Genomic DNA, 247,646 nt, shown 5'->3' on the forward strand with positions numbered 1-247,646 from the left:
TTCCAAATGGAGGGCGAGGGAGAACTTTGTACGCGTCTCTGTGTGTGGAGTAAAGGTGGTCTAGAGTTTTTTCCCCTCTGGTTACACGTGACATGCTGGTATAAATTAGGTAAATGGATTGAAGTTTGCCTGCACAGGTGTGCTAAGCTTTCAGCATCATATCCAAGAAGACACAAGGATGTAATCACTTCCAAAGGTGCTTCAACAAAATACTGAGTAAAGGGTCTGAATACTTATGTAAATGTGATATTTCCGTTTTTTATTAGTAATACAAATTCTAAAACCCTGTTTTTGCTTTGTTATTATGGGGTATTGAGTGTAGATTGATGAGGGGGAAAAAACAATTTAATCAAATTTAGAATAAGGCTGTAACGGAACAAAATGTGGAAATAGTCAAAGGGTCTGAATCGTTTCCTAATGCACTGGATTTAGTATACTTTTATCTAAAATAGATAACCTTTTTAATGATTTACACTTTTTATTTTTATGAAATTCAATGAGGAGGATGGTCCCTTCTTCTTCTGAGGAGCATCCACTGGTGAGGGTCACTCAATGTTTTGAGTTCTTCTGCAAGACAAATTCATTGATCCAAACATGATGGAGATTCATCCAAGGATATGGATGTACATAGATGACATACATTATTTCCTATGGTATTCTCATTTACATTTGTTCAGGGCCATTGTAATGTATTCAGAAATTCCATACATGCATGCATGTTCACATACAGTGAGTGAGGCGACATGCTTCCACTGCGCGTACCAAACCTCACCATAAAACCTTGACCTCAGGAAACGCGTTTTGGTTCACGCCTTGTGTTTGTTTGTGTATGTAGCTACGTACCACAGTGTGACTGTGGGAGGGAGCTGTCGTGTTGTGAGGCTGCACATGAAACAAGGTGCTCGGAGCCTCAATATGGGAGGAAGTAATAACTCTTAATGTTGGGCACTTGGGAGCTGCACGGGGCCTCATTATCTCCCTAAACCCTTTAGGCTTTCGGATGTTCTCACCTTCCGCCCACCGCTGACCTATGACTCACCAGCCTCTGTATCCTCACGCTAAACCTTTATTAGATTACCTTAAATCACAACGCCTCATATTAGAGGCAAAGACACTTTTTTATCTGCGTCTGTGTTCTCTTCTCACTCTCTTCTGATGAAAACTGTGCATGCCTGGCAGTGTCTTTTTATGTGTACAGAGAAGTTTGCATTCATTACCCCACCACTCAATGTGAACCACTGCAGGGTGAATCAAACACATTCACATCAGTGCTGTGCTTGAGTTTGTGCTGTGTAGAACTTGATTCCAGGCAATAACATGGAGGACAGTGAATAGAGTCACCTGAGAAGCAGTGAGCTAATGGCTGCATATTTTAAATCATCCATTGCAAGAGAGGTTATGATGATATCTGAAAATAATCTTCTTGATATCAGTGATTGTCAGTTGCAAGTGACCCATGAATCAGCGAAGATAGAATCTACTGGGACTATATCATACTGGTAGTCATGCGAAGGGCTGAATTTACACAATGAGTCATTTCCCCATGATCCTCTCTGATTTATGTGATAATCACTGAGTGGGCCTTAATTACTTTTTAAATATTTTATATTACGCAACAAGGAACATGACAAAAAGAGTAATATGATCCAAAAGTCTGTTTCTAAATATGTGTAACAATTTCCTGGCGAGATGAGACTTTAAAGAGGGATGTGCTCCAAAAGAATTATATTTAACTGTAATTTATTTAATAAAATATACTATTGACCTATTGTCTGAACGTTAGCCAAGTACTCAACTACTGCCAATGCCGATTTGGGCCGCTGATATGAACCTTTATACACTTGATAAAAATACAGAAAATATAAATATAAATATATAAAGAAAACTGAAAGTTCCATCCCTAACTATAAAATTTTCCGACAAGATAGAACTGCCAAAGGGGACGGTGTGTCACGATCGTTATAAGGACTGGACCAAGATGAAGCGTGGTATGTTTCCATCCTTTTTATTTGGAAGAGAAACTCAAAGGAAAAAAACAATAAAGCGAAAAAACGAAACGTGAAGCTCAAAGTAGTGCTCGCAGGCAACTATAACTAGACAAGATCCCACCAAGCACAATGGGGAAATGGCTGCCTAAAAATGATCTCCAATCAGAGACAACAAGAAACAGCTGCCACTGATTGGGAACCATACCAGGCCAACATAGATAATTAATCACCTACATAACCTGATAGCCTTTAGTCACACCCTCATCCTACTCCTCCTCTGTTCCTCGGGTGATGTGGAGGTAAACCCAGGCCCTGTATGTCCCCAGACACCCTCATTTGTTAACTTCTGTGATCGAAAAAGCCTTGGATTCATGCATATCAACATCAGAAGCCTCCTCCCTAAGTTTGTTTTACTCACTGCTTTAGCACACTCTGCCAACCCTGATGTCCTTGCTGTGTCTGAATCCTGGCTTAGGAAGGCCACCAAAAATTCTGAGATTTCCATACCCAACTATAACATTTTCCGTCAAGATAGAACTGCCAAAGGGGAGGAGTTGCAATCTACTGCAGAGATAGCCTGCAAAGTAATGTCATACTTTGCAAATCCATACCCAAACAGTTCGAACTTCTAATTTTGAAAATGAATCTCTCCAGAAATAAGTCTCCCACTGTTGCCGCCTGCTAACGACCCCCCTCAGCTCCCAGCTGTGCCCTGGACACCATTTGTGAATTGATCACCCCCCATCTAGCTTCAGAGTTTGTTCTGTTAGGTGACCTAAACTGGGATATGCTTAACACCCCGGCAGTCCTACAATCTAAGCTAGATGCCCTCAATCTCACACAAATCATCAAGGAACCCACCAGGTACAACCCTAAATCCGTAAACATGGGCACCCTCATAGACATTATCCTGACCAACTTGCCCTCCAAATACACCTCTGCTGTCTTCAATCAGGATCTCAGCCATCACTGCCTCATTGCCTGTATCCGCTACGGGTCGGCGGTCAAACGACCACCCCTCATCACTGTCATCACTCTCATCACGCTCCCTAAAACACTTCAGCGAGCAGGCCTTTCTAATCGACCTGGCCCGGGTATCCTGGAAGGATTTTCACCTCATCCCGTCAGTTGAGGATGCCTGGTCATTCTTTAAAAGTAACTTCCTCACCATCTTAGATAAGCATGCCCCGTTCAAAAAAATGCAGAACTAAGAACAGATATAGCCCTTGGTTCACTCCAGACCTGACTGCCCTCGACCAGCACAAAAACATCCTGTGGCGGACTGCAATAGCATCAAACAGTCCCCGCGATATGCAACTGTTCAGGGAAGTCAGGAACCAATACACGCAGTCAGTCAGGAAAGCAAAGGCTAGCTTTTTCAAGCAGAAATTTGCATCCTGTAGCTCTAACTCCAAAAAGTTCTGGGACACTGTAAAGTCCATGGAGAACAAGAGCACCTCCTCCCAGCTGCCCACTGCACTGAGGCTAGGTAACACAGTCACCACCGATAACTCCATGATAATCGAAAACTTCAACAATAATTTCTCAACGGCTGACCATGCCTTCCACCTGGCTACTCCAACCTCGGCCAACAGCTCCGCCCACCCCCCCCCCCCCCCCCGTGGCTACTCGCCCAAGCATCCCCAGCTTCTCCTTTACCCAAATCCAGATAGCAGATGTTCTGAAAGAGCTGCAAAACCTGGACCCATACAAATCAGCTGGGCTTGACAATCTAGACCCTCTATTTCTGAAACTATCCGCCGCCATTGTCGCAAACCCCTATTACCAGGCTGTTCAACCTCTCTTTCATATCGTCTGAGATCCCCAAGGATTGGAAAGCTGCTGCGGTCATCCCTCTCTTCAAAGGGGGAGACACCTTGGACCCAAACTGTTACAGACCTATATCCTTCCTGCCCTGCCTATCTAAGGTCTTCGAAAGCCAGGTTAATAAACAGATCACTGACCATCTCGAATCCCACCGTACCTTCTCCACTGTGCAATCCGGTTTCTGAGCCGGTCACGGGTGCACTTCAGCCACGCTCAAGGTACTAAACGATATCATAACCGCCATCGATAAAAGACAGTACTGTGCAGCCATCTTCATCGACCTGGCCAAGGCTTTCGACTCTGTCAATCACCATATTCTTATCGGCAGACTCAGTGGCCTCGGTTTTTCTGATGACTGCCTTGCCTGCTTCACCAACTACTTTGCAGACAGAGTTCAGTGTGTCAAATCGGAGGGCATGTTGTCCGGTCCTCTGGCAGTCTCTATGGGGGTGCCACAGGGTTCAATTCTCGGGCCGACTCTTTTCTCTGTATATGATGTTGCTCTTGCTGCGGGCGATTCCCTGATCCACCTCTACGCAGACGACACCATTCTGTATACTTCTGGCCCTTCCTTGGACACTGTGCTATCTAACCTCCAAACGAGCTTCAATGCCATACAACTCTCCTTCCGTGGCCCCCAACTGCTCTTAAATGCTAGTAAAACCAAATGCATGCTTTTCAACCGTTCGCTGCCTGCACCCTCCCGCCCGACTAGCATCACCACCCTGGACGGTTCCGACCTAGAATATGTGGACATCTATAAATACCTAGGTGTCTGGCTAGACTGTAAACTCTCCTTCCAGACTCACATTAAACATCTCCAATCCAAAATCAAATCAGGAATCGGCTTTCTATTTCGCAACAAAGCCTCCTTCACTCACTCCGACAAACTTACCCTAGTAAAACTGACTATCCTACCGATCCTCGACTTCGGCGATGTCATCTACAAAATAGCTTCCAATACTCTACTCAGCAAACTAGATGCAGTTTATCATAGTGCCATCCGTTTTGTTACTAAAACACCTTATACCACCCACCACTGCGACCTGTATGCTCTAGTCGGCTGGCCCTCGCTACATATTCGTTGCCAGACCCACTGGCTCCAGGTCATCTATAAGTACATGCTAAGTAAAGCTCCGCCTTATCTCAGTTCACTGGTCACGATAACAACACCCACCCGTAGCACGCGCTCCAGCAGGTATATCTCACTGATCATCCCAAAAGCCAACACCTCATTTGGCCGCCTTTCCTTCCAGTTCTCTGCTGCCTGTGACTGGAACGAATTGCAAAAATCGCTGAAGTTGGAGACTTTTGTTTATTATTATTATTATTATTATTATTATTATTATTATTATTATTATTTCCCTGTTCACACTGCTATGCTTTATCTTGGCCAGGTTGCATTTGTAAATGAGAACTTGTTCTCAACTAGCCTACCTGGTTAAATAAAGGTGAAATAAATTTTTAAAAATTAAAAAAATAACCCACCCTAGTTACTGTCACGCCCCAACCAACATAGAGAATAAACAGCTCTCTATCGTCAGGGCGTGACACGGTGTTGCAATCTACTGCAGAGATAGCCTACAGAGTTCTGTCTTACTATCCAGGTCTGTACTCAAACAATTCAAACTTCTACTTCTAAAAATCCATCTTTCCAAAAACAGGTCTCACACTGTTGCCGCTTGCTATAGACCACCCTCTGCCCACAGCTGTGCCCTGGACACCATATGTGAATTGATTGCCCCCCATCTATCTTCAGAGCTCGTGCTGCTAGGTGACCTAAACTGTGACATGCTTAACACCCCGGCCATTCTACAATCTAAGCTTGATGCCCTCAATCTCACACAAATGATCAATGAACCCACCAGGTACAACACCAAATCCGTAAACATGGGCACCGTCATATATATCATCCTAACCAACTTGCCCTCCAAATACACCTCTGCTGTTTTCAATCAAGATCTCAGCGATCACTGCCCTATTGCCTTCATCCGTAATGGGTCTGCGGTCAAACAACCACCTCTCATCACTGTCAAACGCTCCCTAAAACACTTCAGCGAGCAGGCATTTCTAATCGACCTGGCCCGGGTATCTTGGAAGGATATTGACCTCATTTTGTCAGTAGAGGATGTCTGGTTATTCTTTAAAAGTGCCTTCCTCACCATCTTAAATAAGCATGCCCCATTCAAAAAAAATTGAACCAGGAACAGATATAGTCCTCGGTTCTCTCCAGATCTGACTGCCCTCGACCAGCACAAAAACATCCTGTGGCGTTCTGCATTAGCATCGAACAGCCCCCGTGATATGCAACTTTTCAGGGAATTTAGGAACAAATATACACAAGCAGTTAGGAAAGCTAGGGCTAGCTATTTCAAGCAGAAATTTGCATTCTGTAGCACAAACTCAAAAACGTTCTGGGACACTAAAGTCCATGGAGAATAAGAGCACATCCTCCCAGCTGCCCACTGCACTGAGGCTAGGAAACACTGTTACCACCGATAAATCCACAATAATTGAGAATTTCAATAAGCATTTTTCTACGGCTGGCCATGCTTTCCACCTGGCTACCCCTACCCCGGTCAACAGCCCTGCGCTCCCCTCAGCAACTCGCCCAAAACCTCCCCCACTTCTCCTTCACCAAAATCCAGATAGCTGATGTTCTGAAAGAGCTGCAAAATCTGGACCCCTACAAATCAGCCGGGCTAGACAATCTGGAGCCTCTCTTTCAAAAATGATCTGCCGAAATTGTTGTAACCCCTATTACTAGCCTGTTCAACCTCTTTCGTATCGTCTGAGATTCCCATAGATTGGAAAGCTGCCGCGGTCATGCCCCTCTTCAAAGGGGGATCCACTCTAGACCCAAACTGCTACAGACCTATATCTATTCTACCCTGCCTTTCTAAGGTCTTTGAAAGCCAAGTTAACAAACAAATTACCGACCATTTTGAATCTCACCGTACCTTCTCCGCTATGCAATCTGGTTTCAGAGCTGGTCATGGGTGTACCTCAGCCACGCTCAAGGTCCTAAACGATATCATAACTGCCATCGATAAGAGACATTACTGTGCAGCCGTATTCATCGACCTGGCTAAGGCTTTCGACTCTGTCAATCACAACATTCTTATTGGCAGACTCAACAGCCTTGGTTTCTCAAATGATTGCCTCGCTTGGTTCACCAACTACTTCTCTGACAGAGTTCAATATGTCAAATCGGAGGGCCTGTTGTCCAGACCTCTGGCAGTCTCTATGGGGGTGCAACAGTGTTCAATTCTCGGGCAGACTCTTCTCTGTATACATCAATGATGTCGCTCTCGATGCTGGGGATTCTTTGATCCACCTCTACGCAGATGACACCATTCTGTATACATCTGGCCCTTCGTTGGACACTGTGTTAACTAACCTCCAGATGAGCTTCAATGCCATACAACTCTCCTTCCGTGGCCTCCAACTGCTCTTAAATACAAGTAAAACTAAATGCATGCTCTTCAACCGATCGCTGCCCGCACCTGCCCGCCCGTCCAGCATCACTACTCTGGACGGTTCTGACTTAGAATATGTGGACAACTACAAATACCTAGGTGTCTGGTTAGACTGTAAACTCTCCTTCCAGACTCACATTAAACATGTCCAATCCCAAATTAAATCTAGAATCGGCTTCCTATTTCGTAACAAAGCATCCTTCACTCATGCTGCCAAACATACCCTCGTAAAACTGACCATCCTACCGATCCTCGACTTCGGCGATGTCATTTACAAAATAGCCTCCAACACTCTACTCAACAAATTGGATGCAGTCTATCACAGTGCCATCCGTTTTGTCACCAAAGCCCCATATGCTACCCACCACTGCGACCTGTATCCTCTCGTTGGCTGGCCCTCGCTTTATTCTCGTCGCCAAACCCACTGGCTCCAGGTCATCTACAAGTCTCTGCTAGGTAAAGCCCTGCTTTATCTCAGCTCACTGGTCACCATAGCAGCACCCACCCGTAGCACTCGCTCCAGCAGGTATATCTCACTGGTCACCCCCAAAGCCAATTCTTCCTTTGGCCGCCTCCCCTTCCAGTTCTCTGCTGCCAGTGACTGGAACGAACTGCAAAGATCTCTGAAGCTGGAGACTCTTGCCTCCCTCACTAGCTTTAAGCACCAGCTGTCAGCGCAGCTCACAGACCACTGCACCTGTACATAGCTCATCTGTAAATAGCCCATCCAATCTACCTCATCCCTATACTGTATTTATTTATTAATCTTGCTCCTTTGCACCCCAGTATCTCAACTTGCACATTCATCTTCTGCACATCCTACCATTCCAGTGTTTAATTGCTATTTTGTAATTCCTTCGCCACCATGGCCTATTTATTGCCTTACCTCTCTTATCCTACCTCATTTGTACATGCTGTATATAGATTTATCTACTGTATTATTGATTGTATGTTTGTTTATTCCATGTGTAACTCTGTGTTGTTTTATGTGTCGAACTGCTTTGCTTTATCTTGGCCAGGTCGCAGTTGCAAATGAGAACTTGTTCTCAACTAGCCTACCTGGTTAAATAAAGGTGAAATAAAAAAATAAAAATTGAAAAGACATCAGAAACAGAGGAATAGAGGCCTTCTATTTCTCTAATGTCTGTTGCGGTGGACAGATAGATCAGTGCTGTCATTAAATACCATGTTTTAGGATAAACTGACTGACAACAAGTCTGGTTTCTTTTCTCCCTTCTTACAACAAAATACTAATGCTATTTATTGCGATTTAATAGACTTTTGATGGGACCTATGATACTTTTAGAAAGGTGATAAATTATGCGCCACGAATGTGTCTGGCTTAATTACCACTTTCATCTAACACTTGCCTTGGATGTTTCAACATGTGACTTTGCACTCCATGCACTCCATGCACTCCTCTTTCATTCATTAAACCAACACAGGAATAGGAGAGTAACACAGCTCTGAAATAGAGCAGGGGTTGTTACTCATGGGTCATTTGACCAGGGGTTGTAGCTGAACGAGTCTCTGTATTGAGAAGATAACTACATGTGTCCGTGGGAAACCTTGACATTCACCCTCTCTCCCCGACATGATTCCCCATCAACCTTAAGGAGCTTGTAAAGATTAAACATGATAGCCCTTAAATGGCAATTCCGCCACTTTTCAACCTCATATTCAGGATCTCCAACACGTCAAAATGGCGTGTTTCTATGATCTGTTGAAAAAGATAAGAAAGATCCTTAAAAAATGCTGAAAAAACTGGGATTTTCAAAACCTGCAACGAGTTTCTATCTTGTTCCCCAAGTTACTGTGAATATTATAGTGTTTGAAAATTACTGTATCATCGGCGAGATCTTTTTAACTTCATACCTTTTTTCTACAAAACGTAGAAATGTGCCATTTTCACATATGTAGACACTGGTATTGTGCTGGAGATCATGAAAATTATGTTGAAAGGGGGATGGAATTGCCATAACATTGATCACGACGAGTGGGAGGCTATTGCCAGCGCTACAAGAATGACAATAGCTAACAACATGCTCCCCCTTCCTTTACTACCAAGTGAAATCCACAGAACATCATGCTACTGCATGTGAATGGGCTCATGTAGAAGATCAAAGTTATTTTGAATGTGTAATGCTAAAATCTCTCCCCCTGTTGTATTGTAAAACAACAAATATTTAATATTTATTTTATTTATTTAACCTTTATTTGGCTAGGCAAGTCAGTTAAGAACAAATTCTTATTTACAATGATGGCCTACCAAAAGGCAAAAGGCCTCCTGCGAGGATTGGGGCTGGAATTAAACATTTAAAATAAAATAAAAATATTGGACAAAACACACATCACGACAAGAGAGTAACCACAACACTGCTTAAAGAGAGACCTAAGACAACAACATATAATGGCAGCAACACATGACAACACAGCATGGTAGCAACACAACATGACAACAACATGGTAGCACCACAACATGGTAGCAACACAACATGGTTGCAGCACGAACAAACATTATTGGGCACAGACAACAGCACAAAAGGCAAGAAGGTAGAGACAACTACACATCACACAAAGCAGCCACAACTGTCAGTAAGAGTGTCCATGATTGAGTCTTTGAATGAAGAGATTGCGATAAAACTGTCCCGTTTGAGTGTTTTTTTGCCTGCTCGTTCCAGTCGCTAGCTGCAGCGAACTGAATAGAGGAGCGACCCAGGGATGTGTGTGCTTTGGGGACCTTTAACAGAATGTGACTGGCAGAACGGGTATTGTATGTGGAGGATGAGGGCTGCAGTAGATATATCAGATAGGGGGGAGTGAGGCCTAAGAGGGTTTTATAAATAAGCATCAACCAGTGGGTCTTGCGACAGATATACAGAGATGACCAGTTTACAGAGGAGTATAGAGTGCATTGGTGGCAAATCTGATTGTCACGCTCGTCGTCCTCCTCATCTGAGGAGGAGTAGTTGGAAGGATCGGAGAACCAATATGCAGCATGGTAAGTGTTCATCTTGATATTTATTTAAAAAGAGAACACTGAACGAACAATACAAAAATAACAAACAACGAACCTGAAGCTATCGAATAATAGTGCTGACACAAAACACTACACATAGACCACCCACAACCCGAAATGTCAAAACAGGCTACCTAAATATGGTTCCCAATCAGAGACAATGACTAACACCTGCCTCTGATTGAGAACCATATCAGGCCAAACACAGAAACAGACAAACTAGACATACAACATAGAATGCCCATTCAGATCACACCCTGACCAAGCAAAACATAGAAACATACAAAGCAAACTACGTTCAGGGCGTGACAGTACCCCCCCCCCCCCCCCCCCCCACTCCACCACAGTCATTACCCGCTTCAGTGGCCTCTTAGGAGCGGCGACCCTCGCCGCCGACCTTGGACTGGCAACCCTACTAAAGGGCCCCACTGGACTGAGGAGCGCCTCTGGACTGAGGGGCGCCTCTGGACTGAGGGGCGGCTCTGGACTGAGGGGCGGCTCCGGACTGAGGGGCGGCTCCGGACTGAGGGGCGGCTCCGGACTGAAGGGCGGCTCCGGACTGAAGGGCGGCTCTGGCGGCTCCTGACTGAAGGGCGGCTCCTGACTGACGGACGGCTCTGGCGGCTCCTGACTGACGGACGGCTCTGGCGGCTCCTGACTGACGGACGGCTCTGACGGCTCCTGACTGACGGACGGCTCTGGTGGCTCCTGACTGACAGACGGCTCTGGCAGCGCTGGACAGACGGGAGACTCAGGCGGCGCTGGACAGATGGGAGACTCAGGCGGCGTGGGGGAGTGGCAATCTTTTCCAACGATCACCTTTAGTGCTCGGTTGTCTCCACCAAGTCTGTCCCTAAACAATTTGATTTGCTGGTTTTAAGCATTCAACTTTCAAATAGCTCTTTATTGACATTTGCTGGGTGCTATTGTCCTCCATCAGCACTGGCCTGTACCCTACCTGCCCTAATCTCTCTCCTGGCCCCTTACACAAAGTCTGAATTTGTCCTGCTAGGTGACCTAAACTGGGACCACATGACCAAGCCCTAAAGCAATGGGACTCCCTAAATCTTTCTCAGATTATTACCAATCCCACAAGGTATGACTCCAAACACCCAGAAAAGGCTACTCTCCTCGATGTTATCCTCACAAATAATCCTGATAGGTATCAGTCTGGTGTTTTCTGTAATGACCTTAGTGATCATTGTTTTACAGCCTGTGTTCGTAATGGCTGCTCAGTGAAACGACCTATCCTGATTTGTCATAGAAGTTTACTAAAAAGCTTTAATGACCAAGCCTTCCTTCATGAACTGGCCGCTGTAAAATGGTATAGAATCAGCTTGATCCCCTCTGTTGAAGACGCTTGAACCTTCTCTCTTGATATTTTCAGTGGTATTGTTAACAAACACGACCCCATAAATAAATGGAAGAAAGACTGGCCAGGAAACACAGATTTATTTTCTTTTAAATATCACTTCCGGGTTATATTTTCTCAGGTTTTCGCCTACAGAATCAGTTTTGTTATACTCACAGACAAAATTTTGACAGTTTTGGAAACTTTGAAGTGTTTTCTATCCTAATCTGTAAATTATATGCATATCCTACGATCTGGACCTGAGAAATAGTCCGTTTACCTTTGGAACGTTATTTTAAAAAAATTAAAAAATCTGACTCCTAGCGTCAAGAAGTTAAGATTTCTGCCTCTATCATCACCAAGCCTATCTCTGATCTTTTTAACCCGTATCTCCTTTCTGGGGAGGTCCCATTGCTTGGAATGCAGCCACGGTTCGTTCTTTATTTAAAGGGGGAGATCAAGCTGTTATAGACCAATTTCTATTTTGCCCTGTTTATTAAAAATGTTGGGGGAACTTCTCAATTATCTACTGACTGGCTTTCTTGATGTCTATAGTATTCTCTCTGGTATGCAATCTGGTTTCCACTCAGGTTATGGATGTGTCACTGCAACCTTGATGGTCCTCAATGATGTTACCATTGCCCTTGATTCTAAGCAGGGTTGTGCTGCTATTTTTATTGACGTGGTCAAAGCTTTGATACGGTAGACCATTAATTTACATTACATTTTAGTCATTTAGCAGACGCTCTTATCCAGAGCGACTTACAGTAGAGTGCATACATTTTATTACATTTTTTACATACTGAGACAAGGATATCCCTACCGGCCAAACCCTCCCTAACCCGGACGACGCTATGCCAATTGTGCGTCGCCCCACGGACCTCCCGGTTGCGGCCGGCTGCGAACCCAGCCCAGCGTCGGCGTGAATCCAGAGACTCTGGTGGCGCAGCTAGCACTGCGATGCAGTGCCCTAGACCACTGCGCCACCCATTCTTGTGGGCTAGCTAAGGAGCGTTGGTGTCTCTGAGGGGTCTGTGGTCTGGTTTGCTAACTACCTCTCTCAAAGAGTGCAGCGTATAAAGTCAGAAAATCTGCTGTCTCAGCCACTGCCTGTCACCAAGGGAGTACCCCAAGGCTCGATCCTTGGTCCCACGCACTTCTCAATTTGCATCAACAAAATAGCTCAGGCAGTAGGAAGCTCTCTCCTCCATTTATATGCAGATGATACAGTCTTATACTCAACTGGCCCCTCCCTGGAATTTGTGTTATACACTCTACAGCAAAGCTTTCTTAGTGTCCAACAAGATTTCTCTACCCTTAACCTTGTTCTGACCACCTCCAAAACAAAGGTTATGTGCTTTGGTAAGAAGAATGCCCCTCTCCCCACAGGTGTGATTACTACCTCTGAGGGTTTAGAGCTTGAAGTAGTCACCTCATACAAGTACTTGGGAGTATGGCAAGATGGTACACTGTCCTTCTCTCAGCACACATCAAAGCTGCAGGCTAAGGTTAAATCTACACTTGGTTTCCTCTATCGTAATCGCCCCTCTTTCTAATTTATAGATCGCCAGGTAACTTCTACTTGCACACAATCCCGGATCCGGGAGCACCCCCATCAGTAAAAAAGCTGACTAGCATAGCCTAGCATAGCGTCACAAGTAAATACTAGCATCTAAATATCATTCAATCACAAGCCCAAGACACCAGATGAAAGATACACATCTTGTGAATCCAGCCATCATTTCTGATTTTTAAAATGTTTTACAGGGAAGACACAATATGTAAATCTATTAGCTAACCACGATAGCAAAAGACACAACTTTTTTTCCCACCATTTTTTTCCTGCATAGGTAGCTATCACAATTTCGACCAAATAAAGATATAAATAGCCACTAACCAAGAAACAACTTCATCAGATGACAGTCTGATAACATATTTATTGTATAGCATATGTTTTGTTCGAAAAATGTGCATATTTCAGGTATAAATCATAGTTTACCATTGCAGCCACCATCACAACTCTCACCAAAGCAACTAGAATAACTACAGAGACCAACGTGAATTACCTAAATACTCATCATAAAACATTTATGAAAAATACACAGCATACAGCAAATGAAAGCCAAAGATCTTGTGAATCCAGCCAATATTTCAGATTTTTTAAGTTGTTTTACAGCGAAAACACAATATAGCATTATATTAGCTTACTACAATAGCCAACCACACAACAGCATTGATTCAAGCCAACAATAGCGATAACGAATAAACCAGCAAAAGATATAAACATTTTTACTAACCTTCTCAAACTTCTTCAGATGACAGTCCTATAACATCATATTACACAATACATATAGAGTTTGTTCGAAAATGTGCATATTTAGCGGCACAAATCGTGGTTATACAATGAGAATAGTAGCCAAGCTGCCAACAATATGTCGGGAGAAATCTTGGGAGGGGCACCTAATCTAATCAGTAACTAAATTTAAACTTGACTAAAAAATACAGGTTGGACAGCAAATGAAAGATACATTGGTTCTTAATGCAATCGCTGTGTTAGATTTTTTAAATTAACGTTACTACGACATACAGCGTGCGTTAAAGCGAGACCGCACCGAAATTAATGGCGGAATATGAGTTTTACATTTTTCAACAGAACAACGAATTAACATCATAAATAGTTCTTACTTTTTGATGAGCTCCCATCAGAATCTTGGGCAAGTTGTCCTTTTTCCAAAAGAATCGTTGCTCGGTTGTAGATTGTCGCCTTCAACGTTGGAATTAGCAGTAAACATTAGCCATGTGGGCCAGACGTGCCCAACTCACTAGAACGCAGCACAAATAAATACCCGAAAATCGCAATATACTGATATAAACTGATATAACTCGGTTTAAAATAATAACATTATGATGTCTTTAACACCTATATCGAATAAAATCAGAGCCGGATATATCTAAGGGCTATAGCGGGAGCTTTCTAGAACGCCATCCTGAGGTCTGTCTTGCGTCATGGCGAAGGGAAGAAAGAGAGGACCCCACGTTGCCAGCCCATTTATAAGGCCTCAGATCTGCCTAGCAACTCCATTTCAATTCTCACTATTTGCTGACATCCAGGGGAAGGCGTATGCAGTGCATCTCAACCAATAGAAGACATGCAAATTAATAAACCGACCTCAGAACAGCCTGCAGATTTCAGATTTCTCACTTCCTCATAGGAAAATTGCTCCAACTCGAGTTCTGTTTTACTCACAGATTAATTCAAACGGTTTTAGAAACTAGAGAGTGTTTTCTATCCAATAGTAATAATAATATGCATATTGTACGAGCAAGAATTGAGTACGAGGCAGTTTAATTTGGGAACGAAATTATTACAAAGTGAATTGAGAAAAGGGTAAGGGTGCTCTTTAGCGGCTATATGTTCTTTACCATTCGGCCATCAGATTTGCCACCAATGCTGCTTATTGGACACATCACTGCACTCTATACTCCTCTGTAAACTGGTAATCTCTGTTAACCTGTCGCAAGACCCACTGGTTGATGCTTATTTATAAAACCCTCTTAGGCCTCACTCCCCCCTTTCTGATATATCTACTGCAGCCCTCATCCTCCACATACAATACCTGTTCTGCCAGTCACATTCTGTTAAAGGTCCCCAAAACACACACATCCCTGGGTCGCTCCTCTTTTCAGTTTGCTGCAGCTAGCGACTGGAACGTGCAGGCAAAAAACACTCAAACGGGACAGTTTTATCGCAATCTCTTCATTCAAAGACTCAATCATGGACACACTTACTGACAGTTGTGGCTGCTTTGTGTGATGTGTAGTTGTCTCTACCTTCTTGCCTTTTGTGCTGTTGTCTGTGCCCAATAATGTTTGTTACATGTATTGTGCTGCTACCATGTTGTGTTGCTACCATGCTGTTATGTTGTGTTGCTGCCTTGCTGTGTTGTTGTCTTAGGTCTCTCTTTATGTAGTGTTGTGTTGTCTCTCTTGTCGTGATGTGTGTTTGTCCTATATTTATATATATATATATATTTTTTTATTGTTAATCCCAGCCCCTGTCCCCGCAAGAGGCCTTTTGCCTTTTGGTAGGCCGTCATTGTAAATAAGAATTTGTTCTTAACTGACTTGCCTAGTTAAAGAAAAATAAAGAATAAAGAAAAAAATATAACAATTTGGGGCTAGCCATTGTAAGTTCAGAGTCACTCGCCCCAACAGTGTGTGTGTGCTGGAGGCGAGCGAAAGCTCGGGAGAGAGGGGGGAGTGTGGTAGGGGTACCTGTACCAGACAGGGGGAGACAGGCCAGGGCAGACGGTGAACAGATCGCCAGGTGGAATCCAAGCAGCAGTGCAGCAAGCAACGGGAGTTGGTGTCACACCCACTTGGGAGAAGCATTTTTTTAGGAGGCCCAGCTAGCTAACTAACGTAACTAGCAAGTCTCTATCCACCGTTTTTTTCCACATGGAAAAGGAGGTCGTTATCTAGTTATATCTCTTCAGTTTCGGTGAATGGTCTTTTACAACGTCCAAACAAAGTTGTCCTGTGGCTGTTGTATTTTGAAGATTGTGAGGAGGATATCTTCTGATGTGATCAAAGCAACAATATTGTTTTTTATTGAGGTAATTTACAATTGAAGTGTCCTGGCTGCATATCAGTTCAAAATAGAGATGAATCCAGGGGATACTGTATTGTAATGCACAGATGGAGGGGGTTTCAAAGGCCTCTGCAATTGGGTGGGGGAGGTTGTGAAACTCTCCTGCCATTGTTGGGCTCAAGGGCTTTGACACCTCTCACTTCACACCTCAGTGCTGATTGATCTGATCTGCTGTGTCCTAGCAAGCTTGGTAGCCTTCATTTAGCATTCAGTCCTTATAAAGTAAAATATATCATTGTAATTTATTACAACCAATATAAATCAATGAAGAGTGTGTATCGACACGTCGTTACAGTGATCATTTTGGCTGTCTTTGTTCTGCAGGATCGTGTCTAATGCTCAGAAGTCTCATGTTTTCATCTCAGCGAGAGGCCACATAGTCTCCTGATTCCTTATTTCCATGCCTCGCTCCTGTGGATGACTCATCCCCCTACACCCCCTGTCTTATTCCAGACGTAGAGGAGGACTCTGTCTCCATTGCCGGACTACAGGATACTAATTATTTTATTGCACATGCCATACAACGAAATAGGAAAAAGAAAGAAAGAAAGAGGGGGAACAAAATCAATGACAAATTGCTTTTGAAATGCTTCAAACATAGTTATGATAATGAGTTTCCGATATGAAGAGGTGAATTAAACTCTTTATATTGCGCTCCACAGAAAAACGTGTTTAGTGTGTCTCTGAGATAGGAAGGCGATGAGGTGGTTGACTCAATGTGCTATAAATTCCTCTGAAGCTACATAGAGAATAGTTATTTTAGTGCATTTGATTTCCTCTCCAGTGGAGTGCAGTGTTCTTCATTCAAATCAAGCAGCAGAAAAAAGCAATATCAAAATCCCTAAGACTAGTAATGAGTGGCAATTAATTTCGGTATTGTCGTCCAAAAATCTGAAGAGTTGCTCTGTGGAGTCTGTTGCAGTCCTTAGGTTTTACGTACACACTAGATACAGGAGGATGTTTGAGAATATTGTATTGATGTGTGTCCCCAAGTGTCAATATGGGCCACTTGAAGCCACAAGTCATGCAGGGAGACAGACCACTGATCTGAATTAGATCAGTGAGCTGAGAGACACAGCCATCAATGCACTCCAGTATGCAGGACAAGGCATCACATGTAACAAACCAACAACCCATAAGCACACAATTATATTTCATAACCAAACATGTCTGTCATGTTTTCTGAATTGGAATACATTCAGGAGATGTAAGTGTTTCATATAAGGTGCAGTGATTCGTCAGCTACATGCAAATAACTAGCCAGTGATGAGCATTTGCATGTGATACCTTAATATCGATGGATAGAAGATAATTCACTGTGGAAGTCATCATCACCATGGTTACTGATACTGATGCAGGTGTTAGCTTCACAGCTTCGTTAACTCCCCCTCCAAAAGTTTCACTCCTTATGACATGGATGAAACGTCACATGACGTCTGTATTTGGAGGTGGAGAAAAGGAGGGGGGTGGCATGAGAACTAATGAAACTTAGCTTTGATGTAAGCTGTTGTACCCTAACACACTCACTGACGACCACACCAACTCCCTAGCTCCCCATGCAGCAATCTACCTCTTACCTCCTAGCTTTAAATAGCCCCATCCTTGAGAAATGTGAGTGAAGCTTTAGAAATACACCTTTATGTTTTATGGCCACCTGTGTGGCCTCCAGCGGCTAATATTTGCCTCCTGTTTGTCCCAAAACGTGCAGGAGGCCAGGGGTGCTCGACAGAGCTCATTATTCTCATCCTTTACCATTTAATAAGGGAGATTTGGCAAGAGCTTAATGATGGGGCCGATGAGTCAGCCAGGCTGCGGTTGCAGGAGCTGGAGGTAGGGGTTACACTAAGATGAGGGGGAAACAGGGAGAAACCAATGGAGAGAGATGGAGAGAAAAACAAATAGACAGAGTGGGTTGGAAGTAATGCAAAGAACATAAATATCTGCATTGACTTAAAAGCTGGCACAACCCCAATTTGTTGGTATAAATATATGACATGGCCCCTATCTCTTGAATCCTTTCATTGACATTGTTTCCTTGCAATGTAAATGTTATCATTGGAAAGCCAACAGCCTTTGGAATGGGTGACTGTACTCATTACCGAGAAACCAAGAATGTCACTACTGAAACTACTATGCGGTAAAGCCTTATTAGGAATGTTGAAGAATAAGCCAACACTTTACGGCCATGCAACTGGGAAAAAGGTCATTCAATGAAGATCATCAACATAATGATGTTGTATGGATTACTGTAAATTATGATTAATGTAAACAACGTTCATTATCTGACCATATAAGACATGCATGCATCCCATAACTCGTCCACCTGATTGATGAGGTAGTAGACTTAGGCATTCCAACTATGCCATCACAATTATAGCCTATGGCACAACCTTCCATGCCTGTGTTTGGTTAATAGCGTCAATTGTTTTTCCAAACACTAAAAGTGATGTGATTTATGTCTTTTGGTGTTTGACTTGGTGTTTTCACACTAGTGGTACTACAGCAACACTGTATGCATGTTGGTTCCAAAATGAAGGCCGGGGTCTGTACCTGACAAATAAATTACTCTGCATAAAAGTTTTTACCTTACCCATTTAATTACCATTTTTTTGTAATCCTGAACTTGACTGGTGCATTGTAGTGATGAACCACAGAAGGTAAGAATGTAGTGAAAGATGGATGCAGGGTGCTGCTTAATGTAGTAGCCCACTGAGCTGTTGGATTGAGCCAGGCCTCAGCAGGACAGAGAAGAGAGACACAGAGCATGAACCTCTCAGTCATGGAGGGAGGAACTGCGTTTCACTTCCAGACAATACCTTAAGCAAGGCTTGGACGAGGCAGACAATGTCAGAATGTCCTACAGTTTGACACTAGAGACAGACAGAGATGTGAGTCCTTGGTAAGACATACACCTACCAGTACAGTGTATGATTCCCTCCATATAGTGTCTAAAACCTTGATAGAGCCCATTCAATAAGACAATATAAAAACAAAATGAAGGGACGTCACATCATGTAAACAAACCTCACATTGATAAAATAATCACACAACATAGGAGGACAGCGGAGACACAGTGTTGGAGAGTGGTAAGGTAATTATGTGCGTGGAGCAGGCTGATGTCTTCAGGACTGCAGAGGAGCACTCAAAACAAGCAGCATCTGCTAGCTGATTTTATTGTCATCTGGAAAACCTTCCTCACTCTTTTGCCTCTCCTCTCACTCTCCTCTCTCTCCGCCGGCTGTCAAATCAAAGATGCTGAGCCTTTGAAGGAATGACGTCAAAACAGTGCATCAATCATGATCCCTCAGATTTCTTAGGTATAAAAATGATGCATTGACAGGTCTCTGGCTCCCTCTGAATGGTAACCCTCTGTGGGGATAGGGAAACAATCCTTTGAATACAGAGGAACCGAGGATAAGGTTATGAATGAAATTTAGTTTTAGTTGAAAATACAGTATATCTATTATTTGTATCTTGACGAAACTAAGTAACATTTGTAGGAAAATTATAGGAGAAGCTGATGATGATTGTAGATCTCCATCTTATCTCTGTGAGGAAAAAATACATTCATAAAGCACAGGATGATTGCAATAACCAAGACCTTTCCAAATGTAATTAAATAAACACCTCCCTGTAAACATGACCTTGTTGACATTGCTGGTAACATATGCCACTTCAGGATAGGTATCTGAGGAATCAGACTATGACTCACTATTATGATAACCTCTACCGACCCACCCTCCCGGATCCGGGATCCTCCTCATCAGAAACGCTCACTAGCATAGCCTAGCCTAGCGCCACAGGGAATATCATATAATATAATTTCATGAAATCATGTCCAATACAGCAAATGAAAGATAAACATCTTGTGAATCCAGCCAACATGTCTGATTTTTAAAATGTTTTACAGCGAAAACACAACATATATTTATGTTAGCTCACCACAATAGCGCAACACACAATGCCATTTTTTCACCGCAAAGATAGCTTTCACAAAACCCACAAATAGAGATAAAATTAATCACTAACCTTTGAACAACTTCATCAGATGACAGTCTTATAACATCATGTTATACAATACATTTATGTTTTGTTCGAAAATGTGCATATTTATAGCTACAAATCCTGGTTTTACATTGGTGCCATGATCATAAATGGCACCAAAACAGGCAGAATAATTACAGAGAACAACGTGAAATATATAAATACTCATCATAAAACATTTATGAAAAATACATGTTGTACAGCAAATGAAAGATAAACATCTTGTGAATCCAGCCAACATGTACGATTTTTTAAATGTTTTACAGCGAAAACACAACATATATTTATGTTAGCTCACCACAATTGTCACGTTCCTGACCTGTTTTCTGTTGTTTTGTATGTGTTTAGTTGGTCAGGACGTGAGCTGGGTGGGAATTCTATGTTGTGTGTCTAGTTTGTCTGTTTCTATGTCAGCCTAGTGTGGGTTCTCAATCAGAGACAGATGGTAGTCGTTGTCTCTGATTGAGACTCATATATAGGAGGCTTGTTTTGTGTTGGGATTTTGTGGGTGTTTGTTTCCTGTCTCTGTGATTGTCTGCACCAGATAGGTCTGTCTCGGTTTCTGCACATTTTGTTATTTTGTATGTTGTTTGTAGTGTTTCACCTGTTATTTTATTAAACATGTTGAACACTAGCCGCGCTGCATTTTGGTCCAATCCTTGCTACTCCTCTTCGGATGAAGAGATGGAGGAAGCCCGTTACAACAATAGCCCAAAACACAATGCCATTTTTTCACCGCAAAGATAGCTTTCACAAAACCCACAAATAGAGATAAAAATAATCACTAACCTTTGAACAACTTCATCTGATGACAGTCTTATAACATCATGTTATACAATACATTTATTTTTTGTTCGAAAATTTGCAAATTTATAGCTACAAATCCTGGTTTTACATTGTGAACATGGCGCAAAAATGCTCCAAATTGTCAGGAGAAATTTTGGAGAGTCACGTAATCTAACAGAAAAACTCATCATAAACTTTGCTGAAAAATACATGTTGGATATATAATTAAAGATACACTGATTCTTAATGCAACCTGTCACGTTCCTGACCTATTTATGTTAGTTTGTTATGTGTGTTAGTTGGTCAGGACGTGAGGTTGGGTGGGCATTCTATGTTTTCTGTTTCTGTGTTGGTTTTGGGTTGCCTGGTATGGCTCTTAATTAGAGGCAGGTGTTTGGCGTTCCTCTAATTAAGAGTCATATTTAGGTAGGCGTTGTCACAGTGTTCGTTGTGGGTGATTGTCTTCCGTGTCTGTGTAATTGTTTGCACCATACGGGACTGTTACGGTTTGTTCGGTTTGTGTAGTCTAATTGTCCTATTCGTGCGTTCTTCTTGTTTTATGTAAGTTCGTCGTATAGGTCTGTCTACACCGTTTGTTGTTTTTGTTAGTTTAGTTAAGTTCGTGTTTTCGTTAAATAAATATGTGTTCAAACTCCACTGCGCCTTGGTTCGATCAATACTCCTCCTTTTCGGGCGAAGAGGAGGAGGACCGCCGTTACAGAATCACCCACCAATCCAGAGCCAAGCAGCGGAATTTGGAGCAACGGGGAAGTATACAGGACTTATGGAGTTGGGAGCAAATATTTAACGGAGAAGGACCATGGGCTAAAGTGAATCACCGTCCATGGGAACAGCTGGAGGCAGCTCGGAGAGTGGAGGAAAAGAGAGAGAGGAACCGGAGTTATGAGGGGACGCGTCTTGCACGGAAGCCCAAAAAGCCCGTGAGTAACACCCAAAAATTTCTTGGGGGGAGGCTAAGAGGTAGTGGGCCAAGGGCAGGTAGGAGACCTGCGCCCACTTCCCAGGCTTACCGTGGAGAGCGGGAGTACGGGCAGGCGCCGTGTTACGCAGTAGAGCGCACGGTGTCTCCTGTACGAGTGCATAGCCCAGTGCGGGTTATTCCACCTCCCCGCACTGGTAGGGCTAGATTGGGTATTGAGCCAGGTGTCATGAGGCCGGCTCAACGCGTCTGGTCTCCAGTGCGTCTCCTCGGGCCGGCATACATGGCACCTGCCTTACGCATGGTTTCCCCGGTTCGCCTACATAGGCCGGTGCGGGTTATTCCACCTCCCCGCACTGGTCGGGCAACCGGGAGCATTCAACCAGGTAAGGTTGGGCAGGCTCAATGCTCAAGAGTGCCAGTACGCCTCCACGGTCCGGTATTTCCGGCGCCACCTCCCCGTCCCAGCCTAGTACCTACAGTGCCTACACTACGCACTAGGCTACCAGTGCGTCTCCTGAGCTCTGTTCCTTCTCCACACACTCTCCCTGTAGTGCGTGTATCCAGTTCGGTGCCTCCAGTTCCGGCACCACGCACTAAGCCTCCTGTGCGTATCCAGAGCCCTGTACACACTGTTTCTTCTCCCCCTACTAATCCTGATGTGCTTGTCCTCAGCCCGGTGTCACCAGTGCCGGTACCACGCACCAGGTATAGAGTGGGCTTTGAGAGTACAGTGTGCCCTGTCCCTGCTCCCCGCACTAGTATGAAGGTGCGTATCCTTAGCCCGGTGCCTCCAGTTCCGGCACCACGCACCAGGTCTACAGTGCGCCTTATCCGGCCAGAGCCATCCGTCTCACCAGCGCCATCTGAGCCATCCGTCTCCCCAGCGCCATCTGAGCCATCCGTCTCCCCAGCGCCATCTGAGCCATCCGTCTCCCCAGCGCCATCTGAGCCATCCGTCTCCCCAGCGCCATCTGAGCCATCCGTCTGCAATGAGCCTGCAAAGCCGCCCGTCTGCCATGAGCCTGCAAAGCCGCCCGTCTGCCATGAGCCTACAGAGCCGTCCGCCAGACAGGAGCCGCTAGAGCCGCCCGCCAGACAGGAGCCGCTAGAGCCGCCCGTCAGACAGGATCAGCCAGAGCCGCCAACCAGACAGGATCTGCCAGAGCCGCCAACCAGACAGGATCTGCCAGAGTCGCCAACCAGACAGGATCTGCCAGAGCCGCCAACCAGACAGGATCTGCCAGAGCCGCCAACCAGACAGGATCTGCCAGAGCCGCCAACCAGACAGGATCTGCCAGAGCCGCCAACCAGACAGGATCTGCCAGAGCCGCCAGCGAGCCATGAGCAGCCAGAGCCGTCAGCGAGCCATGAGCGTCGAGAGCCGTCAGCCAGCCATGAGCGTCGAGAGCCGTCAGCCAGCCATGAGCGTCGAGAGCCGTCAGCCAGCCATGAGCGTCGAGAGCCGTCAGCCAGCCATGAGCGTCGAGAGCCGTCAGCCAGCCATGAGCGTCGAGAGCCGTCAGCCAGCCATGAGCGTCGAGAGCCGTCAGCCAGCCATGAGCGTCGAGAGCCGTCAGCCAGCCATGAGCGTCGAGAGCCGTCAGCCAGCCATGAGCGTCGAGAGCCGTCAGCCAGCCATGAGCGTCGAGAGCCGTCAGCCTGCCATGAGTGTCCAGATTCGTCAGTCAGCCATGAGCTGCCCTTCAGCCAGAAACGGCTATATACCCAGAACTGCCCCTCAGTCCAGAGCTGTCTCTCTGTCCGGAGCTGCCTTTCAGTCCGGAGTTGCCCCTCTATTATGATCTCCCTCTCTATCTTGATCTACCTCGTTATTCTTATCTATCCCTCTGTCTTGATTTATCCCTCTGTCCCGGTGCTGTCCCTGTCATGGATGTTACAAAGAGGATTTTGTGGGGGTAAGATATGGGTGGACATTTTTAGGGGTAGATGGAGGTTAGGATTGACTATGGTGGGGTGGGGACCTCGCCCGGAGCCTGAGCCACCACCGTGGTCAGATGCCCACCCAGACCCTCCCCTAGACTTTGTGCTGGTGCGCCCGGAGTTCGCACCTTATGGGGGGGGTTATGTCACGTTCCTGACCTATTTATGTTAGTTTGTTATGTGTGTTAGTTGGTCAGGACGTGAGGTTGGGTGGGCATTCTATGTTTTCTGTTTCTGTGTTGGTTTTGGGTTGCCTGGTATGGCTCTTAATTAGAGGCAGGTGTTTGGCGTTCCTCTAATTAAGAGTCATATTTAGGTAGGCGTTGTCACAGTGTTCGTTGTGGGTGATTGTCTTCCGTGTCTGTGTAATTGTTTGCACCATACGGGACTGTTACGGTTTGTTCGGTTTGTGTAGTCTAATTGTCCTATTCGTGCGTTCTTCTTGTTATATGTAAGTTCGTCGTATAGGTCTGTCTACACCGTTTGTTGTTTTTGTTAGTTTAGTTAAGTTCGTGTTTTCGTTAAATAAATATGTGTTCAAACTCCACTGCGCCTTGGTTCGATCAATACTCCTCCTTTTCGGGCGAAGAGGAGGAGGACCGCCGTTACACAACCGCTGTGTTAGATTTAAAAAAATAACTTTAAAAAAAAGCACAGCATACAATAATATGAGACAGCGCTCAGCCATTCTCCGTCATGTTGGAGTAAACATATTCAACAAAAATACAAAATAACATCATAAATATTCTCTTACTTTTGAACTTTCATCAGAATGCAGTGCTAGGAGTCCTAGTTCCACAATAAATCGTTGTTTTGTTTTAGAATGTTAATTTCTTCTGTCGAATTAGCAACTTTGGCTAGCATAATGGCGCTCACGTGTCCATGAAAGTTTGGCGCATGGAACGAAAAATTCCAAAAGTCATAATAAAAGTCGAATAAACTGGTGAAACTCAGTTGAAAATCCAACTTTATGATGTTTTTCTCATATGTATCCAATAACGTCCCAGACGGAGCATTTCTTCGTGTCTACCTAACGCATTGCAGAAAATGATATGGTGCTCCCAGGTGCGCAGCAAAATACTGCCAAAATGGCTGACCTGTCACTCCAAAAGCTCTCATTCGGTCCCACATCAGGCTAGACACCTCATTCAATGTTGTACTGCCTGTTGACATCTAGTGGAAGGCGTATGAAGTGCATACATATCCATAAATACAAGGCAATTGAATAGGAGCAGCCCTTCACAGAGACCCATTTCAGAATTTTCACTTCCTGTTTGGAAGTTTGCCTGCCAAATGAGTTCTGTTTTACTCACAGATATAATTCAAACAGTTTTAGAAACTTCAGGGTGTTTTCTATCCAATAGTAATAATAATATGCATATCATATGATCTAGAACAGAGTACGAGGCCGTTTAATTTGGGCACTATTTATTCCCAAAGTGGAAATGGCACCCCCTATTAAGAAGAAGATAATCTCTCCTAGACTTCCTGGTTTGTGTTCAGTGGTTGCCATGCCATAGGCTGACACGCTCTCCTGACCTCACAGTGACCCTCTGTGAATAGGACAGTGGCACCTGTCCTATTCGCTCCACTAGTGGGATTCCTGTTTGGTGTGAGGCGTGGAACAGAGACATTTAATTGTACCTTATTTCTATTGACAACCTGAGCCAGTGGCTTAATGAGTTTCAGGTTCAGAGGCAAAGCTATTCAATAGAGTGATTAATCATGCAACTGGAATTGATCCAAGACGTACCCCCTACCATGGCAGGGAAAGGCTGATGAAAGACCTGGCAGAATGAATGAGGGTTCAGGCAGGCCAACTTTTAAACAAACAGAGCTGGACATTTGAAAGGGAACAGAGCTGGTTAAATGGTGTGTGAACACAAACACCACTCCTTCTAAAATGTGTGTTCAAAGTGTTTGTGACTGTAGTTGCTTCAAGCCATTAATGATATAGTGCCGAAAAATGTCCTAATGAGATGATAGTGATCATTCAGCAATCCAAAGTACTGGATATTACTGGATCAATATTGGAAACTATTGTTTAGTCAAAATTCATTGATTCAGTGTCAGGTACAATTTGGCATTGTCCCTTTCTTGGATTCATGGCATGAGCTCATATTTTGCTCTGAGGTCGGCCAGTCTAGGTGGAATTCAGTTTGGTTAAATTATAAGAAGCAAATTGTGTTCAAATTCCCTCAAGTTGCTTTACTTCGTCTCACCTGGGAAAGCTCAAATAAGTTATTTGGTGAGACTTTTTTTATTGTATGTTGATTTGACTAAATGAGCTGCAGGTAGATTTTGAACAGTTTTTGCAGTGCAACAGTTGGGTCCGAATGACCAAAGGATTGCTCATTCAGAACTGGAGCTGTCAGGAGAATAGAGTGACTACTGTAGCTACATGTTCTTTACTTCCAGGTGCTGCTCCAGCAGTGAAATGTTTCTGAATATTATTATTGTTTGATTTTTTTTCTTCAGAAATGTCTTCTTGAACATGTGAACTTTCATCTGCCTTCATTACAAACTCGTATTGGATCTGTATATATTAATTAAAAGGTTTAATTATGAGCCTAGTTTAGCCAAGGAGAAAGCACTAAGCTATATAGGGAGAGACAGGATCCTTTCTGGCTAGCCATGATTGGCTAAGATAATGAAGGGGTTGGCGATGCCAAGAGATGAGTCCTGATTGGTCTGTCACGTGACAGGCTTCTGTCTATAACAGAATGGGGGCTTCAGTAATCTTTGTTACTGCAGATGTTTGGAAAGATACAGCTATCGATAACTGCAAAAGTGTTGCTACAGCTCTAAAAAACCATTGCTGCCCTGCATTTAGCTGGGGCTACAGACAAAGCTCAGTGGGAGAAAGTTTAAGTAGAGAGACTACTTTCTGGAGGACAATGCCATGCTGGTTCACATGCGTTTACATGTGAATTCTTGAAGAGATGGGTGGGGTTAAAGCTTAAGAGGGTGTGAACGATGCTGAATTGGGGGCGTAAACAAAGAGGGGCTCTCTAGCAAGTGTGAAAATCTCAGCAAGGGCATTTTCCTCTACTTGTCTCCTAGTGCAGTGTTGGAAAAAGTACTCAAATGTTATACTTGAGTAAAAGTAAAGACCTTAATCGAAAGCGACTCAAGTAAAAGTGAAAGTCATCCAGTAAAATACTATTTGAGTAAAAAATCTAAAATTATTTGGTTTTAAATATACTTAAGTATCAAAAGTAAATGGAATATTAAAAGTATTAACAATTTCAACTGACTTATATTATGCAAACCATTGGCACACTCCAACAATCAGATATTAATTTACAAACAAAGCATTTGTGTTTAGTGATGCCATCAGATTAGAGACAGTAGGGACGACCAGGGATGTTCTCTTGATAAGTAAGTGAATTGGACCATTTTCCTGTCAAAATGTAACGAGTACTTTTGGCTGCCAGGGAAAAATGGATGAAGTAAATGTAAAAGTTGTCAAAAATATAAATAGTAAAGTACAGATACCCCAAAAAATGACTTAAGTAGTACTTTAAAGTATTTTTACTTAAAAGTACTTTACACCACTGCGTGGGATAATAGGTGTATCAGCAGAATAACTTTCCCATGTTTCCTCCAACTACAGTGTATGATGTATCATTTTGAAGCTCAGAGTCTATACTTTTAATAAATGCAAAAAAGATATATACTGTAGAATTTTTTTTTTAAATAACATTTCATTTAAGCTCACATAGAGAAATCTGATTAAAAAAATTCTGAACAGCCCAGTATTTACTTAAGCTCAGGATGTGAGGTGTCATCACAACATGGATTCACTGAGCCAATGAAAGCTTAAGTGAGCTGCCCTTGAGAGGAGGAGGATGACGCAGATAGTAAGTCTTGCTGAATGAGAGAAGGAGATAGGCACACAGAGAGATATGGTAAGAGGTGAGAAGAGAGATTCAAACATAAGAAAAAAAACAGTGACAGAGAACAATAGTGAAGAGGGAGATCATCTGATGTATGGTCATTCTAAGTATCATTCTATAAATATACCTTTTACATATGATATTGGGATATTGTATAAGCTTTGAAGACACTAGGGCAAAAACGATTTGTCTGTTATTCACAAAAACAAAAAAGTATTCCTGGTGTGTCATACCATGAGAAAGACACGTTTCATTCCTTCTTGGCTCTGCACTAAATATCGCCACCTGCTAGTTTATAACCAGAGCTTGTTTTATAATAATTTGAATTTTAAAAGCCTGTTATATTAAATTAATTGCTCTTTAACATAACACGTGGAAAATTCAATAAATCCAATTTTTAATATGAATAAAAGACTTGCTACAGTGCCAAAAATGTGCATTTTGACATGTCCCTCTGACTTCTATGAACATTTTAACCCACTTATTTTAGCCCAAATATTTTCCCAAGTTTTCACTATCATTATAAAGGCCTAGTTATTCTTTGTTGCTTTGACAAAGTCATTTCTGAAGATTATTATTTCTGTCAAGTGATTTAGTGATTCATTTACATTTATCTCTCATTTTAAGGTCAACCCTGTTACGTGAACTGTCAACCCTGTTATGTGAAACTCTCGTTTTAATATGGTGAAACTATTCCTTTTTTAATAAAATGTTTTTCAAAAGAAACATTGAACATCCAATCGTCAAATCATAGTGTAAAAGTAGGTGAGCTGGTTCTGCTCTTCTTGGCCATTTTCTGGTGTTTTGTGGCAGAAAACTGAGCAGGTTGAGCATAACATGCTCAGTGGTCTGAGCATAACATCTCAACCCATAGATAGATAGGCTAGAAATGTTTTAACAATTTCAATATTTTTGTGACGCTTGCATTAAATTGCCCCTCGCTGTTGCACACAACAAGCTTCCATTTCCCCCTCACAAGGAGATTTATGACTGATGAAAACTTCAACCATGTTACGTCAACCCTGTTACCTTAATTGACACTTACTATAGTCATTTTTCTTAATTCAACCTCATATAAGGTTGAACATGTGCACTTTATGACAGAATGTGACATTTAGGTGAAATGAATCGTTTTAAAAAATCAAATTACACTACCCAAAAGGCATTCTATTGGTGGAATGACCCTCCTGCTGTCTGAGTGACATAACAAATGGCCCCATGACTCTAAATAACCCTCCTGCCATCTGAGTGACTCATAACGAATGGGCCCATGACTCAATTATGTGTGTGCGTGCATTCGAACGCGCTAAAAAGGAACGCTTGTGGGTAACGTTTGTGTGTGAAGATTTATCAGTAAGTTCAGATATATTCTGACTTTCATCAGGTATATATTGTATGCTTATAATGGTACTGGTAAAGTGGCTCCCGAGTGGCGCAGTGGTCTAATGCACTGCATCTCAGTGCAAGAGGCCAGGCTGTATCACATCTGGCCGTGATTGGGAGTCCCATCAGGCGGCGCACAATTGGCCAAGTGTCGTCCGGGTTTGGACGAGGTAGGTCGTCATTGTAAATAAGAATTTGTTCTTAACTGACTTGCCTAGTTAAATAAAGGTTAAATAAAAAATGGGCAGGGGCACGTCTTGTCTCATTGCACTACTGTTGTTTCAGTTGGCAGTCTGACGCTTTGGCTTGATATTGACTGCTAAATATTTACATTTAAGTATGATGCTAGGTAATCAATCTGTATGCTTGGTTCAAGTTAGAAAACTCTATGATACATTGAAACTTTCTGTGAGTATGTCCAACACTTGAGTTTAACACACAGACATCCAGTTTACCGCAGGTTGGTGCCTACTAAATTAATCTGAATCAAAATGAAAATTCTTATATATATTTCACTTCTACAACATCCGGCAGGATTTAAACTTACACACTTTTGAGTGATTTGTGTGTAACTAACTAACTAACTGCCAGCCAGCCAGCCAGCCAGCCAGCCAGCCAGCCAGCGATGTTAGGCCTAAAGGGAAAATGGCAAATATTAAAATGACATGGAATAATACAGAATTTCTGCACACGTTGGCACAGAGCCTCCCCAGTTCCCAGGTGAAGGTGGGTGAGGGAAAGGGATTGTGTGTTTATGTGCGTGTGTAGTGGGTGTGCGTGTAGGGTGTGTGCGTGCATGTTTGTGTGTATGAGTGATTTAGGAAGGCACAGCTCCTCAGCTGGGAGATATTCTTAATTACTACATGGGGGGGTTCTCAGCCACAGAAAGGACAGAGCAGAGAAGCTCCTCCTATGCCAACAGCTGCTGATGCTGCCTTCCTTACAACAGGGTACATTTAGTGAGTTGGGAGAGAGAACGCTCTGTGTTTGGTAAAGATCTCTGTCTTTGTGTTTTTAAGAATATGTGTGTAAGGCCTTAAATAATATAGGTCTCCGATAGATTCAGATTTGATTTAATCAAAAGCCACAATGTGTATTCTTATTGCAGATAATTTCCCAGAAAAGATATATTTATCTCAATTAGTCCCTCAGAATTTCTGTGCTTCAGGGCAAACTAATAACACCAGCCATTACACCGAAACAAAAACAACAACTCCCAGAGGTCTATGGGAAAGCCTTGCTTAGCTGCATTGGCAGGGATGTGCGTAAGAGAGGTCCAGTGACGTGATCTGGCCCTCTGATGTGTTCTGGCGGAGCACATTGACTGAGAAATTATTCATTAGTTGGAGACAAGAAGGGTAGGCTGGATATATAGGCTGGGCTTGAGGCTACGATGAGCAAGGAGTTCTCCTCTTACTGACTAAACTGGCAGAGAGGGGAATATATGTTTATTACAAAACATCTGATGCTGTAAGGGCTGTCTTTCTCCTCATCCTCGGACGAGGAGAGGAGAGAAGGATCAGTGGACCAATACGCAGCATTCGGGAAATAAGCCATCTTTTATTTGAACACGACGGCACACGAAACAAAACACTTTCAAAATACAAAACAAGAAAACGACGTAGACGAAAAACTGAACATGAACTTACTTTACTAAAACGTAAAACTCACGGACAGGAACAGACTACATCAAAACGAAACGAACATCCAAACAGTCCCGAATGGTGCAAACATAACACAGAGACGGAAGACAATCACCCACAAACAAACAGTGAGAACACCCTACAAAAACAACATAAAACAGGTCAGGACCGTTACAGAACCCCCCCCCCCCTCAAGGTGCGAACGCCGGGCGCACCAGCACAAAGTCCAGGGGAGGGTCTGGGTGGGCAGTTGACCACGGTGGTGGCTCAGGCTCTGGACGCTGTCCCCACACCACCATAGTCACTCCCCGCTTCGGTCTTCCCCTCCCAATGACCACCCTCAAACTAACATCCCCTAAATGAACGGCCAGCACCGGGAGAAAGGGCAGCACCGGGACAAGGGGCAGCACCGGGACAAGGGGCAGCACCGGGACAAGGGGCAGCACCGGGACAAGGGGCAGCACCGGGACAAGGGGCAGCACCGGGACAAGGGGCAGCACCGGGACAAGGGGCAGCACCGGGATAAGGGGCAGCACCGGGACAAGGGGCAGGTCCCGGCTGATATACTCAGGCAGATCCTGACTGAACGGCTCTCGACGCTCATGGCTGGCTGACGGCTCTCGACGCTCATGGCTGGCTGACGGCTCTCGACGCTCATGGCAGGCTGACGGCTCTCGACGCTCATGGCAGGCTGACGGCTCTCGACGCTCATGGCAGACTGACGGCTCTCGACGCTCATGGCAGGCTGACGGCTCTCGACGCTCATGGCAGGCTGACGGCTCTCGACGCTCATGGCAGGCTGACGGCTCTCGACGCTCATGGCAGGCTGACGGCTCTCGAAGCTCATGGCAGGCTGACGGCTCTCGACGCTCATGGCAGGCTGACGGCTCTCGACGCTCATGGCAGGCTGACGGCTCTCGACGCTCATGGCTCTGACGGCTCTGGCTGCTCATGGCTCGCTGGCGGCTCTGGCAGATCCTGTCTGGTTGGCGGCTCTGGCAGATCCTGTCTGGTTGGCGGCTCTGGCAGATCCTGTCTGGTTGGTGGCTCTGGCAGATCCTGTCTGGTTGGCGGCTCTGGCAGATCCTGTCTGGTTGGCGGCTCTGGCAGATCCTGTCTGGTTGGCGGCTCTAGCGGCTCCTGTCTGGTTGGCGGCTCTAGCGGCTCCTGTCTGGCGTGCGGCTCTAGCGGCTCCTGTCTGGCAGACGGCTCTGTAGGCTCATGGCAGACGGGCGGCTTAGCAGGCTCATGGCAGACGGGCGGCTTTGCAGGCTCATTGCAGACGGATGGCTCAGACGGCGCTGGGGAGACGGATGGCTCAGATGGCGCTGGGGAGACGGATGGCTCAGATGGCGCTGGGGAGACGGATGGCTCAGATGGCGCTGGTGAGACGGATGGCTCTGGCCGGATACGGCGCACTGTACACCTGGTGCGTGGTGCCGGAACTGGAGGCACCGGGCTAAGGATAAGCACCTTCCTACTAGTGCGGGGAGCAGGGACAGGGCACACTGTACTCTCAAAGCCCACTCTATACCTGATGCGAGGTACCGGCACTGGTGACACCGGGCTGAGGACAAGCACATCAGGATTAGTAGGGGGAGAAGATACAGTGTGTACAGGGCTCTGGAGACGCACAGGAGGCTTAGTGCGTGGTGCCGGAACTGGAGGCACCGAACTGGATACACGCACTACAGAGAGAGTGCGTGGAGGAGGAACAGGGCTCAGGAGACGCACTGGTAGCCTAGTGCGTAGTGTAGGCACTGTAGGTACTAGGCTGGGGCGGGGAGGTGGCGCCGGAAATACCGGACCTTGGAGGCGTACTGGCACTCTTGAGCATTGAGCCTGCCCAACCTTACCTGGTTGAATGCTCCCGGTCGCCCGACCAGTGCGGGGAGGTGGAATAACCCGCACCGGCCTATGTAGGCGAACCGGGGAAACCATGCGTAAGGCAGGTGCCACGTATGCCGGCCCGAGGAGACGCACTGGAGACCAGACGCGTTGAGCCGGCCTCATGACACCTGGCTCAATACCCAATCTAGCCCTGCCAGTGCGGGGAGGTGGAATAACCCGCACTGGGCTATGCACTCGTACAGGAGACACCGTGCGCTCTACTGCGTAACACGGCACCTGCCCGTACTCCCGCTCTCCACGGTAAGCCTGGGAAGTGGGCGCAGGTCTCCTACCTGCCCTTGGCCCACTACCTCTTAGGCTCCCCCCCAAGAAATTTTTGGGTGTTACTCACGGGCTTTTTGGGCTTCAGTGCCAGACGTGTTCCCTCATAACTCTGGTTCCTCTCTCCGGTAGCCTCTGCTCTCCTCAGTGCCTCCAGCTGTTCCCATGGGAGGCGATCCCTACCAGCCAGGATCTCCTCCCATGTGTAGCAACCTTTCCCGTCCAATATATCGTCCCAAGTCCAGGAGTCCTTGTTGCTCTGTTGAGCTTTCCCTTGCCGCTTGGTCCTAGCGTGGTGGGTGATTCTGTAAGGGCTGTTGTCCTCCTCGTCCTCAGATGAGGAGAGGAGAGAAGGATCAGTGGACCAATACGCAGCATTCGGGAAATAAGCCATCTTTTATTTGAACACGACGGCACACGAAACAAAACACTTTCAAAATACAAAACAAGAAAACGACGTAGACGAAAAACTGAACATGAACTTACTTAACTAAAACGTAAAACTCACGGACAGGAACAGACTACATCAAAACGAAACGAACATCCAAACAGTCCCGAATGGTGCAAACATAACACAGAGACGGAAGACAATCACCCACAAACAAACAGTGAGAACACCCTACCTAAATATGACTCTTAATTAGAGGAAAACGCACACCACCTGCCTCTAATTAAGAGCCATACCAGGCAACCCAAAACCAACATAGAAACAGAAAACATAGACTGCCCACCCAAAACACATGCCCTGACCATAATACACATACAAAAACAACATAAAACAGGTCAGGACCGTTACAGATGCTTATATGTGAATCTGTGTGTATGCCTAGCCTATGTGTCTGTACATGTGTGTGCATTCATATCTTCAATCATATTAATACAAAACAATATTAACACAAAAGAAATTGGACAAGTATGAACATATGTGAAGATGATAGGAATGTACTGGTCTGCCTGATGAACAGTCATTAAGCAGCAGTCGTCCGGTTGGTCTCACAATGGCCAGCCTTGTTGCTTACACCCAGCGGCTGATCAGGGAGGCTGCTCTGTTTACGCAGAGAGCTGTAGGGCAGCCAAAGGCTTCCGCTGCCTTGGGAGAAACTTCTGCAGGTTGCAAACCATGGAAGCTGGACATAAACAAAGAATTATGGATAACACCCTGTAGCTTCAAACCAAAACTGTCAGCACTACTAAGATAAATGTTTTATTTCTTCTCTTTTCTTTGCACTGGTAACGTTCTGGTCATGATGGTGAATGTAAATGGAGGACCAAATCCCTCAGCTACCATTATATTTTCTTCTCGGCTGTCGACTTATGAGGTTAACCTATTCTCTCACGCTCTTCCCCCTGAGCTGTCTGCCATTACATGAGTCACTAACATGACTGTGCTGCACACAACAACAAACGCTATGGCAGTGGGATGAAACACCCCTTTTGACAAAAGTAGCCTATGAATATAGCATTCTTTTGATTCATACCCAAAATCCCTTTCAGTGTCAAAGTAATTCAACACAATGATCAATCTTTTCCAAAAAGTGCAGAAATTGTTGAAGAAATATGGATGAGCTGAGGTGTTGCCTATGAAAATAGGCTTCTAGGTGTGTTGAAACTCAGGGGAGAAGTCCACCCAAAACGACTCTCTAAAACAGCCAGGATGCTCTTTCACATTTTTATTGTATTTTTATTTATTTCACCTTAATTTAACCAGGTAAGCTAGCTGAGAACAAGTTCTCATTTACAACTGCGGCCTGGCCAAGATAAAGCAAAGCAGTGCGACACAAACAACAACAACAGTCATTGGCAGCGGAGAATTGGAAGGAAAGGCAGCCAAAGGAGGTGTTGGCTTTGGGGATGACCAGTGAGATATACCTGCTGGAGTGTGTGCTACGGGTGGGTGTCTTATCGTGACCAGTGAGCTGAGATAAGGTGGAGCTTAACCCAACATAGACTTATAGATGACCTTGAGCCAGTGGGTCTGACGACGAATATGTAGCAAGGGCCAGCCGACTTGAGCATACAGGTCGCAGTGGTGGGTGGTAACACATAAACATGCACTATCAAGTGTACACCCTGATAATATTCTTGGTAACAACAATACAGCTTTAAAATAATTAGAATACAAGTGTTCTGCAGTATGCATAGGGAGGTGTTCTGCATATTGGGATTGCAAGATAATGAGCCAGGAAATACAACAATTTCACTTGGGTGCTGTATAGTGACACATTTCGGGGAGTGTCCATGAAATAGGTGTTTCTTTTGCGTGGTGACTCACATCTTGTTGACATGGAGACCAAAATAGCAGCTGAATGGAAGAGGACATCTTGAAACTCGGCACCATTGAGGAACAGAGAGAGGCAGAAGGAAAGAGCTGAGAAAGCTTGAAGAACCATGAGCCTTGTGTTGCATAAGGCAATGAGTCACATTCACCGTTTGGATCTTGGGAACCGATAGGAAATCGTTCCGTTGTCTCTTAGTGGGGAGTGTTTATTTTATCTGAATGAAAAAGTAATACTGGTGGTGATTTGAGAGGGATGCAAGAGATGCCTTATTGGGTAAATGTGTGAGAGCGAGAGAGAGTGGGGTAGGGGTGTTGAGAGATACAAAATAAAGGTACACCATATACAGGTAGTTCTCAGGATCATACAGTACTGTAGTCTACATTTGGAGAGAGTTGGGCAAACAATGCATGAATGTTCTGTAAGCTGTCAGGAGAGCAGTGAGGGTCTAATGATGTACTTGATCCAACAGCATTCATAAGCTGTGATCATCATTAATAACAGAGGGAAAGCTTTTGAGTAGTGAGTGTAACTGGCACTGACAGTATGTCTTTGTATGAGTACGTAAGTGTTGGACAGCCCACTGGTTTCCATCAATCCTAGCAGTGGTAATATTCCTATAGCCAACTCAATTAGATTACAATGGTACTCTGATTCCACTCCCCACTCAAGGGTCTGGCTTCTTTTCTCTAGAGGCATTTGGTCAGGAGAAGTATTTCTATACAGCAGTCCTCAGATATATCTTTGAAATCTCACATAATGTACATGTGTTAGAGAGAACATGTTTGTTTGATTTTATTAGAACCACCACTTTCTCCAAATGGCATCACAATACAGTCTGATAGGCCATTGTGAGTCATTCCAAAACTCAATAGTCCCATAGAATGCTTTATGCAGCTCCAGGAGATGACGTCAATCTGCAGGCACTGTTATTTCATTTCTGCAGGGTCTGTGACCATGAAAATAACATTACAAAGCAGCTGACTCACCTGATTTGTGGCCGTAAGAAGATTCACACCTCTTAGTGATGAATTGCAGTGTGAAGATGAAACCATTTATTTTTCTTCGTTGGGCCTAAAAAAAAAGCTGCTATTCCACCTCCAAAGCTTCTCATAGAAATACACCTTTTTACCGCTGACAAAATGTACGTTTGGACATGTACGTATGACAACACAGAAAAATGGAAAAAGAATCTGTTCAAACATTTTTGTGCCAGAGATTTTCTTTTTAGGCCAAGAATTTCCCGTCTTCCATCAAGAGGGTAGGCATTTCAGTGAACTAGCATCCACTGCACTGATTCCACCCCCCTGCTCATTGCCATGTTAAAATTACACCAATGTTTCAGTTCATTGTCTACGGCCAGTGCACTTTGTGGGTACACAAAGGGGGAGCAGCATGGTTTTCTGGTGCTTCATCATTTCCAATGCTGTTTCACAATGAACTGACAGGATTAGCCAAACCTACCCATCAACATTTCTACCAGATTGAGAGGTTGGAAATGAATCTGACAGCGTGCTTTCAAAAAAGACCCTGGAGCTAAAGGACACATGGGCTTTGATATGTGTTTCTGCATCTCCTTGGTTTGCCTGTTTCAATTATTATTCAATGAGTTATGGTTCAGACTATTGGGGGTAAATTTGAACACATGAACTCAGACACATTCTATGTGGTTGCTGGGACTCACATTTGCATTTAGCATGAATCTGGTATGTTTTTCACACTCTTTTGCCATTTCATCTGAGTAGATCTGTGACCGATTTGTGAATCTCTTTTTTGAGCTGAAGCTGCAGTTAAACAGTAACTCACAAGTTTATGGTCAATTGCATCTCAGTTGTCAATTCAGGAAGTGGTTGTCATTTTCATTTTCATGACATAAAATGTTCATTTTTTTCAGAGGACTAATTATTTGAATTGTAGAAAGGCATGGCTGAATGGTACATGAATGGACAATTTCCACCAATGACCAATGTTTACCAAAAAGGCTCAGACTTGCTCAGTGAACCTGCTCTGACTTGGGGCCAAGACCAGGCCACTAGCACTTTTCAGCTAACATTTACATAACAATGGCTAACTGGGAACATGGATTAACACCTTCCACGGTTAACACCTTCTCACAAAGCAACTGTCTTGATGATGCAGAAGTTGTTGATTCTGCTCTTCACAAGTCCTCAGTGTCAGCCCTAGCTATGGAAACACATTTCCCACAGAATAACACTAGAACTAACATTAACATAATCACTGGTGACACACTGGTGCTGTATAATGGAAACCCCCTAGAATTGTGATGTAATATGAATATTTTGCTAGTATGAGTATGAGTCAGACATATTTTCATTACTGCCCTCTGCTACCACAAGCTGAAAATGTTCTATGTCAAATAAACTTTGCTAAATCAAACACAAATATATAGTTATCTGTTGTTCCATTGTATTGTTTACTGAACTGCCTGTTTCCCACAAAAAGGTTAGACAAATAGACAGCTCATTTGACATTTCTATCTTGGTGCAAGCCCTCTATCCAGGAGTTCACATTAATAGAGTACTGTATGTCATGAATTTATGATTTGGGACAAATTCCTGTGTATTTTTGCAATTCCATAAATGTTTTATAGAGAATAGTTCCCACAACATTATGTTATAACTGCAAACCAGTTAATAACTCCACCAAACATTCTTACTGCGGATGACAATCTGCACCATACATCCCATTACAACACAGACAGTTGAAGAGACAGACCAGGCTTATAGCTGAGGTCATCAACTCATGTTAAACAACAGCGTTTATTGTGTTAATGGTGTAAATGTCTGATGATATAAATCACTTGAGGCGAGCAACACACCAGCCAGTCATACCCAGTCATACCAGGCTCAGAGAATGAATGACAGGACCACACTAGTTGACCATCATATGCATGTAAAATGGACCGTCAAGTCTCTTTGAACTCTATGGCGACAATGACAGATATTTGCTTTGTAAAAGTTGCGGTTTGACTACCATCGCTATCCAAACCACAAGCCCCATTCCATTTCCATCTCAGGCCAATCAAATTCATCCTCTGTTTTGTTCCCTGACAACAGGTTCTCAGTCAATACAGCTCTCTGAGGGGCCAGTGGATGATGTAATTGGTTCAGCAGACACACATCGTGATGTAATTGGTCCAGCAGACACACATCATGCAAGCAACAACGCATTGGCAACGACCATAGCCTCAATGCCTCCATTGACTGGTTACAAAAACGGACAATGCCCCAAGGTTATTTACGTAATGATGCCTGAGGCAAATATCTGTGCTTTCTGAAAGAAATTCATTTCCTCATAAGTGAATAATAGTTCTGAATTTATTAGCAAATTTGTGTCTGTTTTGTTCTCTCATCCTGTTTTTCTGTGATGTCCTTCTTATGCCAGCTGTATTCTACAGACAACCACTGCTTTATGATGGCCTGACAGTGATCATTGACCATCCACAGGCCTTTCATCAGGTGATCCTCATGGACACATCTCTGAGGACAGACTGACAGCGTCATCTGGTGTTAATGCCTTCCTTTGCTCCCTGCTGCCAATATCTTAGGTCTTACACTCCATAGGCCCCTAAGGGGACTGGCTTCCTATTGAAAACTATGGCTGAAGGAAGAAAAGAGAAAATGGTTGTCGGTGACACATTTTCTGCCACACAAAGAATCCTATTGGAGTTGACTGTGAGGACTGGACGTCTGTAGAGCAGAGTGGAGATAACATGACTGGGGCACGGCTCATTAGTGTAAACTGGATCATCACAGTGAGGATAAATGAACATTTTGGCCTGTCCACCTCCAATATGGAGAGCAAGTGGAGCATTTGGAATGAGACCAATTGAACAGCTTAAGATGTTACCCAGCATACACAGATGCAATAATCAACTACCTTCCTCAAAATAACATATTTATTTCACTCAGTTAAATTAATAATTTGACACGAAATACATTTGAGTGTTGTGCAATAACAATGTATTTCTGCAGTGCAGTTATGATTCCCGGCCTGTCTTTTCTTCTCCTGTAGGCCTACATGGGAGACTAAGAAAAACTCTTAGGAGCACTTTTAAATACTCACCACTAAGTGGTACTATTTCTCTACAGAAGAGCTGAGCCCTCTGTTTCCCTCACATCGGGACAATATGTGGTGATATGAGAAAACAAGATACTAAATGTGCAAAAGATATCATGACATCTTATGTCACTGAATAGCATATATCAAGGCAGTGTCATTTTCCATATATTGGAAATAGTTATGATAGGTGTATGACATACAGTACCCATCAAAAGTTGACACACCTACTCATTCAAGGGTTTGTCTTTATTTTTATACACCATAGAATAGATTCAAAACTATGAAATTGTTACACCCTGACCTGTTTCACCTGTCTTTGTGCTTGTCTCCACCCCCATCCAGGTGTCGCCCATCTTCCCCATCTAGTTCCTGTTTTCTAGTTTTCCCAGTTTTGACCATTCTGCCTGCCCTGACCCTGCCTGCCGTTCTGTACCTTGTCACACCACCCTGGAGTATTGATCTCTGCCTGCCCTGACCCGAGACTGCCTGCTGTTCTGTACCTTATGGACTCTGATCTGGATTACTGACCTCTGTCGTTTTGCCTGCCCCCCTGTTCTAGTAATAGACTTTTGTTACTTCGACACTGTCTGCATCTGGGTCTTCTCCTGAAACGTGATAGCATGTGTGGTTCATACCGTGAAGCATGGTAGGCCATGCTTTGCTGGTGACACTGTCAGTGATTTATTTAGAATTCAAGGCCCACTTAACCAGCATGGCTACCACAGCATTCTGGAGTGATACGCATTCACATCTGGTTTGCGCGTAGTGGGACTATCATTTGTTTTTCTACAAGACAATGACCCAACACACCTTCAGGCTGTGTAAGGGCTATTTGACCAAGAAGGAGAGTGATGGAGTGATGCATCAGATGACCTGGTCTCCACAGTCACCCGACCTCAACCCAATTTAAATGGTTTGGGATGAGTTGAACCACAGAGTGAAAGAAAAGCAGCTAACAAGTAATCAGCATGTGGGAACTTCTTCAAGACTGTTGGAAAAGCATTCCTCATGAAGCTGGTTGAGAGAATGCCAAGAGTGTGCAAAGCTGTCATCAAGGCAAAGGGTTGAAGAATCTCAAATATAAAATATGTTTTGATTTGTTTAACACTTTTTTGGTTACTACATGATTTCACACGTGTTATTCCATAGTTTTGATTTTTCCACTATTATTCTAAAATGTAGAAAATAGTAAAGTAAAGAAAAACCCTTGAATGAGTAGGTGTTTCCAAATTTTTGACTGGTACTGTATGTTGACAAAACAGTCAATGTCGCCTGCTCATTTAGGCAAAATTAGGCTACAGTAAAAAGTGTTAGTACATCTGTCAAGACTTCATAACTATGTCATAACCATGAGAAGTGTCTCTATGACAGTTTTTACAGTAAAGACATCACTTGAAGGGAGTATAATGCATTCATAACACCTTTATGAAACCAGTCATGACACCTTAATGAATGTTGTAGTATTATACATATCAACCTTCATAAATAAAACTTCTCAGTTTAACCTATAGCCTACACCAGAAGCCCAACCCTAGCTTCATGTCCAAATCCTGTTTCAACCCTAACCCTAGCGTCATGTCCAAATCCTGTTTCAACCCTACCCCTAGCGTCATGTCCAAATCCTGTTTCAACCCTAACCCTAGCGTCATGTCCAAATCCAGTTTCAACCCTAACGCCATGTCCACATCCCAGTTCAACCCTCACCCCCAACCACAACCCTATGTGTAAGATGGCTGCGTGTAACACGGTGGCGCACGGTGGCGCTGGTGTCCTGCTATTTTTTACTATTATTACTTTGTTTGCTCAGAATGTTTGTGCAATAGTTTCCTACGACCGACAAACACCCTCTGAACATTTATCAGTTATGAAGGTAAGACCCAGATGCAGACAACGTCTAATTAACAATGGTTTAATAATCCAACAGGGGCAAGCAATAGACAGGTCAAGGCAGGCAGGGGTCAGTAAACCAGACATTAGATCGGAAGCTACAAACGTACAGTATCTTTTAGAAGACAACGCGGTTAACGAAGAGGAAGGAAAGGGAGACTCCAAGCTAGACTGAAAAGACAGGCAACGCAGCCTCCTCTTCCTAGTATTGTGATGGCCAATGTCCAATCACTGGATAATCTTTTTTTTAAACAATTTATATATATATTTAATTATTTTAAAACATGCAGTGAAGCGGCTCTACATTTACATAAATGGATTTTGTGATCTCAGAGCAAGGCTTCAATCGCAGAGGGACATCAGGGAATGCGGTCTTTGTTTTCACAGAAACATGGTTGACGAACAATACACTGAACTCTGCTATTCAACCAGACAGGTTCTTCATTTTCCGTATGGATTGAACGGTGGCTGCTGGTAAGAGTAGGGGGAGGTATATGCTTTCTCATTAACAATTCCTGGTGTACCAAAGTTGAAAACATCTCGAGCTCCTGTTCACCTGATCTGGAGTTTATGCTAAAATGCCGACCCCACTATCTGCCACAGCTGTTTACGTATTGCCAAAAACCAACATCATGGCAGCACTCAGTGAACTGTACAAGACCATTAGCCAATGAAAATCCTCTCACTTGTAAGCAGTCTTTATCGTCGAAGGAGATTTTAACCAAACAAGTTTAAAACAAATTCTCCCAAAATATCACTAACGTGTCTCCTGCCCCCTGAGAGGGAATAACATGCTAGAATAATAACACCACATATGCACAAACATCTGTGACACGTACAAAGCCACCCCGTCCCCACTTCAGCCAATACGATCACATCTCTCTGTTCCACCTACAAGCAGTAACTCAAGAGGGAGCGTCCAGGACAGAGAATAGGTCTCGTGTGGCTCAGTTGGTAGAGCATGGCGCTTGCAATGCCAGGGTTGTGGGTTCAATTCCCACGGGGGGACCAGGGTTCAATTCCCACGGGGGGACCAGGATGAATATGTATGAACTTTCCAATTTGTAAGTCGCTCTGGATAAGAGCGTCTGCTAAATGACTTAAATGTAAATAGTGAGGCGCTAGGCGGACACAATGCTGCATGACTGTTTTGAGAATACTGATTGGAACCTGTTCAAAGACTCATCCACAAAGAAATCTGTGCCACGATGAGCTCGTACTGCAGCATTCAATGTCAGCAAAATGAACCCCGATGACTCGGTTGCACACGATGTGTACAAGGCGAGCAGATACGAGCTCTGTAAATCCATTAGGGGTGCAAAAAGACAATACAGACTTAAACTTGAATCACTGTTTGACAACTCAGACTTGTGATGCATGTGGCAAGGACTACAGGCTATCAGAGACTACAAAGGCAAATCCAGGTGTGTGGTGCCCACTGAATCCTCCCTCCAAGACGAGTTTAATACATTTCTGCTCGCTTCGAGGTAGACAACACCGAGCCATCCAGGAGGGCTGTCACGGCTCCGGGTGAGCAGGTGCTTTCGCTCTCCGAGGCTGACATGAGGAAAACTCTCAAAAGAGTGAATACTCACAAGATGGCAGAGATCGCCACATCCTCATAGTGTGCACTGACCAGCTGCCAGGGGTCTTCTCTGACATCTGATATTCTACCTATCCCTGTCCCAGGCTGTAGTCCCAGGAGAACACCATCGTCCCAGTGCCCAAGAAAACCAAGGTGACATGCCTAAATGACTATGGTCTCGTCAGACTCACCCCCCTGTCATCATGATGTACTCCCAGAGACTGGTCAAGGCCCACATCATTACCAGCATGCCAGACACACTGGACCCACTCCAATTTGCCTACTGCTCCAACAGATCTATCGCAATTCACATGTCCCTAACACACCTTGACAAGAAGAACACCTATGTGTATGTGAGAATGCTGTTCATTGACTACAGTTCAGCATTTAACACTATTGTTCCCTCCAAGATCGTTACCAAACTCAGAGCCCTGGGCCTGGACACCACCCTCTGTAACTGAATCCTGGACTTCCTGACGGGCAGACCACAGGCTGTGAGAATTGGCAACAACACCTCCTCCACACTGACTCAACACAATGACCCCCAGGTATGTGTCCTCAGCCCTCTGCTGTACTCCCTGTTCACCCACGACTGTGTGGCTAACACCAACTCCATCATCAAGTTTACTAATGACACCACAGTTGTAGGCCTGATCACTAACAATGACGAGTCAAGCTATAGGGAGGAGGTAAGTGAACTGGCATTGTGGTGTCAGGACAACAACCTCTCCCTCAACGTCAGCAAAACAAAGGAGTTGATTGTCGACTTCAGGAAGCAGAGGAGAGCACACGCTCTGATCCACATCGACGGGACTGCAGTGGAGAAAGTCAGCAGTTTTAAGTTCTCGGCATCCACATCACTGATAACTTGTCATGGACCAACAACACCACCACTCTTGTCAAGAGGGCGCAACAGCGCCTCTACTTCCTAAGGCATCTGAAAAACTTGGCATGCCACCCCAGGTCCTCTCCAAATAGTACCACTGCACAATTGAGTGCGTCCTGATCGGTTGCATCATGGCCTGGTAAGGGAAATGCTCCACCCATGAACGCAAGGCCCTCCAACGGGTGATGAACATCACTGAGGCCGTGCTCCCACCCATTCAGGACATCTACTTAAAACGGTGCCTACACTCTTAGAAAAAATTGTTCTTTGGGGTTCTATATAGGACCTTTTGGTTCTTTGGACAAGATTAAAGAACCCTTTACTAAAAAAGGTTCTATGTATACTGATTTTATTGAGTTATAAGGAAATCAGTCAATTTAAATAAATTCATTAGGCCCAAATCTATGGATTTCACATTACTGGGAATATAGATATGCATCTATTGGTCAAAGATACCTTACAAAAAACGTAGGGATAAGAAAACTAGTCAGTATCTGCTGTGACCACCATTTGCCACATGCAGCGCAACACATTTCCTTCGCATAGAGTTGATCAAGCTGTTGAGTGTGGCCTGTGGAATGTTGTCCCACTCCTCTTCAATGTCTGTGTGAAGTTGCTGGATATTGGCGGGAACTGGAACACGTTGTCGATCCAGAGCATCCCAAACATGCTCAATGGGTGACATGTCTTGTGAGTACGTAGGCCATGGAAGAACTGGGACATGTCAACTTCCAGGAATTGTGTACAGATCCTTGCGACATGGGGCTGTGCATTATCATGCTGAAACATGTGATGATGGCAGCGGATGAATGGCACGACAATGGGCCTCAGCATCTCATCACGGTATCGGTGTGCGTTCAAATTGCCATCAATAAAATGCAATTGTGTTTGTTGTCTGTAGCTTATGCCTGCCCATACCAAAATCCCACTGCCACCATTGGACGTACTGCTAAATACTCTAAAACGACGTTGGAGGTGGCTTATGGTAGAGAAATGAACATTACATTCTCTGGCAACAGCTTTGTTGGACATTCCTGTGGTCAGCATGCCAATTGCACACTCCCTCAAAACATGAGACATCTGTGGCATTGTGTTGTGTGACAAAACTTCACATTTTAGAGTGGCCTTTTATTGTCCCCAGCACAAGGTGCACCTTCTTTATATGCCACACCTGTCAGGTGGATGAATTACAAATTACAAAATTGATAAAAATTTGTGCACACAATTGGAGAGAAATAAGCTTTTTGTGTGTTTGGAACATTTCTGGGATCTTTTATTTTAGCTCATGAAACATGGAACCAACACTTTACATGTTGCATTTATATTTTTGTTCAGTGTACAGTAGTGGCCAAACGTTTTGAGAGTGACACAAATATTACTTTTCACAAAGTCTGCTGCCTCAGTTTGTATGATGGCAATTTGCATATCCTCCAGAATGTTATGAAGAGTGATCAGATGAACTGCAATTAATTGCAAAGTCTCTATTTGCCATGCAAATGAACTGAATCCCCCAAAAACATTTCCACTGCATTACAGCCCTGCCACAAAAGAACCAGCTGACATCATGTCAGTGATTCTCTCGTTAACACAGGTGTGAGTGTTGACGCAGACAAGGCTGGAGATCACTCTGTCATGCTGATTGAGTTCGAATAACAGACTGGAAGCTTGAAAAGGAGGGTGGTGCTTGGAATCATTGTTCTTCCTCTGTCAGCCATGGTTACCTGCAAGGAAACACGTGCCATCATCCTTGCTTTGCACAAAAAGGGCTTCACAGGCAAGGATATTGTTGCCAGTAAGATTGCACCTAAATCAACCATTTATTGGATCATCAAGAAGTTCAAGGAGAGCGGTTCAATTGTTGTGAAGAAGGCTTCAGGGCGCCCAAGAAAGTCCAGCAAGCACCAGGACGGTCTCCTAAAGTTGATTCAGCTGCGGGATCGGGGCACCACCAGTACAGAGTTTGCTCAGGAATGGCAGCAGGTAGGTGTGAGTGCATCTGCATGCACAGTGAGCCAAAGACTTTTGGAGGATGGCCTGGTGTCAAGAAGGGCAGCAATGAAGCCACTTCTCCCCAGGAAAAACATCAGGACAGACTGATATTCTGCAAAAGGTACAGGGATTGGACTGCTGAGGAGTAAAGTCATTTTTTCTGATGAATCCCCTTTCCAATTGTTTGGGGCATCCGGAAAAAAGCTTGTCCGGAGAAGACAAGGTGAGCGCTACCATCAGTCCTGTGTCATGCCAACAGTAAAGCATCCTGAGACCATGCATGTGTGGGGTTGCTTCTCAGCCAAGGGAGTGGGCTCACTCACAATTTTGCCTAAGAACACAGCCATGAATAAAGAATGGTACCAACACATCCTCCAAGAGTAACTTCTCCCAACCATCCAGGAACAGTTTGGTGACGAACAATGCCTTTTCCAGCATGATGGAGCACCTTGCCATAAGACAAAAGTGATAACTAAGTGGCTCGGAGAACAAAACATCGATATTTTGGGTCCATGGCCAGGAAACTCGCCAGACCTTAATCCCATTGAGAACTTGTGGCCAATCCTCAAGAGGCGGGTGGACAAACAAAACCCCACATATTCTGACAAACTCCAAGCATTGATTATGCAAGAATGGGCTGCCATCAGTCAAGATGTGGCCAAGAAGTTAATTGACAGCATGCCAGGGCAGATTGCAGAGGTCTTGAAAAAGAAGGGTCAACACTGCAAATATTGACTCTTTGCATCAACTTCATGTAATTGTCAATAAAAGCCTTTGAAACTTATGAAATGCTTGTAATCATACTTCAGTATTCCATAGTAACATCTGACAAAAATATCTAAAGACACTGAAGCAGCACGCTTTGTGAAAATTAATATTTGTGTCATTCTCAAAACGTTTGTATGTAACCAGTGAAGGCAAAGAACCTTGAGTGCTCTATCCCTTCCTCAGAGTGTAATGGGGATTTTAGAAAAAAAACAGCTAACGAAAGCTAACCCAGTCACATCAAACTCTGAAATGACAGCTATTGTTCCCTTTTAATTTGTTTATGCTGTTTTGCATTGATATTTATATCCACATTAACGATGCTGCTGCATGATTTCACTTGGTCAGAAAAATGACTAGCTGATGTTCAACACATTAGCTCTCTATGGCATGAGGAAGATCTAATTCATCTTTTGCAACAAACCTCTGCTTTTGCAAACTAAATGCTAGCTAGAATCAAGAGGAAATGTGTTTAAACAAATAATACACTCTTAGCAACAGTAACCCAGAACTATCAGAGGCAGAGGATCTCTTTTGGTTGCTGCTGACAACAACTGCATGTAAGTTGTTCTTCTACATCCTAATAGTTATATGTCTGCATAGCATTTTGTCTTCATTTTGGCAGATAAACTCAAGCTTATTTCTGATGATTAACTCATGTTTTAGCTATTTTTTCTTCTTCTCTGGAACCAATCAGGAAACAACCCATACTGTACTGGCAGTCGGTACAGTGCCTTCAGAAAGTATTAATACCCCTTGACTTATTCCATATTTTGTTGTGTTTCAGTCTGACTTCAAAGTGGATGAAATGTATTTATTTTTCTCACCCATTTACAGACAATAACCCATAAGACAATGTGAAAACATGCTTTAGAAATTTTTGCACATTTATTGAAAATGAAATACAAGAAATACAAGATCTAATTTACATAAGTATTCACACCCCTGAGTCAATACATGTTAGAATCACCTTTGGCAGCGATTACAGCTGTGAGTCTTTCTGGGTAAGTCTCTAAGAGCTTTGCACACCTGGATTGTACAATATTTTCCCATTATTATTTTCAAAATTCTTCAAGCTCTGTCAAATTGGTTGTTGATCATTGCTAGACAACCATTTTCAAGTCTTGCCATAGATTTTCAAAACTCTAACTCGGGCCACATTCAATGGTGTCTTGGTAAGCTACCCCAGTGTATATTTGGCCTTGTGTTTTAGGTTATTTTCCTGTTGAAAGATGCATTTTTTTATTTTTATTGAACCTTTATTTAACTAGGCAAGTCAGTTAAGAACACATTCTTATTTACAATGACGGCCTACCCCGGCCAAACTCTAACACAGACGACGCTGAGCCAATTGCGTGCCGCCCTATGGGACTCCCAATCACGGCCGGTTGTGATACAGCCTGGAATCGAACCAGGGTCTGTAGTGATGCCTCTAGCACTGAGATGCAGTGCCTTAGACTGCTGCACCACTCGGGAGTCTCTCAGTGTCTTGGAAGGCAGACTGAACTAGGTTTTCCTCTAGGATTTTGCCTGTGCTTCATTTTGTTTATTTTTTATCCTGAAAAACTCCCCAGTCCTTAACGATTACAATTCATGACATGACATGATACAGCCACCACTACCTTGAAAATATGGATGGTGATACTTAGTAATGTGTTGTATTGGATTTGCCCCAAACATAAGACTTTGTATTTAGGACAAAAAGTGAATTGCTTTCACAATTTTTTGCAGTATTACTTTAGTGCTTTGTTGCAAACAGGATGCATGTTTTGGAATATATTTATTCTGTACAGGCCCCCTCCTTTTCACTCTGTCAATTAGGTTAGTATTGTGGAGTAACTACAGTGTTGTTGATTCATTCTCAGTTTTCTCCTACCACAGCTATTAAACTTGGTAAATTGTTTTAAAGTCACCATTGGCATCATGGTGAAATCCCTGAGCGGGTTCCTTCCTCTCCGGCAACTGAGTTAGGAAGGACACCTATATCTTTGGGTGTATGTCAATAATTGAATGAAGTCAACAAATTTAATGAATAACTTGACCATGATCAAAGGGATATTCCATTTCTGCTTTTTTTTTTACCCTCTACCAATAAGTACCCTTCTTTGCAAGTCATTGGAAAACCTCCCTGGTCTTTGTGGGTGAATCTGTGTTTGAAATGCACTGCTCGACTGAAGGACCTTACAGATAATTGTATGTGTGGGGTACAGAGATTATGTAGTTATTTAAAAAATCATGATAAACACTATTATTGCACACAGAGTGAGTCAATGCAACATATTATGTGACTTGTTGTTAAAATGTTTTTATACTTATTTGAATACTTATTGATTTAAGACATTTCAGATTTTCATTTTTATTTTTTTGTATAAATGTCTAAAACCATAATTCCACTTTTACATTATGGGGTATTGTTTATAGGCCAGTGACACAAAACCTAAATTGAATCCATTTTAAATTCAGGCTGTAACACAACGAAATGTGGAAAAAGTTAAGGGGAATGTGAATTCTTTCTGAAGGCACTGTATCTATATCAGAGCATAAGTGTGGAGGACTAAATGTTTTGAATATTAAGGCACGTACAGAAACTCTAAATCTAAACTGGTTTTCCAGAAGGCTACTAAGAGAGGCACATCATCTGTTTAAGATGGGGCTCTTTGCCTTTTTGCAGATTAAAACCGCACATTTTTGGTGGATTGAAAGTGTAATCCTATTTAAAGTGTCTTCATTTTTAAATAAAAGCCATACAGAGTTGGCTGCAATTTAAATGTCATCCTCCAGAAAAGGTAGATCGAATATTATAGCAAAACCTCAAGATTGCTTCGATCACGTGGATTGGGATATGTTCAGGATAGCGTCGAACAACAACATTGATGTATACGCTGATTCGGTGAGCGAGTTTATTAGCAAGTGCATCGGTGATGTTGTATCCACGGCGACAATAAAACCTTCCCCAACCAGAAACCGTGGATTGATGGCAGCATTCGTGCAAAACTGAAAGCGCAAACCACTGCTTTTAATCAGGGCAAGGCGACCGGAAACATGACCGAATACAAACAGTGTAGCTATTCCTTCCACAAGGCAATCAAACAAGCTAAGCGTCAGTATAGAGACAAAGTAGAGTCGCAATTCAAAAGCTCAGACACGAGAGATGTGGCAGGGTCTAGTCAATCACGGACTACAAAAAGAAAACCAGCCACGTCGCGGACCCGATGTCTTGCTCCCAGACAAACTAAACAACTTCTTTGATCACTTTGAGGACAATGCAGTGCCACCACCACGGCCCGCTACCAAAACCTAAGAACCCTCCTTCACTGCAGCCAACGTGAGGAAAACATTTAAACATGTTAAACCTCGCAAGGCTACCAGCCCAGACAGCATCCCCAGCCGTGTCCTCAGAGCATGCGCAGACCAGCTGGCTGGTGTGTTTGCGGACATATTCAATCAATCCCTATCCCAGTCTGCTGTTCCCACATGCTTCAAGAGGGCCACCATTGTTCCTGTTCCCAAGAAAGCTAAGGTAACTGAGCTAAATGACTATCACCCCGTAGCACTCACTTCCGTCATGATGAAGTGCTTTGAGAGACTAGTAAAGGACCATATCACCTCCACCCTACCTGACACCCTAGACCCACTCCAATTTGCTCACCGCCCCAATAGGTCCACAAACGACGCAATCGCAATCACACTGCACACTGCCCTAACCCATCTGGACAAGAGGAATACATCAACTACAGCTCAGCGTTTAACACCATAGTACCCTCCAAACTCGTCATTAGACCCCGCCCTGTGCAACAGGGTCCTGGACTTTCTGACGAGCCTCCCCCAGATGGTGAGGGTAGGAAACAATATCTCCACCCCGCTGATCCTCAACACTGGGGCCCCACAAGGGTGCGTTCTCAGCCCTCTCCTGTACTCCCTGTTCACCCATGACTGCGTGGCCATGCACGCCTCCAACTCAATCATCAAGTTTGCAGACGACACTACAGAGGTAGGCTTGATTACCAACAACGACATGACGGCCTACAGGGAGGAGGTGAGGGCCCTCGGAGTGTGGTGTCAGGAAAATAACCTCACACTCAATGTCAACAAAACAAAGGAGATGATCGTGGACTTCAGGAAACTGCAGAGGGAGCACCCCCCTATCCACATCGACGGGACAGTAGTGGAGAAGGTGGAAAGTTTTAATATCCTCGGCGTACACATCACCGACAAACTGAAATGTAAGGGTTGTAACTTACCTCTGGGCAGGTTTTGTAGGAGCCTTGCACTGGGCGCACACCGAGCAGGAGGAAACATAAACCCTCACGTCCTTAGCTAAAGTGGGCCACCAGTACTTCCCACTAAGACAGTGCACCGTCTGGCCAATCCCAGGATGACCAGAGGAGGGTGACGTGTGGGCCCAATAGATCAGCCGTTCGCGGACAGCAGACGGAACGTACAGATGCCCAGCTGGACACTGAGGGGGAGCGGGCTCTGCACGTGACACCCACTAAATGTCCGCGTCCAGCTCCCACACTACCGGCGCCACCAAACAAGAGGCAGGGAGTATGGGAGTGGGATCCATGGGCCGCTCCTCTGTGTCATACAGCCGGGACAATGCATCTGACTTAACGTTCTGGGAGCCTGGTCTGTAAGAAAGGGTAAACAAAACGGGTGAAAAACTTGGCCCACCTTGCCTGGCGAGGGTTCAGTCTCCTCACCGCCCAGATGTACTCCAGATTGTGGTGGTCAGTCCAGATGAGAAAAGGGTGTCTAGCCCCCTCAAGCCAATGTCTCCACGCCTTCAGGGCCTTGACGACAGCCAACAACTCCCGGTCCCCCACGTCATAGTTTCGCTCCGCCGAGCTGAGCTTCTTCAAGAAGAAGGCACGGGGGCGGAGCTTCGGTGGCGTACCTGAGCGCTGAGAGAGCACAGCTCCTATCCCAGCCTCTCTGCCACCTCCACTATGAACGCCAAAGAGGGATCCAGATGGGCCAGCACGGGAGCTGAGGTAAACAAAGCCCTCAGATGACTGAAAGCCCTGTCCGCCTCAGCTGTCCACTGCAAGCGCACCAGGCCCCCCCTTCAGCAGTGAAGTAATGGGAGCCGCTACCTGACCAAAACCCTGGATAAACCTCTGGTAGTAGTTGGCAAACCCTAAGAATCGCTGCACCTCCTTTACCGTGGTGGGAGTTGGCCAATTACGCACGGCTTACACACGGCTGCAATGCGGTCACTCTCCATCTCCACCCGACTTGGAAATGCTATACCCTAGGAAGGAGATGGACTGTTGGAAGAACAGGCATTTCTCAGCCTTGACGTCATGCTCCAACAGGCAACCAAGCACTTTGCTCACCAGGGGCACATGCTCGGTGCGCGTAGCGGAGTATATAAAAATGTCATCAATATACACCACTACACCCTGCAGGTCCCTGACAATCTTGTCTACAAAAGCTTGGAAGACTGATGGCGCATTCATCAACCCATACGGCATGACGAGGTACTCATGGTGCCCAGAGGTGGTACTGAAAGCAGTCTTTCACTCGTCTCCCTCTCAGATACGCACCAGATCGTAAGCGCTCCTGAGATCTAATTTGGTGACGAAGCGCGCCCCGTGCATTGACTCTATCGCTGTGGCTATGAGCAGTAGCGGGTAACTATACCTCACTGTGATCTGATTTAGACCCCGGTAGTCAATACACAGACGCAGACCTCCCTCCTTCACAAAAAAGAAACTCGAGGAGACGGGTGAAGTGGAGGACCGAATGTACCCCTGACACAGGGATTCGGAGACATATGTTTCCATAGCCTCCGTCTCCGCCTGTGAGAGGGGATACACGTGACTCCTGGGAAGTGCAGTATCTACCAGGATCTATTTATCGCACAATCGCTCTGTCGATGAGGTGGTAATTGAGTCGCCTTCTTCTTAGAGAAGGCGAGAGCCAAATCGGCATATTCAGGGGGAATGTGCACGGTGGAGACCTGGTCTGGACTCTCCACCGTAGTAGCACCAACGGAAACTCCTAAACACCTACCTGAGCACTCTCACGACCACCCCGTGAGAGTCCTCTGTGGCCAAGACACAGTGGGGTTATGACAAGCTAACCAGGGTAGGCCCAGCACCACGGGTAACACAGGAGAGTCAATAAGGAATAGACTAATTTTCTCCGTGTGACCCCCCTGCGTCACCATGCCCAAAGGAGCGGTGACCTCCCTAATTAACCCTGACCCTAATGGTTGACTATCTAAGGCGTGAACGGGCACATCCACGGGAACAATGGGGGTCCCTAAACTATAAGCTAACGCTCTATCAATGAAATTCCCAGCCGCGCCTGAATCTACGAGCGCCTTATGCTGGGAATGCGGGGAAAACTCAGGAAAAGTGACAGACACAAACATATGTGCAACAGAGGACTCTGGGTGAGAATGGTGCCAGCTCACCTGGGGTGATGCCAGAGCGCCCTGCCTGCTGCCTCGATTCCCAGAGGAACCAACCCGGCACTGACCAGCTGTGTGACCTCTGCGGCCACAGATGGTGCACGAGCAGAAACCACCTCCGGTCTCCCTGTGCACCGCCTCTCCCAGCTCCATGGGTATTGGAGAGGGGGTGTGGGAGGATGGAACTACCAGACCCCGATCTGGACGTCCGCGAGTAGCCAGCAGGTTGTCCAGCCGGATGGACAGGTCCACCAGCTGGTCAAAAGTGAGGGTGGTGTCTCTGCAGGCCAGCTCCCGACGGACGTCCTCGCGCAGACTGCAGCGGTAGTGGTCGATCAGGGCTGTGTTGTTCCATCCCGCGCCAGCAGACAGGGTTCTAAACCCCAGGGCAAACTCCTGGGCTCTCCTCGTCTCCTGCCTCAGATGGTAGAGGCGCTCACCTGCCGCTCTGCCCTCGGGCGGGTGGTCGGGTGAACTCCTCAAAATGGTCCAACGCCGCATCTCCGTCTCTCCACACGGCATTGGCCCACTACAGGGCTTTCCCGGTGAGGCACGAGACAAGGGCGGACACCCTCTCATGGTCCGATGGAGCTAGGTGGACCGTGGCCAGATAGAGGTTAAGTTGAAGGAGGAACCCCTGGCAGTTGGCAGCACTCCCATCGTACTCCTGTGGCAAGGAGAGACTGATCCCACTGGGCTCAGGCAGGAAAGGGTCGCTCAGGAGAACAACCCCGGTCGTGCTGGTGGAGGCGCTGGAAAAACTCTGTCTCTCCCAGCGGTCCATTGTCTGGACAACACGACCCATTGCGGCGCCCAGATGGTGAAGCATAACCGCATGCTCCTGGACGCGCTCCTCCACCTCCATGGCCGGAGTACCTTCTCCTGCTGACTCCATAGGTGGTCGGAGATTCTGTAAAGGGTGCGTGTTGATGGCAGGGAAGTCAGGCGCAGGAAAACGAACTTGGTAAAAACGGAGTTGTTTAATAAATGCTGATAAAACTCAAAAATCCAAAATGTACAAAATAACAAAAGTGGGTACAAAACCCGTCGCACACCAACATAATACATGCACATCACATAAAATCAAACAATCTCCGACAAGGACATGAGGGGAAACAGAGGGTTAAATAAACAACATGTAATTGAGGGGATTGGAACCAGGTGTGAAGGAAGACAAGACAAAACCAATGGAAAATGAAAAATGGATAAGTGATGGCTAGAAGGCCGGTGACGTCGACTGCCGAACACCTCCCGAACAAGGAGAGTTTAGTTTAGTTTATTAATTCGACCATTTAAAAAAACAAGCACACATAAAACTTAAAAGCCATACATGCACATGAATAAAATCATTGAGGATAACAGACAATAAAGTCTGGGACTTATTTCCATTGTGGTCCTCTTGAGACAAGATGGCTAGACAAGGGACCGACTTCGGCGGAAGTCGTGACACCCAGAGGGTAGTGAGGTCTGCACAACGCATCCCCGGGGGCAAACTACCTGCCCTCCAGGACACCTACACCACCCGATGTCACAGGAAGGCCAAAAAGATCATCAAGGACAACAACCACCTGAGCCACTGCCTGTTCACCCCGTTATCATCCAGAAGACAAAGTCAGTACAGGTGCATCAAAGCTGGGACCGAGAGACTGAAAAACAGCTTCTATCTCAAGGCCATCAGACTGTTAAACAGCCATCACTAACATTGAGTGGCTGCTGCCAACATACTGACTCAAATATCTAGCCACTTTAATAATAAAAAATGGGATGTAATACATGTATCACTAGTCACTTTAAACAATGCCACTTTATATATTGTTTACATAATCTACATTACTCATCTCATATATATATACTGTACTCAATACCATCTACTGCATCTTGACTATGCTGTTCGGCCATCGCTCATCCATATATTTATATGTACATATTCTTATTCATTCCTTTACACTTGTGCGTATAAGGTAGTTGTTGTGAAATTGTTAGAATACTTGTTAGATGTTACTGCATGGTCGGAACTAGAAGAACAAGCATTTCGCTACACTCGCATTAACATCTGCTAACCATGTGTATGTGACCAATACAATTTGATTTGATTTGTAATTTTGAAAAAAATTGTAAAATTGTCACACAAGCAACTAACAACAGAGTATGAAGGTGTATGCTCAATACAAAAAGATAACCAACTCTGCGGCTCTCCCACAAAATTGGAAGAGGCAATTACTTAAGGAAGAAATGTAAGAATTAGTCTGTCTGCCACTCATTAAAAACCATAAATGGCTTAAAATGATTAGTATAAATAAAAATTCTGTTTCACTTAAAGTCAAAAGGTTTGACAGCTATGCCGCATATAATTCCAGTCAGTTGGGAACAGATCTTTGATGTCCTAATAACTTGGCATTGGGTCTATGAACTAAAATATAAATCAACAATTGACACATCAATCTGTTCATTTCAATTTAAGTTATTATATAAAACACTTGCTACAAAAAGAATGTTCAATATATAGGGCGTTGAACAGTCAGCCCTTTGCAGACTGCCACAAGCAAACAGAATCAATAGAATATATTTTCTGGTACTGTCCATCTGTGGCTCACTTTTGGAGTCAGGTCCAGGAATGGTTGTTATGTCATAATATCAGAGTTCAGATGGATCTGCAAACTGTATTGTTCGGGGATCTGAAAAAACACAATCAATCAATGGGAAATATCATTATACTTTTGGGTAAAATATTTATCTTTAGGGCAATATCGGTAGAAATGTTACAAATAGGGAGGTTCAAGACCCCCGTAAAATACTACAGTAAAACAGAGGGATGTATTGCAAAAGAAAATAGCAAAATGGTATTATACTGGGAAAGATGGGTTAATCTGTGTACATCGGAGGGTTGGAATTAAGATAAGAATGGATGGTGGATTGTCCACTATGGGTGGAAATCCAGCACTTGCAGAAAAAGGAAATTAGGAATATATGCATAATTAGTTAACTACATGTACTGTATACAGGATATGAGTGAAAATCACTGTACGTAGCAGTAGAGGATGTATTGTTAGCTTACTCCAATCAAGGGAGGGGTGGTAGTGATGGGGGGGAATAAACAAATAAGGGGTATTACAAATGATGCAAACAATTCACTTGATAAAACCCTAAATCTATCTGGAATATTAAAGCTGACCCCCCCCCCCCCCCCCCCCCCTAATCTTCAAATTTATGTCAAACTCTATAAAGGTTGTATAAAAGGTGACATAACAGGACCATATGTAGGGTGCATTGGTAAATGTGACATAATCTAATATTGTATTACATACTCCATTTAACATCAAGGGATCCAAAACTTGTAAAATGTGTCATTTAAAAACAGATTTGTAACCTCTGCCCATTATGTACGTCCATCAATGCTTTGATAAACCTGCTATGTTACATAGATATTTGCTTTGTTAATGTGCTTCTGCTTGGACAATTTCCTTCTCAAACAATCTATCATAACATGTGCCTTTGCACCTTTCACTTGCAAAATTATGCAAATGTATTTACATGAAAACTGACAACCTTGCAGGATCTTCCTCTCCATCCGAACTAACTTGGCCGCTGTTGCGTTCACACACAGTGGGGGAATGTATGTTGTATGTTATAAGTATGTCACCATCATGTGCACTACTAACAGTTAGAACTTATTGGATGACATTGTTGTGACTGTCATTTTGGTGCTTGAAAAATGTATGGCTTTTTGAAGCACTACATTAACCGACTCCACAATGACATGACTCTTTGATGTAAGAGAAACTTCAATTGAAAAGACAGAGTTCTTAATATTTTGTTGAGCAACATATTGATCAAACAGGTATTCTAAAAATGTCTCTGTTGTATTTAAAGAGCACTGATTATCATATGGGTATGACAAAAACTGTGTTATGAGTAATGTACAAGAAAAGATGAATACTCTCTGTTCAAAGTTCTTGACAACGAATGCTCTGAGCTCTGTGATGTTATTCATGTTGTTGTCACTGTGGACCCAAACGTCAAGCGTCATGAGCGGATCAGTATTTCTCTCAGGTATGAAACAGAACACTGCCCTGATTCAATGATGCTCAGAGCGTGATGTGTACCCCTGTGTCTCTTTCAAAGCTGGTATTGCCGATGGTAGCATCCTTTAGAAGTTTCCTTCTTCGCTGGCTGCTTAGTTCGGAGAGATGGTTGGTTCTACAACATTTATCAATGATATCATACACTATTCACTTCAATATCATACACTATCCGTATATTTGTATGTTGAACAGGCTGAATGGCGCCTTGGACAGCACATTCTGTAGGTCTGCATGCCTCTGGGGAGCTCGCACTGGTCACCTCTGTGGCAGAGGCTTTGACACAAGTTACAGAGGATTGCCTGCCCAACCACAGAGAAGAGCAACACTTGGAGGAGGGAGCAGTGGACAAGTAACAAAGTACCTTGCCCGCCACCCTTTTGGTGAAAATAGAGTCCTATTTAGTGTAACAGTATAAACTTTACGTCGTCCCCTCGCCCCGACCCGGGCGCGAACAAGGGACCTTCTGCACACATCAGCAACTGACACCCACGAAGCGTCGTTACCCATCGCTCCACAAAAGCCATGGCCCTTGCAGAGCAAGGGGCAACCCTACTTAAAGTCTCAGAGCAAGTGACGTAACTGATTGAAATGCTACTAGCGCGTACCCGCTAACTAGCTAGCCATTTCACATCCGTTACACTCACCCCCCTTTCAACCTCCTCCCTTTCCGCAGCAACCAGTGATCCGGGTCAACAGCATCAATGTAACAGTATAAACTTTACGTCGTCCCCTCGCCCCAACCCGGGCGCGAACCAGCAACTGACACCCACGAAGCGTCGTTACCCATCGCTCCACAAAAGCCGCGGCCTTTGCAAGGGGCAACCCTACTTAAAGTCTCAGAGCAAGTGACGTAACTGATTGAAATGCTACTAGCGCGTACCCGCTAACTAGCTAGCCATTTCACATCCGTTACATTAGCACAGCGACTCTTAAACCATTGAGAGAGAAGTGTTTACTCTACTGGCTGTATTGTTGTCACACTTTCACATTCCCCCTTGTTGGAGGCAGGAGTCAAGCAGAAATCCTGAGTGGTGCAGCAGTCTAAGGCACTGCATCGCAGTGCTAGAGGCATCACTACAGACCCGGGTTTGATCCCGGGCTGTATCACAACCAGACGTGATCGGGAGTCCCATAGGGCGGCGCACAGTTGGCCCAGCGTCGTCCGGGTTAGAGGAGGGTTTGGCCGGGGTAGGCCGTCATTGTAAATAAGAATTTGCTCTTAGACAAACAGTTTGTTTGTTACACTTTATTTTAGGCCTACAGTATTATTGGTAGAAATCATATGGTAAAATGATAATAACCTGACAATTAGGTCTATCTAATAATAACAACTACATTTCAGTCAGTTGGAATACATTAAAATAAGAATGGTAAGCCTACCATTATATCAGATATTGACCAATTACTACCAAAGGACTAAACTGAGATGGTACCACACTCAAAGAAAGGACTGAGGTGTAAATTAATTGATCATTTAAATTAATTGTTACACAATTACAAACTCATCAATTGCAGTATGTTGCTTACTAAATCAAAACTGTGAAGTTGTGAAATCATTAATATGTAGGTCAGTATTAACATACTGTATTCAGCAGATCGTGTGGCAGGTTGTCCGGCAGGGCGCTTACCGAGTGAGCAAGAAAAAGCGGGCTGCTGGTGGCAGGGAGCAAAGGAAGGAAACGTGAGGAATGGCTGAAAGCTGACTGTGTTTTTCTACAGGAAACAAATCAGGAGAGGGAAACGATAGCTAAAATAAGTCACCAAGTGTTTCCCATTTCGGTTGGAGAATTGTATTGAGGCTTCTTATTTTGTCCACGTACGGATCCGTCTGGTTTGCTGATTTAATGGGACAACGAAAACGGAAAAAAAAGCAAAAGGTGTCGATTTTGTCGTCTGTGTGGACGGGTGATACTTATTTTTATGGGACCAACACTCCACACGGGATGAATATGAGGACACTTAGTGCAAGGTAAACCGCATTGTTTGAGTAAAGAACATGTCCCAGACTTGACAGGGGTAGTTTAAGGATATATGTTTGGTGGGACTGATGCATTAACATTTTATATCCTTGAAGTGGTCGACTACCTATAAATAAATAATACGTGTTCAAGCTTCTTGGACAAGCCATCACAACAGAGCAGTCACACGAAAAGTAGCCTACATGTCCTTATAAGAGAAACACGTAAAGCCATTTTGCTCAGTCTGAACAGAAGAAAAACATGCGCGTGTTTGTCATCTGGATATTTTTGCGGTTGTTTTCACTACGGGATGGTGCAGCTGGTCAAGGACAATCCACTCCGGCTATTTGTTCGTCCTCGTGCCGCTGCGACGAGGACGGAGGCGCCGATTGCTCTGGGAAAGGTCTGACCACAGTCCCGACTGGTCTAAGCGCCTTCACCTATTATCTGTAAGTATCAACACATTTTGAAACTGTGTAATAAAACACGATTAAACCTATAATCAATATCTCTCCCTAGTTAGGACGTGTTTTTAACGGTAAGGTCGGCCACTACTTACTCGTCAGTACTGGAGCAAACTTTTGCACAATGGCTGTCAATGAAGCAAAATAATCGAGTGCGTTTTTACAACTTTGGGCTGTGGATCAGTTATTCAACTGACAACAAACACATTATTGTGGTTGGTATGAGAGAGCAAACACAAAGAATGAAGAACAGCCAGATGAAAAGTAGGCCTTAAAATTGAAGGTTGGTACAGTATATACATTATAGGCTAGGCATTTTTTTTAATGCAATGGGTGCCAAATGGTTCATGCTGGTCCAAACTCATTCACTTGCTGACCTTTCCTTGATATGGCCCCTCTTATACCGTAGTATTTTACTCTACTGAAAAGCATACAAGCTATAGCATATTCCTTGGCCTGGGACCTGGACTTTCACTTTCTTAGACTACAGCCATGATCTTTTACACTTATATTCAGGGACATGTGGAATAGTAGCCCATCATCCATGTAAAGCAAGAAGGTCTTAATTTGCTGATTCTTCGGCCTGTCTTGGCTCTGTCTGACTCCTTGTTGAGATGTGCAGGAATAGAACTATGAAGACATTTTGTGCCTACTGCTGTGAGAAGGCTGAGGTTTGATCCAGCACAGGCATTGACAGAGGGAACCTCATGATGCGTTGGTGTAATCCTTTTCTTTTGGTCTTTATAAAATTGGAGATCAGACATTAACAGATCACAGAAATACCTGCCTGAGACTGTTTATGCTGCTCCACTCACCAACTCACATCATGGCAGAGAAAGTCCCAGGTCACTTTAGGTGTATGCCTATCCCTAAAAGACAACACTTTGGACACACTTACCCATCTCAGAGACAGTTGTTGTGGTTGGTTTTCTGATATTTGCATTGCATATCCTTTTACAAAGTGATGCAGGAAAACCTTTCAAATTCATCTTACAGGGATACCCAGAATTCACCCCAGAATTTGTCAGTTCGGTAACACTTTACTGTAATAATAAAGTCTTATTTACTTTCCTTTCCAAGTTTCCTAAATTTCAATATTGTGGCTCAAGCAACTTATCAACATGGGGAAAATTAGCAATGTAAAATTATTTGTAGACTATATTTTTAACAAAATAAAATGTTCTGAATCTTGGTCAGGAACCGCCGAAAGGAAAAAGCTGTTGTGATCAACACAAGATAACAACTAAACCAAAAGCCCTATGACATGGGTATTTTAGTTAGCCTATAGTTGAATTTAAGGAATGGTCATTGTTTCTTTTCTGTATTCCCTGTGATTCCGCCATCATATCTGTCTTTGTCTCTGTACCAAGAAAAGCTAGAGAGGAAGAGCATGACTGAGGAGAAACTGAGACTGGGTCTACATAGTTAATACATTTCTGGTTAACTAGCCTTAAAGGTTTCACAATGTCTTAGTTAATGATTAACAGAGCAGCCGCCCAAGAGCGTCAAAGGGTCTATGTGTTATTTATTGAAGGTGGACCAAGGAAATGTGCTTCCTAATGTGGAAAAGAAGGAAGGATCTGACCTTGAGAAGACTACCCTCTGGGCACACACTGGTTGATCCAAAGTTATTTCCATGTCGTTTTAACGAAATTACGTTGAACCAACGTGAAATAGATGTTGGATTGACGTTTATTGATACAGAACAGTTTCAAATCCAAGACTGAATGAGACATTTAAATATATACAATATCACCATCACCTTTATTTACATAACATAAAAGCTGAGGGGTTGGTTTCCACCTAGGTACCTGAACATTACACCACATGGACTGTAAGTACATTTTATTGACTTCTTGAGTTCATTAATATCCAGCAGAATTGTAGAAATACACACGCTCTAGAGTTGACCCAATAAACTGCCAGTGTTGTTTTGTGTCAGGTAAAATGAAAAGAAACAGTGGTATTTACCAATGTGTCAATTAAGACACAGTGTAGTGTATGCTGTTATCAAACATCATGATCTTTTCAGACTTGCATGTAAGTTACCAGCATATCCCCAAATATTGTATTACAATTGTGATGTCTACTTATTACAATTGGAAGTGTAGGCTTGAAGGCTTCTTGTGCACCTACACTGAGCAAGGGTTAACCAAATGTTTTGTGACAGCTTTTTAGCTCATAACTACGTGATATATTCAGTTCAAGCCCTCAGAGTATTTGACGGGTTGCCTTAGAGCAATTCCACGCTAACAGAGTGATTTTTCACTTTAAAATGTATGTCAAACAAAAACCAATTATTGCAAACAAATGATACAACTCTATGCACAGGGACTACTTTCCTCTGACAATTCTTCAAGTAAATGTGTTTTTGTAAAATGTTCAGTGGAAATTGTTAAAAGTGGTCAATCATTGATTTTTGTTTGAAATACATTTTAAAGTAAAAGTATTTGTCTGTTACTGTTGAATTGACCCTTAGTGCAGCTGTCTCTCTTTCTGTTTCTCTCTCTTTGTATTTCTCTCTCTCCCTCTCTCCATTCAATGTCTCTTCTCGGTCTCTTAAACTCCCCTTCTTTCCATTCCTTCTGTGTTTTGGTGAGTAGAGAGGTCAGGGGTCATGATGGATTAGTGCGACACATCACAGCTGTAGAAAAACTTTTTTGTCAGTGTTAATTCACAGGGATGCTGTGCTGAGCTGGTAATGCTCCTTACCGGAAGTGAGCTAATGTTTGTTTAAAGAACTAAACAAAATATTCACCTCCATAATGTTAATTTAATCACATTTAGCGCTTATCAAAAGTGGAATTACATCCTTAGTACTCTTCTAGAAATATATTTTGGTAACACTTCACATTAAGTTGCTTGTTTGCTGGCACACTGATCTATTAATTGGGGTACACATTATCTGCTGTGACGTTTAGTGGAAATTATAAGCTTTTTTGCTCAAACAGCAGAAACACGGGGATCAGCAAGACAGGCAAATAGTGAAGGGCTTGATAAATTGAGTAATGGAAAATTACTGAAGGGAGAGATTAATGAACAGAAAGAGACAGTGAAATTGACACACACACACACACACACACACACAAAGAGATAACGACAGAAGCAGACAGGTCCAGCAGTCTTACAAGAGACACATTGCAGGCCCTGCTGTCCCCAGAGGTGGGAGAATGGTTTCCCAGAAGGTTGGCTTTGTTTGTGATTTTCCTCCTGCTGTGATTCCATCCAGTACAATCTGCCACCCCATGAATGTACTGAAACTGTTGGACATAGAAGCTGAGAGGAGAATGGAGGGCAGCAGTTCTGTTATGAAGAGAACCTAACAGAAATAGGAGCACAAACATTAACTTCATATTTTGAAAGTCAGGCCTTGGAATTCTGGAATGTCCTCTTAAATTGGAATAGTTTCAGACAGAGGTATGACTAGACCTGCTCTTGTCCTGCATTTGTAGTTATTTAGAGAGCGATACTTCAAGTTTTTATTTCATGTGTGGTCATTCTTCAAAATTAGTAACCCATATACTTAGTCACAAAATAATATACAGTACTGTACATTGCCACTTTCATTGGCAATATCCTACAATACTTTAACATTTATGCATCTGTTGATTTAAATAATCTTACGGAATTCGACACAGATGGGAATTGGCCTGTGCCCTTTGTTTTATCAGTCCATAAATCCAAGTGTTGGGTTGTCACCAGCCAGCAGCCCAGGGGAAGGTTGGAGAGGTGGGCTGGGGGGTGGAGCTGCCTGCAGCATGTTGGTGTGTACATTGTTTTTTTATTGGCAGCTGAAAATGAGACTCTCCTGCCTGAGGATAACAGGTGGGGAGAAAGAGAAATAAGATCTGGAACCCCCCTCACCCTGTACACCAATTTCCCCTCTGACAGTGCATGCCTGCTGCATCTCTGCTAGATACGAGTGACAAAATAACATCTCAGTCTCTTGAGGGCTTGGTGACTGTGTGTGCACTCTTGCTCTCATGTGTGCGTGCGGGGGGCATGAGGGTTTGGGATAGGAGGGGGTCACTTCTCACATCTCATCTCAATTGAAGTCCTTTCATAGTGTGAACAAGCACAAGTTGAGGGGATAGGGGGACTAATGCCCTCTCACTCACTGGTCCAGCTAGCTCACTCGCCATTGGTGCCCTCTATCCATCTTAAGCTGAATGATACTTTTGTTCATGGTCAGCAGAGGTGAAAGGAGCCAGTCACTGGTTCCCGCTCCCAAACAGGATGACTGCAAGATGGTTGAATGTTTACCCCCCCCCCCCCCCCTTTTGCTCTGTCTCTTTCTCTCTCTCCCTTATATACAACTCTCACTCCTTTTTTTAACTTCTAATCACTTACTCATCTTCACAATTTTTATCCTCTTTTTCCATAGTCCTCTCCGACTCTCTCATCATCACATTCTCTGTCAATCTCTCTCGGTTCAATTTCAATGTTGTAAATTGGCATAAAAAGCATACATTTGAATAGCAAAATAACTAAGTTTAATCAAAGCCAACGACAACAACTCCCATACCCATATCAATCACTTCTCTCCCTCTGTCTCTCAACGTTTTAGGACTGACATGTTTGCCTTGCAGGCTGGTTGTTTGCACTCTAGCTACAGCGAATCAGTCTCCCCTTGTACCCATGTGGTAAATGCTTGACCTTCTCTGCACTCCCATGGTGGAACACTCTGCCCGTCTGTGTATACAAAGTGCCCTTGTTCCCTTCCAGCATGGCAGCCAGGGAACCTCAGCCATCTTCCTCAATTCTCACCACCTTCACCTCTTTAATCAATAAGAAACAGCCGGCTGAGAAAATAGTTACCCATTACCTGCCTTTTCCCCCACAACTCTGCTGTCAAGGGACCAGGGGGCTAAAAAGCCAAAGCATTACTGAGTTTGCTTTACTTCTGAGGTAGTCAATGGTAGCAGCAAGCAGGTGGCTGGGTTGGTGCCCGGTTTGGCTTCTCTACCTCAACGTACCGGCAGGATATTGATTTTCATTCAGATGACATTAGCCGGCTAAATAAACACTGCCAAAAGGTATTGAAGAAGTGAAGTTGTCCTCCTTTTGAAGATCACCTTGGGATTCATGGTACATCTGAACTAAGGCTATGCCTCCTTGAAGCAAGGTCCTTGCAGAGACTACATCAAATAGTTTTTACACTTGCTACCTTCAATGCCCTCCAACTCATCACCCAGAGATCTTCAAAGGACAGACATAGTAACCTTTTTCCCCAAATCTCTATCTTAGTTATCTGCCGTTGTCCTGTCTATCAATCCTTGCTGTTCTTGGCACGGTAGCTTCCCCTCCCTCTCATGGCTCCATGCCAGCCAGTGTCTGATCCGCCCACACACATACCACATATACACGCCTTGGTTTTGGAGTCGCTTTAAGTTGAATCTCTTTTTGGTCTGCCTTTGCCAAGCAGTGCAATCTTTCCATGTATATTTATCTGTCTGTAATGTGGAGCTCTGTGGTTGTTGTGTGGCTTTGCTGAGGTCCTTGTCTGGTCTGTGGACAAACACCAGTGGCTTGTGTAATTGTGAGGGGAAAGCTAACGCTGAGCTCAGGTTAAAATCATTCTGACCAAGATCCGTTTCGGATTGAAACGTTGTCAATAAATCAGTGAATTGGGGGCATAAACAGTGTGCAGGCCTTCTTTATTAGCCCAGCACCAAGTCTTTAAGGATGTGCTTATGACCACAAGCTTTTCTAAAACTATGCTCCAACCATCAGAGACTACTCAATAAGCAACTAAATAACAAGTATAATTTCTCATTTGCCAGAGACTTGAACAGGGTTGACCTCTTTTTGAACCTCTCACCATGGAAAGATTGTGGATGGATTTGAGATAATGCTGAGATAATATATTTATTCTCATCTTGCATCATAGCAGAGATGAGGAATTATTGCTTATTTTTAAATTGTTTCAAAGGTATAGATTTTGTCTTTGACATTGACCCCAAAAGTGAGTTTGGTAAGGTATCGTCTCTTTTAGCACACATTTGTTTTCTGAGTAAAGATGATCTATTTACTTGGATTGGCAGTGAATTCCCAGGGAGTTTTAAAGGTGCTCTGTTGAGACTTGACAATAGCCTCTGCTGCCTGCTCCCCATACTTTCCTCTGTTGGATGTCTTTGTCGCTGATCTCCTTTTTTTCTGTAGGGAAATCTCGCTTGAGAAGTGAAACTTTTGGCAACTCTTGCTAGAAATGTGATTCTTTCTGTTTCCCACCAAGGCTGATATGAGCCCAAAGTGACACCTTTGCATTATTTGATGTCATGTTGACATTTAATACCCTCAAAACAGTGGGCATGTAACTGTTTTGCTTCAGAAAGAGTGCTGTTTTTTCTATATGTATCACAGCTGTATTTCTATGTAGGATAGGAAGGTCATAGGCAGGTCCCCTGATGACTAAAGCAGCTGGGAGGGAGGGTGACAGCATTCACAGGCCACCCTTTCATCCTGTCCCTGTGGCTGCCTGCACTCTTGACCATGGCAGCCAACAGCCTGTGAAAGATGGTTACAGGGTGCAGGTGTAGGGGTGCTGTCAGCAAGACAGAATGTATCCAAAGGAGGGACCACCGGGAAAGCCTTCCAAATAGTGGCCACACAATGCCCCAAGGAGTGTCCGTAGGGGGGGCTAAAGAGGGGGGTGGATCAAGGTGGAAGCTCCATTGTACAGCACCTAGAAGGCAATTGGATAAGCTAGGTAACCTGGAGATGGGAAAGATAGATGGCAGGGACGATGAGGGCTTTTGTTGGGGGCCTTTGTAGTTAGAAACGTGGGGGGTGGGAGTGTGGCGGGCGATATTATCTTTTAAGTATCCAAAGTCCCACATGCACACACATGCAAGACTTTGGGGAGGCCTGGTAGTGAAATTCAAGATGGACCCTTTTTGGGGGTTCGCTTCATTAACAAAAGCAGGATGTTTTTTCAGTCCTGTTGTGCTTCAACTCTAACATCTGGTGTCTATGGGCTCCTCTTTGAAACCAATGAATGGATTCCTAATCAAGATGAGTGGTCCAAAGTTAAAAGCTACTCTCTGTTGTGGAACACAAGGGAATTGTTATGGTGTCATACCATTTTTGCAGTCTTTTTATACTATAGCCCGTGTAATTTTTATTGGAAGTTGGATGTGCACTAATCTGTAGGCTGCTTTAGGATCCTTCTAAAAGCAGTTTACAATCTTTACTAAACCTGCCTATATAACAATCTCTCATCAATTCCTAGAACCTTAGTTGGATTCGATGACAATTTTTGCCTAAGGTTACTCTCTATGTATTACATATGTAAGTCACATACTGAATTAGTCAGGTGGGGAAGAAACGTGAGTGCTGTCTGCATAGCTGTCGTGCTGCTACACGCCTGTCTTTCTCTGCAGTGAGTTGGAAACGTGAACGTCCCCTGGGCAATAGCAGGAGGGTTTCTTCAAGAGTTTAAAGTATTGCTGGGGACCTGTTTTGGCCCAAATTAATCATTATACTCCTGGGGAAGATGACAGTACCTTCCCTCTACCAATCTACAGGAAAACCAATGTAACAGTGTTGAAAGCATGCTTCGGAGCAGTTACTTACTAGTTATGCCTCCAAAAAGATTCATTTGTTACACACTACCATGGCATCAAACATTATATACTATTTCTGCAATTCTCTGTTGTGTCTTTAGGAGTATAAATCCAGCTTGATTGTTTGAGATTTGAATTGGAATCAGGGCTGTGTTCTGTTTCATACCTGAGAGAAATACTGATCCACTCATGACACTTGTTGTTTGGTTCCACAGTGACATCAGCATGAATAACATCACAGAGCTCCCGGCATTTGTCTTCAAGAACTTCCCCTATCTAGAAGAACTGTGAGTATTCATCTTTTCTAGTACATTACCCACTACAGTTTTTGTCACATGCATATGATAATCAGTGGTTTTCAACCACAACAGACCAGTTGTATTATGTGTTTGATCAACAAGTTGCTCAACGAGATATAAAGAACCCTGTAGTTTCACTTACACCAAAGAGTCATGCCATTGTAGAGTCGCCTTGTGTTTTCAGGAAGGGCAAGTTATACCATGATGGCTATCAAAAAAGTACCATGACTATAGGCTACGTAGGATTCCAGAGAACATGTATGTGAGATGCATCACATTCTTTCTTTCATTGTATTTTCTTTGAGAATTTACAGGGTGTCAACTGCATATCTCAGTTCTGGGACCCATTCAATGAGCATATCTAATCTTAGAGTGTGTTTGTCTTTTTTTTTAACTCTTGAAATACCCCTCTGTCTGGTTCAGAGCTGGAAGTAAAGATAAGATCTGTCTACCTGATATCAGGTAACATGCAACCCTGAGAATGCAAAATGACCAGCTAACATTATTCTGCTTCCAGGCCTGCTACTGTGCCCATGTTATTTTAGCCTGTCTGTGTCTATCATCTCGAACAAGTCTTTGCTCCCTTCTTTTCTGAACACTAGGTCTACTTCATCTGCTTTGTCAAAGGGCAATTTACTTTTCATCGCATTGTAAGTGGAGGAATGCCAGGCAGGAAGGAAGAAGGCAAAACAATGGTTTCCATGACAATCTGGCTGAAAACGCACCCTCGCTGCACTCCACCACTCAACATTACCTTTCAGGCAGGGACAGGGGTCTCTGCCCAGTGTCATATATACTTAGTGAAACCTGTTCTCTGGGTTCCATCCTGCTCTGGAGCTGAGCAGTAGGCTTGGGAGATACCGTATACCAGGGTATTTTTCAAAATACTGACAGTATCATTTTCAATACTGTTTTAAAAATGGGGTGCGTGCTACGCCACTGCTTTAAGAAATCCTAAGATGTGTCAAAATCAATTATATCCGGCGGAGGGCTCCAGCTACACATTTGGTTTGCTAACTTGCAAGCTGAGTAGCTAGATTTCAAGGTCAAGCTTCTTGGTTACAGCAGAGACATTCAATCCCCTCCTGGATCAGGATCCCTGTTGCCTAAATTGTTCTGTGCCCCCAAAAAACTAAACAAAAAAATAGTTTTGTTTTGTTTGAATTAGCTCCCCTTGTGTGAACTGCCGATAATACCGTATGGTACAGAAACGGTATCTCGGTATGAAAATCAGGATACCGCCCAACCCTACTCAGCAGCACTGTAGGGCCTAGCAGTTATATTCATGCTTCGGAATGCTGTTTTGTTGACAGCTGTCTAGAGTTTTTAATTTGTGTTTGTTTAGCCTTATCCTTGAAACAAATAATAAGGTTTCATTGAGTGAACTGAGCGGATGGCGTGGTGGTGTTGTGTCACTGAACCACAGCTCCAGCCCTGAGGGCTTAATGAGAGAGAGGGGGACATGCCCAGAGAGGAACATTCCCTCTCTGATAGTCACGTAACCCTCCTTCATACACACCTCCCATCCTAAACAAAGCACAGCACAGCCTAGCTACCATGCTGACCGATAAAGAGATGTAGGGGAGTCGTCCCCCTCAATTTGTGTTTCTGTGTCTCTGTACACATTTGTCTCCATGAGCGTGTGTTCCCATTCTCTTTACCTTCTGATGTTGAAGTGTATGTTGTCTACCAGTGAATTTCTTAGTGAAATATAATGGTTGTGGGAGTGGTGCTACAGAAGGGAAGGATTTAGTCTTTCCTCAACAAGGCTTAGCACATTCTTCTGCCTTCATCAAAGCCTAGGGGGACGTGTTCTGAATTTGTTGACAGAAAGGGAATGAGTGGGGAGGTTCTTCACCCTGAAACATGAAGGATGTCCTAGCAATTTGTTAGCAGGCCTGCGTGTGGTGGCTGGGCCGTAGACATGTGGGCGTTGACCAGCTCCAAGGCTGTGGACGTAAAGTTTACAGTACCATATAAATCTGGCAGACACACTAACCACATACAATTTGCACATGAATCCTACTCTGCTTTCAAACCTGAAGCTGTGTTACTTGAGTCCTAGATTAATAATAAACATTTGTCAGTAGTTGGGTTTGCAGTTGCAGCAAACTTAGTGCAAGAGAGTCAAGGAGTAGGCTTAACGTATGTGCATGAAACTGGCCCCTTTGACTACAAGTACTTCAACAGTTTATTTACTGCTGGGAAACAATGAAAATGCTGTCAAAAGGAAACAATTCAGTCAATGAATAGTTGATAAAGACACATGAGAAGCCAAATTGATTGGGTGTTTGATGGTGAAGCGTGTCCTGTGGAATCCACTGGGAGGCAATCATTTGGTTTGAGCCAGAGCCAAGTCAAGTTGAAGAGCATGTACCATTATATAACCTTCCAAATCCAGCCATGTTTCTCAACCACAACAAATATGTTATTTTAAACATATTCTGCCATTGGATCACAGTGGAAGTCTGCCACTAGCGTTTGTGTATTTAGACTAGAGACCCTGTCATATGATGCTGTCTGGTTGTTATATGATGGACCAAAAGTGTTCGACATCCCTGGAAATGTGTCCCCGAGTAGGCCCCAGTAAGGGGGTGCGTTTTTGGGGTGTATTAAGGCATGGTGGGGGGAGTTACTCAGATTCCCCATGCTCTCAGGCTCACACCCAGCAGCTATTGGCTGCAGGGGAATCTAACGCCACCCAGCTCAAATTGCAAAGGGTGATAAATCTGGTGCTAATCTCCCAGGCCAGATTTGGTGGAACTATGAGTCCCTGACAACCCGCCCCAACATGATTATTCACACTGCCAGTTCTTCCTGATACCCTGGCTGGAAGGGAAGGGGAGGTAGTCCAGACCCAGGAGGGGAAACCCAGGCCCAGTCCTAATGTGTCCACTCTCTCCCCAGAGTGTCTGGTGAAGTGACAACATGCCGTAGCACTGACACGTCTCTCTGGCACCCCAGGCGTTATGTTATGTTATGCTATGCCTGATAACACAAACTGGAGCCTGTGAGGTGTTTTCATTAGTTTTTTTGGTCGATGACTTTCAATCTTGTATGTATTAACATTTCAAAGTGAAGCTGTTAAATTGAGAGCTTTGAAAGTTGTACCAACAACATATAGATTACTATATGAATCATTGTTTAGCTTTCGATGCAATCATGAATTGATCACCATCTTTTTCTCTCTCTTCCTCTCTCTCTCTACCTCAGTCGACTGGCAGGAAATGACCTCTCATTCATCCACCCTGACGCTCTGTCTGGACTGCATCAGCTCAAAGTCCTGTAAGTGTGCCTCTCATTCGTCCTACACACACACTTACAAACAGTAAGTGCACACAGACAAACACTCGTATAATACCTGTATGTTCTGTGACTGTACATTGAGCCAAGGGTTCAAAGACCAGTACTAGTGAGTGCTCGGGCACAACCCACACAAAATCAAACACACAGACATTCACACGCACACACACCTGTAAATAAAACTGGTGAATGAAATTCAGCTGAATTAAATAAAACAGAGGTGTTCACTTCCTTCCCAACGAGCAGTGGCCATGTGACGTGTGTGAAGAGGCAGGAAACCAGAGGGCCTGTTCCCCTGGGCCCTAGCCTGCTTTGACGACAGAGACTACTGATAGTAGAGAGGAAGGGAGATAGTCACCATAACCACATCTGTGTCCAGAAGATACTAGGATCCACAGACAGATACTAACGCTCATCACTACATGGTCAAGTACTCACATCCCACAAAAAAATTACTACAGTTTACTGTAGAATACTACAATACTTACTATAGTATACTGTAGTATACTGTAGAATACTATACTACACACTGTAGTATCTTTTGATCATGTGTAGTACTAGTAGTATATGTTGTAGTATACTGTTGAATACTATAGTATATACTACAGTAAATACTGCTGAAATGTCACTAGTAAATACTGACGAAATGTCAGTCCTCAAACTTTTTTTTCTATATTAAATATTACAGTATTTAATTTGCATATACCCTGCCCATTCCACTCCCCATATCCCAATTTGTGCCACCTGTAAGTGAGAAAAATACATGCCAAGGATAGACCATATACACTGAGTTGACAACACATTTCTGTGACATAGACTGACCAGGTAAATCCAGGTAAAAGCTATGGCCCCTTATAGATGTCACTTGTTAAATCCACTTCAATCAGTGTAGATAAAGTGGAGAGTAGACAGGTTAAAGAATTTTAAGCCTCGAGACATGGATTGTGTATGTGTGCTAATCAGAGGGTGAATGGCCAAGACAAAATATGTAAGGGAATTTTGAACTAGTTATGGTAGTAGGGGCCAGGAGCACCGGCTTGGGTGTGTCAAGAACTGCAATGTTGCTGGGTTTTTCACGGTCAACAGTTTTTCCAGTGTATATCAAGAATGGTCCACCACTCGAAGGACATCCAGCCAACTTGACACAACTGTGAGACGCATTGGAGTCAGCATCCCTGTGGAACACTTTTGACACCTTGTAGAGTCCATGCCTCGAGTCTGTTCTGAGGGCAAAAGGGGGTGCAACTCAATATTAAGAAGGTGTTTGTAATGCTTTGTGTATTATGTTCCCTATGGTTATAGAAAAGAGCAGAAGCTCTGAACATTCCGCTCAGACCCCAGTCCTACCTACCTACAGGTTATGGCAAATTTGCTCTTTTAGTATTTGTCCAGTATGTTTTGTCAAAGAGAGAGTAAATACTACAGTAATGACCGCAAAAACACTACAGCAATTACTATAGTATAAACTACTGTTTTTTACTACAGTATTTATACTACAGTAAACCGTAAATACTACAGTATTCAATGTAGTGTTTTTGCAGGCTTCAGACTAGAGGTCGACCGATTATGATTTTTCAACTCCGATACCGATTATTGGAGGACAAAAAAAAGCCGATACCGATTAATCGGCCGATTTTATATAAAAATATATATATATATGAATTTCATACACACACACACATCTTTGTAATAATGACAATTGCAACAATACTGAATGAACAATGAACACTTTTATTTTAACTTAATATAATACACACACACACACACACACACACACACAGCTCTGAAGTGACAATGATACTGAAGAGTCTGCTTAGGAGACAAATACTCTCAACTGTTTGACTAAAAATAGAGTTTAAGTTACCTGTAATGAATGTTGAAAACAAAAACTGTCATTTCTATATGCAGGAAATCCTATTTTAATAATGGGTATGGTAAGAATTGACGACCAAAGTGTGAGTCATAATTCCCATGACACCTTCTAGCAAAATCTGAAAAGCGGTTCCTTCATTTATTACGTAGGATATTTTTAGATTCACTTAAAATAAGGTCTGTGTTTCGTGTAGGCTTACACCACCGTGCCAATTTTATAACTGTGTAGATATCCATAGGACAAGGTAACTCTGATCAATATTGGCTAAATATAAGCGAAGATAAAAACATTTGTAGAGTGGATTTATGAAAATATGTTGACAAACGTTACCTTATCCTAGTGAGATTTACATGGGTATCAAAACGTCGAGGCGGTTTAAGCCTGCACGAAACACAGACCTTATTTGAAGTAGATCAAGACATTCTCTATGGAAGACATGAACGGTAAAATAACGAAGGAACCCCTTTCAAGTTCAGCCACAAGTTATTACAGGAATTATAACGCGTCGACTATTTCTCTCTAAACCATATACCTTTGACTAATCCGGAAACTATCACCTCGAAAACAAAACATTTATTCCGTTCCGTATTTTTATCTAACGGGTGGCATCCATGAGTCTAAATATTCCTGTTACATTGCACAACCTTCAATGTTATGTCATAATTACGTAAAATTCTGGCAAATTAGTTCGCAAAGAGCCAGGCGGCCCAAACTGTTGCATATACCCGGACTCTGCGTGCAATGAACGCAAGAGAAATGACACAATTTCACCTGGTTAATATTGCCTGCTAACCTGGATTTATTTTAGCTAAATATGCAGGTTTAAAAATATATACTTGTGTATTGATTTTAAGAAAGGCATTGATGTTTATGGTTAAGTACACATTGGAGCAATGACAGTCATTGATTGATTGTTTTTTATAAGATAAGTTTAATGCTAGCTAGCAATTTACCTTAGCTTACTGCAGGCTCCTCGTGGAGTGCATTGTAATCAGTGTTAGAGCATTGGACTAGTTAACTGTGAGGTTGCAAGATTGGATCCCCTGAGCTGACAATGTTAAAAATCTGTTGTTCTGCCTCGTTCCTAGTCTGTCATTGAAAATAAGAATGTGTTCTTAACTGACTTGCCTAGTTAAATAAAGATTAAATAAAGGTGTAAAAAAAAAAAAAAAAAAAACGGCGCCCATAAATACCGATTTCCGATTGTTATGAAAACTTGAAATCGGCCCCGGTTAATCGGTCGACCTCTACTTCAGACTGCAAAAACAATACAGTAGGTAAGTCTGCAAAAACACTACAGTGAGTGAATACTATACTATTCCTACCATAGTATACACTAGTATTTTTTCATATGGGATATGCATGCAGACACAAACGTGTGTGCTCAGAGACACACACATCCTCCCCACAGTCAAGTATACTGTAATGCATTCTGTACAGTCTAGTTCACCCCGAACCCATACACAAGCGTATGAAACAAAGCCTGAGGTGTTAGTTAGTCAATGATTTTGACCCTTTGTAGACATAAGAGGTTGAGAGGCTGTAACACTGTAATCCTTTTGTGTTCATTTTACATTACATTTTAGTCAATTAGCAGACGCTCTTATCTAGAGCGACTTACAGTAGTGAGTGCATACATTTTCATACTGTGTTCACACTTTAACTCAATACAGAGCTGATATTCTCATACGCACCACATGACTGCTGGTTGCATCACTAGCCATCTACCACCTGGTTACTCAACCCTGCACGTTAAACGCTGCTGCCCTATATAAATAGACATTGAATCACTGGTCACTTTAATAATTGAACACTAGTCACTTTAATAATGTTTACATACTGCTTTACTCATTTCATATGTATATACTGTATTCTATTCTACTGTATTTTAGTCAATGCCACTCTGACATTACTCGTCCTAATGTTTTTTTTTTCTTTTTCTTCTTCCTAAATTTTTACCCCCTTTTCTCCCCAATTTTTCGTGTTATCCAATCGCTAGTAATTACTATCTTGTCTCATCGCTACAACTCCCGTACGGGCTCGGGAGAGACGAAGGTCGAAAGCCATGCGTCCTCCGAAGCACAACCCAACCAAGCCGCACTGCTTCTTAACACAGCGCGCCTCCAACCCGGAAGCCAGCCGCACTAATGTGTCGGAGGAAACACCGTGCACCCGCCCCCCTTGGTTAGCGCGCTCTGCGCCCGGCCCGCCACAGGAGTCGCTGGAGCGCGATGAGACAAGGATATTCCTACCGGCCAAACCCTCCCTAACCCGGACGACGCTAGGCCAATTGTGCGTCGCCCCACGGACCTCCCGGTCGCGGCCGGCTGCGACAGAGCCTGGGCGCGAACCCAGAGAATCTGGTGGCACAGCTAGCGCTGCGATGCAGTGCCCTAGACCACAGCGCCACCCGGGAGGCCCTACTCGTCCTAATGTTAATATATTTCTTAAATCCATTCTTTTACTTTCAGATCTGTGTATTGTTGTGAATTGTTAGATATTACTGCGCTGTTGCCGCTAGGAACACAAGCATTTTGCTACAACCGCAATAACATCTGCTAAATATATGTATGTGACCAATGAAATTTGATTTGATTTGGTTGTACAGAAATTGTAATGAGGAGGCATGTTGGTGCGACCACAGTTCAGGTTATAAAACTGTGTTCTCTCCCTCAGGATGTTGCAGAATAACCAGCTGAAGACTGTTCCAAGTACAGCTATAAAGAACCTCTACTCTCTACAGTCTCTGTGAGTCCCCCTATCTCTTCATCCATCTGGAATTACATGACTGTACACTACACCACACACACACACACACACACACACACACACACACACACACACACACACACACACACACACACACACACACACACACACACGTTTTAGAGACTTGAAATGGCAAAACTCATGGACATCGCAAGCATAATCATGACATTTACAATGGGAAGCATTCACTCTACAATCCAATTGACCTATTAGCTTCCTCTAGACTGGCCTGCATCATTGCACTAACCTTTACACAGCTCACACATAACCATCTGGTTACCATGCTGTCTTTACCCCCCACCACGTTACATTTACCAACAGTGAGACATCATCTATTTATTTATGTGATTGGTTTTTGCCTGTATGGGTTTGAAAGGGATGTGTGTGGGTTGTTATGTTTCCCAGACACTGCAGGGCTCTACAGTGCAGCACTTTTAATTATTGCTGTGTGACCTGGAATTTTCATTCAGGTATCAGTATGCCTAGAAAAAATTAAGGATTCTAGCTTTAATACCTCATATTTTTCATTGTGCTCCTAAATGTCTTTGTGTCCGCCTACATTTTTCAACTTAGGCGCACACATGTGCTCCTTGTAAAAATAGTCCGCGTAGAGCCCTGCACTGGTTTCCAAATCCCCAGCTCCTCAGCGTCTCTTTCCTTTGACTTTAACTTAGTGACTCTCTGTGACTACTGCATGTCACTCTCTGAGGGACTATGACTGAGCATTACTCCATCTTTGTTTCCCTGTGCCTCTTTTGACCCTGACTGTGAATAGTGTAGGATGAGATCCAGCTGGAAGCCTGGTCCGGGACGTGCTGAAAATCCAGCTTTCTGCCATTTATCACCTCTCCAGATCCTTTCCCTCAGTCCCATGTTTTCCCTCTCTTTTTTCCTTCTCTTTTTTTTGCACAAGTCTTTTCTCTCTTAGGGGCTAAGGTCTGTAGCTGAAGTAATATGTTTTGGCAGAGCCTAGCTGGGTTTGTATAATGCCTTTGAGAGTTAGATGTCAATCATCGTGCCTTTCTGCTTCCAACACAGTCTCATAGGGAATTTAGAGGGAGAGAGAGATATGGAGTCATGGAGGTGGAAAGAGAGCGAGGGAAGAGGAGAGGGAAACTTAGAGGGAGTCTGTGAAGGGAAGAGCGGAATTACAAAGGGATAGAGCTTTTGTTGCGATGGAGAGAGTGAACGTTGTGATACCACATTAAGGAGCAGGTTTCATGAATGAGGAACATAATGTGCAGCACCAGCCAATTACAAAACTAGTAGAAACCTTGATTGTAGAACAAAGCTATTTCCAACCTTTTGTTTGTAGTACTCACCGGAGCAGTCATTAGTTAGAAATAAATGCAGAATATTTATAAGAGTAATGAAATTCCAATTTGTATAGTAACATCATACTTACTATACATACGTTATAATGTAGTAGGCTATCCAATGGCTCATTAAAATATTTGCAGTTGATAAGATTAAGGGCAATGGAAAGCTGTTAAAAATGGAAGACCGTAGTGTTAATGTTTTTCTTCTGAGGCAATAGAAATACCTCATAAATACCATTCCTTACATGGCCCTTGATCCTCTCTCTCTGTCTCTCTGTTATGTGCTGTATCAATATGAAATGTCCTCAACGTGAGAATGTTAATGATGGTGAATGTATGACAGGATTCACACATTGGTGTGACATAACTAGTAAGATAAAGGTTTCTAAAATCTCTTTTCCCCCCCTCCCTCTGCAGACGTCTGGATGCCAACCACATCACAACGGTGCCTGAGGATAGCTTTGAGGGCCTGCAGCAGCTCCGCCACCTCTGGCTGGATGACAACAGCCTGACTGAGGTCCCAGTGGGCCCCATGAGACACCAGGCTAACCTGCAGGCTCTCACCCTGGCACTCAACCGCATCACCCACATCCCCAACAATGCCTTTGCCAACCTCTCCAGTCTGGTGGTGCTGTGAGTGCTGCAGATCTATCTATTCCAGACCTGGGTTCAAATACTATTTGAAGTCTTTCAAATACATTTAGCGTTTGCTCTAGTCTCTCTGGAGTGCAAGAGGGGCAGGGTTTGGACTCCTTGTGATTATTCTATTGGTTCCATTGTGCCAGGCTAGCTCAGTAAACTCAAGATAGTATTTAAAGCCATGTCTGATCTTGGTGCTGTTCTGGATCTGTTCTGTGCTCCTTCCCATAGGGGAGAGTTTGGGGGGTTCAACTCATTGGTAGTATACTGTAGATTCAGATGTAGCACAGACATTAGATATTTCTGGTGGAGATGTACATCTGTTGGAAGAAGACGAAAATGTAGGAATCATGGGCAATAGAACAATCTCCACTTTTATAATGAAAGACAGTTACATGTAAGATTATTTAAATATTTTTAAACAAAGTGTCAAAGGAACAAACCCTCAGATTACACTTCTCTACCATTCAAACATTGCAGATGTTCAAATCCATTCCACTCCAAGTCAAATTAAATTCTCAGTTAAATACATCAACATACTGTATGAAGCCATCACTTACTGTGGAATGCCCCTACAAACACACATGTACACACGCACACATACACGCGCGCGCACAAGAAAAATGCTATTGCTGCAGGTCCCAGTTAGAGGGGAAAAGGACAGAGCTGTGTCCTTAGTGGCTGGCAAGAATAAACAGGCAGAAAATACCTTGAATCCATCAGGCTTCGACATACCAGCACTCACAATGATACCTGACTTACCAATCACTGTGGTCTCTGGTGATAGCTGCAGAGGACATTTACCTTATGAATAGATTGAATTGGGTCTTACTATCAGGCAGGGATTGTGGGAGATGTGAAAGTGCTGTGTTGTTCATCCACAAAGGATGGGATGCCATGTGGCAGATTGAGCATTTTGTTTTATGTGTGTTGTATGTCAATAAGAATTGCTATATTATATCCTTCTTAAAAATCCAGACGGGTGACCTCTCGAGTGGAGCAGTGGTCTAAGACAGTGCATCGCAGTGTTAGCTGTGCCACTAGAGATTCTGGGTTCGAGTTCAGGCTCTGTCGCAGCCGTCCGCGACCGGGAGACCCGTGCTTCTACACCTGCATTCTAGCTGTTTGGGGTTTTAGGCTGGGTCTCTGTACAGCACTTCGAGATATTAGCTGATGTACGAAGGGCTATATAAAATAAACTTGATTGATTGATTGTGTACAATTGGCCCAGCGTCGCCCGGGTTAGGGGAGGGTTTGGCCGACAGGGATGTCCTTGTCCTATTGCGCACTAGCGATTCCTGTGGCGGGCCGGCTGCAGTGCACGCTGACACGATCCCCAGGTGTACGGTGTTTCCTCCGAGACCTTGGTGCGGCTGGATTCCAGGTTAAGTGGGCATTGTGTTAAGAAGTAGTACGGCTTGGTTGGATCGTGATTTGGAGGACGCACAGCTCTCGACCTTCACCTCTTCCGAGTCCGTACGGGAGTTGCAGCGATGAGACAAGACTAACTACAAATTGGATACCACGAAATTGGGGAGAAAAAGGGGTAAAAAAAAAAAATATATAATAAATAACCCAGACGGATCCCTATTAAAACCTCCCTGCATGTTCAATCACACATACTAGATATCCTATACATGTTCCTTCTGTTGGTCAATGTCCCTTTTGGCTCGTCTGCAACAGTGAAGTCTAATTTGAGCCCGGAATGGAATATAAATATATCCTTTATCTTCCAGGCATCTGCATAATAACAGAATTAAGGAGATTGGGGAGAGCTGCTTCACGGGGCTAGAGAACCTAGAGACGCTGTAAGTACATTTGAATACAAACTCATTAACAGTGTGTATGAGCCACTCATCCCCCCACACACCCACACACACCCAGAGCAGCCGGGACGTCAGTGTGTCCACTTCCTCCTGTAATTGCTCCAGGATAAATGGAGCGGAGTCCATGATGGCTATCTGCACTACCCTCCCATTGTTCGCTTCCTCCTGCGTCGCCAGCCTGAACAGTGACACAACATCTTTAGTCCGGAGAGGACAGAGACATTCTGACCTATGCTTTAACAGCAGCCATATTAGACGTACCATGGCTGTTACAATTATTTTTGCGGTGTCACACTCACTCACAACGTTGACACTGATAAAGCATAAAGATAATTGTCTTACTTACTATAGGAGCCTACCTTATATGTGAGCACTCCAGTCTGTCATAGGAACTATAGTGCGCTTGGCTATTTTATAGTGTATTGCCTGAAACTGGAAGATCAATATTTTACAATTGTTAAGGTGACCGTATGTTTGCACAGCACTGCTAGTGGATGGTTACAGTATGATTGAGTGTGCTGTGGTGTGTGGTGTAATGATTATGAAACTCCCTGCTCCTTTTGGCTCCTCAGGGATCTTAACTTCAACAACCTGATGACCTTCCCAGAAGCAATCCAGTCACTGCCCAAACTGAAGGAGCTGTGAGTACTGTCCCATGACAAACACATGCACACACACACATAGTCACAAATGGAAGCACACACATGCCAACACCGACACACAGGGATGCACATGCGTACACAGATTCACAGTTTAGTACACAGTTTAGTCAGTAAGTGACATGTGGCCTAGAGGTGATATCATTTTCTGCAAAAAGAGAAGACCCCTTGTCTTTTCTCCAGTGTAACTGTGGTTGCGTGCAGGCTGCAGTGTTTTTGTAGAAATGTGAGCTGTTGATGTGGAACTGTGAACCTTGGCAGGTGGAGCTGAGAGATTAATGATGGGGTCTGAATAGTGCCCCCAAGAATACACTCCTCTATCTGTTTTCCTTTGTTGCTCTCCTCTCCTGTCTGTCAGAGCTGTAGCAGAGAGAGGCTGTCTTAATGTTCCTCTACAATGGTTTCTTGATCCCTTGAACTTGTGATGGATATAAGGGACATGTCTACTAGATAAAAGACGCAGGCACGTTAGGTAAATTACCTGGCCTTTGTTTTCACAGTGTCACTGGGACATCTTGAACAATCATGACTTCACAGCGTTCCATGTGGACAGTCACAACTGTTCTCTAGATGGTGTCCTTTCATATTTCTGATGGAAAAACAATATTGAACAGATATAGAATTTACCATGTTTTATGACAGCAGTATAGATTAATTAGCAATAAAACCTCCAGGCAAATAATTGACACACATTAGATTGAAAGATGCCATCTAATGGTGAAAAATGGAATTAGCCACATTAAGTGCAGAAATCAGGAAGCTGTAGCACATATGCATACATAATTAGTGGTCATTTACATATTGGCAACTATAACAGTTTACTTAATTTGGACCTCTCACTTTTCCTAATCACAATTTGTATCTTGTTCAGCTGTTGCAACTGTATCGTTGCATATTTAATATTCCACCTTCATCCCAAAGAGTGTGGTTAGAATAATTGTTTCACTGTATATATTTTCTTTTTCCTCCAGTGGATTTCACAGCAATGACATAGCAGCCATACCTGAGGGAGCCTTCCACAAGAACCCTTTGCTCCGCACCATGTAAGACAATACTTCAAAGCCAGTCCTACTGTCAACAAATACTATAGAATAGAACCTTAAGCCTTCACACATTCATGTACTAGCACAGTGTTCCCCAACTCCAGTCCTCCAGTACCTCCAACTGCACACATTTTGGTTGTAGCTCCAGACAAACTCACCTCATTCAACTCATTGAGTGCTTGATGATTAGTTGACCAGTTGAATCAGGTCTGCTTGTCCGGGGCTACAAAATATGTGTACTGTTGGGGGTAGTCCAAGACTGGAGTTGGGAAACACTGTACTAGTATGTACAGTTTATCATATTTACACACATAACTGTCTCAGTGACTGACTGACTGACAGCACCAAGCTTGTAATATAGTGACTGACTGACAGCACCAAGCTTGTAATATAGTGACTGACTGACAGCACCAAGCTGGTAATATAGTGACTGACTGACAGCACCAAGCTGGTAATATAGTGACTGACTGACAGCACCAAGCTGGTAATATAGTGACTGACTGACAGCACCAAGCTGGTAATATAGTGACTGACTGACAGCACCAAGCTGGTAATATAGTGACTGACTGACAGCACCAAGCTGGTAATATAGTGACTGACTGACAGCACCAAGCTGGTAATATAGTGACTGACTGAAAGCAGCAAGCTGGTAATATAGTGACTGACTGACGGCACCAAGCAGGTAATATAGTGACTGACCATGGGTCCTTGAAGATACTTGTCCAGAAGATGCCATTCTCGCATAGTAAATTAGTTTACTGTCAGTGTGTCCTCTTCTCTTATCCTCCCCAGCCACCTGTATGACAACCCCCTGTCCTTTGTGGGAACGTCAGCCTTCCAGAACCTGTCTGACCTGCACTCCCTGTAAGTCCCTGTCCATATCTGTTAGAAAACCAAGTCTGGTACTCTGAACATTGTATTCATAGTGTGGTAAGGATCTCTGAAATTGTTTTATTTTTTATTTATCCGTTATTTTACCAGGTAAGTTGACTGAGAACACGTTCTCATTTACATCAACGACCTGGGGAATAGTTACAGGGGAGAGGAGGGGGATGAATGAGCCAATTGTAAACTGGGAATTATTAGGTGACCGTGATGGTTTGAGGGCCAGATTGGGAATTTAGCCAGGACACCGGGGTTAACACCCCTACTCTTACGACAAGTGCCATGGGATCTTTAATGACCTCAGAGAGTCAGGACACCCGTTTAACGTCCCATCCGAAAGACGGCACCCTACACAGGGCAGTGTCCCCAATCACTGCCCTGGGGCATTGGGATATTTTTTAGACCAGAGGAAAGAGTGCCTCCTATTGGCCCTCCAACACCACTTCCAGCAGCAACTGCTTTACAATAACAGTGTATGAAATCACCATGTGATACAATACACTGGATATCGCTGGTGCTCAGGTGCTTATTTCATACCATGATCTAATGTTACAAGTGGACAGTTATTCCGACTAAAGTTAGTCTCTGGTCTGTCATACCTGTTTGTGTTCTAACCCTGTGAGGTATGTGTTTCAGGATGCTACGTGGAGCCAGTATGATGCAGGAGTTTCCCTGTCTCATTGGGACTAACAACCTGGAGAGTCTGTGAGTACACAATACAGCAGACGCTTTACATCAACATACACAACTGACACTGACCAACAATGTTAGAATAAATGTGTTCGTGTTAGTCAGATTGTTAGTGATTCGATTTTTTTCTGCCTTGTTTGAGGTTAAGTTAGACAGTTTGTCAGTGGTAATTAAATCAGAGTGTTTCTTTCTCAGCACTTTGACAGGCACAAAGATTGCCGCCATACCGGTTGAGCTCTGTGAGGATCTAAAGGTGCTGCGGACTCTGTAAGCATCCCCAACCTCACCTTTCACCCTTATCCTACTTTATTAATCTATTTCACATAAATGCTGATGACATTCCAGATTACATTATTTCATCCTTTTGCCCATCAGGGACCTGTCCTACAATGAGATTGAGGAGCTGCCTTCCTTCCAGGGCTGTCTAAAGCTGCAGGAAATGTGAGTAAGGTATATTGTTGGGAATGTGAGCAAGAGCACAAACACATTTTTAAACATTACATTCAAGATGACCCCCATCTTCTATCTTTTTCTGAGTGTATATTCTGTGTTCTGTCCTAATTATAGAAGCCTGCAGCACAACCACATCCAGCAAATCGACAGGGACACATTCCAGGGTCTGTCTGCCCTGCGCTTGCTGTGAGTACACACACACACGCATACATACACACACACACACACACTTGCAGCCTATAGTACCTTGAGGCTTAAAGGTGAAGGGCCTAAGTAGATCTCATTGGAAAGTAACTTAGTTCTGCTTTCACTAGCTCATGCCAGAGGCTAATTTTCAAAAGCATGCTTAATTTGCTGCCCTGATTCTGAACACATCATTAAGTCATTTTCTTTCCTGCAGGGACCTGAGTAGAAATGAAATGAAAACCATCCACAGAGATGCTTTCCTCTATTTGACGGTGCTAACAAACCTGTGAGTAGGACACTGTACTGTGGTAAAAACTAAATCCGTTCTCATACAAGTCATGATAACAAATACATTACTGTTTAAACATATGTGTACATATGCTAGTAGTGTGTTTCAGGAATGTATGTATGCTAATATGTTCTGTTTGTTTCAGAGACCTGAGTTTAAACTCGCTGACCAGCATTCCAACAACTGGACTGAGTTCCCTGAACCAACTGAAACTCACAGGAAACCTGCAGATGAAACATGTATTTACTGCAAAGAGCCTCCCCAAACTCAGGTCAGAATCCTAGTAATTTATCCAAATGACCTCACATTGTCCTGAACTAGATGTGAACTCACTGTAGTGCCAAACCCAATTCACTTACAGTAACTAAACTTAAGTCCAACTGTGAGGTTGGGGTCATGCAACACTTTGAATGATAATGGTCCTATTGTTGTCTACAGGTCAGTATCAGTTCCCTATGCTTACCAGTGCTGTGCATTTGTGGGATGTGATTCTTCAACAACTTCCACTGATGAGGAGGACATCAAGAAGGTTACAGGTAAAATATGTCGGTCATGACTGGTCATTAGACCACTCTTGACATAAAAAAAAAGTATTATTCAGAGGGATAAAAAGTATATTGAAATTGATTAGCTAATTAATCTTTGTGTTCTAGGTGGAGAAGAAGTGGAGAGGATATCGATGGTAATGCACTGCTCTCCCTCTCCAGGTAAACCACAGTCACTTTATTGTCATCTACAGCATTGAATTGTGTACATCATCACATCTCTTACTAACTGAAGGCTGACTCTGTCTCTCTCCTCCAGGAGCCTTCAAGCCCTGTGAGCACCTCCTGGGCAGCTGGATGATACGTCTGACTGTGTGGTTCATCTGCCTGGTGGCCTTGATCTTCAACACTCTGGTGCTGGCAGCCACCTTCTCCCGCCGGGCCTTGGCCCTCTCCCCTGCCAGGCTGCTGGTTGGCCTCCTGGCCCTCACCAACCTGCTCACTGGGGTCTATGTGGGGGTGCTCACTGTCCTGGATGCTGCCACCTGGGGCTCCTTCGCTGAGTTTGGGGTCTGGTGGGAGACGGGGGTGGGCTGCCGGGCAACAGGGGCCCTGGCGGTGTTCTCCTCAGAGTGGGCGGTGCTGCTGTTGCCCCTGGCGGCTGTGGAGCGCAGCGTGGCGGTGAGAGGGCTCCTGGGGAAGGCCATCTCACCCAGGAGGAGCAGCGAGAGGGGGTTCGGGGACAGATGCTTCGCCCTGGCGGCTGCTCTCCTGGGACTCCTGGCGGCTGCAGCAGCCTGTCTGCCCCTCTTCAGTACCAACGACCCTTCAGCCTCCCCTCTCTGTTTACCCTTCTCTGGTGGTGAGGGCCCTGCACTGGGGGTCACTGTGGCCCTGGTGCTGCTCAACGCTCTGGCCTACCTGTTCACAGCAGCAGTGTACACCCAGCTGTACTGTGGCTTGGGCAGGGTGGAGCTGGCAGACCAGGAGCAGGCAGGGGCCGTACGCCACGTGGCATGGCTCATATTCACCAACTGCATCTTCTTCTGCCCTGTTGCAGCCTTCTCCTTCGCCCCTCTACTGGCTAGGTCTGGCACCGCAGGGGGCCCTGAGATTGCCAAGTCCATCACGCTCATCTTCTTCCCCCTACCGGCATGCCTTAACCCCGTGCTCTATGTTTTCTTCAGCCCAGCCTTCCGGGAGGACTGGCTGCGGCTGCGGGGCCATGGAGCTGTGGCCCGGGGGGTGAAGGCTGGGCAGTGTGCAGGGGGCTCTGGGGTTGTGGATGGGGACGGGGACTCCTCCACACGGGTGGGCTATGACTGTGGGGTGTACTCCCAGCTCTGTGGGGAAACAGGCATGTGTGAGCCCTGCGAGGCGGCTCTACACGCCAGGACCTCTTCCTCCTCATCATCAGTCTGCAGACACTTGGTGAAGTCCCACAGCTGCCCTACCCTCTCGGCTGGTGCGGCAGCGGGCCAGCGTACGGAGGGTTACTGGGCAGACAGCGGCACCCTCCCTGCCCAGTCAGAGTACGCTGACGAGGGGGACTCGTTTGTGTCCGACAGTTCCGACCAGGTGCAGGCCTGTGGACGAGCCTGCTTCTGCCAGAGCCGAGGGCTCCCTCTGGTCCACTACACATACAACATACCTCGCATCAAAGACTGAGAAGCTCTTCAGCTGTGTGTGTGTGTGTTTGTTTGTGCATCTGTGTTTGTTTGTGTTTGTTTGTTTTGTGCATCTGTGTTTGTTTGTGTGTATGTGTTGGACACTATAACAAAAAGAAAGGTTTGTGATACACAACAAAACATGTGCAGGGTCCCTTCACACAAATCATTCAGGAAGCACTTCTTTAATCACTGTGTGAACCAGACTCAACCGCCACAAAAAGGGAATCTGGCATTAAATGAGACTTCTTTGAGACCTGAGACTTTTGGTCAACTCTTGTTTTGCCCTTCAGGATTTACAACTGATTCCTGTGTGTGATAACACCAAACTGGCTGTCAAATATGTAACAAAAGAGGAAATCTTTCCACCAGTGCCTGCTTCTTGGTTTAAAGCGAACTCATTATCAAGATGTTACAAGCCTGAATTCATCTGTCACGTCTCTTGCTAAGGCAAGGATTTATGTGCCATCCTTTTGTAGTTTTCTTTGTGTTATATGTATATTGTGTTTATATCTTGTCATTCCCTGGTCTGTCGATTTTAATGCCTTGCCATAATCGCTATTCATTTGTATAGTTAGCAATTGTAATCATAATCCTCATTCTAGGGTTGTTTTTCATATGAGAATGTAAAGTAACTGAAAGGAGAATTGTATGGCAGCGGCTTTAAATTAAGGGGTACTGACAATGTGTTAAATATAATCTGAAAGCTGCATTTTCAGCCCTCCCAATGTGAGCCAACTGAATCTCCAGTCTGAATCTGTTCATGTAACTTCACATGCCCTGTATTCATTCCTCAAGAGTACAAGACAATGACTTAAATGTTTATTATCTTTGACAATAATTGTCAACAATTCTTCCTCACTATGAGTGATAAAGTCTTGGATGTCACGTGGGAATGGAAGAGAGCACTGTTTTAACAACAGTCTTCCCAGGTTGTTGAGGAGAGTTTTATGACTTTGTTTTGTCTCTTGGACTAAAAATAATTTCGTTGAACTGTGCTTTACCCCCAGGATCGTTCTAATTTATTGCTTAAAGAGGAGCAGAATGTCTGGGCCAAGGACAAGGTTATTTCAGGTGTCAGGAGGTTGGCTTTGAAAGGTGAATGCAGCATGTACCAAGTGCAAGCTAAGCCTCTGGCGCTGAATGCTGATGCCACACAAAGGCCTTCATTTCTGGATTGTTCTCTGAGACAGATCGCATTATAGTAAAATATATATATATATTTTCTTCTCTTAAAATGGATATAATTGGTGCTCGCAACCCATTAATTATGATCAAGATGCACACAATCCCACAGCTCAGCAGTGTAGCCAGTGTAATGGATATCATGGTGTATATTATGATATAACAACATATAATGTTTCACTATGAAACATTTTATTGGATCAGGTTTGACTGTAGGGGAATATCTGTTTGATGTGCACGAGCATGACTTTGCGTATGGGGCCTGCACCACACCCTAGGAGCCTGTATCCACATGTGTAATTCATGCGAGCGCTCAGGAAATTAGGCAATGTAGGGAAGCCTAGACTCCCTCAACATTCTGTTAATGTGTCCATATTATGAAGCTCATTGGCTTTTGAAATTATATCACAAATTTTCTTATTTTTGTATGGATTTGTCAGTGTTTTGACTGAGTGTAATTTTAACCCCAACCAACTGTCCAGATTGTATTGGAGATGTTAGAAGCCCGTACATGCAAATTCCAAATCGGTGTGTATTGCTGTCTGTTTATCCATATTTACATTATTTTTGATAGAAAAACCAATAATCAAGAATGGGATGGATTGACTAACCACGGAAGCTACCTCTTCAACTTTAGTGGCTACCAGCAGTGCTTTGTACGGTGTGTGTTCTTATGTTATTGATATTTTGGTTTGAACTATAGGCTTTGTTTGTAAATACATCGTTGTACAGCGTCACTGAATTGAATTCATGCTTTTAGTGGGTGGAATGTACAGTATGTACTGTATACTGTGATTTTTGTAAACCAAATTATATAAAACCATTTGCTTAAAAAAACAATGCTTTATGTACAAGATTTCTGACACAAAAACTCTCACTCATTCTTATAATTTATTTGCCCCACAGTGACACACAGTTGAGTTGGTCTGATTTCGACCTTGTCAGGACTGTCAGTGTTTTTCTTTGCCTACAGTGTTAGGTTCTGTCTGACTGACTGACCATAGTGCCACTCAAGGGTGCTGTTGAAATTGTCAAGGCTATAAATGTCCCACAGGGCACCAGGGCACTGGCACCTCTCCCAATTGGCTCCTCTGGCTGAGTTTCAAATCAAATTTTATTTGTCACATACACATGGTTAGCAGATGTTAATGCGAGTGTAGCGAAATGCTTGTGCTTCTTGTTCCGACCATGCAGTCATATCTAACAAGTAATCTAACCTAACAATTTCGCAACAACTAATTTATACACACAAGTGTAAAGGAATTAATAAGAATATGTACATAAAAATATATGAATGAGTGATGGCCGAACGGCATAGTTTGTTCATAGCATTGTTTAAAGTGGCTAGTGATACATTTATTACATCCATTTTTCCATTATTAAAGTGGCTAGAGAGTTGAGTCAGTATGTTGGCAGCAGCCACTCAATGTTAGTGATTGCTGTTTAACAGTCTGATGGCCTTGAGATAGAAGCTGTTTTTCAGTCTCTCGGTCCCCGCTTTGATGCACCTGTACTGACCTCGCCTTCTGGATGATAGCGGGGTGAACAGGCATTGGCTCGGGTGGATGTTGTCCTTGATGATATTTTTGGCCTTCCTGTGACATCGGGTGGTGTAGGTGTCCTGGAGGGCAGGTTGCCCCCTGGTGATGCGTTGTGCAGACCTCACTACCCTCTGGAGAGCCTTATGGTTGTGGGCGGAGCAGTTGCTGTACCAGGCAGTGATACAGCCCGACAGGATGCTCTCAATTGTGCATCTGTAAAAGTTTGTTTTTGGTGACAAGCCAAATTTCTTCAGCCTCCTGAGGTTGAAGAGGCGCTGCTGCTCCTTCTTCACCACGCTGTCTGTGTGGGTGGACCATTTCAGTTTGTCCGTGATGTTTACGCCGAGGAACTTAACTTTCCACCCTCTCCACTACTGTCCCGTCGATGTGGATAGGGGGCTGCTCCCTTTGCTGTTTCCTGAAGTCCACGATCATCTCCTTTGTTTTGTTGTCATTGATTGTGAGGTTATTTTCCTGACACAACACTCCGAGGGCCCTCACCTCCTCCCTGCAGGCCGTCTCGTCGTTGTTGGTAATCGAGCCTACCACTGTAGTGTCGTCTGCAAACTTGATGATTGAGTTGGAGGCGTGCATGGCCACGCAGTCATGGGTGAACATGGAGTACAGGAGAGGGCTGAGAATGCACCCTTGTGGGGCCCCAGTGTTGAGGATCATCGGGGTGGAGATGTTGTTACCTACCCACACCACCTGGGGGCGGCTCGTCAGGAAGTCCAGGACCCAGTTGCACAGGGCGGGGTTGAGACCCAGGGTTTCGAGCTTAATGACGAGTTTGGAGGGTACTATGGTGTTAAATGCTGAGCTGTAGTCAATGAACAGCATTCTTACATAGGTATTCCTCTTGTCCAGATGGGTTAGGGCAGGGTGCAGTGTGATTGCGTTGTCTGTGGACCTATTGGGGCGGTGAGCAAATTGGAGTGGGTCTAGGGTGTCAGGTAGGGTGGAGGTGATATGGTCCTTGACTTGTCTCTCAAAGCACTTCATGATGACGGAAGTGAGTGCTACAGGGCGGTAGTCATTTAGCTCAGTTACCTTACCTTTCTTGGGAACAGGAACAATAGTGGCCCTCTTGAAGCATGTGGGAACAGCAGACTGGGATAAGGATTGATTGAATATGTCCGTAAACACACCAGCCAGCTGGTCTGCGCATGCTCTGAGGACGCGGCTGGGGATGCCGTCTGGGCCTGCAGCCTTGCGAGGGTTAACACGTTTAAATATTTTACTCACGTTGGCTGCATTGAAGGAGAGCCCGCAGGTTTTGGTAGCAGGCCGTGTCAGTGGCACTGTATTGTCCTCAAAGCGAGCATTATGGGTAAAAAATAACCCTGTTGATGGTGTCCATGTCACCTGATTCACACTGGGTGCCCTTGTTCCTTTAACACATCCAAACCTCACGGGGTGTGTAACAACATCATGATGGGGGCTTACTGGAAGTGGATAAGTGCACATGAACTATGGTCTTGAATGTGACCTGTCAAATTACACCAAGTTTGACAATAAGAATGTGTTTATGTTTAGAAAATGTGTTGTGTGAATGTATGCTAGTGGATGAAGGTAGGTGGTTGGCAGTGGACCTCAGAAACCAACAGGAGCAGCCTTATTACTCACATCCTGTTTGGAAATGGACTTGGCTTGACCAAACATTTCACCTCCCAGCGATGCACCCACAGAGGGAATGGGACATTCCAGCTGTTCCAACCCTCCCCACACCTCATCGCTAGGCCAAACACATTAAACATATTGCTATATCGTCTTTTGGCCTTAGTTAGACTTTGTTACGTTAATACCCAGCAGCTTTTGTTCATTCCCACTGGCATTCAAGCGCCAGAGCGTCAACTGTTTGTTGACCTCATAGTGATCATGTTCTGTGTATAGGGCAGCATGAGGCACACGAGTGCTGCTCCACCTGTGTATTCATCTCAGTGTTAACCCCTGTCCACTGTCTGTTTCCCATGTTAAACAATGGTGGGGTTTTATCAGGCCTCACTAGCGAACAGGCCACACCAGGGATAGTGGTTTACTTAAATTGCATTATAACCAGTTTACAGCTGGGAATATGAGTATGATTGGGCACCCTAGAAACCTGGGATGGACTTGCATTTGAATAAGTGAGAATAAAAGGGGTGCCCACTGCCCGTTGACAAAGCTGTGCATTTATTTTTCATGCATAAAACAAATACTCTTTGCCACTGATATTCAATAACCCTTTTCTACAAAGAATGCCTGAGTGAATCAAACAATGCAGTCCTTTGCTACTCCTCAAATTATTCCATGAAATAAATAAAGGTACAATAACCCAATGTGGATGAATGTAATGTCTTGGATGACCTATGTAAGATGATTTCACAACAGGGAACGGGGAAGATTGACATGTGCACATAACAGGGTGGTAGTGGGACACAGGAAAATGAAAGCTAATGGATTATCTCTGGTCTCTTCACATTGAGCTGTAGTCTGGCCAGGGTCCCAGTGGAGGTCCGTGTAGGATGAGACGGGACATCCACCCTATCTTCAACCGGCTTCTTAACATCTAATCAGCCTTGTTCATCTGCTTATCCTTCTCCTCTTTGGTGATTTGAGCTGCAAGGCAATTAAACTAAGTCGTGATTCATATTTTCAATTCAAACATCAAACATACTAGAACATTTTGTTGGTGATTAATGTAGGACTGATAATACTTCACTATTTTAGACTTTATTCAATTTTATTTCTAGACTATATTAATTGATAATATCCATGCCATTTGATAAATACTTAAATTATTCAATACCATTGGGATTAGAATATCATCTCCAGGTCAATTTGTTAATATCAAGATAGATTTTTCAAAAAATCTATAGTGTACAGATGAGGTAAAACGTGTCTTATCCTTTCACATTATCCAATATTTTGAAATATATTTTACCTTCCCGTACCCTTAAATTTAGTGAGATGGACCATGCACATTGTTACATAGAGTAATGTATAGCAGACACTCTTATCCAGAGCGATTTACAGAAGCAATTAGGATTAACTATTTTGGCACACCTTTTATTATTTTCTAATTAATACAAATGAAACAATTCTATAATAATGGGATTGACCTGAGTTATTACTGAGTGTGGGGGCTTACCTTGGGGGAAAGTGCCAGGTGCTGGGAATTAAAAACGGTAGAAGCATGACAGGACACAGCATGGTGGGGTTACAGACAGAAGGAGAGACACACGTCAGAGAAGATGGATCATGTAATGGTGGCAGGATCCATTTAGAACCTTTACATGTATTCCAGTGTACATTCCAAAGGTCCGTCAGGGAGTTAATATACCCTTATGAAGACATAATGATATGTCTGTATATGTTAACATGAGATCTCAAATAGGAAGAATAGATTTACTGTATTTGCCCTCTAGAACATAGTATGATTACCATGATACATGTTCTAGATTTGAACATGCCATTTAACACATACAAGTATAATTCTTCCATCTCAGATTTGATGTCCAAATGTATTATTTCATAAGGAAACCCCAAAACATGTTTCAAATATGAGTTGGGGAGCATTCATATATTATGACATTTTCAGACATTTATATATGACTTCATATTTGATGGACACATGTACTAAGGGTACCTGTTCCAGACAGGAAACAGAGTGAAGTACACAGGAAGTTGCAAACCTTGACAATTACATCCCTATTTACAGTGGTCATAACTGTAACAATCACCATGTACACTCAGTGGCCAGTTTATTAGGTACACCCATCTAGTACCGGGTCGGACCCCACTTTGCCTGAATTCTTTGTGATATGGAAACATTGCTGAATTGGTTTCAAGGGCCCTAACGTGTACCAGGAAAACATTCTCCACACCATTACACCACCACCACCTGCCTGTACTGTTGACACCAGATAGGATGGGGCCATGGACTCGTGCTGCTTACGCCAAATCCTGACTCTGCCATCAGCATGACGCAACAGGAGCCGGGATTCTTCGGACCAGGCAATGTTTTTCCACGCCTCAATTGTCCAGTGTTGGTGATCGCGTGCCCACTGGAGCCACTTCTTGTGTTTAGCTGATAGGAGTGGAACCCGGTCATCTGCTGCAATGGCCCATCCGTGACAAGGACCAACGAGTTGTTCATTCCGAGATGCTGTTCTGCACACCACTGCGCCGTTATTTGCCTGTTTGTGACCATCCTGTTAGGTTGCACCATTCTTGCCATTCTCCTTTGACCTCTTATTAATGAGCTGTTTTCACCCGCAGGACTGCCGCTGACTGGATGTTTTTTGTTTGTTGCACTATTCTTGGTAACCCCTAGACACTGTCGTGTGTGAAAAGTACAGAATGCCGGCCGCTTCTGAGATACTGGAACCGGCGCACCTGTCACCGACGATCATATCACGCTCAAAGTCACTTCGGTCACTTGTTTTCCCATTCTAACATTCAATCGACCAGTAACTGGAAACCTTTATGCCTGTCTGTCTGATTCATATAGCAAGCCATGGCCACATGATTCATTGTCTGTAGGAGCGAACCATTTTCGTGAACAGGGTGGTGTACCTAAAAAACTGGTCACTGAGCATACAAGAATGACAATGGATTTGGCAGTTGGTTGGCAGGCCAGGTGTGTTAAGGAGCTCACCAGCAGAGAAAAGGTGAGTAGTGTTAGGGATACTTACGGCGAATCTCCAGCTTGCACTCCACTACATCTTCTCCACTGGTGTTGACTGCTTTGCACATGTACACTCCCCCGTCAAATGAGCAGGGCTTGCGGATCTCCAGGGTGAGTACGCCCTGCTTACTGAACATACGGTACTTGGCCTCGTTGGAGATGTCCATCTTGTTTTTGTACCATGTCACTTTGGGCTGAGAGAGAGCGGTTACAATGTGAACTAGATTTGCCTAGAGTAATGCATATTGCAAAACAATGAAATAATGTCTATTTGCTATAACTAAGGCTCATAGTTTTTACTGGTCAGGACATGCTTGTCATCCCCCTACAGTACTAGTAGCAGACATGATGATAATGTAATAGTCGTGCTGATTTGATGGTCATTCTGATGGTGATAAATCACTATATCATTCATGGTTAGCAGCATAGCCTTTGTCTCTGTCATTCTTGCTTGTATAGGGACACCTCACCTTGGGGATGCCTCTGACAGAGCAGCTGAGGGTGGCGTTGTAGCCTGCTATGACTGAACGGCTCACTAGAGGGTGTGTGAACTTAGGCGCCTCAGAAAAGTCATGCTCCTTGTAAGTTGGAGGCTTGTACTCGAAACCTGATGAACAGATGAACAGGTGCAGTGCTCAACTTATGTTCAGAAAGTTTTTGGGTTTTACACAGATGGCAGCAGGGGATGTTTTTTTTATGAATTTCATGCGAATGCTGCTCCTACATAAACTCAGCAAAAAAAGAAACAACCTCTCACTGTCAACTGCGTTTATTTTCAGCAAACTTAACATGGGTAAATATTTGTATGATCATAACAAGAGACATAAACTGAACAAGTTCCACAGACTAGCAGAAATTGAATAATGTGTCCCTGAACAAAGGGGGGGGGGGGGGGGGTCCAAATAAAAAGTAACAGTCAGTATCTGGTGTGGCCACCAGCTGCATTAAGTACTGCAGTACATCTCCTCCTCATGGACAGCGCCAGATTTGCCAGTTCTTACTGTGAGATGTTAAATACCCCACTCTTCCACCAAGGCACCTGCAAGTTCCCGGACATTTCTGGGGGGTATGACCCTAGCCCTCACTCTCCGATCCAACAAGTCCCAGACGTGCTCAATGGGATTGAGATCAGGGCTCTTCGCTGGCCATGGCAGAACACTGACATTTCTGTCTTGCAGGAAATCACGCACAGAACGAGCAGTATGGCTGATGGCATTGTCATGCTGGAGGGTCATGTTAGGATGAGCCTGCAGGAGGGGTACCACATAAGGGAGGAGGATGTCTTCCCTGTAACGCACAGCGTTGAGATTGCCTGCAATGACAACAAGCTCAGTCCAATGATGCTGTGACACACCGCCCCAGACCATGACGGACCCTCCACCTCCAAATCGATCCAGCTCCAGAGTATAGGCCTCGGTGTAATGTTCATTCCTTTGACGATAAACGCAAATCTAACCATCACCCCTGGTGAGACAAAACCGCGACTCGTCAGTGAAGATCACTTTTTGCTAGTCCTGTCTGGTTCAGCAACGGTGGGTTTGTGCCCATAGACGACGTTGTTGCCGGTGATGTCTGGTGAGGACCTGCCTTATAACAGGCCTACAAGCCCTCAGTCCAGCCTCTCCTAGCCTATTGCGGACAGTCTGAGCACTGATGGAGGGATTGTGCATTCCTGGTGTAACTCGGGCAGTTGTTGTTGCCATCCTGTACCTGTCCCACAGGTGTGATGTTCGTATGTACCAATCCTGTTGCGGTGTTCTTACACGTGATCTGCCACTGCGAGGACATTCAGCTGTACGTCCTGTCTCCCTGTAGCGCTGTCTTACAGTACGGACATTGCAATTTATTGCCCTGGTCACATCTGCAGTCCTCATGCCTCCTTGCAGCATGCCTAAGGCACGTTCACGTAGATGTGCAGGGACCCTGGGCATCTTTCTTTTGGTGTTTTTCAGAGTCAGTAGAAAGGCCTCTTTAGTGTCCTACGTTTTCATAACTGTGACCTTAATTGCCTACCGTCTGTAAGCTGTTAGTGTCTTCCACAGGTTCATTAATTGTTTATGGTTCATTGAACAAGCATGGGAAACAGTGTTTAAACCCTTTACAACGAAGATCTGTGGATTTTATTATTTATTATTTGGATTTTTACAAATTATCTTGGAAAGACAGGGTCCTGAAAAAGGGATGTTTCTTGTTTTGCTGAGTTTACATACACCATGACCATGTTAAATGTATAACTATTGTTTGTTTATAGTTATGATGTCAGGGTGGTATTGCTGTCATGAACGGTGCGCCAGGTATGGGAGCCCACCTGTTTTCTGGATGTAGGCACTGTCTGCTGAGAAGCAAGGCTCTAGGCTGAGGCCTACCATGTTCACAGCGTAGATACGGAAGATGTATTCATTCCCCATGATGAGATCAGCCACCACACAGTTAGTTCGCCTATATAGCTCATAGACAGTGTACCATTCCTGAAAACCAACCACATTTTAGTCAAACTCTTCATTTTTAATTGAGACCACATTTTAGGGCTACCAAAATACTACAGAACAACTAAACTACAATGTCAGTGTAACGTGTCTTGAGAGAATGAGAATGCATGCCAACTCCTATGAGTGTTTGCCAAACAAAGGGGCCCAACTGTGTTATATTTAGCAATGGGGCATCTCTGATATCCAATTGAGATATTGTTCTTTGTAACATGATAATCTCATATCTCACAGCCTGCCATTGTGAGATGGAGGAAATTAATTGGGTCTAATAATGACTTGTGTGAAACCTGAACAGGGAGCTTTTTATTTAGCCACTAACCTTGCAGCTCAGAAGTACAATGGGTTTCCATCACTACACAGACAAGCCATGTCCAGTATAAGGCCAAGGCTGGGGGCTAAAAACAGGGCGTGCTTGGCTTGCTGTGCTCTGGGTGGCTGCCTGGGGTGGTGGAAGGTGGCAGTTGGAGCTCAAACAAACAGGCCCAGAATGCAGTTATCCTTGCCCACAAAGGCTCTCTGCCTAGCTGTGGCTGACTGTGTGTCACAAGGGAGGGTAAAATACCCCTCGGTGACCATGTAGCATTCTTCCCATCACATAGTGTACATACATGAGTCAATTATGGCCGTGTGTCAGAGAGCTTAGCTACCTTGCCTTGGCAATGGCATGGTTATTAAACCCAACGTTCTAACACTCAGAGCTTGGCATAGTTCACTCTGAGCCCAGCCAGAGAACTAACAGATAATTATCAGGCAGCTCGCCCTCTCTCACACACACACTGGGATGACCTCTGTGTGTCAGTTAGAAAATAAATATTAGCCTAATCATCATTTAGAATATAGATCATGCTTTCCTGAACCTGCCATGTGTGGGGCAGTGTATGATCTTTGTATAACCTTACTCATTTAATATTGTCTGACCAATATTAATTGCTCGTTTTCTGTCATATGAACCTCTTTCACAAATTAATGAGGAGAACATTTTCATGTTAGACACTGCCCAGCAGATTGACTCTCACCATGGTCTTCTTGTCAGCCTTCTGAACCATGTAGCCGGTTATTTCACAATTTCCATTGTCCTTGGGTGGCTTCCACTCCAGAGCCACGTTAAAGCCCCAAACATCCATGATCTTCAGTTTCTCTGGAGACCCAGGCAAATCTAAAGATAAGAAATAATATTTATCGAGTCAACATGTACCATAACTTTACCTTAAACTCCAATTCAATCAATCACAGAGAAAGGTAAACCACACGGTGGGTACACGTAGAATATTGTTTACGCTGTATTTTAGGGGCAGGTGTGGTTTTGTTTCAATATCCAATGATAATGTTGGCAAAGGGACCAGCTTGCGGGATGTGTCGGTTTCATAGTTAATAACTCAGATACAGCATAAACCCATTATGAGTGAACTGACAGTGCAACTGATCAATTATAAAACATTTCTATTCCAAACCATTAGAGTTGTGAGGAGTCCTCACCGACTATCTGAATTGAGATGCTGGCTGTGTCCTCAACATTCTCAATCTGCAGCTTGACTTCGTACTTCCCAGAGTCCTTCCTCTCTGACTTGCGGATGAATAGGATTGTGTCGGTGTCGCTGTTCCGGACGCTGACCTGCTTCGGGTTCAGAGGCTCCCCATCTTTACTCCAGGTGATCACAGGCCTTGGCTTGCCCTAAAATAAAAAATTATTGAGATTGGAAATTAAACATTCAAAAATTTTTAAGAAGGACTTAACAAGATTCTGGAGGACTGCAGTACAAGTAAGTTAGTATGTGTGAAATATTGGTTTTCCTCAGTAACCTACGTTTACTAAATGATCATTACAGTTCCAGGGGGGATGATGATTTCAGTACATCTCCAGACCAAGACATTTGAAATATGATATTGTTCATATTTATGGCAGATTTGAACCTAGATTAGTGTGCCTAATAGATACAGTAGATGGTGGTACATTTGGCGGTGGCCCAGACTCCTTGGCTTGTGGTTTTCAGCAGTTACTCACTATGAGCTGCTTAAGAGAATCATGTCTGTATCAGTTATCAGTATGTCAATTGAATGTGTTACTAGGATACAGTTTCAAAACTGAAGCTGTATGTATTTATAGTCTTGAGGGAAAAGCAGAAACAAATAAAGAGACATAGCGTGATTTACTGTAGTATTTTTGCAGACTGTAGTATCCTGTAGTATTTACTGTAGTGTTTTTGCAGTCATTACTGTAGTATTTACTATAGTGTTTTGTTCAATTATCTTTGACATACAAATAGGGGCTTTCTCCTTGAGGAAACCTACTGGACAAATACTAAAAGAGCAAATTTTCCAAAACCTGTAGATAGGTAGGACTGGGGTCTGAACGGATAGTTCAGAGCCTCTGCTCTTTTCTATAACCTGTAGTGAACACAGTATGGTCTATACTTGGCATGTAGGTTTCTCACTTATGGGTGGCACAAATTGGGTTATGGGAGAGGGGAATATGAACATGAAATACTGTTTTTGCGCACTGTAGTGTTTTGCAGACATTACTGTAGAATTTACTACAGTATTTTTTGGGTGCGGATAAAACTGTAGTATTTACTATAGTATTCTACAGTATACTACAAAATGCTATAGCAAATACAGATGTAGGATCTTATTTGGGCCTGTTTGCTAGAGCAGGAAAATAATCATGCAGTATCAGGACATGTGAATTATTATGTGGATTTAAATTCATGGGCATTTTTGTTGAAAAATTAAGCCTTTTTAAACCTCAAATACACTACAAGTGTTCAATTTCCTGCATTGCAGAAAAGTTATCCTGCAACAGGGTGGTCAAATTAAGATCTGTACTACACATGACCGAGGGATACTACAGTGTGTTTAATTCTATAGTAAGTAGGCCTACTGTAGTATTCTACAGTAAACTGTAGCACCATAAACTGTAGCACCATTCCATAACTCAATGTGCACCAAAGAAAAGGAAATAGCAATTTCTAGCTCCTAAGTCATTCAACATATTTCTCTTATGGGCAAGTGTGACAGTTTAACTTTAGTCCTTTCCCTCGCCACGACCCGGGCGCGAACCAGGGACCCTCTGCACACATCAACAACAGTCACCCACGAAGCATCGTTACCCATCGCTCCACAAAAGCCACGGCCCTTGCCCAGCAAGGGGAACCACTACTTTAAGGTCTCAAAGCAAGTGACGTCATCGATTGAAACGCTATTAGCGCGCACCACCGCTAACTAGCTAGCCATTTCACATCGGTTACACAAGGGCACCAGCATATATACAGTACATTCATCCTATAGAGTGTGAAGGATGTACTCTAGCCCATACCTGAAAAGGGATCACAAGGTTGATTGTCACCTCCACTTTCTTGATGAGGGTCTGGCGGAGATGTCTAGGAATCCAGATTTTGGGTTTCTCTGTGAACAAAAATATCATAAGATGTCAATGAATAAAAGTGTTTGGGTACAATTTTGTGGTGTGCGTGTATGGGGAAAGTGGTAGGCCTGGGCGGTATACCGCATTCTCAATACTGTCAATCAGGGTTGTCAATTTGGGCTGGCTTTAGGACCATGCAGACACCTCGGAGTGGGCGTGAAGGCTGTTTGCCTGGCTGCAGTGAACAGCCCGACTTTTCTCTCAAAACAGTGCAGAGGTGGAAGATGGCTGTAATTGACTAGTTAACTGCTGTTTGACTTTGAACTAAACTCAGGTTTTGATTCCCGGTGCTGAGCTAGTGCGTAGCAGCTAATTGCTGTAAGACATGTTGCTGAAGAATGTTATTTATGTCCCTTATCAACTGACGTGAATGAAGCTACAGCAGCCAAGGTGATAATGGCTGGAGTCAATTGTTGTCAATTGCTTGTTTTTGCTGTTCTCTGAATAGCATTAGGATCTTATTTGGAATGTAGGAATGCAGTAAATAGAATAAATAAAGTTACTTTGCTATAGCCTACCCTCGGTTTACCTGAAATTATGCCAATGCCATCAGTACCCTAAAGCTCGGGGCCTACCCGCCTCACGGGGGTGTGTGCTACGCCACTGCTTATAACTATACTTTTTCAGTATCTAAGATGTGCCAAATAAATGATATCCAGCTCAGGGCTCCAGCTATACATTTGGTTTGCTAGCTAAGTGGCTAGCTCGCAAGATAAAGCTTCTTGGTTACAGCAGAAATAATCAAATTCCTTCCAGGATAAAAATCCTGGCTGCCAAACATTTCTTTGTGCCGCAGCAAACTGATTAGCCTTTTGAGATACTGTAGTTATAGAACTTTATGAGCTGGGTTGTCTGTCCTTCCAATTAGTTTATGTTCGCTTGCGCTTGTTAGCATTTAGCTAGCGTCCGCTATGGGAGTTTTTGGGGGGGGGAAAATACTGGCCATTGTGTGCACTGCCAGTAATACCGTATACCCCGCTACGGTACAGGAACGGTATGAAAATCTGCATACCGCCCAACCCTAGAAGGTGGTTTATGGCTAAGACTTTTCCCACAATACCTTTCAACTATCACTTTTAGCTTGATGGCACCGTTACTGGTCTAATGAGTTACTGTTCATGTACATTGACCAACTGCCTGTGAGGTAATAGTAAGTGTGAGTTGACAATATCAAGTGCTTGTCAGTGCAATTCCATGGTAACAGTGGCACAGACTTTCACTTTAAAATGTTTGTCAAACAAAAACCAATAATTGGAGAGTTAAACAAACGATACAAATCTATGCACAAGGACTACTTTTAACAATTTCCACAGAAAATGTTGCAAAAACACATTTACTTGAGGAACAGTGCAGATGCAGAGTTTAGTAACAGAATGAGAGTTTGTGCCATCATTCTGTTATCAAACTTTGCATCTGCACTGTTCTACAAGTAAATGTGTTTTTGTTTAACTTTGCAATCATTGATTTTTGTTTGACATACATTTTAAGATGAAAAATCTGAGTCTCAGTGTCACTCTGTTATCGTGGAATTGCCTTACTGCTAATCAGCACTTAGTGATAGTATCATCCTGTCAGCAAGCGGAAAGGCCGGGGGCTTCAGTGTACATCTGAGACCTCAAAATACATCTCACAGCTAATCTGTTAGGTGCTGAGAGCGAAATAGCTGATGACCTTGGCAATGTATGTATGTTCCCAAACATGATCTGTGAGCCCTGAGATCCATGTAGAGTAGTGGAGGCTAACTTCAAGCCTCATCAGCTAAATATCTCAAACTGTAGAGAAATAGGAGAGAGGAGACAACAGTAGGACACCTCACTTACTTTCCATTTCAACCTTTGGGTTTGAAAGAACTCATGATGTCTCACTCTTACAGTGCAAGTGTTTTAGGAACTTCCCTGGTAAAAAAATATATTTATGTTTTGTACATGTTTGGACTTTACGCTCATTGTATGGGAGGGAGGGTAAAATGGAAAAATTGGCATTAGTTTTAGTCAATCATGGGGAATGCTTACGCATGATCTCGCGGATAGTGACAGCCTGTGCTAGGGAGGTAGGTGCACTGGGCCCTGCTGTGTTGTAGGCTCTGACACGGAACTGCATCTTCTCCCCGGTTGGCAGGTCCCGGATGATTACAGATGTCCTCTCTGTCAGACCCTCGAAAGCTGGCACCCATTCATCAGCTGTGGGCAAGAGATGGCCAGACAGACTTGTCAAAACGCAACATCCGAAGAAATCTCAGTGCCCCATCCCTATATGTCATCATAGCTAGGGCTGCCTTCATGGATTGAGTGAGAACATTGATGTGCAGCTGGCCAGCATAGCCAGCCCTGAAGGGATTGTTTTAATTACATAAACATTGTGCTAATGGTCCCTGGCTCAAACCACTCTTGACAACTTAGTTGTGTGATACAGCTAGCAAGGTAGAGGATGTCATTTTATGTAAGAAGGTCAAATGTTGGACATTTTGCTGCATTTGTATTTGTTTGGATTTATTTGACAGTTTTTCTTTATTGTTAGGTTGGTTTTTAAATAATGTTTTCCTAACTGAAATACTCTCTTCAACAGCTTTCATGCCATCCTCCTCCTTATCTACCCAGATTTTGTGTGTGTGTGTGTGTGTGTGTGTGTGTGTGTGTGTGTGTGTGTGTGTGTGTGTGTGTGTGTGTGTGTGTGTGTGTGTGTGTGTGTGTGTGTGTGTGTGTGTGTGTGTGTGTGTGTGTGTGTGTGTGTGTGTGTGTGTGCGTGTGTGTGTGTGTCAGTGGTCAAAATATTGAATGCCAGACCCTCCTGGACCCCAGTACTCACAGCCCTCCTTGCAGTACTCGACCCCATAGCCATCCAGCTCAGACGAGCCCAGATGCTCCGGGGTTCTCCACTTCAGTGAGACGGTAGTGTCACTGATGTCATCCACGCACAGGCCGACGGGCTCACTGGTTGGGGCTTAGAGAGAGAGAGAGGGACACAAGAAAGGAAGAGAGATAGAGATCAGCAACATTATTCTAGTCTAAATAAGAAATCAATGACAAGAAAAAAGACATCAATAGTTCCATATGTTATGTCACAGTATGTGACTGTAAAGAAGACATGTTGCAAAACAGAAGGAAACATTTCAGTGTCAGCGGGTATCAAGGCAGGATATTTTTTATTGTGGATTTACTGCTACCTGTGCCTCAGCATCAAGGCAGCTTCATTTAGCTGCAGATAAAGTGTAGTGTTGCTACAGGTAACAGCCATGTAAACTGGGGTCCTCCAATAAAAGCATGAGTCACTTCCTGAAATACAGTATCTCCAACCTAACCGCAACCCATGCGTTAAGCTCCCCTGCAGGCTAGCTGACAAGGAGCTAGCACATTGGAGATTTAGTATGGACCTTGCTGGCTTCCAAATGGCTCCCGAGTGGCGCAGGCGTCTAAGGCACTGCATCTCAGTGCTTGTGGTGTCACTACAGACACCCTGGTTTGAATCCAGGCAGTATCACAACCGGCTGTGATTGGGAGTCCCATAGGGCAGCACACAGTTGGCACAGCGTCGTCCGGGTTTGGCTGGTGTAGGCCGTCATTGTAAATAAAAATGTTCTTAACTGACTATCATGGGTAAATAAATAAAAAATAAAAATGCAGGACATGGCTTTCAACTTGGTCTTAGAACATTTTGTATTATTCTGTACGCAAATCCAAGCCACTCCATTTAGAATGGTATGTATTCATTTGTGGATGTCCATTACCTATTTCATATGACATGTTTACTAATTACAATTCGTATTACGTTACGAATTTCTAAAACGAACAATGTGTTACGAATTTGCGACACGTACAATATATTACGAATTTGCAAAACGTATGATATGTTAGAAATTTTAGCTAGGTGGCTGGGGTGTTAACGTTAGCTAGCTGGCTAACTTTAGCTAGGCTAGGGGTTATGGTTTGCGGTTAGGGTTAAGGTTAAATTTATGAGTTAGGTTAAAGCAGTGCTTCTCAATTATTTTCTGTTACGCCCCCCCTAGGAAGAAGTAAACATTTCGCACCCCCCAATTCTCCTTCGCGACTGTAAATAGTATCATTTGTCTATAAAATTGTTATAAGTACACCTCTGCATAACATTGTATCCTTATTAACATTAAAGAAAACTAAAAAACTAAAAAGAAAGAAATATAGATCAACTTACAAAGAATAACTTTATTAACATTGTTTTTTAGTCTGTAACAGAAAATACTTTAAGTGCATCGATTTGTCTGAAATTAAAAAAAAAAAATTAAAGCCTTATTTAAACTGTAAACATTTTTTAACCATTTGATACTGAAAAATGTAATTAAATATAATCAATAAATAATTATACATTCAAATTGATCAGCAACAATAACTCAGGAGCACAATATATGAAACACTTTAACCTATAAAACAAAAATGAATAAAACAATTTGTGCTGATTTTTTAAAATCAAAATGAGGAAGTCATAGTTTTTATTTTTGCAGCACTTGCGTCATCCAGCATGACAGAGACCATGTCTAATGCTGCAGGTAGTATCAGCTCCTCTGCTATGGAGTGAGGTTTTTTGCACTGAGCAATTTGGTACGCCACCTGATATGATGCTAACAGTGCTCGCTGGTTTACTGAAGTAGCATTCACAAAGCGGGACGATTGTTGGCAATATTCGGCACGTTTTCGCTGAAAAAACTCAAGCGGCTTATCAGCGTGATTGGGGTGTAATGTCTTTAAGTGACGCCTTAATTTATTTGGCTTCATGCTGTCCGCTGCCAACATTTTTAGACACAGTAAACATACCGGTCTTTCCTCGTCTCCCACCGTAGTCACAGTGAAGCCAAGCGCTACATACGCGTCGTCATATTTCCTCGTCTTAGCTTTTGGGAGACTTACGTTTGTCTCATTATCTCCGTCTCTCTCCGCCTTTCTTTTCATCCCTGTTAAATATTTTTTCCATGGTGTCTCTTAAGGGTTTGTTATCTGCACTTCATATCTCCTGCTCTGTGCTGTGTGCTCTTGTTCGGTGCAAAAAAAACCTACTCCCTGCAGCAAAAAAAAGCATGTTCCCCGGGGTCACACACCCCCCCCCCTGGCATCGCTCCGAGCCCCCCCAGGGGGGCGCGGCCCACTATTTGAGAAGGACTGGGTTAAAGGGTCAGATCAGGGTTAAAACTTCTTTCGGATCAATGGGACGCTAGCGTGCCACCTCGACAACATCCGGTGAAATTGCAGAGCGCCAAATTCAAATTAAATTACTATAAATATTTAACTTGTGATGCAATACATCAAAATAAAGCTTAACTTGTTGTAAATCAAGCCGCCGTGTCAGATTTCAAAAAGGCTTTACGGCGAAAGCAAACTATGTGATTATCTGAGGACAGCGCCCCGCCTACAAACACATGAAAAACATATTTCAACCAGGCAGCTGCGACACAGAAATCAGAAATAACTATATAATTCAATGTGAGATTCAATTCAGATCCAATGTGGCATGGATCTGCTTTTTTTCTAAAGTATTATTTCTATTTACTTCGGATCTGGAATCCCTCAACTGAAGATAGCCAACTAACTACCTACCAGCTTTCAGTTAGCAAACCATTGCTAGCGGTCATCAGCTAACCTTTAGCTCGGAAAGCTCTCACCGGTTCGAACAACGTGACTCAAACCAGAGCATAACGGACCTATTTCTCTCCATATCCTCGGATTCCTACCACAAACTCTGAACATTTTCATCTATATCTTCGCAACTAGCTAACCGCAATCCCGGGTGACCACTCCTGGCTAGCTTTTCCATCCCGGAGCAAGCACCAATTAGCATGAAGCTAGCCCGGCCAGGGCTCCTGTGCTACCACCGAAGCCCACTCCTGGGCTACAATATTCGGACCCCTTCTACTGCTGGTATGGGGCACGGAACCCCGCCGATCCTCTACGACTGGAAGACTGACATAATCTGCCCGAGGACTCTAACAGGCCCCTCAGGCTTGACGCACGCTGAAGGCCCATCTGCTAACCTGCTAGGCCTGCTAGCTACCTAGAGCTACCCAGAACCCTACTAATTCCACGACTGGTCTATTGACGTCACCGCACGAAGAGGCAAAAACACTTACCCCCATCGTGACGTCCCCCAAAGGCTAACTTGCTATCCCCGGTCTGCTAACTGCTAGCTGGCCTGCCCCGGTTTGCTAACTGCTAGCTTGCCTTCCCCGGTCTGCTAACTGCTAGCCCCTGCTAACTGCTTGCTTGCTAACCTGGTCTGCTAACTGCTAGCTTGCCAGCCCCGGTCTGTTAACTGCTAGCTTGTTTAGCCCCAGCCTACTAACTGTTAGCTTGTTAGCAACCGGCCTGCTAACTGTCGCCGTGTCCCCAGTCAGCCCAACCACTCACTGGACCCATGTTCACTTAGCTACGCATGCCTCTCTCTAATATCAATATGCCTCGTTCATTACTGTCCTGGTTAGTGATTACTGTCTTATTTCACTGTAGAACCTCTAGCCCTGCTCAATATGCCTTAACCAACCATGTTGTTCCACCTCCTACATATGCGATGACCTCACCTGGTTTAAATGTCTCAAGAGACTATATCTCTCTCATCATTACTCAATGCCTAGGTTAACCTCCAATGTGCTCACATCCTACCTTACCTTTGTCTCTCACTGTGCCTTGAATCTATGCTATCGAGCCCAGAAACCTGCTCCTTTTACTCTCTGTTGCAAACGTGCTAGACGGACAGTTCGTATAGCATTTAGCCGTACCCTTATCCTACTTCTCCTCTGTTCCTCTGGTGATGTAGAGGTTAATCCAGGTCCTGCAGTGCCTAGCCCCACTCCCACTCCCCAGGCGCTCTCATTTGTTGACTTCTAAAACCGTAAAAGCCTTGGTTTCATGCATGGTAACATTAGAAGCCTTCTCCCTAAGTTTGTTTTACTCACTGCTTTAGCACACTCTGCATAGGAAAACCACCAAAAACCCTGAAATCTCCATCGCAAACTATAACATTTTCTGCCAAGATAGAACTGCCAAAGGGGGTGTGTTGCAATCTACTGCAAAGATAGCCGGCAGAGTTCTGTATTACTATCCAAGTCTGTACCCAAACAATTCGAGCTTCTACTTCTAAAAATTCACCTTTCCAGAAACAAGTCTCTCACTCTTGCCGCTTGCTATAGACCACCCTCTGCCCCCAGCTGTGCCCTCGATACCATATGTGAATTGATTTCCCCCCCATCTGTCTTCTGAGCTCGTGCTACTAGGTGACCTAAACTGGGACATGCTTAGCACCCCGGCCATCCTACAATCTAAACTTGATGACCTCAATCTCACACAAATTATCAATGAACCTACCAGGTACAACTCCAAATCCGTAAACACAGGCACCTTCAGATGTCATCCTAACTAACTCGCCCTCCAAATACACCTCTGCTGTTTTCAATCAAGATCTCAGTGATCACTGCCTCATTGCCTGCATCCGTAATGGGTCTGCGACCAAACAACCACCCCTCATCACTGTCAAACGCTCCCTAAAACACTTCTGTGAGCAGGCCTTTCTAATCGACCTGGCCGGGGTATCCTGGAATGACATTGACCTCATCCCGTCAGTAGATGATGCCTGGCTATTCTTTAAAAGTGCCTTCCTCACCATCTTAAACAAGCATGCTCCATTCAAAAAAAAATTGAACTAGGAATAGATATAGTCCTTGGTTCACTCCAGACCTGTCTGCCCTTTGACCAGCACAAAAAACATCCTGTGGCGTTCTGCATTAGCATCGAATAGCCCCCGTGATATGCAACTTTTCAGGGAAGTTAGGAACAAATATACTCAGGCAGTTAGGAAAGCTAAGGCTAGCTTTTTCAAACAGAAATTTGCATCCTGTAGTACTAACTCAAAAAAGGTCTGGGACACTGTAAAGTCCATGGAGAATAAGAGCACCTCCTCCCAGCTGCCCACTGCTCTGAGGCTAGGAAACACTGTCACCACCGATAAATCCACTATACTTGAGAATTTCAATAAGCGGCTAGCCATGCTTTCCTCGTGGCTACCCCTACCCCGGTAAACTGCCAGGCACCCTTCACAGCAACCCACCAAAGCCCCACCATTTCTACTTCACCCAAATCCAGATAGCTGATGTTCTGAAAGAGCTGCAAAATCTGGACCCCTACAAATCACCCGGGCGAGACAATCTGGACCCTCTCTTTCTAAAATGATCTGCTGAAATTGTTGCAACCCCTATTACTAGCCTGTTCAACCTCTCTTTCGTATCGTCTGAGATTCTCAAAGATTGGAAAGCTGCCGCGTTCATCCCCCTCTTCAAAGGGGGTGACACTCTAGACCCAAACTGCTACAGACCTATATCTATCCTACCCTGTCTTTCTAAGGTCTTCGAAAGCCAAGTTAACAAACAGATTACCGACCATTTCGAATCCCACCGTACCTTCTCCGCTATGCAATCTGGTTTCAGAGCTGGTCATGGGTGCACCTCAGCCACGCTCAAGGTCCTAAACGACATCATAACCGCCATCGATAAGTGACATTACTGCGCAGCCGTATTCATCGACCTGGCCAAGGCATTCGACTCTGTCAATCACCACATTCTTATTGGCAGACTCGACAGCCTTGGTTTCTCAAATGATTGCGTCGCCTGGTTTACCAACTACTTCTCTGATAGAGTTCAGTGTGTCAAATCGGAGAGCCTGTTGTCCGGACCTCTGGCGGTCTCTATGGGGGTGCCACAGGGTTCAATCCTCGGGCTGACTCTCTTCTCTGTATACATCAATGATGTTGCTCTTGCTGCTGGTGATTCTCTGATCCACCTCTACGCAGACGACACCATTCTGTATACTTCTGGCCCCTCTTTGGACACTGTGTTAACTATCCTCCAGACGAGCTTCAATGCCATACAACTCTCCTTCCGTGGCCTCCAACTGCTCTTAAACGCAAGTAAAACTAAATGCATGCTATTCAACCGATCACTGCCTGCACCTGCTCGCCCGTCCAGCATCACTACTCTGGACGGCACTGACTTAGAATACGTGGACAACTACAAATACCTAGGTGTCTGGTTAGACTGTAAACTCTCCTTCCAGACTCACATTAAGCATCTCCAATCCAAAATTAAATCTAGAATCGGCTTCCTATATCACAACAAAGCATCCTTCACTCATGCTGCCAAACATACCCTCGTAAAACTGACCATCCTACCGATCCTCGACTTCGGAGATGTCATCTATAAAATAGCCTCCAACACTCTACTCAACAAATTGGATGCAGTCTACCACAGTGCCATCCGTTTTGTCACCAAAGCCCCATGCACTACCCACCATTGCGATCTGTACGCTCTCGTTGGTTGGCCCTCGCTTCATACTTGTCGCCAAACCCACTGGCTATAGGTTATCTACAAGTCTCTGCTAGGTAAAGCCCCGCCTTATCTCAGCTCACTGGTCACCATAGCAGCACACTCTCGTAGCACGCGCTCCAGCAGGTATATCTCACTGGTCACCCCCAAAGCCAATTCCTCCTTTGGTCGTCTTTCCTTCCAGTTCTCTGCTGCCAATGACTGGAACGAACTGCAAAAATCTCTGAAGCTGGAAACACTTATCTCCCTCACTAGCTTTAAACACCAGCTGTCAGAGCCGCTCACAGATTACTGCACCTGTACATAGCCTATCTATAATTTAGCCCCAAAAACGATCACTTCCCCTACTGTATTTGTTTCGTTTTTTTGCTCCTTTGCACCCCATTATTTCTATTTCTACTTTGCACATTCTTCCACTGCAAATCTACCATTCCAGTGTTTTACTTGCTCTATTGTATTTACCTCGCCACCATGGCTTTTTTTGCCTTTACCTCCCTTATCTCACCTCATTTGCTCACATTCTATATAGACTTATTTTTCTACTGTATTATTGACTGTATGTTTTGTTTATTCCATGTGTAACTCTGTGTTGTTGTATGTGCCGAATTGCTATGCTTTATCTTGGCCAGGTCGCAGTTGCAAATGAGAACTTGTTCTCAACTAGCCTACCTGGTTAAATAAAGGTGAAATAAAATAAAAATGTAATACAGTTCTCAAAAGAAAAACATCAACCAATTTCTAAAGACTGTTGACATCTAGTGGAAGCCATAGGAACTGCAACCAGGTTCCTCATGATTATAGTTTCCCATAGAAAACCAATTGACCTCAAACATTTTTTTTCCTGGATGGTTTTGCCTGCCAAATAAGCTCTGATATACTCACAGACATAATTGTAACCGTTTTAGAAACTTTAGAGTGTTTTCTCTCTAAATCTACCAATTACATGCATATCCTAGCTTCTGTTTACTTTGGGCACACTTTTCATCCGGACGTGAAAATACTGCGTCCTATCCCAATGAAGTTAAGTAACCATCTGTCTTATGTAACCAACAGTGGAGGCTGCTGAGGGGAGGCCGGCTCATAATAATGGCCAGAACAGAGTAAAAGAAATGGCATCAAACACATGGAAACCACGTGTTTGATGTATTTGATACCATTCCAATTATTCCGCTCCAGCCAGTACCATGAGCCCGTCCTCCCCAATTAAGGTGCCAACAACCTCCTGTGGTAACCATTCCAAACATGACATATCATACTAATATCAGTGTTCTGGATTTACCTTTACTATATTACGTCTAGTCTATGAGACAAGGCTGCAATACTGGACTAGCTGCATCACTGCTACTATGGAAACCATTCAGTCCCTATAAATCTTGTCATGTTCAAGTCACCATTTTTCTTAGAAAATGGGTAAATAACAATGGAGAAACAAATAGAGAGTATCTCACACATTTTTTGTTTACATCCAAGAGTCTAAAGATTTATTTCATGAATAATCCTCCAAATATCAAGAGAGAGAACTGAGGTCATTTGTAATTTGTCTTGTCATAGCTGATTTGTACCACATAAACAGTTTGTATGTAACAACACATTAGCACATAGAGACATCCTGCAAAAGCAGCCTAAAATAAGATCAAGCTGACAGCCATCAGAGGTTGAGTTACAGAGTTGCCTTGCCCCCGGGCCCCGAGCCCATGGTCCCATGCCACAGGTTAACCAGAAAGGGGTAAATGTAGGCACGTAAGAGATGGTCAGAGGTCAGTCTGTGTTTAAAGGGTCAGACTGAATGGGAAAGACCAACCGGCGGCTATCGGCAGTACAGGAACACAGCAAACATAATACTTTGATAAACATCCTTTTCATCTTTTTAGCCAATACACAAACAACAACACAGGAAAGTCTGTTAGTAGAAAACTTTTCTTCTCTTTTGCGCCTGTGAGTTTTAATACAGAGAGACAAAATATACATTAAACAACAAACATCTCTGATTTACCAATGAAGGTGGCACTGTCCATTCCTACTTATATTGGCCTTTACAATAACAGTAAAAAGGAGAACAGAACCACAGAAACCACAGCCAGGGTTTACCTTCTATCTTATTATCATCATTATCATCATCATTAAAGAAAATCCAGTATTTATTACAGCACAAACCATGCCTCTAATAGTTGACCCTAGCTTAGAGGAAAATAAATCAATGCCTACTCCTTGGAGGTTCCGACTCTGGTACGGGCTCTGGTGCCGGGGGAGGCTCTGCTGTGGCACCCTCTGCAGGGGGAGCTCTATCGGCTGGTGGGTCTCCTTCTGCCGGAGAGGCCCCATCCTCAGCTGGGGGTGCCGGAGCTGGGGCTCCTTCTGCTGGGACGGGCTCTGCTGCGGGTGCTGCTGGCTGAACAGGGGGCTCTGGTGCTGGATCTGGGGCTGGTTCCTCTGGAGGAGGTGCTGCTGCTGCCTCTGGCTTGGCCTCCCCCTCTGTCGGTGCCTTTGCTGCACCATCCACTGGAACCTCCTCTGTCGCCGGCTTCTTCTCGGCCGTCTTTGGCAGCATTGGCTTGGTCATCCTTGAAAAAGGTTAAGATAGTGCTGTTCGAAGTGAGCTTGTCGTACTCCTCCTGTTCCTTGTCTCCCACACGCCTCAATCTACTCTGCTGCTGCTCCTCTCTCTCTCTCTCGCTCTGTTCTATCTCAGTGATAGCACTCGACAGCAGCAGTTCAGCTGGGTCAATGTCCTCCCAGAGCAGCCTCAACAGTAGCAGCTAGCCCCTGTGTTCTCAGCAGCTGGTCCCAGCCCCGCCGTGCGCTTACATGCCATTATTTATAGAGGGGGATACCACGGATAGTTTCCTAATCAGCTGTCTTACGAGAGATGGGTCCGTCCGGATACCTCGATGTTCACACTCACATCCCGGAGAAGGAGGAGAAGGTAGAAGGGGACCCAATGTAAAAGAATAAGAGACACAGCAAAAGAGAGCCCCTTAATTCCACCAGACTCTGATTTCTGTCCTGAAAACACCTCCAGTCTTATTTTAGACAGTGTCTACCCAAACATGTTTTCCTTACAAGCACAAGTCTGCATGCCATGGAAACCAAATGTCAAGATGACCATGTGTTGTTGTTGAGTGGTTACAGGTGCCCGTTGTGATTGCATAGCAGACCTTACATGGCTTAGGGGATATGTAAACTTAACTCTCAGCAGCCAAACCCCCAAGACAATTCACTGTAGTGATAGACCGCACTGATGTCAATAGTTCAAGATGAATTAAAATCATGTAAAAAATACATACAATTTGATACATCAAATTGGGAATTTTGTGACATATTAGTGCAACTGTATTATCAAGAAAGTAATATCAACATTATGTTCAGAGAATACAGGTATGTAGCTGCAGTCAGAACAATGGGGTTGTTTCTTCTGTTTTTCTGCTCTGTTTATGTTCCGTGGTCAGCTCACAGCAGGTCAGTGTGAGTGTAAATCAGACATCAGTCATCTCTGCCAGGACAAAAGTTGTGTTTATGTGACAGTGTGACAATACATGCACACAATAATATGATTATTGTGAATAGTCAGATGAATATAATAGTTTCATTAAAACGTTGACATGCTATGCAAGAAGAACGATTTTCCTAATAATCAGGTTTACATGAACACATCTGAAATCAGGCTACCTGAAGGGACTTTAATAAATGCACAAAATCACCAATCAAAATAAACATTCTACCACAGTGACCATGTTATTTTTGAGAGGCCTATTTGTTTCTGAGTCCGGACATATACAGTTTGTATGTGAAAACTATTTCTAAGATGCATACTTTCAGTTTGCACACACAGGTCATTACTTCTCTGCATTATTCATCTACATTTAAGTCATTTAGCAGACGCTCTTATCCAGAGCGACTTACAAATTGGAAAGTTCATACATATTCATCCTGGTCCCCCTGTGGGGAATGAACCCACAACCCTGGCGTTGCAAGCGCCATGCTCTACCAACTGAGCCACACGGGACCACATGGGCTAGCTCAGACTGTGTTTGGTTACAGTATGTGAGGTGTTAAGTTTCAGTATGTGAGGTGAATTGTTTCTCATAAGTAATGGTTTAATTTAATTGATTTGGCATAATACATGATTGCGTTGTAAAGATACATACTTTCAGACCACTGTGCCCTCCTGTGGTAACTTCCCTCGCGGGGAGGTTTACGCTGCTGGTGCTGGCACAAGCGCAGATCAAATGCACTGCTGGAACTCCGATTAAGTTGTTTACACATGTCCTAATAATTCAAAAGATTGCTTAGAAAACTCAGTCTTTTAATTGGCGTATGTTTACTTAGATTTTGACCTTACGCCAATTAAGAGTAAGGTGTTTACCTGACTATTACCATACTGGTCCTACTGCCATAATCAATTTAATATTGAATTATTAGTGTGCATGTAAACGTAATCATATGACTGGCAAGTGACTGATACCTTTAGCTGACCTGGCCCCACCAGAGCACGTGCCTATACGATGACCATCCCATGAATCATTCTCCACCGCTCAAAGTTTACACCAACAAGTTTTGAAAGCTGACACCTATCTGTTTGCATTTTGAATGACCTGATTGTACGAGGCGCTACATGGAACGAAATGTATTTCCCCATCCCTCAAACAGGCAAGTTCAATTTCATAGATGTACATAAAAGAAAATCAGATAAGAGGGGAACTCACCCACTGGGATGAAGGGTTGTGAGGTAGCGCTGTGACATGACATGCCAATGGCGTTCACTGCATAGACACGCATCTCATATTCCACACCCTCTATCATCCTCTTGGCCTCATAGGTAGTATCAGTGTAGGGGTCAAAATTCAGCCTCATCTACCTGTAGCTCTTCTTCTTCTTCCTCTCCATCACATAGCCTGGGAAGAAAAAGTCAAACATTGTTACTGTAGACATCACAGGAGGTTGGTGGCACCTTAATGGCTGCAGCGGAATTAGTGGAATGGTGTCAAATATATCAAACACATGGTTTCCATGTGTCTGATGCCATTCCATTCGTTAAGTTCCGTTCCAGCCATTATTATGAGCCGTCGTCCCAGCAGCCTCCACTGATAGACATGTACCTATCAATATACTATAATCAAACTACTCATTTTTTTCTCTGTACATGTTTGCTGTAAACAAGTGAGCATTGTGTATCTGGTAAGACATTATGCACGCTACTGTATATCCTCACCAATGATCGGGTTGCCACCATCTGACTTAGGGGGGTCCCACTGGACAACGCAGGAGTCCTCTCCAACACTGAGGATCCTTGGGGCCGAGGGAGGGTCTGGCACATCTGAGGGGAAAAAAACATGAATAAGATGACTTGCGACTATAAGGTTCTATCTGCAAAAAGATGATCTGCAAAAAGATGACCCTCATTGGTTTGAATGGTGTCCGCAATTTTTATCTAGTATTCTTTTGAACTTAACAAAATGCATTGGGGTATTTAGAGTACATATAGGTAGAGAACATTGAACAGTACAAGGCTATGACAATAACTACATTTGGACAAAAATGCAGATAGAACCTTTGTCCCAAGCTCTCGAAGTGTAAAATACAGGATAAGCAAGGTACAACCTGATTCAACTAATGTCTCCCATCTCTTTGACTAATGACAGAAAGAAAAATGTATCAACAAAAATCCTTGTGGACAGTGGTTGTATCTTACCAACAACTTTGACGTTAATGTCAGCTTTGTCCTCCCCAGCAGGGTTCCGCACAATCACAGAGTAGAGGCCCTCGTCCTGTTTATCCGTTCCCTCAATAGTGAAGATAGTGTCCCTTGGTGCTCTCCACGTGGAGCCTTCCATCTCCCTCTGTCATCACCTGACTCATCAGAACAGCAGTTCATTAGTGGAGTCATTCTCATTCAGCTGAACTTAAGGGATCAATTCCAATTCGTAATGCAACCGTTTATATCATCTGATCTGGGGTGTATTCATTAGCGCACACCGTTGCAAACAAGAGTTTCTTAAAGGACAAATTTAGGTAGGTCCCTCCTTGCTTTGGCTTTCTTGCTGTCGATCTGTTGTAGTGAACATACCCTTGATGATACTGTTTATTGTCAAAGCCAAAAAAGGATGAAATACACTTTCCAAGACACAATGGCTAGAAAGGATTTACCTGGTCATGCTTTTTGGCATGAAAACCAACCACACTAGGAGGTTTACTCATAGACTCAGCTGAAATTTTCATGCACAAGCAGCTATAATACTTACAGTTCTGCCATGGTGTCACCCCTTCGATGTCTTTCATTTCAGCAAAATATTTCGAACATGCTCTTACCTGATCGTCATGAAAGTATGAAACTGCATGCATTGTTTAATTAGCATTGAATGCTGTGTTAAGTTATCAGGCAACATGTTGCCACCCAGGCCGCTATTGGCACAGACAAAATAAAATCCTTGACAGTGTGTGAGAGCATGAGGAATAAAAAGTAACAGGGATGTCAGAAGAGAAAGAAGGACAGCATGAGACTGACAAAAATGCACAAAACAAAATATACATCGGAAAGAGATGCATTTTTTGGAACCCAGGTGTTATGGAGAGAAATAGTAACACAGAGATTGAAAGGAGACATGCACAGGCCTTAGCGTTGGTGTTTAGGGCCACACTCACATCCCCATCCTTGATGCTCCATGTTTCTGCCTACATGAGCAGAGCAAAGCAGTAAGGGTGCTGAAGAGGAGGCCAGAGGGTATTCCCCTCTTGTCTTCCCCTTCTCCCCAACTAACCTCCCAATCCCAGCAATCAACCAGTCACCTGCGGGCATTTAGGTCATGTGATCACCTGCAGACCTCCTACCTGTTGGGATGGGTGAGGAAGGGACCCTCTCACCATGAAAGTGAAACAATTAGTCAAGACATGAATGAAAAAGGTTGACAATGGAGAACATGGGAAACCACAGAGTTGAAAGTGGAAAACAAGGTCAATCCCATAGCTGATAGTGAAAAAACATGGAAAGAAACATTAATATTTAAGCTAGTCAACAGTACGTGGCCACTGGTAGTGGAAGAGTTAATTGTATGAGCGAACATACAAAGTATCAGACAGCTTATGACGTACTAATGGGGCAGACAAAACAACATGGTTCAGTCTTCTCACAGCAAGCCTTACCTGATCATCTGTACAGTCATTGGAACTGAGGTAGTCTCTCCTAAACATCCATTGGCCAGAGGACAGCGTTCACACAAGATTTGGTTCTGGGCTGCCAAGATTGGAATAGAGCCTATGTGCTAGCCTGTCTGGCTAATGAGGAAAACCAGCAACTTTACCTTCTCTCCCTTTGTCCAGACCACAGTAGGCGCTGGGTCTCCAGTGATGGGCACATCCAGTCGCAGCTTGTTCCCAGCCACCACCACTATGGTGGAGTCGGCCGTGTGACCCATGCAGTCCAGGTGGATCTTTGGAGGATCTTCAGTAATAAAGAATGATGGACATGCAACATATGCAAATGTATTCTTAATCCGGCAATCCAAGATATAAAATCTTTGCAATTAAATAAGAGGCTGCGAGGATGAAGAATGAACTATGGCATACCTTGGCGAGGCACACAATCAATCTTGACCTCTGAAAAGCAGACAAACACGCAATGAATTTATTAGATGAAAAGGATCATTATGAAATGCAGGGGCACGTGACATGGTGTAATTGTAAAAGTACCCAGGAAGTTGAGTTTGGCTGAGAGGTTGAATGCGTATCCTTCTGGAACAAAGGTGTAGTCACCCTGGTCCTCGGATTTGACGTCATCGATAGTGAGTTTGTGGATCCTTCAGTGAGGGAACATCATTTTCACTAGTACTTGTCCAACTACTTATTAACAAACCTTCTGACCCTACCCAGTACAACAGTATGGATACCATTCTCACCTGCCAATGTGTGTAATATGGGTCCTGGCATCGGCCTTCACTTCCACTCCGTTCTTGTACCAGATACCCTTCACAGTCTCATCTGAGACCTCACACTTAAACACAGCCTCGTCCTTTGCCTTCACCGTGAGGTCAGCAATGTTCTGGTACACCTCCAGTTCCTTCTCTAAAGAGTCAGAAGTCAGAGGTCAGAGATTATTCACAATGTATGTAGTATATGAAGTAGTTCAGAGTATGGGGTGTGTTCATTATGATCCTAGTTTTTTCTGGGGGACTTTTACTAGGGAGTCCTAGGTGACATGGATATATTGTATAACTTATACAGTATATAACAACACCAGATGCATAGAGGATAGGGCATCTGATCCACACAGGAAACAAATACTTTTAGACATCAATGAAGGCTGCAAGCTCAAAGTCTATCAACATAAGAGAGAGTACGAGACAGTTAAGGGTAGTGGACAGGTAGTGTCCACAATGATCAATGTAAACTACTCCACTCCTAGTGAAGGTTACAGCAGAATGAAGTTAGCTGACAGGAGCAATGGGAAGCTGCTACCGAGAGCATAATGGGATTGGCAGCTGGTAATTCTTGGCAATGGCTAAATTTGAATAGAGGCCCAGATAAACTATTGTTTGCGAGGCGGGCCAGACACCAGACATCATCTTTAAATTCAACTACACGCAACAACCCCTGAGCGACACACGACAAAATAATACACACAAGATACTTCTGTATTCAGAGGTTTGTGCTTATTCCCCTCCTATACTCCCTGTTCACCTATGACTGCGTGGACACGCATGACTCCAACACCATAATTAAGTTTGCCGACGACACAACAGTTGGCTGTTCACCAACAACAAAAGAGACTACAGAGAGGAGGTCAGAGACCTGGCAACCTCTTCCTCAACGTGAGCAAGACAAAGGAACTGATTGTGAACTACAGGAAAATAAGCACTCCCCCATTCACATCGACGGGGCTGTAGTGGAGCGGGTCGAGAGCTTCAAGTTCCTTCGTATCCACATCACTAAGAAACTATCATGGTCCAGACACACCAAGACAGTTGTGAAGAGGGCACGATAACTCATAAGTCCCCTCAGGAGACTGAAAAGATTTGCATGGGTCCTCAGACCTTCAAAGAATTATACAGCAGCACCATCAAGAGCATCCTGACTGTTTGCATCACCGTTTGGTATGGCAACTGCTCGGCATCCAACCGTAAGGCGCTACAGAGGGTCGTGCTTACGGCCCAGTACATCACTGGCGCCGAGCTTCCTGCCATCCAGGACCTCTATACCAGGCGGTGTCAGAGAAAGGCCCTAAAAATTGTCAAAGACTCCAGCCACCCTAGTCATAGACTGTTCTCTCTGCTACCGCACGGCAAGCGGTACCGGAGCACCAAGCAGAGGACCAAAAGGCTCCTTAACAGCTTCTACCTCCAAGCCTAAAGACTGTTCAAAAGTTAATCAAATGGCCACCTAGGCTATTTACAGTGATCCCCTTATTTTAGTCCCAAAAAATGTTTTGCACTGACTCTCTTGCACAGGTTCAATCTACACTTACTGGACTCTAACCACACACCCGCACATACTACACTGACACTGCAACACACACATGGACACACACAAAACACACACGCACACATGCATATTGACGCCACACACAGAAGTATACATACAAACATACATGTATGTTTATATACAGTACCAGTCAAAGGTTTGGACACAACTACGCACTCAACGGTTTTTCTTTGTGCAAGGAAGAGCACTGCCAGAGCCCTGCAAAATGACCTCCAGCAGGCCACAATGTGCACATTTGTGGCCTGCTGGAGGTCATTTTGCAGGGCTCTGGCAGTGCTCCTCCTTGCACAAAGGCGGAGGTAGCGGTCCTGCTGCTGGGTTGTTGCCCTCCTACGGCCTCCTCCACGTCTCCTGATGTACTGGCTTGTCTCCTGGTAGCGCCTCCATGCTCTGGACACTACGCTGACAGACACAGCAAACCTTCTTGCCACAGCTCGCATTGATGTGCCATCCTGGATGAGCTGCACTACCTGAGCCACTTGTGTGGGTTGTAGACTCTGTCTCATGCTACCACTAGAGTGAAAGCACAGCCAGCATTCAAAAGTGACCAAAACATCAGCCCGGAATCATAGGAACTGAGAAGTGGTCTGTGGTCACCACCTGCGAAACCACTTCTTTATTGGGGGTGTCTTGCTAATTGCCTATAATTTCCACCTTTTGTCTATTCCATTTGCACAACAGCATGTGAAATGTATTGTCAATCAGTGTTGCTTCCTAAGTGGACAGTTTGATTTCACAGAAGTGTGATTGACTTGGAGTTACATTGTGTTGTTTAAGTGTTCCCTTTATTTTTTTGAGCAGTGTAGTTATTTTATTGTGTTATTATTTTTCCTTTTGTCCATGTAGCAGAAAATTCTTACTTCATTTTTTAAAAACCCTGCATTGTTGTTAAAGGGCTCCTCAGTAAGCATTTTATGATAAGGTTGTATTTGTACTTGGCCCATGTGAAAAACAAAATGTGATTTGAATTTGATTTGGTTTGATAAAAGTATACATACAAACATACATGTATGTTTATATACAGTACCAGTCAAAGGTTTGGACACAACTACGCACTCAAGGGTTTTTCTTTATTTTTACTATTTTCTACATTGTAGAATAATAGTGAAGACATCAAAACTATGAAAGAACACATTTTTGAATTATGTAGTAACCAAAAAAGGCTATTTCATCAAGAAGGAGAGTAATGGAGGGCTGCATCAGATGACCTGGCCTCCACAATCACCTGACCTCAACCCAATTGAGATGGTTTGGGATGAGTTGGACCGCAGAGTGAAGGAAAAGCAGCCAACAAGTGCTCAGCATATGTGGGAACTCTTCAAGACTGTTGGAAAAGCATTCCAGGTGAAGCTGGTTGAGAGAATGCCAAGAGCGTGTAAAGTTGTCATCAAGGTAAAGGGTGGCTACTTTGAAGAATCTCAAATATAAAATATATTTGGATTTGTTTAACACTTTTTTGGTTACTACATGATTCCATATGTGTTATTTCATAGTTTTGATGTCTTCACTATTATTCTAAAATTGTAAAAATAGAGAAAACCCCATGAATGTGTCCAAACTTTTGACTGGTACTGTACATCTACATCCAAAATGTTCCAAAAGAATTGCAGGTCTAACTTTAGAACAGCAAAACCAATGTCTGCACTCTGCAGCTCTTGACATCAATGACAGAGCATTTATGGCCATGTTAGGATTGTAAAACGGTCATAAACTGATGTTTAGTTAAGAGATGGTGGAGAATGGGTGTTTTTAGATGTCATAATGACATGGCTAAGGTTCTGTCACAGTTAAAAATGCTGAAGTGACGTTGTTAATTGATGGTTGTTGTTCAATCACGTAATGGTTTAAATTAATGTTGTTATTTCATTTTTGTCCTATGTTCGTTTAGAATTTCTCCTACGTTCGTTTTCATTGAATGGTCATCATCCAACGTCTCTACCACGTCTCCTGTGGGTTGATTCTCTATGCTCGCTGGAATAGGACACCATTTTTAGTTTGCTGTATTCCCTATCTTTTTGGAATATCCCTATAAATATACACATATTGGCACAAATTAGATATACAGAAGAAATTAAACATGCAGTACAACAGGATAGAATAGAGAGAGAGAGAGACAGAGAGAAAGAGAGAGAGAGAGAGAGAGAGAGAGAGAGAGAGAGAGAGAGAGAGAGAGAGAACACAGAGAGAACAGAGAGAGAACAGAGAGAGACAGAGAGAGAGAGAAAGATAGAGAGAGAGAGCGAGAGAGAGAGAGAGAACAGAGAGAGACAGAGCGAGAGAGAAAGAGAGAGAGAGAGAGCGAGAGAGAGAGAGAGAGAGAGAGAACACAGAGAGAACAGAGAGAGAACAGAGAGAGACAGAGAGAGAGAGAGAAAGAGAGAGAGAGAGAGCGAGAGAGAGAGAGAGAGAGAGAGAACACAGAGAGAACAGAGAGAGAACAGAGAGAGACAGAGAGAGAGAGAGAAAGAGAGAGAGAGAGAGCGAGAGAGAGAGAGAGAGAGAGAGAACACAGAGAGAACAGAGAGAGAACAGAGAGAGACAGAGAGAGAGAGAGAAAGAGAGAGAGAGAGCGAGCGAGCGAGAGAGAGAGAGAGGAGAGAGAGAGAGAGAGAGAGAGAGAGAGAGAGAGAGAGAGAGAGAGAGAGAGAGAGAGAGAGAGAGAGAGAGAGAACAGAGAGAGAGAGAGAGCGAGAGAGAGAGAGAGAGAGAGAGAGAGAGAACACAGAGAGAACACAGAGAGAACAGAGAGAGAACAGAGAGAGACAGAGAGAGAGAGAGAAAGAGAGAGAGAGAGAGCGAGAGAGAGAGAGAGCGAGAGAGAGAGAGAGAGAGAGAGAGAGAACACAGAGAGAACAGAGAGAGAACAGAGAGAGAGAGAGAAAGAGAGAGAGAGAGAGCGAGCGAGAGAGAGAGAGAGAGAGAGAGAGAGAGAGAGAGAGAGAGAGAGAGAGAGAGAGAGAGAGAGAGAGAGAGAGAGAGAGAGAGAGAGAGAAAGAGAGAGAACACAGAGAGAACAGAGAGAGAACAGAGAGAGACAGAACTCATACAGAGAGAGACATAGAGAGTGCGAGAGAGAGAGAGATAGACAGAGACAGAGACAGACAAAGACACATATAGACAATTGAGGGTCACCTGCGCCAGCCTGTACCCTTCAGATAAAATATATGGGCCATGTCTTCTAACTTTAGCCGGTATTTGGACAGACTTGTGTCTGTGCTGTAACTTTGACATAGTGACATGGTTGATGGCGTGGGCAGCCATGTTTCAAGGTTAGACAGAACAGGGGCTTGCTTGGAGTGACAGGAACATAAGAGTAGGCTGGGTCTCGGTGAAGGTTGAGGAAGAAGATTCACATTGTTTTTTTTAATCTTCAGCCCAGTACTCTAGTTCAAAGATTGCTTTGTCTGTCTTTAAACTGGACATGCTTTATGGACTGCAGGTGGTTGGACCCCAGGATACTAGCTATCATGTTCAACATTGTTGAGCAGAGATGTATTTCAATCTGTTGTGTTGTCTGACGTAAGCACTTACCCGACACCATGAGTTCAGCCATAGATTCACCACCATTGGTTTTAACTGTGTAGTGGCCACAGTCCTCCTTAGTTGCCTCATTAATGATGAGGACGTGCTTGCGGCCATCTTTCTTGAAGCGGTACTTGAAGGACTCATCCCTTGTCAGCTCCACACCATCTTTCTCCCTGCAGAGATAGAGCACCACATGAGCACTAGCAGTCTCAAATTCTCCATTATTGTCCGATTAATTGAATCTACATTTCTACATCAACATTTCCATATATATATATATATTAAGCAACACTATATAAAGACTTTATAAACAGTCAGAGGTGTCACTATAACAGCTTTGATTTGAGGTTATGTTAGACAGTATCTAGTGAATGTGCTACAGAGTTGCCGATGTAACACTGTCAGCCATTTTGCATTACAAATCGGCACTGACAAATGTCCTCAATATGTCACTTTTCTGAATGGTCATCACTTTACCACAACTATTTAATTTTCACCAATGAAGGCACAGTTGCACAGGTATTAACAGTTGTATCATTGCAATCTGATACTGTATGTTTGCCCAAAGAAACAAATTGGCGAATAGATATTTATTTATGTGCCCATGGTTAGGCCCAATTCCAGGAACATCACAATGCTGTATTTTGGATGGGTGACCATAATTCACGATTACTTTCCCGCTAAAGGACAGGGGACATGCTAACAGCCCTGTCTGACCTTTCATGTGGCGGATAATTTACTGCATGTTGTGATATCCAGCCTAGCCCTATGGCAGATATACTGTGACTGAGACACTGTGGCAGAGACACTGTGGCAGAGACCCTGTGACAGAGACATTGTGGCAGAGACAATGTGGCAGAGACACTGTACCTAAAACACTGACAGGAAGGTCAGCATCTGCCTGTCAATCAGGGAAGTCACAGCCTGGGGGTGACTAACACGTTAAAGCCATGAGCGACACAAATGCCATCTACTGGACATGTGAGGAATGTGCAGCGCAGAGTCAAAAACTACATCTGTTTCAATCCTTACAACCAGAGTAATGTATCCTCAAACCAAGATCTGATATGTGGATTAATTCTAACAAGGGAAACACAAAATACAGCAATTTCCTATATGAAACCTAATCTACCACAATGTCACCATATTAGTTATTACAGCCATCTGTTGTGTCTTTCCGAGTTGTTGTGAAATGACGTAATGTGAACAGTATGCCAGGCCATGCTTTTGATGTCCTCGGTCAGGGACTTGGCACTTTGTAAATCTTATAATACTGTCTGGTATGGCACCCATTGTTGACCTCCTCACACCTTCTATGGTATGGAAGTGTTTGAGTTTGATTTGTGGGTTGAGGGAACGTCTTACCATTTGACAGTAGCCCCTTCTTCTGACACCTCACACTCTAACTCCACCCGCTCACCCTTCATGACCATCTGGTCCTCCAGATTACTTGTAATAGTGACAGGAGGCTCTGCAGACACACAGAGAAAGAAACAATAACAACCACCATTATACCACCAGGCACCTTAGCAAATAATCATATTTCCCTTGTTGTGAGTTTCCCTTGTTATGTCATGATGCTATCTTAAACATCACGCAGGCACAAATATAATGTTAGTGTGAAATGCATTCAAACTGGTGTACAAATGAAACATTGATGTTGGACCGTTGATTGTCCACTTTCAGTTGTCTCACATGTACCTTTGACAAAGAGCTCTGTGGTGCACTTCTCATCTCAGACCACACAAGTGTATGTGGCATCGTCTGACAGTGAGCAGTGGTTGATGGTGAGGTATCGCTTGTTGCCAACACTCTCAAAGATGTACCTGGTAGATAGACAAGAACTTTCATTATCCACTCAATTATTCACCAACACCTTTCATAATAAAATAAATGTTCCTTATTGACAGACATAGACAACATTCAAACCACAATAGCCTTCTGTGTAACACTGTCATCCTGTTGATGATACATTGTATAGATAGTTGGTAAATTGGTTGATAGCATAACAGTTTTACATCAGTCATCATCATGTTTTCAGAGTAGACAGCAGTGTGGAGACCCCAAAAAGCTTCCATATTTACAATGGTTGACAGTCGTATTCCTGTGTAGCTTATTTCAGCCCTTTGCTACTGTTGGTACCTAGCAAAACAATCACAGATGTGCTGCTTGAAATGATGAAAGTACTTACTTGTTGTTCATGAAAGGTCAGCAAGATCAGCACAGTCCATCCATGTGTTGCGTCGGGGGAGAGAAGAGAAACGTTAGCATGGCATATACAGCAATCCGAGAGATAGATAATTGTATTGTTGAGTTGCTGAATAAGCATGTGTTGCACACACATTTGTAAGAGATGGTACATCAGTAATTCATTCAATTTGAATGCAAGCTCAGAAAACCCTTTCCGCTGATGGCTACTTTCCAGTTGATTAGATCTCTGCTTTGACCTCTTTCTCCCCTCTCTCTCCAGATGAAATCTCGCGTCTTGTGACGGCCGGCCGCCCAACAACCTGCCCGCTTGACCCTATCCCCTCCTCTCTCCTCCAGACCATTTCCGGAGACCTTCTACCTTACCTCACCTCGCTCATCAACTCATCCTTGACCGCTGGCTACGTCCCTTCCGTCTTCAAGAGAGCGAGAGTTGCACCCCTTCTGAAAAAACCTACACTCGATCCCTCCGATGTCAACAACTACAGACCAGTATCCCTTCTTTCTTTTCTCTCCAAAACTCTTGAACGTGCCGTCCTTGGCCAGCTCTCCTGCTATCTCTCTCAGAATGACCTTCTTGATCCAAATCAGTCAGGTTTCAAGACTAGTCACTCAACTGAGACTGCTCTTCTCTGTATCACGGAGGCGCTCCGCACTGCTAAAGCTAACTCTCTCTCCTCTGCTCTCATCCTTCTAGACCTATCGGCTGCCTTCGATACTGTGAACCATCAGATCCTCCTCTCCACCCTCTCCGAGTTGGGCATCTCCGGCGCGGCCCACGCTTGGATTGCGTCCTACCTGACAGGTCGCTCCTACCAGGTGGCGTGGCGAGAATCTGTCTCCTCACCACGCGCTCTCACCACTGGTGTCCCCCAGGGCTCTGTTCTAGGCCCTCTCCTATTCTCGCTATACACCAAGTCACTTGGCTCTGTCATAACCTCACATGGTCTCTCCTATCATTGCTATGCAGACGACACACAATTAATCTTCTCCTTTCCCCCTTCTGATGACCAGGTGGCGAATCGCATCTCTGCATGTCTGGCAGACATATCAGTGTGGATGACGGATCACCACCTCAAGCTGAACCTCGGCAAGACGGAGCTGCTCTTCCTCCCGGGGAAGGACTGTCCGTTCCATGATCTCGCCATCACGGTTGACAACTCCATTGTGTCCTCCTCCCAGAGCGCTAAGAACCTTGGCGTGATCCTGGACAACACCCTGTCGTTCTCCACCAACATCAAGGCGGTGGCCCGTTCCTGTAGGTTCATGCTCTACAACATCCGCAGAGTACGACCCTGCCTCACACAGGAAGCGGCGCAGGTCCTAATCCAGGCACTTGTCATCTCCCGTCTGGATTACTGCAACTCGCTGTTGGCTGGGCTCCCTGCCTGTGCCATTAAACCCCTACAACTCATCCAGAACGCCGCAGCCCGGCTGGTGTTCAACCTTCCCAAGTTCTCTCACGTCACCCCGCTCCTCCGCTCTCTCCACTGGCTTCCAGTTGAAGCTCGCATCCGCTACAAGACCATGGTGCTTGCCTACGGAGCTGTGAGGGGAACGGCACCTCAGTACCTTCAGGCTCTGATCAGGCCCTACACCCAAACAAGGGCACTGCGTTCATCCACCTCTGGCCTGCTCGCCTCCCTACCACTGAGGAAGTACAGTTCCCGCTCAGCCCAGTCAAAACTGTTCGCTGCTCTGGCACCCCAATGGTGGAACAAACTCCCTCACGATGCCAGGACAGCGGAGTCAATCACCACCTTCCGGAGACACCTGAAACCCCACCTCTTCAAGGAATACCTAGGATAAAGCAATCCTTCTGCCCCCCCCCCCCCCCCCCCCCTTAAAAGATCTAGATGCACTATTGTAAAGTGGCTGTTCCACTGGATGTCATAAGGTGAATGCACCAATTTGTAAGTCGCTCTGGATAAGAGCGTCTGCTAAATGACTTAAATGTAAATGTAAATGTAAATGTAAATCTCTTGCCCATTCTTCAGCCATTTTACATCTACGTCTTCATTGGCCACCTCAATGCATAGTTTCATTTTATGCCTTTTCTCTACATGGTAGGCAGGGTCCAGCTTCTTTAGGAAAGCTGGGGTTTGGAGACAGAGACACGTGGAGAGCCATTACTTTTCCTATAGGTAACAATACTGATCTGCAGAGGTAACATTTAGCTGTAAATACAGATATAGTAGCTAGCTTCTACAATGGAGGCTTCCATGGAGGGATGACTGAAGGGATGAGTACCTAAATGGGTATTTGCGGTGTCCATTTTAGGACGGGTTCAATCTCAGGATGCATAATGTATGAGCTGAAGGATAAGTGTTGGTTTCACAAAGATAGAGATACCAACCTTCACTCTTCTTTTCCTCCTTCATCTTCTTCAGCCTCTTCAACATCCCACGCAGGTCTGTGATGCCATACTGGAAGGCGATCTTCTCATACTCACTGGCTTTAGCCTTCTGGAGGATTTCCCATACATCCTCATCAGGCTCACTTTTGACCTGGGATTTAGAGGCACTGGCACAGAAAGAGGACACAAGGGGACAAGGTAAGCCAATGTCTGAAGCCATCACTTAGCATTATCATTAGGCTACATTACTGACCATGCACAGTAACAGTTAGGTCTATCCATGCTCAATAGGCCTACTTATACATTTTCTTCATTATTTGCAATTTTCCATTACAATTTTCCAAGTCACATTTGCATTCAGGTTTCACTCAAACTCATTGCAGTCTTCACATAACAGTCAGATAACATATTATTACATCGACAACAATTGTTTCTTACCGATGACCTGGTGAACCTTTAAAACAACTGCTGCACTCATTCCGAAGCAGAACCCAAGCGACAAACCAAACAGATTAAAAAATTCATCAAATATACATTGCAGTACCCAAAATTGAATTATAGCACCCTAGAACCCACCCATGAAGACCGCAAATAAGCACAACAACTACAACACATATATTTTCTGCTGCAATAGTCTGCAGACATACATAAAAGTGCCATAGCTATTGTAAAATATTGAAAATGAATTCCGATTAATCAGAATTATATAGAACATCAAATCATAATAATTTATACTGTATTGTGAATTTTGAAAAAACATTCACATTTTCAACAAACAAGAGACCCTAAAAACAATGTGTTTGCCAGTATAGGTCAATGCATGACATCAAGGTAAATGCCAGGGCATGAAATCCACTAGACTAGGAGATGGGTTTGACATTAAGGGATTGAGTGAGATGGAACAATTTTTGTGTGTGATGGGGCGGAAATAAACCATTGCTTTGAAAGTTGTGACTGGATATCGAAGGAAGGTCTGGAGAGTCAGTAATGACTCATTGTGATGATGCAGTGACACTCATAGGGAAGAAAGAGATGCAGACCACAAAGTGTTGTGAAAGCTTCTATTGCATTCAGATGTGTGCTAAATCTCCTGCATTCTTAGAAGAAAATGTGCTATCTACAACCTAAAAGGGTCCTTTTGCTGTCCCCGTAAGATAACCCTTTGAAGAACCCTATTTGATTCCAGGGAGAACCCTTTTGGGTTCCATATATAACACTTTCCACAGAGTGTCACGCCCTGGCCTTAGTATTCTTTGTTTTCTTTATTATTTTAGTTAGGTCAGGGTGTGACATTGGGAATGTTTGTGTTTTGTTGGTTTTGGGTGTTTCTATGGTAAAGGGGTTGTTGGGTGTAGTATATGGGTTAGGGTGTGACATGGGGAATGTTTGTGTTTTGTTGGTTTTGGGTGTTTCTATGGTAAAGGGGTTGTTGGGTGTAGTATATGGGTTTGTGTTGAGTACATGTGTCTAGCGTTGTCTATGTATGTTTAGTTGTCTAGGAGAGTCTATGGTTACCTGAATGAGTTCCCAATTAGAGACAGCTGATTTCGGTTGTCTCTGATTGGGAGCCTTGTTTAGGGTAGCCATAGGCTTTCATTTGTTGTGAGTAGTTGTCTATGTGATACGTTTGTAGCCTGTGTGTGCACATCGTTGTTTAGCTTCACGATCGTTTTCTTGTTTTGTTTAGTTCGTAAGTGTGTTTGTTTCGTTTGCCTTCTTCACCAATAAAAGGAGATGGCTTATTTTCCTAAAGCTGCGTTTTGGTCCATCAATCCTCCACACGATCGTGACAGAACTACTCACCAATACAGGACCAAGCGGCATGGAAAGCGGCAACAGGACCCACCTACACAGGATTCGTGGACATGGGAGGAGATACTGGATGGTAAGGGGCCGTGGGCACAACCGGGAGAATATCGCCTTCCTCGTGAAGAGCTGGAGGCAGCTAAAGCCGAGAGGAGGCGATATGAGGAGGCAGCACGGAGACAAGGCTGGAAGCCCGTGAGTACAACCCAAAAATTTCTTGGGGGGGGCCTTAAAGGGAGTGTGGCGAAGTCAGGTAGGAAACCTGAGCCTACTCCCTGTACTTACCGTGGAGAGCGAGAGTACGGGCAGACACCGTGTTACACAGTAGAGCGCACGGTGTCTCCTGTACGCGTGCATAGCCCGGTTCGGTACATTTCAGCTCCACGTATCGGCCGGGCTAGACTGAGCGTTGAGCCGTATGTCATGAAGCCGGCCCAACGCATCTGGTCACCAGTGCGTCTCCTCGGGCCTGCGTACATGGCACCAGCCTTACGCATGGTGTCCCCGGTTCGCCTACATAGGCCGGTGCGGGTTATTCCACCTCCCCGCACTGGTCAGGCGACGGGGAGCATACAACCAGGTAAGGTTGGGCAGGCTCGGCGCTCAAGGGAGCCAGTACGCCTGCACGGTCCGGTATTTCCGGCACCACCTCCCCGCCCCAACCCAGTACCACCAGTGCCTCCTCCACGCACTAGCCATATGGTGCGTGTCTCCAGCCCTTTACCACCAGTGCCTAAACCACGCACCAAGCCTCCTGTGTGTCCCCAGAGTCCTGTGCGTCCTGTTGCTGCTCCCCGCACTAGCCCTGAGATGCGTGTCCCCAGCCCGGTGCCACCAGTCCCGGCACCACGCACCAGGCCTACAGTGCGCCTCAGCCGGCAGGAGTCTGCCGTCTGCACAGCGATGTCTGAACTGCCCGTCTGCCAAGCGCCATCTGAGCCATCCGTCTCCCCAGCGCCATCTGAGCCATCCGTCTTCCCAGCGCCATCTGAGCCATCCGTCTCCCCAGCGCCATCTGAGCCATCCGTCTGCAATGAGCCTGCAAAGCCGCCCGTCTGCCATGAGCCTGCAAAGCCGCCCGTCTGCCATGAGCCTACTGAGCCGTCCGCCAGACAGGAGCCGCTAGAGCCGCCAGCCAGACAGGAGCCGCTAGAGCCGTCCGTCAGACAGGATCTGCCAGAGCCGCCAACCAGACAGGATCTGCCAGAGCCGCCAACCAGACAGGATCTGCCAGAGCCGCCAACCAGACAGGATCTGCCAGAGCCGCCAACCAGACAGGATCTGCCAGAGCCGCCAACCAGACAGGATCTGCCAGAGCCGCCAACCAGACAGGATCTGCCAGAGCCGCCAACCAGACAGGATCTGCCAGATCAGTCAGCTAGCCATGAGCAGCCAGATCCGTCAGCCAGCCATGAGCAGCCAGATCCGTCAGCCAGCCATGAGCAGCCAGATCCGTCAGCCAGCCATGAGCAGCCAGATCCGTCAGCCAGCCATGAGCAGCCAGATCCGTCAGCCAGCCATGAGCAGCCAGATCCGTCAGCCAGCCATGAGCAGCCAGATCCGTCAGCCAGCCATGAGCAGCCAGATCCGTCAGTTAGCCATGAGCAGCCAGATCCGTCAGCTAGCCATGAGCAGCCAGATCCGTCAGCTAGCCATGAGCAGCCAGATCCGTCAGCTAGCCATGAGCAGCCAGATCCGTCAGCTAGCCATGAGCAGCCAGATCCGTCAGCCAGCCATGAGCAGCCAGATCCGTCAGCCAGCCATGAGCAGCCAGATCCGTCAGCCAGCCATGAGCAGCCAGATCCGTCAGCCAGCCATGAGCAGCCAGATCTGTCAGCCAGCCATGGGCCGTCCCTCAGTCCGGAGCTGCAGTCCCTCAGTCCGGAGCTGCAGTCCCTCAGTCCGGAGCTGCCATTCCTCAGTCCGGAGCTGCCCCTTATCCTGGTGCTGCCCCTTATCCTGGTGCTGCCCCTTACCCTGGTGCTGCCCCTTACCCTGGTACTGCCCCTGACCCTGGTACTGCCCCTGACCCTGGTACTGCCGCTTACCCTGGTACTGCCCCTTACCCTGGTACTGCCCCTTAGTCCGGAGCTGCCCCTTAGTCCGGAACTGCCCCTTAATGCAATGGGGTTAATGTGGAGGGGGGTCATTTGGAGGAAGCTAAGGAGAAGGTTAGGGACTGTGGTGACGTGGGGACCACAACCAGAGCCGGAGCCGCCACCGTGGATGGAAGCCCACCCAGACCCTCCCCTAGACTGTGTAATGGTGCGCCCGGAGTTCGCACCTTAAGGGGGGGGTTATGTCACGCCCTGGCCTTAGTATTCTTTGTTTTCTTTATTATTTTAGTTAGGTCAGGGTGTGACATGGGGAATGTTTGTGTTTTGTTGGTTTTGGGTGTTTCTATGGTAAAGGGGTTGTTGGGTGTAGTATATGGGTTTGTGTTGAGTACATGTGTCTAGCGTTGTCTATGTATGTTTAGTTGTCTAGGAGAGTCTATGGTTACCTGAATGAGTTCCCAATTAGAGACAGCTGATTTCGGTTGTCTCTGATTGGGAGCCTTGTTTAGGGTAGCCATAGGCTTTCATTTGTTGTGAGTAGTTGTCTATGTGATACGTTTGTAGCCTGTGTGTGCACATCGTTGTTTAGCTTCACGATCGTTTTCTTGTTTTGTTTAGTTCGTAAGTGTGTTTGTTTCGTTTGCCTTCTTCACCAATAAAAGGAGATGGCTTATTTTCCTAAAGCTGCGTTTTGGTCCATCAATCCTCCACACGATCGTGACAGAACTACTCAACAATACAGGACCAAGCGGCATGGAAAGCGGCAACAGGACCCACCTACACAGGATTCGTGGACATGGGAGGAGATACTGGATGGTAAGGGGCCGTGGGCACAACCGGGAGAATATCGCCTTCCTCGTGAAGAGCTGGAGGCAGCTAAAGCCGAGAGGAGGCGATATGAGGAGGCAGCACGGAGACAAGGCTGGAAGCCCGTGAGTACAACCCAAAAATTTCTTGGGGGGGGCCTTAAAGGGAGTGTGGCGAAGTCAGGTAGGAAACCTGAGCCTACTCCCTGTACTTACCGTGGAGAGCGAGAGTACGGGCAGACACCGTGTTACACAGTAGAGCGCACGGTGTCTCCTGTACGCGTGCATAGCCCGGTTCGGTACATTTCAGCTCCACGTATCGGCCGGGCTAGACTGAGCGTTGAGCCGTATGTCATGAAGCCGGCCCAACGCATCTGGTCACCAGTGCGTCTCCTCGGGCCTGCGTACATGGCACCAGCCTTACGCATGGTGTCCCCGGTTCGCCTACATAGGCCGGTGCGGGTTATTCCACCTCCCCGCACTGGTCAGGCGACGGGGAGCATACAACCAGGTAAGGTTGGGCAGGCTCGGCGCTCAAGGGAGCCAGTACGCCTGCACGGTCCGGTATTTCCGGCGCCACCTCCCCGCCCCAACCCAGTACCACCAGTGCCTCCTCCACGCACTAGCCATATGGTGCGTGTCTCCAGCCCTTTACCACCAGTGCCTAAACCACGCACCAAGCCTCCTGTGTGTCCCCAGAGTCCTGTGCGTCCTGTTGCTGCTCCCCGCACTAGCCCTGAGATGCGTGTCCCCAGCCCGGTGCCACCAGTCCCGGCACCACGCACCAGGCCTACAGTGCGCCTCAGCCGGCAGGAGTCTGCCGTCTGCACAGCGATGTCTGAACTGCCCGTCTGCCAAGCGCCATCTGAGCCATCCGTCTCCCCAGCGCCATCTGAGCCATCCGTCTTCCCAGCGCCATCTGAGCCATCCGTCTCCCCAGCGCCATCTGAGCCATCCGTCTGCAATGAGCCTGCAAAGCCGCCCGTCTGCCATGAGCCTGCAAAGCCGCCCGTCTGCCATGAGCCTACTGAGCCGTCCGCCAGACAGGAGCCGCTAGAGCCGCCAGCCAGACAGGAGCCGCTAGAGCCGTCCGTCAGACAGGATCTGCCAGAGCCGCCAACCAGACAGGATCTGCCAGAGCCGCCAACCAGACAGGATCTGCCAGAGCCGCCAACCAGACAGGATCTGCCAGAGCCGCCAACCAGACAGGATCTGCCAGAGCCGCCAACCAGACAGGATCTGCCAGATCAGTCAGCTAGCCATGAGCAGCCAGATCCGTCAGCCAGCCATGAGCAGCCAGATCCGTCAGCCAGCCATGAGCAGCCAGAGCCGTCAGCCAGCCATGAGCAGCCAGATCCGTCAGCCAGCCATGAGCAGCCAGATCCGTCAGCTAGCCATGAGCAGCCAGATCCGTCAGCCAGCCATGAGCAGCCAGATCCGTCAGCCAGCCATGAGCAGCCAGATCCGTCAGTTAGCCATGAGCAGCCAGATCCGTCAGCTAGCCATGAGCAGCCAGATCCGTCAGCTAGCCATGAGCAGCCAGATCCGTCAGCTAGCCATGAGCAGCCAGATCCGTCAGCTAGCCATGAGCAGCCAGATCCGGCAGCCAGCCATGAGCAGCCAGATCCGTCAGCCAGCCATGAGCAGCCAGATCCGTCAGCCAGCCATGAGCAGCCAGATCTGTCAGCCAGCCATGGGCCGTCCCTCAGTCCGGAGCTGCAGTCCCTCAGTCCGGAGCTGCAGTCCCTCAGTCCGGAGCTGCCATTCCTCAGTCCGGAGCTGCCCCTTATCCTGGTGCTGCCCCTTATCCTGGTGCTGCCCCTTACCCTGGTGCTGCCCCTTACCCTGGTACTGCCCCTGACCCTGGTACTGCCCCTGACCCTGGTACTGCCCCTTACCCTGGTACTGCCCCTTACCCTGGTACTGCCCCTTAGTCCGGAGCTGCCCCTTAGTCCGGAACTGCCCCTTAATGCAATGGGGTTAATGTGGAGGGGGGTCATTTGGAGGAAGCTAAGGAGAAGGTTAGGGACTGTGGTGACGTGGGGACCACAACCAGAGCCGGAGCCGCCACCGTGGATGGAAGCCCACCCAGACCCTCCCCTAGACTGTGTAATGGTGCGCCCGGAGTTCGCACCTTAAGGGGGGGGTTATGTCACGCCCTGGCCTTAGTATTCTTTGTTTTCTTTATTATTTTAGTTAGGTCAGGGTGTGACATGGGGAATGTTTGTGTTTTGTTGGTTTTGGGTGTTTCTATGGTAAAGGGGTTGTTGGGTGTAGTATATGGGTTTGTGTTGAGTACATGTGTCTAGCGTTGTCTATGTATGTTTAGTTGTCTAGGAGAGTCTATGGTTACCTGAATGAGTTCCCAATTAGAGACAGCTGATTTCGGTTGTCTCTGATTGGGAGCCTTGTTTAGGGTAGCCATAGGCTTTCATTTGTTGTGAGTAGTTGTCTATGTGATACGTTTGTAGCCTGTGTGTGCACATCGTTGTTTAGCTTCACGATCGTTTTCTTGTTTTGTTTAGTTCGTAAGTGTGTTTGTTTCGTTTGCCTTCTTCACCAATAAAAGGAGATGGCTTATTTTCCTAAAGCTGCGTTTTGGTCCATCAATCCTCCACACGATCGTGACACAGAGGGTTCTACATGGAATCCAAAAGGGTTTAACCTGGATCCAAAAAGGGTTCTACCTGGACCCAAAAAGGGTTCTCCTATGGGGACAGCCGAAGAACTGTTTTGGAACCTTTTTATCTAATAGTGTAATGTGTTCTAGCTTGTGTGGTGGAAGTGACAGAGTCTTCTACAGGGCATGAGGTGTGCGAGGGTGCTAGGCAGAAGTAGTCTGGGACCAGTGTGAGATTAGCAGGAGGACTCAAGATACATTGTGAGTAGGCAGCAAGACTGACCTGAATTCAGGTTAGTGAAAAAGTAACTGGGAAAACATGTCCATTAATCCAATCTGTTGGGTAAACTAGTAGTAGTCACTTACTCTCTGTATAGGGGGGGGGGGGGGGGGTGACAAAGAGAGATGGACACAGTGAGATAACATGCCCAAGAGAAACAAGCTTACTGATTTGGAAAATAATTATGTTACTCAACTTTTTGTTCTGAAATAATCAGAGATAATTCACACTCACCTTTTCTTCAACAAGGCACTGAAGTCCAACTCTCCTGCTTCCTCACTTCCATCCACACTGCTGTAGAAATACCAGTGCCAATAACACAATGTCAGTACCCTATCAAAGCAATGTATTCTGACAGTTTGGTTATCATCATCACCATAAGAGATGAGCAGCACCCTTGAAAACAACAGCAAACATGTTGTCCCCTACGAATGATGCCCCTTGGGCCAATTTTCTGTTAATTACTATAGCTCCTGCCTTGGACAAATCAGTGTAATTTTGTAAATGCCGGATCTCTGTGGCAAGATGTATCATTCACCCACGTTTTTTTCAAAATCAGGCCAGTGCTATCTGAGATATCTTGTGTGACTAACGTACGAAGGAACGGACAGAGATAAATCCACAGTCCCCTCCCCGATTTCATAATGGGGGACAATTATAGACAGTGCAGAAAGGGTCTTGACATTTTTTCAAGGTGGAACGCAGGGAGCAGATATATATTTGAAGGGGTAAGAAACAAAGAGAGCTTTGGGATGCACTGTAAATATAGTATAATATAGACGGATAGAGACAGACAGGCTGTCTTTTCTGGCAGAAAGAAAGATGATGATCAATGGATGGATGGATAGATGAGGGGTGGATGGATGAGGGGTGGTTTCATGAATGAAAAGACAGAAGAATAAAAGACAGGATGGAGGGACAGATGTTTGGCTGGAGAGATAGATGCTTACCCTGTACTAGCGTAACCATGAGAAGCAACAATCTTCCAAACAAAAAACAAGGCACTCAAGGTGAATGCCAGCACCTGGTCAAAATCCCCATGGAATCTGTATTCCACACTGATCAATGTGATGAGGGATCTCAGGGCGAGGACAGCAGTTTTATATGCGGCTGGAAGTGTTTATCTTTTTCCTCTGATCTCTGAAGTGATCAGGATTAAACGAGGGCCTGGTGGTTTATGTGGTAGAATTACAACACACGGCGGTGACTTCCTCCAGTGATATCTCTCATCCGACAGCCCTGGAGAACCAGTGCCACAGAAAAACCTGTGTGTCTTAACACATCCTGGCACTTTCAATACCATCAAACCAGGGGCAAGACCAAAACTCACTACGTCGTCTCAATGTTTGTGCAGCTGGCTCCGCTGTTTTGATAAGACCCAGAGGTAGATCAGAGAGAGAGTTTGAGTGACATATAAAGTTGGTGTGCTGTTAAGCTGCTTGTTAGCCCAGCCTATTGTACTCTCTCACCTCCAAACCAGAAGCTGGTTCTGTCAAAGTCGACACAATGACAGTGTTCAAGCTGTCAAGCTAAAGGATGACCCAGTGGATTTAACATCTAAGGCGGTCTCTTTAAAAGATGAGTTAGGTCAAACCCTGTCTCTTTCACACCAAGGCTGTCTTCTCAAATTCCAGCGAGGAAGTTACATATTCCCAGAAACTGGCTCTGTTTGACCCAAAAGGAAAGCAGTGAGAAAGAGGGACTGAAAAGCTTTCCCTGAAGTCTTTTTGGTAATCAGAGGCTCCATTGTTTGGATATGAACCCCCAATGTTGCAGCAAACACCCCTCCCGCCACTACCTTCCTGATGGTCCACTTCTCTACTTAGCAGCTCCACTCCTGACAAGTTGGCATTGCCAGATAGTTATTTCTCTCACATATCCAAAGGACTGTAAAGATACTATTACACCCCATTTACTTATTGTGTATTGGCACATACTGTATACAAAAAAAGAGAAGTATTTAAATAACCATCCAACAATATGCACAGACTGCTAGTTTGAGGCTGTCGAAAAATGCTTTAATTAATACCATTGTACAAAGTTGATTTGTATTGTTTTGTTGATACAGCTTGCTAAATAACAACTTCATATACTTTTCCTTCAATCCTTCTCACTTTCGCACACGCGAGTAGAGGCTGCTGAGGGGAGGATGGCTCATAATAATGGCTGGAACGGAGAGAATGGAATGGCATTAAACCATGTGTTTGATGTATTTGATACCATTCCATTTATTCAGCTCCATCCATTACCTTGAGCCCGTTCTCCCCAATTAAGGTGCCACCAACCTCCTGTGACACACACACACACACACACACACACACACACACACACACACACACACACACACACACACACACACACACACACACACACACACACACACACACACACACACACACACACACACACATTCTTTTTGAGCTTACGTGCGCCTGAAAGCTGCCCTGATGTCAAATCCCTCCACAGCCCGGGCCTCTGAAACATGATAGAATAATCACTTATCTCTTCTCTATCATTGATATTTATACCACAGGTACTATAAAAAAATAACTGATATTTACTGTATGCTTTAGCAAGGAAAGGCACTAAGGAGAAAATAAGAACAATTGTAGTTTCTGAACTTCTTGTCAATATGGGGGCGCTGTTTTGACTTTGTAAAAATTTGTTCCCAAATTAAACTGCCTCGTACTCAATTCTTGCTCGTACAATATGCATATTATTATTACTATTGGATAGAAAACACTCTCTAGTTTCTGCAACCGTTTGAATTATATCTGTGAGTAAAACAGAACTCAAGTGGCAGCTAACTTCCTGTCAGGAAGTGAGAAATCTGAAATCGGGCACTCTGTTCCAGGGTCAGTTTACTAATTTGTATGTAATGTATGAGTCAACATGCACTGCATACGATTTCCCCTAGATGTCAGTAAGCAGTGAGAATTGGAATGGTGTTGCTAGGCAGATCTGAGGCCATATAAAGGGTCTTGGAACGTGGGGTGCACTCTTTCAACGTTCGTCATGGCGCAAGACAGACCTCAGGATGGCATTCTGAAAAGCTCTCTTTATAGGCCTTAGATATATCCGGCTCTGATTTTATTCGATATAGGTGTTAAAGACATCATAATGTAGTTATTTTAAACCAAGTTACATCAGTTTATATCAGTATATTGCGATTTTCGGATATTTCTTTGTGCTGCGTTATGAAGAGTTGGGCACGTCTGGGCCACATAGCTAATGTTTGCTGCTAATTCCTAAGTTGAAGACTTCAATCTACAACCGAGCAACGATGATTCTGGACAAAGGACCACTTGCACAAGATTCCGATGGAAGCTCATCAAAAAGTAAGAACTATTTATGATGTTAATTCGTTGTTCTGTTGAAAAATGTAAAACTACTATTCCGCCATTAATTTCGGTGCGGTCTCGCTTTAACGCATGCTGTATGTCGTAGTAACGTTAATTTTAAAAATCTAACACAGCGGTTGCATTAAGAACTAATGTATCTTTCATTTGCTGTCCAACCTGCATTTTTTTGTCAAGTTTATGATTAGTTATTGATTAGATTAGGTGCCTCTCCCAAGATTTCTTCCGACATTTTGTTGGCAACTTGGCTACTATTTTCATTGTATAACCACGATTTGTGCCGCTAAATATGCACATTTTCGAACAAACAATATATGTATTGTGTAATATGATGTTATAGGACTGTCATCTGATAAAGTTTTGAGAAGGTTAGTGGAAAATGTAATATCTTTTGCTGGTTTATTCGCTATCGCTAACGTGCATGAATCAATGCTGCTGTGTGGTTGGCTATTGTAGTAAGCTAATATAATGCTAAATTGTGTTTTCGCTGTAAAACACTTAAAGAATCTGAAATATTGGCTGGATTCACAAGATCTTTGTCTTTCATTTGCTGTACTCTGTGTATTTTTCATAAATGTTTTATTATGAGTATTTAGGTAATTCACGTTGGTCTCTGTAGTTATTCTAGTTGCTTTGGTGAGAGTTGTGATGGTGTCTGCAATGTAAAACTATGATTTATACCTGAAATATGCACATTTTTCGAACAAAACATATGCTATACAATAAATATGTTATCAGACTGTCATCTGATGAAGTTGTTTCTTGGTTAGTGACTATTTATATCTTTATTTGGTCGAATTTGTGATAGCTACCTATGCAGGAAAAAAATGGTGGGGAAAAAAAGTTGTGTCTTTTGCTATGGTGGTTAGCTAATAGAAATACATATTGTGTCTTCCCTGTAAAACATTTTAAAAATCAGAAATGATGGCTGGATTCACAATATGTGTATCCTTCATTTGGTGTCTTGGACTTGTGATTTCATGAACATTTTATTATATGATATCCCTGTGGCTTTAGGCTAGGCTATGCTAGTCAGCTTTTTTGATGGGGGGATCCCGGATCCGGGTTTGTGACTCGTTAGAGGTTTTAAGCTGCCCCTAGTGATTGTACTGTATGAGGGCACCCACCATGCACAGTTAGGTCAAAGTTGCAGCTGTCGAACTTGTCCCGGGATGACACCTCACACCTGTAAGCTCCAGCGAAGCTGGGCTTGGCTGCAATGATCTGCATCTCAAAGGTGTAGACCTGAAAACAAAGTTAAAAAATTCCTGGTAATAATAATGTCAGCCAAAACCATAAAACCTCTGAAGTCTTTTGCAAGGTGATCTCTAGGACTTTCCTGAACAACTTTTAACAGCTCATTGCAGTGTCCAACCTATCATGATGTTCAGAACTGTACATTGGTGACAACAGTATGTAGCATGCTCATGTATGGGACAAAAGTCTAACCTTAGAGTTACGATCATAAAGCTCCTTGAGCTGCAGGTTCTTTCCAGACTTGCTAGCCAGGTCCATCCACTTCCCCTTAAACCACTTGATGGTGGGCTTCTTCAGCAGTGAAGCAGCATTCACTTTAGCCACAAAATGTATGTTCTCACCTGGACACAACAGTAGGGAAACATGCCTTGACATGGCCATAACATCTTTATGAATGGCTTGCATGAATGGCTATGATCTCTGGGGTGCTGTTCCTCACTAAGTTGCTCTGGATGAGAGAGTCTGCTAAATAACTAAAATGTAATGGTGTCATTCACCCACAGCGACCTCCCCACTCTGGGGTTTCTCTGTAAACAGGCCAGTGAGGTCTATCTTCGTGTCAGGGGCTTGACTTTCTGAGAAGGGAACAGGAAAATGTTAAACAGGACAGAGCTAGGGAGAAGCCGGGAGCAAGTAAACTACCAAGGATAGTTATACCATCTGTTTTTTTGTTGTTGTTTTTTTTTCTTCACAGAAGCTCTGTGAAGGCTGATACAAAGTTAAATTGTGATACTGGCAAGTCAAATGCACAAGTTTTTCAGTGAAGTATATTACAATGTCTCCATTGTCATGCATTGTGACCTTACAACATCACCACAAGCGTGTATCCAGTAGCTCAAAGGATCGGTGGAAACAATCTGTAAACATTGGTCTAACCATCAAATCCTGTAGTGTCATGGTCCTGTATATTGGCACCTGGCTGAGGTGCTACTGGTGTAGTGTCCGCTGCTGCAGGGGTCTCTGCTGGGGTTGGGGCCTCTGCTGGTGCTTCAGTGTCTGTAGCAGCTGGATCTGAAGCTGCTGGGTCCCCTGCTCCACCCCGGGCTTCCTCTGGTAACAAAGAGTTAACAATGAAAGACTCATAGAACTGAATGTTTCTCGGACTGTAGGCCATATACACTGAGTCTACAAAACATTAGGAACACCTTCCAGATACTGAGTTGCATACCACCCCCCCCCCCCCCCCCCACAGACCCATGTTGACTCCAATGCTTCCCACAGTTGTGACAAGTTAGCTGGATGTTCTTTGGTGGTGGACCCCCGAAAAACTCAGGTAATACTTTAATTGACTCACATTTTAATTGCATAGACCATCCTGTGAAATCCACAATATCAAAAGTGTCACACAAGCAGGAAGATGGCATGCTTGAGGGGGGCATTCATGCAGGAACCAATGAGATGATCGAGGGGGGGCATCATGCAGGAACCAATGGGATGCTCGAGGGGGGGCATCATGCAGGAACCAATGAGATGATCGAGGGGGGGCATCATGCAGGAACCAATGGGATGCTCGAGGGGGGGCATCATGCAGGAACCAATGGGTTGCTCGAGGGTAGGCATCATGCAGGAACCAATGGGATGCTCGAGGGGTTACATTTTGTGGCGAAGCTTAGCCTATGCGCATGTTCTCTTAACTCATAAAATGTCTTAACATTTGAGAGCGCTTTGTTTCCGTAGGCACATGTTTGATGTTGTTTTCCCAAATTTATAAACATATTTGTTAAATCTATGTTACATATAAACGTACAGTAATCACTAGCGTTACAAAATGTCATTCCCTTACCGTTTTTTTGCAACATTGCACGCATTTTGATTCATGTTTGGTAGGCCTACGATATGTTGTTGCATTTCATTGACTATTTCCTCACCTCTGAGTGGGCACAATGTTTATTATGCAACTCAGTATCCGGAAGGTGTTCCTAATGTTTTGTAGAGTCAGTTTATATGGCCTACGACCTTTGCAAGACTCACAAGGCAAGAGATAATTTTATTTCCATAAAAAGTGTTTGTTTGCTGTTTGTCCATGGCGCTCCCCATCTGTTTCAAATGTGCAGTAGTCAATGAGAGAGTGTTGAATTTGGTCAACAAAAAATGGAATTGCTCATTTGCTACGTGAGTTTTATTTGATTGAATAGAAGTTCCATAATGATTAGGTTGTTACGAATGTACGTGGCATTTCATAAGTGAATGCACGTGGCATTTCGTCAACTTTGAAAAAAACGACTTTATATCAGAGTTGTGCCTGTTGTCATAGAGATAGATAGAGGACTCATCATGGATATAACCCATTTTAACATGGACATTGCCATTGAGGGTTCCACCATTTTAAATTAGTCAACTGGGTCAGGATTCCTAACAGTTGGGAGCAATCAGCCAATGAAGAAGATGAAAATTGTTTACTTTAAAATGGAGACAGCCTCAATGGCGCTGCCCAGCTGGTCACAGACGCTATAATGGCACAGATATACAGTATATCTCTATGACCTGTTGTTCATACAAGTATCTACCCTCTCATTGGCTAGAATGGTTCCACCTGATCTCACCTCTTCCTGCCTGCCTGCCTTCTATCTTTAAAGGACATGTATTTCCATTGTTGGAGTGGTCAATCGACTATCTTGTCAATATAATAGACAATCTTTTGGTAGATGGCTCTGAGTGGGCCTATCTGTAATGTATTTGTGTGCGGGTGTCAGATGCCTCTTGTGACTATCTATCCTGAGCACTGCTGTGGTTACTCATGAGGAAACCATCTGTTTGTGTCAGGCCAGGGTGAAGGTCATCAGGGAGGGTTTGATGTGAATCACAGCAGCACTGGACAGGCTGGAGCTGCTCCAAGTCTGAGCTCTCCACAGCCACTCTCTCTCTCTGACCCCAGGCATTTTATCAAACCACACACAGTTCCTACTGCCAGGCTGAAAGGGTTGCTGTGTGGTCAAATATGTAGGTAATGTTACAGTACACACTGTGCTCTGTGCTTGATGAAATGAAACATACTGAATGATTGTCTAAAACAGACTGTGATTGAGGTGATAACAACCAGCAGTGCAGTAAACAGTGCTCAGTGTTCAAAAAACGTTTATGGTGTTTGGTGGCCTCTGTGCTCGGTGCTCCTCACACTGTGCTCATACGTGAGTATGGCTCTGGAAAAAGGTCTACAACCTAATAGACTCCCACATTCCTTCTCCTTCACTTCCTTCTTCACTTCCTCCTTCACTTCCAATTTGACTTCCTCCATGACTTTTTTCTCCTTCACCTTAAGGTCAAACTTGACTTTTGACCCTCCGGCAATCACTGCATAGGCAGTGCCGTCCTCATTGGTGACTGCTTGGATGGTAAGTGAGTGCTTGTTTCCATCTGCCTTGATCACATACTTGTCGCCAGAGGCAAGGTCCTTTGTGTTGCTCTGCCATCTCACCTTCGCATCAGGCTTCTCTGTCTCGGTCTCAAAAACCACTGTTGCCCCTTCCTCTGCCACCTGAGTCTTTGGTTTCTTGGCAAATGCTGAGACTGGAGAGGCAGGGATGGGTCAGAATGAAAGAATTCTGTTTAACCTTTCTGAACCACCCATCCCGGATCCGGGATAATTGTCATCAGCAACGCTGAATAGCATAGCGTAGCATAGCGCCACAGGTAAATAATATTACTAGAAAATATTCATATTCATGAAATCACAAGTGCAATATTGCAAAACACAGCTTAGCCTTTTGTTAATCCACCTGTCGTCTCAGATTTTGAAATTATGCTTTACAGCGAAAGCAATACAAGCGTTTGTGTAAGTTTATCGATCGCTCGACAAAACAATAAGTACACTTAGCATCAGGTAACTTGGTCACGAAAATCAGAAAAGCAATCAAATTAATCGTTTACCTTTGATGATCTTTGGATGTTTTCACTCACGAGACTCCCAGTTAGACAACAAATGTTCCTTTTGTTCCATAAAGATATTTTTTATATCCAAATACCTCCGTTAGTTTGGTGCGTTATGCCCAGGAATCCACCGGAAAGAGCGGTCACGACAACGCAGACAAAAATTCCAAATTATATCCATAATGTCCACAGAAACATGTCAAACGTTTTTCATAATCCATCCTCAGGGTGTTTTTCAAATATATATTCGATAATATATTAACCGGGACAGTTGGCTTTTCACTAGGACCGGGAGTAACAATGGCTGCCTTTCTCTTTTGCGCACAACTCACTCTGAGAGCCCCCACCTATCCACTTACGCAATGTGGTCGTTCACGCTCATTCTTCAAAATAAAAGCCTAAAACTATGTCTAAAGGCTGTTGACACCTAAGCCATAGAAAAAGGAGTCTGGTTGATATCCCTTTAAATGGGCAATAGGGATGCATAGGAACAGAGAGGTTTCAAAAACAGGGGCACTTCCTGATTGGATTTTCCTCAGGTTTTAGCCTGCAATATCAGTTCTGTTTAACTCACAAACAAAATTTTGACCGTTTTGGAAACTTCAGAGTGTTTTCTATCCTAATCTGACAATTATATGCATATTCTAGTTTCGGGGGCTGAGAAATAGGCAGTTTAAAATGGGTACGTTTTTTAGCCAAAAACGAAAATACTGCCCCCTAGCCTTAAGAAGTTTTAAGATGCCCAGTGGTGGATTGGATGGATTTTTGCAGTAAATTGTGATGTAAAACCTTTGAAGTGCACTACAATGATACACCATAGTAGTTCCATTATCAAATGGAAGCTCTTCAGGCAAATTACAAATAAGGTTATACAGTGCATTCAGAAAGTATTGTGACCACTTTCCTTTTTCCACATTTTGTTACATTACAGCCTTATTCTAAAATGTTTTCAATAATTTTTTCCCCTCATCAATCTACACACAATACCCCATAATGACAAAGCGGAAACAGGTTTTTAGAAATGTTTGCAAATGTATAAAAAAAATTGTAACATAAGGATTCAGACCCTTGGCTATGAGACTCGAAATTGATCATCCTTGAGATGTTTCTAAAACTTGATTGGAGTCCACCTGTGGCAAATTCAATTGATTGAACATGAATTGGAAAGACACACACCTGTCTATATAAGGTCCCACAGTTGCCCGTGTATGTCAGAGCAAAAATCAAGCCATGAGGTCGAAGGAATTGTCCGTAGAGCTCCGAGACAGGATTGTGCCGAGGCACAGATCTGGGGAAGGGTACCAAAACATTTCAGCAGCATTGAAGGTCCCCAAGAACACAGTGGCCTCCATCAATCTTAAATGGAAGAAGTTTGGAACCCCCAAAACTCTTCCTAGAGCTGGCTGCCCATCTAAACTGAGCAATTGGGGGAGAAGGTCCTTGGTCAGGGAGGTGACCAAGAACCCGATGGTCACTCTGACAGAGCTCCAGAGTTCCTCTGTGTAGATGGGAGAACCTTCCAGAAGGACAACCATCTCTGCAGCAATCCACCGATCAGGCCTTTTATGGTAGAGTAGCCAGACGGAAGCCACTCCTCAGTAAAAGGCACATGACAGCCCCCTTGGACTTTTCCAAAAGGCACCTGAAGGACTCTAAGACCATGAGAAACAAGATTCTCTGGTCTGATGGAACCAAGATTGAACTCTTTGGCCTGAATTCCAATTATCACGTCTGGCGGAAACCTGGCGCCATCCCAACGGTGAAGCATGGTGGTGGAAGCATCATGCTGTGGGGATGTTTTTCAGTGGCAGAGACTGGGAGACTAGTCAGGATTGAGGTAAAGATGAACGGAGCAAAGTACAGAGAGATCCTTGATGAAAACCTGCTCCAGAGCGCTCACGACCTCTGACTGGGGCGAAGGTTAACCTTCTAACAGGAAAACAGCCCTAAGCACACAGCCAAGAAAAGCCAAGAGTGGCTTCAGGACAAGTCTCTGAATGTCCTTGAGTGGCCCAGTCAGAGCCCGGATTTGAACCCAATCAAACATCTCTGGAGCGACCTCAAAATAGCTGTGAAGTGACACTCCCCATCCAACCTGACAGAGCTTGAGAGGATCTGCAGAGTAGAATGGGAGAAACTCCCCAATACAGGTGTGCCAAGCTTGTAGCGTCATACCCAAGAAGACTCTATAATCACTGTAATCACTGCCAAAGATGCTTCAACAAAGTACTGAGTAATGGATCTGAATACTTATGTAAATGTGATATTCCCATTGGTTTTTAAAATACATTTGCAAAAAAAAAATATATATATTTTTGCATTGTCATTATGGGATATTGTGTGTAGATTGATGAGGGGGGAAAATGAAATAAATGTTAGAATAAGGCTGTAAAGTATCAAAATGTGGAAAAAGTCAAGGGGTCTGAGTACTTTACGAATGCACTGAATAGAGCCTTAAATTGTACCACAGTCTTGAATTCAGTTGAATGAATCAATTGAAATTGATAAATGCTGAAAATGCTGATTTTATCATTGCAATCATCTCTGCGTTGCAGTGGGTTAATATCAGAGCTCTCCAATGTGTTGTTAATGAGAGGTTTTTATTGTCTAATACATTTCTCCTCTCTGTGAGTCGTATCAGGTGTTTTATTACCCTCTAACCAGGGAATGGTTTCCAATCAGCTCATTACATCACAAATGAAATGACCTCCACATAGAGCAAGATGATCCTATGGGTTTAAATATAGAATGCATATGTGCCCCACTAATAAATGCACTCAGCAGGCAACTCCAGTGACAGGGGCACAGGTAGCACAGTAGAGGGATTAGTGAGACTATTTTAGTTGCGCAGCAAGCATAGAAAGAATGTTACGTCTTTGCTGGGCTTCCAAGTGTGCTTCTTCTTTCAGGCTAGTGATGACTGGTGTCTCCTCCTTAACCTCAACAGTGTATTTATTGGGCCTATTTATATTACATTTCACTCCAATTCCTCCATATAAAGTAAAGTAAATGAGAAAAAAATATAATATAAAGGTTGAAACGTAATTTCAACTAACAACAGTTATTGTAAAAAGAAAAGGAAAAAAAGCAAGCAAGCAAAGCAGTTAGCTAGCATTAGGACCAGTAAGTGTTTACCCAATGAACTTACACTGCTCAAAAAAATAAAGGGAACACTTAAACAACACAATGTAACTCCAAGTCAATCACACTTCTGTGAAATCAAACTGTCCACTTAGGAAGCAACACTGATTGACAATAAATGTCACATGCTGTTGTGCAAATGGAATAGACAAAAGGTGGAAATTATAGGCAATTAGCAAGACACCCCCAATAAATGAGTGGTTCTGCAGGTGGTGACCACAGACCACTTCTCAGTTCCTATGCTTCCGGGCTGATGTTTTGGTCACTTTTGAATGCTGGCGGTGCTTTCACTCTAGTGGTAGCATGAGACGGAGTCTACAACCCACACAAGTGGCTCAGGTAGTGCAGCTCATCCAGGATGGCACATCAATGCGAGCTGTGGCAAGAAGGTTTGCTGTGTCTGTCAGCGTAGTGTCCAGAGCATGGCGGCGCTACCAGGAGACAGGCCAGTACATCAGGAGACGTGGAGGAGGCCGTAGGAGGGCAACAACCCAGCAGCAGGACCGCTACCTCCGCCTTTGTGCAAGGAGGAGCACTGCCAGAGCCCTGCAAAATGACCTCCAGCAGGCCACAAATGTGCATGTGTCTGCTCAAACGGTCAGAAACAGACTCCATGAGGGTGGTATGAGGGCCCGACGTGCATATGAGGGCCCGATGCACATTTGTGGCCTGCTGGAGGTCATTTTGCAGGGCTCTGGCAGTGCTCCTCCTTGCACAAAGGCGGAGGTAGCTGTCCTGCTGCTGGGTTGTTGCCCTCCTACGGCCTCCTCCACGTCTCCTGATGTACTGGCCTGTCTCCTGGTAGCGCCTCCATGCTCTGGACACTACGCTGACAAACACAGCAAACCTTCTTGCCACAGCTCGCATTGATGTGCCATCCTGGATGAGCTGCACTACCTGAGCCACTTGTGTGGGTTGTAGATTCCGTCTCATGCTACCACTAGAGTGAAAGCACCGCCAGCATTCAAAAGTGACCAAAACATCAGCCAGGAAGCATAGGAACTGAGAAGTGGTCTGTGGTCACCACCTGCAGAACCACTCATTTATTGGGGGTGTCTTGCTAATTGCCTATAATTTCCACCTTTTGTCTATTCCATTTGCACAACAGCATGTGAAATTTAGTGTCAATCAGTGTTGCTTCCTAAGTGGACAGTTTGATTTCACAGAAGTGTGATTGACTTGGAGTTACATTGTGTTGTTTAGGTGGTCCCTTTATTTTTTTGAGCAGTGTATATAGTTCACCTGTATCGTCTAGTTCTTGTTTTATTTCAGTCCAAATAGTTCACCACAAACTATTTCTTCATCAGTTGGGGAATTCAAAACCACTTTGCAGTGCAAAGCATCTATGTATCAGTAGAGAGACTCATTTTACATTTAAAAGACACTTCAATAAAAATCTGATTTACAGAATAATTATCTGTTGATAGCAGGGTCTTGATGTTAATACTAAATTACTTTGGGAGATCTGGAACGCTAGATGACATCTAGCGGACATACTGTATCTGAGTAACTGATACTGGGAGGAGGCTGCATTGTCATCTGATCTGTTGAGTTGCTCTTTCCACAGTGAATGGCAATGCTTTCCATGTGACCCAAAAAAGTGGAAAGTCATTTGTCGGGTTGGTATCCTGTGAGGCATTTCTGGATCATCGGCACATGATGAGTGATATTTAAACATGAACTCAGTGGTGCATGAAATGATGCACTCGGAATTTTGAACTTACACTTACGTACACTCCCCTATGTATTTATTTGGACAGTGAAGCTAAAACTTTGAGATAAAATGTTTTATATGAGGCGACAGTACAGAATGTCACCTTTTATTTTGGGGTATTTTCATACATACATGTTTTACCGTTTAGAAATCAACTCACTTTATGTATCTAGTCCGCCCATTTGAAGGTGTCATAAGAATTTGTACAAAATCACTTGCAGTGTATAACATTTTGTCAAAAGTTTAGTATTTGCTCCCATATTCGTAGCACGCAATGACTACATCAAGCTTGTGACTGTACAAACTTATTGGATGCATTTGCAGTTTGCTTTCGTTGTGTTTCAAATTATGTTGTGCCCAATAGAAATGTATGGTAAATAATGAATTGTTACATTTTGGAGTCACTTTTATTGTAAATTAGAATCAAATATGTTTCTGACCACTTCTACATTAATGTGGATGCTACAATGATTATGGATAATCATGAATGAATCGTAAATAATGATGAGTGAGAAAGTTACAGATGCACAAAGATCATGCCCCCAAAACATGCTAACCTCTCACATTTTTTGGGGGGGTATGATATTTATGCCTCTGTAACTTTCTCACTCATCATTATTCATAATTCAGCAATTATTATTCGTAATCAAGTGAATCATACAGTATGAAAATAAAAATCTAATCAAATGTTATTAGGCACATGCGCCGAATACAACAGGTGTAGACCTTACAGTGAAATGCTTATTTACGAGCCCCTAACCAACAATGCAGTTAAAAAATAAATACGGATAAGAATAAGAAATAAAAGTAACAAGTAATTAAAGAGCATCAGTAAAATAACAATAGCGAGACTATATACAGGGGGTACTGGTACAGAGTCAATGTGCGGGGGCACCGGTTAGTTGAATATGTACATATGGGTAGAGTTATTAAAGTGACTATGCATAGATGATAACAACAGAGAGTAGCAGCGGTGTAAAGAGTCAGGGGGCAATGCAAATAGTCCAGGTAGCCATTTGATTAGCTGTTCAGGAGTCTTATGGCTTAGGGGTAGAAGCTGTTTAGAAGCCTCTTTGACCTAGACTTTGCGCTCTGGTACCGCTTGCCGTGCGGTAGCAGAGAGAACAGTCTATGACTAGGGTGGCTGGAGTCGATGACAATTTTTAGGTTCTTCCTCTGACACCGCCTGGTATAGAGGTCCTGGATGGCAGGAATCTTGGCCCCAGTGATGTACTGGGCCGTTCGCACTACCCTCTGTTGTGCATTGCGGTCTGAGGCCGAGCAGTTGCCATACCAGGCAGTGATGCAACCAGTCAGGATGCTCTTGATGGTGCAGCTGGAGAACCTTTTGAGGATTTGAGGACCCATGCCAAATCTTTTCAGTCTCCTGAGGGGAATAGGTTTTGTCGTGCCCTCTTCACGACTGTCTTGGTGTGCTTGGACCATGTTAGTTTGTTGGTGATGTGGACACCTAGGAACTTGAAGCTCTTAACCTGCTTCACTGCAACCCCGTCGATGAGAATGAGCATAACAGGATTTCTTATAAGCTTCCGGGTTAGAGTCTCGCTCCTTGAAAGCGGCAGCTCTAGCCTTTAGCTCAGTGCGGATGTTGCCTGTAATCCATGGCTTCTGTTTGGGGTATGTACGTACGGTCACTGTGGGGACGATGTCATTGATGCTCTTATTGATGAAGCCAATGACTGATGTGGTGTATTCCTCAATGCCATTGGAGAAATCCCGGAACATATTCCAGTCTGTACTAGAAAAACAGTCCTGTAGCTTAGCATCTGCTTCATCTGACCACTTTTTTATTGATCTAGTCGCTGGTGCTTCCTGCTTAAATTTTTGCTTGTAAGCAAGAATTAGGAGGATAGAATTATGGTCGGATTTGCCAAATGGAGAGTGAGGGAGAGCTTTGTATGCGTCTCTGTGTGTGGAGTAAAGGTGGAGTTTTTTTTCCTCTGGTTGCACATTTAACATGCTGATAGAAATTTGGTAAAACAGATTTAAGTTTGCCTGCATTAAAGTCCCCGGCTACTAGGAGCACCGCCTCTGGGTGAGAGTTTTCTTGTTTGCTTATGACGAAATACAGCTCATTCAATTTTGGTCTTAGTGCCAGCCTCAGTCTGTGGTGGTATGTAAACAGCTATGAAAAATACAGAGGAACTCTCTAGGTAGATAGTGTGGTCTACAGCTTATCATGAGATACTCTACCACAGGCGAGCAATAGCTCGAGACTTCCTTAGATATTGTGCACCAGCTGTTATTTACAAAAATAAACTCAGCAAAACTGTCTTTCAAAGATAATTCGTAAAAATCCAAATAACTTCACAGATCTTCGTTGTAAAGGGTTTAAACACTGTTTCCCATGCTTGTTCAGTGAACCATAAACAATTAATGAACATGCACATGTGGAACGGTCGTTAAGAGATTTACAGCTTACAGACGGTAGGCAATTAAGGTCATAGTTATGAAACCTAGGACACTAAAGAGGCCTTTCTACTGACTCTGAAAAACACCAAAAGAAAGATGCTCAGGGTCCCTGCTCATCTGCGTGAATGTGCCTTAGGCATGCTGCAAGGAGGCATGAACTTGCCTACCTGGTTACATAAAGGTGAAATGAGGACTGCAGATGTGGTCAGGGCAATAAATTGCAATGTCCGTACTGTGAGATGCCTAAGACAGTGCTACAGGGAGACAGGACAGACAGCTGATCGTCCTCGCAGTGGCAGGCCACGTGTAACAACACCTGCACAAGATCGGTACATCTGAACATCACACCTGCGGGACAAGTACTGGATGGCAACAACAACTGCCCGAGTTACACCAGGTAAGCACAATCCCTCCATCAGTGCTCAGACTGTCTGCAATAGGCTGAGAGAGGCTGAACTGAGGGCTTGTAGGCCTGTTGTAAGGCAGGTCCTCACCAGACATCACAGCAACAACGTTGCCTATGGGCACAAACCCACCATTGCTGGACCAGACAGGACTGGCAAAGATTGATCTTTACTGACGAGTCGCGGTTTTGTCTCACCAGGAGTGATGGTCAGATTCGCGTTTATCGTCAAAGGAATGAGCGTTACACCGAGGCCTGTAGTCTGGAGCGGGATCGATTTGGAGGTGGAGGGTTCGTCATGGTCTGGGGCGATGTGTCACAGCATCATCGGACTGAGATTGTTGTCATTGCAGGCAATCTCAATGCTGTGCATTACAGGGAAGACATCATCCTCCCTCATGTGGTACCCTTCCTGCAGGCTCATCCTGACATGACCCTCCAGCATGACAATGCCACCAGCCATACCGCTCTTTCTGTGCGTGATTTCCTGCAAGACAGGAATGTCAGTGTTCTGCCATGGCCAGCGAAGAGCCCGGATCTCAAACCCATTGAGCATGTCTGGGACCTGTTCGATTGGAGGGTGAGGGCTAGGGTATTCCCCCCAGGAATGTCCAGGAACTTGCAGGTTCCTTGGTGGAAGAGTGGGGTAACATCTCACAGCAAGACCTGGCAAATCTGGTGCTGTCCATGAGGAGGAGATGCACGGCAGTACTTCATGCAGCTGGTGGCCACACCAGATACTGACTGTTACTTTTGATTTGGACCCCCCCTCCCCTTTGTTCAGGGACATATTTTTACATTTCTGTTAGTGACATGTCTGTGGAACTTGTTCAGTTTATGTCTCAGTTGTTGAATCTGGTTATGTTCATACAAATATTTACACATGTTAAGTTTTCTGAAAATAAACGCAGTTGACAGTGAGAGGATGTTAATTTTTTTGCTGAGTTTACAAAGCCCGCCGCCCCTTGTCTTACCAGACGCCGCTGTTCTATCCTGCTGGTACAGCGTATAACCAGCCAGCTGTATGTTGATAGTGTCGTCGTTCAGCTATGACTCCATGAAGGATAAGATATTACAGTTTGAATGTACCGTTGGTAGTGTAATCTTGCGCGTAGGTCATCTATTTTATTCTCCAAAGATTGCACGTTTGCTAGCAGAATGGAAGGAAGAGGAGGTTTATTCGATTGCCTACGAATTATCAGAAGGCAGCCCGCCCTTTGTCCCCATTTTCTCTGCCTCCTCTTCATGCAAATCACGGGGATCTGGGCCTGTTCCCGAAAAACAGTATATCGTTCGGGTCGGGCTCGTCAGACTCGTTTAAGAAAAAAAAGTATTCTGCCTGTCCATGGTGAGTAATCGCAGTCCTGATGTCCAGAAGTTATTTTTGGTCATAAGAGACTGTAGCGCCAACATTATGTACAAAATAAGTTACAAAAACCGCAAATAAACGAACAAAAAAACACAATCGATTGGGGACACGTAAAACGTCTGCCTTCTTCTCCGGCGCTAATATAAATACCCTAAAATAAAAGGTGACATTCTGTACTGTCGCTTCATATAAAACACTTGATCTCAAATCCAAAATGCTGGAGTATAGAGACAATTTACGTTTTAGCTTCATTGTCCATGTCACACCCTGACCGTAGAGAGCTTTTTATGTCTCTATTTTGGTTTGATCAGGGTGTGATTTGGGTGGGCATTCTATGTTCATTTTACATTTACATTACATTTAAGTCATTTAGCAGACGCTCTTATCCAGAGCGACTTACAAATTGGAAAGTTCATACATATTCATCCTGGTCCCCCCTTGGGAATTGAACCCTGGTCCCCTCGTGGGAATTGAACCCACAACCCTGGCGTTGCAAGCGCCATGCTCTACCAACTGAGCCACACGGGACCACACGGGACCACAGGACCACGGGACACGGGAACATTTTCTATGTTTTGTATTTCTTTGTGTTTGGCCGGGTGTGGTTCTCAATCAGAGGCAGCTGTCTATCGTTGTCTCTGATTGAGAATCATACTTAGGTAGCTTTTCCCCACCGATGCTTGGTGGGTAGTTATTTTCTGTTTTGTGTTTCTGCACCTGACAGGACTGTTTCGGTTATGTGTTCATTCTCTTTGTTATTTTTGTTATTAGTGTTCAGTTGTAAATAAAAGCATGAACACTTACCACGCTGCGCTTTGGTTCAATCCTTCTTCAACAGACTACCGTGACAGTCCAAATAAATACGTAGGGGATTATAAATATGCAACGTCCATGCAGACTCATTTGGTAACAATAGGCTCCGTAATGATCCAGAATAAAATGACAGTGGGCTGGATTCAATAAAACCTAGCCATGTTTATGCAGTAGCTCTGTTTACACATCTCCTGCCACAGCACACATGTACATTATTCCGAAAATTAGAATTCTGTGAGAAAATTTTACAGGGAAAAAGGCTTGTTTATAGGGTGCTGCATAAACACTACAATGTGAGATGATGGTTGGACAACTTTCTTTATGAGTTCATGGGGGTGAATATATAAGTGGTCTGTACTTTTATGTTAATCCTACTGTTGCTCTGCTTTGTAACCAAAACGGGGTTGGCCTCTACTGTATGTGTTTTAAAACATTGAAAGACATGCATTGCTTAGCACATAGACCCTTTTCCCAAGGACTGGAGGATGGAGGAGGGTGTGGTCAAAGAAACACAGTATGGAGACAGCGTTACTTTTCTCACACAGGAGGAAGAGGGGGTGTTACTTCTCTATTTTTAAAAAGGCTTGGAAGTAACCACCAGTACATTGCATTCAGAAAGTATGCAGACCCCTTCCATTTTTCCACATTGTTTTACGTAACAGCCTTATTCTAAATTGATTAAATTAATAAAAAACAGAAATGCCTTATTTACATAAGTATTAATACCCTTTGCCAAGAGACTCGAAATTGGGCTCGGGTGCATCCTATTTCCATTGATCATCCTTGAGATGTTTCTAAAAACTTGATTAGAGTCCACCTGTGGTAAATTAAATTGATTGGACATGATTTGGAAAGGCACATACCTTGTCCGTAGAGCTCCAAGACAGGATTGTGTCGAGGCACAGATCTGGGGAAGGGTACCAAATCATTTCTGCAACATTTAAGGTCCCCAAGAAAAGAGTAGCCTCCGTACTTTTTAAATGGAAGAAATTTGGAACCACCAAGATTCTTCCTAGAGCTGGCCGCCCGGCCAAACTGAGCAATCAGTGGAGAAGGGCCTTGGTCAGGGAGGTGACCAAGAACCCGATGGTCACTCTGACAGAGCTCCAGAGTTCCTCTGTGGAACTGGGAGAACCTTCCAGAAGGACAACCATCTCTGTAGCACTCCACCAATCAGACCTTTATGGTAGAGTAGCCAGACAGAAGCCACTCCTCAGTAAAAGGCATATGACAGCCCGCTTGAAGTTTGACAAAAGGCACCTAAGGACTCTAAGACCATGAGATGGAACCTGTTCTGATGGAACCAAGATTGAACTCTTTCGCCTGAATACCAAGCATCACGTCTGGAGGAAACCTGTCACCACCCCTACGGTGAAGCATGGTGGTGGTAGCATCATGCTGTGGGGATGTTTTTCAGTGGCAGGGACTGGGAGACTAATCAGGATCGAGGGAAAGATGAACGGAGCAAAGTACAGAGAGAGGCTTCAAAGGTGCTTCAACAAAGTACTGAGTAAAGGGTTTGAATACTTATGTAAATGTAATTTAAAAAAAAAAATGATACATTTGAAAATCCTTCTAAAAATCTGTTTTTACTTTGTAATTATGTGGTATTGTGTGAAGATTGATGAGGTGGAAAAAACTATTTACTCAATTTTAGAATAAGTCTGTAACATAACAAAATGTGGAAATAGTCAAGGGGTCTGAATACTTTCGAATGCACTGTACACTCCCTTTACAGTTTCAATGGATCAAATAGAGAGAAAAACTGCACAGAAGACATACATAGCTAATATGAAGCTGAAGAGGCAGGCATTGGTCAAGTTCACCCTTGTAACAGCAACAACTTTCAAATGTAACCTCTCTGAAATGCAACTGTGAAGACAAGACCCTATGACATGAGATGATCAGTGATCAAAAGTCCCACCAGTCCCACAGGTTGGGAGGGATTTGTTATTACAGAGGGAAAAGGGAGAGGAGGTAAAACAATTCAGTGACGTCTTTAGATAGCAGCTGGAGATGCTGCAGTAAAACAAGATGGAATCTGATCAAGCACACTTACCTGTTTTTTGGACCGGCTCTGGCATCCTGATTGAACGTTTCTTCCAGAAAGTAACCGACAATAACTTACACACTCCTTCCTAGCTCACCCCTTGCGTTTAATAGTGGGGTTCCTGAGCAACCCCTCTTCACAACAGTACCAACCCACCCTCTTTTGTCACGATGTCTAGACCCAATCCCCTTTCTGTCCGGCAATGAGATAATAGACGTGCACCTCATCCCTCCCTATCCCAGACCCCTCGACCTCCTGCAGACCATATTTCAACCATCCCTTCTCCCGACACCGCAGATGCATGACAGGCGAAGCGAGGGAGGGGGGGGGGGGAATGGGAGGTTAAATTTAGAACCTGAGTCCAGCAACGTCTCCTGCTCTTTCTAGATTTGTGCCGCTGCCTGGTCTTGCAAAAAGTAGTAGCTGCTTCAGAAGACAGCAGACAGGAGGCTAGAGTAATCCTTTTATCTGTTGGCAGGAATGTGATTGCTTTTCCCCTGGTGAACCAGGACTTCCAGGAATTCTTCCATGGCTGTGTGCATAGCTTTCCATTATCCATCTGGTTAATTTAACATTTATTTTCTGAACAGGCAGCACTGTAAATAGCAAAATACCTTTCCTTATGTTTGTCATGTAACAATACTTTTCATGTAAATCAAGCCTTCCAAATGGCAGGGAATTTTACATCAGAACCTAATTTCCCAAGTAAGTAATACACATATAAGTGGGACCTTTACCCTGTCTAAATAAATCCTGTTCTGGTTGAATCATATATTGTTGCCTGACACACTGGAGCTTTGCATCTTATTAGTAGGGGCCTACCGTTCGAAGCCTCGGCTTGGTGGCATAGCAAGGACATGACAGACTAACAGACTGACTGGAGTAAAGTATTATGGAGTGTTAACTGTGGAGGCGGTTGAGCAACCACACCTTAGTGGAGTATTTTGGGATAATAAGGCATGTCTGATCCTGATCCTTAACACTTCATCTTGATCATTTTAGGACTTTTCTTTTTGTGTTTTACCTTGGCCTTGTGTCTGCCCAGTTTTCTCAAGTGTCCCAACTACCTTATACTTCCTAAAAAGAATACAGTAAAAGTCAAAAGTTTGGACACACCTAATCATTCCAGGATTTTTCTTTATTTGTACTATTTTCAACATTGTAGAATAATAGTGAAGACATCAAAACGATTAAATAACACATATGGAATCATGTAGTAACCAAAAAAGTACAAAAATATGACAGCTTTGCACACTCTTGGCATTCTCTCAACCAGCTTCATGAGGTAGTCACCTGGAATGTACTTCAATTAACAGGTGTGCCTTGTTAAAAGTTAAATAGTGGACTTTCTTTTCTTCTTAATTGAGTCAATCAGTTGTGTTGTGACAAGGTAGGGGTGGTATACGGAAGATAGCCCTATTTGGTAAAAGACCAAGTCCATATTATGGCAAGAACAGCTCAAATGTGTAAAGAGAAACGACTGTCCATCATTACTTTAAGACATGAAGGTCAGTCAATTCGGAACATTTCAAGAACTTTGAAAGTTTATTCAAGTGCAGTCGTAAAAACCATCAAGCGCTATGATGAAACTGGCTCTCATGAGGACGACCACAGGAAAGGAAGACCCAGAGTTACGTCTGCTGCAGAGGATAAGTTAATTAGAGTTAACCGCACCTCAGATTGCAGCCCAACTGAATGCTTCACAGAGTTCAAGTAACAGACACATCTAAACATCAACTGTTCAGCAAAGAATGCATGAATCAGGCCTTCATGGTCGAATTGCTGCAAAGAAACCACTACTTAAGGACACCAATAAGAAGAAGAGACTTGCTTGGGCCAAGAAACACGAGCAATAAACATTAGACTGGTGGAAATCTGTCCTTTGAGATTTTTGGTTCCAACCACTGTGTCTTTGTGAGACGCATAGTAGGTGAACGGAGGATCTACGTGGTTCCCACAGTGAAGCATGGAGGAGGAGGTGTGATGGTGTTGGAGTGCTTTGCTGGTGACACTGTCAGTGATTTATTTAGAATTCAAGGCACACTTAACCAACATGGCTACCACAGAATTCTGCAGCGATACACCATCCCATCTTGTTTGTGCTTAGTGGGACTATCATTTATTTGTAACAGAACAATGACCCAAAACACACCAGGCTGTGTAAGGGCTATTTGATCAAGAAGGAGAGGGATGGAGTGCTGCATCAGATGACCTGGCCTCCAAAATCACCCGACCTCAATCCAATTGAGATGGTTTGGGATGAGTTGGAACGCAGAGTGAAGGAAAAGCAGCCAACAAGTGCTCAGCATATGTGAGAACTCCTTCAAGACTATTGGAAAAGCATTCCAGGGGAAGCTGGTTGAGAGAATGCCAAGAGTGTTGAAAGCTGTCATTTAGGAAAAGGGTGGCTACTTTGAAGAATCTAAAATATATTGTGATGTACAATATAACTTTTTGGGGGGTTACTACATGATTTCATAGTTTCTACAATGTAGAAAGTAGCAGAAATAAAGAAAAACCCTTGAATGAGTATGTATGTCCAAACTTTTGACTGGTACTGTATATGTTTTTATTTTCAACCTTGTTTTATTGCATAGTCAGTAATAAATGCAGGAGGGTTCACTTAAATCAATCCTCACTGTTTCTATGATTTTGCATTATTCAATTGAATTATTCTAACTATATCCCTGTCCTTTATGTCTCCTTTTCAGTTGTATTTATTAATTGATTTATCCCAGAGGTGCTGTAGGGAAAATACACTTAAAACTATTATCTGTCTCTTGATGGTGTTCTCCCTGGATACCTCACTTTGCGTCACTTTTCACTGCAGACTGTGCCCTGTGCTCCCATCATAGAGCTGTGTCAGCACCCAGAATTATTTACACCTAGAGGCTTCAGCTGCCACATAACTGGGCTAGGGGTGGGTGGATGGTGGGGGATGGGGTGGCCTTGTCTGCTGCCAGTGGGCCCAGTAAAGTCTCCATGGCTGCCCACATGTCTATATATTATCTGGCTCGGCCACTGGGGTTCTGCGTACATGGCTGTGATTCCCAGAGGATTTGCTAAAGCCAGTCTGTGATGTGCTGGAACAATGTGAGGATGAGTCGACTAAAACCACATGACGTGTGAGAAATAGAAATGCTTTCGAGTTCGTCACGAGCAGATATGTAACTGAGTCATGCCAACATACAAACATGCCAACATGCATTATACAGAGAGCACATAGAGTACGGGAAAATAACTGGTCATATACACTTTCATACAGTTTAAACAGGGGTCTATGATTGAGAGCATGGGAGAAATATCCCTGTGTTGGTATTCCTAGGCTAGGAATAGATTGCACCCTAGCTCGGAGGAGGCAAAGGTCTGTGCTTCATCTCCGAACACAAGCAGATAATAAGGGCTGGGTGATAAGCCTCTTCACCCTCCCCCATTTCAGGAACAAGTCAATGGGATGTGACAGGGAAGTAATGGTCAAGGGGATAGTCCGGAAAGGTTGCAGGTTAAGTCTCCCAATGTTCAGAAGGGTTTACTTCCCAAAGTCTTGAGCTAACATGAGTTAGTATGTAATACACATGTAGTACCATCATAGGAATATACAAGCTTTATACCACGGCTTGGCTGAATACTCAATTCTGATTAGCAAAAGCTTATGTATAATATGTTGTGTTTGTGTGCTGCTACAGCAAAAGTTAGACAACACGAATTGCTCTTCCAAAGTCAGTGCATCTCAGAGTATCAAATCAATGTCATTAATGCTAAAGAGTTCTTTATCAGTCTTTTTGTTTGTTTACATTGCATCCAAGTCTAATTGATGTCAAATGTGCACAATGGTCAGTGAGTCCAACAGTGTGTAGAAGTCGGTGAACACAGACAGCTTTAAGAAAGGAGATCTCTGAGGACTTCGAGTGGTCATCTGTATTACCACTCTTGTAAGCATTCTGGTGATAATGATTGACAGTATCATTTAAAACGGCCCTGTTTTTAAGTACTATGGAATGTAAAAGGTCCAGATGTGTGTGTGCAATCATTGAGTCAAAATTTGCTAATTGTAAGATTCCATTAAGACACTGGCTTTGACGTTCACATAAATGCTTTTTACAAGAGCAGCAAAAACAGTTATTGTTGATTTAAACACAAACAATAGTTATTACATTGATAACCATCTTGCATACTATATACAGTAAACTATCTCTCTCTCTCACTCTACCGTTCTTCAGGACTTCCACTATGTTTCTCCCTCTACAAATGGGAATATGGCCTCCTCTCCAAGTGAGACCTCCCCCCTAGCACTTCACCACTGAACTGATAAGTCAGCTTCTTCTTGACCTTTTTGACCTCGCCTGTCTTGCCATAGTTGCGAAGAGCCCGTGCCATCTTCTGGTAGGTCATTTTCTTGCGGTTGCCCTTCTGTACGCCCCACCGATGTGCCAGTGCCTCCTTGTGTTTCGAGGAGAACTGGAAGGTGCCCTTGTCCCTGTCCACCCACCAGATACTGTCCTTCATGTCCCCATTCCTCAGCAGATCCAGCAGGAACTGGTACAGACGGATCTTCTTCTTGTTGCCTATATTAATGTTGATAAAAGTACAAAATGGTTAAACCTGCAATGAATCAGTTGAGGATGTTCCCTACCTATGACCTACATGGAGTAGGATTATTGTGACCTCAGAAGCTAAATCAAACATGTGAGATATTAGGTATGCATTTATGAATTAATTCCTTACCCAATTCTCCCCTTGTTACGTGGGCGATGTGGTCCCTCAGACACTCCTCATCAGACACTTCTAGTGGAGGGCTGCGGCCTCCTGGCTCCTCGTCGTCTGAGCTCCTCATCGTCTGAGGAGAGGGGTGCAAGTAGCCCATGGCTCGAGGGTAATATGGCACCTTGGACACCACAAACAACAATAACCATGTAGTCATTACAATACAAAACCATCATTACAATTACAATACATTATTTTTGGAGCAGTATTCACTGAGAAATTACAACTAAACAAATCAGATACCATGCTGATCATGTTATATACACAGTGAGGCACAAGTGTTATTAATGACGGCAACCGTTTTTACTCCCCCAATCAACTATCCCCACCACAGGTGGCTGGTAGCACCTTAAATAAGGAGGAATGGCACATAGTAATGGCAGAATAAATGGAATGGTATCAAACACTCCATTCCAGCCATCATTATGAGCTGTCCTCCCCTCACCAGTCTCCTGTGAATACCCACTCCCTTGAATGTATCAAGTATCAAGTAGAGTTGAATGAATACTTAAAAAGATTCTCTCCCACATATAATGTGGGAGAAAAAGAGCTTGAATGCAGATTTACTTAAAGTTTAGTCAACTTTGTTATAAGGGCAGAAGGAATCTGATTGGTTTGGTGCAGAACAAATCCGGTTGGTTTCGAACTCTGAATCTTGTAAATAACTTTGAGTTACAAGATGTAATGTCTTAAAATCATGTTTGTGTTACAGTAGTCAAACAAACGTGACAGTATCTCTAAGATACAACTGGTCTCCTGACTTGAAGCAAAGAGTAAAATGTAGAAAACTAGCAGCCTTATGCTAAGCTAATTAGAGCAAGAAAGCTAGCTAAGCATTTAGCAACCTCTTAGCTACTCATGTTGAATTTATAAATAGAATATTGAGTCATAGAATATAACTAGCTAGGTCTTGAATGTACCTGTAAAGCCCATTTACTTTGTCAAAGTATTTAGTTGAATAAGCTATATAAACTTCTGGGGGAAGAAAAGTAAAATGCTAAGCTAAATGTAGCTTAGCTGAGCAGAGACCTACCTCCTACTAATGTTGAATTGTAAAATAAAAATAGCTAGCAAGTTAGGTCTCAAATCTGCCAGTAGGTCAGTTAATATTTGTTTTATTAAAAGTTTAGTTGAATAAGCGATATCAACAACAACAAATGGAACAGACTGTTTATGCTACCCTGGGGGCAGAAATGTAAGTTTGGGTCAAGATCACTTGGTGCCCTAAGGGTAGACTTTAAGCAGACTGGAATAAACTATTTAAATTTTTCCCGGGGGCAGTAATGTTAATTTGGGTTAAGATCACTTTGGTGCCCTAAGGGTAGACTTTAAGCAGACTGGAATAAACTATTTAAATTTTTCCCCGGGGGAAGTAATGTTAATTTGGGTTCAGATCACTTTGGTGCCCTAAGGGTAGACTTTAAGCAGACTGGAATAAACTATTTAAATTTTTCCCCGGGGGCAGTAATGTTAATTTGGGTCAAGATCACTTTGGTGCCCTAAGGGTAGACTTTAAGCAGACTGGAATAAACTATTAAAATTTTTCCCCGGGGGCAGTAATGTTAATTTGGGTTCAGATCACTTTGGTGCCCTAAGGGCAACCATGGACATATGGTCATTTCCATGTAAAAGGACCCATGAGCAACAACGTGTGAAGTTCATAGGAGAAATTAAGACAGATATACATTTTTCAACCATTTTCCATCCTAAGAATTACAATAATGTTGAAGTAAAGACCCCTGCCAACTAATATCAACACTTTCATATTTACATGTTTCTGCCTTCTATAAGTTTAAGAACATTGCCCTGTGCTTTGAAATTCCATTACCAAAACCCCACATATCTTTAAGATATTTTCTCATTTCTCTCCTTCGTGAGGAGGGAGGATAATGAAAGTTCACAGAAGTAACAAGTACACCTATCAATTATTATAGTGTTGTTACTCATATCGATTTTGTTAATAAATTATTATGTGATAAAATCTCTAAATTCTGTTACCAAATTGGTAATGGAACTTCCCAAAAATCGGTAATGGGATTTATGCAATTTAACTGGCTACAATGGGAAATCACAGTAGTCACAAACCACAATTGGGTTCACAAGTTTGGACAACACAGTACTATACAGTACAGTAAATAAAAGTAGAGTAGAGTCTAGTACAGTAAAGAAAAAGCAAATTTCCAAGCAAATTTGGTCTCGTTTGGGGGCAGAGCTCATTAAAATAATAGCCGTTGTGTAGAATAATCCCCAAATATGCGAAGGAGGATATTGCACATGTATACCTTTGTGTACCTATTTAGGATAGATCCCCATGAAGGGAATGACATTCATATCCATAATTAATAATTTCTGTGTAGTACAAATCAGGGAGCCATGATGAAACTTTGTTACCGCAATTAATTTACCCGGTGTAAATCCACCACTTATTGTAGTTCCATAACCAAAATAGTTTTTTTCAAAGTCAAGGTGTCGTGCCATAGCTGACACCCCATTATTTCTGCAGACATTGTTGAATCCTAATTCTGAATTCTTAATTCTGAGTTTTTGGAAAACGTGGACACATAAAAAACTGAGGGAGATTTTACAGAAATTCTGTTACCAAACTTTGAATCTGTACAGTTCTTCCAGTAAATGTGTTTTTGTTAAATTTTCTGTGTAATTGTTAAATGTAGCCCTTGTGCATAGAGTCCTTGTGCACTGTATGGTTTGTTAAACTTTAAAATGAATCAGTTTTGTTTGGCATACATTTTAAGTGAAAAATCTGAGTCGTGGAATTGCCCTTTTCTAAATCCTATGGTTATCTTCACCCAAACTAACATTTACTGGCATATTTGAGACCTAGCAAGCTAGCACTATTCTTTGACTCAACATTAGTAAAAGATAGCCATCTGCTAGCCAACTAGTTCTGTTTAGCTGAGCATTTTATATTGATGCCCCTGGAGTAGTATAACTATCCATCCCTGTTGTTTTTTGTCATATAGCTTATTCAACTTAACATTTCAATAAAGCAAATGTTACCTGACTTACTTGTACATTTGACACCTAATTAGCTATAGTAGTTATATTTTTTAATTCAACATGAGTAGCTAAGAGGTTGCTAAATGCTTAGCTAACTAGCTTGCTCTGATTATCTTAGCATGTCACTGCTAGCTCGCTGCATTTGACTCTGTTTCAAGTCAGGAGACCAGTTGTATCTTAGAGGTATTGTCACATTTGTCTGACTACCCATAATAACAACTTGTAACTCAAAGTTTTATTTTCAGTTCAAACCTTCGCCATGTTTTTAAGAGTAGTATATCTGTTAACCTTGACCTGTTCTTGACGATATAATCATCTCAAGTTAGCCCAGCGGTGGAAAAGATTATAGGGCACCGCCCCGCTGCATGAGGTGTGATGTGTGGTTGCTGTTATAGCAGTTTGGATGTTTGGCTGTGCAAAATCCTGTCCAAACATTCAGCACACAGTTCTAAAAACCCAGTATAATCAGTTCCATTCACAAATAGAAAAGGCATCTTTAAGGATATTCTCATCCACACTCATTAGTTAATGCTCTCTGTTTAAAGTGTAATATTTACAATGTTACAATGTAAGATTTTACAATAAGAAGACTGACAATGATTTGTGTGTGTGTGTGTGTGTGTGTGTGTGTGTGTGTGTGTGTGTGTGTGTGTGTGTGTGTGTGTGTGTGTGTGTGTGTGTGTGTGTGTGTGTGTGTGTGTGTGTGTGTGTGTGTGTGTGTGTGTGTGTGTGTGTGTGTGTGTGTGTGTGTGTGTGTGTGTGTGTGTGCGTGCGTGCGTGCGTGCGTGCGTGCGCGCGTGCGTGCGTGTGTGTGTGAGAGACATAATGTTGGGGAGGCCACTTCTGTTTAAAAAAATAATTATTTGTTCATCAGCCGTTAGTGAGTTGGCAGATTATTGTTCTGTAGCAACACCAGCAGGCCCTAGTTAGGAAAAGGCCACAATGTCAAACCATCTGTGTGTAGGCGCACCCTACATCCTCCACGCAACACAGCTCACCAGTAACAAACAGTAGCCCAGATACATTTTCATTGTCATATCTTTATCTGAGCCATTTTATCTGAAGCCAGATGGTTGATTTTATGTTTACCTGTTATTAAACCTTTCTGAAGCATTGCTATTGCACTAGAGGGGACATGTAAACAAGTTCTGCTACTTGCTTTAGTCCTGAACATTCAGAACATTCTCTATTAGTCATGTACACTACATCTGCTTGAAAAGAATGACCAACTCCAACGCTCTGTCTGTGTTAGAGGCAAAGAGGGGTCAGGGGGGTCAGGGCGTGGGCTCACCGGTGGGGGTAGGGCATGGTTGTGTCCCCCAAGGCCAGGGTCCAGAGAGAGAGTGTCAACATCGCTGTAACGAGCCATACTGGGTAGATGTAGTTGCTGGACACTCTGGAGCTCAGTGAAGTGGCCCTCTGGCAGGTTGTCAAAGTCCAGAGGATGAGCATGATGAGTGGTGTGATAGTCCCAGTGATCTGAACAGAGAGAAACATTTTAGTTGTTCATAGAGTAAGAGGTAGGTGTACACTAAATGGCAATGTTCAGATGGCATAGAATAGAGAAAACCTATTTGACTACAGATTCCAAATACACAATGTATGCTATTTGTTTAAAAAGTGTTCAGCAAAATATTTTAGGCAGTTTCCTGTTCACACATCTTTGCTTTGGCAGTTGTCTTTTTCTTTCTTTTTAGCCCGAATGTCACAAATGTGTTAAAACGTTCCGCATGTACACATGTTTTAGTGATCTGTTGTGTTCGGTCCTGACACTGCACCAGAGACTTGCCATTATTATTTTGTAATAATTTAGTTTGTTAAATGGGGCAAAGCCTATATAATTCTACAGCTCGTACTAGTAAATACCAGTTTATTCTTGGCAGTAGGATCAGTTGATTACAGGAGAAAATACAACTGAACCTCTCCATTTCAATAAACCCCAGGGGGGAAAGTTGTTCTACGACTGTAGGTTGAGCGCCTGACAGAAATGGCATCTGTTTCCTGTACTCCATGGGGGCAACATGGTTGGCTCCAGCTGCAGTGTCTTGATACCTTTTACGTACAGTATTGTCTTTAATATAGCTACTGTGTGTGATTTCCTCAGGCCTGGTCAAACACATATCTAGTTGGGCCGGCACTATTCACTTCCGTATAAGTGATATTCAGATTGTTTATTTAAACGACAATTATGTGATGGTAAGGTCATCAGAGAAAGGGAAATTTAAAAAGTATATCATTGTATCATAGTTATCAAGATTATCAATAGATAATACAAGAGGTATTAATACTAGGAAAAATGTTGTAGTGTTTTAAAGCTCACCTCCTTGACTCTCTGCATCGATGACATACGGATATGAATATTCTGACATCTGTTGTCTATAGATGTCGGGTTCGTACATGTCTTCTGATGGCTGTCAAAACAAAAATAATATCCTCAACTGAAATCATAACAAAACTTCACATAATGTTTTACTATTGTTTCCAAGGAACTGACACTCAACATCTATATAAAAATTGCTTTCTGCCCTTGATAATGTTTGTTGATAATGACATTGTTGAACAACATTTTGAGCTTTTTAAACTTCATTGACATTTACTATAATACTTTTCCTGGGGTTTTTTCATGGTTGGTCATAACCTTACAAAATGGATTGTTGTAAAACAACATATTGTTAGTTGTATAAACTATTGTTAGAAATATTGTTCTTTTGCCAGTATGTAGACCACAAAAGTACCAACATTGTGTACCAGTTTAAGAGTTTGAAAATGAATGACGTTAATGCATTTTCTGTATAAGTATATCCTGTGGTATATAAACAAGTACATAAACTCAACAAATAACCACATACCTGTATATACTTGGGCCTATAACTGAATTAACACAAATTGTTTGACTCATTGTGTACTTACAGGACCAGGTGAGATGAGGTACCCCTCCATTCTGTACGGATGCAACATGAAGGCTTCTTCTTGAACCGACCTACTTCAGGCACTTAGCTTGCAATTGTTTCTCACACTCTTTCAAAACTTTTCCCGCACCATTGCACAACGTTTACCAAATTTCCTCTCACCAAACGAAACCCAAAATGTCTCCCTCTGCCTACACAACTTTATCCACTTGTAAGCCAAGCTACTCTCTGAGATTCAAATTCTGTCTAATAAAATTAAATAAAATAGCCCTACTCAATGACTGAAAATTAAAAGGGAACCTGATATTTTGACTTCTGTATATCTTTGTGGGTGTACACATCTCAGTGTGTCTGGTGGCGGTTCCTGGTCATTGGTGATTTGTCAGGGGGAGATTCTAACATCTCACATTTATTAAGGCTCAATTGTGTCGCCTCCCAAACCAGCCAATCATTTCAAGGCCTGTCTTAACTGTCAGCCTTCTAGCATAGCATCATCTGTCAGTGGATAGTATCTTTGCATCTCATTGTGACCAAATTTTGCCAACCAAATTAAATGTGTTTTTTTGTGTGGCTAAAGTGCAGGTATCCATATTCATATACCTTGCATACACTATGGAAATCTAGATGAATATTACAAATATAATATTAAACATGTTTAGCATGTTTCAATGCCAGATACCTAAACATTGTCATTTCACATTTTAAACTGGTTTAATTCCTACTTCTCAGACCAGTATCATTGTGTACATTGGATTTGGTGTTCAGCAACGTTCGGCACTTGGACCCCTGTTATTCCCTATACTATGCTATCCCTTCAAATAAACTGGTCTAAATATGTCAATTAAAAAATAAACCAGTAGCTTGAGTTCTAACCATATCAATGAAATAATGACTCACATACATCGATGAATTCTGCTATATTTCTATCCAAACAACTGTTTTATCTGGGTGTAGATTAGCTGGACAGATAAAATCATGCCACTTCCTTTTTGAAATCCTGCAACAGCTGTGGAGATAAAGGGAAAGGAGATAAAACACCTCCTGTGACAATAGTAGTGTTGGTGGGGGGATTCTTGAGAAATCGCAAATATAATATTTTCTGACCAAATGTGTTTTTCTCACCAAAATATTCTTCTTCACAATGAGTACAGTGTACAGTAGCTCTGCTACTAGACTCAGATGACCCTCTCTCCTGACCCTATGGTCTGGTTTACAGGACACAGTATGAGAATGCTTTTTTATCCAAGACTAGGCAGTGTCTGGGAAACCAGCCCTATCTGTCTCAGGTATGTCTCCCTGACATAACATCTCTGTTTTAACTTGAAGAAAAGTGAGGACACAAGCCAAGCCTCCACTGACAGGCTTGTGTAGGTTTGGACAGCGGAAGAGTGCATCAGTCTGATAATGACCAGACACTTGAAATACTGTAGACAGTAAGATCCAAATCGCACTGAAGATAATTTCGGAATGATTATTATATTCCCTTGGTTGTTCAAAGCTTAATATAACACACAACCAAAAACCCTGTAGTCAAATTTGCTTTATTATGGATGTCCATGTATTCTATTGTTTTTCCTCTCCTTCATCTCTATCAAAGACTATGTTGAATTTTCTATGAATTGTTATAACCTTATCTGATGTTTTGATGTGCAACGTAGCACCAAATACAGTGCGTTCTTTGTTTAATAATCAACATTAACAAAGGCAAACAATCAGTTTGACTTGGTTGCGGTATAACAATCTTAATTTGGTAGGCCTGTACATACGTGGCTTTTCAGTTTGCCTTGCTTGCATGGTCTGGGGTTATAATTTGAGTCCCCTGCATCCTTCTACCACTTGTAGGTCTGCTGAAACCACACAGCCTGTCCATGGCCCCCATGTTAATCACAGCTGTCTGAGCTAAACTGATGACATTTAGTATTAATACACTATGTGCGTTACAGCAAGCCCAGCACGCTATTTTCACCACGGCTATTTTCAGTGCACACAACGACTCTTTTTTTGAATATATATTTTTTTCTCTAACACAAAAATATGCTGCTTTGTCAGGAATCATTCAGGTTTCCCAGATCTGTTTAAAACTATTAGGTGGAGATCGGTGGACATCTCAGTAAGAGGTCGGTCCCTCAGCCTCATGGACAGCACTATAGTTAGTTTGACGAGTATGATATACTGTAATTTCTGTTCCCCTGTACCTTGCTTTACAAAGTACATCCACATACATGTCTACTACATAAGGCTTCAGATTACTAGACCTTCGACAGCTAAGAACAAGATGAAACCTAAACAGGCATCATTGTGCTTATCCCATTTTGGGAAAGACAAGAACACACTTTCAATTTTGTGTTTGAATGAATGGCTCAATACATAAAATGTGTGTTTCTCACAATGTAAAAAGTTACAGGAAATAGGCAGATAACATTCAAACAGAATCAGGCCTATAATTTGGTTTTACATTTCTGTTAGTCAGTCTTGACCATCATCATCATTATCATCATCATACACACACACACACACACACACACACACACACACACACACACACACACACACACACACACACACACACACACACACACACACACACACACACACACACACACACACACACACACACACACACACACACACACACACACACTATGTAAAAGAGGAACTGGGAAATTCTCTTTTAGATTCAGTTCCTTATGGGGAGGGGGGTTGCTGTGAATGACTCCATTTGTGTGTCTAAACTTCAGTATGATCTAGGCCACAAAACTTAAAATATAAATCTATAGAAGTATTTCAGTGATTGTCTTGTCTGATCACATTGGGCCTTTTCATACAGTAAGGAAACAAAATAAGTATCGTGTATTATCAGTCCCTGAGAGATCAGACCAGCTTCTTTCTTTGGTAAAACACAGTAAATAAAATGTCTACTGTGTTTGGTTTCCACCAACGACTTGTGGACAAAGAGCCTGGACCCAGATAAAGTATTTTACTGGAATATAAATACTTAATTAATGGCATTACTTCATAAAACATGCTTTTTAATACAAGACTAGGTCTGGGAAACCAGCCCAGAAGTTCAGTGTGTAATTTTGCTACAGGCACACGGATGCTGTTGTGTTTACTATATCACTTGCACCCATGGACGCGTTGGTTTTAGGCTAAGTACTCGACAACCTGAGATGTCTGAATGCAGTTATGTTCACAAGATGCATATCTCTGATGGCTAAAGCATCCTTATAAGCAAGCAGTCACATTGACACCTCTTACTTCACAGCCCGCTATGTCTTTAATACCCTGAGTTCTCAGGGCCACAGTGTGACATTAGTACTCATTTAGCAATACAGAAAATACACTGGAGCGAGGATCAGTCAGGGTCTCAACTTACTGTTTTGAGTTAGAATAGTAGAATACACAAGGTGCAATTTCGAAAATTTGATTTTGCATCAGCAGTTTTTCTATTGTTATGTCAGTCACTGACAGTCAGTCAATTAGCCCCTGTCAGCTAAATATTTTTGGGATTGTTAAGTTAGTCTAGCTACTGTATCTAAACTTCTAGTAATCATGGTCCAATTAAAATCTGGGGAGCACCGATTGATTTTGTTTGTCACTCTTACTCAAATATCATGTTAAAAACTGCAAACATTTATCTCCACCCATGGCAAAATTAGTAAAATTGCATGAAAAGTTACATATTGCAGCTTACATTTTTTTCTCTCTGCTGCAAAATGTTTTGCTTGCAAGGTGGCACCCCCCCACCCAAAATGTTTTTGCTTAGGGCCCCCAAAAGCAGAGTCTTTTGCAACTGACTGCATGTGTGGGTATGGATGTGGGTACGCAGACCGAGTTCAGATTTTTTGTGGCCCCCATCCCCATCAAAGTTGCCCATCCCTGGTCTAAACTAATTTGAGTTATTTTTTAATTTTTTACAGGCTACAGTTGAAGTCGGAAGTTTACATACACTTAGGTTGGGGTCATTAAAATTCGTTTTCAACCACTCCACATATTTCTGGTTAACAAACTATAGTTTTGGCAAGTTGGTTAGGACATCTACTTTGTGCATGACACAAGTCATTTTTCCAACAATTGTTTACAGACAGATTATTTCACTTATAATTCACTGTATCACAATTTCAGTGGGTCAGAAGTTTACATACACTAAGTTGACTGTGCCTTTAAACAGCTTGGAAAATTCCAGAAAATGTATTTCAAGGCCTACCTTCAAACTTATTGTCTCTTTGCTTGACATCATAGGAAAATCAAAAGAAATCAGCCAAGACCTCAGAAAAAAAATTGTAGACCTCCGCAAGTCTGGTTCATCCTTGGGAGCAATTTCCAAACGCCTGAAGGTACCACGTTCATCTGTACAAACAATAGTACCCAAGTATAAACAACATGGAACCACGCAGCCGTCATACCGCTTAGGGCCCCCAAAAGCCTAGAGTCTTTTGCAAGAAGATACGTTCTGTCTCCAAGAGATGAAAGTGCAAATCAATCCCAGAACAGCAAAAGACCTTGTGAAGATGCTGGAGAAAACATGTACAAAAGTATCTACATCCACAGTAAAACGAGTCCTATATCGACATAACCTGAAAGGCCGCTCAGCAAGGAAGAAGCCACTGCTCCAAAACCGCCATAAAAAAGCCGGACTACGGTTTGCAACTGCACATGGGGACAAAGCTCGTACTTCTTGGAGAAATATCCTCTGGTCTGATGAAACAAAAATAGAACTGTTTGGCCATAATGACCATTGTTATGTTTGGAGGAAAAGGGGGAAGCTTGCAAGCTGAAGAACACCATCCCAACCGTGAAGCACGGGCGTGGCAGCATCATGTTGTGGGGGTGCTTTGCTGCAGGAGGGACTTGTGCACTTCACAAAATAGATGGAATCATGAGGCAGGAAGATTATGTGGATATATTGAAGCAACATCTCAAGCCATTAGTCAGGAAGTTAAAGCTTGGTCGCAAATGGGTCTTCCAAATGGACAATGACCCCAAGCATACTTCCAAAGTTGTGGGAAAATGGCTTAGGGACAACAAAGTCAAGGTATTGGAGTGGCCATCACAAAACCCTGACCTCAATCCTATAGAAAATTTGTGGGCAGAACTGAAAAAGCATGTGCGAGCAAGGAAGCCTACAAACCGGACTCAGTTACATCATCTCTGTCAGGAGGAATGGGCCAAAATTCACCCAACTTATTGTGGGAAGCTTGTGGAAGGCTACCCAAAATGTTTGACCCAAGTTAAACAATTTAAAGGCAATGCTACCAGATACTAATTGAGTGTATGTAAACCTCTGACCCGCTGGGAATGTGATGCAAGAAATAAAAGCTGAAATAAATCATTCTCTCTACTATTATTCTGACATTTCACATTCTTAAAATAAAGTGGTGATTCACTGACATTTTCAACATGTCCCTGATTGAGTCTATAATACCAACCTGTGTCAAGCAGACCACCATAGTCCCTGTGCCCAAGAACACAAAGGCAACCTGCCTAAATGACTACAGACCCGTAGCACTCACGTCCTTAGCCATGAAGTGCTTTGAAATGTTGGTAATGGCCCACATCAACACCATTATCCTAGAAACCCTAGACCCACTCCAATTTGCATACCGCCCAAACAGATCCACAGATTATGCAATCTCTATTTCACTCCACTCTGCCCTTTCCCCCCTAGACAAAAGTAAAACTTATGTGAGAATGCTATTTATTGACTACAGCTCAGCGTTCAACACCGTAGTACCCTCAAAGCTCATCACTAAGCTAAGGATCCTGGAACTAAACACCTTCCTCTGCAATTGGATCCTGGACTTCCTGACGGGCCGCCTCCAGGTGGTGAGGGTAGGTAGCAACACATCTGCCACGCTGATCCTCAACACTGGAGCTCCCCAGGGGTGCGTGCTCAGTCCCCTGCTGTACTCGCTGTTCACCCATGACTGCATGGCCAGGCACTCCAACACCATCATTAAGTTTGCAGATGACACAACAGTGGTAGGCCTGATCACCGACAACGACGAGACAGCCTATAGGGTTGAGGTCAGAGACGTGGCCGGGTGGTGCCAGCATAACAACCTATCCCTCAACGTAACCAAAACTAAGGAGATGATTGTGGACTACAGGAAAAGGAGGACCGAGCACGCCCCCATTCTCATCGATGGGGCTGTAGTGGAGCAGGTTGAGAGCTTCAAGTTCCTTGGTGTCCACATCAACAACAAACTAGAATGATCCAAACACACCAAGACAGTCGTGAAGAGGGCACGACAAGCCTATTCCCCCTCAGGAAACTAAAAAGATTTGGCATGGGTCCTGAGATCCTCAAAAGGTTCTCCAGCTGCAACATCGAGAGCATCCTGACTGGTTGCATCACTGCCTGGTACGGCAATTGCTCGGCCTCTGACCGCAAGGCACTACAGAGGGTAGTGCGTACGGCCCAGTACATCACTGGGGCTAAGCTGCCTGCCGTCCAGGACCTCTACACCAGGCGGTGTCAGAGGAAGGCCCTAAAAATTGTAAAATACCCCAGCCACCCCAGTCATAGACTGTTCTCTTTACTACTGCCAAGTCTAGGATAAAAAGGCTTCTCAACAGTTTTTACCCCCAAGCCATAAGACTCCTGAACAGGTAATCAAATGGCTACCCGGACTATTTGCATTGTGTGCCCCCCCCAACCCCTCTTTTTACGCTGCTGCTACTCTTTGTTTATCATATTTGCATAGTCACTTTAACTATACATTCATGTACATACTACCTAAATTGGGCTGACCAACCAGTGCTCCTGCACATTGGTTAACCGGGCTATCTGCATTGTGTCCCACTCACCACCCGCCAACCCCTCTTTTACGCTACTGCTACTCTCTGTTCATCATATATGCATAGTCACTTTAACCATATCTACATGTACATACTACCTCAATCAGCCTAACTAACCGGTGTCTGTATGTAGCCTCACTACTTTTATAGCCTCGCTACTGAATATAGCCTGTCTTTTTACTGTTGTTTTATTTCTTTACCTACCTATTGTTCACCTAAAACCTTTTTTGCACTATTGGTTAGAGCCTGTAAGTAAGCATTTCACTGTAAGGTCTACACCTGTTGTATTCGGCGCGCGTGACAAATACACTTTGATTTGATTTGATTTTGATTTGATCCTAACTGACCTAAAACAGGGATTTTTTACTAGGATTAAATGTCAGGAATTATGAAAAACTGAGTTTAAATGTATTTGGCTAAGGTGTATGTAATCTTCCGACTTCAACTGTATAATAGTGGCAAAAGTATTCTTAAGGTTTGCAAAATAGTCACAATGTAGGCCTACATTTCTAGTCAGGACTATATCTGGCTTTAACTGATACCTTTGATTACTTATATGTCATAATCTGTCCGTTTAATTCGGACAGACAGAGAGCCTCTACCAGACCTCTGTGGCCTCACACTTTCGGGTCACGGGAACATACCCACAGACCCTCTCACAAGGGGATGACATGCATGACCACTGACTGTGGAAAACAGGATACAGAGACCGTCGCAACAGGAAATGTTGCACTCCGTCTATCTATTCTGTTTGACCAACATTTCTCCAGATCAATGTCCACACTGTGCTGGTTTTGACATAATTTACGTAATCATCCTCTGACAAACTCTCTTGAACAACTAGAGTAATTTAGCTTGAATAGTTGGAAACATGTTATAGCCCAGTAAAACATTCGCTCACACTTTATTTGGATAGTCCGGATTTTCCAACTCATTATGTTGATAAGCAACTTCTTACTAAGGTCATGATTAGGGTTAGGTTCAGAATAATGGTTAGGATAATGGTTAGGCTTAGAGCTAAGGTTAGTAGATAGTTAGTTGAAATGTTACTGATGCTGGCTGTAGAGCATCTACAGATGGACTATCCAAACAGTGTTACCAAACATTCTTCATTCTAGTTATTATTTAAAAAGTACTGTTATTAATTTTGATGTGATAACAACATATTCTAAACCAAGTAATTACATTTAGAAGAAACAAATGAAGACAAATGTGGACACAAAGTATTAGCTGCCAGTGATGAACATAGGTCTACTGCCTAGATGTTAGCTAAAGATAACTTTTAAAGGTACATTTTTACTCTTGATGTAACCCATTGACTCTCAGTCAAAGATACAATATACTATTAATGATCAACAAGAGTAAATTAGCATTTATTTTTCAACAACTTATTATGCAAGACTATCAAATCAAATAATGGATAAGGATATAATGCAAACAACTAACCCAGGGATCTACAAAGGCCAAATTGCCTCTGTCATTACATCAATTCTTTCCTTCATTCAATAAAAAGTATCAAGAATACCAACCCTGGTTATACAGATATATCTCTGAGCTGAAACCAGCAGAAAAACATATTTCATAACATTACAATCTGTATCAAAGGATGCTCATGGGAAGAAATGCCTCCTGTCTCTCTCAGTCCAGCCAGCCTCACTCTTACCGTCACTCTCATAAGTCTTCCAGGAGCAGCATGGATAGTAGTACGCTCTCTGTGAATGCAGGAGAATCTCATTGAGTCGGTTAAAGCAAATTGCCACAGAGGGCAAGAAATCTGAGATTTCTATAACTCACTGAATTAACTAGGGAACTAAAAACTTCCTTAATTTTACCAATTTAAGATGGAACTCAAAAGATTTTCTTCTTCTTCTCCTTCTCCTTCTTCCTTAAACCAGATGGTAACTAAACAGCTTGCCACAAAGCAAAGCTTGATTAGAGGTAGTGGTCGATGTAGTCGTCTGTGATCTGATTTCTACTCCCTCTGTGGAGCCACTTGCTCCTTCCAGGCCTTATACTGCAGGTGCAATCCAGTAGTATGCCATAGACTCCATTAGATTACCATATGATGAACTGAACACCAAGGGCCCTTATTGATTTGGATGTATATCAGAGAGTTGTTTATAATAGAACGGAGTGGACACACACTGCTACGGGCGTGGGTTATCCAAATGTAAGTCGTAGTTATTTGTTTTGTCTACTGTCTACCCAGATAATAAATAAATGGTTGTATGCATATGCCGGAGGATAATCAGAATATCAGATCCCTAAAAAACATTCTCGAAAAAGAGAGCAACTGTCAAGAAAATGATGGTTTTGAGGGCATGGCCTGGATAGACAGGCTGCAGAGAGGACCCTGACCCTGTTTTACTCCCTGACTGTCACCAGCAGTTTCGTTGGCCGTCATCTCTTTCACAATGACATGGAGCCGACCCTGACAGGCGTGCAAGGGGACATCCAGATTTCTCACTTCTTATTCCCGATTCCTCATTTTCCCCCAATGCACTCGGCTTTACAAGATCCAACCATCAGACAAGGCTTGGATAGAAGACAAAGTTAAATCACATGGCCGATTGACAAGCACGCACACACGCACGCACGTGTGCACACAAACACACACTATGTTTTCCATTAAACTCTGCTTCATGGACCCTTGTCCCAACAGCCATAAGTTCCTCTTTCTATATGCATTGCTCAAGTCAGGCAGGGATGACTCATAGTGCGAACATTATTCATGTTTTCTGTTATCTTAACCTCTCACAAACAATCTGCATGTGTTTTCAAGGCCCTTGTGTGTCCATTGTGTTGCATTGGGTTGTCCATTGTTTTTGTTTTTTCAAGATGGTAGGGATAAAAACAGCAAACAGAGGACATAGAAGGCACAGTATGTGGGTATGTACGGGTGTATTGTGGTGGAAGGCGGGGTGTGTGTTTTTGTGTTTGGAAAAGTTGGAAATGCCAGAGCCCATATGTGTCTGCAAGCAGGAGTTGTGACAGAGAGAGCTTTCAATTTTTTGCAAATATGGGATATACATTTTAAAATAGATTATAAATATTGCCTGATCATGATGAAGCGGTCCCCAACCCTGTACCCTAGATACCCACCTGAGCGACCCACACACTAAGAAGAAATCCTTATCTGTTTCATCGGCGTACTGCAAGTAGCCTATATCCAGCCAAGACAGAAAAATAAAGGTGGTCAGTGACCCACTAAAGCAGCACTGCCCCCTCAAGTGTCTGAGCCTGCCTGGCAGGATTGGTCCAATAAAGCCAAAGCCCCCGGATGGCTGAGCACAATATACAAGGAATTTCTCAAAGCTGCTAATGAGAACCTTGATGACCTTGTCAGTAGGGATTATGCTGGGGTGCCCCCACCCAGGTAGTGGCAGTGCTGGCAACACTAGCTGCAGTTACCCTTGGGGAGGGGGTCACACTTGAACAATCAGAGAAGGGGCAAATTATTGTGGCCCCTGTGGCACAAATTGGAAAATATTCACAACAGGGAACCAGTGTGTGTGTTTCAGGGTAGAGGGGTGTATCTGAACGCCATCAATTAGGACTTTACATTGGTTAATCATTCTCCCCATTGTTGCTAAATTTGCATGCCTTCTCAAACAGCTACAATTGTACAGTTGAAGTTGGAAGTTAACATACACATTTACATTACATTTACATTTAAGTCATTTAGCAGACGCTCTTATCCAGAGCGACATACAAATTGGTGCATTCACCTTATGAAATCCAGTGGAACAGCCACTGGATGTCATAAGGGGGGGGGGGGGGGGGTCAGAAGGATTGCTTTATCCTAACCTCATAAGGGGGGGGGGGGGGGGGGGGTCAGAAGGATTGCTTTATCCTATCCTAGGTATTCCTTAAAGAGGTGGGGTTTCAGGTGTCTCCGGAAGGTGGTGATTGACTCCGCTGTCCTGGCGTCGTGAGGGAGTTTGTTCCACCATTGGGGTGCCAGAGCAGCGAACAGTTTTGACTGGGCTGAGCGGGAACTGTACTTCCTCAGTGGTAGGGAGGCGAGCAGGCCAGAGGTGGATGAACGCAGTGCCCTTGTTTGGGTGTAGGGCCTGATCAGAGCCTGAAGGTACTGAGGTGCCGTTCCCCTCACAGCTCCGTAGGCAAGCACCATGGTCTTGAAGCGGATGCGAGCTTCAACTGGAAGCCAGTGGAGAGAGCGGAGGAGCGGGGTGACGTGAGAGAACTTGGGAAGGTTGAACACCAGACGGGCTGCGGCGTTCTGGATGAGTTGTAGGGGTTTAATGGCACAGGCAGGGAGCCCAGCCAACAGCGAGTTGCAGTAATCCAGACGGGAGATGACAAGTGCCTGGATTAGGACCTGCGCCGCTTCCTGTGTGAGGCAGGGTCGTACTCTGCGGATGTTGTAGAGCATGAACCTACAGGAACGGGCCACCGCCTTGATGTTAGTTGAGAACGACAGGGTGTTGTCCAGGATCACGCCAAGGTTCTTAGCGCTCTGGGAGGAGGACACAATGGAGTTGTCAACCGTGATGGCGAGATCATGGAACGGGCAGTCCTTCCCCGGGAGGAAAAGCAGCTCCGTGTTGCCGAGGTTCAGCTTGAGGTGGTGATCCGTCATCCACACTGATATGTCTGCCAGACATGCAGAGATGCGATTCGCCACCTGGTCATCAGAAGGGGGAAAGGAGAAGATTAATTGTGTGTCGTCTGCATAGCAATGATACACCTTAGCCAAACACATTTAAACTCTATCTTTCACAATTCCTGACATTTAATCAGAGTAAAAATCATAAGGTCAGTTAGGATCACCACTTTACTTTAAGAGTGTGAAATGTCAGAATAATAGTAGAAAGAATGATTTATTTCAGCTTTTATTTCTTGCATCACATTCCCAGTGGGTCGGAAGTTTACATACACTCAATTTGTATTTGGTTGCATTGCCTTTAAATTGTTTAACGTTTTGGGTACCCTTCCACAAGCTTCCCACAATAAGTTGGGGGAATTTTGGCCCATTCCTCCTGACAGAGCTGGTGTAACCGAGTCAGGTTTGTAGGTCTCCTTGCTCGCACAAGCTTTTTCAGTTCTGCCCACAAATTTTCTATAGGATTGAGGTCAGGGCTTTGTGATGGCCACTCCAATACCTTGACTTTGTTGTCCTTAAGCCATTTTGCCACAACTTTGGAAGTATGCTTGGGGCCATTGTCCATTTGGAAGACCCATTTGCAACCAAGCTTTAACTTCCTGATTGATGTCTTGAGATGTTGCTTCAATATATCCACATAATTTTCCTATCTCATGATGCCATCTATTTTGTGAAGTGCACCAGTCCCTCCTGCAACAAAGCACCCCCGCAACATAATGCTGCCACTCCCGTGCTTCACGGTTGGGATGGTGTTCTTCGGCTTGCAAGCGTTCCCCTTTTCCTCCAAGCATAACCATGGTCATTATGGCCAAACAGTTCTATTTTTGTTTCATCAGACCAGAGGACATTTTTCCAAAAAGTACAATCTTTGTCCCCATGTGCAGTTGCAAACCGTAGTCTGGCTTTTTTATGGCAGTTTTGGAGCAGTGGCTTTTTCCTTGCTGAACTGCCTTTCAGGTTATGTTGATATAGGACTCGTTTTACTGTGGATATAGATACTTTTGTACCTGTTTCCTCCAGCATCTTCACACGGTCCTTTGCTGTTGTTCTGGGATTGATTTACACTTTTCGCACCAAAGTACGTCCATCTCTAGGAGACAGAACGCAGCTCCTTCCTGAGCGGTATGACGGCTGCGTGGTCCCATGGTGTTTATACTTGCGTACTACTGTTTGTACAGATTAACGTGGTACCTTCAGGCATTTGGAAATTGCTCCCAAGGATGAACCAGACTTGTGGAGGTCTTGGCTGATTTCTTTTGATTTTCCCATGATGTCAAGCAAAGAGGCAATGAGTTTGAAGGTAGGCCTTGAAATACATCCCCAGGTACACCTCCAATTGACTCAAATGATGTCAATTAGCCTATCAGAAGCTTCTAAAGTCATGACATCATTTTCTGGAATTTTCCAAGCTGTTTAAAGGCACAGTCAACTTAGTGTATGTAAACTTCTGACCCACTGAAATTGTGATACAGTGAATTATAAGTGAAATAATCTGTCTGTAAACAATTGTTGGAAAAATGACTTGTGTCATGCACAAAGTAGATGTCCTAACCGACTTTCCAAAACTATAGTTTGTTAACAAGAAATGTGTGGAGTGGTTGAAAAAGGAGTTTTAATGACTCCAACCTAAGTGTATGTAAACTTCCCACTTCAACTGTATATGCATTCGCATATATCAAGTCTCTCTTGAGTTGGGATCAGGGATGTTTGTGGGGGAAGGGTGGGGAGTGTGTGTTTGTGTGTGTGTGTGTGTGTGTGTGTGTGTGTGTGTGTGTGTGTGTGTGTGTGTGTGTGTGTGTGTGTGTGTGTGTGTGTGTGTGTGTGTGTGTGTGTGTGTGTGTGTGTGTGTGTGTGTCCCATGTCTGTTGCTATGGGGTAATGATGTTAGGGACAATACAGGAGGAATCACAATAATTGTTTGCCAAAATAATAATTACTTGCCAAAAACGAAAATGTTGTAATGCCAATCCTGGTTATAGGTAACCATCTTTCATATGAACTGCCAACATTATTACGCATATTATTTGTTAATTTTGGAAATAAATTAAGACATGCAAGATTTTTTAATATACATTATATTTACCCCCAAAATATGGGGAATTGGAAATGATGCAGACAATTACATTGATGGAAGCTACAATCTATCTGCAATATTAAAGCTGATCTACCCCCTTAAAAAATGTGTCTGCATCATTTAAAAATATATAGAATAAAAAAGTAGAAACAGTGTTATAGATTAATGTCATACTTTTTCTTGATACGATGTTTTATTCTAAACACACACTGTTTGAAAGAGGTCTCTGAGCACTACTCACCCACCCTTGGACAGGTGCTGTCTAAAGAAGTCATTGGCAGGTAGTTTGACGGCGTGACCAGAGTCAGGTTCACAACAGCACCTAATGGTCAAAGAAGAGAGGCGCAGAATCACACACAAACGTGTGTGCGCACATACACACGCACGCACACACACTTCCATTGGTGTGTCAATCAGTATGGATCTCATAAATAATCTTACGGAAGAGTTATCATTACGGATAGTATTTATGGGAATCCAACCTCATTCCCAGGCTCAAGAGAGAGAGAGCCGTCTGGTGGACGAGATTACTGAGTGCCATACCTTAAAATATCTAGAAACTTCTGTACTGTAACTGTCAAATGCACCATCTGGTGGTCGAACTAGAAAGGCATGATGATACATTCTAGGCCGCCTGTCATTTTTGTCAGGAGTCAATTTGTATTCCATAGATCATGGCGTTAACGGCATCATGAATCATAACGCCTGGGTCCCCAATATTTACTTCACCATCCATCACCTTCCAGGTCACTGGCACAGTGTGAATACAACAACACAAGCCTTGAAACCTTTTTGGCAGAGAGGGTGCCTTTTTGCCCTGAAGGCACAGTTTCTGTCCCATTTGGCTGCATTTAAATAAGCTCCCCTATTTTGAAAGCACAATATGGATGTATAATCATATTCAAGATGATTTCTTTATCAACATTAACGTGTTATTGCCCTGGTGGATTTATCTACCCCCTAAAAAAAATGTCTGCGTCATTTAAAAAATAAAATGTTTAATGACATTTCATTTGTCACCATATAATAGAATAAAAGAGTAGTGCTGCGGTCTAAGACACTACATCTTAGTGCAAGAGGTGTCACTACAGTCCCTGGTTCGAATCCAGGCTGTATCACATCCGGCCGTGATTGGGAGTACCATAGGGTGCGCACAATTGGCCCAATGTCGTCTGGGATAGGCCGTCATTGTAAATAAGAATTTGTTCTTAACTGACTTGCCTAGTTAAATAAAGATTTAATAAATAAATAAATACAAAATATCTTTCGATTTTCTATTGAGGTGACCTTATAGGCTACTATTTAAGGCAGAGGTGTAAAGTAACTAATTACAAATATACTCTCGTTACTGTCACTGAGTACTTATACTTTTTTTTTGTTGTATTTTTCAAGTCATTCATTTTACTTCTACTATAGTGAAATGTCCTTAAAGTACTCTTTCCACAACTGTATTTAAGATACATGACTGATACAAACATTCACATGAAACAGAAGCATTAGTACTGGACATACGCCTACAGCACTGCAGGCAAATGTCAAACCTGGGGTGTAATCATTACACGGATTATGTTGCAAAACGTAACGTTTCGTCTGTTGCAAAACGTTTGGCAACAGCAACCGTTCACTCTAAATGGAAAACGCAAACGAGTTTATATTGGACAAATCCAGGTAGGTCGCTCCCCGTTTTGTCCCGTTTGCTGTTTGGCTCTTAAACGGTAAACGGTTTCCGTAATGAATAGACCTCAGAAACCTCCATCGCAAACATAAGTACCTAAACTACATTTTGTCACCCCTCCTGTCAGGAATAAAAATACACTTCCGGTGACGTGGCTCCTCTGGAAAAGGGGAAGCCGTGGCAGGAATGTTAGCTGCGGAATCAGCTGGAGCGCTAGTCTACCTCACTGAGCTGGATGGCAGGGACACACTGGTGGAAGAACTTCAGGAATCACAACAGGGTAAAATATATTCATGTAACATTACTTATGTACTTTTTCTTGTAAGTTGACTGCGTGATTTTAGCAATCCAAACTAAGTGACTTCAACTTCTAAGGCTTGAAATGCTAACGTTAGGCTTGGCTAGTTAAGCGTGCTAACTGAGTTTGTTTATAGACAGCCATTTGGGCGTCACGACCATAACTTTCCAAGTAGCAGAGCGAATTAAATAGCAACCGGTTGCCAAATAAACAGTAACCTATAAGTAAAAACAAAAGTCACCTAGCTAACGTTAGCTAAATAAATCAATGCGATGCACATCTAACGTAGTAGATACAGCTGTTGCTACAGTGAGTGAGATGAGTTACATTGTAATTAACGTTAGCTGGCCTACAAATTGTTACTTTTTTGCAATTCATCAAAATGTTACAATGTTTGGGCCTTTCCGGAACGTGTGCAGCACTCGCTTGTGCTATGTCAACTTTTACTGTGCGAGCTGTCTGGCATCACACAACAGCATATCATCAGCATCCCATATCTATCGTTGATGTAAACATGCATTTTACTCGTTCCTGCAAGCCATGTTTGCGAATTCTTCACAACAGCCTCCAACGTTTTAGTGTTGTCTTTCTCCCTTATATATTTGTGATTTTCGTCGACCGTGAACAGCGCTCTGATGAACACGTTCAAAATGCGACGCAGGCGCGCTGAGGTCTAGATGGTGTACCGCAGGCCAAGGGGCTCGCGAGCATTATCACACACAACCATATAAAGTTAATATAATAATACTTTTCTGAATTAAACGTCAACCATAGTTATTTGGTTTAGTTAACGTCACGATGCTGTGTAATAGGTCCCCTTAGACACGTTTTCTTAGACATTAACAGACCTAAGCAGTTGCTCATGGAGCACTTTTTCCATCTGTTTTGGTGGAATAACTACCCTACCAAGGGATTTATTTTGTCCAGTCCATTTTTACTGTCATCACCCATTACTGGTTACACACAATATCGCAACCTTAGCCAAAAATGTCTATACAAACTGTTTGGCAGTGAATGTGCATGCAATTTATTTGAGAAAGTATCTATGTTGAGTTGGGCCTGCATGCATTCTTATCTACATTATATGATGACCTCTCCGTCTTGCAAAATTGTCCTTGTTGGTTGCAGGTGCTCTTTGGAACAAGGGACAGATGAAATCAAGAGGCGGTAGGCCCAGCTGGGCGTTGGCTGCACTGTTCACAGGTGCTGCCCTGCTGGTCGTCTCATCCAGAGGGGCGTCCAGTGGTAAGATGTCCCAGGCAGCCATGGCTCATGCCACAGCCACAGCCGCTGGATCAGGCCCAGGGCTTCCAGATGAGTTCCTAGGCTTCCAGGCCTTAGCTGACCTCTTTGCAAGTGAACGTGCCGATGTCTGGCTCTGCTCTCTGGTTGGGTCTGTTGCTGTAGGCCTCACTGGAATTTTCCCCCTTCTTGTTATTCCTATTGAGGCAGGAGCGGCCCTCGAGACAGCGGGTAAGTTGTGACCTAAACTGATATGTAACCTTGCTGTTGCCAGACTAATGTAGGCCTACTCTTTCCTCTGAAAATGAGCCATGCTGGTTATGCCTTGATCACCACACACCCAGAATTAGACATCCTGGGGTAGCCTACAGTGACTGACTTACCATCAAGGGGCCTTTGTGAGCTGGGCATAATTTTTAATCATAAAATACGGTTCTGCACCGTTTTTTCTGAAAAGCCATTTAAATGTGGAGCAATGGCACCTCTATTTTTCTCTGAGTAAACTGCTGCTAATGAGATGAACCATGTGGTTCTGAACTCTGCCTGACCACACCCTTTAAAATACAGTCTTCAAGTAGAATATATAGAGGCCACAGTCACTACCTCCAAAGCTGCGTTGCTGATTGTTGTTGTTGCCTTGAGTATTTAACCATGTGAGATACCAGTACTATTTATGTGCATAGTGTTACAAACTGTAACATTTTGGTCAAATGTCAATGATTCCTTTGCATCATTGTGATTATGCTTTTAGATCACACAAATCCTGCAGTGTTTGTTAAAAAAAAAAAATATATATATATATATATATATATATATATATATATATATATATATATATATATATATATAAAAAAAAAAGTAATTCTGAAGGTATCACTGACATAAGCCTAGTTGGATAATGGATAAATGTGTCAATGTGAATGGTGCTGAATTGGGTGTGTCCTCAGTTCCATGCTGCATTCTTCACTCTCAAAGAAGAGAAACCAGGCCACTATGTATTGCATTTCTACACCTCTCAGAAAACACAATTAACACTGAAGGGAACTGGCTTTGCCTGTCCTGGTCCTTTGTGCTTATTAGTATTGGTAAGGAGAAATAAGTCAGATCACTAATGCAATATTGTAATACCATAGCAATGGCAGTTGCATTCTCTGAGTCTGTTCATTCAGAAGTTTTAGAAAATCGAGGCAATAAATTGAGAAATTACCCAGTAGGCCTGTCATAGTCATCATTAAGTCATACTTCATGCAAAGATGAAAATGTTTAAATAGACAAACATGTAATGGCTCTTAATTTTAAAGCCAGAAATAGAAAATCACTTATTTTGCAGATTTATTTTAAATGAAGCCTGTAAATATTTTAGCTCAAATAGGGAAGAACCAGCATTTTTGTATATCATGGATGATGCAGCCTACCTCAACTACACTTTTCATAATTGCCATCTCTTTCTCACTTGTTACTCTCCGTGTGTCTCCAGCTGGCTGTCGGAAGCTAAAGCAGCTCCTGAGCTTTGCCATTGGTGGTCTCTTGGGTGACGTGTTCCTCCACTTGCTCCCGGAGGCTTGGGCACATTCCCACTCCTGCAGCACAGGTGGGTCAACCTTCTCTCTCTGTTCTTTCTATAACCTTTATCCCTCCTGGAGACATCCCCATTCCAAATTTCCTGTGCTTATTTCTCCCCACCAGTATAACTCTTCTGACCCGTCACACAAACCAGTGGAATGCCTGTGTCCTTAGGCTTGTCTACTTATCTGACATGTCAGCAATATTGTAAAGATGGTCTGTTTGCGAAAACAGTTGATTTCGACACTTTTCAAACTGACAGACAGGGAATGACAGCTAACATTCCCAGTATACTACATTTATTTTTTCAATTAAGTTAACATTGGAAGTGCAGATATTCTCTTCAGTATTAACGATTTGTCAAATATAGCGTTTTACAATGACTCTTCAAAGCAGTTTTAGTGCAAACGTATACACTGAACAAAAATATAAATGCAACACTTTCAAAGATTTTACTGAGTTACAGTTCATAAGGAAATCAGTCAATATAAGGAAATCAGTCCATTGAAATAATTGCATAAGGCCCTAATTAAAGGTTAAATAAAATTTAAAAATCTATGGATTTCACATGCCTGGGAATACAGATATGCAGTTATTGGTCACAGCTACCTTAAAAAAAGTTGCGGGAATGAGTCAGAAAAACAGTTAGTAGCTGGTGTGTCCACCATTTGCCTCCAACAGATCGACACATCTCCTTCACATAGAGTTGATCAGGCTGTTGCTTGTGGTCTATGGAATGTTGTCATACTGCTCTTCAATGTCTGTGCGAAGTTACTGGATATTGGCTGGAACTGAAACATGCTGTCGTACACGTCGATCCAGAGCATCCCTAACATGCTCAAAGAGTGACATGTCTGGTGAGTATGCAGGCCATGGAAGAACAGGGACGTTTTCAGCTTCCATGAACCGTTTACAGATCCTTGCAACATGGGGCCGTGCATGTTATTGTGAATGGCACAATAATGGGCCTCAGGATCTCTTCACAGCATCTCTGTGCATTTAAATTGCCATTGATTAAAATGCAATTGTGTTAGTTGGCTGTAGTTTATCCCTGCCCATACCAAAACCCAACACTACCATGGGGCACTGAAGATGAGCATTTGCCCATTGAAGTTGGTTATGACGCCGTACTGCACTCGGGTCAAGACCTTTGTGAGGACGACGAGCATGCAGATGAGCTTCCCTGAGACGGTTTCTGTAGAAATTCTACAGTTGTGCAAAACCACAGTTTCGTCCGGTGGCTGGTCTCGGATGATCCCGCAGGTGAAGAAGCCAGGTGTGGAGGTCCTGGGTTGGCGTGCTTACACGTGGTCTGCAGTTGTGAAATTGGTTGGACATACTGCCTAATTCTCTAAAATGTTGTTGTGGGTGGCTTATGGTAGAGAAATTAGCATTCAATTCTCTGGCAACAGCTCTGGTGGACTTTCCTGCAGTCAGCATGCCAATTGCACGCTCCCTCAACTAGAGACATCTGTGGCATTGTTATGACAAAACTGCAGATTTTTAGTGGCCTTTTATTGTCCCCAGCTCAAGGTTCACCAGTGTAAGGATCATGCTGTGTAATCAGCTTTTTGAGATGCCACACCTATCAGATGGATGGATTATTTTGGCAATGGAGAAATGCTCACTAACAGGGATGTAAACAAATTTGTGCACAACATTAGAGAAATATGATTTTTGTGCGTATGGAACATTTCTGGGATCTTTTATTTCAGCTCATAAAACACGTGACCAACACTACGTGTTGTTATATTTTTGTTCAGTGTCTCTTTTTTGTTGTTGATTTAATTTAGGATTGCCAGGGATGCGTTCAGAAGGACGCAACATTTTGGAACATTCACATAGCATATATATATTTCTATGTAAACAGACATGCTTCTCTGTCAAGTATAGCAGTGTTTCCAAACTCCAGTACCCAGTCCTCCAGTATTTTTTTTTAAAGAAGAAAGAAAGTAATTGTAACCCTGGAAAGTTAATTCAGGTGTGCTTATCATCAAGCACTCAATGAGATGAATAAGGTGTGCTTGCATTGGGTACTGGCATTGGTAAACACTGATGTATAGTAAGGAATCATGTCCACTCTAGTCATAGCATTTCTATCTGCAACGTTTGACAACAATGTGGCCCAAGATTAAGTTTCCCTGACCTGAGGTCCGCTGGTTGTCATGTAGAAATACACTTTAAAATGCTTTGCTGACTTCTGTGAAGTCCTCAGTGGTGATGACGAGGAACCCTAAGCCATGCCTGCATTCCACTGATCCATGTGAAAGGGGGTCACCATGCAATCCTAGAGAAAGTTTTCCAATTAGTTTGTCATCCTGTTAAAATAGAGCCTATCTCACACTCTGTCTCTTCCATCCTCCCTGTGTTCAGACGAGAGCCAGCTCCACTGCAGGACCCAGGGCCTGTGGGTTATCATGGGTATGATGTCCTTCCTTCTCCTGGAGAAGATGTTCCCAGATGAGAACAGCCAGGAGGACTCCATTGGTAACAGCCAGCATGTCCCTGTGAGTAGTTCAATACTGTTTTATTGTCCATGTTGTCTACATGAAAAGTGCAACAGAGTCGAGTCAATGCACCGGATACAACTCTTTAATAGCCCCAAATGATTTAAAGAAATAGTGGGCATGTCTTTCCAAAGAAGGTTAATGTCATGCATCTAATTACACACCTCATCTCATGCTGGAACCCTCACATATTTATTTAGAAGGTGTGTCCAGTGCACCAGTGCTCTTTAATCTCATCACTGGTACCACAGTGGCACTGCTCTTCCACGCGGTGGGGTGGCTAGAGGATCATTTGGCTCTGTCTAGGGCTTTCTGTTTGGTCTGAGCTGGTCTTCAGTGGATAACTCTGATCTAAACTTAAACAAGGCACATTAGATCATCTTGTTTGATAATGTTGTTGCTGAAGAAACCACAATCAGTCTTTATTCCACTCTTCAGTGATGAATCATTAGCATTTTGACTTCAACAATCAACTTCTGATTTTAAGCCGCTTTAAGGTAATGATTAAACAGTGCTGTGATGACACATTATGTCCTGAATGGGAATCTCCCAGAATTGTCTTATTTATAACTTTATACGTGGAGTTTGGGTCCAAATGGAAAATAAGAAATCCGAGTCAAACTAATGCAATTTTCTACAGATTTGAATGTGAATATTATAAAATATGCATTTAAAAAATATATGCACATTTTCCAACCAGAGGTTTGTTTCTATCAAACGGGTGTGTTGTGGATAAAAGGCTGTGATGCAGTGTACATAGAAACCACTTTGGTGCTAAAGTTTGACATGTACCGACTAAAAAAACACACGGTCAATGTGTTTCCATTGCATTTTCCACAATCGATTTGGTTTTTCACACAAACTGTTGCGATAAATGGCGAACGTGCCCAATCCAGTTTTGGCGTATTCTCTCTAGACAACAGCTTGCTGATAAAATGGACAGGTTAGCTTATAGGATTGGATGGATAAGATCATTTTTATTCGTTAATTGGCAGCGAAGCACAAATCGTGTCACTAGCATACAAAATAAGATCCTTAATATTTATTGGAAAGAAGCATTAAGCTCACGACCGTGCACCACCCTGTGAAGTTCATCATAACTTCTTTCATCTGAAGCCTAATAAACTGGGCAAGCTTTTTCAAGTTAGGACCACACATCATAGCATCGACTTGACTTCAAATTTACCTCGACATGATGGTAATGCTATCAACAATTGCGCAATAAATAGTTTCCACCTCAATTTGTCACATAATTAATTTTTAACACAAAAAGATCCCACCATGTCAAACAAGCAAATTGTCTGTTGACAATTGTGAAATTGTACCGACACTTCCTTTTTCCATCCCAGCTGTTGTGATTTTTTTTTTCACGCGGTATAACTTTAATCTGGATTGAAACATGGTTACTGATGCAACTTTATCGCTCCCCTACCCCCACAATCTGATGCAGAGACCCATTGTGCCGAAGCCCTGAGTCTATCTACTAGACACGCTTGGATCAAAGCTGTATTCTATCTCCCCTCCATTTCTCTAATACCAGTGAGGCCCTTTTTCATATGGGATTTGGAGTGGGTATTAGTGCAGAGTATTAGCTTCAGGATTCTTTTGAAGTTTTGGGGTATGGAGTGGTTTTGGGTGGTGCATTTTCCCTGTCTGACAGTGTGGATTTAGATGAGTTGAGATGTTCTCTGCTCTGTAGATATGGGAGAGCTTCTTGTGGCGTGTGTAAAACAGAGGTACACAACTGCAGTCTTTTGAAGGCCTTAATGTCTGTAGGCTTCCTTTTTTTATCAATTTTATTTCACTGATATAGTCAGCTCTAAGTTGCTGATGAAAAGTTAAGGGTGAAAACCAGCACTTTAATCATACTGCATTTGTGATCCCATATGCTAAAATGTTCTGTTATTCAAGAGATAATCCTTAATTTAATTTCAGGTATTTCTGTTTCTTATCGTTGTGCCCCATACTTCTCGCAAAAGGTGTGTGTACCACTTTCCTCTTCCTTCTCTTTTGCTCAGGAGGAGGAAGATTGGCATCCATGTCTGGGCTCATTCATTGTAGCTATTAATAGAGATGGGGAGGAAGCAGCTGCTACATCTACTTCAGAGAGGCCAGAGGAGAGTGTTCAGGGGTGGATAGTGAGACTCAGGGTAGATCAGTGTTCATTCCAAAAATGGAGTCTTATCAAGCATGTTTCGATGTCAGTATCAAGATGCCGTTACTATTCAATTCAAGGACATAGGTCATGAATCGTGGTCTCACCTGGGGTCAAACTCCCACTCTCCAATGAATTACCCAGCCCATTCACACATTAGGAGACAGATTGATATGTACTGTTTGACTTCTTCCTTGTGGTGTGGTTACAAAAATAGAGAACATTTCCCAGCCACATTTAGAATACTGCAGGCTATTTGCCTCATTTAATTTGACTATTAAATGCCACCGTACTGTAAATGGCTCTAAACGAGGAAGGAACAGGGAAGTCAGCCCTGCTCTGGAAAGGAGAATGGCCTGGGGTAGAATGATTTTTTTTTTTTGTTCAAAGCACGCAAATTCAGTGGAAGATGCGATGACTGTGACAGGAATTTTAGGATGTACTGTGCAGTCAGTGGTTGGAGGAGAGAAGCTATGGGTGACATAGAACAAACACAGTACTGTAGGTTGATTCAATGGAATGTATATGTGTACTATGTAAACCTTTGCATGCTATGGAATTTCCTGCTGATTGGGCTAATACCTGTTTTGTTTTTTTGTCACCCCTTCTCCTCAGACCTCCCATAGCTCAGACTCCAGTAGTGAGGTGTTGTCCCACATCAATGGGCACCATTTTGATACTTGGAGCTCGTCCTCCAAGACAAAAAGCAGCTTGCAGCAAGTTCCAAAGAAAATAAAGGTAAGTTGGATCAAATGGGTGAAGTTTGTCTGATGGGATATTGTTCCTTTTAACGAGCCATATGTAAATGACAAAAGGAGAACAATCTGGAAATCTCCATTGCTTAAGAGCCACCAAACTGAAATCCTCTGTACTAAGTAACCCCTTTCACTTTATGTATATGACTTCAGTGTGAGTCAGCTGTGGGATCCTGTATAGACTTGGTTCTGTGTCTCTATCTGGCAGACGTGTGGGTACCTGAACCTCCTGGCCAACTGCATCGACAACTTCACCCATGGCCTGGCTGTGGCAGGGAGCTTCCTGGTCAGCAGGAAGGTGAGTTGGTCTGCAGCACAAATAAAGGCAATGAAGTCTGTCCAGGTACTCTATACTAAATACTCCCCATGTGTGGGTTTTTAATAAATGCAAATTAAACCTAATAGCAATTACTAATTTCAATGCAAGCATTTCAACAAAATGCACCTTGGTCATAAACAATGCATACAATACTTCAACTTAGAGCAGACTTATTACATACTACAGTATGATAGGTGGTTGTTTTGGCATTTGGGGCTCATGCCCATCTCGTGCCCATGATTGGCATAGGATCCAACCCCCTTGGCAGACTTGTAGATAGCTGTATCAGCGCTCACTTAGCCATAACATTCACTATTCTCAGCTCAGTCAACTATGAGCATGATACTGCACCCCTGCTTAAGAGACTAGTTTCAACAACACAATTCTATGATTTTGATACTAAGTACGGTATTGTCATTATTACAGAACATTGAGTCAGGACATTGATTTCTACCTTGCTATTTTCTGATGTAGAATAATGATTACATTACCCACGGTCGTGGGGGAGAAAGTCCAGCTGGAGAGGCATAAGGCTAACAGCATGAGCCAAAGGGAGAGTTTGCCAGAGGAAGTAAACTAGCTAGATGTCTCTACATCGCTCACACACATGGGCATCCCACTTATTTTGGTTTCCATCTGCATTCATATTTCTATATGCAGGCATGATGGTGTTTATCAAAGTAGAAGCCCAGTTGGATGCATGAAACAAACATTGTCATGTATACACACTGTAATGTAGTACAGGAGAGGCGTTATCAGAGTTTGAGTAATATAGGATTGGAAACACGTCTTGTACAGTATATATTTTGCAGAGCCTGATCAGAGACATGTTATGTGTATTTCCTGACAGGTTGGGTGTCTCACCACCTTTGCCATCCTGCTCCATGAAATCCCCCATGAGGTAAGTTCAAACTTGTTATTTTTAGGGGATGTGACCTATTTATTTAGAATATTTTTTTTGTACCATACTTCATGCAATGAAAGCTAATTATGACTGTTTTTTGAGTCATGAATTGATTCAGTTCTAGTTGATCTCCCCATCTTTTTTTTCTTACATAAATGTGATGCATTGCTGACATGATGTTTGCTCATCTCTAGGTGGGTGACTTTGCCATCCTGCTGCGTGCGGGGTTTGACCGCTGGAGTGCCGCCCGCATGCAGCTATCCACAGCCCTGGGAGGGGTGCTGGGGGCTTGTTTCGCCCTATGTGCCCAGTCTCCCAGAGGGACAGGTGAGCCGCCTAGCATCCTCCCTATACAAAACAGCATCAGAGCACTCAAACTAGAGCTCCACACCAGGTGCTTGACTTGGACTGAAATAAGGAACGGTATTTATTTTGGGTGCCGGTACTGTTTATATTTAGCTGCAAGAGATCCACAATACTTTTGATTTAATATTCTATAAGCGGTGCAGGAGCTAAAGCAGTAGACCGTTAAGTGCTGGTACTCTGCTCCGGTGAGCTCCTGCCCATGTCGAGAACTGTCCACACCCTTGGCATAGGCTATCAAGGAACCATATTGTCTTCAGTGCTTTGGCAGCCAAGCAGCATGAAAAGCTTTGTTTAATTATTAAGCAAAATGTCTTTCATTCCGCTTTATCCTGTGTAGAAAATGCAACAGCGTGGATCTTACCATTCTCCTCGGGAGGCTTCCTGTACATAGCCCTGGTCAATGTGGTGCCTGACCTCCTGGAGGAGACCAGCCTCGGGTATGTACACTGGTCAGTCTGGACAGCAGCTGACCACCATGCAAATACCTACTAAGAGACTAAATATGCAGAAGGGGAAAAAAGTGTTACGCTAATATGAAAATGAATGGGTGGACACTGAAGCAAAAACATGTTTCTTATTTGTTTCCAGACACTCCCTGTTGCAGATCCTGCTCCTGTGCTGTGGCATTGCCGTCATGGCAGTCTTGTCTGCCGTAGTGGATTGAGCTCAAAAGACAAGCCTGCTTTACCAAAATATAATTGAGAACATCACCGCAACATTCACTGGACTGGGAAGCAATCCCCCTTTCTATAAAGTTAAGTCCTCAGATTGCACTCAATCGCCCTTTTTTTATATGGAACTGTTTTTAATACTCCACCTAGTGCCAAAACATCCTATCAGCATGACCATCAACATGGAAGCGATCTGACAATCAGAACGGCACCTTGAATCATGATACCTGCTTTTTCTATCAGGACTCTAGACCAACTGTGTCCACCTTGTCTGCTGATCTCTGACTACTGTCTGTGTGGACACTAATGTGCCAAACCCAGACAGACAGACATTTTGAAATGGCAAGAGAGCTGAAGAAAGCTTATTGAAGCTTTCATGGAAGTAACTGGACTATCTGAGAGCATCAGACCATAATGGGTAGACACTCAGTCTCATTCTGTTTTATTGCACATACTCAAACAGGTCATATCGGACACTTATGAGCAGCTCATGCATACTGGTACAAACTTAATCTCACATGGCTTTACCAAACTAAAATGCATACACATTTCCTTACATTCTTCAAATTAAATGCTCATGTGCTGCTTTCTATTTGTCTCTTTCAGGCTAATTTATATTTGTGTCTTATTGGTTTCTGTATCTGCTTATACTGATAAGTATTTCAGAAAGTAACATGGTGCAATGTTTTTGTCAAATTCTGTTGTGACTCCCATCACGCACCATTGCATTTTGTATAGGGTTAATCTGTTACATTGATGTATATTCAAGCAAAAAGAGCATGTATTTTTCAATTGCATACAATGCTAATTTGTTAAGAGACACTCAGACAGATATATTTGGAACTCCTTAATTATGAGAGCTTAATTTCCGGAAAATATGGTTTAGAAATGTTATAATAATATTATGCAAAATATTTTTGATCTTGATTTTACTATATTGTGTTTTCAGAAAGTATTCACACCCCTTGACTTCTTTCATGTTTGTTACAAAGTGGGATTGAAATATTTTTTTTATCAGCAATCTACAAAACTCACGTCAAAGTTTAAAAATATATATATATATTGGAAAATAATTCACTGTCTTGATTAGATAAGTATCCAACCCCCTGAGTCTGTTAAACCTTTGGCAGCGATTACAGCTGCGTCTCTGGGTAAGTCTAAGAGCTTTGCACACCTGGATTGTACTATAGTTGCCCATTTTATTTAAAAAAAAATCAAGTTGGTGGTTGATCATTGCTAGACAGCCATTTTCAATTATTGCCATAGATTTTCAATGATGTCTTGGTGATCAACTCGTGTATATGAATATGAAGTGCTACGCTGTTGTGTTGGACCCAAACATAATGCTTTGTATTCAGAACAAAAAGTTCAATTATTTGCCAATTTTTTTTCAGTATTACTTAAGTGCTTTGTCTCAAACAGGATGCATGTTTTGGAATATTTGTATTATTTTCAGTCTGTCATTTGTCAGTGTTGTGGAGTAACTAAAGTACAATGTTGTTCCATCCTCCATTAAACTCTATTTTAAAATCGCCATTAGCCCCATGGTGAAATCCCTGAGCGGTTTCCTTCCTCTCCGGCAACTGAGTTGGGAATGGTGCCTGTATCCTTGTTGTGACTGGGTGTAATGATACACCATCCAAAGTGTTAACTGCATCATGCTCAAAGGGAGATGTAATGTCTGCCCCCCCCCCTCTATTATTGCGCAGAGTCCGTGGAATTTATTTGACTTGTTAAGCACATGTTTACTCCTGAACTTTATTTAGGCTTGCCATAAAAGGGTTGAATACTTAATGAGTCAAGACATTTCAGCTTCTCATTTTTAAATCATTTGTAAATAATTATTTTATTCCACTTTCACATTATGGGGTATTGTGTGTGTGTATATCAGTGACCCAAAACCTCAATTTAATAAATGTTTAATTTAGGCTGAATACTTATGTAAATAAGGTATTTCTGTTTTTTATAAATATTTATAAAAAACTGTTTTTGCTTTGTCATTATGGAGCATTGTGTGTAGATTGATGGGAAAAAACTATTTTAATCAATTTTAGAATAAGACTGTAACGTAACAATGTGGAAAAAGTCAAGTGGTGTGAATACTTTCTAATTGCACTGTATTCACTCTTGGTAGTTGCACGCTCACAAGTTACACTAAGTGAAAGCTATGGAGATTATGCATCAATATGTTATGCAATAAAATTCCACACTAAACATGTTTTCTGTAAGCACATGTTCTGCAGCAAAGAGTCTGGACTTAAAATGTAATGGGAGCCAGGAGAGGGGTGTATCGATTGTTTGTTCACTCTTGACAAGAGCCCGTTGCCATAACGACTCCCCTGCAGATTACCTTCCTTAGTCCTGTGAGAAGCCTACTGCCTGTGGGAGCCTTCCTGTGAGTTAAGATACTGAAGCTCCATTTATACCTGGTTCTAACACGCACCATTTATCCTAATCTTGTCCACATTCTGATTGTGCCCACACCTTTAGACAGGTGGAGTTGATTAAAAGACGCACTGTGATCTGGTTGTGATCAGATCTTCCTGACCACCTCCGGAGGTAGTCGGGCACACATTGGGAGAATCTCAATTGAATACTCCTCACACGCTTTCGCCTTGCCTTCTTAAACCCATTGGATGAGAAGGCCAGAGGTCCCTCCCCTCTGACATCCTCCAGTGGAGGAGGAGGTGAGAAGAGAGGATGCAATTGAGATTCTCCCATAGTGTCTGGATATCTTACAAGTGTAGATGGATCTGGACTGTGAAACCATTTTTAAATCATCAGTATCAGATCTTCTAAAATCATTGACTTATGGTATCTATTTGTGTCTTAAAATAAACACTATTTTGAAAGAAATTAAAATATTTGTCATGCAGGGCGGGACCAAGAAATCTAATCACAATGCGGACACAGTGGACAGCTATGAGAGACATTTTAATTCCATATGTGGACAAGACCAGGACAAAAGACGCATGTTAGTGCCAGGTATAAATGAGACATGAATGACAACCTATACCGCAAAGCGAGAAAATCCATAAACTTAACACAGTTGACCTCGAGCATAAATCGCCTCACCATCTATCAGAACATTGCACAACATTTCTAACAGGAGATAGATTTTATTTATTTTATTTTACCGTTATTTTACCAGGTAAGTTGACTGAGAACACGTTCTCATTTGCAGCAACGACCTGGGGAATAGTTACAGGGGAGAGGAGGGGGATGAATGAGCCAATTGTAAACTGGGGATTATTAGGTGACCATGATGGTTTGAGGGCCAGATTGGGAATTTAGCCAGGACACCGGGGTTAACACCCCTACTCTTACGATAAGTGCCATGGGATCTTTAATGACCTCAGAGAGTCAGGACACCCGTTTAACGTCCCATCCGAAAGACGGCACCCTACACAGGGCAGTGTCCCCAATCACTGCCCTGGGGCATTGGGATATTTTTTAGACCAGAGGAAAGAGTGCCTCCTACTGGACCTCCAACACCACTTCCAGCAGCATCTGGTCTCCCATCCAGGGACTGACCAGGACCAACCCTGCTTAGCTTCAGAAGCAAGCCAGCAGTGGTATGCAGGGTGGTATGCTGCTGGCACTAGACAGGTCTTGATCCCACTAGGTCCTAGGAAAGACAAGTCCAGTTCAGGATCAGTGGACCTCCAAACTCAAATCTGGCACACAATTATACACAAGCCTTGTCTGAAGTAAATGTGTGATACCTTGTTGTATTTAAAGGGATCATGTATTGCACATGGTATACCCAGAGAAAACAAATGCATGTAAAGTCTTTCAAGGACATCTATTTGTTGCACTATTGAAAATGTGCCGGTTTTCATTGCTATCTTTACCTCCCTTTGCCTCAGATGAACAATTGAGACCCATATGCACAATTTTGAATAGGAATATGTCCCCAAAACTTCATTGATAACACTTTACACTGTTGCTCTTTTACTTGTGTAATAACAATGTAATTACTCTTAACAATGTAATTATTCAAGTAATAACATCTAATTAATATGTACACCTTATTGCTTTGTATTGTAAATTAAAACCTATCCCTAAGTACTGATTGAATGTCTCTCCAAAGTTGTGTAAAACTTTTCTTTGATATACGTTAGCAGTGTTTTTGGATCAGCCGAGCCTGAGTGAAGGAGGAATATAGTTTGATTCATCTTAAATATTGATGTTGTTATCATGTAGCCCAGAGGTCTCCAACCGTGTTCCTGGAGAGCTATCCTGCTGTTGGTTTTTACTCCATTCCCAGTTGTAACTAACCTGGTTCAGTTTATCAAGCAGCTAATTATTAAAGCAGGTGTGCTAGATTAGGGTTGGAGTGGAAACCTACAGAGCAGTAGCTCTCCAGGAACAGGGTTGGAGAGCCCTGATGTAGGCCTTTGGAAACCCTTGGTCAGTGTGTCTCCATGTTGTTTTATACATTGAAACTTCACTATATTGATAGGCTGTGGGCTCAATTCAATCAAACCTGGATTGTGGTAGTTTGTAAACAAAGACACCAATCATTGCTGTGCTGGGTCCAATTGAATTTCAACTCGCACCTGTCTCAGTGTGTTTGTCAACTGTGCACAGAAAAGGCTTGGAATGAAATATGTTGGGTTACAAATAGGTTTTGATCCAGCATGTGGTCCATGTGCATGTGTATGTTTCTTCATGATACATAAAACATGGCCCAATATATATACTTAATATGATAGTTAAACAACTGTGTCAGGTCCTTACAGTTGTAGCAGATCACAATGTCCCAAATAATAACAATACTAATAATACATATGATATAATTCGTATATTAACACAATGTATTCCTATTTAATCAATCATACATGTTTACCCCTAGTAGTAGTATTATTATTATTATTATTAGTGAACAACCTGCGGGAGATATATTGCCAGTGCTTAGTTTCTTCGCATCCTACTGAAACCCGAGAGGAGAGAGAGTGCATTGCATCACTACCCACTCCTCGCAGCATTGGTCGCCATCCATCCCCTCTCCTCTTTCCAGTACCAAAACAGATGGTGGAAAAATCATCACATCTGCCGGGACGCACGACAACAATAGACAGCATCTAGCCCAAGAGACCCGGGGCGTCCATCATGTTTGCTGTCCAGAGCTCCATGAGGGTGTGAGCGCCTTCGGGATTTTTGACACGGGGTACCATCACGGCAGCCGAGGATTCTTCTCGCGACTGTCTGGGCTCTCCATCGAGTGGGGAAGATGGCCGCCATGAAAATTTTAACCAGCAGTGGGCTGTTCTTAGCGTTCTGTGCGTTGGGGTTGCTAGCCATGGCAATCTGCACCGACTTTTGGTATGAGACAGATGCGCGAAGACACCGAGAAAGGTGTAAAAACTACGCCAACAAGAGAAACGACCCGGGGTACATCTATATCTCAAATAGCAATCTCCCCCTCCAGATGCCTCCAAAGGGCATTGAAAGGAAAGGTAACAGTCCAAGTGCCGGAGCACAGCCTCTTATTAGGGAAAAACGGCACTTTCTGGCCGCAGCGTCAGCTATGGAGTCCCACTGCAGTCGCCAGTTCAATTCAACCATCTCTGGGCTCTGGAGAAAGTGTCATCGAGATGGATTTGACCTGGAGACAGAGGATCTCATATATAAAGGTAAGGGTGCTACAGCTAATAGCCTACATCAGGCCCTGGTGTGGTACTGATGCTGCTCACTGAGTGTAAGCTTGATGCTCAGATCCAAGCTCAACACGATCATATTGATACACTGGGCATGGGATTAACTGATGCTCATAACTGCCACTGTAGGGCCGTTGCCATAATAATATTTTACAAGAGGGCCGTTTGTTCATCATTGTAAACTACAGTAGCAAATAAATAATCAGTAAATCATCTAGATGGAAATGCCAGTCGTGTACGTGACACCGAAGACGTGACACTTGCGATTTTGTAAGCTTTGTGTGTACAGCGCTGTCCATGGTGCTGAATTTATTTTCAGGCTTTGCGCCCAGTCCGTTCGCCTAGCAGCAGCATATTAACGCGGAGGAAGGGGGTCTTCCCTTATAAAAGCGAAACGGTTTTGTCTCAGGTGCTATTTGGACTGTTCGATTTTGCTGAGTGCATTTGGCATCTGTTACATTAAAATACTAGATCATGTGTTATGGGTGATGCGTTGATTGTCACGGGGGAGACCGAGAGAAGATCAATGACTGAATTATTGATAAACATCCTGCTTCGTGGGAATTTTGAGCTGCAAGAGAGGAAATCACAGTGCATGGAACTCTCGCAGAACGGCCTCGTCCGACACACAACAGCAGGGCTTTCTGTGCAATGCCATGAGGCGTTCATGCCTGACTACTCTGAGATTCTGACGAATGATGAGCGAACAACAGCATTAATGTTAGCATAAACACAGTACCTTCGTTCAAGGAAATTCAGGACACTGAATATTTTTGAGAATTCCCCACAAATTATAGCATGTTTGTTTACCAGGATGTTTTCCTAATGTATTCAATCAGATTCAAACTGTCCAGAGTAGGCCTAGAGGACAGTGAAAACATACATGTTCATGGGTTGTTCCACGAAAATAAAGTTCCTTTTGCATCCCTTTGATATTTTAAGTAGAAATTGTTGAATGGTGAATTTTAAAAGCCTGTTATATTGAATACATCTTTACATTTTTATCAAGAATAAAGACTGTGGTGACAATATTCAGCATTTTGACATGTCCATCTATGCACCCTCGGTGACTTCTAGGAAGATTTTAACCCACTTGACCCCAAAATGTATCCAGGTTTTCAGCATCATCGTAAAGCCCTAATTATTTTTGTTGCGTTGAAAAAATAATTTCTGAACATTATTATTTATTTTATGTGATTAGTGATTATTTTACGTCCGACCCTCATTTTAAGGTCAACCCTGTTACGTGAACTGAGCTCTCGTTCTTATATGGTGAAACTATTCATTTTTCAAAACATTGAACATCTAATAGTTGAGTCGAGTTTATTTTATTTTTACAGGGACAGTGCACATTAATCAACAATGCAGTAAAAGTGCCAGTTTTAGCCAGCCGGCTAATTTTCAACCGCAGTCCCTAATAGATGGGTTAGCTGACAACGTCACGAAAACGATGCTCGCGATTCAATGGGGCAGAAGTCTGTGTTGTTATTCTGGATGGCCAGCTAAGGACAATGACAAGCTGCCATGTGGGGAATCACAGGTGGCTCATTTCAGCTAGTTGTATCTTGTTCTTGATACCAGATCTTGTTTTGAGGTGTTTTGACTGATGTCATTTCTATGCCAATATGGCTCAAATTTTCTAGCTAGCCTTTCTGGGACCGGGGGCAGTATTGAGTAGTTTGGATGATAGAGGTGCCCAAAGTAAACTGCCTGTTGGCCCAGAAGCTATGATATGCATTTAATTGGTAGATTTGGATAGACAACACTCTAAAGTTTCCAAAACTGTTAAAATAGTGTCTGTGAGTATAACATAACTGATATGGCAGGCGAAAACCTGAGGAAAATCCATCCAGGAAGTGCCATTATTTTGAAATCGGTGTTTTTCCATTGAAAGCCTATCCACCATATAAAGGGATATGACCCAGATTGCGTTCCCTATGGCTTCCACTAGATGTGAACAGTCTTTAGACATTGTTTCAGGCTGTTATTCTGAAAAATGATGGAGAATTACCACTTTGAATGAGTGGACAGTGGAAAGTCCCAGAGCTGTTTGGTGCATATTGACAATGCTATTGTCCGGTTGAAATATTATGAGGAATGATTATGATGATTATAAAAATCGTTTGACATGTTTCTTCGAACTTTACTGGTACTATTGGAATTTTTCGTCTGCCTGTTGTGACCGCCTTTGAGCCAATGGATTACTGAACAAAACATGCCAACAAAACTGAGGTTTTTGGACATAAAGAGGGACTTTATCGAACAAAACAAACATTTATTGTGTAACATGGAGTCTTGTGAGTGCAACCATATGAAGATCATCAAAGGTAAGTGATTAATTTTATCGCTATTTCTGACTTTTGTGACTCCTCTACTTGGCTGGAAAATGTTTGTATGGTTTTGTGTGCTGGGCGCTGTTCTCAGATAATCGTATGGTTTGCTTTCGCCGTACAGGCTTTTTGAAATCTGACACAGCGGCGGGATTAACAAGAAGTTAAGCTTCATTTTGATGTATTACACTTGTGATTTTCTGAAAGTTAAATATTTATAATACTGTAATTTGAATTTTGCGCTCTGCAATTTCACCGGATGTGTCGAGGTGTCCCGCTAGCGGCACGCCTTTCCCAAACAGGCTAGCTAACCAACAACTGTAACGATCTATTTGAGAAACAACAAGTAAGTGCTCATTGTGCAAATGTATTTGTTTTCAATAAACTTTGGAAAGGAAATATAGTTTACGTGTTGTCAACAATCTAAGCCAACCCTGTCTGCTTTGCCCCATAGCTGTGCATGCATTTTGTTAAACAACCATCCCATCTATAGTAAAATCATAGTGTAAAAGCAGGTGAGCTGGTTCTCCTTTTTTTTTGCCTGTTTTGTGGTGGAAAACTGAGCGGGTCGAGCATATCACGTCAACCCTAGAAATGTTTTAACAATGTCATTTTTTTGGGTGTAGCTTGCATTTAATTGCCATTCTCTGTTTCGCACAACAATCTTCCATTCCCCATGTCATACGTGGATGTATGCTGACTTCAACCCTGTTATGGTCAACCCTGGCACTTATTAGGCACTTACTACAGTCATTTATTTTATTTAACTTGAGATTTTTATTTTAATTAAGTTGAACATGTGGTCTTAATGACAGAATGCTACAATTAGGTGAAAGCAAAAAAATATATCATCCTAAAGTTACACTTCTCAAAAGGCACCGAATTGGTGGAACGACCCTCATGCTGAGGTAACTGTTGTCAGAATTGTGAGAAAGTGAGCTGATTTCTTTGATAGAATAAGGTAATCTGTAGCATATCATAAATTGACAACTATATCCACTACATCCTCAGGTTGAATTGCATTGAGACACATAGGCCCACTGGACAACATGATATTCTCTCTAGTTGCTCCCTTGTTTATCAGAATGATGAGTTGGTCTGCATCTGCAGACACCTCCCAACTCCCACCTCAAAGTGTCTCTATAGTGAAGTTAGTAGGTCTGTATACCACCATCACAGTAATACTGATATAAGTAACCTGGTGGGACCAGGGGGTAGCCACTAGCCAGATATGTTTGTGATTCAATGCTACATCTATGGCATGAAAACAAACGACAGATGAGTTGGCTTAAGCACAAACAGATCTGGCTACCACCCCACTATGAGACCAGAGCACATTGAAAGTGATTAATTTGGCCAATACTATAGATTCTCCTCAGTAACTGGGACATGGAACCCAATCCAGAAATGTCTATTTCTTCTCTCAGGCTGCTATAGTTCCATATGAGGGTGTGAACTGTTGGCTCCATATTTTAGCCTGCGTACAGTACTTTTGACTTCCTTAGCTTCATATAGCTGAATGTTTGCAGCTGAAGTCCAGGTGTTCTAAGAGTGGAGCTTCACATTGTGACTTTTGACAACTCTATCACATTTGGTAGGTCAATACCAATGTGTTGGTGATTTCCCTGCCTCAACATTGGGTTCTCACATTTGATTACTTGTTTTTGCTGCATTTGACCTAAAATGTATCAAATAATATTAGCGAGTAGGTAGTCAGATCTGCTACTGAGCAAGTGCTTAGTAAATTGGTCTCCATCCATAGCTCTTGATCTTGAGGCTCACACAATGTTAGATTTTGCAGAAGTAGTCATGGGACATAAATGTCCCACCGCTCATCTGGATGTATTGTGCTAACCCACCGAACATGAGAACAATGAATTATGTATTTCTGTACTCTGAACTGAGTGAACTCAATGCTAATCCTTGTCAACCCCTTTTTTGAACATTCACACTAGCTCATGTTTTCCTTTTTGATTCTTCCTCTTGTTTATGCCAGAACCATATAGCCTTTTCTGTTCATGGTGACTGACTAGGCTTTATGGCAGGGGTCTTCTTCCACACTTACAAAACCACGTCATGAACACATTACAACATAAATCTCCCTTCTCCCTGATCTAACAAGTAACTGTTGGTAAATCAACCACAATAATTACAGTACACAACATCCAGGAATATGTGAAGATATTTGCAATAATTTGAGCATAGGTGGTCTATCTCATCGCAGTGATATGATGAAACAGTAATGCAACTCTCGTCTCTTCCTGTTGTAATAATTAGTCTGGATACCCACCTCGCACTGAGAGATAATTAGAGGCTGATCTACATGAATGATGCCGGATGCTGTTTCTGCCCTGAATCACAGCTAGCTGTCTCTCACTTTGAGAGGCACACTGAGGATATTGCATGATGACATCATTCACAGTGACACAAAGGACTCATAACAATCTTTCTCTTTTAGAACTACTGTAGTGTCTACATGCTTAACTGAGTCACCATATTCAGTGTGGTTGAGTTTATTGTCTGCAAAGCAGTCTGTTTTATCAAGATCTTATCAAGACTGTGTTTCTATCATAATCATAAACTCTTTTCTTCAGGATTGATTCAGCGGTGCATCCCAGTCAAGTATCACTACTCTTCCTCCATCCTTCCGCGGAATTTACCCATCAACATCACCAAGACCATCCGTCAGGATGAGTGGCATGCACTCCGTAAGTCTGAGCCTGTCTGTCTGACTGTCTGTCTGTCTATCTAATGGATGTCTTACTGGCTGTACAGTATGTCTGGACTCTCCCTGTGTTCAATCATTTTCTCTCTCTCTGTCTATCTCTCTAGTTCTCTTTCTCTCTAACTGTTATCTCAGGATCAAATACATTTAAAGTGGCGGCCATCGAGAGCAATTTCATCTTCTTGTTATCGCTGTTCACCCCTCCCTGTTGCCCTCTCTAGTTTTGATATCCTTCAAAAAGATAAGGAAGATTACATGGTTCTATGAAGGAAGTGACAGGGATTTGTAAGGGTGTATGGCTCTATTTGTGTCAGGAATATTTCGATGTAGCATATGCCGAGAATATGATTGTGCAGACATTGCATTTCTGTACTGTGCATGCTGTAGATCCCACTGGGCCTCCTGCTCTGAACTCCACTGTTCTTTGTCCACTAAAATGACGGAGGTGTGTGTCTGTTGGTGCAGATCTACGCAGGATGACGGCTGGCTTTGTGGGCATGGCCGTGTCCATCATCCTGTTTGGCTGGATTATCGGAGTGCTGGGCTGCTGTCAGCAGCATGACCTCATGCAGTATGTAGCTGGACTACTCTTTCTCATGGGAGGTAAGAGCTGGCTCCTCTCTGTGTGTGTGTGTGTGTGTGTGTGTGTGTGTGTGTGTGTGTGTGTGTGTGTGTGTGTGTGTGTGTGTGTGTGTGTGTGTGTGTGTGTGTGCGTGTGCGTGTGTGTGTGTGTGTGTGTGCGTGTGTGTCTTTGTTTGATGCATTGTGTAGACTACAGTAGTTGTGGGTATATGTGCTTGTGTGTGAGAGAGAGCTACAGTGGGGCAAAAAAGTATTTAGTCAGCCACCAATTGTGCAAGTTCTCCCACTTAAAAAGATGAGAGAGGCCTGTAATTTTCATCATAGGTACACTTCAACCATGACAGACAAAATGAGAAAAAAAATCCAGAAAATCACATTGTAGGATTTTTAATGAATTTATTTGCAAATTATGGTGGAAAATAAGTATTTGGTCACCTACAAACAAGCAAGATTTCTGGCTCTCACAGACCTGTAACTTCTTCTCTAAGAGGCTCCTCTGTCCTTCACTCGTTACCTGTATTAATGGCACCTGTTTGAACTTGTTATCAGTATAAAAGACACCTGTCCACAACCTCAAACAGTCACACTCCAAACTCCACTATGGCCAAGACCAAAGAGCTGTCAAAGGACACCAGAAACAAAATTGTAGACCTGCACCAGGCTGGGAAGACTGAATCTGCAATACGTAAGCAGCTTGGTTTGAAGAAATCAACTGTGGGAGCAATTATTAGGAAATGGAAGACATACAAGACCACTGATAATTTCCCTCGATCTGGGGCTCCACGCAAGATCTCACCCCGTGGGGTCAAAATTATCACAAGAATGGTGAGCAAAAATCCCAGAACCACACAGGGGGACCTAGTGAATGACCTGCAGAGAGCTGGGACCAAAGTAACAAAGCCTACCATCAGTAACACACTACGCCGCCAGGGACTCAAATCCTGCAGTGCCAGTACATGTCCAGGCCCGTCTGAAGTTTGCTAGAGAGCATTTGGATGATCCAGAAGAAGATTGGGAGAATGTCATATGGTCAGATTAAACCAAAATAGAACTTTTTGGTAAAAACTCAACTCGTCGTGTTTGGAGGACAAAGAATGCTGAGTTGCATCCAAAGAACACCATACCTACTGTGAAGCATGGGGGTGGAAACATCATGCTTTGGGGCTGTTTTTCTGCAAAGGGACCAGGACGACTGATCCGTGTAAAGGAAAGAATGGATGGGGCCATGTATCGTGAGATTTTGAGTGAAAACCTCCTTCCATCAGCAAGGGCATTGAAGATGAAACGTAGCTGGGTCTTTCAGCATGACAATGATCCCAAACACACCGCCCGGGCAACGAAGGAGTGGCTTCGTAAGAAGCATTTCAAGGTCCTGGAGTGGCCTAGCCAGTCTCCAGATCTCAACCCCATAGAAAATCTTTGGAGGGAGTTGAAAGTCCGTGTTGCCCAGCAACAGCCCCAAAACATCACTGCTCTAGAGGAGATCTGCATGGAGGAATGGGACAAAATACCAGCAACAGTGTGTGAAAACCTTGTGAAGACTTACAGAAAACGTTTGACCTCTGTCATTGCCAACAAAGGGTATACAACAAAGTATTGAGATAAACTTTTGTTATTGACCAAATACTTATTTTCCACCATAATTTGCAAATAAATTCATTAAAAATCCTACAATGTGATTTTCAGATTTTTTTTCTTCTCATTTTGTCTGTCATAGTTGAAGTGTACCTATGATGAAAATTACAGGCCTCTCTCATCTTTTTAAGTGGGAGAACTTGCACAATTGGTGGCTGACTAAATACTTTTTTGCCCCACTGTATATGTGTGAACACATATAGGTTTATATAATAAGATGTACAATAAATCATGACATCTCTGTAAATGGAGTGTGAAGATGTTACCATTTATTGTCTGGCTGACCCACTAGGCCTACCAACATAGGAATGACATAATACTGTATATAGTTCATTGAAGTTTCTGTGAATCCCATACATTTCCGTTTGTCTCCTTGTCCTCCCTCAGGAACGTGCTGTATCATCTCCCTGTGTACATGTGTGGCGGGCATCAACTTTGAGCTGTCGCGTTACCCACGCTACATGTATGGCCTCCCAGAGGATATTAGCCATGGCTACGGCTGGTCCATGTTCTGTGCCTGGGGGGGCTTAGGCCTCACTCTGCTGGCTGGTTTCCTGTGCACCCTGGCCCCATCCCTAAGCACCCCCTCCCGTACAACCGTCCACAAGCCCAGACAGGAAAACGGAACCGTGTGATGGGACTGTGTGACTGGCCCACAAAGCTCGCAAATAAGCAACACCCATCCAACTTCGTCCAACGTTTTTGTCCAACCACCATCTCACCTCATCCCCTTCCCTGACCATACCACCTCTGTCATCCATCTGAATCATGAGTGTACCAGAGAAATTGTACATGGGAGAACAGAGCAAAGACAAACCACATCAAACTGTACTATTTACTGTACATCTAAGACACAGAGCAATGGCCCCCAGAATACTTTGGGACATGGCAAGACCTTTTTGTTGTTAAACGTTTGACTACTAACTCTATGGCAGCCTAAAGGCGACTGTTTGTCTGTTTTAGTTTTCAAGAGGAATTGTCTTAAAATGGTGCTCTCTTTTAACACACACAACACAGAACACAGTCCAAAAGCTTAGAAAGAAACTACAAGCATCTCTAAATGGAACAAACCAACAAACAAGAAAACGTGGCAGAGCATCCTGTCATCATTCCTCTTTTAGTCGGGTGGTCTGTACTGTGTTTGTTATTGTTCGCAACAAAAATTATGCTGGCATAAACTGTCCGTTGTTTTGAATCAGCTGACTGATGTCAAACATTATCCCTAGGAAGCATTATCCCTAGGAAGGACTTTACAGTTTAAGCCTAAAACCTGCTTCTTGCAGCAGAGAACCAAGAGCACAAACTGGAAATGGCAGGGGTGGAACAGAAAGATAAAATACAGAACTGTGCTTTTGAAGAGCAAATCTTTCAGCGCTTCTATGATTCAGTATGTACAAATGCATCTCTACGTAGATTCAGGTCATTGTTTGTATAAAGTAACTCTTGAATAAGAATTTTTTTCTGTTTGTTTCGAGGTAACAATGGCAATTTGGGTCTTCAGTGATGTTGTTTGCCGGAATAAATTGTATGCTTCATGATTAGAAGAATAAGAGTGATCGCAAGGCGCATTAAGTACTGTTTGAGAGTAGCAGAGGCAGTTAAAGGTCCAGTGCAGTCAAAAATGTGATTTGTCTGTGTTTTATATATATTTCCACATTATGCGGTTGGAAAATACTGTGAAATGCTGATAATGCCATTTTAGTGTAAGAACTGTTTGATCAGTTTCCCCCTCCCCACTCAGACCATTCCCAGAACGTCCAAGCAAAAGTCTTGCTTGAGAAATTGCTCTTTGCTAAGAAGCTATTTTAATTGAAAACAATCACAGTAAGGTACTTAATTATTACCCAGAAATGATTTGATATTGAAATAAGAACATCTGCATTGGACCTTTAAGAAACAGTAAATATTGTATGTTGAAGGACGGGGTTCAATGTAAAAAAATGTAACCTTCTGGTAACACATTCAAACTTAGAAACAATGACAGACAGTAATTTACAGTTATAAGTGACAATACCTGCCGTCTTGGATTTGGCAGGAATTGAACGGCAGACACCAGTGTTGGACTTGCATTTAATGTATTCTGGCACAAAAACCTTCACATAGCACAAAACATTGTATGTAGCAAGTATCAATGCATTAAGTGATTTGGTTTGTGTGAATTGCTGCAAAATGCCGGTATTTGCACAGCATAGATTCCCAAAGCTTCTGTTAAAGTTTATCATTGAATACATGTCTTATTCAACATTAACATTTCTGTTAATATTCTTCTGTAAGTGAAAATGAGTAATGTTGAGATTTACATTGAGAGAGCAGTAGGGCTGTAAAAAGTCATACTTAATATTATGTTTACATCAGTAACACCGCTGGTATGTTGTTTTTTCCAGTCTACCAATCCTTCTGTCCTCACGTTTGAGGCAGGGGTGTCTGCTCTTGCCCATAGCTGTTCTTTGTATTCTTCCTCAGTAGGTGGAGACTAGGAATCAGCTTAGGTCTCTTGGAGACAAGACCAATAATGTGGCATCTTGTAAGCAGACAACATGATGTCCTGTTAAAGCATCATCTGCGTCACTTCAGTATGAAGGATCCCTATTGAGTCGACCACTTTCCTGAATGAATTGAGGGAGCTCACCATTTCTTAATTTCAGTGCCACTTTTGCCCTAGGCAACAGGCAGTCTTACTGGCCCTTTGCAGAGTCCCCTTTGCAATTCATAGAGACAAGGAGAGGTCAAAAGGCCCTCATTTGGGTAACATTTGATTAATGTACAGTTCTCGCAAGACTTGAGACGTATAATAATTATACAAGCAGACTTGTGTATTACATAAAGGGTCTGGGATGAAACTCAGGCCATGTTGGGAGTTTGTTTGTGGCAGGTCTGGGTTCAGGCAGGCTTCGGAGGCTAGCACTGCACATGAATTAAGATGGAATTACAGGTAAAATGGAATTGATGTGTTTTGTGAGTACAGAGTACTCAAGTAACACTGTTTTGTTACCTATATTTAAAAAAGCACTCATTGTGACACTTTTTCAGCAGTGTTATGAGGTGAGGTGATGAGCTATAACCTTTCCAGTGAATTAGTATTTGACTGTAGATAAAAACATTGCCTCAAAGTGACTACAAAGTGAAACATCCCAACATTGTTACTACATGTAGCACCACCTCAGACTTGTAAAAGAGTTGTGGATATTGGTGGTGTTCTGCTGCCATTCTGAGCTCATCCACAGTCTTCTCCTCCAGCTTATATCAACACACATGTACAGGTTTTGTCCCTTAGATCTCTAAATTGGCCAATGGGATTGAATGCATGGATAATTGCTACAATAAACAATACATTTGTTGCAATTGCGTTGTTTGAGTAATGATAAAGGCTTTGTTGCTAATCCGGTTGATAGAGAAATATCTGGGTAGCATAGCAAGATTTCGGAAAAAGTAGTAAAATGGCCACGTAAAAAAGAATGAGAGAAGGGGTAAGCACAATATACAACTTGAATGCAAAGTGACAGCTAAGTACTTCTCTTATTGGGACTTCTAGTGTTTCATGAGGAACTGGAAAGTGTTCAGCGTGAGCAATGTGGGACACTGTATAAATGCCACAATTTCAAGTGGCACCTCTTTAAGTAGCACTGCTATGATTTTCTACAAGTCATTTATACTGGTTCAATCCACGAGGATGGAGAAAGACTATTAAAATACATTATAGTCTCGCATGAGATCATTATGGTTCATTTCTTTTAATGTATTCAAATTTGTGTCCATTTTTTAATCTAATTTATTTTACTGAAATAAAATGTAATTAATATACTATTCTGAAGTCAACTGTGTCTGTATATTTCATGTATTTTAGATGTCTATGTCATCCTATGTCACAACAGAAAAACACTGAGCTTAGGTAAAGCTCTTCCTGTGAACTGCCCATCTGGGCTTACATGTACACTATTTCACACCCACGGAGACTATAATCAAATAGGCTGTTATGGTTCTTGCAACCACTGCAGTAAAGTTTTGGTTGGACATGTGGCTCATTTTTCAGAGGAATTACACGATTGCCACGATTTCACAATAAAAAAACACCATCATCCATCTCAGTTTGTCTTTCATCAGTGTGTAGCACATATTCATTCTCCAAACTAATACAGCATTTATGAGGTTTTAAAAACAATCCCATCGATGTTGCTGACATCTGTCAGTTAGTGAGCTGACACTGATTTAGTCCAAATGCTAGACTTACTTTAAGTGGACCTCAGTGGATGAATTCCCTGTAATAATATTAGGCTGTGTTTAGACAGGCAGGCCATTTCTGATCTTTTTTCCCACCAATAGGTCTTTTGACCAATCACAGATCTTTTCACATTAGATCATCTTTAGGGCTGATCTGATTGGTCAAACACATATCATAATTATGTCGCATGTCTAAATGCAGCCATAAAGGCTAAGAAACCCTGGGCTAGGTGTTGCTTGTCCCATCTATTGCTTATGACACAGTGCCACCTAGAGGAGAGTTGGGTATTTTCTGGCTATGTCCTCTGTCGTGTTAATTCCAGTCATTTCGGAAGAGTCAAGGCTGCAGGGTAGCAGCTAACCATCGAACAACTGACTACAGATAAATTCATAGTTTACATGGGCATGAAAAAAGGTAAACATGTGATGTCATTACATGATATGCAATCAGAGTACATTCCAAAATATACATAAAATACTGAAAAATAAACATTTAATAAATGATCCCTCTCTCGTCTTCTCTATTTTAGTACAATAAAACAATTCTTATAGAGAAATGACTGGACAGTCTTGAGATGAGCCCTCATCCAACATATTAAAATACATTTATAAACACCATTAACCCTCAGCTATACTAGCCTTTCTGGATCAACTCTTTTAAAGACGACAGGATAGATTTTTACAGATAATATCACTTTTTCAAACTAATCTTAAAAATAACACCATACCAGGTATTTTGTTGAATTCCTTTAGATGATAAAATATACCTTTCTACATACATGTGAGCCACTAAACCCAACCTACCAGATATATATATATATTTATTACACACCTCTGGTCACTAGGCAATAGCTTTCATTCAAATAAATCTCCAGAAAAAAACCTTGATATGCTCAGAATAACCAGGACGCTTCATTGCTAGGTTGTGGTGTCAGTTATCTGTTATGGTTGAACAGATTCATGTTTTATTTCTTGGCACGGTAGTGTGCCCCCACCACCATGTAGCTGTCTGGTGACAGTGGTGAGAAGTCCTTCATGTTGGGGGACTTTCCTTTGGCCCGACAGGTCCTGACCGGGGTGACCGGTGGACTCCGGCAGGGGTCATGCTTCAGCATGTAACATCCCAAGGTCTCCCAGCCTCCCCCGATGCGCACCATCACATGACGCTCATTCAGCATCTGCAGGAAGAACAAGATGGAGGGGAAAGTCAGAAACAGCAGGTACAATAAAACCCATGACTGCTATTCCATTTGAGCAACTTAACCAATTCAACCATATCACAACAAAAGTACTTGTTTGTTGCTCAGTACCTAGCTTGGTTTTGAATCCCCCTTCACCTATGTCTGATTTCAAGTAGGCCAAGGCATAATAACCTTGGAAAATGTTATGATCTACTCCCCAGACTGAAACTGCTCTTGTATGACCCCCCTGAGCCAAGAGAAGATACCCTTCCAATCAAATATTGACCTGTTCCTTCTGCCTGTGTAACAGCTCTCATGAAAGTCAAATGATCTCTGAGCCATAGAAAGAGACAGCTTTGTCAAAATCTCATTAAGCCAAATGAAACACTGCCTCATGACGCCAGCTGAGCACATGCAGTGGACTAATCCACAGACATGCACGCACGGGCACGCACACAGAGAACCCAGCATTCATAAATAGTACGTTGTTGTGAAGTCACCATGTACATAGTTACACTTAGAACACCCGTGATAGCAGGCAAACACAGACATCAGCACTCTTTAAATCAAGCCCTCTGACAACTACTGCATAGACACCTTCCTCTACACATCACCCGCTGGTCTGGTGCAAATCTGACGCTACCATGGCAACAGCTCTCAAATAATACAGTCAGATTGTAAGAAAATTAAAGCAGCGAAATAGAGACCGCGGTCTCTTTACAAAGCTGTAGCTCCACACAGACATCTAGATTCCCAAGAGGCCTTTGCCTGGCCCTCCGTCCTGTCAACACCAGCCCACCCCCTCCTTCCTTATCGCCCATAACCCCTTCATTATGGAACCATTAAGAATGTGATAATACAAGCAGATTTACACCCCTGCTATACGCCTCCTATCCTCCACTATGCATACTAATGGCGAGATGGACGGTGGAGGGGTGTAAGTGAATACACACACGCACATACACAAGCACCCACGTGCACACAGACAATGCCTGGTAATCCCATTTACCAACCCAAGGAGCCCCTAAAACGTGATTTGCCTCAGCTGTCCACCGGCAGATTAAAATGTTATTGCTGACAGAGGGGTCAAGTTTGACATAACACACGAACACAAGGGTAAGAGGGAGGGAGGGAGGGAGCAGTGGAGGGAAACACCTATTTATGTTTTTTCCATTCATCAACCTTAGGTAAGAGCTGTCCATACAAATGTGGGATAAAATACTGTAGGCTATAAGGATTTGTCTTTTCAGTAGTCTCTCAAAAGCACTATATTTCAAGAGCTCTATGAGGAAAATATATTTGGGTGACTGTATTTAATTAATTACATATGTAACAGAACACTAGTCAACTCAGAATACTAGTCAAAATATGTTATGACTGTTATGGCTCTCAAAACTCAATATTCACATAGTGGAATTATGCAAGTAGACTTTCTCAGCAATTGTGCACACAACCCCCTGCGGCAGACATCTTCTTCGATATAATCAGATTCATTCTAACAGCCCCTGCCCCCCCACATGTGTGCCTTTACTCCAGCCCATAAGCTGACTGCTTGATTCCCCTGTGTCCTCCTTCCCTGGCAGCTCTATTGATTCTCTCTCCTCCCGTTTGTTGTTGAAAGATTCATGAGAATGCTAATGGAGAAGAGGCCTTCACCCATCATCCACTAGGGGCCATGCTTTAACCATTCCCTTCTGAGGAAAGATTATTGTGATTGCACTGGTCATTACATGAGAGATGGAGTAATTGTATTGGAGAAATTCACATGTATCTCACTCTACGGGAGGATCTTGTCACATGCAAAAAGTGCAGGGACTTTAGTATGACCTAACCACAGTCTCCTACTTATTCTTAAATGAAACTACTTTTTTCTTTTAGGTAACCCCATAGAACTTTAATGATTGCTTAAATGGAGATATGTCTTCTTTTTATAGCAGTCAGACCACTGCTAAAATATAAAGCAAACCAAACAAAGCTCCTATGTGTTCTGATGGAAATAGGAAGTAATGGAAGTGAGAGGTTTTAATGTCTCCCTTCTTTTCAGTGCCAGAAACAGTTACCATCCCTGCTATAAAGCCTGGTGCTTAATTGGGCTTGGAGAAGAAAAGCCTTCCTTTCTTCAACAGCTGAGAATGCTGCATGGAGCCCTCCAGGGCTAGCATGATTGAAAAATCTCCAGTGGAGAGGGGGGGTGTCATACAAGGCCAGGCTTCAATGAGCTGTCTGATTAAATCACACCACTAATGACTTGGTCTTAGTAATCAATAGATTCTGCTCTTTAAAAAGCCAAGCAAACATCAAATGATTCATACATCCAGACAGACATACAGGGGTTATCAGGGCATCACTCCACACATTCACAGGTAACATCTTTACAGGGGAGTGGACTGTAGTGCTCTATTCATACAGAGAAGAGAAGTCTGTTTTTAGTGATTGAGAGAAAGGACTCTGTATCCTACAGGTAGTGCTGTACAGCAGGGGTCTTCAACCTTTTCTTGCCCAGGAACCTCCTCCTAGGCAACCGGCGACCCAGGGACCCCCATCATACATTAGGTGACATTAGAAAGAAAATAAGATATGCTCTTTTCTGGTGTGGATGACAATAATATACAGTATATATATATTCTCTTCTTTTTTTGTTATTCACAATGCATTCATTCTGTTGTTGCTAGTGATATTATTTTTTTAAATATATATATCTTTTTTACCCCTTTTTCTCCCCAATTTCGTGGTATCCAATTGGTAGTAGTTACAGTCTTGTCTCATCACTGCAACTCCCGTACAGACTCAGGAGAGGCGAAGGTCAAGAGCCATGCGTCCGCCGAAACACAACCCAATCAAGCCACACTGCTTCTTGACACAATGCACATCCAACCCGGAAGCCAGCCACACCAATGTGTCGGAGGAAACACCGTACACCAGGCAACCTGGTCAGCGTGCACTGCTCCCGGCCCGCCACAGGAGTCGCTAGTGCGCGATGAGACAAGGATATCCCTACCAGCTAAACCCTTCCTAACCCGGACGACACTGGGCCAATTGTGCATCGCCCCATGGGCCTCCCGGTCGCGGCCGGCTGCGACAGAGCCTGGGCTCGAACCCAGAATCTCTGGTGGCACAGCTAGCCCTGAGATGCAGTGCCTTAGACCACTGCGCCACCCGGGAGGCCACTAGTAATATTCTTAAAAACATTGAATTAATACAATTAAATACAATCACTTTTTTATAGTATTTTTTATTTATCTTTTTTCGGACCCCCTGCGGTACATGGGCTGCAGACCCACGGTTGAATACCTCTGCTGTACAGTAATAACAGTTAGGATGGAGATGTTGGGCACACAGACAATCTAAAATGAAAAAAGTAACGTAGCCTGGCACAAGTCCATGCTGCTGTAATTAAATCTGTAATTAGCAGTTATGCTCAGGAAACCACAGAAGACTAAAATAAGCCAAAGTGTGTTTAGGGGAGGGCATCAGGAAAAATACAGAGCTTCAACAGACATGCAACCAAACCCCAGTCATTTGACCTTGGTTGCTGAGAAACACTGAAGGATGAAAGAAAGGAAAAATACAATACCCTGAGCATGAAACCGTCAGGGTACGCATATTTCTCAATTTTGTAAATGTTCGTCCTAAACATACAGCCTCACTGAACTTGGCCATAAACCAACAACATCCCTTGGCTATCCATTTTTATGACCTCCATTTTCTTTGATGTGGCGTAAGGGTATGTTTCCCATGTTAGACATTTGACTATTACTGAGAAACAGGTGTTCAGTGAGTCTAAGGCAGCCATTATATCTAAATGGGCAGTAAAAATAAGTCATCTGTTGCTCAGGGAAGAAAAATAGGAGTGCAGTTGTAACTCAGCGTGTCAGTTTATTGACAAAGACAGCTAAATCACATACTGTTATTGAGTAACACATTCTAAGCCAATGGATTTCAATAACATTAACTGAGCATTAAAACAGTCTTCTGTTGGTGACCAATTGTCCCCAAAAGATGAGAAACAACATACGATTTGGTCTGTCAGCTCAGTGTGGACAGCAGACAGATGATGCTACAGTGTCAGTCAAGGCCATATAGGGAAAGCTTCCACTGAGGAAGCAATTGATGCATTTCTGGTTCATTGAGACCATAGAGTTCGACCACATCCAATTATTGGTAAATTGGCTATGGAATTGAATAGTCCATTTCAGAATATATTAGATATGGAGCAACTGAGTAAAATGTGTATTTGAATATAATCAAGTATAAATGTTAATTTTACATTATAGCTAAGATTTCACTTCTTGTTTAACAAAATAATATAGAATAACTTATTAGTAAGACACATTCAATACATATTAAGACAAATCAAGAAATACAAAACTGGGCATGTTTTAATAATATTTTTTTCCCATTAGAGGGTGTGAACTCAGTCTACCGTTGCCAAGCAACCCTGTATCCCATGGGGCTTTGCCTGGAACAAGTTCTTCTCTATAGATTCCCACTTATTGCAGCTTAGTGCAGCAAACATACCCTCATTGCTCAATATATGTCAATCAACATTCTTAAATATCACATGATTAAAAAACAAACACATAAAGAAATGCAAACAATGTAATATGTTGGTATTAAGTCAATTCCAACAAATTAAAATCCTTACATTTCCTTATGTGGTTGTTGGTTTAAATTAATGTTTATGTCCATACAGTATGTGTCCTATAAATAATGTCACTCACTGCTGTATAGAACAATATAAATATAATCTACTTCCATGGTTTCACGCAAATGCCTGAGGTTTATTAACCCCGACAATTAGGGTGAAGGAAGGGGTTTTGACATACTCGTACGTAGAGGACCTTCTCCCCGACACGGTAGCGTCCTTTAGGATGCTTCTCCACAGGGAACTTAGTGGGGCAGCTGCATGGCGGGTCCTCGATAATGTTTCTCACCTGAAACACAAAACATCTCTCAGATAAAGCAAACAAAGACATAACCTCGTCCTACCCGTAGGCTATACCTACCAGCATTATCACCGCTAAGAATGTTTGCTAAACAATTGGAGAGGAAGTCTGGTGTGCTAGACTAGGTCAATACTTAAGATCTTTCCTACGATACAGTCAGTGGGGCAAGATGACACTGATTAGCTACTGTATTTCTCATTACATTGATGGGTAATTCATGGTTACTTTAGGCCTATTTGAGAGTAGGTACTTACTATGTCATCCAACAAGTTGCATGTGCTTGGCGTTTTCTTAGCAGAAGATTTGCTTGGACGACGCGCCTTGGGCTTAGGTGAGGGAGAGGGTGATGGTGGTGACGGCAGTAGCGGAGGATGTGAAGGAGGAGGTGGAGAGGGGGAGATAGGGGTCTCTGTAAGGCTCAGGGATGAGATAGTATCTGTGATTGGTGTTGTGGGAGGGGTCTCAGTGGAGGTTGTGACAATGGTAACAGATGAGGTTTGAGTGGAAGTTGTGCTAGTGGTGGTTGACGAGGATGAGATGGAAGTTGGAGAAGTAGGGTCTACTGGGGCTTGGGAAGGGGGTGGGCTTGGACTGGGAGGTGGGGTTACAGAAGCAGGGGGTGTAGGAGCACGGAGCAGCGGTAAGATCAAGTGAAGAGTTGTGGGTGAGGGGAAGGGGAAGGCCAGAGGTGATGATGGGGTGAGAGACCCTCCCTCCTCCCTCTCTATCTCTCTCTCCAGCTTCACCAACCCTGGGGGCTCCACACCATAGCTGAGAGTGAGTCAGTGAGACACCACGACTGTTAGACGGTTAGTAAAGAAAGATTCCATGAACTGGGAAAAGCGCGGTTGTGCAAGTCTCTGAGGGAATGATGTACACAGAGTCATGACAACTCACCTGGCTGCAATCCTTCCCAGCTCCATAAGACAGAGACACACCTCCCGAGGTTGTTTGTGGAGCACTGCCCATAAAGTACACACAACACATGTCATGGCTAAACAAATACTGTCATATTCATTTGTAAAGCCTGAGGACATGAACAGCAGCTAAATGTGCGTTTACATGAACGTCCATGACAAACCACACAGACTGTCAGAATGTCAGGACACACAAAACAGCCTTCATCCTGCACCAAGCTATTTGAATATCAGGAGGCACACAGACAAAATTGAATATGTGTTTACATTTCAAGAACCACAAACATCACACATGCTACCGATTAACAACGAGTATCATTCAGCTGCTTGCAAAGATAAAACAGGACATTATCTGTGAGGAAAATGAAACCAAGAGCAGCATTTTGAATACGGGTGAATGTCAGTGAGGACTCAGGAGGGGTTATGCCTTTCTCCAGCGCCCAGCTATTGTTGAAGCTGAACTCAAATCCCTGTAGGCACTAGACACGTGTGTAAAGAAAACGTGGGCATGCAGGCTAAACACAGCACGCTTAATGCCTGTAATCATCCGTAGTCTTCAAAGTTAGGCTCTCCAAAGTGATTAAAATACTTATCAAAACACATCTTGTTCTAAACATGTAATTTCATTTCACAGGGACAGAAGGTGTGGTTTTGTTTTGGAGGGAAAGGAATCATGGATATACTGTGTAGTGAAATTAACTTCTCCCAGTAGCCTAACATGAAAAGGAAGCACCACCAAAACACAAAAAAATGGGAAAAGTTATGGTATTATAGTTCAAATGTGAGACACATTGGACACACCTCCCGACAGTGTCCATAGGTAACCTTTGATCTTTGAAATTGGCAATGAAGTTCCTTGTCATTGCTCTATTCTGTAAATCCATCCCTACACCAGGGATGCAGCAGGGAAGCGGGAGGAGAGAAAGCAGGAATAGAGTAGAGCAGACATAATGCCACAAATACACAGTATACACTTACATGGAGTTGTACGTTGAAGTACAACAATTTAAGCAATTACGTACGTATGAAAATATACAGTATGAATGACTTTAAAATTCCTGTTAAACATAAATATTGAAAAATACAGCAGTCATATGTACATGTCCTATCATTCTGAGTGCAATTCACCAATAAGCCAGTTTAGTCAGACTAGGGGGCAAACTGATGTGTATGGTAGTTAAACATACACATGAACACTCTCAGTGTCACGCATGCCCATGCAGGAACATGCCCAGGTGGAATAGGTATACCGCACACACAGTTAATATCACTAAATGTGGTCAACATGCAATAACTAGTCTCCCATGTTCCTCAGTACTGAAGGCATCAAACAGAAACAGAGGTGAATGAGTGATACATGATCCTAAGACAAGACAATCCAAGTCAGAGAAGAAGATATATCATCCCTCTATTCAAGGTACAGAGTCAGCTAGCACTGTGAGCTGACCTGCTTTCCAGCTCCACCTGAACATCTGTCTCTTTCATTCCCTTTAAACCATCTCACCCACTCGCTAAATCCTCTACAGCTAGTGAGGAAGCATGGCTGGCGTTCTCATAGTGACAGTCACAGATCAAAGCTAGGGAGTCAGTGGAGGACAAAGACAGGTGACACTGGAGTGTTTTCCCAGTGGGGCCATGCTTCTACAGGACAGAGAAGAGGACAATGGGACACAGCACAGTCTTTCCACAGGGGAAAGGCTACTAATCCAGAACAGGCACAAGAAAGAAACCATTCCAGAGACTACTGCCAGAGGCCTCCCATGGTCTGATAAGAGGGTATGAGAGTATATATATGGATGAGAGTAGAGATGGGATAGGGATCGGGAACGTTTTAAAAGCATATGTTCTTGTGACGTGTATGACGTGTATTGTTTCTCAATAAGATTATCTCTGGTAAATCTCTGGACGTCGCACATCCTGAGCTCAGATTAGAATCGGCAGAAGTGTGTTAATGAACTAACTGTAGGGTCTGTTGCCAATTAGCCACACCATTGCAGTGTTCATGAGTTAATCTTGTTGACTCTGACAGAGATTTACAGATTCTCTCTTAGACAACTTGATGGATATTGGCTGTTTAAGTACAGATTTGTGTCCTGTCAGTACCAGACGGAGATGGACAAGCAAGTAGGCACTCACCCAAACCTTCAGACTCAAACAGGTAAGTCTCATCCACACCAATCTTCCGACACCAGTAGAGGAAGTTGGCAGCGTTGTCCCGGGCAAAGAAAGAGCCAGAAGTAGCATCAGCTCGCCATTGAATCACCCTGCGGACGAAGGGCTGGGGAAAATACACAGGGACAATCACCAAGTCAGTGTCAATACTCCGATTCAGCTCAATACACTGAGTATACCAAACATTAAGAACACCTTCGAAATCGTTCCACAGGGATGCTGGCTCATGTTGACTCCAATGTTCCCCACAGTTGTCAAGTTGGTTGGATGTCCTTTGGGTGGTGAACCATTCTTGATATACACAGGAAACTGTTGAGCATGAAAAACCCAGTAGCATTGCAGTTCTTGACAGAGCCTGGCACCTACTACCATACCCTGTTCAAAGGCACTTATATTTTTTGTTTTGTCCATTCAGTCTCTGAATACACAATCCATGTCTCAATTGTTTCAAGGCTTAAAAATCCTTCTTTAACCTGTCTCCTCCCCTTCATCTACACTGATTGACGTGTATTTAACAAGTGACATTAAAAAGGGATCATAGCTTTCACCTGGTCAGTCTATGTCTAAGAGCAGCTGTTCTTAATGTTTTTTTCTACTCAGTGTATAACATGGTATATTAGTGCATTATAATTATTAATAACAGCTCTTTAAAAAAAATATATATATTATTTTTATTTTATTTAACTAGGCAAATCAGTTAAGAACACATTTTTATTCACAATGACAGCCTAGGAACAGTGGCTAACTGCTTTGTTCGGGGTCAATCCCCGAACAATTTGGGGTCAATCCCACTACATTATCCTCTTAGCCTCAATTATTTTCTTAAAGGCCCAATGCAGCCATTTTTATGTCAATATCAAATAATTTCTGGATAACAATTAAGTACCTTACTGTAATAGTTTTCCATAAACAGTTTCCAAAAGAAACAGAAATAGCTTTTTAGTAAAAAAACTATTTCTCAAGCTAGAATTTTGCTAGGACTGTCTGGGAGTGGTCTGAATGGGGGGGGGGGGGGGGGGGGGGGCAAACTGAAAATTAACTGTTAATGCCAGGGAGGTTTGGAATTCTCTTTGTTATTGCTCTATTAACTAATTTACCACCAAAACTCCATCCCACCATAACAGGCTGTAATTTAAGGCAGTCTTTTCAATCAGCTCTTACACTAAAATGGCATTATCCTCATTTTCACAATTTCACAGTATTATTCCAACCTCATAGTGTGGAAATGTATATAAAACACAAGAAAATCACATTTTTGACTGCACTGGGCCTTTACCTAATTAACCGCCTGGTGATGTCACCAGGCAAGCCGAAACTCCACCCATGCAAAACCTGCTGATTACAAGGTCCTGTGTAGATTGTATTTTCAACCAGCAAATATCAGGAAATAACACTGATCAAATGTTTTCACACTTTTACAGTGTTGGTTTCATCAGCTGTTGAACAATATTTTAAAAACAAAAAACTTGGGCCTTTATTTATTTATTTATTTATTTATGTCTAGTCAGATGTGAACCATAGAAAGTAACTCCAACAACCAGCACTTGGGCAGATTCTGTGTAAGATTATAAACAATATTGAGTAATTTTGTTTATAAACTTAGGAAACAGTTACTAGTAAACACAATTCAAGAATGACAATGAAGCGTGGCATAATGCTGTTCTCAGTCAGTATCAGTATCAGCAGCAGCAGCACTCTGAGAAGGGGTGAGGAGAACCACAGATGGTGACTTCAAAACCAGAGACACTCAGTGAAACATTCTGTCCTTTATTGTCTACTTTCAAGTGATGGCTAGGTTTCAACATAATAAAAAATACACCAAATGTACACCAGAGATAGCTCAATTGCAGATCGCATTTTTAGACTGAGCCACTGAAATACAGACATCTGTATGGCATAAGTAAGTTGATGAAAGATCAATATTCTTAACTGTGATCATTTAATGTATGCTGTCTATGGTCATGTATGTTTGTATGTTACCTTGCCATTACTGGCTTGGATCATCCTCTCCTGTAGCTCCTAGGCCAGCTGGCACAGCAGAACCCCATTATCCAGCCTGTCCATCAGGCTGTCAGCCGTGACCCCAGAGTCTGTGGTGAGAAATGTCAGTCACCAACACCATGCTAAACAGATCACAGAAAGGGGAGCCCATTTGACATCAAATAGTTGTCTTACATCATTGTGTGCTTTACATCTGATAATAATGTTTTATAAAAAAAAAAAAATGTACATGATAAGTGACTATATAGTGGCTACATACTGATCATGTAGAGCATTATATGTCATTACACAGGTGTTTTTGTCCTGAGGGTACTACTCACTGCGATGACACAGATGTACTATACTGCTCCAGCATTATTTGTGAATAATGATAAGGGCGTTGATCTGGAGTAATGCATTTTTATTATGCCATATTCAACTGAAGCATTTGCCTTGTTAATGGGACCTTATTACTAACAACGTCATTCTCATGCAAACTTCCTGGTTGTAGACCTAGAAAATACCTATGTGTGGCTTTGCATTGTTGCAAGTCGATCCCTATGCGTGAGGGATGGATATTATCTAGTCATCTCCCCAACAGGCTGTGACATGTTCAGGCCCTTCCTGACTTCCTTCCAATAATATCTTAACAGGGTTCCTTTCAGTGACCAGACATGCAGGAGTATTTCAAGCATTTGGGTTCATGTGTGCCTTTCCAGTTCAGAACACCAACCAATAGCTTTGTCCCCATTATCCAATATAAAAAGTATGATCCAATTTCATGTCCTCGCATAACCTGTATGTCATTGGGTGACATTCTAATTGATGTTCAGAAATGACAAAAATAGGCCTATGTTGCACAAGAATTGAGCTAAACCAATGCATCACATTATCTTAGTCACATTCCTTGTTCAAAGTGTTTTAAAAGCCCCAAACTCCAAGATGGTTACAGGTTTGTTGCAGGTGTTTCGTAACAACATAAAAACCATGTGAAGGTCACCCTACCCAGAAACATGTTGAGCCAGAGAGCCAGGTCCTCTCTCATGGGCAGCAGACTGGCCTCGTGGCGGCTGGGGAGCCATTTGGTGTACTGCTGTGGGCTCTCCAGACCAGGCCCATTGTGGTGCTGTTTGGGACTGAGGGGGCAACATATTCTGAGCCCAGTGAGATGTATTGGACTGTATTTGTCGTCCTCTGTTTCCACCGGACTGTTCATGGTTCCCTCCTCTTTTGCCTGCAGGACAGGAGGAAAAGAAGCTGTTAATGTTATATTTCATTCATATTTAAAATATTCTGTATTGTCATTTTTCTAGATTTGCAACATTTGAATATGTCACATCAAAGGAGGGAGTTGGAGAGCTTATTTGTGATGCGACATTTCTATCTGTAAATCAGCTCTTTGTCAGAGGGGCGTCGACCTGTCTGTCAGCCTCTGGTGTTTCAATATTTTCTGTACATTTCTAGTTGTATACGTCAGGACAGTCATTCTGTTTAAAGTTTTAATAGCCTACTACAGCAAGAGTTCAACCCAACTCAAACAAGCTCTAGCCTCTTGTTCAGTTGACAGTAAATCTAATGGTGTGGAACACCCTCATTGACCCTAACCAGGCCTAGGAGAACTCCACACCTTCCTCCCAGAGCAGGAGCCAGGACAGGGGCATACAGCTGAGACAGGAGCCAAGCGTGGGCCAGGACGGGGGGGCCTATGAGAGTCATCAACAGAGCACAGTAGGAGGACTGTCCACCAGACTCCCACATGAGCGGAAAGGTTTGGAGTTGGTGGAGGTCCGGACAGGAGAAGGTTTTGTCACAGGTAAAACTCGTAATGGTCTTCAGTGTGGAAACCAAAAGCATGGATGATTTACATTTACATTTAGGTCATTTAGCAGACGCTCTTATCCAGAGCGACTTACAAGTACATACATTCATACTTTTTTGTACTGGCCCCCCGTGGGAATCAAACCCACAACCCTGGCGTTGCAAGCGCCATGCTCTACCAACTGAGCTACACAGGACCGTATGATAAACATACAGACAACATACTAACCCACACAATAAACACAAACATGAACACACATGCACCAACCTTTTGTCATAACTGTTAGTGTAACTGATGTCAGGAAAGGATTTCATAGACAAATATCTAAGCCAAGAGTGAATCCCCTGGCACTATTCTATGCCTCATTACTCCTCTTTCCAGACAAGTATTCATCATAAAGGCCAACCCCATGCAGAGACATGCTTTGGCTTCCCGTAATCCCCACAGTTAATCTGCAGGGGTAAGAAAACAACACATGCACCGGGGTTGCAGAAAAGGACTGAAGAAAATATACTGGTCAACTTCAACAAACACTGTTACCATAAGATGCCCAGATTCTATGGTATGTACATAACTTCAGATGTGCCGTTCATTTCAATTGCCAAGAAAATGTGAGTTCTGTTTAAAGTCACAGACTATTGGAAGGTAAACAAACTGATTGCTGACAGGGACGTAACCCCCACAGAAGCCATCACTCTAATTGTACTGAAAATAGCATTTGTTGATAGGATACACATGTGCAAGCAGTATAATTTCAAGGTATTGTCCTATTGTCTTCAAATATTGACTATGGAGCTGTCATGCTGTCACATAGGCACCCACGTGAAAAAATACAACAGTTTCCTATAGAATTCTACAATAAACTGTAGTATACTGTAGAATACTATACTACACACCGTAGTATCCTTCTATCATGCGTAGTACTTACTATAGAATGTTGTAGTGTACTATAGAATACTATAGTAAATACTACAGTATTTAATTTGCATATACCCTGCCCATTCCCCTCCCTATATCACAATTTGTGCCACCCATAATTGAGAAACATACATGAAAAGTATAGACCATATACTGTATTTCCTACAAGTTTTAGAAAAGAGCAGAAGCGCTGAACTATCCGTTCAGAATTTCTCCAGTAGGTTTCCTGAAGGAGAAAGCCTCCACTTCTATGTCAAAGATAATAAAACAAACACACTATAGTAAATACTACTGTATTGTCCGCAAAACACTACAGTACATACTACAGTACACTACAGTCCGCAAAAACACTACAGTAAAGTACATTCCGTTAAAACCCTACAGTAAATACTACAGTACACTTCAATCCGCAAAAGCACTACAGTAATTACTATAGTATATATTACAGTTCTCTTTCACTACAGTATTTATACAGTGCATTCGGAAATTATTCAGACCCCTTGACTTTTTCCACATTTTGTTACATTACAGTCTTATTCTAAAATTGATTAAATAGTTTTTTTCCCTCATCAATCTACACACAATACTCCATAATGACAAAGCAAAAACAGTTTTTTATAAATATTTATAAAAAACAGAAATACCTTATTTACATAAGTATTCAGACCCTTTGCTATGAGACTCAAAATTGAGCTCAGGTGCATCCTGTTTCCATTGATCATTCTTGAGATGTTTCTACAACCTGATTGGAGTCTACCTGTGGTAAATTCAATTGATTGGACATGATTTGTAAAGGCATACAACTGTCTATATAAGGTGTCAAAGTTGACAGTGCACGTCAGAGCAAAAACCAAGCCATGAGTTAGAAGGAATTGTCCGTAGAGCTCCTTGACAGGATTGTGTTGACGCACAGATCTGGGGAAGGGTACCAAAAAATGTCTGCAGCATTGAAGGTCCCAAGGAAACACTGTGGCCTCCATCCTTCTTAAATGGAAGAATTTTGGAACCACCAAGACTTTTCCTAGAGCTGGCCGCCCGGCCAAACTGAGCAATCGAGGGAGAAGAGCCTTGGTCAGGGAGGTGACTAAGAACCTGATGGTCCCTCTGAAAGAGCTTCAGATTTCCTCTGTGGAGATGGGAGAACCTTCAAGAACAACAACCATCTCTGCAGCACTCCACCAATCAGGCCTTTATGGTAGAATGGCCAGACGGAAGCCACTCCTCAGTAAAAAGCACATGAGAGCCCGCTTGGAGTTTGGCAAAAGGCACCTAAAGGACTTTCAGACCATGGGAAACAAGATTCTCTGTTCTGATGAAACCAAGACTGTTTGGCCTGAATGCCAAGCATCACATCTGGAGGAATCCTGGCACGATCCCTACGGTGAAGCATGGTGGTGGCAGCATCATGCTGTGGGGATGTTTTTCAGGGGCAGAGACTGGAAGACAGGATCGAGGGAAAGATAATTGGAGCAAAGTATAGAGAGATCCTTGATGAAATCCTGCTCCAAAGCGCTCAGGTCCTCCGCCTGGGGTGAAGGTTCACCATCCAACAGGACAACGACCTCTAACAGCCAAGACAACGCAGCGATGGCTTCGGGACAAGTCTCTGAAGGTCCTTGAGTGGTCCAGCCAGAGCCCGGACTTGAACTCGATCAAACATCTCTGGAGAGACCTGAAAGTAGCTGTGCAGCGACACTCCCCATCCAACCTGCCAGAGCTTGAGAGGATCTGCAGAGAAGAATGGGAGAAACTACCTAAATACAGGTGTGCCAAGCTTGTAGAGTCATACACAAGAAGACTCAGGTCTGTAATCGCTGCCAAAGGTGCTTCATAAAAGTACTGAGTAAAGGGTCTGAATACTTATGTAAATGTGATGTTATTTGCAAAAATGTCTTTGTCATTATGTAGTATTGTGTGTAGATTGATGAGGGGAAAAAAACTATTTAATCAATTTTAGGCTGTAACATAACAAAATGTTGAAAATGTCAAGGGGTCTGAATACTTTCTGAATGTGCTGTACTATGGTTAACTGTAAATACTACAGTATACACTACAATGAATACTACAGTAAAGTCTGACAAAACACTACAATGAATACTACAGTATTTATGCCATAGCATGCCATGGTATTTTTTCAGTTGGGCAGGAAGGCCTACATAGTTTACGCAACACAAGCCCCAGGTTAAGGGAGACACCTGGGAGACCTGGGAGCTGTATGGAATCCAGGCAGGTAGGAAGGGGGAGGAATGGCTGCTACTACCTATGTAGTCCATTTGCTAGTGAAAGCAGGTAGATGGCGCAGCAAGCACACAACCTACAGCAACAGTAGTAGGTCAATGTACCAACAAAGCCCTCAAACATGGACAGATCAGATTGATGACCTTGTAGACTTACGGTCCCTCTATGTTCGTCGTAGTGACTTTAGTAGGGTGGCTTTGTAAATGCACCATGCAGGCCTAGGTGAGTAGACGGAGGCCTGTCTGCCATGTATGTGGCTGTTTTTCAGGCTTACGGGCCTGGGAGCCTCACACTCTAACAGAACACACAGGTGCCACATTCACACCTCCACTACAGCACAATCCAGGCACCTGTGTTCCTGGACACAAGGGGTCTTTATACTCTAGGCCGAAAATACATTCACACATACTGTATGTACACCCACACACACGTGCACACATACACAGACACCCACACGCAACCATACTGTACACAAGTACACACAGGCGCACAAAAGCCCATACATTGCATTGATATTATGTAGGTCTCTACCACCTCATTTATCTAGCCCTACCTAAAATCTCTTTAGCTAGCACAAGTTTTCCGTCAGTGACATTTTGGAGCCTGTTACTGTGCTGCTTATTCATTGACTGTGTCTTAAGGGCAGGGAACAACCTCACAGGGAAACAAACCCATTAGATGAAACAAAGTTTAGAATTCTACTGGTAATATCAAACTTAAGAATATGTGTAGTATGTTCCTGTAATGCAAAAGCGGGCCATTGAAATTGAAATTCACAAGACTGATTGATGGTCGGGTTCCCTTTGCCCAAGCTGGCCCTAACCTGGGCTCTGTCATGGGGATGGGTCTGACGGCTCTGATGCTGTCTCACATCTGGCACCGGTAAACAAGTGTCCTTTCAACAGGCTGAGAGAATGTTTTCATCTTGAAATTATAGTACCTCCTTTCAAGCTTCAAGAGTTTGAGCAGAAAAGACCTGAAACTGACAACGGCTTGTCCTGACACAAAGTCAATTGCCAACAGCAGTGTGTGTCACTGTGTTGTGGTACGTACTTAGGCCCTTTACTAAACACCAATGATTGTCAAGTGGAACTAATTGATCACCAAACAGCCAGCAGGCTTTTTGTGGCAACTATGAACACGTATCTATAGATGCTTTCAGAGACTTCCCCTGATCTAATTATCAGTTTTCCGAAAAGTTTGAATGAATAAATTAAGAGAAGAGCAAGATGGGCAATCTCAAGTTGATGTCCAACAGCATTGCTGGAAGCTACACCATTCTGAAACAGCATTTGAACAGAGATCTGGTGTCCCCAATTATCGAGTCACAGCTTAACGGGGGTAATGCAACCCTACTGAACACAGATACTGTATTCAAAGGTTTGGTTGGAGGGTAGGTAGACTACATCTTACTGGGCTCCAGGCCCGGTACATGGCTCTGTCTCAGCTGGTTCCAGACTAAATAAACCCCAGACCGGCAGATAGGATTTTAAGGTCAATTGCCCATTGCTGTTTATACACCTTGAACAATGGGGCTTTACTCTAGAATTCCACTGGACATTTTCTTTTTACTAGGCCACTAAAATCAAACAGAAAAAAATGCATTTTAGCATGGACGGTTCTAAGGAGACATTTATAAAATAAACAGCGATCACAGCACAAGCTGTTCATTGAGTGATTATTGGCCCAACCATTGCCCTCTGGGCCACAGATATACCTCAATATGACTATAGATATATTATTTTCAGTTCCCTGGTTGGAAGTTGGTCCAGGGGGATATGTACACTTCGATCAGTTCTAGTAAATATGAGATGTTTTTCTTCATGGAGTACAATTTTAAGCACATCCAAATTTTATTTTGTTCAAAAAATGTATTCTATTTATTTTATATATATATATATATTCAGGTTCAAAATTAATGTTAAGGTTTGGCAATGCAGCTGTCATTTACCATCTATTACTTAGGATGTATCACATAAAATGTATGCTACCGCTTGAAATCATCACTATTTCACTGATATTTCAATGATAAACTAATGCATTTTGTAAAATACATACATTGTATCTATTTTATCTATCTAGTGGAGATAGTGGTCAAACTAAACAAAAAAACACAGGCTATTTATTAATCATGTCCAGCCATCACCATCCTCATCAATGACCTTCATTATTAAATATTCAGAATATCTTAATCAACTTTCGGCATAGAAATAATACAGTATAAAGGAAATACTTACAGTGTCAATGAGTAAGTAAAACTGTTCAATAAGTCCCTCCAGTAATGATCAACAAAGAGACTGTGTGTGTCGGCACAGCAGGACCAAACATCACTTACAGGTTATCTTCTCAGGTCCGCTAAATGGAACATGTGCAATCAGAACGCAGGCTACCTCCACTTCTCAATGAAACACCCCTGTGCGCCTTGTGAAAGCTGCTGGTGTCATCTTACAAGTTGTAGGTGTTACCGCTGTCAACGACGTTGTGACAAGAATATTAAGTTGTTCATTTGTCCAGGTCCAATTTCAAAACTTTTCGCAACTGTTTTGTTTGATGACTCCACCTTATTGCTAGCCTACATGGAATGGATGACGCGCCAAAAATCAAAAGACACGAGGTGACAGGTCTGAATTTCAAGAGACTGCCTGCACATAGTAGTCATAAAGACCACCCACACACGTAACCCCTGCACGTTTTAATAGCAGATGGAGATTATTAAAGTCTCCGCGGGAAACTTGCTGGTGGAGGACTGACAAAACAGTGGTGCTGAGTGCTCAAAGCAAGAATGTCTAGTACTCACCATGAGACAAGGTAACATTAGCGATGACTAATGTAAGAGTTCTACTACTTTTAATCCGTTTTAGCAGTAAAGCGCACTGTTTATCATTGTTAACCATCAAGTGGGATTAGATCATACACTACCTGACCAAAAGTATGTGGACATCTGTTTGTCGAACATCTCATGGCCAAATCATGGACATTAATATGGAGTTGGTCCCTGTTTTGCTGCTATAACAGCCTCCACTCTTCTGGGAAAGCTTTCCACTAGATGTTGGAACATTGCTGCAGGGACTTGCTTCCATTCACCCACAAGAGCATTCATGAGGTTGGGCACTGATGTTGGGTGATTAGGCCTGGCTTGCAGTCAGCGTTCCAATTGATCGCAAAGGTGTTCAATGGGGTTGAGGTCAGGGCTCTTTGCAGGCCAGTCAAGTTCTTTCACACCGACTGTAATTTCTTACAAACAATTTCTGTATGGACCTCGCTTTGTGCATGGGGACATTGTCAAGCTGAAACAGGAAAGGGTCTTCCCCAAACTGTCACCACAAAGTTGGAAGCACAGAATCATCTAGAATGTCATTGTATGCTGTAGAGTTAAGATTTCCCTTCACTGGAACTAAGGGGCATAGACTGAACCATGAAAAACAGCCCCAGACCATTATTCCTCCTCCACCAAACTTTATAGTTGGCACTATACATACGGGAAAGTAGCATTCTCCTGGCTTCTGCCAAACCCAGATTCGTCCGTCGGATTGCCAGATGGTGAAGTGTGATTCATCACTCCAGAGGTTTCCACTGCTCCAGAGTCCAATGGCGGCAAGCATTATACATGGTGATCTTAGGCTTGTGTGCAGCTGCTCGGCCATGGAAACCCATTTCATGAAGCTCCCGACGAACAGTTCTAGTGCTGACATTGCTTCCAGAGCCAGTTTGGAACTCAGTAGTGAGTGTTGCAACCGAGGATAGTGCTACGCACTTCAGCACTCGGTGGTCCCGTTCTGTGAGCTTGTGTGGCCTACCACTTCTCGGCTGAGCCCTTGTTGCTCTTAGACATTTTCACTTACAGTTGACCGGGGCAGCTCTAGCAGGGCAGAAATTTGACGAACTGACTTGTTGGAAAGTTGGCATCCTGTGACGGTGCCACCTTGAAAGACATTGAGCTCTTCAGTAAGGCCATTCTACTGTCAATGACTGTTTATGGAGATTGTATGGCTATGTGCTCAATTTTATACACCTGTCAGCAACGGGTGTGGCTGAAATAGCCGAATCAACTAATTTGAGTACTTTTGTATATACAGTTGAAATCAGAAGTTTACATACACCTTAGCCAAATATATTTAAACTCAGTTTTTCACAATTCCTGACATTTAATCCTAGTAAAAATTCCCTGTCTTAGGCCAGTTAGGATCACCACTATTTTAAGAATGTGAAATGTCAGAAAAATAGTAGAGAGAATGATTTATTTCAGCTTTTATTTCTTTCATCACATTCCCAGTGGGGCAGAAGTTTACATACACTCAATTAGTGTTTGGTATTTTGACCCATTCCTCCTGACAGAGCTGGTGTAACTGAGTCAGGTTTGTAGGCCTCCTTGCTTGTACATGCTTTTTCAGTTGTGCCCACAAATTTTCTGTAGGATTGAGGTCAGGGCTTTGTGATGGCCACTCCAATACCTTGACTTTGTTGTCCTTAAGCCATTGATGCTGCCACCGCCATGCTTCACAGTTGGGATGGTGTTCTTCGGCTTACAAGCATGCCCTTTTTTCCTCCAAACATAACAATGGTAATTTTGGCCAAACAGTTCTATTTTTGTTTCATCAGACCAGAGGACATTTCTCCAAAAAGTACGATCTTTGTCCCCATGTGCAGTTGCAAACCGTAGTCTGGCTTTTTTATGCCGGTTTTGGAGCAGTGGCTTCTTCCTTGCTGAGCGGCCTTTCAGGTTATGTCGATATAGGACTCGTTTTACTGTGGACATAGATACTTTTGTAGCTGTTATCTCCAGCATCTTCACAAGGTCCTTTGCTGTTGTTCTGGGATTGATTTGCACTTTTCGCACCAAAGTACATTCATCTCTAGGAGACAGAATGTGTCTCCTTCCTGAGCCGTATGACGGCTGTGTGGTCCCATGGTGTTTATACCTGTGTACTATTGTTTGTACAGATGAACGTGGTACCTTCAGCTGTTTGGAAATTGCTCCCAAGGATGAACCAGACTTGTGGAGGTCTACAATACTTTTTCTGAGGTCTTGGCTGATTTCTTTTGATTTTCCCATGATGTCAAGCAAAGAGGCACTGAGTTTGAAGGTAGGCCTTGAAATACATACACAGGTACACCTCCAATTGACTCAAATGATGTCAATTAGCCTATCAGAAGCTTCTAAAGCCATGACATAATTTTCTGGAATTTTCCAAGCTGTTTAAAGGCACAGTCAACATAGTGTATGTAAACTTCTGACCCACTGGAATTGTGATACGGTGAATTATTAGTGAAATAATCTGTCTCTAAACAACTGTTGGGAAAATTGTTTAAGTTTAGTTCTTGATTTATATTGCAGGTCTGTCTGTAGCCTATGACAATTATGGAGTGTACCCACTGTATGCTAGCCCAGTACAAACCATTCTCCCACTATTCCCACCTCCCTGTTTCCTGACAACATCAGCTGGTAACCAGCTATTTGACATCCTCTCTCTCGCCCTTGTTACAGGCTCATTAATATCTAGTTTATTGGTGCTGAAGCAGAGGGGGGGTAGAAGTAATTGCACTTTTTGTCAAAGAGAAGGAGGGGTGGGGGTTGCAGCTTAAGGGCAGCTATCCATCTAGTGTGCGCTGAGGCGCTGACATGCCAGCCCCTGTGAGGAGGAGGGTGGGGTCGCAGGTGGGGTTGATCCACCACTCCTTCCCAGGGGACAGATCTCTTGTGCCCATAAACCCCTCAGACACACCCCTTCTCAGTTGCCACTAGCCCATTCCCTAATTTGCACTGGTTAACATTCAGCCCATCAGACTCCTGTATATGTGTGTGCTTGTTAATGAGAGAGAGTGATAGGGAGAGGGAGAGAGAGAGAGAGAGAACAAATATATTTACATAAACAAATGTTTGTCTGAAAGATTGCTTTGAGAGAGTTTTGAAGAAGCTGACCTCATGATGGACAGATTGAAGTTGGGACTCATCTCATGTGACCTGAGGAATCAGTCTGTGTGTGTGTGTGTGTATGTGTGTGTGGTGTGTGTGTGTGTGTGTGTGTGTGTGTGTGTGTGTGTGTGTGTGTGTGTGTGTGTGTGTGTGTGTGTGTGTGTGTGTGTGTGTGTGTGTGTGTGTGTGTGTGTGTGTGTGTGTGTGTGTGTGTGTGTATTGGCCATGCTGCCAGTGTGTTAAAGGTATGTTAAACCCATTTAACAATGACTCAGAAACACCAACAGATTTCATTAACAGTAGAGCGTCTGGAACTAGACAGGAAGGCTTATACAGTAGAAAATATGTACTATAATACACTTTTTTAAACAGCATGTGTTCATTGTGGATTCCAAAATGTGTTTTGCCAAAATGTCATATTTTGAAATCCTTCAAAGTAAATTCTAATTTTGCTGTAAGCTGTTTACTACAGTATTTGTGCTTCAGATGTATTGTTATAGGAGAATTTATTGGAAGTGAAACTACCCTGTTCTAAACATAAGCGCATGGTTCTCTGTTTTTACAATGGCTGAGGGTGAACAGAGACTGTCTTAAAAACAATGTTTCAGATACACCACATGGATCAGTGAGCAGGACCCTGACAGATGGCATCACATGTTGCCAAGACAACCAGAACCATTAGTGTCTCCCCAAATATGGTGTAGGGGGGTGATGGAAATCCAGTAATCCCTGTGCTGTGCACCACTCAAATTGGTCCCCAGGGTCAAGAGAGCCCATGCACAATCAAATGGGTTCACACGTATTAAGTATAGACCAATGTTTCATCACTCTGTCAAATTAGAATGGACAGATCTCCTTTTCAGGGGTAAATGCTGCACTCAAGTAATACCATTTTTACCATAGAAGTTAAAAGTGCAATGTTTTAATATGTTTTAATAATCATGAATTTTTGTTTGAGCATGTAGTTCCAGATCACCCTGTGTATGATGACTGGACCCTTGAACTTGTTAGTAATGTTTCACACACTAAATACTGAACACAATCAGTGGAAAAGCATTGCCATATTAAATGCCAGTCAGAAAGTATTTTCTGCCGTTGTAGAAAAAAAGAAGAAGTACTTAGTTATTTTTCACTCTGGCTCTCAAAGGAACTTATTCATTTTTAATCAGGTTGCTGTCCTCTTCTTAATTAACCAGAGCTGGAAAATTCAATCAAGCAAAGGAGTGGGTGTGAGACGTTCATAAAAATGTCTAATGGATAATGTGTCAGTCCTGCCAGACAAATGAACCTGATAATACTGGAGCCTGGGCTGCCAGGGCGGCAGGTCAGTAGCTGCAGGGTACAGTTCTAAAGTAATTACACTGGCTGTCTGCTTTGTCACAGTATAATGCTGATCTTACATGGAAAATGAGACGGAGGTAGCCTTGGACTGGAAATTACAAATATTTCAATACGGATTGGAATTTGACAAACTTAACTATCCAATGGCATTATTTGGTGATTGGGTCACTAAGCTCTGCATAAATAAAGCAATATGTTCTTCTCTATAGCATCTGTAATATACACTGCTCAAAAAAATAAAGGGAACACTTAAACAACACAATGTAACACCAAGTCAATCACACTTCTGTGAAATCAAACTGTCCACTTAGGAAGCACCACTGATTGACAATAAATTTCACATGCTGTTGTGCAAATGGAATAGACAAAAGGTGGAAATTATAGGCAATTAGCAAGACACCCCCCAAAACAGGAGTGATTCTGCAGGTGGTGACCACAGACCACTTCTCAGGTCCTATGCTTCCTGGCTGATGTTTTGGTCACTTTTGAATGCTGGCGGTGCTCTCACTCTAGTGGTAGCATGAGACGGAGTCTACAACCCACACAAGTGGCTCAGGTAGTGCAGTTCATCCAGGATGGCACATCAATGCGAACTGTGGCAAAAAGGTTTGCTGTGTCTGTCAGCGTAGTGTCCAGAGCATGCAGGCGCTACCAGGAGACAGTCCAGTACATCAGGAGACGTGGAGGAGGCCGTAGGAGGGCAACAACCCAGCAGCAGGACCGGTACCTCCGCCTTAGTGCAAGGAGGTGCACTGCCAGAGCCCTGCAAAATGACCTCCAGCAGGCCACAAATGTGCATGTGTCAGCATATGGTCTCACAAGGGGTCTGAGGATCTCATCTCGGTACCTAATGGCAGTCAGGCTACCTCTGGCGAGCACATGGAGGGCTGTGCGGCCCCACAAAGAAATGCCACCCCACACCATGACTGACCCATCGCCAAACTGGTCATGCTGGAAGATGTTGCAGGCAGCAGAACGTTCTCCACGGCGTCTCCAGACTCTGTCACGTCTGTCACATGTGCTCATGTGCTCAGTGTGAACCTGCTTTCATCTGTGAAGAGCACAGGGCGCCAGTGGCGAATTTGCCAATCTTGGTGTTCTCTGGCAAATACCAAACGTCCTGCACGGTGTTGGGCTGTAAGCACAACCCCCACCTGTGGACGTCGGGCCCTCATACCACCCTCATGGAGTCTGTTTCTGACCTTTTGAGCAGACACATGCACATTTGTGGCCTGCTGGAGGTCATTTTGCAGGGCTCTGGCAGTGCACCTCCTTGCACTAAGGCGGAGGTACCGGTCCTGCTGCTGGGTTGTTGCCCTCCTACGGCCTCCTCCACGTCTCCTGATGTACTGGACTGTCTCCTGGTAGCGCCTGCATGCTCTGGACACTACGCTGACAGACACAGCAAACCTTTTTGCCACAGTTCGCATTGATGTGCCATCCTGGATGAACTGCACTACCTGAGCCACTTGTGTGGGTTGTAGACTCCGTCTCATGCTACCACTAGAGTGAGAGCACCGCCAGTATTCAAAAGTGACCAAAACATCAGCCAGGAAGCATAGGAACTGAGAAGTGGTCTGTGGTCACCACCTGTAGAATCACTCCTGTTTTGGGGGGTGTCTTGCTAATTGCCTATAATTTCCACCTTTTGTCTATTCCATTTGCACAACAGCATGTGAAATTTATTGTCAATCAGTGGTGCTTCCTAAGTGGACAGTTTGATTTCACAGAAGTGTGATTGACTTGGAGTTACATTGTGTTGTTTAAGTGTTCCCTTTATTTTTTTGAGCAGTGTATTTTAGATACAGTATTCACTATGTTCATGATCCTGCAGTGTTTAAACCAGCCGCCAGGGGGAGATATAGCTACTTACTCAGTAGACTGCTCAGCATACGAGCCAAGAAAAAGGGAGGAGAAATGTCTAGAGGGACAGCATAATATGATATGCTGTGTAGGATACAAACAGTTCTGCTTGGATTATCCATTCCTACCAAAAGGGGATGTATTGAAGTATATTGGTGAATCATTTTAAGCAAGTTCTTTCCAATGCATTTTTCCATTGTGGCATTCAAGTTCCAGCCTCACCCTGCGTGCCTTTATAATAATGGAATCTCAATGGAATATTACATTTGATTACATTATAATACAACCAACACATCTAATTCAAGTGACATTTCAGCTTTTCCTTTTTCATTATATTCTTAATCAGAAAGGAACCAATCTTTCAGCAATTAATACAAGGATAAAAAGATTAGTGGACCAACCGCTGCATGACTGTTGCTCTCCAGCTCCAAGGTTACTCATCAAAAGCTTTGCTCCTCCACACTGTGCATTCATTCATTCATTCAGACATTGGCTGCTCCATGAGCCTTTGTATGAGAGAGGCTGCCTGTTCTCTCTGTCACTGGGATGCCGACCACTCGGTTTTAACAAGATTATCCTTAAAGCGTGGAAGCAATGGAGTGCCACTGAAATGTAATTATCATGTGATGGAGTGCTTGTGATGGCTATATTATCACTCCTCAGTCTCTTAACCCCTGTCATCAGGTGAAGGAGTATACACCTGGACCCTGAGTTATGACTGATGGTGGAAGCCTGTTTAAACATGTTGGAGGATACCTGGTCATGACGAGCGGACACAACCACAGGCTCCAGGGAAGGTCCCAGCCAAGCCTCCTCAGGACTGGTGTTTATGTGCATGTGCATATGCATATGGTTTCAAGTTGTCCTCTCATCTACATTTACGCCACTTGGCCTGAGCAGAGAAAGGAAAGCATGATTTCAGCTGTGCCTGTGGTTTCACCACTCTCTGTCGCTGTTGCAGTCTTCCTGCTCTCACTCTCTCTCTCTCTCTCGCTCTCGCGCTCTCGCTTTCGCTCTCATTCTCTCTCTCTCCTCGACCCCACAATCTCAGAGTATCTGATGGCAACTAGATTTCTCCCTTCTGCCTGTTTCCTTTTTCACAATTGTCCCGGTCTCCATGACAACCTATCTGAGCTTTGAGAATATGGACAAAAAGTGTATAGAAAAAGAGAACTAGACAAGGACACACAAATATTCTACATGCACACATACACACCTAGTCATGTACTGGATGTACACTGCCATAGCAAATACAGACACACACAGGTAGAGTTATTCAGGAGTTCTGATGAGCATTCCAACACACAGGGCGGCAGGTAGTGGCGGCAGGTAGCCTAGTGGTTAGAGCGTTGGACTTGTAACCGAAAGGTTGCAAGATCGAATCCCCGAGCTGACAAGGTAAAAATCTGTCTTTCTGCCCCTGAACAAGGCAGTTAACCCACTGTTTCTAGGCCGTCATTGAAAGTAAGAATTTGTTCTTAACTGACTTGCCTAGTTAAATAAAGGTTAAAAACATCAGGGACACAGACCCTCACTGAGTCAAGGGTTCTGATGAGCATCCCAACACACAGGGACACAGACCCTCTCTGAGTCAGGGTTTCTGATGAGCATCCCAACACACAGGGACACAGACCCCCTCTGAGTCAGGGGTTCTGATGAGCATCCCAACACACAGGGACACAGACCCTCTCTGAGTCAGGGTTTCTGATGAGCATCCCAACACACAGGGACACAGACCCCCTCTGAGTCAAGAGTTCTGATGAGCATCCCAACACACAGGGACACAGACCCTCTCTGAGTCTCACTGAGTCAGGGTTTGAGTTTAAAACTAGACTCTCACAAGGTAGAGAAAGACCTGTATTGTTGTGGTGTGTTATAGACACCGGCACATATTCACTTGGTTTCACATCAAACTAGCACTGACTGCTCTGCATCTTTCCAGTCCCCTTATTGTGTGCTTCGTTTTCTGTCCTTAATCCATGGGGAGGGGAACACATATACTACATGTATGCTGTGCCACAGCCTTCTGTTCCACTACATTTCTCACTACTAATTTCCGTTATGTGTCATATAATTTACTATGTTTCTCTCGCCCTGTCTCTCTCTCTCTCTGTCTCTCTCTCTCTCTCTCTGTCTCTCTCTCTCTCTCTCTCTCTCTCTCTCTCTCTCTCTCTCTCTCTCTCTCTCTCTCTCCTCTCTCTCTCTCTCTCTCTCTCTCTCTCTCTCTCTCTCTCTCTCTCTCTCTCTCTCTCTCTCTCTCTCTCTCTCTCTCTCTCTCTCTCTCTCTCTCTCTCTCTCTCTCTCTCTCTCTCTCTCTCTCTCTCTCTCTCTCTCTCGGTCACTCTCTCCATCTCTTCCTCTTTCTTTCCCTCTCCTCCTGCCATCTCTCCGTCTGTTGTCTGTGGTCCCATGTGTTGCTGGCTTCCAGACGGCCTATTTTTTGGCTAGACTTCAGGGGTCGTGTGACGTGGCGTCGTGCCACAGCCAGCCACATATGACACAACTCACTTTCATGTGGGAGCTGCATCGCTACTCAGGGAGCAGTCAGATGGACTAAACAGGCTTTTCATAACCACACCTCCTTCCTCCTCCTTACTTCCTGCTCTTTCTCCCTCTCCCACCCCTCCTTCTTCGCCCTCCTTGTTCCCCACCCCTGCCTCCTTCCTGTCTCTCCTTTCTCCCCACTCCTCCTTACATCTCCCGATCCCATCATCATTTTCTATCTAAACAGTACGAACATGTCTGCCAATACTCATTCAGGGGACATGATTTTATCTGCAACAGTCACAAGATACTTAAGCATTAGGTCTGTGAGAGCAGCGTGCATGTTTATTTGAAGGAGGGGAGTGGCATTAAGTAATCAATTTGCGAGGGCACTTTGAAGAGCTTGTGCACCAAGCTGTTAAAGCAACATCAACCGTCCCAGAGTGCTCATAATGTCACTGAAAGCTAAATGACAAAAGAGTGTCAAGCATTCTTCTCAGGCCTATCTCTGCAGAACAGTTTTCCTTTCATGGTCACATTCTGTCTGTGGGCAGTGGGCACTTTATTTTCAATTGAAGGCCTGTGCTTGACTGACTTGGCCTTCGAGACCAAAGAAAATACTTTTAAAAGACTGTGTGGTTTTTCACAGCTGACATACCAACCATGCAGTGCTGACTTTCAATTTGAGAGAGAGAAATGGAGAACGAGACAGAGAGAGAGCAGGATGTCTCTGAGGGGAGGCATGTGGATTGACAGCCTCAGCCAGTGTGTGAATTCATCCTGTGTGATGTGTGGTCAAGGCAGTGTGAAGAGAGCATCATTAAAGTCAGTTTCTGTATTTATTCAGGTGTCTAGGTACATTGGAAGAGCACAGTCTGGCAATGGAGTTTCTTTGATAAGTGCGCCAGCTCACTGTCCGTGTCAGGCTGTTTGCGGGCGAGCTGCAGGGGAGGGTTGGTAGTACTGAGGGTGTGTGTGTGTGTGTGTGTGTGTGTGTGTGTGTGTGTGTGTGTGTGTGTGTGTGTGTGTGTGGGTGTGTGTGTGTGTGTGTGTGTGTGTGTGTGTGTGTGTGTGTGTGTGTGTGTGTGTGTGTGTGTGTGTGTGTGTGTGTGTGTGTGTGTGTGTGTGTGTGTGTGTGTGAGTGTGTATGAGTGTGTGTGAGAAAGAGAGCTAGATAATGTCCGGTTGCAGTGTGACTAATTTCATATCATGTAAGACCTAGCAGTTCTGCAGTGTCTGAGTCACCATGCAGTGACAAACAGAGAGAGGGGGGTGGGAGAGGGGCAGATGAATAGGGAATGGACATAATCAGAGATACACAGCGACAGTGGTCATACGTTATCATATTATATCAATCCGGCTCATTTTGACATTCATCTTGACCCTTTTCTGATTCTGTCTCCCACTCAATACATTATGCTCTGACACCTTCTTTATCTAGCAAACCCTGTGCTGATTTCTATAGTTCTGCCTTGGTGTCAAGACGCTATATTGTGGGGTTTTCTGTCTTTGTCTATGAGAGAATCAGACTGCACTTATTTCTCTCTTCAGTAAATGTCAAGGTACTGTCCCTCATGTGCCTCCCCTTGTATGTGTTCATTTTCTATGGTTTGTTCCCTCTCACTCATCACAAGGTGTCTGCGCTCACACCTTCCGCTCTTAAAGGGACAGTACGCCCCAGCAGTGAACACCATGCTCATTAAAGCAGGACAGAGAAAAAGGAAAGCAAGCGAGAGATGAAAGAGAGTTGAAAACCGAGTACAGAGGAAGAGAGACAAACAAAATTGAATATAAATCCAGAAGAAATGAATGAACATACAGTGGGGAGAACAAGTATTGGATACACTGCCAATTTTGCAGGTTTTCCTACTTACAAAGCATGTAGAGGTCTGTAATTTTTATCATAGGTACACTTCAACTGTGAGAGGCGGAATCTAAAACAAAAATCCAGAAAATCACATTGTATGATTTTTAAGTAATTAATTTGCATTTTATTGCATGACATAAGTATTTGATACATCAGAAAAGCAGAACTTAATATTTGGTACAGAAACCTTTGTTTGCAATTACAGAGATCATACGTTTCCTGTAGTTCTTGACCAGGTTTGCACACACTGCAGCAGGGATTTTGGCCCACTCCTCCATACAGACCTTCTCCAGATCCTTCAGGTTTCGGGGCTGTCGCTGGGCAATACGGACTTTCAGCTCCCTCCAAAGATGTTCTATTGGGTTCAGGTCTGGAGACTGGCTAGGCCACTCCAGGACCTTGATGCTTCTTACGGAGTCACTCCTTAGTTGCCCTGGCTGTGTGTTTCGGGTCGTTGTCATGTTGGAAGACCCAGCCACAACCCATCTTCAATGCTCTTACTGAGGAGTGAGGTTGTTTGCCAAGATCTCGCGATACATGACCCCATCCATCCTCCCCTCAATACGGTGCAGTCGTCCTGTCCCCTTTGCAGAAAAGCATCCCCAAAGAATGATGTTTCCACCTCCATGCTTCACGGTTGGGATGGTGTTCTTGGGGTTGTACTCATGCTTCTTCTTCCTCCAAATACGGCGAGTGGAGTTTAGACCAAAAAGCTCTGTTTTTGTCTCATCAGACCACATGACCTTCTCCCATTCCTCCTCTGGATCATCCAGATGGTCATTGGCAAACTTCAGACGGGCCTGGACATGCTCTGCGCTGCAGGATTTTAATCCATGACGGCGTAGTGTGTTACTAATGGTTTTCTTTGAGACTGTGGTCCCAGCTCTCTTCAGGTCATTGACCAGGTCTTGCCGTGTAGTTCTGGGCTGATCCCTCACCTTCCTCATGATCATTGATGCCCCACGAGGTGAGATCTTGCATGGAGCCCCAGACCGAGGGTGATTGACCATCATCTTGAACTTCTTCCATTTTCTAATAATTGCGCCAACAGTTGTTGCCTTCTCACCAAGCTGCTTGCCTATTGTCCTCTAGCCCATCCCAGCCTTGTGCAGGTCTACAATTTTATCCCTGATGTCCTTACACAGCTCTCTGGTCTTGGCCATTGTGGAGAGGTTGGAGTCTGTTTGATTGAGTGTGTGGACAGGTGTCTTTTATACAGGTAACGAGTTCAAACAGGTGAAGTTAATACAGGTAATGAGTGGAGAACAGGAGGGCTTCTTAAAGAAAAACTAACAGGTCTGTGAGAGCCGGAATTCTTACTGGTTGGTAGGTGATCAAATACTTGTCATGCAATAAAATGCAAATTAATTACTTAAAAATCATACAATGTGATTTTCTGGATTATTGTTTTAGATTCCGTCTCTCACAGATGAAGTGTACCTATGATAAAAAATTACGGACCTCTACATGCTTTGTAAGTAGGAAAACCTGCAAAATTGGCAGTGTATCCAATACTTGTTCTCCCCACTGTAGATCAGGAAGCTCACTGAATCGCCCAGTGAAAATTGGAATGGATCGAAACGCTCACATTAGAAATGCAAGAAGAATGGAATTATGAAGCTGAAAAGACAGAAGACAATTAAAATTATTTGGCAGCACATAGTGTATCTGCCAGGAGGAAAGAGCTAGCCATCCATCTGGTTATCCGAGTGGCTGTAACATTGATGGGGTTTGGACGATAGGCCAATTGGTGTGTGTAATCTTACAATGAGTGAAATGACAGGGTTGTTGAATCCCCCATTCACTGTGTTAAACTGTGAATTACAGGGTCAGTGACGTGACGAATGAGCAGTGTTCAAAGGAGGACCACCTGCACTTACAGAGACATACACATATTGGAAATCATCACTCAGATAAGTTTGTGGATGAATATCATACAGTATAATATACCCATTCAGTCCCTAAGTACTACATTTTGCTCCATCTTAACATGGAACAAGATGGGAGACTGTGATACTGTCACTCCTGTGTTGTCCTCTTCCTTCTCTGAGATCCCTCCATCTGATGTGTCACCTCACTGTGACTAATGAAATCCGATAGAAAGGTGTGGTGACAACATGAAATCAATAAAGCATAGAGGGAGAAAGTGGAGGAAGGGACTAGGGTAGGCGGAGGGGACCAGGGACAGGGAGGAGGGCATTGTTTGTGAGTGTGGGTGGTTGTGTTGACTGGTTGACAAGTGAAAACATTTGTTTGAAAGGAAGAGAAGATCATTCTATGCGGCCCTGTAAAACTGGTTGACTTAAAATGCTGGTGATGTGTAACACAAGTCACAGACAGTCTTGTTTTGTGTTTGTCATGGTAAAATACGGCAGTTTTGTAAAATGTCTATAACATTGTGATGCTTTCTTAATTTCATAACAAATATCCTTAAAGTAGCTGAGGTTATTGAAGACCTTTTGTGGATAGAGTGAGTTACGGTGGGTAGGGCATATGTTTGTGATTTAATCCAATATGCAAGCTTTCCCCATGTATTGTTATTAGAAAGCCTTTAGAAAGCCTCCTAAAGCCTCCTTCAGCCACTCCTCTCACTTTTTAATGAGATTTGCAGTGTGCCTGCCTGTGTTACCCCACTGCGCTGCCATCGGTGACAGCCAAGAGGACAAAGGGAGGCCTAATGCTTGGGGTTCAGGAGAGCCCCCCTACCCTTGCGACCCTCCACCCATCCCTACCTCCCATCTGGTGAATAGCTACTGAGAGGCTGAGAGTCATGCAGGGCTGAATGAGAAACTCTTGGCAGTTGACCCCCCCCCCCCCCCCCCCATACACACGTGCCTAAGCTCCATTAATTGAAAACCCCCCTTCCTGTGTCTCACTCTTTCTACTCCGTCTACTTCTCCTGTCCTTCTCCATCCCCTACACACATCTGTTTTTTCCCCTCCATTCCCAAGTTGGCATTTTTTGTCAGGTTTGTGACAGTGGAGCTGTCCAGGGCTGAAACAGATCATTATGCTATCTCCATCACTCAGAAACTTTGGTGCTTTTCTGATATGCATTGGTTGTACGTGCAGGTTTTTGTCTTCCATCCCATCTTCTGTAACATGCTACCACATGCTACCACATGGTCAATCCCTTGACATGAATAATGCAATAATGAAATTTCCCTTTTATAGATTTTCAATGCTTTTAAGATGTTATCGTAGAAAACCCTTTTCAGTTTCTAACCATGTGATGCATCCTCTCCTTTTTATTTAGTGGTACATTTTTATGTGATTTTATTTATAGGTCAGGATCATCTCTCACACGGAAAAACATCCCCAACCCCATATTCCCAAACCCGCTGTGTCTCATCCTGAAAAAATGAATGCTTCTAATGTCGAAACCAATGTGCTTGAATCCTCATATGAGAATATAGTACGAAATATTCATATTCATTCTCACTTTTACCTTTCCTCTTGAAAAACATTTCCCTTCTATGTTCTCTTCTATCCTGTAAACATATTCTTTGATGCTACTCTAGATGCAGGCTGCACTACAAACACTGGCATATCCTTTGAAGATTGCATTCACTGACATTCTGAAAACAGTACGAGAGACAGTATTGTGTGCAACAATATTACTAATGGAAAACTACGTACAGAGGTCAGTTCTTTGAGCAGAGAGAGGAGAGCACCTGTCCATTTGTCTGCGCGTGTGTGTGTGTGTGTGTGTGTGTGTGTGTGTGTGTGTGTGTGTGTGTGTGTGTGTGTGTGTGTGTGTGTGTGTGTGTGTGTGTGTGTGTGTGTGTGTGTGTGTGTGTGTGTTTGTTTATATGCTTGTGTTTGTGTTTGTGCTTGTGTAGGCAGGTCTTGTAGAGTGTGATCTGAGAGGAAGCCAGGTGAAGTGGAGTGCGTGTGTCTTCAGCCCTCTAACCATTATCATGCCACACCCCAGAGATTTTCCAGCGGCTTCATACCTGTGACGCACATCTCATATCTCACACAGACGAGGGGGGCCAACACCTACTAGCTGGGGTGATGCAATTCAGCAACACGTGCCAATCCCCTCCACTCTCTATCACGTTGCCAGAGCCAGAGGCGGGTTCTCAACCAGCCAATCCAGGCCTCTCCCCTGCCAAATACGCATCCTGCCTTGCTATAATCATTCATGTAACACTGTGAAAAAGTCCCGTGGCTTTTCATGACTGGAGATGGCTGGGGAGAGGACATGCGATATGAGAGTGGAATCATATTTCTCGTCCAGGGATCCCAGAGGAAACCGGGACATTGCACTAATACGATTCTACATTCTATTGTTCCAGTCTGGAATCCAAACAACAGAGATTATTCAATAAAAAATCAGTCGGTAGCTTCGTGTGTTATTACAGAAATGTAATGAAACCTCCAAATTATAGATGAGATCTGTAGCAGTGGTCTATTGGAGAGGGGGTTGGGCTGTGTGGGTTGTACTGTTCATTGCGCTTTACAACCGACAGTTCATTTATTCATTCATTCAGTGTTTTATGCACAGAGATGCTGAAATGCACGATAGGTGTGCTTCACATTATCGTCTCTGGGGGTGTTGTGTCCTCGGACAATGATTTCAGTAGCTCCTCCGTGTATCATGGAGGCTGTACAGTGGGGCAAAAAAGTATTTAGTCAGCCACCAATTGTGCAAGTTCTCCCACTTAAAAAGATGAGAGAGGCCTGTAATTTTCATCATAGGTACACTTCAACCATGACAGACAAAATGAGAAAAAAAATCCAGAAAATCACATTGTAGAATTTATTATGAATTTATTTGCAAATTATGGTGGAAAATAAGTATTTGGTCACCTACAAACAAGCAAGATTTCTGGCTCTCACAGACCTGTAACTTCTTCTTTAAGAGACTCCTCTGTCCTCCACTCGTTACCTGTATTAATGGCACCTGTTTGAACTTGTTATCAGTATAAAAGACACCTGTCCACAACCTCAAACAGTCACACTCCAAACTCCACTATGGCCAAGACCAAAGAGATGTCAAAGGACACCAGAAACAAAATTGTAGACCTGCACCAGGCTGGGAAGACTGAATCTGCAATAGGTAAGCAGCTTGGTTTGAAGAAATCAACTGTGGGAGCAATTATTAGGAAATGGAAGACATACAAGACAACTGATAATCTCCCTCGATCTGGGGCTCCACGCAAGATCTCACCCCGTGGGGTCAAAATGATCACAAGAACGGTGAGCAAAAATCCCAGAACCACACAGGGGGACCTAGTGAATGACCTGCAGAGAGCTGGGACCAAAGTAACAAAGCCTACCATCAGTAACACACTACGCCGCCAGGGACTCAAATCCTGCAGTGCCAGACGTGTCCCCCTGCTTAAGCCAGTACATGTCCAGGCCCGTCTGAAGTTTGCTAGAGAGCATTTGGATGATCCAGAAGAAGATTGGGAGAATGTCATATGGTCAGATGAAACCAAAATATAACTTTTTGGTAAAACCTCAACTCGTCGTGTTTGGAGGACAAAGAATGCTGAGTTGCATCAAAAGAACACCATACCTACTGTGAAGCATGGGGGTGGAAACGTCATGCTTTGGGGCTGTTTTTCTGCAAAGGGACCAGGACGACTGATCCGTGTAAAGGAAAGAATGAATGGGGCCATGTATCGTGAGATTTTGAGTGAAAACCTCCTTCCATCAGCAAGGGCATTGAAGATGAAACGTGGCTGGGTCTTTCAGCATGACAATGATCCCAAACACACCGCCCGGGCAACGAAGGAGTGGCTTCGTAAGAAGCTTTTCAAGGTCCTGGAGTGGCCTAGCCAGTCTCCAGATCTCAACCCCATAGAAAATCTTTGGAGGGAGTTGACAGTCCGTGTTGCCCAGCAACAGCCCCAAAACATCACTGCTCTAGAGGAGATCTGCATGGAGGAATGGGCCAAAATACCAGCAACAGTGTGTGAAAACCTTGTGAAGACTTACAGAAAACATTTGACCTCTGTCATGGCCAACAAAGGGTATATAACAAAGTATTGAGATAAACTTTTGTTATTGACCAAATACTTATTTTCCACCATAATTTGCAAATAAATTCATTAAAAATCCTACAATGTGATTTTCTGGATTTTTCTTTCTCATTTTGTCTGTCATAGTTGAAGTGTACCTATAATGAAAATTACAGGCCTCTCTCATCTTTTTAAGTGGGAGAACTTGCACAATTGGTGGCTGACTAAATACTTTTTTGCCCCACTGTATGTGGAGAACAGGGTGTTATTTATAAAGCCCAGAGGGTCTCATGGGCCCCAGTGCTGCCCCAGTCATCAAAGAGTGATTTTGGCTTCCCAAAGCCTCCCCTCATGGTCCCCCAGGGCCCCTATATCACTTGTCCCCCAGCCACAGATGAGCAGTCATCTTTAAACCACTGAGCATATGGACATACACTCTCTTATGTAGCTACACCCTCTGATATGCAGTAACACCACACATACATGTAAATACACGCACCACGTACACACACACACACACACACACACACACACACACACACACACACACACACACACACACACACACACACACACTTCCATTTTGCTCTCTTGCCTTAATAATCATATAGGACAGAGTAGGGATAGACATTTTAGTTATAATAGATGGGTTGATGGTCACACAGAGGGTTATGGGTCAGTTCCCCTGTTTGCTATGAGATGAGAACCGTGACCGTTCTGGCTGGTTGGCTCGGAGAAAACATAATTTAAGGGACTGGTGACACATTTATCGAGCCTGTCAAATTAACGAAAGCAATGGGCTGAGCCAGGACATGGCTCATGGTGTAATTGCAGGGTGTCTGTGTCTACACGCTCCCTCGCCCTTGATTGTTTATCCTCTGCTGATCCAGAAGGTGCCATCAATCAGCAAAGGAGCTCCGCCCCCATGGCTTCTGCAAACATCCTGCTGTTTAGCAGAGAAACCAGGAAATATGCCTCACAGAGGCACCAAAAACAAGTGTAGAAAGAACTCTCTAGTCCTGTCCCTGTGTACTGGTACCTTTCATCGGGTGTTAAATGCTATTGAGCAGCAGCTGAAGATATATTTGATTTAAAGGTGGCAGTTTGGTTTTCTCCAGGGCACCAGTCAACACTTGACAATGTGACAAAACTACGTATTGACAGTAGGCCAATTTTTTTAATGTATATATATATTTTTTAATTTACCCCCTTTTCTCCCCAATTTTGATCTTGTCTCATCGCTGCAACTCCCCAACCGGCTCAGGAGGTGAAGGTCGAGTCATGCGTCCTCCGAAACATGACCCGCCAAACCGCGCTTCTTAACACCTGCCCGTTTAACCAGGAAGCCAGCCGCACCAATGTGTCGGAGGAAACACCATTCAACTGACGACTAAGGTCAGCCTGCAGGCGTCCGGCCTGCCACAAAGAGTCACAAGAGTGTGATGAGCCAAGTAAATCCCCCCGGCTAAACCCTCCCCTAACCTGGACAACGCTGGGCCAATTGAGCACCGCCCTATGGGACTCCCGATCACGGCCAGTTGTGATACAGCCCGGGATTGAACCCGGGTTTGTAGTGACGCCTCTGGCATTGTGATGCAGGGCCTTAGACCGCTGCTCCACTCGGTAGGCCCAGGCCTATTCTATTTGGAATTAGTTTATCTACTAAATGGAAACAAAGCCAGGACAATAGCGGAATTCTAACACATAGTTTTACCTTGGTAGGGTTTAGGGGAAGGGACATGTAATGAATTAATCACAGTTAATGAAGTTGAATTGGGAGTTACTCATCTCTTCAATTGTAAATTAGTTGGCAAGTAGAAGGTAGCTAATTCAATTGGCATGACAGGGTGAAAGGATTCTCTGTTAATGCACAGACACATGCTGAGACACAGGGAAGTCTAACAGAGACTGTAACCTTTCAGTTTCTGCCAAAATGTATTTGAATAGAAGGTCATCTTTTTACTGGCTGTTGGTATCAATTAGCAGTGAATGCAAGAAGAGAAGCCCTTAACAATTCATCTGTGCCTCTAAGCAACCACTCTTAGCAATCATGCTGGTCTTCACATCAACCATTTAACAATCACTCAATCTATCGATTTAACAATCTGTAAAATATATATATATAAACTTGGTGTACCAGTTTAGTGCTGAATGTTGCGAACATGAGGAAATATTTCCTGGGTCTGTTTCATAAAGAGTGTTGTGGGTCTCCCACCATGGGGGGGCTTCAGTCCCAAGGGTCACTCTGAATCGAGCAGTTCTTCCAAATAGCCCTATAAGTGCTGCTCCTCCCTCCCATCTCCATTAAGAGGTTAGAACAGTCAATAGGTTCGGCTGAGCACGAGGGACTGGTCCATTGATTTCACTACAAGTCAAAGAAGGAGAATAGAGAGGGAGGAAGGGTCCTTTAGTGGAGAGGGGTCACCATGTCCTGTAATTTTAGTGCAAGACGGACTCTGGTCGTGTGCAGACATCATGCAAGGTATACCATAAAGCAAATTCTCTGGGAGAGAGGGTGCTCTGGAGCAAGCATATAACTCTGAAGGACCATTGTACCAATGTTAGTAGTCAGACACTGTCACGATCGTGTGGCGGATTAACGGACCAAAATGCAGCAGTTGGAAAATATGCCATCTTCTTTTATTTTAACACGAAGATGAACACGACACAAAAACACTTTAACAAAACAACAAAATAACAAAACGACCGTGAAGCTACAAACGTTGTGCACAAACATACAGGCTACTAACGTTCTTACATAGACAATTACCCACAACCAATGAGAGCCTATGGCTACCCTAAATAAGGCTCCCAATCAGAGACAACCGAAATCAGCTGTCTCTAATTGGGAACTCATTCAGGTAACCATAGACTCTCCTAGATAACTAACCAACATAGACAACGCTAGACATCTACATTCAACACAAAACCATATACTACACCCCATAACCCCTTTACCATATAAACACCCAACACCAACAAAACATAAACATTCCCCATGTCACACCCTGACCTAACTAAAATAATAAAGAAAACAAAGAATACTAAGGCCAGGGCGTGACATAACCCCCCCCTTGAGGCGCAAACTCCGGGCGCACCATAAACAGTCTAGGGGAAGGTCTGGGTGGGCTCCCCTCCACGGTGGCGGCTCCGGCTCTGGTCGTAGTCCCCACGTCACCACAGTACCTAACCACCTCCTAGGCTTCCTCCAAACGACCCCCCTCCACATTAACCCCATTGCATTAAGGGGGAGTTCCGGACTAAGGGACAGCTCCGGACTAAGGACCAGTACCAGGGTAAGGGGCAGTACCAGGGTCAGGGGCAGTACCAGGATAAGGGGCAGTACCAGGGTAAGGGGCAGCACCAGGGTAAGGGGCAGCACCAGGGTAAGGGGCAGCACCAGGGTAAGGGGCAGCTCCGGACTGAGGAATGGCAGCTCCGGACTGAGGGACGGCCCATGGCTGGCTGACAGATCTGGCTGCTCATGGCTGGCTAACGGATCTGGCTGCTCATGGCTGGCTAACTGATCTGGCTGCTCATGGCTGGCTGACGGATCTGGCTGCTCATGGCTGGCTGACGGATCTGGCTGCTCATGGCTGGCTGACGGATCTGGCTGCTCATGGCTGGCTGACGGATCTGGCTGCTCATGGCTAGCTGACGGATCTGGCTGCTCATGGCTAGCTGACGGATCTGGCTGCTCATGGCTAGCTGACGGATCTGGCTGCTCATGGCTAGCTAACGGATCTGGCTGCTCATGGCTGGCTGACGGATCTGGCTGCTCATGGCTAGCTGACGGATCTGGCTGCTCATGGCTAGCTGACGGATCTGGCTGCTCATGGCTAGCTGACGGATCTGGCTGCTCATGGCTAGCTGACGGATCTGGCTGCTCATGGCTAGCTGACGGATCTGGCTGCTCATGGCTAGCTGACGGATCTGGCTGCTCATGGCTAGCTGACGGATCTGGCTGCTCATGGCTAGCTGACGGATCTGGCTGCTCATGGCTAGCTGACGGATCTGGCTGCTCATGGCTAGCTGACGGATCTGGCTGCTCATGGCTGGCTGACTGCTCTGGCAGATCCTGTCTGGTTGGCGGCTCTGGCAGATCCTGTCTGGTTGGCGGCTCTGGCAGATCCTGTCTGGTTGGCGGCTCTGGCAGATCCTGTCTGGTTGGCGGCTCTGGCAGATCCTGTCTGGTTGGCGGCTCTGGCAGATCCTGTCTGACGGACGGCTCTAGCGGCTCCTGTCTGGCTGGCGGCTCTAGCGGCTCCTGTCTGGCGGACGGCTCAGTGGGCTCATGGCAGACGGGCGGCTTTGCAGGCTCATGGCAGACGGGCGGCTTTGCAGGCTCATTGCAGACGGATGGCTCAGATGGCGCTGGGGAGACGGATGGCTCAGATGGCGCTGGGGAGACGGATGGCTCAGATGGCGCTGGGGAGACGAGCAGTTCAGTCAACGCTGTGCAGACGGCAGACTCCTGCCGGCTGAGGCGCACTGTAGGCCTGGTGCGTGGTGCCGGGACTGGTGGCACCGGGCTGGAGACACGCATCTCAGGGCTAGTGCGGGGAGCAGCAACAGGACGCACAGGACTCTGGGG

The 247,646-nt window shown here is 43.6% G+C and overlaps 6 protein-coding genes, 1 non-coding gene and 1 pseudogene across 8 annotated transcripts; 3 read left to right on the forward strand and 5 right to left on the reverse strand.

The window, feature by feature from the left end:
• Positions 1–58,685: 58,685 nt before the first annotated feature.
• Positions 58,686–90,516, forward strand: LOC129834626 (leucine-rich repeat-containing G-protein coupled receptor 4-like). Of its 2 annotated transcripts, none has more exons than XM_055899800.1 (18): positions 58,686–59,507; positions 67,303–67,374; positions 70,600–70,671; positions 75,239–75,310; positions 77,068–77,283; positions 79,026–79,097; positions 79,688–79,756; positions 80,746–80,817; positions 81,610–81,681; positions 82,339–82,407; positions 82,588–82,659; positions 82,768–82,833; positions 82,960–83,031; positions 83,246–83,317; positions 83,466–83,591; positions 83,759–83,856; positions 83,974–84,027; positions 84,125–90,516. In XM_055899800.1, the coding sequence occupies exons 1-18, from the start codon at positions 59,320–59,322 to the stop codon at positions 85,471–85,473; spliced, it is 2,883 nt and encodes a 960-aa protein (XP_055755775.1). In that variant the 5' UTR covers positions 58,686–59,319; the 3' UTR covers positions 85,474–90,516. The 2 variants fall into 2 exon arrangements, with proteins under 2 accessions (XP_055755775.1, XP_055755776.1); XM_055899801.1 differs by having other exon boundaries at positions 58,686–59,069.
• Positions 90,354–153,932, reverse strand: LOC129834628 (myosin-binding protein C, cardiac-type-like). The gene is given in 29 exon segments (XM_055899803.1): positions 90,354–90,796; positions 92,875–93,061; positions 93,338–93,474; positions 95,176–95,335; positions 96,373–96,512; positions 96,833–97,028; positions 98,670–98,758; positions 100,790–100,957; positions 101,583–101,717; positions 112,809–112,997; positions 113,315–113,419; positions 113,795–113,901; positions 113,903–113,952; positions 115,401–115,540; positions 115,666–115,695; positions 115,789–115,895; positions 115,995–116,160; positions 121,108–121,274; positions 122,467–122,572; positions 122,803–122,940; positions 125,282–125,404; positions 125,666–125,832; positions 133,463–133,528; positions 135,661–135,709; positions 137,721–137,838; positions 138,043–138,191; positions 138,348–138,425; positions 138,727–138,900; positions 153,650–153,932. Coding segments are annotated over 29 exon segments (3,516 nt in total). The 5' UTR covers positions 153,675–153,932; the 3' UTR covers positions 90,354–90,746.
• On the reverse strand, positions 97,619–97,673 carry LOC129834993 (U7 small nuclear RNA). The gene has a single exon (XR_008756347.1). It is a non-coding gene; the product is annotated as a U7 small nuclear RNA (small nuclear RNA).
• Positions 153,933–154,198: 266 nt separating the features above from the next.
• On the reverse strand, positions 154,199–174,761 carry LOC129834627 (transcription factor PU.1-like). Its single transcript, XM_055899802.1, has 5 exons — positions 164,333–174,761; positions 163,743–163,833; positions 162,714–162,901; positions 158,366–158,525; positions 154,199–158,205 (listed from the first exon to the last, which is right to left on the reverse strand). Exons 1-5 carry the CDS (start codon positions 164,378–164,380, stop codon positions 157,883–157,885), a joined length of 810 nt encoding a protein of 269 aa, XP_055755777.1. The 5' UTR covers positions 164,381–174,761; the 3' UTR covers positions 154,199–157,882.
• A 203-nt stretch (positions 174,762–174,964) lies between these two features.
• Positions 174,965–179,577, reverse strand: LOC129834632 (uncharacterized). Its single transcript, XM_055899806.1, has 2 exons — positions 178,075–179,577; positions 174,965–175,780 (listed from the first exon to the last, which is right to left on the reverse strand). Exon 2 carries the CDS (start codon positions 175,733–175,735, stop codon positions 174,986–174,988), a length of 750 nt encoding a protein of 249 aa, XP_055755781.1. The 5' UTR covers positions 175,736–175,780; positions 178,075–179,577; the 3' UTR covers positions 174,965–174,985.
• Positions 179,578–179,645: 68 nt separating this feature from the next.
• LOC129834629 (zinc transporter ZIP13-like) lies at positions 179,646–192,506 on the forward strand. The gene is made up of 10 exons (XM_055899804.1): positions 179,646–179,788; positions 180,935–181,279; positions 182,526–182,639; positions 184,985–185,118; positions 187,889–188,011; positions 188,237–188,326; positions 189,198–189,248; positions 189,446–189,578; positions 189,955–190,054; positions 190,206–192,506. The coding sequence occupies exons 1-10, from the start codon at positions 179,695–179,697 to the stop codon at positions 190,279–190,281; spliced, it is 1,260 nt and encodes a 419-aa protein (XP_055755779.1). The 5' UTR covers positions 179,646–179,694; the 3' UTR covers positions 190,282–192,506.
• A 2,715-nt stretch (positions 192,507–195,221) lies between these two features.
• Positions 195,222–207,027, forward strand: LOC129834630 (transmembrane protein 178B-like). The gene is made up of 4 exons (XM_055899805.1): positions 195,222–195,927; positions 200,876–200,989; positions 201,472–201,609; positions 203,611–207,027. The coding sequence occupies exons 1-4, from the start codon at positions 195,525–195,527 to the stop codon at positions 203,856–203,858; spliced, it is 903 nt and encodes a 300-aa protein (XP_055755780.1). The 5' UTR covers positions 195,222–195,524; the 3' UTR covers positions 203,859–207,027.
• Positions 207,028–207,096: 69 nt separating this feature from the next.
• On the reverse strand, positions 207,097–219,861 carry LOC129834633 (growth arrest-specific protein 2-like; annotated as a pseudogene).
• Between the last annotated feature and the right edge of the window lie 27,785 nt (positions 219,862–247,646).

The sequence above is a fragment of the Salvelinus fontinalis genome, chromosome 35, assembly GCF_029448725.1.
Source record: "Salvelinus fontinalis isolate EN_2023a chromosome 35, ASM2944872v1, whole genome shotgun sequence".
NCBI classification, from domain to species: Eukaryota; Metazoa; Chordata; class Actinopteri; order Salmoniformes; family Salmonidae; genus Salvelinus; species Salvelinus fontinalis.

Bases quoted from the DNA above. Each gene is read 5' to 3' on its own strand.
- LOC129834626 (XM_055899800.1), top strand. From the start codon at position 59,320: ATGCGCGTGTTTGTCATCTGGATATTTTTGCGGTTGTTTTCACTACGG. The intron at 77,284-79,025 runs GTGAGTGCTGCA...TTTATCTTCCAG, and splicing joins CTCTCCAGTCTGGTGGTGCT to GCATCTGCATAATAACAGAA. The intron at 83,318-83,465 runs GTGAGTAGGACA...TGTTTGTTTCAG, and splicing joins TTGACGGTGCTAACAAACCT to AGACCTGAGTTTAAACTCGC.
- LOC129834627 (XM_055899802.1), bottom strand. From the start codon at position 164,380: ATGTTGCATCCGTACAGAATGGAGGGGTACCTCATCTCACCTGGTCCT. The intron at 163,834-164,332 runs GTAAGTACACAA...TTGTTTTGACAG, and splicing joins ACCTCATCTCACCTGGTCCT to CCATCAGAAGACATGTACGA. The intron at 158,206-158,365 runs GTAAGGAATTAA...ACATTAATATAG, and splicing joins CGTAACAAGGGGAGAATTGG to GCAACAAGAAGAAGATCCGT.
- LOC129834632 (XM_055899806.1), bottom strand. From the start codon at position 175,735: ATGACGGATCACCACCTCAAGCTGAACCTCGGCAACACGGAGCTGCTT.
- LOC129834629 (XM_055899804.1), top strand. From the start codon at position 179,695: ATGTTAGCTGCGGAATCAGCTGGAGCGCTAGTCTACCTCACTGAGCTG. The intron at 185,119-187,888 runs GTGAGTAGTTCA...CCTTCTCCTCAG, and splicing joins GTAACAGCCAGCATGTCCCT to ACCTCCCATAGCTCAGACTC. The intron at 188,012-188,236 runs GTAAGTTGGATC...TCTATCTGGCAG, and splicing joins AAGTTCCAAAGAAAATAAAG to ACGTGTGGGTACCTGAACCT.
- LOC129834630 (XM_055899805.1), top strand. From the start codon at position 195,525: ATGGCCGCCATGAAAATTTTAACCAGCAGTGGGCTGTTCTTAGCGTTC. The intron at 195,928-200,875 runs GTAAGGGTGCTA...TCTTTTCTTCAG, and splicing joins AGAGGATCTCATATATAAAG to GATTGATTCAGCGGTGCATC. The intron at 200,990-201,471 runs GTAAGTCTGAGC...CTGTTGGTGCAG, and splicing joins GGATGAGTGGCATGCACTCC to ATCTACGCAGGATGACGGCT.